The sequence below is a fragment of the Parasteatoda tepidariorum genome, chromosome 10 (genome assembly GCF_982258835.1).
Source record: "Parasteatoda tepidariorum strain Cologne lab strain chromosome 10, Ptep-v5.0, whole genome shotgun sequence".
Classification (NCBI taxonomy): Eukaryota; Metazoa; Arthropoda; class Arachnida; order Araneae; family Theridiidae; genus Parasteatoda; species Parasteatoda tepidariorum.
Window position 1 is genome coordinate 80855382 of NC_141764.1, and position 288358 is coordinate 81143739.

The 288358-nt window shown below is 28.8% G+C and overlaps 12 protein-coding genes and 1 long non-coding RNA gene across 36 annotated transcripts; 4 read left to right on the forward strand and 9 right to left on the reverse strand.

Moving 5' to 3' along the window:
* The first annotated feature begins 12677 nt into the window (after nt 1–12677).
* On the forward strand, nt 12678–27698 carry LOC139426219 (uncharacterized). The gene is made up of 10 exons (XM_087152857.1): nt 12678–12827; nt 16627–16715; nt 17691–17789; nt 18883–18990; nt 19768–19860; nt 24480–24620; nt 24743–24850; nt 26209–26316; nt 27051–27158; nt 27377–27698. The coding sequence occupies exons 1-10, from the start codon at nt 12678–12680 to the stop codon at nt 27513–27515; spliced, it is 1143 nt and encodes a 380-aa protein (XP_087008983.1). The 3' UTR covers nt 27516–27698.
* A 17072-nt stretch (nt 27699–44770) lies between these two features.
* Nucleotides 44771–52702, reverse strand: LOC147803046 (uncharacterized). Of its 3 annotated transcripts, none has more exons than XR_015429690.1 (3): nt 52550–52702; nt 51495–51639; nt 44771–46018 (listed from the first exon to the last, which is right to left on the reverse strand). It is a non-coding gene; the product is annotated as an uncharacterized LOC147803046 (long non-coding RNA). The 3 variants fall into 3 exon arrangements; XR_015429689.1 differs by having other exon boundaries at nt 44771–46481; XR_015429688.1 differs by lacking the exon at nt 44771–46018 and adding an exon at nt 46540–46936.
* Nucleotides 52703–52739: 37 nt separating this feature from the next.
* On the forward strand, nt 52740–96312 carry LOC107441248 (sulfotransferase ssu-1). 9 transcript variants are annotated; one of them, XM_087153166.1, is made up of 4 exons: nt 52867–53009; nt 54603–54723; nt 60651–60728; nt 94641–96312. In XM_087153166.1, the coding sequence occupies exon 4, from the start codon at nt 94656–94658 to the stop codon at nt 95607–95609; it is 954 nt and encodes a 317-aa protein (XP_087009292.1). In that variant the 5' UTR covers nt 52867–53009; nt 54603–54723; nt 60651–60728; nt 94641–94655; the 3' UTR covers nt 95610–96312. The 9 variants fall into 9 exon arrangements, with proteins under 9 accessions (XP_087009293.1, XP_087009292.1, XP_087009289.1 ...); XM_087153163.1 differs by lacking the exon at nt 60651–60728 and adding an exon at nt 84626–84739; XM_087153164.1 differs by lacking the exon at nt 60651–60728 and adding an exon at nt 84626–84739 and having other exon boundaries at nt 52871–53027.
* Nucleotides 62661–107739, reverse strand: LOC110282546 (serine/threonine-protein phosphatase CPPED1). The gene is made up of 6 exons (XM_043051249.3): nt 107511–107739; nt 106321–106409; nt 103424–103630; nt 101063–101292; nt 98986–99178; nt 62661–62954 (listed from the first exon to the last, which is right to left on the reverse strand). Exons 2-6 carry the CDS (start codon nt 106394–106396, stop codon nt 62725–62727), a joined length of 936 nt encoding a protein of 311 aa, XP_042907183.2. The 5' UTR covers nt 106397–106409; nt 107511–107739; the 3' UTR covers nt 62661–62724.
* Nucleotides 107740–114632: 6893 nt separating this feature from the next.
* On the reverse strand, nt 114633–150216 carry LOC147803047 (uncharacterized). Its single transcript, XM_087153161.1, has 2 exons — nt 150128–150216; nt 114633–120928 (listed from the first exon to the last, which is right to left on the reverse strand). The coding sequence occupies exon 2, from the start codon at nt 120862–120864 to the stop codon at nt 117343–117345; it is 3522 nt and encodes a 1173-aa protein (XP_087009287.1). The 5' UTR covers nt 120865–120928; nt 150128–150216; the 3' UTR covers nt 114633–117342.
* On the reverse strand, nt 128934–132628 carry LOC147803048 (uncharacterized). The gene has a single exon (XM_087153156.1). It carries the CDS (start codon nt 131321–131323, stop codon nt 129269–129271), a length of 2055 nt encoding a protein of 684 aa, XP_087009282.1. The 5' UTR covers nt 131324–132628; the 3' UTR covers nt 128934–129268.
* A 7618-nt stretch (nt 150217–157834) lies between the features above and the next one.
* Nucleotides 157835–170611, reverse strand: LOC107456422 (serine/threonine-protein phosphatase CPPED1). 3 transcript variants are annotated; one of them, XM_016074275.5, is made up of 6 exons: nt 170426–170611; nt 168259–168353; nt 167337–167546; nt 164147–164376; nt 160771–160963; nt 157835–158719 (listed from the first exon to the last, which is right to left on the reverse strand). In XM_016074275.5, exons 2-6 carry the CDS (start codon nt 168317–168319, stop codon nt 158520–158522), a joined length of 894 nt encoding a protein of 297 aa, XP_015929761.3. In that variant the 5' UTR covers nt 168320–168353; nt 170426–170611; the 3' UTR covers nt 157835–158519. The 3 variants fall into 3 exon arrangements, with proteins under 3 accessions (XP_015929761.3, XP_087009304.1, XP_087009305.1); XM_087153178.1 differs by having other exon boundaries at nt 170402–170602; XM_087153179.1 differs by having other exon boundaries at nt 167337–167505; nt 170426–170600.
* Nucleotides 170612–170710: 99 nt separating this feature from the next.
* LOC107456420 (trans-1,2-dihydrobenzene-1,2-diol dehydrogenase) lies at nt 170711–185968 on the forward strand. The gene is made up of 8 exons (XM_087153188.1): nt 170711–170898; nt 173682–173774; nt 174733–174844; nt 175296–175459; nt 178869–179121; nt 181501–181625; nt 183926–184076; nt 185782–185968. The coding sequence occupies exons 2-8, from the start codon at nt 173685–173687 to the stop codon at nt 185883–185885; spliced, it is 999 nt and encodes a 332-aa protein (XP_087009314.1). The 5' UTR covers nt 170711–170898; nt 173682–173684; the 3' UTR covers nt 185886–185968.
* Nucleotides 185969–186090: 122 nt separating this feature from the next.
* Nucleotides 186091–192804, reverse strand: LOC147803049 (uncharacterized). 2 transcript variants are annotated; one of them, XM_087153186.1, is made up of 4 exons: nt 192308–192804; nt 190544–190737; nt 188079–188483; nt 186091–188004 (listed from the first exon to the last, which is right to left on the reverse strand). In XM_087153186.1, the coding sequence occupies exons 2-3, from the start codon at nt 190634–190636 to the stop codon at nt 188112–188114; spliced, it is 465 nt and encodes a 154-aa protein (XP_087009312.1). In that variant the 5' UTR covers nt 190637–190737; nt 192308–192804; the 3' UTR covers nt 186091–188004; nt 188079–188111. The 2 variants fall into 2 exon arrangements, with proteins under 2 accessions (XP_087009312.1, XP_087009313.1); XM_087153187.1 differs by lacking the exon at nt 188079–188483.
* Nucleotides 192805–192949: 145 nt separating this feature from the next.
* Nucleotides 192950–200610, reverse strand: LOC147803050 (uncharacterized). Of its 6 annotated transcripts, none has more exons than XM_087153181.1 (5): nt 200467–200610; nt 198629–198727; nt 197592–197801; nt 194522–194580; nt 192950–193375 (listed from the first exon to the last, which is right to left on the reverse strand). In XM_087153181.1, exons 3-5 carry the CDS (start codon nt 197737–197739, stop codon nt 192965–192967), a joined length of 618 nt encoding a protein of 205 aa, XP_087009307.1. In that variant the 5' UTR covers nt 197740–197801; nt 198629–198727; nt 200467–200610; the 3' UTR covers nt 192950–192964. The 6 variants fall into 6 exon arrangements, with proteins under 6 accessions (XP_087009307.1, XP_087009309.1, XP_087009310.1 ...); XM_087153183.1 differs by having other exon boundaries at nt 197592–197760; nt 200467–200598; XM_087153184.1 differs by lacking the exon at nt 200467–200610 and adding an exon at nt 200141–200413 and having other exon boundaries at nt 197592–197760.
* A 66-nt stretch (nt 200611–200676) lies between these two features.
* Nucleotides 200677–213408, forward strand: LOC122268241 (trans-1,2-dihydrobenzene-1,2-diol dehydrogenase). 6 transcript variants are annotated; one of them, XM_087153171.1, is made up of 9 exons: nt 200713–200761; nt 201185–201268; nt 203826–203918; nt 204901–205012; nt 205093–205256; nt 207172–207424; nt 209628–209752; nt 211129–211279; nt 213028–213408. In XM_087153171.1, exons 3-9 carry the CDS (start codon nt 203829–203831, stop codon nt 213129–213131), a joined length of 999 nt encoding a protein of 332 aa, XP_087009297.1. In that variant the 5' UTR covers nt 200713–200761; nt 201185–201268; nt 203826–203828; the 3' UTR covers nt 213132–213408. The 6 variants fall into 6 exon arrangements, with proteins under 6 accessions (XP_087009299.1, XP_087009303.1, XP_087009298.1 ...); XM_087153173.1 differs by lacking the exon at nt 201185–201268 and having other exon boundaries at nt 200677–200761; XM_087153177.1 differs by lacking the exon at nt 201185–201268 and having other exon boundaries at nt 200699–200817.
* A 2802-nt stretch (nt 213409–216210) lies between these two features.
* Nucleotides 216211–218647, reverse strand: LOC107456425 (sister chromatid cohesion protein DCC1). The gene has a single exon (XM_016074284.4). It carries the CDS (start codon nt 218497–218499, stop codon nt 217339–217341), a length of 1161 nt encoding a protein of 386 aa, XP_015929770.3. The 5' UTR covers nt 218500–218647; the 3' UTR covers nt 216211–217338.
* A 3714-nt stretch (nt 218648–222361) lies between these two features.
* Nucleotides 222362–268004, reverse strand: LOC107456427 (uncharacterized). The gene is made up of 5 exons (XM_043051250.3): nt 267668–268004; nt 247453–247834; nt 230958–231097; nt 224904–224978; nt 222362–224090 (listed from the first exon to the last, which is right to left on the reverse strand). The coding sequence occupies exons 1-4, from the start codon at nt 267731–267733 to the stop codon at nt 224919–224921; spliced, it is 648 nt and encodes a 215-aa protein (XP_042907184.2). The 5' UTR covers nt 267734–268004; the 3' UTR covers nt 222362–224090; nt 224904–224918.
* Between the last annotated feature and the right edge of the window lie 20354 nt (nt 268005–288358).

Consider the following 288358-nt stretch of genomic DNA (forward strand, 5'->3'; position numbering starts at 1 on the left):
CATGTAGTAAGCAGCTGCAAACTTTTTAACAGAAACTAGAGTAGGTGCCGAGCTCGAGATTGTTATTGTTTACATTTCTATTGAAAACACCATCCATACTTGATCCAAGAGTTCCCCTGTCTTCTGGATTGGGTTCAAAATTTCAAGACTACGAAGTTGAACATTGGTCGTAGTAAACTAAATTTGGGTTAGCTGTTCAACGACGGTTATAAAATTAAAAAAAAACAATAATTCCTATAAAAATTTTATTTGGGAACTATTGTAGTACAATATATAACAACAGAAAAAATTGTTTAATCTTATTTATTTAAGACCTGCAAAAAATTATGAATTTTCAATTTTTCTGGCAGAGTTTTCCCGTGATAAGCACTTACCAAATAGTTTTAAAAAAGTTAATTTCAAACATTAGCTCATTTTTTTTTTAAAAAAGTGAACTAATGTTTCTTATAGAATCATTAGGGATCGTTCACACCGAATGCTATTTTTTCGCAACAAAAACTTTATTGGTGAGTTTTTCATGGATATCTCCAATTATTTCCCCAATCAAAAAAAAAATCTCATTCGCATGTTATTATTTTTTTTTTTTTTTTTTTTTTTTTGCATGCAAAAAAAGTTACATTTAGTGTGAATTCTGTCTTGATAATGAAAAACACAGTTTTCCTTGATGCCCTTTTTTGTTGATTATTTACCTCCCACATTCTACAGCAGATTAAATGAATTTTTGTTTATCAATATCGTGACTAGATGGCAGCTGTAAGCATCAAGGTCTAACTCATCCATTTTAAAAACCGCATCCATTCTAAATATTTTTGTCGACTTGATATCAGCAGGGCGGATAGAAGCATTCTCTCGTCCTAAAGTACTTAAATACCCCAATTTAAGAAAAATAAATGCATTTATGATAATATGTACATTTTTTAATAAAATAACGGTCGTCGTGGTGGCTCAGGAGATAGAGCAGTCACCTTTCAATGAGGTGTACCGGATTCGAATCAAAGCGATGGCTGATCGATACGGATTCCGTGCCCTGCTCGTACCGATCACAACGCTGACGTAAAATATCCTCAGTGGTAGACGGATCATGGTTTCGAGTCCCCTTGCAATCAGACTAACCGTGGGAAATTTTCGTTTTCATTTCCCGTGTTACGTAAATGTGGGTTAGTTCCGTCAAAAAGTTCTCCAGGAAAGCAAATTTCACCCAATACTTAATTCCGGAGTTTCCTTGTCTTTTGGATTGGGTTCAAAATTACAAGGCTACGGAGTTGAACGCAAAAATTGGAAATAATTAAAATAACAAGTTTTCAGTTACTTCTAATGCAATGAAAATCTCCATATTTCATCGCAAATAATATTTTGTGACATCATATTATCTTCATTAATAGTTGGATGTTAATATGCATCTTACTATCACTTTATCTGTTTCATTGACACAAACTGTGGGGAAGAAATTCAACTCGCTCTAGCCAGCGAAAATGTCAATTTTATAAACTGTCATAAATAATATTGTATATAATTTAACTATTAAGAGGTAGTGGTAGTCACCGATAGTTAATTTATTTTGAAATAAAAGTAGAAAAAAAGTTATTTTATATTTTCCTAAAATTGATTGCCATGAAGCAAAAGTGTCAATTTTTAATTATTCATTCTTTTAATAACAATAGAACAAAACTATTCTATTTTTTGTTTAATTAAATTATCAGCTTTTTTTTTCAGTAAATGTGATTTTCCTTATGCTAGTGTAACCTAGACTTAAGCGGATAAATATTAGGCGAAAAATAACTTATTGATATTTAAAAGAAAAGTTTTTTTTAAATTTTATTCGCTCAAATTAACAATTTTCATTAGAGAATTAGAGAGTCATGGTGGAGCAGGCGATAGAGCGTTTGCCACCCATTTAGGTGAATCGGGCTCAAATCCAAGGTTGACACGAATTCCACACCCGGCTCTCACCGACCACAGTGCTGACTTAAAAATATTCACAGTGGTAGACGGATCAGGAGTTAGGGCCCCCTTGCCATCAGACTAACTATGGAAAGTTTTCGTGGTTTTCCTCTCCTTTAAGCAAATGCGGTTAGTTCCATCAAAACGTCTTCCCCGAAGGCAAAATTTCTCCCAATAGTTAACCCAGGAGTTGCCTCGTCTTCTGAATTGAGTTCAAATTACAAGGCTACGGAGTCGAACATTGGTAGTGGTAAACTCAAAATTGGATACAATCGGCTGTTTAACTACTGCTAAAAAATAAAATAAAATTGAGAATTAGGAGCAATAGTAAACTTCTGCAAAAGCACTGGAAAAAATCACTCTCAAAAATTCAAAATTCCCCTGCAATTTTCATATTTTTTACGTATCTTTTTTATTTCAAAGCAATATTTTTTAATAAATCAAGAAAAACGAAATGAGAAGCACATTAATTTCATATTTTGAGTAGAGTATTGAAGGAAATGGTAATGAGTTCAATGAATATTCCGAACGTAAATTCATTAAACGATTTTCAACGAGGTATACCAAAGTAAAAATAAAACTTCTTTAATCGAACTTTCCACAATAAGTTTCCTCTTTTTCTTTTATTCTAATTCCTAAATTGAATATAGTTCATTTTCCATCTCTTGAATAAGTAGAAATTTCTGCAATCGCGTGCTAAATTTGTTTCTAACAATCTTTGCAAATTTATTATGTCTAAGATGAAAATCATTCTTTTCTAAAGAATCCATCGGACAGTTTAATTAGTTCAAAGAGAACATTGGAATAATAATATTCTTATTGATTTTGATATTCTCTTTATTATTTCTTAATTTATTTTTCAAATTGATTATTCATTTTCATTCAAAATGAATCTTGGAAATGGGCCTCATTATTTCTCAGATGTTTAGAAAATTTGCATGGTTATTATTCCAGCTACTTGTACTTATTATTTTCTTTGATACTAATTAAAATTTATGTTTTTAATAGGGGCATTTTCATAGAAACTACTATTTATTAGTCAAATAACTGAAAATATAATTAATTTTAGGAAATAATTATGAGAAAGCACTATTTATCATTTTTAGCTTTTCTGAAGTCAATAAATATTCGTTTAACTCAACATAATTTTATTTTGATAAATGTTTAAAATCTTACAACATTAAAAATTAATCGAAAGTTTATATTCAAAACAAATGCTATTTATTAACCATACATTAAGCAATTGCAAAAGCTGCTGCCACGTTTGGGTGCTCAACTTTACGTTATATTTTGTTTTGGTAAGCAAAAAAAATATAAAAATTAGAAGCTTAAAATTACAGAAAAATGTAAAAAATGAACTAGAAATACGATGGAAAAAAATTAATCATTAATTATTGGCTTAAGAATTATTAACTGTGAAACTTGTTGCAAAAAGTAGCACGCGGGCTGCCCTATAGAAGTTGAAACTTGATGTGATGAAACGATCCTTTTTACTCCCGAGCTTTTACCATTTGTTGGAAAGTTCAATTTCAAGTTCTTTTTCCGTGATATTTTTCACCTTTTCTTGCTTTAAATAATAACTGATTTTACATTGTTATTGGAATATTTATTTATCCCTCTCGAGATCTTTTTCATAAGTTAGAGTTTAAGTCCTGCCAATGGTAATAGTAATAAAAAAGAGAGAGAGAGAGAGATTAGATGTTTTCAGTTATTATTTCTTAACTTTTATAACGAAATTTTTAGAAATGTAAAAAGTTTCATTTTAGAGAGATGAAAACTCCTCCCCATATAAATCCTGTTGATGAGTAAAATTACACATTAGTAATTTCTTCTTACACTATTACATAATCTGTATTCCTAAAAATTATTTTTTTTCAGGTAATAGTCAATTTTTTTGCAATGTTGAACAAAATGGTGTCTCTTAAAATTATAATTATATGTATTTTATTAAAAAAAATAACCTTCGTTTTTGTAGAAAATATCGACTTTTAAGAAAGAAAACAATGATGAATCACGGGGTCTGAGAACAAAGCAGACACGGGTGAAGTTTTATTGCCTCTTTTAAAATCCGTAAATAGATTTGCATTCGAATGCTATAAAAATAAAATTTATAACGAAGTATGTTACACCTTGTATAAGATTTGTTAATTTATTTATAGTTCAACCCTATTACATCTCTTTTACCAACCTTTTTGACAATCAACTTTAGCCTGTACAGTACTGAACTGTATTGTATTGCATTGCATTGCATTGTAATAGCACAACGAGCTCTTTGAATAAGCTTATAGCTCAAATATTTTTATCAATGCATTATAGTAGCATAATGTAACTTGTTTCTTCAAAATTGACAATAATGCTCAAACATCTAGTTGTCATTATTTACTTTTGAAAAAATTGAACCGTTCTCAGACTGCTCCTATTTCTATAAAAAAAATTTATAAAACACTACATATCGTTTTGAAAGCTAGAACTTGAAAAATTTAGATTGAATATACTAATACTTTAAAAGGCTTACCACTTGATAATTAAAATTATGTAGAATTGTTTACTTTTAATTCATTCTTGAGTAGTAGTGGGCAAATTAATTTCATATCCAATTAACTTAACTAGGAATCATACATAAAAACAAAAAAAAATTGCCACCACTAGAAAATTTTTTTCACAAATCAAGGCATCTTTGTGAACTTTTATAAAGATTCCAAAAGAACTTTTATAAAGGCACTAAAACTCATTGATCGATTTCTCTCAAATTTTGGATATTTTAATTTAAAATCATATTAAATTGGAGGATTTAAAATTTTTTTTAAATTTTTTGCCTTTCTATTCAATTTTTTTTCTTTTTAATCCATGGTTTAGCGTCTGAAAGAGTTAGATATTCGTATTCCTCTAAATGAAGCATGTCCGTGTCATCTAATTTAAATAAATTAATTAAAAAATTCTAAAGGGAAACTCTGGCAACTTTTGAGGGTTGTGTTTCTTACCGCTTAAAGTAATGGGCACACCTTACAGAATCTGAAAAGAGAATGTACAATTTGCGATTATGTTAAAGAAGCCTCCGTAAATATGAAAAATGAGCGCAGAATGCTCAAATCGCGGATATGTTTCCGAGGGATCCCAATAATTTTAAAAGGGATAGTAATATGCACAAGCTGCGAATAATTTTCAGTAGGTTCACATAAATCTGGAAAGAAAATATAGAATGTACAAATTGCGGATGCGCTTCAGAGTGCTCCCACAAATCTGAATAGAGAATGTGGAATGTGCAAACGGCGGATATGTTTCAGAAGGCTGCCATAAATCTTGCAAAAGAATGTTGAAGGTACATATTGCGGATATGTTTCAGAACATATCCGCATAACATAAGTCTGAAAAGAGTATGTGGAATATACAAATTGCGGATGTGTTTCATAGGGCTCCAATAAATCTGAAAACAGAATATAGTTGCGGATATGTTTTCAGTGAGCTCCCATAAATCTAAAAATAATGCAGGATATACAAATTGCGCTATGTTTCAAAAGGCTCCCATAAATCCGAAAAGAGAATGCAAAACGTACAAATTACAGTTATATTTCAGAGGGTTCCCATAAATCTTAAAAGTTAATGTAGAGTGCACGAACTGCGGATATGTTTTAGAGGATTCCCATAAATTCTTGAAGTAATTTCTTTCCCAAAGGCATGTCTTTAACGTTAAGACGTCTTCTAGAACCAAATTTTAAAATTGATACATTTCCTTTGCAAAATAAAACTTAATGGTAGTCACGATTGTTAAAAGTAGCTCTTTCTCTTTTTCACTACTACGGAAATAATTTAAGACACGTGGGAGCACCGTTTCACTATTTTCTACGTAATACAAAGCTATTTTTAGGTTAAATTTTATTCGCTCCAGATTTTTTCACACTTCAAACATTTTATTTAAAATAATTGTTCTTTAAAGTAACTGTAACACTAACAAAACCTTCTCGTATTCCTTGAAAATTGGATGAAGTGGTAAATACATTAAGCCATAAGCCCCCCATTTTGGAATAATGTCTCCCATTTTTTTTCAAACAATAAAAACTGGTAACTTGATTACTTAATTCTTAACAATTATTTCGAATAAATAAAAAATTGGAGTTCACCTTATTTATATTAATTAGATAAATATTTATAATCTAAAATGATATCGATATAAATATTGATAATCTAAAATGATCACTATATTATATAATCTAAAATGATATCTTTTCATTTTTCAAACCAAATTGGTAGCTAACACCGCCATTTCCACTTGATTTCACCACTTTTTTCATAAAATTATTTTTCAGATCAATGCAAAATAATTAAAATTTCTACATTCTTGGCAAGGAATGGGTTAAACAAACATCGATAATTCAATGTATTTAAGACTATCATATTATTCATTGCATGTTTTTTTTTAAATTCTTTATATTTGAATTTAATCAGAATGTTTAAACGCTAAAGAGGTAAATTAAAAGTAGGGGTGCACAACCTGCGGCCCTTCGACTACTGAAGTGCGGCCCGCGAGAGCTCCCAAACACAATAAAAAAAATTTTAAAAATGGCAATTTTTAATCGCACTTTTAAGTCATCACGTTTTGACACAATCAATTTTAACAGATTCTTTAGTAAATGTACATTTAACGTCCTTTCTTTAAACCGAGTTTATCGTAAATATAAATGATTTTTTTTTAAATAGTTATTTCCACTTTTCTACGTGATTTCAAAAATTCCGAATTTTTATTACGACGCGAGTTTTAGATCGCCCATTTAAATAATCACTTTTTAGTGCACTTTATTTGTGACGATTTCATCTTAAATCTAAGTGATTTTTTATCTTTTTTTTGCAATTCTTTTTTTCAAAAATTTTTTCGGCAGTTATTGCTATGCGTTCCCATGTATTATAAAACACTAGGAGGCTCCGCCCCCTGCTCGCTGATGCTCGCCAATCCCCGAGAATTGCTACGCAATCCTATGTGGTTCACGCCGTGAACCATGGCTCGCTGCGCTTGCTCGCTAATGAACACAATGTTCTAGCACAAAGACATAGTATATTATCATGAAAGACATAGTATTTTATCATCAAAGACATAGTATTGTACTTATGTAGAAGAATTCTATCAATGTTCTTATTGGCTTTAAAAAAAGTATATTAGCTATTTAGATTGTACATGGTGAAAAAATCAAAACATTAGCTAAATGAGAAACATATTAGCAAAATAAACTATCAAATATTGCAGTTACTCACCTAAATTCAACTGAATGTGTATAATAAATTAGTTAATGCTAGAAATTCTGAAAGTTTTAGAAAAAAATTTTATTATTTAAAAATATAAACTTTAAACCCTAAATTTTCCTTGTGAGATAATAACCCTCAAAAAGTCTTTCATTTTCAAGAACACAAAAATTTGTTTCATCGCCAAATGAAATATTTTTTTGTGATCAGCATTATTGAAATCAATATCTATATTAATTAACATTTGTGAGAAAGTACATAACATTGCAGAACAAAATAAGGATGTTTTACATACAATAAATTAAAATGCATGGCTTTTAGCATTACCCGAGAAATACCACGCGGAGGTCGCCATGCTGCATTTCTAATCGGGGAGTTTAGATTTTGGCAGTTCCCCTTGCCTACTGCCAATAGAAGTTTCAATTAAATTTTTTCCAAAAAACATTTTTTTCTGCATAGCTCTAAAAAATTAACACTAAGCATTTAGAATTTCTTTGAAAACACAATTATAGATTTGGCAACTTGGAGCAATTGCTGAAAGGCTGTCAAATGACTTAACTCTTGACAGGCCAACATAAAGTTGTCCATGACTAAAAACGTGTCTTGTTGTAGTCAATACTAAACTGATTTTCTCAAAAGTCTGACCTTGTGACTTATTTATAGTCATGGAGAAGGCCAGCCTAATTAATTCCTAATTGAGTTTAAATTAAATATTGAGTATTGAGTATAGTAAAGTGCGGCGTGCTCTCTGCTTTCGCTTATAGCACTGCGTTTCAATAAATTAAATATTATCATTTTTTAGGGCATGAATCTGAATTGAACAACCTGATAATGCTCACTCTGCTTATTGTTTCCGTTTTTAAAAGCGCTATATGTTGAGCCACCTCATGTGACATTTGCCATGCGACATTTTTAGCAGCAATCATTGGTCAATTTTCTAACGTTGCCATTCGGGGAGTTGTAATGAGGCTTTTTTTTGGTGCCGTGTAAGAGAAATATATATATAGATTCCAATTATTCTATTACGACATGCACATTTTAAATCGTGCATTTGACACGCTTTATTCGTGTTGAGTTCAGCATAAATATAAAGTAATTTTTCCCCCAATTATTTCTATACTTTTCCACATGATTTTGACGATCCCGTTATCTAACTATGATGTTATTACGACACGTGATTGTTAATCGCGCAATTAAATAATCACTTTTGATACGGTATTTCGGTACAGTTTTATCGTAAATCCTAGTTATTCTTCCTTCGTTTTTTTTCCCGCAACGAATATGATTTGGTCGAATGTGGTAATGAATTGCAATTTGGTCAAAAGCCAAATATTCGGCAAAAAAAAGAAAACAAATCGACTAAATGCCGTACACTTGGGGCCAAATAGCACAAACTTTCAGCAGCATAGCAACACTGAAACTGAAATTTCAATGCTCGTAACAATATTTCCTGGAAAAACTTATTCATAAATTAACTCTAAAAAATAAGGCCAATCAAAAACGTTTTTGAAAATGTCGAATAGCGAAACAGAGAACATAAAAATCAATCTTAATTTTTGAAAGAAAATTTTAAAGCTGAACATCTCAGTTTTCCAATTACCAGAAAAAGCCAAGAAAATAGAATTAAGTCAGCAGAAATGCTATTAAAAATTACTGGGTTATAATAAAAACGTCTAAAAAAAGTTTTTTTTATTTAAAAAGAAATAAAAAGTAAGAAAAAAAGTTCTTAATTTTTTAAATGAAAATCTTATGCTGAAAATCTCAATTTAAATTTTTCTCATTGCCAAAACTGTAATACTGAAAATAATACTTTTCCATGTTACTGATTATTTATATTACAGTACAGGGAAAGAGTGATAATAAATTAATAGTATGAGACGTTCTGTTAAAATGCAGGGTTATAATAAAAACAGCAAAAAATTGAGAAAAAAATCCTTCTCAATTCTCAAAGTATCGAAAAAATGAGAAAATTGGCTTGTCTGATTATAATTTTTTTTTTAAAAAGTAATATCTATAAAAATTCAAAAATAAAAAAAAACTTAGAAAAATACATTTCAGAAATATATTCTGCCGAATATTTGACAGATCATTCAACCAACTGAATTTTTCACAGAAGGGCCAGATACTCGTTACATCCCTAATTTAAATGCAATGTTATTGCAACTTGAGAAATTCATAAAATGGCGGAAAACGTGAATTTTTAAACTGCTCTCTGTTTGCAGTTTAGATTTCAATTTTTTGTTCCGTAAGTGATCTTTTGCTATAAAAAAAAGGAAAATGTTTACTATATAAAAAAAATCTAATAATTAATAAGATCAAATAATAAAGTACATTACAAAATAAGCATTGAATTTTATTTTGAACTATCACAGTTTAGTTTTTATATATAATAGCAATTGTTCATATGATAAAAATAGCAATTTTTTTGTAAAAAAAAAGTATAATTTTATTTTTGAATGAATTCTAATAATGGAACACCTTCAATTTTTTACAAATATATTACTAAGTTAATTGATAAAAAAAATAGAACGCTAATGTTTAAATAAACATTACTACATTTGTCATTAACATGTCTAAATACATGTGCGGCCCTTCGTTAGCCAACCTGCCGTGCAAGTGGCCCTTCGCTCAATAAGGTTGTGCACCCCTAATTAAAAAAATATTCTCTTTAGCCTTACCAGGCTTTAGCTACCACTATAAACATTTTTCAAGCCTCTTGCGGGAATCCTGACAACAACTATTTGGTTTAGAAGTTAGTTTGAAATTTCGCTGATATTTTCATTTCTCACAGAAAGCTGTTAGAAAATAGTTGAGAAAAGGAAAAAAATGTAAGTTTCAAATATTTTCTTAATTAATAAAATTACTAAAAAGTTTAGAAAATTTACACTTCAACGAAATTGATCGGATCTTAATTACTTTTTAATGAAATCCTTCCAACAAATTAAAAGAAATTTTACCAACAAAGTGAAAAACGATTCTTGTCTTGATATTCTGAATTCCAAAATGTCGTCAAATTAGCTTAGGAACAAATTAATTTATTTTGTCTGTTAAGAAACAAGAATGCAAAATAAACATTTAATCCTTTTACAGAACACTCTCTATCTCAATGACAACTCATTAGCTTAGGAATCATTTTAAATTTTCAAATACTTGATATGAAAGTAAATTTCATCAGAGTTCCATTTGGTGCGATTTCAAAACAATAAATATTTTTAAACTTAGAATAAAATAATTACGTTAGCTTTTTAAGGAGAAAAAATCGTCTGCCGTTAATTTACATTTTATGTGATATGGCAGACGAATATTTACGAAAATTACCATTGCCATTCTATGTTTTAGAAAATTATCCCCACTGCAAAATTACCTTGGTTATTTTCAAATTAAAGCTTACGAAAGGAAAAAAATTGGATCTTAAAAAAGCCATTTGTGTTTTAAAACTCGATTAAAATAACGTTCTCGTTTGCGAAAAGATTATTACGATATCCCAAATAAACAGGAAAAAAAAATTCATAACGAAAGCGCTCAACACGGTTGGCAGTTTTCCAATATTAGTAAAATAAGAGATGTAAAATAAAAAGAAACAATGTGATTAAAATTTTTCCCAATTGCTCCGAGTCGTATCATAAATTCTTTTAGAAGTTTAACATGCATAATTTTTTTTCTACAAGCCAAAATTATCTTAACTGATGGCGGAATGTCTGTAATAAAAGAAAACAATTTTTAAAACTGAAAGAATGTTACAGTTGGTTTGTTAATTATATGCATTTGTTATTTTGTTACAGCTCCATTATTTTGGTATTCTAATGTAATAGAGACAATTTACTAGTGGGGTTGTTTTGTGTTTGCCGTTTGTTAGTCAAAAGAGAAAAAGAAATTTTATTCCTTCTCTTTCGCAATTTATCTAGTCATTCTTATTTAGAAAAAGAAATATAAACAAAATAAATGTAATTTAAAGTTATTTTTATTCGCACATTTTTTATTAAATAATTTTAAAAAACTAATGTGAAATAATTGGTTATATTGATTAAATTTATAAAAGCTGAAATGATATGTCAGGCAAAAAGAAAGCATAAAAGTATGTCAGCAATTTTCTGATTAGAATAGAATTTTTACGTTTTAACTATCACTTTACCTTAAATAAATGTGCCAGGTTAATTTCAAACATTCTATGTGCTGCCAACAATGCGTGTTTCAACATATCTATAATTAACGTTCTTAGAACAGGAAATATTTGAAAAGATTAAAAACGTTAACTGAGTTATTTCTTTATTTAAATTTACTGAGAGAAACAAAATATTCGTATCAGTTAAAAGTTATTTCAAAACAAAGCAATCTGGATATATTGAAACAGTAGTCTTTTTAGTAGTTTCTTTATTTGAACTGATTTGAACGAAATAAAATATATTCATAGTAGCTAAAATATATGATAATCTAAGTTGAAATCTGAAATTATTGAAATCTTTCCCTTTTTATTAATTTCGTTATTAGAACTAATCTGAGAGAAACAAAAGATATTCATATTAACTTAAATGTATTTCATTACATAACAATCTAAATTTCAGATGAAATTATTGTTGTCCTTTTTAATGATTTCTTTGTTAGAATTGATCTGAGAGAAATGAAAGATATGAACTAAAATGCATTTTATTGCAATTTATACCTGATTTTGAAACTGGGTACCTAGTTGAAAGATAAAAAAGACCTGAAAACCCTATAAAGATCAGAAATTGCTAGGGAGTTGCCATGGATAGGGGGTGCTAGTGTTTGTCAGCTGTTGAGGTCTGCATGGGGCTGTTGCGCTAACAAAGAAGAAGAAGATTCTTATATAAATGTTGCAAGCCTATATAAAGATTTCAAAATTGCTGGTATTAAGGCTAAAGTTAAGTTATTTACTTCCCCCCCCCCCTCGTTTCAGTCAATCCGAATTTTGCAAGGGTAAAAAGGACACTATTTCTAAAAGCTTCAAGCATAATATATCAAATTGTATTTACTAGCTTTGCCATGTAAAATTTTTGAATAGATTTGATGCTAATACTTAGATTGTTTACCTAGAGTTAGTGCAAAAGTGTTTTCATAATTTTGGTCAGCCTGTGCAATAAAAGTTTCGGATATTCAAACACAAATTTTAAAAAAAACCAGGTTGTAGTTTCTTAAAAAATAATTTTTAAATTACGTTTTCAAAATTTAAATTTTTTTTAAAGGTCTTATTGTGTGATAAAAAAAATCAGAGTAGTTTATTTTTGTCCAATTAAAAAAGCGCTTCCTTTCTTATAAATAAACAAAATACTGACATTTTAACAAATTTAGTGCGGACTTTCATTTTGGAAATCGTCCACGGGGTACAGAATTAAAATCAAGCAACGACACGTCGGACGTAATGCAAATGGCGCCATTATAAATTCGGTTGAATCTACGCAGTAATTTTGGTTGGCATCCTTTCAAGTATGGAAAGTGAAAAGCTATATTTTCGCATATTTACTTTTCTTACTATTGATAAGGTAAAAATGCTGTTCAAGCAAAGAAAGAAATTTTGCCATGTGTATGGAGAAAATGTATTGACAGTACGCCAGTGCCAAAACATGTTTGCAAGATTTCGATTCGACAATTTTGATGTTGAAATAATTGTACCCATTCTGGAAGGTCAATTGAAGCTGGTGAAGATACAATATAAACATTTATTGATGCAAACCGACGAAGATTGCTGAGAGATTAAATTTATCGAATTTGACAGCTCATGATCCTTTAAAATGCCTAGGTTTAATCTCAAAGCTCGACATATGAGTTCCCCAATGTTCTTAACGAAAAGAAATTTGTGGCATCGCACTGACATCTTTAATTTGGATTGATCTCAACGCTCGACATGTGGGTTTCTAAATGCTCTTAACGGAAAGAAATTTGTGGCTTCGCACTGACGTCTTTAATTTGGTTTGATCTTAAAGCTCGACATATGGGTTCCTCAATGTTCTTAACGGAAAGAAATTTGTGTCTTCACGTTGACGTCTGTGACTTGGTTTGATCTCAAAGCTCGACATATGGGTTCCTCAATGTTCAGAACGGAAAGAAATTTGTGCCATCGCACTGACGTCTTTAATTTGGTTTGATCTCAACGTTCGACATATGGGTTCCTCAATGTTCAGAACGGAAAGAAATTTGCGTTTTCACGTTGACGTCTGTGATTTGGTTTGATCTCAAAGCTCGACATATGGGTTCCTCAATGTTCTTAACGGAAAGAAATTTGTGCCATCGCACTGACGTCTTTAATTTGGTTTGATCTCAACGTTCGACATATGGGTTCCTCAATGTTCAGAACGGAAAGAAATTTGTGTTTTCACGCTGACGTCTGTGATTTGGTTTGATCTCAAAGCTCGACATATGGGTTCCTCAATGTTCTTAACGGAAAGAAATTTGTGTCTTCACGTTGACGTCTGTGATTTGGTTTGATCTCAAAGCTCGACATATGGGTTCTCCAATGTTCTTAATGGAAAGAAATTTGTGCCATCGCACTGACGTCTTTAATTTGGTTTGATCTCAAAGCTCGACACATGGGTTCCTCAATGTTCTTAATGGAAAGAAATTTGTGCCATCGCACTGACGTCTTTAATTTGGTTTGATCTCAACGCTCGACACATGGGTTCCTCAATGTTAATAACGGAAAGAAATTTGTGTCTTCACGTTGACGTCTGTGATTTGGTTTGATCTCAAAGCTCGACATATGGGTTCCTCAATGTTCTTAACGGAAAGAAATTTGTGTCTTCACGTTGACGTCTGTGATTTGGTTTGATCTCAAAGCTCGACATATGGGTTCTCCAATGTTCTTAATGGAAAGAAATTTGTGCCATCGCACTGACGTCTTTAATTTGGTTTGATCTCAAAGCTCGACATATGGGTTCCTCAATGTTCTTAATGGAAAGAAATTTGTGCCATCGCACTGACGTCTTTAATTTGGTTTGATCTCAACGCTCGACACATGGGTTCCTCAATGTTAATAACTGAAAGAAATTTGTGTCTTCACGTTGACGTCTGTGATTTGGTTTGATCTCAAAGCTCGACATATGGGTTCCTCAATGTTCTTAACGGAAAGACATTTGTGTCTTCGCGTTGACACCTGTGATTCGATTTTTAAACGTCAAGAAAATGAGTCACTTTTGAAGTGTATCATCACTGGAGAAAAATATACAACTTGTATACAACTATGTTTTGATCTCTGCAAAATGTTTTAGACGGTAAAACCCTTACTTCAAATGAGGAGGTCAAATATCATTGATCAATTCTTTGTCTGCAAAGAAGAAATATTTAATGAGCGTTGAATTATGCCTTTGCCAGAAAGATGGCAAAATGTATTTGACAAGAATGTACAGTATAGGATTCAATAAAATATTTCTCCACTGAAAGAAAATCGGGACTATCATTATGGTGAAAGAAAAAAACGAAATTACATTCCAAACAACCCAATGCACGAGAAAACGATTTTATTACCAAAATAAATTTATAAAAAATCGAAGTAGAGATACTCGAGTAAATATCGTAGTATCAATCTTGATATATATTGAAAAAAAATCACTTTATTTGTTTTAAAGTAAAAACTTGAAGTCGGTAAATATATCTTTTCCCATTTATATTCAAGCAACATTTACATTTTAACTTCTTCCCAAAGGAATATAAAAAATAATGTATAAAATAAAATAAATCTTTGTTTTCTTATTTTAATCAATCAGGAAAAAGAAGGGGAAATTTAACTTTCACGCTTACTTTACCAATGGAGGGGGGAAAGTTTACCTTTCTTCATCATTCTAATTGAGTGAGTCAGAGTGTGTACATAGGCTATTGTAGACAACTGAAATATTACCGTTATTTTTCTCTTTAAATTTTCTCTGCAAATTTTGGCAGATTGGCAAAACTGAGTTGCACTCTAAGGCGTAGTTGCATTACAAAACATTTGATTGTCAGTGAAATTGAAAATAAAAAAAACAATACTGTTATGGTGGAAAAGCAAATTGCTTTGAATTGCTTTTTAATCGCCATTTCAAGCTACTTTTATGCAACCTTTTTAACAATAGGAGTCATCATGTTATGAATGAATATGCATATTATGTACTTGAAAAGACCCTTTGGATTTTAATTAACCAATAATTAGTTTAATCATCATAGCTACAATGATTTTGACCACCACTTCATATTGTTACGAATTTGTAAATGCGCGTATAATTTTGTGAAAATTCTTGTATACAGCTAAATATCTCAGACGGGCTCTAAATAAATTGTTAATTAGAAAATGTGTCATTATTAAGTAACTAATAAATAATTAATAAATGAATTTACTTTTTTTTTTACTCTGAAATAAATAGAGCTGATTTACAAAAGTTTAAATTTTTAGTGATGTAGGTATTTATGAGACTTTATTAAAATGTCCTATTTCAAAAAAATTTCGTAGCTGTGTTACTAAATTTAATTGAACATATTTCGAGGCATAAAATGAAACAAAAACTACTCAGTGCTGTTAATTAGTTCTTTGAGAACTCTTAGTAAAAATGTCTAATTAGTTAGTAAGAAACGCTTTCTGTGTAAAGATGAGAATTTAAACTTCAGAATACCAACAATGTGTCTGCTCTATACGTAATTTAAAAATAAAAGTCAATTACAAAAAATACATTTTTTGAAGATTTACAACAATACTTTGATTCTTGGAATTAATAGAAAACCATGAAAAATAATTGATAGTCATTGTTTAAATAGCTTAAATCATTGTTGTGAGCAATACATGAATTGTTAATAGCAGCAACAAAGAGGAATAAAATAAATTTTTAATCATTCTCTTTTGAACTTTACTTGGTGAATGTGCTTGAATTCACTGCGATTTTCATATTTAATTATGAGTTTTCTATATAACCGAGCAGTATTAAATTACTGGCTCCAAAAGTTGCAAAAGTTTCCTCAGATAACATGTAAGTATAAACCACGCACTTTTTAAATTCGTGTAACTTTAAATATATTTTTTTCAAATATGATTAGAACACGATCCCGGTAGCAGAATTTAAGTAATCAATCAGAACTAACTTCAAAACTTTTAATTTTTCTGCGACTTTGATGTAGTCAAAGATTATTATTGTTCAAAAGCAAACTTAATTGAACATGTATTTCACTCAATTTTCAAATATTAAATGTATTAATGTCACACACAAAAACTTAATGTTTAAATGTAATCTAAAAGATATCTTTCTTGTCTAAACAACAGCACGATAGCAATATTTAGAAGTCATTGAGTTGGATAGAAGTTCTGTTCTCGACTGTGGTTTGAAACCTAACAGGTTTGAACAATAAGTCCCAACTTTCTTTGCCGATATACAGTACCAATTACATGACTATTCCCATACTGTTAGTTTCCAAAATGTGGAGTTTTAAATTTTTCTTGGCCAAATTTTTTTGCATGTAAAATTAAATTTATTTTCAAACAAGAAACCTTTCTATAAAAAGTACATTTCTAATTTACTTTTAGCTTCAGAGGAAACTAATTATGCAGCTGGTGATGAATTGGATAATATTGAGTAAGCACTTTTATTGAAATTCGCTGTGTTAAAATTCTATCATAATTAAAACTTTTCTTTAAAGGACAAATAGAAAATAAAAATACATTGCTGCATTGTAGAGGAACTGTACAAGTTAAAAAAATTGTAAAGCAATAATATTACGGTTGATTAATATAAGAAGTTAGCACTAAAAAATTTCATACTGTTCGCAAATTGAGTGTTTGATTATGTTAGTAAAATTACTCAGTTGGTTTAAAATGCTGAGTATAATTTTATTTACTCAGAACCATCATTTCTGTTTCATTCATTCATTTATTATGTTTCATTTATTCATTTCATTCATTTACCATCTCATTTCTGTTTCATTCAGTTATAGTATTAAAAACTATTTGAAATATCTGTGTTCTACACGTTTTACAACAACTCATAGATGTGATATACTATAGCTACGTTTTTAAAAAAAAGGCAATTTCGGATGTGTGAATGAGTGAAATATTGGAACCACTTTCCAGCTAGCTATGGTGCTCAATTTTCTACTGGATCTCTGCATCTCATGATGAAATTCAGTAATTGTTTTTACCACCTAAGCTAAAGTTATTGCGTATATATATTACTAAAGAGAATGATCACTAATCAAATTTCCGATCATTTCCTGTGTAGCTATTAGCACTAAATGATGATCAAAGGTCTGAACTGGCTTTTCGGTTGCTTTCAGATAAATAAAAGCTGAATTTCTTGATAAATTAAAAAAAGAAAATTCCGCATTCATTATAGTTTTTATTATTTTATAACTACATAAAACGCTCAAATTTTGACTAAATTTGTTATTAATTAATAATTACGCTAAGATTTTTGTTAAAATTTATTGAATATGCCTGGTTAATTTTATTGATTAAGAGTTATAGTTAGAAAATAGCTTTCAATTACAGTAAAAAAATAAAAAAATTAATAGAATGTTTTAAAAAAACTTGAAATACCTTACTATAATTTTAGGGAAGACTTAGGTCTTCAAGATGATGAGATCAGTGGACGTGCTGGGCCAGAATTTCCATCTGGACCTGGATTTTCCATCTGGAAAATAATTGGTTGGAGGTATAGTAATTTCATTTAAATCAAATCAAATATTTAAAATATCATTGCAAACAACTCTGTCCTCATATTCAATTCTATCCTCATAAACTGGTTACTATAAGTTAAGGAAAAATGGGGAAGATGGCCATAACTTAAAACGTTACCCATATAATTAAGAAAAAACGTCCGCAAAATAGTGCTCATAATAATGTATAATACAACATGAAATGTAATAACCAGACAATTATGGTGTTACATATTTTAGCATGCGTATAAAAGATGAGTAAATCAGGTGTGGCTTGAAAAAGGACCTTCAGTATAGAGTGTGATCACCTCTAGCAGGTATACGGCACATACAGAGATGAGTGATGCTTTCAATTAAGCGGTCTACTAGTTCTGTAGGAAGTGCGAGCCATTGTTCTTGCAAAGTTGCAATCGTGGTAAGGGTCTGATAAGGAGGATTAAAAGCAGTTACACGTCTTTCTAAAGCATTCCATGCATGTTCGATGGGTTTCAAATCCGGTGATTTAACAGGCCCCTCTACGTACTGAATTGTTTAATCCTGAAGATAATCATCCACAATGCGAGCCCTGTGCAGCATTGCGTTATCGACTTGTATTACGAAATCATCACCTATGCTCGAAATCATCACCTGTAGCACAAAATCTCACCTGTATGTTTGATAAGCTTTATTGAATATAACGTATAGGTATAACACAATTTTCTCAACCAGATTAGTTAAACTTCTTTGCAATTGGTAGTTGATTTAATTAAAGTAGGAAGTCAAGAAGGCAGGGATTTAGCAATGCAGCTGAGATATTAAAAAGGTAGGTTTTTTTTTGTTTTTGTTTTTTTTTTAAAAAAATACTAATTTTGATCTAAATCTACATTTGCTAAAAACATATAGTGAATTAATTGGAATGCTTAAAAACACAATTCAGAATTTTTTTTCAATAATAAAAATTATTTAAAATCGTAAATAAGACATCAAAAGCGCACATTTTACAAAAATGTCCCATAAGCGCTTTATTCATTTTTTTTTAACCATTTTCCTGTTATAAGATCTTATGAAACCTAGAATTTAATTAACGTCGCACATGTATTATTATTATAGACGTGATAAGAGAGTGTTGGATGATTCGATGCTTGAGTGTTATGAATACAAATGTGAGGAAAAAAGTCTCCATCCTATGTTGGGAAACGAAGTTGTTGAAAACAACAGGTATCTATAAAAAATTTAAAAACTAATTATTTTTATTAAAAATGAAAACATATCTTTATCATAGATTTTTTTAAAAATACAAATTGTAGAGTTTAAAAAATTCATAAGTGCTTACCACTTCCAAATAAATCAATCTATCGTTTAACGGTTTCAGCCTTTTGACAAAATGATTTCAGTTATATATTTTATGTTTCAATTTAAACACAAATTTATGCTTAAAACCTACAAGTTAAGAAAAAAAAATTTACAAAAAGAATAAAATAAATAAATACTGGTTACTTGAAATTTATTTTGTACTTTTCAGCTACTTGACTGTTCAACAATTTTACATTTTCAGCATTTATCTCTTCTGCTTTACAGTATATGTTGTTTTTATAAGAACGTGAAATTACATGGTAGTAAAATTCTATTCATTAATTAATTCAAAGAAATGAATCTGAAGAATTCAGGAGTTGGAAGAGATTTAATCTACATAAATAATTTTTTTTTTACATTTCAGTATAAGCCAAATTTTAAAATAATTTACAAAAAATGTCTTTTTATTTTAGAGTTTTATTAAACATGTTTTCATTACTGAATTTATGAAAATTAATTTTTACTTTAAACAAGTAATGTAATTTTTAAATTAAAAACTTAGAAAAAAATATATTACCTATTGCTCATTAAATAAATCTCTCAATGTATTGACATAAATGAAAGAAACTTTTTAAAAAATATACTCTGATAAACACTTTAAATTTCATGGTTAACATGAAAAACACTTTATTATTGTTCTAGAGTTTTTATGTGGGACGATGGTTCTAGACAATTGTTCTATACAGAAGAATGTGTTTCTGAAAATTCTGGTGACGATGATGCAAAATTAAAAAGGTATGAACAAAACTTTTAAAAATAGTTTTTGTTCTAAATTTTAGTTAGAATTTTTCTCATACCAATTATTCTTTAATTACTCTGCATCTCAAAAAAAGAAGAAAAAAAAACACTGACACTATTCCTCGTGCTTCTTACGTAAAATGTAAAGTTGAATCTTAATATACCCCCTGTTTTTTCCCTTAAGTGTCCATTTTCTAATTATCACTTCTCCAATCAGTGTCCAATCCTTTATCACTTCTCCATAATTTTATAACCAAGAACTAAATTTGAAGAAAGGAACAGGAATACTTTTTACAGTTTAACTTCTTGTGAAGGGAGTTGAAGAGTTCAAATGTGGTTCACAGAAAAGAAAGAACGGGTGAAATTTTGAGAAGATTTTCCAAAAACTTTAAAAAAAATAATATTTCTGCAACTGAGGAAATCAAGATTCAAATAAGCAATTCTCCAATGTTTCTGAAAATAAGAAAATTAAGCAAATCATAAATAAAGGATAACTTTTTGATTATATACACCGAGTAAAAGATTATATACACAGAGTAAAGAACATTGAAAATCTCGGAATTTTTAACGAAGCGCTTTTGTAACGGATTTGCAAAAATTAAAAATAAAATATAGTTTTATAATCTGTGATAAAATTCGGCAAATGTCGTAAAATTTGGCAATTGCACTATGATACCTTCGAACATGCTATAAGCATTTATTGGGCTGCAATAAAAACAATAATTCTAAAAACTAGAATTTTCGATAAACCGTTGAAATATGAGCGAAAAAATTCTCAAATGAAGGATTTAAATATCGCATATTTTGGATTTTATTAACTAGAATTATAGTTTTTTTACCAGAAATTCCACTGCCATGTACAACTCGGAGATTTTACCAGATTTTTTCTTCTTTACGAGTTTTTCAGAAAATTCAAAGTTTCCAATATTTAAAACTTGTTGAAAATATACGAGGTATTAAATAATTTTTTTATTATGTGGGTATTATAAGTTAATATATCAATTAAGAAACCTATTCACCTAATGAAAATACAATATTTGGCAAAATAAAGAATAACATTAACTGAAATAAGGAAAAAAGTTGAACTGCAAATTTTTTTTTTTTTGCGCAGAGTCTCACAAGCGTAATAATAATTAATTAAAAAGACTATTTTCCCATTTTCTACGAATTATAATAGTTACATCATTGAAACTAGTTAAAAAAATCTTTTTTATTAGTTTCATTTTCGCATATATTTTATTTAAAAAGGAAGTTATTTCAGAGCTGCAAAAGTTATGTTAGGTAAATTAAATGTTGAGTTTAATTAAACTATAAACCAAATTCTATTTTATAATAAATTAGTGAAGAAAATAATATTTTCAATTAGCTAGTTTAATTTACATATTTTCATTTTCAATTTCAGTTTTGACTTGAAGAAAAATTATAGTTTTTAACTTGTAACTAGCTTTTTAGATATAATTTAATTCTTTAGAGCAGTCTTCAATTCTAAGCGTTCATCTAATTGTTTTTTTCGCCAAATGTTTTAAAATATTTTTTTATTAAATAATTTAATGGAATAAAATTCTTTTCTTTTAAGTGCATGTCTAGCAAATCTGTTTAAATTAATAAAACAATATTTTATTACAATTTTAGTGTGGAAAGTGTACAGAAGGATTCTGTGGAAAAAGATTTGGAAGAAACACATTCCGAACCAAAAAAGAACAACAATGATGTTATGGCTCAAAAGTACTAAGATTTATTTTAATACCAAAATAAATATTATAAATATGATTTGTAGAGGTCAGATCAGTCGAATGATCATCTTTTCCTAACTTGATGTCAGACTACTTTCTTTTCCGATTAATTTAACAGTTTATTAAGCAAATTTAACTCAAGAAGATATTTATTAACAATTCATGTTTTAACTTTATTGAAGTATTTTGTACTAGACCAGGCCGTATACTAGAAGCATATATGGCAACGTTACTTTTACAAAGTAACGAGTAAAAGTACAAGTATTTTTAAAAAAAGTAGCGAGTAAGAAGTAAAAAGTTCTTATTTTAAAAAGTAACGAGTAAAAAGTACAAGTAAAAGTACAAGTACTAAACAAAAAAAGTAACGATTTAAAAGTAAATTTCTAGGATATCGAAAATTCAAAGTAACCTAAATTTTATTTAATAACATTCTTATGTCCCTTAATGTTTTTGCAAAATTGTTGTAATTTATTTAATTATTTTTAGTTTTGAAAGTTATGGACATTAATTTATTTTTAAATTCGGAAGAATATTATAATATAATTTTATAATATAATCGTTTAATATAATTTTAAAATCAAATATAATTTTAATATCAAGCTTTTTATGGATTTGCACGAAAAAGAAATTTTATCTATTGATTTTAATGTTTAGTGTATTATTTTTATTTATTTAAATTACCATTGATTTAAAATTGTTTTACTCTATAGAAACGCGTTTTAAAAGCACAAACATAAACAAAGCAAACTCGGGGTTTCAGATAACTTTGTGATCTTTGAGCTGGTAAAAAATAATTGAATGTGCAGTATAAGTTGAAACAGAACAGTCTAAAGTTTTATTTGTAACAATAGCTAATGCTGAAGTCATGCGAGAAAATCATTTTCCAAACATTTCTGTCCAACGGAATAATTAAAATTTGTAAACGAATTTTAGTATCAGCGGCTAAATTAATACCTTCGAGTTTTCAAGAGTTAAAATAGTAATTATAATAGTTTTCAATAGCACAAATAGTTCTGAAGTTCTTAGAGTTTTGACAGGGCGTTGTTTGACAAGGTCGGGCATATTTCAGTAAAAAATGTACTAGGTAAAAATGTATTTAGTAAAAAATGTATGAAGACAAAAATGTATTATTAGTGAGTTCAAAAAGAAAATTGAAAAACGTAATAACAAAATTCAACATTTTTAATTTAAAATGTATTGAATAAATGTATAAAACTCGAAAATGAATGAAAATAACTTGCTAATTAATATTTTTATTCATTTCGCAAAATAATTGCATTTCAAAAGTGGTGTCACTGAGTCTGCTGCGAGAATTTCTCAGAACGTGCTTACCCACGCTGAATAAGCACTCCACGGGAGGTCAAGGTATTTAAACACGAAGTTAGCTGTGAATGCATATATATTGCACATTAATTTTATAAATTAAAAAAAACATAAGCATTTTTTTAATTTAATTTTTTTTATTAGAAAGATTACCGAGTTTTAGAAAAAAGTAACGATTTTATTCGACATTTCCGTTACAAATACTTGTACTTTTTCCCTAAAAAAGTAACGAAAGTACAAGTAAAAGTACTAAATTTAAAAAGTAACGAAGTACAAGTAAAAGTACGTACTTTTTACTTGTACCGGTTAAAACAAGTAACGAAAGTAAAAGTACTGCCATGCTTGACTAGAAGCAACTATCACTCTACCGTATCTTTATTTTAATTCACCATTGAGCAAATTTGTTTTTTAAAAAACCACCAATTCTCATGAAAACTTTCTCGTTTTAGCAGCTCGATTGCTATTACTTCCTTTTTTGCCATCCAACAATAATTTTAATAAATCATGACTTTGTCTAGGTTGAAGTGATAATACGAATCCTTACATAATTTGAAGTAATAAACAAAAAATTCATTTTATTTCTATATTTTTTTAATTATTTTTTTACTACATTTTTTATGTTTGACACACATTTTTTATTGAAATATACTGTTTATAAATGAGTTTAAGTACTGTTTATAAATGAGTTTAAGTACTGTTTATAAATGCGTTTAAGTACTGTTTATAAATGATTTTAACTCCGCAGTTAAGAAAACAAATCCAGCTTCATATCACAAAAAAAAACATTTCAGCATTTTAAATGCTTTATGCACCCTTGAATCCTTGAAGGATTGAATGTTGCTTCGAATACTAGATGTTAGGTAGGCAATTAAAATCTGCATTGCAACGACTGGATTAAAATTTTTAAAAAATATTAACAAATCTATATACCAGATCACAAAGTAATTAAAGAAATTCATAAAATAATAAATATTTTTGCAAAACACAAATTTAAATTTAGAAAGAAGGTAAGACACATATTTTACTTTTCTGGAAGAAAACGATGCATATATAATTTAAGTTTAAAATAAATCTTATACATATTGTTTTATTAGAATAAATAATTTTTAAAATCTTTAAATCAATCTAACGCCCTTCAGTCTGATTATTAACTTATATGTAATATAATATAATATAATTTAAGAAAAATAATAATGCGTTTTTATATAATAATAATACTCTCACTATTATATTGATGTATTTTGCTTTGGTTACATTAATACAATATTGGAAAGCACCATTTTTTTAAAAATATAATCGGGATATAATCGTGTGAGCTGATGACAAGATTATATATTTTATTTATTTTAATTTTCAAATATTTATTTATTTATTTTCTTATTTTAAAAAAAAATCTTTAGATTTGTGAATTTTTTTGAAAAAATCATAATCTCTTTTTCTTCCTTTCTTCTCCTCTCTCTTTTTCCTCAAATAAATTGCACCTAAATCTTTAAGTGTAACCATGTATGAAGAATATGTAAAGAAAATAGTAAGGATAATAACACCATGTTTTCATTTTAGTGGGGAACTTGGCATATCGAACTGTGTGATTAGCGGTACTGAAGAGTCAAATATTCCATCTGAACCCACGTTTTCATTTTGGAATACTATTAGCAAATGGTTTCCGAACGGAAACCCTGAGAATGTTGTTAGAAATCATAGGTATATTTATCTATCTAATATTCTTATTTAAATAACATAAACAAAGGAGGAATTTGTGTAAGAACTTGTGTGTTAAAATTTAACCAAATGAAAAAAATAAACTTTTTATTATTTTATTTTAGGATTGATGACAATACTTGGAATGATGAGATGTTCGATTGCTTCAAATATGCCTATGAGGAGAGAAATGTTCCTCCTAATTTGGCGAGTGAAGTTGTTGATAATGAAAGGTATTTATGCAAATTTTAAATAAAAGTTTTCTATAAAAAAATTTATTTTAATACATATAACAAATATTCTTTAGTTTCTCTGTTACATTAAAAATGTTAATTAAATGTGTTAAAAACAGTTAAAATAATAATTTGAATAATAAATTTTGGGTGCTTGGAATGAAAAAAATTTAATTTTTGGAAAAAATCTAGTTTTATCTGTATGAATACATCTAAAAAAAATTTTATTTAAAGGCGAGTTCCTAAATGTTTGTTTACATGCATGCGCATTGTTGTTAAAATTTATATCATAAATTCGTATAAATGCAGAAACTGTTGTTCTCATAATTGCTTATAACAACAATTTATTATCAAATCTATTCATTAAGCTTATAAAGTATAAGAAATGAAAATAAATTAATAAAGAAAAAGCTACTTTTCAACACAATTTTATTTTAAATAATGCAGTAGAAGACTTCTATACTTATTATCAAGATTAAACATGCTTACATTTTCAAATTTAATGCAAGAAATTTTTTTTTCTTAAAACTTATGTTCTGTTTATTATAATTAAAAAAATCGTTATTTGATTATAAAATAAATATCGGGATTTAATTACAAAAGTGAAAGAAATTTTTAAACGCATGGTAAAAAATTGCATTCTTAAATTTTGAACTCCAAAAATGCAATATTCTTTAAAAATTTGTAAAGTTTTGTACCTTAATTCAGTTCAAAATTTTTACAAACTTTACGTTGTGAAAAATGAAGCATTTACAGCTAACTTTACTCCATGTTATGCTTCAAATTACTGATATTTTGATTTTAGATTTTAAAAAAAAATTTCCGAGATATTTCATGTAGGAAAATATACATTATAAATCTATGTAATCTATGAAATTAATTTTGTAATCTCTATTGTATTCTGTTACGGAAAGGATAATTCAGAAATTATGTGTAAATTTGGAAAAGATTGCTACGAGGCTATCTACGAAACTTCAATTGTTTCTGCATAAAAAAGCGAAGTTGATTTTTACAACTTATGTGGAATAAGCATTAAACAGTGGTTCTGCTAGCTTTCATATTTAAATTTAAGTTAGAAAAGAAACCTTCAAACTTTCGGTGCGCAATATTTAAACAAATAAAGTAAATGAACTTTACTGACTTGACCTTAAAAGGCGAATTATTTTGCTTCAGAAGTAAGATATTTAATTTAATGCTCGATATTCATATAAATTGATTCTCAACCATCGGGGATGAAGTGATTTGCTCTTTTTTAAATGACATGTATCACAGAGCTGTTTTTTTTTTTTTTTTATCTGTTAGCATTTATCTAGGAAAAACTGCAAAAAAAAGTTCATAACAGCTTTTTACATTTTCAGAGTTGGAACATGCTCTTTAGGAAAGGATGTTGAAGCATCGGTTAAGCTGGAAATTTTTGAAAAAAATTTCACCCCTACTCGGGGTTTTGCAAAGGTGGAGTGCAAAAGGTATTTTAATTGAATCACAAATCAAAGTTATGGAATAATATATATATATATATATATATATATATATATATATATATATATATATATATATACATGAAGAGAGAGAGAGCAGGTTTGCTCTATTACATTTTGCATGATTCCAATATTTTGGTTCAACATTTAATTACTTTTTTAATCTACTTCAACATTGGTCCAAAACTAAATTTTTGTTATTTGATTTGTTAGAAACCTGTAATTTTGCATGTAATCTATGTAATGAAAAGGGAAATTGAGCAAAAAATACCATTTAAAATATTAGTTTAAACAAAGTAAATAAATCATAATTGTAATTAAATTAAAAATTTCTAACTGTTTTGACAGGTAAAGTAGGAAATAGGTTTTAAAATTTGACGTCTAAAATGCATTTAGCACATCCGAAATGGATTTAAACGTATTTAAACGTTTTCATATTCCAATTTGGAACTGAAATTATTTTTTGCATCTTTTTTAATCATTGTTCAAATATGCCAAATTTACGAACGTACACTTCCTACTTACTGTCATTTTGGATGCAAAAACTTTTTTCTAGGGCAGTCTTTAATACTGAAGAATCATAAAACTTTGTTTTCAGAAATGTGATACTAAATTAGAAGAAAAAACTAAAATATAGAATAGCTTTTAAATTACATGAATGAATTTGATTTTTCTCTGAAACGATTGAAAATGGGCAAAGTTCTTACAATTGATTTTTTAAGTTTCAGAGTTGATATTCTGGACGTAAAAGTTGCATCTTCTGTGAAACCAGAAATTGATGCAGAAAAGTTCGCCCATAAACTGGGTTGTGGAAATGAGGGTGAAAAAAGGTATTATATTTTTGTTTGAGTTAATAAGTTATTTTTAACATTTGTTTTTAAAATAATACAATAATTTTATCGGAACTTTAAATAGCTTATTTTTATTATTTTAGTTTTTTGTAGTTAGTAAAACTTACTTTTTATCCTGATATATTATAAATATACGTTTTCTAACCTTGCTGTACAGAAATCTTAATTTAGAACATATTGATTCGTTTTTTTTTTAGGAGTGATAGTTGTGAGGCAGCCAAAAATGTGGTTGATGAAGCAGGGAAACAGAAAAAGACTAAAAAGAACAAAAAAAAGCGTGTCGGATGGTTTTTCCGAAAGTTATTCTGTTCCTGCGTGAAGAAAAACAAGGAATAGTTAGAGGTGACAAGTGACGGTTGAAGCTGATTTACGCAGCTTCAGAAACATTTATTTCAACGAAATCTCATCAAAGCTATCGTTTCTGTCATTTATCGAGGCGGATGAATTTCACATATTGATCTATCTGTTTCAAATGATGTAATTTAGGCCTTTTTTGGTATTTAAATAAAAATGACAGTTTTCGGCTTTCATTGTTTCTATTTCTTATGTTTCAATCATATCATAAATATATTAGCAACTAAGTAGCTCAATTGAAATAAAGCTCAGCACTGAAATAACGATCAATTTGCAAGAACGGTTCATATCCATGAAAGTTGATTCTGAGAAGAAGAAAAAAACGGATTTTGTGGATAGACATAAACCATTTTTTCTCCAAACCGGTCCATCTTCTCTGCGTAAATACCTCTCTTATTATTTATTTGACATCATTATTTATTTGGAAAAAACTTAGTAATTTTCATTTTACCACAGATTAAGATCTAATCGTCACTTTTGTGAAAAAAAATGGCTATAAACCGTTCTTTCCCCTTGATCTTTAAATATTTCGTTATAGTTGGAAAAAAAACACTGTTTAAATACCTTATAATTCTGATAGAGACCCAGTGCTTAAAATATTGGACAATATATTATACAATTTTATCCCTAAAATTAATATTATAGTAAAAATTATTAGTTAAAATAACATTTATTATTTAAGTTTTTTTTTATACTTGCATGTCTTTATAAGATGGTTGTCTACGTAAAGCTATGATTGGATATACCCTCATTGATCGAAGTTTTTAATTAAAATTTAAAAGAAATGAGGGAAATCTTCAATCTTCAAAATGCTAATCATTTTGAGCTTTCTTTTAAAAAGCGCGAAAACTATTTAGAAAAATTGCTTGAAACTTTTTCAATAAATATCGTCAAATCAGATTTTTTTTCATTAGTTGTCAAATACGATAGTAGGAGAAAAATGAGCACTACACTCTACTTTTAGAGTTAATGAAAGTTTTCTTACTGTAATGCTATAGGATGACCTCTCGTCTGTAGAATGAGCGCTACACCCTTATTCCTCAGTATAGCAGAAAATTCAACTCCACTGATAGTAGGCTCTTAGTAGGTTTGGTTTGGATAAAATAAATGCTTTTTGAAAATTTTGGGTATTTATTTCTTGAAAACTATAACTATATTTGAAAAATTTTATGCTAACTTTTTAATCTGAAACAAGTTTCAAATGAATTCCTCATTGCAAATAATTATAAAAAATTCGCAAAGTGTCCTCTATAATTTTAACCATGTATATACTCTTAACGTAGCATGTTTTAGACTAAACAAATTCTACTTAAAAAAAAAAACTGTAGTATTTATTTATTCGCATTTATGGGTATTTTATACGGAGTGAGACGTTTTTCTAATTTTAAGACATAAGTATACAGGGTTACATAAAAATAACAATGACCCTGATTTCTACTAAATTAAATTACCTGATATGGGGGGGGATTTCAAATTTGACATAAAATAATTCAAAAAGTAATATCCCTATCCGTAGCATTTGATATCAAAATGTTCCTCAGATTAATCATTTACACAGACTACTTTTGAATGATGAAAGTTAAAAAGCTTGTTTGGCGAAAATGTTCAGAAACAGCGACGGTGCCAATATGCCAGATAGTTTTTAAGGTTTTAACGTAGAGAGTAAAATTTTGCGAAAAGGGAACTTGCGAAGGAATTAGACAGAACCGTGGTTACTCAAGGGACAGAGCGCTCATTTTCCAATTAGGTGACCCGGGTTCGAATCCTAGTGGTAGTCGATACGAATTCCGCACTCGTCTCGCATCTACCACACTGCTGATATAAAATAACCACAGTGGTAGACGGAACATGGGTTAGGGTCACCTTACCGTAGGAGGTTTTAAGGATTTTCCTCTACTTGTAACTCAAATGCTGGTTAGTTCCGTCGAAAAGTTCTCCACGAAGACAAATTTCTCTCAATACTTGATCCAAGAGTTCCCTTGTCTTCTGGATTGGGTTCAAAATTTCAAGGCTACGAAGTTGAACATGGGTTGTACTAAACTAAATTTGGGTCAGCTGTTCAACGATGGTTATAAAATAAAATAAAAACAGTGATTCCTATAAAATTTTTATTTGAAAACTAGTGCAATATATAACAACTGAAACATTTTTTTGAATCTTATTTATTTAAAACCTGCAAAAAATTATGAATTTTCAATTTTTCTGCAGAGTTTTCCCATGATAAGCACTTACCAAGTAGTTTTAAAAAAGTAAATTTCAAACATTAGTTCATTTTTTTTGAAAAAGTGAGCTAATGTTTCTTATAGAGTCATTAAGGATCGTTCACACCGAATGCTATTTTTTCGCAACAAAAATTTAATTGGTGAGTTTCTTACGGATATCCCCAATTATTTCCCCAATCAAAAAAAGATCTCATTCACACTTTTTTTCCTCTTTTTTTTTTTTTTTTTTTTTTTTTTTTTTTGCATGCGAAAAAGTTACATTTAGTGTGAATTCTGTCTTGATGATGAAAAACACAGTCTACCTTGATGCCCTTTTCGTTGATTATTTAACTTCCATATTCTACAGCAGATTAAATGAATTTTTGTTTATCAATATCGTTACTAGATGGCAGCTGTAAACATCAAGGTCTAACTCAGTTCAAAATTTACCAGCATTTAAAAATATTGAATAGATTCTATAAATTTAATTGAATAGATTCTTTCAAATCAATTCAACACAGCGAACTGTTTAATGAATCGATTCCTTGATTTTTTTAACAAAAAGGAAGAATAAAAAATAAGAAGATCCATGGCCCGTCAAAAAGTCCTCCAGGAAGGCGAATCTCACCCTATACTTAATCCAGGAGTTTCCTTGTCTTTTGGATTGGGTTCAAAATTACAAGGATACGGAGTTGAACATTAGTCATAAACGCAAAAATTAGAAATAATTAAATAACAAGTTTTTTAGTTACTTCTAATGCAATGAAAATCTCCATATTTCATCGCAAATAATATTTTGTGAAACTTAACTTCCAAAAGACAAAAATAGCAGTGAGAAAGAGCAATTACTTGAAACGGCATGATCAGTTATTTTTTAACGAAAAAGATTCTAATATTCAACAAAAAAAATTCTTTGAAGAAATTAAAAACTCCAATTTCTGTTCAGCAACATTACTGGTTATATTTGTATTTGTAACTATGTAAGTGGATTTAAATTGAAGATATAAAAAATTTGACTAAAATAGTCCTTATCAAAGATTTTAAAAATAAAACTTCCCCATCATTAAAAAATGTCCATTCTAAATATTAAAAAAAATATTACCAAAAACTATACTTTTTATAATTTTTTTGACTGAATTTAAAAAAAAATATTAAAAGTAATTTTACTCGGGAAAAAAGAAGTAGTCTTCTATAAAACGCTTAATAACTCCCCTATTTTTAATTAAGTGGTTTCATAATTTCGTAATTACTTTAAAAATTCACTTGCCTAATATTTTAAATAAAGATCTACAAACAAAGGTAAAATTATCACCCATTCATGAGAAAATACTGTGCCGAAACTTTAACATTAAATCTCAGTGATTGTACCATTTTTCGTTTGTAGAATATAAATTTACAAGCTTATTCATTGCTACACACTGCGCAGTAATTTAGTATAACAAAAATAAAATTATGTGTAACTAACTAAATGTACACTAATATACATATATACATGTAACTACATGTAAATTAATTTATATATATATATATATATATATATATATATATATATATATATATATATATATATATATATATATATATATATATATATATATATATATATATATATATATATATATATATATATATATAGAGAGAGAGAGAGAGAGAGAGAGAGAGAGAGAGAGCAGAGATAACTACATGTATATTTGGTGCTAGGCTACATGCCAGGTGCAGATTTGGCGGAATTTTTAAATCTGCATTCGATTTGATTTGATTTGTTCATTTACGTCGCACGAGAGCTGCACAATGGGCTATTGGCGACTGTCTGGTAAACATCCTTGAGGATGATCCGAAGACATGCCATCACAATTTTGATCCTCCGCAGATGGGGTGGCACCCCCGTTTCGGTAGCCCGACGACCTGAAATCTGCATTCGAATAATAATTAGTGTGTTAAAAAATGCTTTTTTTTTTAACACTTACTCGTGCATTTTCAAAAAGGTTGCTAAAATTTGTAAGAAAATGTAAGATTAAATCAGATATATTCCCTTGTATAAAATTACATTATGCTAGATGAAGAAGAGAAAAAAATTTCAAAAGAAAGCATGGACTTTGTAACTTAAATATATTTTTAAAATATTTTCTTTGAATGCTTAATTCAATACTATTATTTATATAGTTCATATAGACTAACACTTACTTTCTTTATAAATCCAGCTAATTCCAAATGAAGTATTCTTCGTTTAAAAATTTTATTTTCAAATAATATATAGGTATAATGTACCTTCATTACTTTTAAATGATTTACCACGCAACAAAATTTTATAATTGTAAGATCTTGATATGAATTTCAATATGTTACTTAAAAACAGAATAGCTGAATTTTAGGTGAAATTATTCATACAAAATTAAAAAATACTTACTACGAAAAGTATAAACACAGAAACATTAATAATCAATACAAATTATACAGAATTTGTGTTGATTATTAATGTTTCTGTTATTAATGTTTTTGTAACCAACAATAAAGAATCATCCGAATTACTTGAAATAGTAATTATTTTAAGTAATTCGGATGATTCTTTATTGTTGGTTTCCGAATTATATTGATTCAGAAACATATACTTTTCTATAAAGAGGAATATTCTATAACTATTACAATTCTGAGCGTTTTATTTATTGGTTTATTGAAATTACATACATGTGCTGACTTGTGTGCTCAATATAGGCTTATAAGTCATTGTCAAGTAGAAAATACAGATGGAACAATTCAGAGAAAGACATCACAAAGAATACATCCAAGGTTACGGCGGGATTCAAACTCGCTACCTCCACGCTTAACAGAGCGTTTGGAGTGGCGATACCGCTCGGTCAGGGTGGCCCCTTCTGAGAACTCTGAAATCACATTTATTCATTGGAATGATGTAAGCAATGTTGACTTCACTTTAATTTGTAATGAATTAGAGCAACAAAATAAATATTTTACCACAATACACACATCTGTAACAGTATGCGATCATGAAATCGGAAGTTATCGGTTGCTGTTGTTGTTGTTCATTTACGTCGCACTAGAGCTGCACAATGGGCTATTGGCGACTGTCTGGGAAACATCCTTGAGGATGATCCGAAGACATGCCATCACAATTTTGATTCTCTGCGGAGAGGGTGGCACCCTCGCTTCGGTAGTCCGACGACCTGCACGCGAATTCGAGCACTTTACGGTAGAACAGTTTAACGAGGACCAATACCGCACACCCTCGGTCCCTACGCAGGCTGATCCAAGTGGTCACCCATCCGCGCACTGACCGCAGCCAGTGATGCTTGACTTCGATGATCTGCTGGGAACCGCGTCTTAACGATTAGTCCACTGCGGGACGCGGGACGTTATCGGTTGCAAGTTTGTTGATAATAGAAAGATAAAAATTATTGAGAAATTCATCTTCAAATGTTGGACATGTCCTGTTTCGAAAAAATTTACCATTGTTCTGGATCTTTTTTTTCAAGTTCTTCTGCTTTTTCCTTAGGGAAATTTTGCTTTTTATCTGCTGCTAAATAAATGGCGTTGTACTCTGCCAATGTCTCTGACAGAAATAAATGAAAATTTTATAAATAAAAGCCTGAAAATACACTACCTGCTAGAGGGCACGTTCAAGCGGGTCTCTATCTTTTAAGGAATTGGTAACTAATTTTAAACCATAGTTTCTACTACAGAATGGCAACAAGGAAATGATAACGTCAGATCAATGGGCTTTACGCATTGTGATTGGCTGTTGACTATCACTCATGGTTGCAAGAATTTGGGAAGTTATCGCGTTTATTGTGAATTAAAATAAAAATTTCAATAATTTTGTGCACGCCTGTCTGTGTTCTCGCGTAATCTCGTATTTGGTGTGATGAAACAATTGGTTCATTGATGGATTGTGTTTACATTTATTTCGTAAACAGACACTGGAAAAGAGGAGATTTGTGTTTAAAAAGGAAATTAGGCGAAAATGTTTTCGAATTTTTAGATATTTATATATGTAACAATAAAAATGAATGTTTTCTTTGCTATGTTTATTATTTGTTTTTAAATAAAAGTATGTCATTTTGATATTAAGAGTATGTTCTAAATACTTTGCTCTTAATACTTTTAAATTAAGTATTCTCTTATAAAAGCTTAGCTGCAATATTTATATAATTTTCTTACATTCTGTTGTAAGGAAAAGAAAATTCGGATCTAAATTAAAAGAATAATTATGCCATGTAATGTCTAATCATCCTATGCATATTTCCTAACATTTGTACTTAATTATTAAGCATTATAATTGTAACATAAAAAATAATTCTGGAGTAAAGTTCAAATTGATGTTTAAGTGTTTATATATTATGTTTATTCGACATTAAAAGTGTTTCTACTTCTAACATTTTATAAATGAATTTGTAACCCGCAGTTTTAATAAAATAAAATTATCGCTAGTTAATAAAACTATGGCAAGAGAAAAATTATCGGTAAAATTTTTATGTGGTTATCAATTATTATATATTTATTTGGAAGTAATGAAAAGTAATAATATATTTGTGAATCTAAGCACATCATGATAAGCAATAATATTGAAATGATAAAAATTCTGTGGAAATAACAATAATATTGGAAATGAAAAAAATTCATGTTACATGAAATTTATTTTCGAATAGTTGACTACTTACTTTCATGATGATAGATTAGATTTTTGATTACATATTATTTACCGCTGTGTATTAAGAGTTAGGTCAAATGTGCATCAAGTGGCAGTATAAAAATGTTGCTTTTTTTAAACTTACCACTGCTTTAAAATTTGAATTATATTTATATAATAAGTAGAAAGAAATATTAGCAAAGGAAAAATTTCATAATGAGTCATTGAACAATATATCAATCACTTTTGAACTGACCCCCCTACTATTTTAATGAAATTTGGTGGAACATGCACACATGATAAAGTAAACAATTCGAACAGTTTTTAATTTGAAATTTGTCCAAGTTATAAACACTTGAAAAAATAAAATTTTCACTGAAAAAACCACTAACTTGCATACATATAAATAACTGTATTTTTTTTTTTACTTAAAAAAAGTTACTTTAAGAACTTTTATTTCATAAGTTACTTTTTTTTTACTTTAGAAGAAAGTAAATGGTGTTTAAAAAAAGATTTGAAACACCATTGCAATAAACCTTTCATTTGATACCTTATATGACTTTCTGAGGCTAGGTCAACTTTCAAAGCAACCTGATTTGACCTGTGATATGTGGTCTCAAAGAATTATGAAAGAAATATTTTTTTTTAACTACAACATTCTTCTACACCTTTCAAATTTGTAGCATAGAAATTGAAATTTTAAAAAAAAAAAACATTAATTATTGCAAACCAAAATTTTTATTAATTGAAAGTGGTATGCTGTACAACTTTTTTCCCCTTTAAGACATTTCATACAATATACATGGAAAACTGAGTAAAAAGCCTAAAATTCTTAAACCAATATATAAATCAATGATCATTCATACCAAAAGTAGTATTTATCCCATACTTTTGTCTCCTAAAATGTATCGAAAATAACATTTTTATTTTTAGCAAGTGTATTATATTTTTCTTATTAAAAAATGGTTTACCTTTTGATATGCAAAAAATATGTGAAATAGTTACAAGATATGAATAACATTTATTTCATAGAAAATATTTTTTTTGAATTATGATTATTAACTCTGTTACAATATGTTATGAACAGAATTAGTAATTTTTTAAACATATAAGCATTATAAAATTTTATGAAATAGTTAGGAATGATGTAGTGCTATTTTTTTGTTAATTATTTTTATCTCATTAGACGGTATGAAAAAATCTTAACCTGTTGTTGTTAGTACTTCAACCTTCTAAATGATCTGTGATTTATTTACTTTCAATATCAAAGGCTTCTGTGGGTACGAGTATGACAGTGAGGGTCCATGAGGCTGTAGAAAACGTATCTTAACTTCTTCGTAGTTTATATTTACATCTAAAATACATCGTATCCACCATTGTCTGTACTGCAAAATTACAACATACCCTCTAATATCTTCTAAGAGCAGTTCTAAAGGATGTAACACCACTGACTGGATCTTACTTTCAGATGAATTTTAATACATTTTCGTTTTAATTGATGTGTGGCTTTCGTGTCTGTTTTCATATATTTTTTTGTGTACCGGAGATTGCGTGGCTTTTCAAAAAAGTGTCTCTATTTCTCACAATCATAATATGATTTTATAATACACAAAATTTGTTTATTGAACACAATATTAAAAAGTGTAAATAATTTACTCTAATTTTAATTTAATTTTTACTCTAGTTTTTTTTAAAAATTTTTATAGGATTGTTTTGTGTTGAATGAATATCTAATTTAAATTGGTCTAAATGTTGCTAGCATATATATATATATATAGATTTTTTTTTCTGAAAAAGTTATGTATGAATGCTGAAACATGAAGGAAGAAATTTTTTTTACAGTATAACTATCGTTTTATGTTAAAAGGGCATTTATTTTTTATGCTTTGTTTAGAAACATAAAGAGACCAAAGAACATCTTAAGGGATTGTGGATCTCTTTTCAAATCAGCTTAAGTAAATAGAATTAAATTGTTTTTTATTATTTGAATTAACAGTATTTGTTTATGCTTACATGGTTACTGCTACTTTATAGCCTAAAATAATAATTTCTTGTTTTGTAATCAAATGGAGAAGTGTATTATTTCTTCTTAGTCTAAATCAACTACAGTTTAAATGGTCATAAAAAGTATATTTAATTCTTAATTTATTTACCATTTGTATTAATGTTAATGTACTCAAAGTTTGGTATGAAATAAAACCTAATATAAAAAAGAAGCTGCTTTTGTACATAGTCTTAAAAAAAAGCTACAAGTAAAGTAAAGTTTCATTTTTTCATAACATGTTACACATATATAATTTTTTTTTTTTCATTTTTTTATCATGGCTAAAATAAATTTTCATAAATTTAATACAGAAAATGAGATTTGTTAAATATTTAGTTAATTTTTTACTCATGAAAAAAAAATATATATATAATTTTTATTTTATTTGCATGTATAGAATTGGCCTTTTATGTATAATCTGCACTAAGGCTCTTTCTCATACTGTTTAGCAGTTTTGGAATTTTGACATTTTTTTCAAAAAAATTATTGAATATAGCTTTTTTTATTTTATTTATTTTTGTCATTTCTTAGATGACCCTTTGACTATCCTTGGGCTGCAACCCGCAAACAGTAAGCCTATACTTATCCCCATGATTCATGCATAGAATAAAAAGGCATACCCCATTAATTTAACAGTACTTTTTATTATTTATTTTTAATTGTTTATTTGTAAAATCGCTGTTTGAACTCTAATGCACCATTGAAAAAGAATTTCCTTAGAGCATGAGTGGTGAGTTTTCATTGCTTATTACTAAGGAAAATAGTGATGTTAACTGGTAATCAATAAATAATGTTTCAATTTTGATTTGCTACGTTTTATATATGGATTAATTGTATTTGAAGAGAAGTGTGCTTAGGATAAAGCTCAAACTGGACTGACTCTTTCTAGATGAAATTTCAGTTATAGTTTAATGACAGCATTACCAGAATCGACTACATTGTTCCAAACATCAATGATATTAAAGAAAGCTCATCAATATTTGCAACATGCCTGATAAACCTAGTATGAAACACAAGGATAAAAGCAGCAGAATTTTATTTATTTACTTTTTTTTTTCCAGAGTGCCTTCGACATTCTAAATGCTCCTCAATATCGTTTGAACACTAAGTTGTTCTTTTTTTCGTAAAATCTATGCAACTTTTTACAATAGCTCATTCTAAAGAGTGGTCGAAAATATGAGCACAAATGCTATGGCAATTCGCATTTCCGTCGTATCTATGAAGTTAAATTCAAGAATTTAAAAATATTTTCACATTACAGTAAAATTTATTTGTCCAAAACTAATGTTGAAGTTCCTTTAAGAATTAAATATTATTTGTATTTTATTCATTAATGATTATAAAAAGAAGTGTATTTTAAAAGGTATGAAACATTTTATATCATTCTTAACATCATAATTTTTCAACATAATTTTGAAGAGACGTAGTACAAGAAGTTAAAAAATGATATTTTTAAATTTTAGGTATTAGAAAAGCTATTTATCTTATTAAAATTTAAATTTGATTGTGAAAATTACCTAATTAATAATCACGTAAAATACTGTATATCATACAGGGTGTTCTGTAATTACATCTAACACGTTGTGAAAGCTGCAAATTGATTTTTCATAGAGGAGAAAAAATAACAACTTCATCGTATCAGTTAAATTAATTGGTAAATAGGCGGTATGAAAAATAGAAAACCAGTTTGAATGGCCGATGACACACGAACGTGTTAAGTTTTAATCGCCTTCTAAGTTTTGTTTTCTCTAGTAATCACAAGTTTTTAGTCAATCCCACCTTCATCAGTCGTGATTCATTAAATTTTGATTTTTTTTTCCTTGCCTAAATATTAATTTATGACCCTTAATGTGTGTACTCGTTTTTTTACTTAAATTTCATCAAGGATTTTAAAAATATACATTAAGGTTGAACTTTATGAAATGCCCTGTTTAAGTTGAAACCTTTTATTGTTTTTAAATGAAATTATTACGACAACCAGTTTCGACAACAATGATTGTAATAGGATGATTTGAATGCAGTCATCCAACTCCATCCAAACTCAAATATGTTATGCAGTTTAAGTAATGATATTTAAGAGCTTTAAATCTACTCTCAAAAAAAAAAAAAAAAAAAAAAAATCGGGATATTACTGAAAAATATTGTGATTGGAGCGCGTGTATTTTATTTCATAATCGTCGTTCAACAGCCGACCCAATTTTGGGTTTACTGTTACCAATGTTCAACAACGTCGCCTTGTAATTTTGTACCCAATCCAGAAGACAAGGGAACTCTTGGATCAAGTGTTGGGAAATTTTTTTTATTGAAACTAACCCGCATTTGCGTTACACGAAGAAAAAAACCACGAAATCCTATAATCCGTCTACCGTGGAGGATATTTTGCATCAGCACTGTAGTAGGTGCAAGCCGGGTGCGGAATTCGTATCGACCAGCCATTATTGGGATTCGAATCTGGTTCACCTCATTCGGAGGCGAATACTCTTTCCCTTGGTTCCATCTTCACTGAGTATTAACTCTACAGGATGTTCTAATTTTATTGATTGGTACCAATTTTATTGTTTTGTCTAAATTTAGTCATCTTCAAAATGTAAATAGCAATTCGATCGTAATTTAAGGAAATAAACGTTTTTTTTCTCTTAATCCGCAATGATTAATGAGAAGCAACCATGAGGGTTGATCAGCAACGTAAACAAGGGGCGGAACTTTCCAGTTTTTAATTATAAAATTACAAAACTACGGAGTTGAACATTAGTGGTCGTAAACCCAAAAATTGGATCAGCTGTTCTACGACGGATATAAAATAAAATAAAATATATCTATTATAGGCCTGGATAGTAGGGCACTGAACCCATGCCCAAGAGTTCGTGGGTTCATCCACAGCCGGCCGAAGACTGCCCGTGTAGTAAATGGTGACTGATGCAAGTTAAATCTATCGAGTTGCAAAGTCCTCCATGTTCCTATAACAATTCAATACCTCTGAGGGTACTGAAACAAAAATTTCCTTGTCTTCTGAATTTGTTCAAAATTACAAGGTTACAGAGTTGAACATTAGGAGTCGTAAACCTAAAATTGGGTCGGCTGTTCAACGATGGTTATAAAACAAAATCTATATTTTAAATAAGGCGAGTGAAAAAGTCTTTCTCACAGTTAAAATAAGGGGAAAAATCAAAACTGTTACTCGAGTAACCAAAAGTAGATTACAAGACAGGATGTGAATATTAAAGTGCAAGAGCGTTTAGTTTAGAATAGTAAATTAAGAAAAAGACTTTGACAAAGGAATAACATAAAAAGATTAGTTGAAGCGCTTTATGTTACACACACACATATATATATAGGGAGGGGGGAGAGACTCCCCCACTCTATAGGTACTGCCGCGGTCATAATTTTACTTCTTATAATCTTAGCTTAACTAAATTACGCCGAAGGAAAAAAATGTAGCTTTAACTTAAACTAAACTCAGTGGCGCGACAGCCCCTAGGGGGCCAAGGCCTACTGGGCCCATCTCAGTTTTTTTGACATTGGGCTCTGGGGTACAGGAGCAGATGTTCCAGTTAGGTGGTCAGCCGAACGCGGAACCCCAAGTGTTTAGTTCCCAAGCATGCTTGGTACTCATTTGTCTACCCACTTAAGGGATGAAAGGCTGAGTCAACCTTGCCCGGCCTGAGGATCGAACCCAGGACCGGTGGCACGGGAGCGCAAAGCACTACCACTCAGCCACCGGGCGTCTAGCTTTAACTTAAGATAATTTAAAATCTGTTCTCCTATTTATATCCAATTATGTTAGAGGCTATGTGTCCTTTTCGCTCGCACTCACTTGTTTTTTCCTATATTTTAAAACATGAATGTAATTATAAATGGATGCAGAATTTAACAGAGTATTTATAGTTTGTCTAAGCTAAGAACTCCCCCCGCCACATGGTCTGAGGCCGTCTGCTGCTATGGATACAAGAATAGCGTATTCCAGGGAAGGTAGCTAGCCGACCGGCCTGTGGAGGGGTTAGGGAACTGCCTTTGCACCAGAAAGGTTCTGGGATCGAATCCCGGGCAAGGCATGGATGTTCTTTTCTTCTCTGTACTATCTGTCCTTACTGTGGGAGCAACGTTGGCCCACCTAATATGGTGCCCTTGTAAGAGAGGCCAACAAATCTGCCCTGTTAATGTCCGAATTGACGAACAATGTTAACACAGGAGGGCATTGGGGGGGGGAGGGAAGGTAGCTTCTCTTCACTCTAGGGCTAACACAATAGACTGGAAAAAAAAGTCCTCTTACCCTCGCTGAATCTTAGCCAAAATCTGTCCTAAGCAATGACCCCACATCCCTTGAAATAGTTAGACCTCGTTACCATAGTCACCGCCAAGGGTCTTGACAAATGGCTAGGCGAGTTTTTACTTTAGACAAACTATACATTAACTAGTTCATTAAACATTTTTTTAGAAAAAATTGCACGTTGAGACATAAAGGTTTGCCACCCCTGGACTAAACCATCCGACAGAGAGCAATGAAATTTGGCATACTAATAGTTCGTCGCACGAAGGTTACTGTTCACATTAAAACATTATATTACAAACCGTTCGAGCGAAAAACGGATTGGAACTTTCTTGCGTCATGTCCACTTAATTACATGTCGGATAATCGAATAACAAGCTTACACGAATGGAACCAAATCATTTTGTATGCAACTAATGTTAAACTTCCCCGTTTAAACTGACATTCTTTGTTTTTTGTCCCCGCCTAATTGCATGAAGAAGAGGTACTGAAATGAAAAAAATTTGTTTATTTTGGAGAAATGTTTCACTAACTAAAATGAAATTTTCGTTTTTCAGTTAAGATAAGGATACAATAGGTGGTCACTTCAAAAGGGTCCTGTTCATTAGTTGGTCTAAACAGGTGTTTAGGGGTAAAATTGAAAAAAAAAAATCTAATCTTGCTGCTAGTTATACATTGAAGTGAGCGACGAGTGTTTTACCCCTCTTTGAATTATAGTTTGTTTACGGTAAGAACTCCCCCCGCCACTAAATCTGAGGCCGTCTGCTGCTAAGGAAACAAGAATAGCGAATTTCAGGGAGGGTAGCTTCTCTTTACTTTAGGGCAGTGTTTCCCAAACTTATGACTTTTGTGTACCCTTTCTAAATTTTTCGTAATGCTGTGTACCACTAATAAAAAAATGAGTGTATTTTTTACTATAAAAAAAATTGCACAAAAGTTAAAAATCATAACTGGCTGTTGACACCACTAATTATTAACTGCAAACTCCGCAAAAAATAGCAAATAGAAAAATACGTAATCGTAAATTTTCATGGCTAGCTTTGTTTTTAAATAAGTTTGTTTGAAATTTTCGTTTATTGCAAGATATTTCGCATAAGGACGCGTACCCTCGCTAAACTGTTCCCGTACCCCTGGGGGTACGCGTACCACACTATGGGAAACACTGCTTTAGGGCAATATGAAGAAAAATGATTCCCTTTCTCTCCCCCACCCGAGACAAAATATATCCTAAATAGTGACCCACACCCCTATTTGAAATAGTTATACCTTGTTACCATAGTCACCCCCACAGGTCCAGACGAATAGGGGAGTTCTTACTTTAGACAAATTGTACTTACTTACACATCATTTAGAATTTTAAAAAGGTACAGAGTGATTTGTTTTGTAGTCAAGATTTGTGGTCCCCTCCTGGTGCGCTATTAGCTTTCATAAGAAAAAATTTCAAAAACGTAACAAATCAGTATACAGTGTGTCTTTCTCTTAAGTAAGAATAATTATTGCTTAATCCAGAGAATAACTCTGAGAATGATTGCAAGTTCAGCGAGAAAAGGATGGATTTGAATTAATAGAGGGGGGGGGGGCAATGAATCTGGGAAACGATATATTAAAAAAGATTCCAAACTAAAACAGCTCATTAATTTGGAAATTCTCAAGACGAGGTTAGAAAAAAAAAATTTAAAATAAATAATCTGACTATACGTTTGAGAGGAATACGCAATTATTCATGAAAGTCTTAATAGAAACTGAAAGGGAAAATCTAATTTTGATAAATTGACGAATTAAACGGGTATAAAAATAGTCTTCAATTATAGATTTTTTCGGAAGGGATCAAATAATATTTTAGTACCTATATTATTATACTATTCACTAATATTGATTTATTTTTATATAACTTTAAATGACATTTATATTTTATGATACTAACACAGATACTATTAATCAAAATTGTTTATTGATCATAAAACTAAGTTTATTTAATCAAAACACTATAATTTGCATTAAATACCATTAAAAATAAAATTTCGCAGAAATTTAGGATAGAATATTGCACTATCCTTTTAATCGAATAACCCGCTCAATTGCATAGATTTGGCTGGAACTGATGATATTCCTTTAAGCGGGGTTGACTGGTTAAGCCTTAGCCGTTGTTTCCTCAAAAATCTTAAAGATAACATCATTGATACTTTATAGCTCTATTTAATAACAATAAAAAAGAGTTATTGCTTGTACTTTATTTAGTTTTTTTTTCTCGCTACGTCATAATTTCAATCAACAACAGTTCCGCAATTGACTGATTGTTGACACGTTCTCAGCAGATCACCGAAGTCGAGCATAACTGGCTGCTGTCAGCGTGCGGGTGAAAAACTACTTGGATCAATCTGTGAAGGGACCGAGGGTGTGAGGTATTGGTTCTCGTTAAAATGTTATACGTAAGTACTTGACTTCACGCGCATGTCGTCTGTCTATCGAAGCGAAGGGAGCCTCACCTCGGCAGAGTTCAAAATTGTGATGGCATGTCTTCAGATGATTGTCAGGAATGTTTACCAGACCGTTACCAATAGCCCATTGAGCAGCTTTAGTGCGACGTAAACAACAACAATGAAAAAAAAAAATTTACGTGGTAGCACTATGTCACCAAATTATATCTGAAGTTATCTGAAATCACGTATTTAATTTTACACGTCTGTCAAAATGTGTTTCGGTATAAGTAAATAATTTAAAAACAGCGGTAATTAAAATTAAAAAAAAAAATTCTTTTACAATGATAGGCAAAATTAATGGGAAAGTGGTACTAATTTGCTTAGGAAAAACGTAGAAAATTACTTCAGTTTTATTAACAGCTGTCCCTCTTTTCTTTTTCTCTGGCCTTTAATTCCTAGTAAGAATATATATATTTTTTTTGGTATTCTCTCTTTAAAAATAAAAAGTCAAACAGCTGATAAAAAATATTTGTTAGATTACGGAATTATATATTTTACTGAAATATAAAATTCAAAATAATTAGTTTGGAAAAATCTTTTTTTGATTCATATTCAAAAATGTATTAATGATTTTGTAAATTAAAGAAGTTTCAATTATAAATAACTGTTTCGCTAAGATTTAAATAACTGCATATTACTTAAATTGTTTGGAAGTGAACCGCGTTTGAAATATTTGACTTTTTATGCAGGAAAAGACATGGTGTTTCACGTTATATTTCATCTCACCAAATATTATTAAACTTCTAAATTTACTTCTCACCTATCCTGACATGAATAAATACAAAGAAATAATGAAAAAAAATATATTTAATGAAAATTCTGAGTCAAAGTGTTAATGCTGACGCTCAGTTCATTTAAGTAATGTAATAGATGCATATTGAAATACTAAAAAGTAAGCCATTATGTAATAAGCAACATTTATGGAGTTCAGGTACTTATTCGTATAGATTAATCGTAAACAAGCGCCATACTATTATTGTCGCCAATGATGCTTAATTAATATGGGTAATTCCTATTATATAAAAAAAAATTACTTATTTACAAAAATTCCAAGTTAATGGTTAATTTCGATATTATGCCTAGTAATGTTGAATACAGTTAATCTCAATTTTAATGGACTGAACAACAAAAAACAGGTTTTGTTATGTTTTTGCTTATTAATTTTGTCAGTATATACCGTTCAGTTTTGTCCACGATTTCATTGGGTTGTTCAGTACCGAGTTATTGTTTTTTTGATTTTATTAATCCTGTTCGAAGAGTGGATATTTAGCTAGTTGAAAATAAAAAAAAGTTGAATTACAGTTCGTTAAAAATAAGTTAACAAACGCTTTTCGTTTCCCGAAACTCTTGTTTTTTTCTCAGGTCAAGAGCTAGCCCTTGTACAATACTTATCAATATTTTAGTCAAATAACTTCTAAACGTACTATTGGACGTATTTTCAAAATTTTAATTAAATATAGTAGCATTAAATTCTAACTTGAGATTCATTTAAACTGAAATAGTTGCAGTGTTATAGTAGTAGCACCTTGGATACACATGTACTATAAAATAGTATCTTTCTCTTGATATACATCTTCAAGAAAGAATAAATAAATGAGATAAATTTTCTTTTGAATATATTTATTTTTAGTGGTAAGAGTACAGCATATGTAAAAAGTATAAAAAAGGAAGAAAAAAAAATTATTCAAGTTGGATCTGAGAATTTGAAGCACGTATATTTGTTTTTGTTCTTACACAATAGACAGAGTATGGTAGCTAGCTTGACTCTATGAAGGTGCTTGCAGATGCAATCATATAAGGTCTATGACCACTATCAGTGGCATCATCCTGAGAAAAAGAGCAGCTAAGTCTTTCTTTATAACTATTGCATAGCTGCCAACCTTATGAATCAAAAATGAGGAACACTATATGCGACAAAATTATACGCACTAATTACGAGAGTAAGATAAAAATTTAATTATTAAATCATAACATTAATAGACATACATTTAAATATGTAAATTAGTAAAACAAAACTATAAACACTATCTTTTGTGGGAAACTTATAATATTAATGTTTTATAATTAGGAATACCGGTATAATATATTAAAAACAAACATTACCTATTAATATATAATTATTTATCTCCAAATTATAAAACACTGGTAAATAATAATCTACATCATAAACAAATATTTCTGATGGAAGTGTTTAAATACTACAAAAAAAAATTTTCCAAAAATAATAATTTAGTGAAATAATCAGCAACAGACAGCTATTGGAATAATATTTTCCAATAAAAAGCTACTAAAAATTACTTTAGCACAATAATCACAGGATGCATGCTTGTGGCGATCAGAAAAAAGGATTGGTTTAAAATCAAAAATTTTATGAAAATTCAGAATTTTTATAAAAATATCAGATTGGATTTAAAAATCAGGAACAAATCCGAAAAATTCTGAACAGTTGGCAGCTGTGCTATTGTCTGCTTAGTCAGCTGTAAAATAAAAGCATTTTTCTAGATAAAAAAATAGAAATCATGTTACTTTAAAATTCTACAGTGGATCAGAATCCAATCAAAGACTTCAGTTATATTAATAACTGACAACCGTGCCGGAAAATAAAGAGCTTAATTATTTTTATGAATTTAAAAAATATACAATTATATTTAATACATATAGCAAAATCAATGACTGAAATGTTATCTTGTTACGGTACAGAGATATTCTTCAAACTAAATGAGACTCTGCATAAACCATTGTAGAAAATCAAGTCCTGGTAAATATATCTCACAGAAAAGCTTTAAGCAGACAATGCTGTGAGACCATTCCCCGGGACAAACATGAATCATCAGCAGAATCCAGGCAAAAGCTAGAAGAGAACAAGTTGCTTCAAATTAATATTGTAATCAGGATACCTTGTTAAGATTTCAACCAATGGTTAAGTATATAGATAAAAGCACAACTCTTCAAATTGTGAATCTAATAAAGGATTGCATACATTAGTTTGAATCAATTTGAATTACAGAGTGAAAGAACTTTTAGCACAGAAGTATAAGTTTTAAGTTATAAGCACAGATTAACAGAATTTTTTTTATTATTATTAAATCTGGCATATCCATCTTTTTCCACGCATATGGCATACTTGCGACACTTTCAGAGTGGTCTCACAACTCTTTTGGGAGGAAGCATCACTCAAACTCATACTCGGGGATTTGACACATCTGTCACTTTAAAATCAAGACATAAAAAAGGAGTGTAAATTATTGCAACATTAGCTTTGTTGCTCGATTTTTTCTTTTCGCAGATCCCCAATTTAGTCAGGTTACTTACATCTGAAAGAGAGGGAAAGTGTCTGATTAATATTATTTAATATTTCTATTGCAGCATCAATCAGGGTTTACATATAAAGACTAATGGCTTTAAGAACAAGACAATCACAGGACATTACATCGCAGCATTTAATAGTTAGTCACAGCACAGATTTTATTATATTTTCTTTACACAACATAAATGACCCCACAGCCAATTGTTCAGTTGGTGTGTGCACTGTTGAGTCACCGTTTACCCTAGAGACAGCCACGTAGGCTTCTTAAAGGCACGAGTCCATGATGGATCATGGAATGTGCATGTTGTGTTATCCCCACGCTGACTTTTAATGATGAGCCAGTACATGTTGATGTGTTTGTCCATTGTTCAGGTTTGATTGCACTGTTCCCAGTTTTTTAGTATCTAATCATCTAAATTCTGTCGACATCACCAGTTCCTTAATGAATATTATTTTCTAAACCTTTTACAAGAATAAAAAATAAAATCATAAATTAATTTTCTAAACTTATTAGTATCTAGATCAAACATTAAATTAGCTTTTATTTAGAAAGCAATAAATGCCACTGATAAAAACAAAAGTAATAAATATTTTTGAAATAATCAAAGTAAAAGAATATATATTATTAATAAAAGAGGAATATACTAACTGATAGGGCACTGTCTTTTCCTTAACCACGGTGTGATTAAAGACAAATACTGATAAACATTAAAAGATCATTTAATTCATTCTGACTTTAATTATTTTATTAATACTGTAATAATTTATAAACAGTGTTGTACTAACAGTAAACAATCCATACTATAACAATACAGTTGGGGGAAAAAAATCACAACGATTAAGGTATAATGCCACTGTTAAAAATATACAATTATCCGAATAATCAAAACATTATACAGTCAGTACCGCCTATATGGTCACCCTCTTATAAGGTCACCCCGCTTATATGGTCAATTTTAAATCTAAATTTAATCTAAAGTCCCGTCTAACTTAATAGGAAACACGTGTTAAAGATCACCGCTTATATGGTCATGCTATTTTTCGAGTTACCGGTTATATGGTCAGTTTCCTTTTTTTTTTTTCTTTTGAAAAAAGATACATTTTAAGACATTTCTTTAGACAAGAAAAATGACCAGAAGGTAAACACATTCCTTCGACCCCCGGAGAGAACTGGAATTTCCCCCCTCTATTTCGTCACCCTCTCCTCATTTGACCACTGGCATTCTTTTCCCCGCCCAAGGGCAAAAGGTCTTTTGATCGTTTGAAGTTATCTCTCAGAGCTTGAAAAGGAGTTGAAGTTGAGAGAAAAGAACATTTTTATTGGATTACTGAACGAATAACATATCCATGCTTTCATTATGGCTTCGAAAAGAAAGAATTTAACAATATCGGAAAAAAATGAATTGGTTGAAAAGTTTAAAAAGTCTAACCTTTCAAAAGCTACTTTTGCCAAAGAAAATTCTATACCGCGAACAACTTTAAACAACATTTTAGCAGCCAAACGTAGCTGTCCAGATGTTTCAATTAGCGACCGAGAAAGAAAACGTCAGCGTGTGTCACCTTACGAGAATGTGGAGAAGGCTCTTCTGTCATGGATCAAATATGCACGATCACAAAATGCTCCTATATCCTGGAATATTCTAAAAGAAAAAGCTTTAGAAATAGCTAAAGAACTAGGAGAGTCAAATTTTGTTGCAAGCAATGGCTGGATACAGCGATTCAATGCAAGAAATAACCTATTCTTTAAGAAATTGTGCGGAGAAGCTGCTGATTTTGACAACAGTTCTTTAAAAGAATGGAAAGACGTAGTGTTGCGAGATATTCATGAAAGATATGAACCTGCTAACATGTTCAACGTCGATGAATGTGGACTTTTCTATAGGATCTTACCCGACAGAACCCTTTGCTTCAAAGGAGAAAAATGTGTAGGCGGAAAAAAAAAGTAAGGAGCGCTTAACAGTTTTGTTATCTGCAAACATGGATGGTTCGGAGAAAATGATTCCTTTGGTGATTGGAAAATTTCTGAAACCGAGATGCATGAAAAATTGTAAATCTTTGCCCCTTTTGTATGATGCCAATTCCAAAGCATGGATGACCCAAACGATCTGGGAAAAAATTCTCAGAAGGTGGGACCTACATTTTTCAAAGAAAAACAGAAAAGTTGCATTGATTGCTGATAACTGCACTGCTCACTGTCCTGTTGAGGGCTTGAAATCGATTGAGCTCGTATTTTTGCCTCCAAACAGCACATGTGTGTTGCAGCCTCTAGATCAAGGCATAATTCAAAGCTTCAAGTCTATGTATAGAAAGCTTCTTCTACGGGATATGATCACCGCCATAGACAAAAAAGAAGAATTTCACGTTTCAGTTTTGAACGCACTGTTCTATATTGATCAAAGCTGGAACATGGTGTTGTCGAAAACTATTGAAAATTGTTTCCGTCACGCGGGGTTCCACTGTTCTCCAGACTCTTCGGTATCATTAGAGGAGTCTGAGGAAGATCTTCCATTGGCTGAAAATCTTCGAAACCGAGGCTATGCAATGCCGGACGTAAATTTGTATTCCCAAATAGACGTTGATGTCCTCACTAATTGTGAAGCAACTGTGGAAGGCATTGTATCTAATGTCTTAAATCTGAATGCTGAAGGAAGTGACGATGAGGATGATACTGAATGCAATAAAAAGTCTGTATCAACAGCTGATGCTCTTAAGGCTATAGATGACTTAAGGTGTTTTTTTGCAAATTCAGATGCAGCAGATGAACATTTAAAATCTATCAGAGACTTAGAAAAAGTTGTTTTAACAACCAAGAAGAAGAAACAGACAAGCTTATTGGAATATTTTTTTTGAACATGTATATATGCTAAGGTAAAGAATTAAACTTTTCTAAAAGTGTAAAAATTATTTTTGCATTCTTTCTTATTATGCACCTTAATAAGTAATTTTAAACGTTTTTGAAAGCTGAATTATTTGTTTAAGAAATTCATTCTGATTCCAGAATATATTCACGCCATATTAACTATATATATTTGGTTATCGCATATATGGTCACACCGCTTATATGGTCATAATATTCTGGACCCATGAGCTGACCATATAACCGATACTGACTGTAGTAATAAAAGAGAAAGATACTAACTGAGACACTCATATTAGCTTCTGTTAAGTCTAGATCTCATTTAAGCTAACAAAGAATAGAATTAGATCAATCTCCGTGCAATCTAAAATTTTTTATTATCTCTTTTAGTGTTGAACATATACCCATTGCTATTTAGAAATAGCAATTGGCATTATTCATTAGCGTTATTAGCATTATTCATTTAGTATATTTTACCAAAGGCATTTAAAGTGGAAGAGTATTTATAATTCAGGTACAATGCTCTAAACAATCTTCCCTCTGTCCTTTAAGGGTAGAACCAGAATCATTGAGAGAGAGAACTAGTCATAAAATATTCTATTGCATCTAAAAAATTTTCTGCATTGTGTAAAGTAGCACAGATAAGAATATTAGAAAAAAACACTCTCTACTGAATATTTTTCTTTACAGCATCATAGTACTAAATCTGTTCAAGTACTGTCAGGGATCTGTCCAGACATTCTGTAAAAGGTCCGTATTTGTAAAATTGGAAAAAAATTACTTGTAATTTGTGAATATAAAATAAACGTTAAGTCACATTCTTTCAACCAGGGTCCTGCTTTTGTGAATTTGTGCAAATAGGGTCTGTTATTGCAAAAAAAAAAAAAACTTTTTCAAGGAGTTTTTAAATTGTAGACTTACAAGATTATGTCCAACACTGTAAAATTATAATTAAAAAAATTAAAATTTAAAAAATGCAACATACAAATGCAATGATGCAACATACAAATATTTGGTATTTTGCCTATACTGCTGAACGCAGAATATTCATTTCGGACGAATAAAGGAAGAAGTGTCTGCCGAAGACAAAATTTATTTAGATTACATCTGTCGTTCTCCCCCCCCCCCGGGAAGGGCTTATTCGATTAACAAAACAATAATGAAGATAAACGAATTTGTGAAGGGTCTGAGTAAAGGATAAATTATTTTGTGAAATGTCCGTTTTTATGAAAAGATATTTTGTGAATAGTTCGTTAACGGACCCAAATCTCTTCTAAACAGATATCTGACTGTGACTACTCTTTCTTATTTGTATGGGATGAGTTCTGGTTATCTGGCTAAATGTCAAGACAAGATTACAATATTTTTATATTATTAGTATATAAAGTTGTGTATAAATACACTTCTTTTTTTAGCAACTTTGCTATGCATTCTTCAAAGATGTTTGCCAGTTGAATATGGCCCTGGCAGTTTAAATGTATATGATCTTAACCAATATATTCTTCCACAGATAAAGCTGATTCACAGAACATTAGCCCAAGTAAAATTCACAAAGTTTTAATTACTTCATTGAATCGCTTTATAGTGACGTTTTCAAGATTAACAAAATGTTGATGCATACGCTGATCTTTCAGCAAGAGAAATTTCTAAACTCTTCGTTCGAGAAAAACAACTCAGAAATATTTCTGTATTGTGATCTGCCGTGCCAACTACAATTGCCAAGGTGCTAAACAGATTTGAAACTTGTAAATTTAATAACAAAAAAAAAAAAAAAAAAAAACACATGCAGATAGTTGTCCGGGGATGGTTACGAGTTATACCTTCTGAGTTCCCTTCTCTTTTTATTAGTTCCTGGCAGCTGGCTACCCAGAATTATTCTTCCACAGATAACCAAACAAAATCTCCCCAATAACCCCACAAATTTTATTAACCACACAAGCCAGTTTTTTAAAGTTGGACATTGTACCCAATTGCACATCATTAGTTCCTTTATTTTTAAGAAAAGCAAAATAAATTATTATTTTATAGCACAACCATAAGTAATATTAATAAAAAAATAAATAAGTATCTGAATTAGAATAGTTACACAAGATACTAACAATGCCAACAAATGGTTTAGATACATAATCATTAAATATGTAAATAAATTACATTTCAACTTACCAACATGAATTAAGACAAAAACACAATCGTCCCTTCACAACTGCACACTTAATTTGTCCACACCGATTCCAGGGTGTGCAAACATCGATATCCCATTTTCATTCAGCATTTAAGTAATTAGCCAAATACTTCTCCAAGGAATCACCTAGTAAAAAAGTATTTTATGAAGAGAAAGAAGAAATATGAAAAGTTTGCTTTACATTGTCCACGTAAACTGTCAAAAATCTTAGGGTAATGAAAAAAATACAATTATAGATATAGTTTGAGAAGTTAAATAATTGAAAAAATTCAATTTCATATTAATATCCAATAAAGATAACTTAAATTTAAGATAACTTGCTAATCTGAATTATCTTCTAATTTATTATAGTATTTGTATTATGTATTTTAAATAAAACAAATTATTGAGTACAAATTGTTTTGCACATAATTGTGATACACCTATAGAATAAAAATTTTTTTTGAAAGTATGCATGCTCATAATTTATTCAATAGTTAAGACAACCTAAAAGAATAATAATGAATGCAGTAACTGTGAATGAAAATGATAAATATTATCTAAATTTGTTCCATTTCTCTCAGAATTTTTTTTTAGATTAGTTTACAATAAAATTGAAACAAATTATTTTAGACATGATCAAAACCCTCTTCACTATTTTTAAGAAAATTCAATATTAATCTTTCTATATATAATAAATTTTAATTAGCAATATATTTCATAGAAAAAAAAGATACCTCTGTATTATGTCACTAAAATAAACATAAATCAAGTAATTCAACTAAATGAAATTTCATTACTAAACTGCTTCACACAATTTCGGCAGATCAAACAAAGGATTTCTAAGGAAGCAGAGAAAAACTTTGATAAATGAATTTTTATAACAATTTTCTTAAAATACATACATTTTACAAACTATTTACTTTAAAATCTAACGCGTGGTATTCACAGATATTTAATAAAATTCATTAATCTTTTTAAAAATTTCATGTAATTTTTTTATATACTGCTATGAAACGTACACTAATATTATAAATCTTTAATTAATAAGAATTACCTGTAATTAAAACTTTCATGATGATAAAATATGAAATCCCGCGCAGCCAAATACAGAAAATGGCTTCTCCTCTTACAATAGCTTTTGTTTAAACAACGCCAATTGCTTTGGCGAAAAAGTTTGGTCACACAATCAATATAGGGTTATAAGAAGATTGATGGATAAAAGCTAGCGTCAAGCTCACTCCGCCCAGTTACCAATTCCTAAATTGACCAAATATCCGTTCAAGCATTGCGATCGTGAAATCGTGCACACTGAGTTTTCTATTTTCTCCTTTTCTTCCTCCTTAGCCTTTAGACGGGCAAAAATAGGCAGCTTAAATCTTAAACTTTTCAAATAAATGATTGACTTTTTTGAATCGCATTTAGTAAATAATTTTTTAAATAAGAAATAAGTGCAGAATTTTCAAATCTAGTTGAAAACCATTAGCTGGTAGCAAAATTAGAAGCTGATTGCTGAAGTACACTATTAATATTGTGTATTTAATTTTGTTTCAGTATAGTATTTTCATTTTGTTCCTCTTAATAAAGTGACTATTTTTTTAGATTTAAGACCCATTTTCAATTTTATTAAAAGTTTAAAAAAATTCTGAAACTAAAATCTACTAAGCGCAAGATGCAAAAAAAAGCAACATTAATTTGTTTAGAATAAGAAAAGAGTAAAGTTCAAATGCATTTCATTTCCAATTTTTTTAAAAGTCTATAAGCTGGAATATTCCGTATTGTCAAATTCAAAGCAATGCAAAAGTCCAACCCTATTTCTTGAACATTATACAAGAGAAATGGACAAACAATTCCATTTCAAGAGGCCATAAAAAAATTTCCAACCTATTATTGAAGCCTGTGATGCTTAATTAATAATGGCAATAGCTATTACAGATATAGTGGTGATAATGGATACCTCATAAAATTTTTATGCCCCATGTTTGTAATAGTACCAAAAATACTATTATATATCTAAATACTTATGAATTTACTTTCATATGTTATAGCACTTTAAGTTTTAGCAATTTTAAAAAAAGTGTCAACATGCAAAGCAGGGGTCTGTATAGAAGAAATTTAGGGCTGTTTACGAACCCTTCACAAAATATATTTTCATGAAAACGGACCCTTAACGAAATATTTTAACTTAAAAACGGGCCCTTCACAAAATAATTTATCTTTTAATCGGACCCTTCACAAATTTGTTTATCTTCATTATTGTTTTGTTAATCAAATAAACCCTTCCTAGGAAGGGGGGGGAGAAAGGCAGATGTAAACGAACTAAGTTTTGTCTTCCGCAGACGCTTCTTCCTTTATTCGTCCGAAATTAATATTCTGCGTTCAGCAGTATAGGCTAAATATCAAATATTTGTATGTTGCATCTCTAATTTAGTAGTTTATTTTTTAAAATTTAATTTTTTTTTAATTATAATTTTACAGTGTTGAGCATAATCTTGTATGTCTACGATTTAAAACTCCTTGAAAATGTTTTTTGCAATAACAGGACCCTATTTGCCCAAATTCACAAAAGATCAATTTAAAAAAAGATCAAATTCACAAAAGGACCCTATTTGCCCAAATTCACAATTCACAGGACCCTGGTTGAAAGACTGTGACTTAACGTTTATTTTATATTCACAAATTACGAGTAATTTTTTCACAATTTTGCAAAAATGGACCTTTTTCAAAATGCCTGGACAGACACCTGCAAAGTCAAACTAAAACCCAAAAGTATACAATAACAGAGCAAATCAATCTAAAAGAAACTGAGAAAGCAAATCCAGAGGTTGGTGTGCACAACATTTAAAGGATAAGCACCCTATACCTCCATGATGATACAAATGTTCGATTTTGAATTTTATTCCTCAGAATTTAGTAGGGGAATAATATTGTTTTTAACTTATGCCTTTAGCCAAAATAGGTTTAAAGTATATTGCACTCTTAATGAATATTGCACATTTTGAATATTCCCAGAATTTCAAATCACCTTTGTAATTTAACTGACTTAATTTTAATTTCATTTTCTTGATTTTTATTCATAATTTTGACTTTATTTCCGTTCTTTTTGTTAGAATTAACCATAAACCTGGTTGGAAATCCAGATATTGAGAGGATGTGTCAACAAACAACGAATGTCCAACGGCTGGCAATAGCCAACAAAAATGAAGCTTAGACTCCATCGACAATACCAGTGTAAGTATCATAATCATTTAACATAATTTATATTCTCATTTATTGATCAAATTGAAACACATACTCAAGGTATTTTAGTCATTATTGCTCATATTTTTGTTAATAAATGTTAATTTTAAATTCATTGTTATTATTGAGTCTTTGTGTTTATTTTTTAAGATCTCACTAGAACTGGATTCTGTGTAAGCTGAGACTTATTTTAAAAGTAGAAATGCATATCATGTAGGCAGAGATTTGTTTACATATTTTGGAATACAACCATTTGGCTCTACTTTGTGGTTGTTTGTCTTTGTGTCAAGTAGAATGTTTTTTTTTAATGGCAAAGTAGATTCAGGCCTTTATATTTTCTTAGTGTACTTGCATAGGGGACATTCATTTAGGTCTTTTACGAATCACCATAAATGGTCTTTCCAATTCAAAGCAGGTTTACAACTCCATAAAATAATATCTTTAATGAAGAAAGCTTTCTGTTTGGCAGCAATCATTAAAACTAGAATTAATGTAGGAAAAAGCCGATGTTATGAAAATCTAAAGGCATTTACATTAGTATTCAAAATAAAATAACTAAATTCTTTAATAAATAAATGTGTTTCCCTGATAGCTATTTTTAACGTTTATAGCAGTTCTTTAAGTTTTCATTTCACAGTAAACCATAATTCGGCTTATTTTATTCATTTTCAGCTCATGTATATACACTAAAAACAAATTCATGACTAGATATAGCACAAGTACTGCAACTTGAACTGTTGGACTTAAAACCTAATTTAAGATTATTAATAGTAAAACAATGAAAAATCTTTTTTCTAATTGCATATTATCTCAAATTAAATATGTTAAAAATAGTATTTTGTAGGTTATATAACGTTTACAATTATCTTAATAAACTTAGTTTATGAAGTTGGGGTTGATAATTTGGTGTACCATATAGCCGCAAGAATTTGGGAATCGCTGACCTAGAATAACATTTTTAATTTTTTATTTCAAAAGTAAACACTTTTAATTTTAAAAAGACTTTCATAGCCAAGGACTAATTAATTAAAATAAAATAATAACTTTAACGTTGCACAATCTTTTCTATGGGTATTATTGAAAGGTTCCTGATTTATTTCTCTTTGACTAGAGATTTTTTTCTAATGGCGGGCACTTGGGACATAGACCCATTGGCCTCAGGAATGCCATAACTGCTACTCTCTTCTCGTTACCCAGTGGGCACCTGTGGCGAAGCCACGGTGGTGGAGCAGCGTCGCCCACGTCACACAACCACAAACCCATTTATAGAGCGGGTCACATTCACACAATCATACACACAAGGGAGAAATGACATAGAACACAGAGAGAGAGAAAGAAACATCCATGCCCTGAGCAGGATTCGAACCCGCGGCCATCGGCTCTGCAGTCAGGCACGCTAACCACTCTGCCATCTGGTTGGCTCTTTGACTAGAGATAAAAAAAAACATATTATAGGGTTGCTTTTTTATTGTTTTTAAAGATCATACAGGCTTCGTATGCACCGGGAATATCAGAAAAATTGGGAATTGTCAGGGAAAACCATAATTGAAACAAAAGTTGGGGAATAGTCCAGGTAAAATACAAATTCTGATTCCTCAGAGGTGCAGTTTCATTTGCAAGTTTTGCCTGATGTAGAATCACATCTGCTTTTGTTAAAAATTGTCTCTTTTATAGAATAAAAGCAAGAGAAAATTTATACTTAAATATACCATTTATTACTAAAAGCAGATGATTATTTTATGAAGACTATTGCAGCTTTTTCTTTTTACAAGTGATAATTTCTGATTCCACTACATTTTGAGTTTTTTTTTTCTTTTAGATCACAACAAATTTTTTGCTCACTAAATTAGTTCTTCTAATCAGTAATTTTGTTTTATATTAGTTAATTTGGTGATTTTAATAAATCTTTAATTTAAAGTTTTTAAACTATTGTTCCATTTCTTATTAAAATGAAGTCAGTAATGATACTAGTTTTTAAAGAAACGTACATCAGACTTATAGTTTATGTTGAAACAGAAACTGATATGTGCTTATGATTTCAATTAGAGATGAAAGTTATAATTAAAGTGTGTGAACATTGCAGTGGACAAAAATATTTGCATTAATATAAAAAGTCTGGATTTAAAACAATATTTTTTTTATTGTTTTTTTTTTAACTAATATTTTACATTATCTGTGAATATCTAATTTGAATGAAATAATAAATCTTTATCAAAACAACATTCCTCTAATTTGCCTTTGCCTGTTTGATGACTTCTTGAGAAGTTTTATGGTGGGCAAAATTTTTCACGGCCATTGATTATTTTTAAATTTTAAGGTTAAAAAAAAGTGAATTCAGGTAAACCTAAAATAAACCATGAAGTTTCAAATGCTGAAAAATATTTTCATTGTGTCACAATACAAAATATTGCAAGATAACTTCCCCCACTCTGTAATCTTAAGTTATCCTGCCATAATTTGTTTGGATTTTATTTTGATTTTTTTTTTCAGGATATGAAACTTTATAGTTTACTCTAAATTTTTCTAAATACACATTTTATATGCTTTAAGTTATTTAATGGAGGTGATAGAAACTTTGGTATGAAGGATTTTTCCAATTATGTAGCGTTTTTTTTTTATTTATTTTTTTTATTTTACATTCAATTTGATTAAAACCAATATTTTACATTATCTGTGAATATCTAATTTGAGTGAAATAATAAATCTTTATCAAAATAACATTTCTCTTATTTGCCTTTGCCTATTTGATGACTTCTTGAGAGTAAGTTTTATGGTGGGCAAAATTTTTCATGGCCATTGATTATTTTAAAATTTTAAGGTTTAAAAAAAGTAAATTCAGATAAACGTAAAATAAACCATGAAGTTTCAAATGCTGAAAAATGTTTTCATAATATCACAATACCAACAAATTATTGCAAGATAACTTCCCCCACTTACTTCTCATTTAATCTTACTTCTTGATGGTTTTAAAAATAACTTTAATGCCACATTAGAAAACCAGACAAAATTTCAATATATGCTTAACTAGACAAATACAACTTGAATTTGGACGATTTTGTAATCTGTTTTAAAATTTTCTGATTCAGGAGATAAAAGGTCCAATTATTTTTAATATTGCCTAGCTTGATATAGCTTTTCGCATAATATTCCAGAAATGTCGGTTCACAGTTATGCAAAATTAATTCTTCGATTTTTTGAATATGCTCTTCAGAATCATTTCTCCATTCACACCATTTATTAATTTATGCATGGTAACTATTTTTTTTCCATTTAATCCTAAACAATCTTTTCATTCTTCACAGTTATACCAATAATCTTCTTTTTCTGTAGTCTCTGAAAATTTATTTGACTTCATAGAGAAGAATATAGGAATTATCTAGGTATAAAGAAGCAGTTCTGTAACAAAATTTTCATGGTATTTACCTAAAGTGTTATGTGACAATTTGCTGTGTGGTAAAATATTAGGAATTTTAATATTACATAGAAATACATGGTTGTAACTGCCGGAAAAGTGGTTCGAAAAACCATGTGAATGCACAACAAAGTTGGTGCAAGTTTAACATATGTGTAGAAAGTTTATTATTCAAATGCGTGGTTCGAAATTCACAACCACTTGGAGTTTAGGTGAAATTTGCGCCAAATGGAACAATTACTCAAATGTGCAATTCAAAATATTACATACTAATCTCGCAGTAAAAAAAATGGAAAAATGTGTTCCGTTCAAATATCTTTCAGCGAAATAATAAGAAGAAATATTTGTTTTTATCTACAGCAATTGTGTAATTTTTGACAAGGCATAAAAATTATGCAATTGCTTGTCAGAATTTTCCAAAATTTTGAAATCTTGGAAGTTGTGACAAATTTGTGGCCCATATTATAAATTTGTATAAAAAATACCCATATAAAAAATACCCATAACTCTCAGATAATTTTAACAAACTCTCAGATAATATACATATTAAATTGTAAAAATATAATACTTTGAAATTACACATTAGTTTTTATTAATTTAATATTTCTTTAAAAAAAATTAATAATATTTATTATGTTGCAATAACTATCTCATTCATTTTGTAATAAGTAATGCATTTGATTGTAATAATGTAAGCATTTGATTTTCATGCATGGATGTATTTCACTAAATTTGGGAGAAACAAAAACTGGTAACAGGGGAAATGCATTAAAGGTACAAAATTTGGAATTAAGCAAAAATGAAGATCAAAATTTTAAATACAATAAGTCAAAATACATAAAACCAAAATTGTCTTTAGTACATTTTTATTTTATAACTGTCGTTGAACAGCCGACCCAATTTTTGGTTTACGTATACTAATGTTAAACTCCGTAGCCTTGTAAATTTGAACCCAATCCAGAAGGCAAGGGAAATCCTGGATCAAGTATTTTGGGAAATTTTGCCTTCATGGAGGTCTTTTTTATGGAACTAACTCGCACTTGCGTTACATGAAGAGGAAAACCACAAGCGGTTACCCTCACGGGAAGGAGACTCTAACCCATGGTCCGTCTACCGCTAAGGATATTTCAAGTCAGCACTGCGTTCAGTGCCAGTCGGATGCAGAATTCATATCGATCAGCCATCGCTGGGATTCGAACACGGTTCACCTCATTGTAAGGCAAATGCTCTCTATCCCCTGAATATGGGATAACTTAAAACCAAACGAAATTTCAAAAATAAGCATATCCTCAAAAACAAAACTTCTTCCAGGGACACACTGTCCTGCTAACTTGCTGGAGCCTTACTGTAGTCAGTAGTGAAACTAAAAACTGACTGTGCCCCCGAGACCCCATAATTATGAAAATACTCTTATTTGTCAATTGAAAACTTTACATCCTTATGGGCTTAATAGTAAATTAAATGGAGAAAGTAACTCAGATTTAAATAATGTATGTAATTAAAATAAATGTAACACTTTTAATAATAAATTTAATTTTTCATGTAAAACTAAAGAAAGTAGAGGAAAAGGTAAATGTAAAAATAAAATTAATCTAGTTCTTTTTAAAACTTTGTGTTTATTGCATGTCATTGAAAATAATATTAAATTAGGAGTTTTATTTTTGGTAATAAAAATTCAATGTTGAAGTAGATGATGAAAAACATTTAAAAATTATAAAATTTGCTTCTGAGATTAAATCCATTACATTAGATCTTATTAAATTTTCTTGTCAATTTATCTTGAATTGACAAGAAAATTCTTATTTGTCAATTGAAAACTTTACATCCTTATGGGCTTAATAGTAAATTAAATGGAGAAAGTAACTCAGATTTAAATAATGTATGTAATTAAAATAAATGTAACACTTTTAATTATAAATTTAATTTTTCATGTAAAACTAAAGAAAGTAGAGGAAAAGGTAAATGTAAAAATAAAATTAATCTAGTTCTTTTTAAAACTTTGTGTTTATTGCATGTCATTGAAAATAATATTAAATTAGGAGTTTTATTTTTGGTAATAAAAATTCAATGTTGAAGTAGATGATGAAAAACATTTAAAAATTATAAAATTTGCTTCTGAGATTAAATCCATTACATTAGATCTTATTAAATTTTAACTTTTTATTAACAATTTTGATATTTTAAATGTTTCGTGATTTTGCTGTGGACAAAACTAATCTTTCTTATTATTTCAAAAATTAAGAAAGAATTTTGCGTTATTGATTTTCTTAATAAGGACTTTTTAAAGAGGTTCACTTCCTATGACTATTTATAAACTTAATGATTGTTTCCCAGTCAAATAAAAAAAATCAGAGTTTCTATTTGTTATAACTTTTGTAAAACATTAAAGAAAAGAATTTGTAATTATAATCTAGTAAAAATTTAAATCATATAGAAGATATTTGTTTATGTGAACTAACACGTTATAAGGATTTTATTAACAAGGATTTTAAACACATTGTTACAGGTGACCTTAATTTGATCTGAAATGAAGAATTGAGTTCTATCATGGGGCTTGGGACTAAGTTCAGACCAAGAAAAAAATGTAATATAAAAATTATTCTTGCTTCTGTTAGTAAAGATTAGGATTGTTTTATTGCCAAATGATCTAGAAAATTTACTTGGCCTATGGAAGGTTTTGGTGAATGGAAATTTGGAATTTTAAATTGCTTCAAATTCTAAATACCAATGTTTTTATTTGAATTGAAATATAATTTATTGTATTTATTTGTGATGGTGACAAAGCATCTCATAATTTTTAGCTTTATTTGCAAAAAAATTTTTAAAACAATTGATGAATGAAGAATATGAAAACAATAATACCCTTGTCAAAATTAATAATTTTAGAAAAGAAATTGATAATAGAATTTTAGCATTTTCTAAAAAAAAAATAGTTTAAAAATCAATAGCATTAATTATCCTTATTTATTTCTAACTGTTGAATTTCACAAAATTCCAATTAAATTTAGATTTGTTACTTATTGTACTGGATATTATAAATCTGTTTTGGGGAAAAAATGTATCAAATATTTAAACATAATTTTAAGTAAGATTATTTCTAATGATAAACATCTTATTATAAATAGCAACCAAGACGATATTAAATATTTGAATTGCAATAGAATTAAAACTATTCTTACATGGGATTTTGAAAATTTATTTATGAGTATACCACACAATAACTCAAAACACATTTGTTTAGAGATTTTTGATATCTATAATATTAATGAGGATATTATTAGGGAAGAATTTATTATTTATGTAGCGTTAACATATTTGAAAAAAAAAAATTATGGTATTTGTTTTAATAAACAAATTCAAGGTATTTCCACTGGTAATTGTTACTCCAGTGCTTTTGCTAATATTTATTTACATTTTTACAACGTAATTTATTAATAAGGTTTAGATTTATTGAAGATTTGATTATTTTTCGTTGTACTGAATTCGATTTGATTAATAATATTTATCCTAAAGAACTTAATTAAATAAGGACTTACTCAGATATTAAACCAGCCGATTTCTTGGATCTTGAAATTAAAATTCTTTATAAATAATACTTTAATAAAATACTTTAATTAATAATAAAATACTTTAATTAATAATAAAATACTTTAATTGGATTATATGATAAAAAAATATTTTGATTAATCAAATTTTAAAGTTTAAATATATTTGTTATAATAAAACAGATTTTCTTATAGCTATTAATAGTTTCAGAATTACTTTGGATAATAATAATTTTCTTTTTAATTTTTTTTAACTATAATACTTTCAATACAAAATATTTTAAAGAAGTTTACTTAATGCAGTAGATATTTAAGTTATATTCATGTTATAGTATGTATATATTCAAATTTTACTGATGTGGAGTTCTGAGAGAGATTCAGACACGCTAACTTCAACTTTTATAAAGTTAATAATCAAATCAATGTTAGTTAGATCTGAACTGTTACTCGTTGTTATTTATTAATTAAGTTACCCGTTGCCAGCTTGCATTGTTGTTTAGTAAAATTTTTATAAATGATTAGGTATAAGATTTATGTTTAATAACATAAACCTTTTTTTTTTTTTAATTATTATTTTAAAAAAAAGTTTTTTCCCACTAATGCTAATCAATAATACAAATCTATGTATAAAAATGTATGTAGACTTGGTAATGAATTTAAATGTTGGCAAAGTAGAATAGTTTCCGAAAATGTTTTTCTTTTTTGATTATTTTACTACTTTGTAAAGTTGGCGGTCATGGGGAAATCCCCATGACCACCAAGTTAGCGCCATATGTGGTTGCTCGCTGTAGATTGTCAATAGAGAGATTTTGCAAAGCATTGCTAACAATTTTTTGAAATTTTCTCAACAATCCGCTAATGTGTTGAAAATAAGGTTAGCATTATGGTTGCTGTAGCATAATATGCAAAATCTCTCTAATTTCAAAATAAAGAGTAAAGGAAGCTCTAAATAAATAACATTTGTCAAAAAGTGAATAAATAAATATTTTTATTAATGAAATAATGTTATATTCAGACACTATATAGCAAGATAATTTATTTTAAACATAATTCAGAGTTTTTCGGCTGTAAAGATATGGTCTGAGGAACTTCATCTAAAGCATAATATTTATGTTTAATACTGTCTTCGTCAACTACCACTATTCTAAAGCCAGATTTATCCTTTCGCATTTGTACTCCAATGGCTGATGTTACAACTATTTCCAACTCTTCGTAAAATCCGCCGGCGTTGCCATGAAAATGACCACAAAAAATAGCTTTTACATCTAAAAAAAAAAAAAAAGCAAGCTAATATTTAATATACAGGGTATACAGGAAGTATGGAAATGGAGAAATTGCATTAATAAAAATTTATTAAAAAAACATTTATGAAATATTTTCACAACTTCTTTCAATGCCGAATTTGACCCTTTAACCACAGTGGGAGCTACTTTAAATCTTGAATGAAAACCCTCATTTTTTTTTTGCAGATTTAAATTCTGCAGAAAAATTCTTCGTCTTCGAATATTAGTTCCATATAGTGCTGCAATTGCGAAATGAAAATAAGGTGAACATTGTTCAAAGTCTCTGAAAATGCTTGTCAGATCGAAAAAATAATGTTCATTGTGTGATGTTTTGAAAAACCAAACTAATGACACCAATTTCACCATCCCCAATCTTGGTCTCACCCCTCCTGAGAGACTCTCCAGTTAAGGGGAGTAGTTTTTCGAAGTACCACCCAAGACAATTTTTAAAATCTGCGATTTTAAAAAAAATGGGAGTTCTTATCTAAGATTTTAATTTTCAGACTTTTTATTAAATACAATTTTTCGTGACATTTGATCATTTCTATACTTTTCTGTCAGCTTGTATTCAGTTAAAACAGTAAAACAGAGTTAAAATCTATCAAGTAAAAATAAGAACAAAGATTAGGTAATTTAATGTCAGAAACTAATTCAGGGTTGTTCTAATGATCGTCTTTCATATTTCGTTTTAGAGTCCTTGTCATAAAAAGTATACCAGGAGTCTATCTAGGTTTTACTGTGAGGTACCTTTTTTGTGAAAATTTAGACATAATTTGTAAAAATTATGTTGGATTTATCGTTTCTGATGGGATACAAAAATAAAATTTTAAGAAAAAGTATTTTGTGAAACGACTGTTTTTCCTAAAGTTGAATTTGTGAAGGTACCGCTAAACGGTGGTAAATTATTTGGCCTGGACAGACCCCTGTATTCATAAATATTACATATTCAATAAAAATAATTGTATGTTTTTTTTTCGTAAACACAGCGTTTTCATTACTTTAAATTAGTAACATAAATATTTTCTATTATTGAAAGTATCTTGCAGAAAGATATCAGTGCCAAAGCATGTGTTGTCGCAGAAAGCTGAAAAAATTCTGCTACAGGGGTTGACAGAATACCTGGTATAATCGTTTTAGTCTGTTTCTTTCTCACAAAATACTATTTTCGCCAGGTTTTTATTTTTTATTTATTTTTATTTGCATGTCTAGTTTTTTTTGTTTATTTAAAATAAAAAGTTAAATAAGTCAGCAATTTAACCATTATAAAGTTTTTCTCAGAAATCACAGATTTTTTACTATTGATTAATATTTTGATGAAGAATACTAGATTTTGATAAAGAATACTAAACAAAAATATTCTCTTTTGCTCATAAATATGTGAAGGAACATAGTAAAAATATTAATAACAAAAGATCTAGAATATTTATTACAACACCTCTTAACAAGCAAATAAATATTTATTACCTAAAAGTTTTTTTCATACAGCATGTATGTAAAAATTAGTTTACCTACTTAATTGTTAGTATATAAAGAATTGTCGTAATTCAGAATTATTTACATTAATGACCTTATTTAGCAGTATACAATTTGTAGTATTAGTATTGCTTAATTGTTCTAAAATAAACATTTGTTTTTTATTTATTGAGTTAATTAAATTTTTAATATAAATGAGGCTGACATTTTTAAGGCAGTATATTTTTTCTATTTTAAAAATATTAAAAATTCATAGAATGATTAAAAAAAATGAGAAAGGATAATTGACTGCTGAAATAGGAACACATAAAATAATAAAGGTTTAAAAATAAAGAACACAAATAACAGTTTCAAAATTAAAGAATTAATTGCTTTTTTATCATTCATTTTAACATGATGGAGATTTAAATTTAACAATATTCTTTTTGATGTATTGTAGCTTTAAGTAAATAAGAAAAAAACTTTAGATTATATATATATATAAATATTTTTTGAGAATTTAGTATTTTTCTTTAATCCACTAGCGGTTTAGCAAATGGGCAAAGTTGGGAGAATGTTTCTTACCAATACACTATTTCCTTATCTAATAACATGAAAAAAACCGGTTCTGCCAAATGGAGTAGAGTGCAGGTTAAAATACTACTTTTTACGTGCAGAACCGTCAGTGCGTTTAGAGTTTTTTTTTTTTTTTAATATTGTTAAAACTGTACTTTGAAAATTACAATAATGAATATAAACATACTGCATGAATACAACACTAATTTATTTACACTGGTGACAGAAAATAATTTTAAAATTAAACTAAAAAATAAAATTTAGATTACACCTCATTCCTATTTATACTTTTGACTTGTGAACATAATGTTTTTAATATAAAAATAAACTTTGAGAAACTTGAACTCTTTCAATAATTACATTATTTAATTAATTTTACAAACTACAGAACATGGGACCTCTTTTTTTTTATTTTAAGCATTTTTAAGAGACATTGACTTAAGCTTAAATTTGCTGAATTTATTTTATATAAGAGACGGTTTTTTTCCACAAAAGAAGTAACCATAAGAAAACCACCTCGGAAAAATAGGTTTCATCCAACTGAAGTGAAGAAACTCTTATTCAATAAGAAATATTTAAAGAAATTCTTTAAACAGTTTATAATTGCAATCTGGAATATTTTTTTTAATGAATTTGAAAAAAATTTAAAATAACTTGTTTTTTAGTATTTTATTTAAAGAGTAAAACTTAATTTTCAAAATTATAAAAGAACTATTAAAGAAGCATAATCGATTTTTAATAAGTACCACTAAATTAAAAAATCACATACTAGACATAGATACTGCTAAAAAAACATTGAATTCTCAATTACAAATAGCTAGTTTTTATATTGGAATCATGTTAAATAGGAATACTCAAACCGACTCTGAAAGAATATGATAGATTTTAAAATTTTCTATGAGGCTAATAAATAAATAAACAAATAATTTTTTTAAGAAAAAGTAAACTTGATAAATTTTAAACTTTCGGCTACTATGTTAAATTTAATTTGTTTGAGTTATCCTTATAATACTTATTGTTAAACAATTGTATTGGTCAGATTTAGTTTCCATTTTTACCAGTTTCTTCCAAACAAAACGCCAACTCGGTTTAACGTAGATATTTTTGTGCAAAATGATTTCAATGTAAACACTTGAAAATTGCAAATTTTTGTTTAGTTAAAATAATACAGATTCCCATTAGCAACAAAACTCAAAATTGCAAGAAATGTCTGAAAACTTTCTCTTTTTTTCCATTTTGTTACAATCAAACTGAAAGTATTTATATATTTGTTAGAAAATTTAATAATAATAAAAAAGCTTGGTTTTTTTTTTTACATTTTTGATTCAAACTAATGTGGTCTAAACTACAAAACCAGGGTTTTTTATTTTATAACCGTCGTTGAACAGCTGACCCAATTTTTTGGGTTTACGACTACTAATGTTCAACTTCGTAGCCTTGTAATTATGAACCCAATCCAGAAGACAAGATAACTCCTGGGTAAAGCATTGGGATAAATTTTGCCTTTGTGGAGAACTTTTTAATAGAACTAACCCGCATTTACATTACGTGGAGAGGAAGACCACGAGAACCTCCCACAGTTAGCCTGACGGCAAGGAGACTCTAACCCATCATCCCTCTACCACTGAGAATATTTCACGACAGCACTGTGGTCAGTGAAAGCCGGAGGCGGAATTCGTATCGATCAGTTATTGCTGGGATTCGAACCCAGTGCACCTCATTGGAAGGTGATTTCTCTAGCTCCTGAGCCATCGGGGCTCTGATACAGAGGTTGGACAAAATTATGGAAACACTTCTATGCTAACTAGTGAACAATCTTTTTTTTAGTAGCAAATGTTTAGAAAGAATTAAGGGAGCGGCAAAACCGTTGGTACAATTAGAAAGATCATGCTTGCAGCTGTATCCTTTTTACTCATGAAAAATTTACATTAACCAAAATGAGCGTAGGAAGTTTAAAAAAAATTGTTTTTTTCCAATTCGAGTATAATTAAAAAAGCATTCTAAGATACATTTTTAAATTCTACAAAATAATTTCAAAATCGTTGGTATAAAAGATAGAAATAGGTTATTAATTCTCACTCCACATTTCATTCGATCAGAATTTTTCATGAGCAAATGACACCATTTCTAAAAGCTTCAATCATGATATTTCATGTTGTGACAACAGTATTGCCATGTGAAATCTTCCAAAACATTTTTATTTTACATAGAGTTAGTATAGAAGTATTTCTATAATTTTACCCAACCCCTGCATTCCATTGTTGTTTTAAAACAAAATAATTGGAAACGCTAACATGAAAGATTTTAATATTCAAGAGGCCTTATTATGGGGGGGGGGAAAGACAGGTTATCAATTAGAAAATGTTTCACTTTGTTACAACCTCAATTTAAAGGGGGGGGGGAATTGATAGAAGTTTGCATCTTAAAATATTTTTTTAAATTATCTTAAGTTATACACAATCATATTTGCGCTTTTATTACCTATAACCAATTTAATTATTGTGAACCGGAAAAAAAAATCGTAAATTTCTTCAACCGGAAAAAAAGATGTAATTTTTGTTAGTCAATTTTTCACAACATCAAAAAAAAAAAAGATGATATAAAGGGCGTGGAGCAAAATAAGGATAAGGATTACGTTTTGAAAGGGTAAAAATTAGGAATCAAACTATCCATATATTGTTTTCAATTACTTTAAAAGTCTCAGGAATGTTCACTAGGTAGCTGCACAATACACAGAAACACCCCCCCCCCTGAAAAAAGCAACCCATCTCAGATTTTGAAGCTATCTGCAATAAACTGTGTGAGCAGTTCATCTTAGATGAATTCCAATGAACTTTCATCTACTAATATTAAGATAAAGTATAAAAACTGGAGAATTGAAGAATAATTAAGCGATTGAAAGTGATTTGAAATAAACAGCCAACTGCCTGTAGTTACAAACAGCCAGTTGTTAGATGTATATTTTGCCGATAAACTGTAAATGACAAATCTGTCTTACTTAACTTTAATAACTTTTGAAACAATAGCCTAGCTGCTGAATCTTCTGATTTTTTTTTCTTTTTTCAGCAATTTTCTTTTTATATTTTAGAAAAAAATAATAATAAAGGGTTCAGAGCAATAGCGAACAGGAGGCGGATTCCTTTATTTAGTATAGCTAAAATCATTAGCAGTAGAATTATGTCTTTTGTCGATGAACAATGAGTCTTAATTTACTAATAATTCTAATTAGTAGTTTCTAATTCTTTTCAAGCAATTAAATTGTGAAGCTGCGTTTTTTTTTACGAACGAATACCACTCTAACGCCTTGATTTTATACTACTCTATAGACAATATGTCCCAGATCGCTAAGCAATATGAGATCAACTCCGTAAGAAGTTCTGGGGGGGGGGGGGAGTGACAGAGAGCATTTCTTGCAAAATGTAATAAATTTATTATTATTATTGCTGAATATTAATATTAGTAGACAAGATAACAATTTTATTTTCATTGTGATAATGCTGATTCACTAGCGAAAAACTTTATATGTTTTATTTAAAAAAAATTCCTAGAAATTTCATATTTTAAATCACGGCTTTTTTTAGTCCTTTTTTTTTCAATCAGAATAAGTGGCGGTAATTTTTCGTTAAGCGCTGCATTGAATCAACTATTAGAAAAAGTATACTTTTGTTGTCTAATTATATAATTAATAGATTTTTATTGCAATTTGTTGAATTTGGAAAATACTAGTTTATTTGAAATATTTTGAACTTTTCGAATAGATGGTTCGATAGATGGCAAACTACTTTTTTTTTCATTAATAAAACACAAATAATTGTCATTCATTTGCACTTGATCTGTGACTCGTAATAACAATAATTTAAAAATATTTGTTTTAACTCAACGTATGGCGATCACATGGACAGGCGAACATTAATTGTTTCATTTTAGCCAACAGGTAATCAATGCAAAATCGTATTGAATCGTATCGTATCGTATTAAAACTACTGGCATTTTGCCCCTTGACCTCGTTAATAGCGATCATAAATTCTTAGTATTAGTTCTTAAAAATATTTAAATTTTGAAGCGAATAAATTTTTCAGCATAAGGTCTAAAAGTAAAGTAGACCTCGATAATTTTAAAATGGATAATAGTTACTTTAATTACCTTAAGAAAATTAAAAAGTAAGAGAAACAGAAAGATGTAAATAGCTTCTTGACCAATAACTTTGAACTTGACCATCCGTTAAAGAAAATAAATCCCTAATATAAAATTTAATGATATTGTCTTAAACAAGTTTTAAGCAAACTTCTTCAATTATAAAAGACTCAAATAATTCAACTTTTTTGGATAACACAATTTAGATGTTAAATAATTAATGCATACATGCATTATTGCATTTGACATTTCGAAAAATGTAAATGAATATTTTCTTGACTCACCAAAAACGGGCCTAGATAGCATAAAGGAAAGTATTTAGTGATGAGCTCAATCAAAACTCTTTCAGAGAATGACCAAAAAGTCTGCACCTCCTTGTGATTTCATTTAAAAAGTAAAGTTGTGCTTCTCTGTGGACACTTATTAACAATTCTTATGAAAAAGAGCCCCCAAAAATAAGAAATTTGTGTCTGAAATTCGGACAAAGGACCATGTACACATATGCCATGCCATTACAGAGAAAATTTAAAGCTCAGACCCAAGTCAAAATTCATGATGGTCTTACATCATTTGATGGTCACCATCATCCAACGTTTTCCATTATGCTTTCATGGCTTTTGCTATGCCCACAAACTTCCATCATTCCATGATGAAAATGCTACTTTGATGCTATGATGGTTAACCATCAAACGAAGTTTGATTCTCATGCACCAATAATCCGTGATGGACCATGATGGTTGCAACTATGCATTCCCATGATGGTTTAATGGAAATTCTTGTTGGTTCTCAGGAATGCACCATCAAAACAATTTGGTTTTTCCTATGTTGGACTATCATAAATCGATCCGAATTCCTACATTGGGATGATGGTTGTTTATGATAGTTCCAACATTTGATTTCTGAGAAACTATGATGGAAAATTTCTGATGGTTTAACATGAACAAACCATCAAAACAAGTTGCTATTCTTATGTTGGACCATCATAAATCAGTCCGAATTCCTACATTGGGGTGATGGTTACTAATGTTGGTTATGATCAAAAACATAATGGTTCATGATGGAATTATTGATGGCTACCATCAAGATTATCTCGGTCCATCGATGGAAAAACCATCAAAAATTTTGACTTGGGAAAAAGGAGTGTCCAACAACACTTTTCCTGAAGCAATAAAAATAAGATCGAGATCCCATTGGTCAGAAAAGCGACGTATGTCACCTCGGCGGGAGATGAGTAAAGGGATGATTTGGCGAGCATTTTCTGCCAAAGAAATGTTTACTCTCCCTTGAAATAAAGATTTTTTTAAACCCCAAGAATAGTAAGTTCTGTCGAAACATTCTGTTTTCGGTAGAAACAAAATTGATCAAGCAGGTGGGGTGGTTGTTAGTTTCTAGAAACTTCCAGGCGGTATTCTGTGACCTACGACCTCTTTGCTCCCTCATTGTAGTCAATTGGAACAAAAAGGAGAGAAAAAAAAACTATTTTTCTTAGAGAAGAGTAAGCAATGAGAAAAGGGTGTATGATAAAATAAAATTTTATTATAAATCATTTATTTATAATTTTTTCCCTCAACAACAAAGATTCGAAGCAAAATTAATATATATCAATTACTTTGTCTTTTAACTGTCTTTTTTTAATTCATTTCAATAGAAAGTAGCCAATTCAGAGGGAGCACTAGGGTAAATCCCGATATCCTGGTGGGCCTGTCCACCCCTGTGCACAACCATTAAATTAAGGGACGTATTTTTTTTTTTATATAAAACCGTATGATTAATGAAAATACTTTCGTTTTATTACAAAATAACTCAATATAAAATATTTTTATTAAAAAAAAATCTATTTAATTTTTACGATGAAGATGATCACCCCTTGCTCAGTGGCGTGCAGGGGTGAGGATCCATTCGACACTGAGAACACTAAACCTTTCAATCTAAGCTTTTATTTTAATTTCGAAAGTAAATTTTAACAAGTGATATTTAAATATTATACACAGGGAGAGAAATATTGTAAACTAACGTCAATTTTTTTCTTCTCTTCATGGAAATAAAATATCAAGTTTCATTTATTAAAAAAAATGAAGTAAAAAAATTTTTTTCTGGTCGGGTAAAGTACTTTATCATCTCCATCGTAAAACAATGGCCACTAAATTTAATCTCGGAAGAAACAGCTACTGTGAAGCAAATTATCCTATTAAAACTCATTTTCTCTCTCTCGTTTGAACACCATAGAAGACAAGAAAATTATTCTATGAATGCTTGCTTGAAGGTAAACATTACAAAGATACGTGCCCTTACGGAAAGCGTAGTAGTAGTAGTGTGTATTTACATTAAAAACTCATCGTATGTTTTTAGCTGACAACTACGATACCATTTTACTCTAGCTCTCTACAGTTTTTACAGTTATTTGTGAAGCAACAATCGAGGTAGCAGTATTTTGACATGATTTTTAATTGAATAATGCCAAGTATTTCTATATTTTTATTCTTTTTTAAATATTCTTCCAATGCTATACGATGTTTCCATGAATGATTTTTTGCGTGGCCGTGATGACTCAAAATGTCTGGCTTTTGAAAGACCTAAATATATTAGGTTTTAGGGGGGACCGGAGAGTAATGTCGTTTCGGTGCATTTGATATTTGTTATTAAGATTTTATTTTTAATCAGTGATGTATTCACCCCCATTAGCTACAACCTTTCAATGCCGGATCGAAAAAAAATGAATTGATTTTTAAGACTAACGAATAGTTAATATGCCGAAACGATATTACTTTCCGGTCCCCCTAATATATGTGTTGGTGTGAAAGAATATAACTGTTCACCGTTATAACTATTATATAATTTGAAAGAATATAATAACGGGGAATAGTTATGAAGGAATATAAACTATTCACCGTTATCCCAGAAATTTTTCGCCTGTGGCACGCTCTTGTCATTCTCATACCTCAAAAACTATTTCTGAAGAAATAATAAGAAATTTTACCCATTTGTAGAGAAGTATTGCAGGAACATTCTGATATTATTTTAATGATGCTATCATTAATTTAAGTAATTTTATATCAGAGTTTTTAGTTTAGAAAAAACTATTATAATATTCATAATTTTTTTTGTGCAATTTTTATTATTTTTTATGTCTGAAACTAAACAAGGCTTTTACTATCGGTGTAACTACGATATTTTCGTAGGAGGCGGCTATGGCTCCTCAATCAGTTCTAAATTGTTATAGTAGGAAATAAATATAGAACAGAGTGCGTGGCGTTTTTAAAAAGTGTTTAAAGGTGCTTATTTATGATTTTCGTTTTTTAAAAGCCCTTATAGGTGCTTTTTTCATTGGGATTTTTTAAAAAGTGCTTAATTTTCCCTTTACGAGGTTGATTTTTGCTTCAAATTATGCAAAAAGACACAGTTCACATTGTTCTATTCTACGTTTTCACAAATAATTCAACCCCAATATATGTCGGCGTATTGTCAGTCCGTAGTGTATGAAAGCGCCATTCGTTTTACATGATTTCAAAATTTCATGATTTTTGACAATTGTCAAAAACAATGCCAAAGGGGTTTTTTTTTTTGACATGACGGTTAAAACAAGATAAAACCGTTAATTGTCAAAAACTTTCCAACAATGCCTAATTATGATATTTTTAAGTCCTTAAAAATATTTTTTAAGTGCTTAAAAGGTGCTTATTTTTTGTTGAATAATTTGACTACGCACCCTGTAGGAGATAGACTTGGTTGTCAGTGTAACTTGAAAATGGTTCTGAAGGGCTTGGGGCAGTATAATGAGAAGCCACATTTTTAAGTTGTTCAGAGGAATGTTTTTGATGGCTGAAGGGAAAAAAAACTTACATTTGTAGGTAATGCGATGTTTGTCTCTACCGTGTTTTCTAGAAGAAATTTGAAAGCTGGTATAATGACTGTTTGGAAGCAATATTCCTTAACAGCTTCATATAAAAAGGCTACCATTAAGAAAAATATGACCCCTAATCATTAAATTTTCTTGTAAAATTTTAAATACAGTGCTCATTGCATGATTAAATAACTCGAAAATTAAATTACAACAAGAAAAAAAAAACAAATTATTGAGACTTGTAATTTATTTTTATTCATAAAATTCTTGTTTTGATTTAAGACTAGTCGCCTAAAGGCGGCCAGCTGTCCGCCACGCTAAAGGTTTTCACAAATAAAGTTTTTTAAAACATAGCAGGAAATCTGAAGATTAGTAGCATCATATGCTTTTATATAGCTACAACGCTTAAGAAAAAAAAAGCTAAAATGCTAAATACATGAAAAGAACACGAAAACAAATTAATTTTTTATGGTATCAATTTCTATTTCTATATAATTTTTTATGGTATCAATTTCTATTTCTATATCGCTACAAAAATTATCGTCTTCGCTTAAGAAAAAAAAAAATAGAGCGTGGAAAGAAGAAGAAAAACTTATTATAACAATTATGAACAGCGACAAATATATCAAAGCGAAGCGTTCGATTTACGTATCGAATATGTTGCCACATTTTCAATACAAAAGTTTAACTTTTCTCCACTTTGATAAATGTAAACTAATGCGAACCTAGCAATTAAATTATTGATTCCTTCGAATATTATTGGTTTAATTTATCGAAAATTAATATTTCAATTGTAAGGTTCGCATTAGCATACATTTATAAGAGTGGAGAAAAGTATATGATTTTTTTAATAGTTTTTTGAATATGGCTCTTTGAAGACGAAAAAGCATAGATTTTCTTACAAAATGACTGATAACTAAAAAACTAATCCAAATTTTTGAAAAAGAAAGTAAATACTTCTTCATTATGTCAAAACACAATTATGTGCCGAGTTTCGTGCCTAGATGAGGCTTCTGGGGCGATATATTGTGATTACAGACACACACACAGCCGCGTTTATTATTATGTATGTATAGATGAAGAATATCAATGATGTGACCAAAGTTTTTGCAGAAAATAATTAAGGCTTCAATGTATACTTTTGCAGCAATTATACAATAAATATCACAATAGTGTATTTTAAGAAAGGCTTTACATATTGAAATGAAATGATTAAAATATTAAAACTTAAAAATCAGGCTATGACCGCGAATAAAATTCATGTTAGTGAAATGATAATAAAAGCAGACAACCTTCATGTTAAAGAGTGCAATTTAGGTTTGTCATTGACTTAAAAAAAAAAAAAAAATTTCTCCTCAATACTAATAATAAAATATGAATTAATTGTCTAATAAAAACACTAAATTTTTTATTAAAAATATCTTTTTTATATTGAAAGTTTTTATTTTATTCAGCTATTCTACTATGAAGCAGGGTGCGTAGCGTTTTTAAAAAGTACTTAAAGGTGCTTATTTTCGATAAAAGCCCTTAAAGGTGGTTTTTTCGTTAGCTGTTTTTAAAAAGTGCTAAATTTTCCCTTTTTCGAAATGAGATATTTCCTTTACATTGTTAATTTCTGCTTCAAATTATGCAAAAATACACAGTTCACATGATGTTGACAATTGTCAAAAACAATGCCAAAAGTTTTTTTTTTTTTTGATATGACGGTTAAAATAAGATAAAACCGACAATTGTCAAAAACTTTACAACCCTGCCCAATTATGATATTTTTTTAAAGTGCTTAAAAATATTTTTTGAGTGCTTAAAATGAGCTTATTTTTTGTTGAATAATTTGACTACGTACCCTGTGAAGGTAAGCAAATAGATTTTTAAATATATAAGCGAGTTATGCAATGAGAATATCATAAGACAGTTTCACTACCAGGTAATTATTCATTTTTCTTATAGCAAAATGCAATCCTGGTAGCAAGAGGACAAAAAAATAAAGAATACTTTAGTCAAAATGTAGGACAGCCTTTTTTAAAGCCATAAGTTGCGAGCTGCGTGTTTTTAACAGGCATGACTTTACAGAAGCTATGTGGATATAAACACCAGATTTTATTGAATTCTGAATTTTTGCATGAAAACACAATTTCTCATGTTTTACAGTCTTTGCATGCGGTCAAAATTTTACTATATTATTTAGAGACAGCAATTTAATTAAAAAATAAGTTTAAAACAATTCTATCATTTTAATGCACATAGTATACCACAGTAATATCCATTGATTATAAATTTCAAAAAAGGTTTTCTAATGTTTTAAATAAATAATTAATTTTTTAGAAATGAGTTAACTTTTTTTGATCTTTTTTTTAAAAAAAAAGCAGGATACTTCTTGAAAATAGTAAAATTTTATTAGGATGATTACTGCTATAAAAATTCATATAGAAAAAAAATAATTTAAAAAAAACAGAGCATTAATAGCCTAATTATTCATCGCCTGCCTAAAAATAAGAAGTGTGAATATTTATACAAAAATCAATTATTTATTTACAAATAGGGTAAACTAACCAGTGAAGGAACACTTAAGCTTCGCTTGCCTTTTAAAAAATCATATTAATTTCAAAATTCGTAATTTCAGTTAAATGACAGTGTCAACATATTTGTTACTAATTGCAAATTATGCAAAAAAATTGCTGACAACTTACATAATATTGTTTTAAAGTTTTGGAGGTTCAAATAACAAGTAGTAAGAAGACCCAGTGAAGGAACAGCTCTTACCAGTGAAGGAACACAAAATTGCCCAGTGAAGGAACACTTAATTTTGGTTATTTTTTAATGCTCTTTATGAATTTTTTAGCCATACAAATACAGTCGGACATCTATTTAACGAACTTCCATTCTACGAATTTCCCTATTTTACGAATTTTTTCGAGGAACCAAGAGCATTTTGGAAATTTTTTTGTAAAATAACTTCCATATAGCGAAGTGAATTTTCTATTTAACGAACTTTTCATTGAGATCCAATTTCCCTATTTTCCAAAATATTTCTTAACATTTTAAACTTGTTAAAGCAATTTATGGGAGAAATGACATTAAATTAATTTTCGAAGCCACTGCTTTATGAAATGTATTACTGTTTTGTCTAAAAATTATCTTAGAGAAAGCAGTAAATTCTCTTTCCCTTTTTGTTTGCACTTTAAACGAAAAACTCACTTCAAATTAACGGATTTCATCCGTAGCAATTTAACTTAACGCAAGTGGATGTAATGTATGTTTAAAATTACTTTTATAATAAATGCAACTATATTTTTATACATAAATTTAGACTTTTTTTAGTTGAAAATGTATATAGCATGATAGTGTAACACTGGATAATGTTTTGCTCTATTCTTGCTTTCCATGCAGATTTCTTTTATGGTTGAGATTTATATGATAAATGGTAGATACTAGTTTACAAGATAAAAGTGTATCAATTGCTATTTTAATTATGTCTAGTGTTTAAGAATTTAAAACCTGTTTTGTGTTGTTTAAGTATTTTAAGAGGTGATTTTCTATTTAACGAATTTTCCATATAACGAGCTTATTATTGGTATTAAGTGATTTTGTTAAACAGAGGTCCGACTAAAAACAAGACTATTTGTGAAATTATGAGATACAAGTACTTGTAAAATGCTAACTTTTTTCTGTAATCATGAACTAGAAATTAAAGTGATGTTAAATACAAAATAAATTTTAAAAAATCGTTCTTTCTTATAATTTGACAGTCAAATCTAAATCATTGTGTCATCCGATGCTGTTTATTATCATTATTATTTTATCACCTATTTGTTTACTCTTTTTCCTCATATTTCTTGAAGCTTTTTTTCTTTTTTAAGTATTTTTTCTTTCTTTTTCTTTTCCATGTTCTCTTGTTTTAATGTTTTTTAGATCTTTCAGCCTCTTGAAATTTTTGCCATTTCTCTGAAGTTAGTGCAAAAGGTAATTTATTCGCTTTTCTTCTTATTTGACCTTTCTTTTTATCATCAATATTTGGCCAATGTAAATGGCTCTTCCAAACTTCTTCTGATTTTTCAGCAACATTTCTAGAATGCCTTTCTCGAAAATAGACGGGGGAAAGGTGTCTTGAAGTTTGAGGCAAATCCATCTCTTGTTGATTTATATCTAGAGGATCTTTAGAAGTACTGATTTTACTTACAGAATCATTTCTTTTTTCAACTAAGAGAATCAGCATGAGGACTCATTTCAAATTCTATATCTAATATGCATTCATTATCAATACTAGCTTCAGTTCCTAAGTTTGACTTAACCAAGTGGTCTTCTTTTAATACGTGCTTCTTCCATATTGGAAAAAGTACAGGCTCTTGGGCATTTTCGATATTAGACTCTTCCGTCAATGCTGTGTTAAAAATTTACAACATATCTTGAGGGATTTCCCTCTCAAGCTTCTGAAGAAATTGAGTATCGTTTCTGTTTAACTTTGTTTTTTGTTGAGGAACTTACTTCTAAATTCTAACATTGTAAAGTAGTTTCTATAAATTATATAATCACCTTGCTATCCTATAATGATAGCTTATTAGGAGTTCTTGGTGCAAAAGCCAGCGAAAAAATGTTCTATTTTTATGATTATATTTAATTAGTTTTCGATTTGTAAACATAGTTTATTAAGTTGCCTAACATTTGATGTAACTACACACCCCGTTAATAAATATAAATTATAATTTTTTCATAAATTAAGCTATTAAATTAACATTTTGAACTGAAATTATTTCAGGAATTATTCATACAATTTTTTACAAAATTTCGGTTGTCCTCTATATAGCAGAATTACTTATCCTAGAGTCATGCAAAATCATATATCACACATTACTGTTCATTCACTGGAAGTATTCCCAGTGTAGGAATATGCCTGTTTCTTCATTGGTTAGAAGCTGGTTTTTGTCTTTTAAACAGAATTTTGATGTATAATATGACTAAAAGTACAAGAAAATTAAAAAATTTCTTTTATTTTCATTAACTGGGAGAAAAACCCAGTAAAGGAACACTTGTTCCTTCACTGGTTTTTCATCGTTTGGTGATCCAGTGAATAAACACCCCCTTATCTCAGTACTTGATTATGCTATGGTGCTTTAAAAAAAATAAAACGTAACTTCAATAACTATATTTTGAATTCTCTTTTTCACAGTGAGAAAAATAAGACTACTACATGCAATTAATTCCACTTCAAACATATAAGTACAAACACTCACCTTATAATTTTTTCAACGAAACAAGGTGTTGCAGAGATAATAACAAATTCAAAAATTTTTTCAGAGAAATCTATTTGACCAGGTAATCCAAAATATTGCTAGATGACTTCCTATTGTTTGGCAGTAAGCTATTGTTACCAATCAATCTAAAGAAAAACTTTCAAATTCTTATTTTTAATGAATATATATGAAATGTTCCTTCACTGGGTAGTGTTCCTTCACTGGTTGGTTTACCCTACCAACGTAATAAAGAATTGAAAGATGCGGTTTTATAAGGGTTCGCAATCCCCGATAAAAGTGTCATTATATTAATTAGAAGGTATATAGTTATTTTTTTTTATATATAAATTTAATCAGGGATCAACTTGAAGTACACGATAAAGAAGTTTTCACATTTTTAATGAAAAAAGTAGGAAAATTGAAGTAAATTTAACTGTTCAAATATAATCGTTTTGATTTGTCATTTTGGTTTGATTTCTTCTTTTATTCTGAACTTATCTAGTTTATTTCATTTCTCTTCACATTTCATAATTAAATTTTTCATTTAATTTTATACACAGCGTTAAACAGCTGACCCAATTATGAACTTACGACTACCAATGTTCAATTCCAATGTAATTTTGAACCAGAAGACAAGGGAATTCCTGGATCTAGCATTGGTACAAATTAATAGCCTTCGGGAAGGGCTTTTCGATGGAACTAACCCGCATTTGCGTTACATGGAAAAGGAAATCACGAATGGCTTCCGCAAAAAAGTCATTTTGTCTGGAACAACGCACAGTCTAGCAGCAATGGACTGTGCATTCATAGGATTAAAAAAAATCTCACTTTTTTTTGTAATTTAGAACTGTTTAAACATGCATAAAAGAGAATTTAAAAAGGAAAAAAAATATTGACAACATAATCGTTCAAAACTTTCGCTTAGTACTTTGTAACAGGTCGTTGAAAGTAACATATTATTTTTAAAACAGGTACAATTCCATAACTGATACTAAACAACTGTTACAGAGAAAACTAGTCATCTCTACAAAACTTCTTTAAAACACAATTCGGAAACTAAATGAAAAAAAAAATCTTAATTTCAAATGATGACGAAGGCTATACTGTTTTGTTTTTCTTTTTCTTTTCCTATCGCGGTGTCATTTATCACAATGAAAGGTTATTTCAATCTTATCTGTTTCAATTGGATGTTTCGATCAATTATAATCTTATTTTCAAAAGTCAAGATAAAATAATGTTCATTACAGTGCATTCTAATTAGAGATGTCCAATATTTTCTGGAACAGGTATTTGGAACCTGTTATTTAATCATACCTGTTATAAAAATAACAGGTTACTTCCAAAGGCCTGTTCCAAAATACTAGGCAAAAATTTTAATTCAATTATCTTGGCAAAAATTTATTTTTCTACTTTTTTTAAAAAATGCTAAACTGTTTTTTGGCAATCTTTGCACAGTTTACAATGAGAAAAAAAATCACGTTTTATTTATTATTACAGGGCCGTAGCCAGACATTGCGAGAGTCTATACAAGTTTTGTATTTCTAGTATTATAATTTTTTTAGAGCTGTTTTAAATTTAATAATTTAACGAGTATAGATCGCCATATCTCAAGAAATTTTAAAGCTAGTTGGAAATATTGATCACACAATTAAAAAATATATTTATCCAAAGAAAATTGAATGTAAAAATTAATTTTAAATAATTATCTATTATTGTTTGTTATTTAAAATTAGAAGAAAACTAAAATTTAAGCTATGTAAATTTTACATCATTTTTGTGCAATTTTAAAATGCAAAATTTGAACATTATTGATCAAGTCGTTTCTAAGTTAAAAAATTTCAAAAAGACATGACTTCATTCGAATTTTGCATTGTGTCATTTAAAATTACGTAGTTTAAAATGATACATGAGTTAATGTGCCTTGGTATTCAAAATTGTGTCAACCATTATTAAACAAATTAGTATAAATTAAGTAATAATTTCAAAAATACATTGTATTTCTCTTAGTTAAACAAATCTTATAACAATGAATAAAAATTTTTAATTCGTTTAAATTTTTTTATTTTATTTTTTTATTTATTATTATCATTATTATTATTATTATTATTTTGCATGGAATATATAAAAAGTAAAATTAACAAGCCTAAATAGAATTAAAAGGAAAAACAAATAACCCAAATTCAACGAACAAAAGATCGGTTTAGTCAAAGAATTTGACTTATTATAGATAGCATTTAAAACGTGAAAATCCGATCAATAGAACAAAATGTTTTCAACAGTCTTTTTTTTTCCCTCCCTGTAAGTGTAAGCATGATATTTCTAAACTTAAAAGCAATTTATAGACTTTAAAAACTGTTTACTTGCAGCAGCAAGAATTAAAAACTTCTCGAGTGAATAGCATACGTTGTAGTTCACTTATGTCGCACAAGAGCTGCACAATGGGCTATTGGCGACGGTTTGTGAAACATCCCTGAGGATGATCCGAAGACATGCCATCACAATTTTGATCCTTTGTAGAGGGGATGGCATCCCCGCTTCGGTAGCCCGACGACCTGCACGCGAATTGGAGCACTTTACGGTAAAACAGTTTAACGAGGACCCGTACCGCACACCCTCGGTCCCTACGCAGACTGATCCAAGTGGTCACCCACCCGCACTCTGACGGCAGCCAGTGATGCTTGACTTCGGAGATCTGATGGGAACCGTGTAGCAGAATTTAACGATCAGTCCACTGCGGGACGTGAGTAGCATACGATAAGTTTTGTTACGTATATGTGAAATTATGGTGAATCTCAATATCTGTGTTTTCATAGTCTAAAAAATATAAGAGCTGTAATAGAAGTCATACATTTTAGTTCCAATAAAACTTGATGTCGTTCTATAAACTTAAATATTAATTCCAATCATAAATTAATAATAGTACTTAAATTTCGTTTCGCTAAAATTATTTTGCGCCCGAAGTAAATCATTAAATGCCTTTTTTTTTTAATTTCACTCCTAAGGAAATGATTATTCTGCAATTATATTGTTAAAATACGTTTAAGGTGTCTTAAATTTCTTAGTAAAAAAATAGAGTTTCTATGGTTTAAATTTAAAAAAAATTTAAATTATTGCTAGTCCACTGCTCGCCCCCCCCCCCGCTTGTGGTTCTACTTCTGTGTCTTAACAACCTATTATTAATAAAACTACCACCTAATATTTTAAATATGCTATATCGGAACAGCCTGTTATTTTTATCACAGGCTAGTATTTTGGAACAGGGAATATTTTGGAACAGCTAGTATCTGGAACAGGGGCAAATATTGGAACAGGCGCAAATATTGGAACAGGCGCTAGTATTGGAACTGGGAATATTTTGAAACAGGCAATATTTTTTCACAGCTAGTATTGGAACAGGGAATATTTTGGAACAGCTAGTATCTGGAACAGGCGCAAATATTGGAACAGGCGCAAATATTGGAACAGGCGCTAGTATTGGAACTGGGAATATTTTGTCACAGGCTAGTATTGGAACAGGGAATATTTTGGAACAGCTAGTATTTTGTCACAGCCTTTCCTAGTATTTTGCAGTTTAAGCTAATTTGCAGCAATGCTGGGCACGGTGACCTGTCTTCCATGCTCTTTGGATTTTCGGTCATATGATAAGCAATAAATATTTTTACTTTTTATTTCAATATAAAAAGGGGTTGTTAAAATTATTAAAACTATATTTAATATGTTCTAGACACCTTAGTATGTTTAGTATGTTCTATTCAAGCCATATTTAAACACTATATTTTCTTTATATGCAAGCTATATTAACAAAGGAAGCCTACAGTTAGCGATTAAGGACTCAAAAACTAATCACATAGCTATTATTTTTTTAGGAACCTATTTAGGAAGTTAAGTAATGAAGTTTTAGGTAATTAAATTTATAAATTTTATACATTTAATAAAAAATTCAGAATATTTTGCTTGAAATAGTGAATTGTTTTCAATAGAGTAACTGTGCCTGCATTTACTTGAAAGTGCTCCACATTTTTTTTTAATGGCTATTTCTGCTGCCTACTGTGTTTACTGTATTAATTACAATCGTCTTTTGGGGGAAGGAGTTTTACTTGGAGAATCCAGACACCTCTTTACGCCGTTGGCCCCCCACCTCCCTAGCTTTCGCTGCGGGTTTCTTTTTCGGCTTTCGTTTTGGAGGTCGAGATCGACCGTGACCTTCGAAGTCGCGAATTGACTCTCAATATCTTTAAATGAAGGCGTGTCCTTTACTTCCGTCGTAGTTATTTGTTCTGGTAATTCAATCAATGTTCTACGTGAAGAGTGATTTGTTATTTCGCTGAATTTCGTCCACTCGCATACAAATAGATGTCTCTCTGGCATTGCCTATTATTTTGTTGCTTAAGAGATTTATTTATTTTGAATTTTTGAAGAAAGTAAATAATATATTTTTAAATGATAATATTCTGCAGGAAAGGAAAAAAATCTGTTACAGTTAATTTGGCGAATTTTTGTCCCTTAATGGTTTGAATTTTACTTGATATAAAAATTATCATTAACGGCTACATAGTATGTGATATTTTTAAATTAATGTGCTAATTGTTTTAAAATGAAAATATTATTTATATAATCCAAGAAAAGTTTAGAATTGTTATAAAAAGGCTTGTTTCTTTAAAAATTATGCTAAATTCGTATATTGGTGTTTATTTTGAATATTTAATTTTGTTTTAGAAATGTTTAAAAAAATATCGGATTATGCTCTTGCTGTATTTAATTTGTTAAATGTTTTAGCTCGTGCAAATTGGTAAAGCTGAATCAACTAAATTTTAGTAAACATATATTTTTCTTAGTTTAAAACTATAAATTGATGTTATTCGAATTATATTTAAAAAGTTGCATTGAACTGGGTTGCAATGTATGCAGTTAGACTACTTTTAGGTATTTAAGTAAATGAAATTATAAATCACTATCAGTAAATTTCACTAAATTTATTATGTCAGAAAATATAAATAATTTTACGAAAGTGGCGTTAGAATGAAGTGATTAGGAAACAAAGGGGTCGTAATAATAATCACAAAACAAATCTTTGAGGAATAGTAGTTAGAGGGTTAAACGAAGGCGAGAATATATTTACATTAAGCGAGTACCTTCAGATATGGGAAAACGATCTGTTTCGCAAAAAGAAACGACGATGGTTGCGAAGTAAACATGGGGGCTGGTGAGCGGCAGCAAATAGGGGCTCCTGCCAAAATTGCAGGAGTTGAAAAAAAGAGTAATTTAAACACAACTTTGTTTACTAGATATTCGATTTAACAAATGATTTAAAATTAATCAGCTTTATTTATATATTTGAACTTACAAATTTTGTTACGCAACTGGAACCTCTATATAAGCACTAACTTCCCTGCTTTCTACAAAACGTAATTTGTATCAAATAAACATCTTGTTTAAAGCAAGTTTTTGTATAATCTATTTCGTAAAAAAGTTTACACAGTAAAAGAATTTAAGCTTATATTTAATTGAATTTTTGTCAACTTTAAATTCTAGAGGACGAATATTACGAAAAAATATAGTTGTAAATGTTTAGGTTCTCCTGGATCTTTTAAAGCATTTGTGATAAATCATACACAGTGTGTCACGGATCGATTTATAATTTTTTTATTAGAATTCTTTGAGAACAAGAAACAGAGCATTTGGCTACATAATGTATAAATGGTATAGAATTTATATTTTGTAGATTAGACTTATAAAGCAAATATGTTTTATATTTCTTTTGTCACGTTTGAGCATTAAAAAGAAAATGTGTACTTTTTTGTGAGTAAATTTTTTGTGAGTCAAACGATGTTTTCTGAAAATTTGATGAAATAAATATAACGAAAACTCAAAACTAATACTTTGAATGATAAAAAAAGCCCCAGTAAACCTCAGTTTAATTCATAAAAGTAAATATTTTACTGAAGAAAAAAACGATACTGAATTGAAGAAGTACAACACACTTTTGAAATATGCTATAACACTTGTCTTTAAGAAATACAGATGTTATTTATGAATTCACAGAAAAATGTCTCAACATTATTTTTTTCAAAATCTGTAGCAGATAAAAATAAAGGACTTCATAATCTTCTCTAAAATTGACTGAAGTTTTAAACATTATCAGGCAAATGACGTGTTAAAAGCTTGATTAATTGCTTTTTTTATTATTGAAAAACACTTAACAATAGAGAATAAAAGAGAAATTAATATATAATTGCTTTCATATAGTTTAAAAATTAATTAGAAAAAACCTTACCCATAGAAACAAAAAATACTTTTCCTAATAATATTGTGAAATTAATAGAAAAATATGTATCTGTTACAAAAATACTTGACATTTTAAACTATTTTTCAAGTATAAAAAAGTTGAAGATTTTTTTCTAAGACCTGTTATTTTGGAACAGGTATTTGGAACAGGTATTATTTTGCATCGTAACAGCTGGAACCTGTTATTTGAAAATACCTGTTATTGCCCATCACTAATTCTAATACACTTTCAACATCGATAACATCACTTCGTAAGTAATCGCATATTTTATTTTTCTTTCAACTCACTGTACATAATTTAAATATATGATTAACATAACGAATTTTTTTCATGCTAGTTATTTTATTTTTTGAATAAGAATTTTTATTAAACATATTTTTCATGCTTTTTCCGTTATTTTGTTATTTATTTAGGTCAAAATAAGTCGAAAATATTTTATTTAGCATTTTAATAAATGATTATGAAATGCAGCATAAAACACCGGTGTTTTTTTCTGCATTTAAGGTAAAATCTTCTAAATACGTCTTATTTCCAAACAAGAATTTTTCAAATTTGCACTTATTTAGATCTAAGAGATACAGTTATTGAAATTTCGTTAATTTACAAAATCAATTATTGATAAGTTTTTGAATGTGAATGAAAAAAAAAGTACAAATATAATTCCGATAATCTAACATATTTCTTAGGCTATTAGACTGTTTTTTATGATAAAAAAATACCAAAATGTTTCTTTACTTGAAATCAGAGCCCCAGAAAATATATACTATATAAGAATAAAAATTACACCCATCTACCTCAAAGGGATATGAACACTCTAATCAATAACTCTGTATGATAACGAGGGTAAAAAATAAATACTTTCCTATAATCGTTTTCAAAAATGTCTTTTTTCGCTTTACCCACTGCATTTGGGGGAAAATGAAAACGAATCTAAAAAGATGTCTTTATTCGGAAGAAATAAGTTGTGATATACCGATGTGGAAACTAAAATCGTCTGTATTAATTATTCAGCATATTTATAGTCTACTTCTTGATTTGTTGCATCTTGATATGTGGAAATCCAATGATTGGATCAAAAGTTATTTTAGAATTACCGGAAGAAAGAAGATAAAAATGAACGCTAAAAAATTAGTTGTCTCGAGAGAGACAGTTATATTGCTGTGACTAAAAATTTTTAAAAAACAGTGGCAAAACCTCTAAACAAAATAACCAAAAATAGAAGTATTTAAAGAACCAATATAACAAAACAGTTGTATAAAAATTGAATTTTTAATATTAGATGAGTCCCGCAGTGGACTGATCGTTAAGACACGGTTCTCATTAGATCACCGAAGTCAAGCATCACTGGCTGCGGTCAGTGTGCGGGTGGGTGACCCACTTGGATCAGTCTGCGTAGGGACCGAGGGTGTGCGGTATTGGTCCTCGTTAAACTGTGCTACCGTAAAGTGCTCGACTTCGCGCGCAGGTCGTCGGGCTACCGAAGCGGTGGTGCCATCCCCTCCGCAGAGGATCAAAATTGTGATGGCATGTCTTCGGATCATCCTCCGGGATGTTTCCCAGACCGTCGCCAATAGCCCATTGTGCAGCTCTAGTGCGACGTAAATTAACAACAACAATAATATTAGATGAAACCACATTATGAGTCATTCACATATTGCATAAGCACCAAAGCGTATTTTTGCTAACAAGGGGAAGAGAGCATGAGCAATGTCTACGAAAGAGCCGCCTCTGTGGCTAAAGGGATTGAGCGTTCGCCTTCCAATGAGTTGAACCGGGTTCGAATCCCAGCAAGGACTGGTCGATACGAATTCCGCATCCGGCTTGCACCGACCACAGTGCTGACGTGAAATATCCTCGGTGGTGAAGGATCATGGGTTCGAGTCCCTTTGCCGTTAGGCTAACCATGGGAGGTTCTCGGTCTTCCTCTCCGTGTAACGCAAATGCGGGTTAGTTCCATCAACAAGTCCTCCACAAAGGCAAATTTCTTCCAATACTTGATCCTGGAGATCCCTTGTCTTCTGGACTGGGTTCAAAATTAGAAGACTACGGAGTTGAATATTAGTAATCGTAAACCCAAAAATCGGGTGGGCTGTTCAACGACGGTTATAAAATAAAAGATTGCGCTAAAACCGTGGTGGCTCAAGGGAAAGAGCGTTGACCTTCCAATGAGGTGAACCGGGTTCGAATCGGCCTGGTTCGAATCGCACCAATTACAATGTTGATGTAAAATATCTTTAATGGTAGACAGGTCATGGGTTAGAATCAGCTTGCCATTGTGCTATACGCAAGAGATTTCCGCGGTTTTCCTCTCCATCAAAGGCAAATTGGAGTTTTCCATTAAAAAATCCTCCTCTAAGGCTAGTGTGTCCCAATCTAGATCTTGGAGTTTCCTAGTCTTCTGGGTTGGGTTCAAAATTACAAGACTACGGAGTTGAACATTGACAGTCGTAAACTCAGAATTGGATCGGCTGTTCAACGCCGGCTTTAAAATAAAATGCCTACAAAAGACACTAAAATTCTTTTATTCACAAAATAAAAATTAAAGAAAATTTTAACTTTAAAATAAAATTTTAATTTGGGACGGGGAAGAAAGTTTTGACCACAGATACAAAAGATACCTTAATAGAGCTGCAAATGAAATTAGGTATGTAAATAAATATGCTTCAGGAATAGTGGATGCTGAATGCACAGTTGAAGAATTGGCCCGAGATTCATTCCGAGTTAAAGAAAATAAAAAAGAATCTAACCTTGGAGCGAAGCTGTGGTATAAAATATATAGAAAAACGGCTGAAACAACACTGAATGCCATTTGATTACATTGCATGTTGTTTTAATCTTTTTTATGCTTCAATTGTTCTGTTCAAACGAACGGAAAAGTTTTTAATTTTTTTTTTTTTCCAAAATGAGTTAATGCGTATATTTTGTTTCATGTAAAGTTATTTCCTTTCTTTAAATTTTTTCTTATAATTCTTAAATTTAAATAACTACAGTAAAAGTCAAAATATATGGGGGGAAGAATTCAGGGGTTGTTGCTACTTTTTACGTAAGCATGCGGAGGGTTTGTGATTTGCTAATGGATTACGAGGAGGAAAAGGTCTCAAATTGAAGAAAACATGCTTACGTAGTATTCCAAAGGTTCCATCAAATTTGGTACTTTTAAAAAATAAGTACATTATAACAGGATTGTTTGTAGTAAAGGAGAAAAACATCCCTGATAACAATTATGTGACGCTTATCGTCACTCAAAACTAAAATCAAGAAGAAGATGTGACGCTTATCGTCACTCAAAACTAAAATCAAGAAGAAAGGGCTAAAATTAGATTTCTAGAACATTTCAGAGTCTTCGATTAAATAAAACTACCGTGGGAAATCTCCATTGGCAAATAGTAAGTTAAATACGGATAAAGTAATTCAAATAAACGATTAGGTTACTATGTCACCCCATCATGGGATTGACCCCATCACGGGACAAACTCGAAAACAACAATAACTTTTGGACTTGACCTTTCCTCAGATTTGTAACTTTTTATCACCCAAAAAATACGATATAAAAGCAGCTGAAGGAAAGGGTTGAGCAAGCAATCAGCCTAAATAACCTCTCTCCATCTATTCTAAAACACGTAAGAATTAATAATGATAAGTTGAATTAATTATGTTGATATTGATAAGTTGAATTAATTGTATATTCTAATTCTAAAATAGTCCTGTAATTGCTAAATCGGGTTAATATAGTTATGTTATTTCTTAAATTGTTTAAATAATAAAATGTTACTTGTTAAAAGCAAGACTTCTATTTATTCGTTATCTAATTTTATCAAAAACGCCACAATTATAACAGAACTATTTCTTGCATGGGAAAAAGTAAATAGTTATCAATAATAGTTTCTAACTAAAACTAGTAAAAGCCTTCACTTTTTAAAAAAAAAATATAGAAATGAAATCATTTTACTAGTCACTCTACTATTTCTGGCTTAAGACAATAAGTATCCAGTCTTAACAGAAAAAGTTGTGAAATATGTTTTGCCTTTTTCAACTTCATATTTATGTGAAGTCGCTTTTTCAGCATTCGTAAACATAAAGTCGAAAAAAAAAAAGAAATAGATTATTGAACGTGGAATCGTATCTCAGACTAAAATTGACCGCAAGAGAACCGAATTATGATGAACTGGTATCACAGCAAAAACAATATCATCCTTCTCACTTCACTGATGCAAATAAACTTATTAACAAAACTTTGTACCAAAAAAGAAGAAAAAACATATTTTTAAAAAAATTCATTTTTTTTTTTATGAGTGGTACACAACGTTACGAAAAATTTAGAAAGGGTACCCAAAAGTCATAAGTTAGGGAAACACTGAACTAGGGTAATCAAACATATTTTGGTGTTTTTTATCTTTTCTTTCTCGTTAATGCGTCTGATTTTGATAATTTTTGTCCTTTATCTACACTTAAATGTTAAATTGCTATCCCTATTTTTGTAATTTTAATTTCATTTCTGAATAACTAATTACAGTCAAACTCTGCTATAGTGAACTCCCGGATATAGTGAATGAAATGTTCGGTCCCGTGCCTTGCTTTACACGTATAATGTTATTTTTTGTGGATATAATGAACAGAAAAAGTGAGGAAGTTGGATATTATGAACTTTTTTCTGTCTTCGACAGATTTTTTTTCTTCATTTTTTTTTAATAATTTTGAAATATCAACTTCAAAATAAATACTTATACTGATTTTTAAAGCCATCTATACAATGGAAGCATTTTTTCTTATTTACTTCTGTTATCTCACTTTTCCATCCCTAAACAAAGGCATGAGCTATGGACAAATTTTTCCCTGCATCAGCTATAGATTACTAATTTTTTTTTTGTACAAAAGACGAAGAGTAATAAAAAGTAAAAGCAAGTTAACACATTTTTTGTTACAACGTATTATTTCTCAGTAATTTTTGTATTTCATTTTATGGGTCATTTATTTAAATAAAGTATAATAAAAAGGAGATCGGAACCATTAGTTAAAATTGTTTGTGGAACGGATATAGTGAACTCCCGGTTATAGAGAACTGAAATTTCGGTCCCTTGAAGGTTCGCTATAGCGGGGTTTGACTGTATATAGTATATTTCCTCAAATGCCACTTATATGACTCTAAAAATGCGAAAGAAAAATTAAAACGCATACAGGTTAATAAATAGCAAACTTTGCTTTTTACGAGGTCTTTTTTCCCTTTCTTCGGAGAACCGAATTTATGACGTCACAAGCTGACCAGACGCTTACGCATCTTTTAATGTTAGTCCTATTATATTAACCGTTTAAAAATCTGAAATTTATATTTTATGCTATAATTTGTCTGTAGATAAATTACTGTTCGAATTACCTTTATGTCATTTATTTGAACTTTTATTGAAGCTCATAATGCATAGCAATAAATGGTTCATATTAAGAAAAGTTAAATTGTCCTATATTATTAAGGGTAGAACTTTTTCCGGGGAAAAATGTAAATCTATCTGGACAGTAGAATAATCTAAAAACCGCAGATGAAATAGAAAAAAGTGAACTAAACGTACTTTAGCCAAATAATACTTTTTATTTAAAATAAAATTTACCAAGATTTGTCAGGATTGACGGAAATTGAGTTTTTAAATAGTTTGTGCTTTTATAAAACCTAGTTAAATATATTATTTTATTTTAAATACAATTCTGATAAAATTTATTTAATGCATTTTTAAAAATAATTTATAATATAGCATAAATTTATTTATTCTTGATTTAGATTCATTATTAACTAAATTTAACATTCACACAAAGTACAAATTTTTGTATCATCTCCAAAAACTGTTTGAATAATTTAAATTATTAAAACATTATTTTTAAGCGCTCTTTTATTGCAAGGTTAGCTTTACTTTCTATTATGTTAATGATTTCAGTACAAATTTTTTAAGTTTCACTCATTATGTCCTCTTACAATTTGTCTTAGATAATTTTTTTTTTTTTTTTTAATAGCATGCTTTTTTATAGTTTTTTTTTCTTTGTTGGGCTAATGATATTAGTTTATTTTATAACCGTCGTTGAACAGCCGACCCAATTTTTGGGTTTACGACTACTAATGTTCAACTCCGTAGCCTTGTAATTTTGAACCCAATCCAGAAGCCAAGGCAACTCCTGGATCAAGTATTGGGAGAAATTTGCCTTCGTGGAGGACTTTTTGATGTAACTAACCCGCATTTGCATTACATTGAGAGGAAGATGGGTAGGAGACTCTAACCCAGGGACTCGAACTTACCACTGAGGATATTTCACGTCAGCACTGTGGTCGGTGCAAGCCGGATGAGGAATTCGTATCAACTGGGATTTGAACCCGGTTCACCTCATTGGAAGGCGAAAGCTCTATCCTCTGAGCCATTGTGGCTCTAATTCACCAATGTATGTACCGTTCCAAAATATAAAAACTGTTTCAAAGCAAAAAGTATTAATGGCTATCTTTTGTATTCCAAAAAAGAATCTTAATCAAAAGCTTGAGTACAAAAATATGAAGAAAGGAATTCCTCTAAAAATCTCGAATATTCTCTTAATATTCTAAGGTTGTTTTTCGAAGGTTCTCTTGTCACGTGAAATGATATTTTTTTGCGAATAATATACCGTTTTAATAACTGTTGTGAGTTAGTAAAAATTATTCATGACTGTTAGGACAAGTTTAGTCTATCTTTAACCAGCACCCCTATGTGAACTATGAAAATGGTGCAAAATGTCACTATGGAGAAAAGCAACAGTTTTGAGAAAAATGAAAAGCGTTCGTGGTCTATATTTATTGATATTTAAAAGCTTACTCCAAGGCTGCATTATCTATGCCCATAAAAGTTTACAAAAAAAAATAAGAATACGGCACTGATTTTGATAAAATCCATCTTGGAAAAATGTCGCCTCATTGGCGATTTTCAAAAAAAGTTTAATAACTATTAAAAATATTTCAGTTGCTTGTCTGTTGTTTCATATTATCATATAATACAGAGAAGGAAAACCTGAAATATGAATACCTCATACCTTGAGAGAAAAAATAAAGTATCCGACTGAGTACGACAAAAAAATTTTTTTATAAACACAGCCATAATTAAAATTTAAATTTTATTTTTGATAAGTAACGGTCCTGAAATTCTGAATCAAAAGAAATTCTTATAAATTTAGAATTTTTTTTCAAATTTAAGCATAAAAAATATTAGTATTTCATGTATATAATTATTAACCATCATAATTATTAATATTTCAACAACGAATTGTAATTCATAAATATCAACAAAAAAAAAAATCTAGATCAATAATGTATTAACCTGTGTTTTGAGCTAAAATCTTTAAAAAAAATTTAATTATATAAAAATAGAACTAAATGTTTTGTTTAATATTGATTTTTTAAAAGAAGAATTCTCTACATTCTTATTTAAAGCTTGATAAAAATATCTTTAAAAAATAACACTAAGAACTGAGTTCTAGTGAGATAGTTCAAAACTTAACTAATCTGAAACAAAATCTTCATATACGACTAACCATTAACTTCTTTTGTAATGTGTGTTAGCGTAAAGAAATTATTCTCAAAAAAACGTTTTCCAGAAAATGCATTATACATGCTAGAAAACTCTGACAACAGAGACATTAATTACTCAAAAATCAATTTTTTAAAATAATTATATTTTTCTTAAACATATAATTTATTCAATTAAAAAAGATTAAAATACTATTTGAAGCATAAAAAAAAAAACATTATTGTTGGTTTTTAGGACTTCAAAATTACGAAGAAAAAAATATTTGAAAGGCTAATTTGTATATATTTATTTATTATTATTTTATTTTTTTAATGAGAATTGCTCTTAACGGTTGAACTTAAATGCAATAAAAGTAACAATTGCTATTAAACTAAATTACAAACCCTTCAAAAATTTTTCATTAATATTTTAAATAAAAGAAATTATAGAAGTTTTTTTTTTTTTTTAAATTTTATTATTGTCATAGATATTAACATAAGTTTTTAATAATTAGTTTTAATAATTAGTTTCAATAATTAAGTTTCAATTACAATAAAATTAAATTACTAACCCTTCAAAAAAAATATAAGCATTTTATATAATAAAAAAAAAGACAATGTATATATATATTTCATTATTACTCTAGAAATCAACGTAAGATTTTGCCGTGATTGCAATTAATCTATCAAAAATTCTAATTATTCTTTTTTTAAAAAAAACTGTCAAAATTTTTTTTTAAATATCATGGTTATTAGAAAATAAATTTCATATTCCGATCTCAATACATTTAATATTAAATCGTAATCTCATCAAAAATCATTATTTTTTGTAGATATTTATAAATGCTCTTATTCTCTCTCATAAATTAATGATGATTAATAGTCTGGGACTCTGAAAATCGTCTGATTGTATATCAAAATGCTTGCAAGTTACGTGGAATAATAATAAATATAGGTGCTTTAATATTAGTTTTAAATTTTAATCGATTCAACGCATGCGTGGTTGGAAGTTGTTTTTCTATTATAAAGTTGAAGGAGACGTTTACTATCTCATTTATAGTTTATTCTTGTAGAGCGTCTAGAACAGTTGGAATTTATTTAAATAGTTGAAAAAGTATGCCAATTTTTACTTAATTTTCTTTTCTTTATCATTGGATAATAGTATTTTCAAAATTTTGTTTGGTTTGTTGCTATATTAATTTATTTATATTTTATCTTAAATGAATATTGAATAGTCATTTAGAAAAATTGCTTCATTTGTAGTTTAGTTTTTTTTTATATTATTTTTTAAAAAAATCTGAAATCCTCAAATCTTTTATAATTATTTGATAATGTGCATTATTTTTTATTGATTTCTATTTATCATTAATTTCAATTTTTCGAATTCCTTGAAAGTTAATATTTTATAGCTCTCATAATTTATTTGTTTTAATCAGAAATTGATAAGCACAGTAAATAACTTAAAATTAAGGCATTAATCAACCATATTTTTGAATAAAAACTAAAATTTAACAATATTAAACTCATCATTTTCAATGTATAACCATATAATGAAATAATTTTTTTTCCTAAATGTTTTGCGTAGTTTAACATGATTTGTAGCCATAATGTTAAACTATATTCACTATGTTGACGAAGTATGTTTGAAATAGTTCATCTACCTTAACTAACGATTAACCTACTGGAATAACTTTTGGAGAAAAATAAAAATTCTAAAATTCAAAATTTTTTTAACATTTGAAAAATTCTGAACTGCGAGAAAGTTTTTGCGAAAGATTTTTTTATTAATGCTTTTCCACTTTTTAAAGAAAAACACATAAATTAACTTTTTTAAGCATTTCATTTTTATTTTGTTTATTTGAATTCTTTTTCCAAATTGTGATCGTATTATTGTTTTTCAGGATTAGCATTAAAAATATCCTTTTACGGGATTTTCGCTTTCTCGGGTATAAATTTAATATAAATAATCGGGTGTCATGCACCCTGTGACTGAGTGGTAGAGCTTCGCGCTCCCGTGCCACAGGTCCTGGGTTCGATCCTCGGGCCGGGCAACGTTGACTCAGCCTTTCATCCCTTCAGTGGGACGATAAATGAGTACCAAGCATGCTTGGGAACTAAATACTGGGGGTTTCACGTTCGGCTGACCACCTAACCGTAACATCTGCTCCTGCATTCCATAGCCCAGGGTCAAGAAAACTGAAATGGGCACAGTAGGCCTTAGCCGTCTATGGGCTGTCGCGACACTGAGTTTAGTTTTTTTTTAATCGGGTGTCATGCAAGCTAATATAAAATTAAGACCTAGAAATGGCATGTATTATCATAAATAATAACAAGACATGTATTATCATAAAAAATAACTCACCTTTTTTCCGTATCGCGTGGAAATGCGATTCATCCTGCAATGCCCCTCTCGGTTACTGTGATTTTTCTAACTTTGTTCCTCACCTTTATTTTTTTAGTTGAAAACCTTACGCTTTTTTTTTTAAAGTTTAAATAACTTGTTTTTTCTCATTCAAGTCTTGAAAATAGGAGCTTATTTTTGAAACGCTAAAAACATGTCGACTGTTAGTTGCTATTTATATATATTTTTGAAGCAAATGAAATTTTTAATCAAGTTATTGACAATGTTTGCTTTGTTTCCCAGGTAGAAGTCGTCGAAATGGAGCAAAAGCCTCGATACGAAATAGTTGACGGATTTCGTTTGCCACCCTCTTTCGTGCCAGAGGTCTTCCGTTCAGCTTGCAACTACAGACCGAAAGATGACGAAGTTGTAGTTTCCACTTATCCAAAATGTGGCACCACTTGGATTATGCAGATAGTGACTACCATTTTGAGACGAGGCAAGCCATGCACAACAGCCAAAGAATATTTCTCCAGCAATCCATTTTTAGAAATGACCGGAGAGGAAGGCATGAAATTAGCAATGAAGCCCTATTGCATCAAAATACATCTACCATTCGATCGCGTCAATTTCAATCCCAATGCCAAGTACATCTACGTCACCAGACATCCTGCTGATTGTGTGGTCTCTTTTTACCACCACACGCGATTTTTCCCGATTTATTTCTTCACGAACGGTTCGTTCGACACTTTCTTCGACCTTTTCATCAACGACGGTACCGATTTCAATGACTACTACGACAATCTTCATTCGTGGTACGTACACAAAGACAAACCAAACATTTTGTTTTTAACTTTCGAATCTATGAAGGCGGACACAAGAGGAACCATTCTAAAATGTGCCAAGTTCCTGGGAGATGAGTATTATAATCTACTTATGGCTGATGATGAGAAAATATTGAAAGACATTTTGCATTATAGCAGCCTAGATTTCATGAGGACCACCATCAACGAGTTCTGGAGGGAAGTTTATGCCGATAAGCCTCCTACTGAGGAGTACCAGGAAGAAAATCCTATTGCTAAGAAATACGCGGCAATAATGAAGGATGCAGAGGAAAATGGTCATCACACTGTTGGAGAATTCATTCGAAAAGGTGCTGTTGGAGACGGGAAGTTAGCCCTCTCTGAAGAACAGAGAAAGAAAATGAATGACTATATCGATAGAAAAACTGCTCAATATCCTGAATTGGAACATTTTTGGGAAAAAAGATAAAATGCCTCAACGTAATTTATAACATAGCAACAGAAGTTTAAGAGTTTTGTGTTTGAATGGGAAACTATTTTAATCCTTTATAAATCCGTTGAAAGTATACTTCCCACCTAATTCATGAATTTTTGAATGTCGATGAGAAGTTATATTCCCATCTATGATTTCGACGACCATCTGTTGACTGCTTTAGATAATATAAAAAATATCATTGAAGAATGTTTTGTTTACATAAATGTGAGTAACAGTGGGGGTTAGCGTGGGGTCAAGATGAGAGGCTAACACTAGTGAGCAGTTTTCGTTTGTGCTTTAGGTGTTCGTTCATTTGATTCTTTCTCATCAAGTTGATTTGTAGTTAGTATAAACACAGAAATTATAAACTCGATTATTTGTACGCACAGAAGTTTAAGTTTATAGCTAATTCTTTACAGAAGTAAAATTTTAAAAAATCTCCACCTACTTTTGTAATAAAAAATGGTTTTAAAAATCAAATCAATTTTAAATAATTAGCTAAGAATTTCTTTTTATAAACCAATTTCAATATCAAAAATATTTTAACATAATATTGCTAGAAAAAAGTGGCCTTATAAAGGGTTAATCCGTATAATTTTTTTAGCTTACAATATTTATAAAGAAAAATATATTTCTAAACTCTTTATTGTATAAAAAGCTTTATCTATTACAATAAAGTAGAGTGTGTCTGTCCCTGTATCTGTGTTTCTCTTATAACTCAAGAACTATCAATTATTCTGAAATTTGGACAGTGACTGCATGGAGCATATTTATCCCCCTATTCTAAAATTCATTCGAAATTTTCAAGTAGTACGTTCGGTAGAATCGTATGAAAATTTTAATTTTTTTTCACTGGCTTAGAACTCGCCATTGTTAAAAATAAAACTGCTGCAGACGATTTTCTTTCTTCCAAATATTTTAAAGATCATAGTTTAGCTTATAGCTCTCATTAAAAACATTTTTACGAATTACGTCAACAGATCAGTATTCCTAAAGCTATCTAAAATCGCGAAATTATTTTGTTTATAGTTATGCTTTTAAAACGTGAATCTATAAAACTAAATAATTTAAAATCACAAGTAATTGAAATAAAAGAAATAAGATATGGACTGAAAATTAAATTTAATGGAGAAATAGTACTAATTCGTAAAGTAGAAGCTTAATACTATAGACGCTAATGATGCTTAGATACGTTTGATAATGGGTTTTATTTGAAATGAAAATTAAGCAAAATTAATGGAGAAAGGTACATATTCTTTTACGTATCACCACCAACCATCTTGAACAAACTGATCTATTGAAAATTCCGTTCACGTTCTCCGGGAGCATGCGCAATAGCATCTCCTACTCTACGTCACTTACAGGTATCCCATTAATGAAGAAAATGTACTTATTCTTCTAGGGGAACCGTAAAAATCACCACCACCAAATCACCATACTTTTATTGACTCTAATGAGGCTTAATTAATTTTAGGATTATGTACAAATTGAAATTTTTAAAAAATAAGCTGTGTACTAAAACGAAAAATTAATAGAGAAATGTAAAAAATTTGCTATATTATTAACACTTATGATGCTTAATTAATTTTGGTTATTCTAACTCATTGAAATTAAAAATAAGCTATGTTAAAAAAAATATTAATATCAAAAGCAATAGTACTAATCCGTTTAAAAGTAGAGTAAAAAAAATCGCCTAACAATTATTGACGCTAATAATACTTGATTAATTTTATTAATAAGTACTAACTTAAATAATAAAAATAGCTATATACTCTAAGTACTATAAAGCAAAATTAATAATGAAATAGCACTAATTCGTTTAGGAAAAATGTAAAAAAATAGCCACAATATTCAATTAATTTAGGTAATATGTCATGCTAATGATGTTTAATTTATTTTGGTAATAAGTACTAATTGAAATGAAAAAGTATGCTATGTACTATAAAGCAAAATTAATAGAGAAATGACACTAAATCGTTTAGGAGAAATGTAAAAAAATTCTGCACATTATCATTAACGCCAATGGTGCTTAATTAATTTTGGTGAAAAGCACTACTGACATTATAGTAATTAGTACAGTTTTAATAGGTACTAAATGTACAAATAAAAGTTGACTTTTTATATTTGATACATATTAATACTGCATCGATGCTGGGAAACTTTAATACAAATCAGGGTGCGTAGCCAGATTTTTCAACAAAAAATAAGCACCTTTTGAGTACTTTTTTTAATCACTTTCCAAAAAAAAAATCATAATTAGGACCTGTGCAGTGATAAAAATTATTTTTTTCTATCGTTTAAAGTTCTTGATTTATATACATAAAATCAATAAATTTCAAAAATATTTTCAAAAACTTTGCATAATCATGATAAAATAACTGGATTCTGATAAATATTGCAAGAATTTTGCATTTTTTTGTAATTTAGAACGACAATCGACACTGCAAAGAAAAAAATCTCTTTTAAAAAATAGAAAATTCAGCACTTTTTACAAAGCCCAAATAAAAAAAGCACCTTTAAGGGCTTTTAAAAAACGTAAGTTAAAAATAAGCACTTTTTAAAAACGTTACGCACCCTGTAGATACTGTAAAAAGAGGTTTTTTATGATCCCTCTAAAAGAATAAGCATCGCAGAAAATCATGTTATTATGGTAAATTTTGACTATCATGAGTGACTAAATTACCCTATTTAATCTGAAGATTATCTAGGTAATACATATTAACAAGGTGCGTGGCGTTTTTAAAAAGTGCTTATTTTCGTTTTTTAAAAGCCCTTAAAGGTGCTTTTTTCATTAGGTGTTTTTAAAAAGTGCTAAAGCCCTTTACTATGTTGATTTTTGCTTCGAATTATGCAAAAAGACACAGATCATATTGTTCTATTCAATGTTTTCGTAATTAATTCAACCCAATCTATTTCGACGTATAGTCAGTTCGTAGCGTATGAAAACGCCATTCGTTTTACACGATTCAAAATTTCCTGGTTTTTGACAATAGTCAAAAACAATGCCATTTTTTTTAACATGACGGTTAAAACAAGATAAAACCGTCGATTGTCAAAAACTTTCCAAACCCTGCCTAGTTATGATATTTTTTAAAGTGCTTAAAAATATTTTTTGAGTGCATGAAAAGTGCTTAAAAGGTGCTTATTTTTTGTTGAATAATTTGGCTACGCACCCTGTTTAACGGCTTTCAAGCTTTAACGGTAACAATAACACTGTCGATGGTAAGATAAAAAAAAATTCTGACTTTTACAGCCATAAATAAATTAACAGTCATTTTTTTAATTTTATGTTACTTAAAAAAATTCCAAGTATTTTCAACTGTGACTTTGTATTTTCTAAAAAGGAGCCAAAAAATAATCTTAAACTTACTAGATTCTAAAAATTTAGGCAACCATTTTCGTCTGAGTTCAGGATGCAAGTTATAATGACATTTCTTCTCTTCTGGAGTATCCAGAAACCATGGAATGTGTTGAAATATAACGACATGTTTGTATTTTCCAGTCTTGGCTTCTTCCAATTGCTTGTCTAACCAAGAATTGTGTTCTTCCGCCAAACCCAAGACCTAAGAACAAAAATTTATTTTACAATAATTCGAGTACCTCAGTCGAATTCTTGGCCATAGATGGCGCCACTGGAAAAACAAGAACAATCGCATCCCTCTGCCTTCACAGGCAGAGAGAGAGAGTACCTCACTCTATCTAAAGACGTGGAAAGAGAGAGAGAGAGTACCTCACTCTATCTAAGTAGAATAAGCATCTCAAGGTTACGTGATTTTCCCACTCCCCACATGTTACCTCTCTCTCTCTCTCTCTCTCTCTCTTACCATACACTATTAAAATTTTCATTTTAAAATTATGGTAAAATAACTGGCAGCTGTCTGTCCATCCGATTAACCGTAAAGTTTACGGTAAAGAACATTTTTTTCCTTTATGGTTTTGAAACAATTTACAAAATATATGGTTATAAGACCATGAATACAAAACTATACGGTTTATTAAAAACGTAAAAAAATAATTATTATTTAACTAAACACAGGAGCTCGGCTTTTTGTAAGGTAATGGGCATTGGAGAGTGCCGGAGACTGGAATTTCTTCATGTGTTAAAGAAAATGGAGGAAATATTGTGGTGTCAACACTAGGATTTGAACTCCAGTTCTGCCGGTCATGAGCTTGACAGATAAGCCATCTCGGCTATGATATGTACGCAGTTGAAAAGAACTAAGTAGATTCATTAGGTGGATCTAGATGGAGCGATAAAAATCTAGTTTAACCGTATTAGGTGAACGCAGTTAATAAACAGTTTTTCTCAAACTTAAAAGTTTGCTTACCATTTTATTTATTGTTATTTGACTGTTTTGATTAAATATGGTAAAATAACCATTCAATATATTGTTATTTAACCATTTTTTCCGAGAAATTTCTAGCAGTGTAGTTACACCAAATCGTACTTTTTCTCCTCACGGCAGAATGTTTCAGGGAGAAGATGGGATATACTCACATGGGGAAAACAATATGATTTACCGAAACCATGGTAACGGAGAGAGAAGAGAAAAAAAACGTGTAACCTTAAGATGCTTATTTTATTTATGAAGAATATGAATTAGGGTTTCATAAACTTTTTTGGTGTGGATACCCTATAATATTTACGAAAATTTTTGGGGACCTTATAATATCTATGACTATTTTTTGGGACCCCGTAATCAGTGCACAAATTCGACAAAAGCATAAGGGAAATTGTCAGTATCTTCATTTGTACTGTAATATACTATTGCAGTTTTAAGGTTTCAATTTCGAAACGCAGAACAATGTGAAAATTTTAATTAGATAGCTAACTTAGAAATAAAATACAACACTAAAAATGAGTCGAAACGGTTTCATTTTTTCTTTGTTTGTTATTGTCTTATCTTAATCTATTTTCCAGACACATTGTGTAAAAATATTTGGTCCCGCGTCCCCGATTGTTGTCGGGACACACAGTTTAGGAAACTCTGTTATAAATTCTAAAGATTCGCATATGATCGTTTCGATGCTATAACAACTATACCATCAGCTATGTCAACACAGAATGAAAAGAAAATTTTTAATCGTTTGTCTACTATAATTACATTATTTTTGGGTAGAACAAATGCGTATAAAAGCGCAAATAATATAGTTTGAGGACATAGGTGGTGATCATTTCGGTACTATAAGAAGTATACCATCCAACACAGCATGAAAAGAAAATAATTCGTTTGTTACTATTAGCCACATTATTTTAGACTGTAGAACAGCGTACAAGATCTCAAATAATGCAGTTACGAGACACAAGTGAACGTTTCGGTACTATAACAATTATGCCATCATCAGTGTCGAAACTCAGAATGAAGAGAAAATAATTGTTCTTACGGTCCCAATGAACCACATTATCTGTGCTCTTATAAATAATAATATTACATTATATGACTTACCAGTGAAGGATCATAAAAATATTGAGAATTCAACACGATGAACATAACACCGCCACAGACGAAAGTGAAATAGTCGTCCCCAAATGTTTGCCGGAACCCAGCAATAGTCTGAGGTGTTGGAGTATTGCCCACATCATGATTTCCACATACACACACCAATGGTATATCAGGGGATAGTTCTTTGAATAGTTGTATAAAATCTTGCTCTTGTTCATGCCGGTGTTCTTCACCTATAAATATAAAGACCTATGAAAGACTCGTCTAAAACAAATCGTCTAATCGGTGAGGTAGAGCCGAATTATAACAACTCGTCTAATCAGATTCGTTTGTAACAAATTGTCTAATCGAACAGGTAGCGCGGAACTATAACAATTCGTCCATTCAAAGACTCTTCTGTAACAACTCGTCTAATCGGAGAGGTAGCACGGAACTATAACAAATCGTCTAATCGGAGAGGTAGAGCGGAATCATAACAACTCGTCTAATCAAAAGACTCGTTTGTCGCAAATCGTCTAATCGAAGAGGTAGCGTGGAACTATAACAACTCGTCCAATCAAAGACTCGTCTAAAACAAATCATCTAATCGAAGAGGTAGCGAGGAACTATAACAACTCGTCCATTCAAAGACTCGTCTAAAACAAATGGTCTGATCGGAGAGGTAGCACGGAACTATAACAACTTGTCTGTAACAAATCGTCTAATCGAAGAGGTAGCACGGAACTATAACAAATCGTCTAATCGGAGAGGTAGAGCGGAATTATAACTACTCGTCTAATCAAAAGACTCGTTTGTCGCAGATCGTCTAATCGAAGAGGTAGCGTGGAACTATAACAACTCGTCCAATCAAAGACTCGTCTAAAACAAATCATCTAATCGAAGAGGTAGCGCGGAACTATAACAACTCGTCCATTCAAAGACTCGTCTAAAGCAAATCGTCTGATCGGAGAGGTAGCCCGGAACTATAACAACTTGTCTGTAACAAATCGTCTAATCCAAGAAGTAGCGCGGAACTATAACACCTCGTCCATTCAAAGACTCGTCTGAAACAAATCGTCTGATCAGAGAGGTAGAGCGGAATTATAACAACTCGTCTAATCAAAGACTCGTTTGTAGCAAATTGTCTAATCGAAGAGGTAGCGCGGAACTAAAACAAAATTATAACAGTAGCGAGGGCATCAACATTCCTCACGCCAATGGTAACACGGATTTAATAGAGCACGCTCTCAACCTCTTCTACTTTCATGTTGTAAATATTTACTCGATTGAGAATTTTTTAGATAATCCAGTACATATTTTTTCACATGAAGTCGCAAATTTTTATTGAAATAAAATTAGTACTTTAGCATTTAAAATAATTCTGTAAAAAAAAACTATAAACGCTCATAATAAGAAACTTAACAAATGATAATATTGATTCATAATTTTCAAATACTTTGGACTACCCAACTACGCCAATAGAACTGGTCTACACAAATTGCACCAATTAGTTTCTTACTTTCCTGTTAAAAATTTATATAGATTTTTTTACAATGATAAAGTTGGATTAAAAATACCTGTTCAAGAGCAAGCAGTGCGCACGCGTCGTCATTGCATTCGTTACTATGGCGACAGCTGCTGTTTAATAATTTGAAAACAATATTTTTTTAGAACACTTATTTTCACTAAGTTCATTATGCATTTGTACTTTGGTGAGTTTACTCCTCAATTGGGTATAATATAAAAAAAACACAACTACTTCCACTTAGTAGGAATAACATTTACCATGACGCAATGCTAAATTCTATGCCACTATCCACATAAATCAATTATTAATCAAAAATCGAATATCAATTACTTTTCTTTATAATGCAATAAAATCTGGCGAGCAGCTATTTAAACGATCAAACACTTCGCTTGTTTATTTGTGGCTTGAAGTTAGGCTCGCAGAAAATGCCGTTCATGGGTTAAATTTAGTAGGAATAACACAACCTGTGACGTAGGCTATAGTATACCCAATTGTGGGATCTAAGAGATCCTATAAAATACTACTAAAATTGTCATTAAAGAGAATTTCACCACTTGAACGATGCTTTCATTTTCCTTGTTTATTTAATAATCAGAAATCTATCTACAGTTCAATACAACAATATTTTGCATTACAAACATTTTATTTCCCTCTGTATCATTTATTTACATTAAGAAGGAGAAAGCCGGGAAATATATTTTTTCTCTGATAACTAAGCAATACAAAATGTTTTTAACTCTTACTTACGGTAACGTATTTGACAATTTGGTGCATACTCCACTAGCTCCATTTTTTAGAACTCTTCCTTTAATTCAATTAAAATCAGTTTTGTGGAGAAGAAGAAAAAATTTCCTTACCTTGCGTGTGATGTACCATGTCCCCGCAAACGATAAAGAAACGTGGACGGGGAATTAAAGCATTTACAGCTGCTATAGCAGACTTAGTTAGCTGAAGATCTTCTTCCCAGCCCCACCCCGGCTGTTTTCTAAAATTTTCTATCATTCCAAGTTGAGTGTCTGCACCTTGGATGAAACAAAATGGCCCTTTCCATTCTTCTTCATTATCTGTAAAAAGTACGAAAAAATATTTAGGTAAATATAGTTTAAAGATTGATAGTTATTTATCCTATTTACATAGAATAAAACATTTACATGCTTCTCTAGAGCAATATTGAAAAAAAAAGAACATTACTGTTTCGCGGTTTACTGTTGTAAACAGGATTAGAAAAAATAAATGACCGGATTTTAAAAATTTATATTTGCGAAACTGTTAGTACAAAATCTGCTAAATTTACAGAAAAAAAAAACTGTTAAATGATATATCAGTGTAAAACCATTTTTTTCGCAGAAAAATACTGTTGCTTAAAATGGATGTTGTTCAGAAACCGCATGACCAGTCAAAACCAGGATTCGAACACGGGTCAACCTCAAAGGAAGGCGTATTATACTTAAGTGTAGAAAAACGTTTAAAACTATGCCATCCCTTAAAAAACTGTCTGGCAATTTAACTTACCAAAAAAAAATATATCTAAAGAAGGATAATAATCAGATAGAGAATCAATTTGACAATAAAGTCGACAATAATTTTATTTATACGATGTTCAAAACTATAAAATTGCTGAAAATTAATAGCAAATATAAAAAATAATCGTAAAATGATTTAAAAAAACGACCAAGTTATCTTACGGTAAGCTAAACTGTATACCAAAAACTATAATTTGAATTGGCTCATGGGCACCAACTGCTCCTCTTTCTGTTAAAATTTTAATAAATTGATAGTGAATTAAACAGCAAAACTTGTAGAATAAGGATAATTATGCTCATTCTTAAAAAGTGTCACAGCGAGGTAACTCCAATAAAGTTGCATTACATATGAAAGTTTGAATTTTTGATTGGTATGAAAATTAATGATATGGTAACAAAATTGAACCGTTGAATTTATGTAGTGGTAAAAAAATGAAAAATACTTAACTAAAAATAAGTTACATTTCGTTACCAAAAGAAAAAAATAATAATTTTTTTCTTCAAAGTGGAGTAAGTTGGCATCTGTGTGATAAATTTAATTCGTTCGTAATTAGGGAGGAAAACAAAGTTATTTTGTGAAAAACAACTTAAAACCGTCAAAAGTCTGAAGGTGAAAGTCTGTCAATAAACGGGCATTTTTTGTAGTCGTGGCATTTTCGTCGTGGGTAAAGATTAAAACAGGAGAAAAAAATCTGTATTTATCTTTAAGAAGTTTCTTTTTATAAAAAAAAAATTTTTTTCATTCTGTGGAATTTATAGTTATTTTTACAATCTGGTCAAAAGTGCTTGGGCACCCTTCTACCATGGTGTGGTGGTGTTTTTCATAGTTTGGTCTGGTCCCTTAGCTTCTGTAATTGGACACATGAACTCTGACATTCATTTGGATATTGTACAATGCTGCTCTCTCAAATACATGGCAAAATATCTCGAAAAGTTCATTTCTTTTCCATCAAGTGTTCCATTCACACATCGAAACTTGCACGCTCACGGTATGACGAAATGAATGTTCAAAAACTGGACTTCTGAAACGAACCGAAAACGATTTCTCAGAGCCCCAATCTTAACCCCCATAGAGCACCATAGGGATAAATTAGAACGCAGATTAGGTAGTCCTTTCAAAACGATGATCTTCATTGACAGCACTACTACAGCTGTGGTGAACGCTTGGAAAATAATAGACAACTGGTCAAATTTTCCTGCTGTGACGTAGTTAACTGTTAACCGATCGAAAAGTCAAAGCGTTTTCATGAAATCCTCTTTTTGCCCTAAATATAAACAAAACCCGGTTCTGAAACATGCGAAGGTATTCCCTTTCTCAAACATACATAGAGCAGAGCTAGTTACGTATAGTGCGGTTTTCAGGAGAACTTCACCAGACCTCAGTCTCGCGTCGTGGCGGTTACCATGGTTACGAGAAACAGTCACCACTAGAGATGTGGGGTGAATAGTTTTGTCTTGATCTTGGCATGGGTCAGCTTGAGTAAATCAATCGATACCTTCCTTCTTCCATTGCACCCCCATTAGTAATGTGCTCTCGCTTGTTACCATAGCAGCAGACAGCCTCAGACTATTAGTCTGGAGAATTTACGACTATCAATGTTCAACTCCATAGCCTTGCAATTTTGAACGCAATTCAGAAGACACGGGAACTCTTGGATCAAGTGTTAAGAGAAATAGCCTGCCTGGAGGACTTTTTGATGGAACTAACCATCATTTGAGTTACAAGAGGAGAAAAACCCTGAAAACCTCACATGGACAACTTGACGACAAGGAGACCCTAACCGATGATCCGTCAACCACTGAGGATATTTTATGTCAGCACTGAGGTTAGTGCGAGCCGGATGCGAGATTCTTATCGACCAGCCACCACTAGGATTCGAACTCGAGTCACCTCATTAGAAGGTTAGCGCCATTAATTAATTTTTCTCTCTATATTAAAAACTTAATGATATATTGGCACAGTTTCCATTTCACAAAAGTTTCGCCAAACAGCTTTCTAACTCTCATCATTCAAAAGTATTATGTGTCGATGATTAACATGAAATTTTTCTCAGTTGCACAGAAATGTTTAAAGAACATTCTGAAACTGATGGCCCGTTCCATTTTTGTACCATCACTGTGCATTCAATATAGTCATTTAAAATTAAATGTTTTATATCCGTCGAGAATCGATTTTTAAATTGCATAGAAAAAAATCTTTAAACAAAAGAAAAGAAAAACATTTTAAAAACCTTTTTGAAATCCTGGAAAGATGCGTCCAGAAGCTTTCCTCAGAAGGCCTTGATCAGTAATGAGCTGACTTTGCATTTTTAATTGATATCTAAAAATAGATAAAAAGAAAATGTCAGTGTTCTTGAAATAAATTTATCTCACATAGCCTATTTCACAGAACAGGAGCAAGTCGATTCTGCAGGGTGTCCATAAATTCGACGGAAAATAAATGTTAACAGGGATCGCAAGTTTCTTTTAACAGCTGAATAATACCATAAAAAAACCCGCTTGAATGAAATAGATTTCTTCCAACCCAAGTGAAAGAAACTCTTTTTCAAAAAGAAATATCTAATATGAAAATCAGTTTTTTAAACAGTTTACTGCAAGATATTTTAAATAATTATTAAACGAATCTAAAGGTATCAGGGTGCGTAGCCAAAGTTTTGAATAAAAAATAAGCACTTTTCAAGCATTCAAAAAATATTCTTAAAGTCTTAATTTTAAAAGAAAAATATAAGGGGATACTTCAGTATCGTGATCTGTCGCACCAATTACAATCGCTAAGGTGCCAAATAGATTTTAAACTTGCAAAAAAATTTTTAAATAAAATAGATGTTTGCCCGTGGGTGGCTAAAATTCAAGTAGGTCCCCTTCTGTAATGTTTTTTTTCTTCTCGGGGGCAGCTGCCCAGAAGTTGCTAAGACTTGGCGATTATTCTGCAACATATCACGATGCGGAAATCTCCTGAAATATAATTAGGATAAAAGCACTAATAATTTTTTTTTCTTCCTGTTATTGAAAGTTCATCTATATGAACTTTCAATAATAGGAAGACATTTTTTTCATTCGTGCGCATATCCTAATAATATATCGTGAAAACATTGAATAAAATAGTGTGGAAACAACGCTTTTTGCATAATTCGTAAGAAAAACCGACATAATAAAAAATATCTCATTTTGAAAAAGGGAACATTAAGTATGTTTTTGAAAAAGACACAAAATGAAAAAAGCATTTTTAAGGGCTTTTAAAAAAACGAAAATAAGCACCTTTAAGCACTTTTTAAAAACGCTACTCACCCTGCATGATATATTGTAAAATATCGATTGAAGAAATATTTTAGTGTTATAAGTTTCGATATCCTCTAACATTAATTGAAAACAAATACTTCCAACACAATAAAAACTAGAAAATGAAAACTTTAATACTCACCTCTGGAAAATTATACAAAAATGCAAAAAGAATATTTCTATTTTTAAATAAAATACGGAAATAATTTTCACTACAGTACGATATAACGTTACGACAACCGATTTTTATAGGTTCGCTGCAGATAAAAAAGGATTTCATAATTTTGAATTAACGTTTCATAAGATTGAATTAACACTTCAATAGAGTTTACATTTTTCTACGGCACTTTCACTTTAATTTGAAAGCACTCACATGAAGAGATTCCTTCATAAAAAAAAAAAAGATAACATGAAGTATGTTTGTAAAATGATAAGTTATTTGATAGTAAACAAATATGATTCATCTGCCACGTCCCTAATTTTTACATTTCAAATAAAAACACACCATATTTTCTGGAAAGAAAGAAAATGGCTCCAGTTAATGATATATAAGTTAAAATAATGAAACTGTAATGTAACTCCATGTATCAAATCTGTAAAACCTCCGAATTTAGAAATTATTTTCTTTTTTCTAACTAATTGTAAAACACACCGTGTTAAGTATTTGAGTATTTCAAATATAAAAACAACTTTTTTCCCCATATCCTTTCTTTTACAGTTAAAGCATAATTAATCAAATGTATTAACATAACATATATCATTAACATAATATATCATTGTCATTATATTATGATATATCATTAACATTTATAAGATATATGTAATTAGCATAACATATATCATATAAATGTAATAATTGTATTTTATTTATATTGTAAAAACAGGAATATGTTAGTTTTCTCCATAATTAAACAAAAACTTCATTTATATTTATGCATTTATCACAGGGATGAGAGTAGTGAAAAAGTGAAAAAGAGGAAATCCAAGAAAATATATATATTTAAAATCCAAAAATTTGACAAAAAAGTGCGATTTTTAAACTTGTAAATCATGTGATTATAAATCCCGATGGTTAATTTTAAAATTGTATGCGGTATTATATGAATATGCTAAAATTGTATGCGGTATTATATGAATATGCATCAAATGCATGATTTTAAATTGCGAGAATAAATCACGATGCGTAATTTTTAGATCACATAAATACGAATCACGATGCATAATTTTTAAATTGCGTGAACATGAATCCCAATGTCTAATTTTTAAAGAACCCATCAATACGAAAATCGATGTTTGATATTACAACCGCAAAAACGAATCACGACATTGGATTTTAAGCTCGCGTGAATACGAAACGCTACATAAGCTTTCAAAAGCGCGTAAATACAAATAGCGATATTGGATTTTTAAATCTCGTAAATAAGAATCGCGATGTACGATATTTAAATCGGCTGAATAAGAATCGCAATGTTCAACTTTTAAATCAGATAAATACGAAAATAGATGTTTGATAATAAAATCGCGATTTTAAAAATGCTTAAATACAAAACGCGATATTGGATTTTTAAATCTCGTAAATAAGAATCATAATGTACGATATTTAAATAGCGTAAATAAGAATCACAATGCGCAACTTTTAAATCAAGTAAATACGAAAATAGATGATTGATATTAAAATCACGTGAATAAGAATTGAGATATTTGCGGAGTCTAGACTAGGAATTTCTAAAAGGCTTGATTGTATTGTTTTTGTTTAGACATCTATACATAATAATAAACGCGGCTGTGTGTGTGTGTGTCTGTAATCACGATATATCGCCCCAGAAGCCTCGCCCAGGCACGAAACTCGGCACATAATTGTGTTTTGACATAATGAAGAAGTATTTTTTTTCTTTTTCAAAAATTTGGATTAGTTTCTTAGTTATCAGTCATTTTGTAAGAAAATCTATGCTTTTTCGTCTTCAAAGAGCCATATTCAAGAAACTATTAAAAAATGCATATACTTTTCTCCACTCTTATAAATGTATGCTAATGCGAACCTTACAATTGAAATATTAATTTTCGACAACTTAAACCAATAATATACGAAGGAATTAATAATTTAATTGTAAGGTTCGCATTAGTTTTCATTTATCAAAGTGGATAAAACTTTAACTTTTGTACTAGAAATGTGGCAACATATTAGATACGTAAATAGAACGCTACGCTTTGATATATTTATCGCTGTTCATAATTGTTATAATAAGTTTTTCTTCTTCTTTCCACGCTCTTTTTTTTTTCTTAAGCGAAGACGATAAGGGAAAATTATACTTGAGGATGCCCCTTGGCGAAATTGGTGACTTATGTTTGGCGCTATTCCTGTTTGCGCGGAACACCGTGGTAACAGAAATAACGGCCAAAACATAATGATATTTCAAAAAACATTGGAAAATTTCAACAAAACATCGGATAAAGCTTGCAATGAACCCAATATAAGCAAAATTAATAAATCCAATAAAAAGGATTTTGAATCGAAGCAAAAATTAATGGAGTAGGGGCAGAAAGAAAAGGGAAAAAAAACAACTCACTTCTTCATTAAGCTTGAATATACTCAGATTTAGGTGCACAGAATTATCTAATAACAGTTAGATACTGTCTAAATTTATCGTGAATAGAATCTGTGTACCTCCATCGTCACATAAATTCGGCGAAATATGAATCGAAAATGGCGTTTGTGGTACCGAACTGGTGATGACATTTTTTTATAAAGTCCCTTTTTATGACTGCCCACATACCTTCGATCTTATTGACCAGAAGTAAAAGTAACCTTACCAGCCGGTATCTAACGAAGAACTAATGGACCTCTGAAATTACGTATACCGTTGAACATTAATAACGCTAAAATCTAAACCGTTGAGAATCACGATTGGGTTTCAACATCGCCCAGCTTGGCGATCAACCGCGATCACAACTTGGCGAGAATCAAGGGGCACCCTCAAATATAGTCTACCCGACGTTAATTTTTGTAGCGATATAGAAATAGAAATTGATACCATAAAAAATTAATTCGTTTTCGTGTTCTTTTCATGTATTTAAAGCAACTTTTGTATGCTTTTACAATTTCTGAGGCCTTTTTTTAAGAAAAAAAAACAAGTCTCCACCTGATAGTTATATTATAGGTTAGGTTACCATAGCAAAGTTACATCTTCAAACATCCTCAAGAGCTATAACACATCTGCAGCAGAACTGGATATGAAGACAAAATTGCAGGTCAGAAACACTTTAATTGTCCACTAATCTTCAGATTTCCTGCTATGTTTTAAAAAACTTTATTTGTGGAAACCTTTAGCGTGGCGGACAGCTGGCCGCCTTAGGCGGCTAGTAATAAATAAAAATTTACAAGATTAATTGAATGAGCAAATAAATATTTTTACCGCAAATCCACCTCATTTTTTTTTTTCTTTTTCCGTTTGCTTTCACGCCAAAAAACAGGAAGCAGCAACGTCTGAATTACGAAAATACGAGCTATCAGGAGGATAAAAATACGGAAAATCTTATTTTCTGTGCGTAAAATCGGGAAAAATAGCTAAAATAAGTAAAAGGTGGAAGAGGACGTAGTTTCAATTTTCTGTTTATGCTTGAAAATCGTAAATAAATATAATTGTTTTATTTCAATGACTGAATTTTCACAAAAAAAGCGGGATATTTATTTTTTAAAAAAACGAAACTTTTAGAGAATCGGAGTTTTTGATGAAAAGGCTGAAATTCGAGAGACAAAAGCTAAAATCCTCTAAAAAGCGGAAAAATCTCATCCCTGATTACAAAGGTCAACCAGTTTTATCCCAAGGAAATGACTTTTAGGGGAACTTCAGAGGGAGGAATTAGGACTTCCAATGCTTTCGCTCCGCAAATATTTCCGCGTGCAAAAAATATTTCCGCGGAAATTAGCCGGAGAAATGGAAAAATCTGGAAAAAAAAGCGGAAATCCGCGAAAGAATCACATCCCTGTTTTCAAGACTTCTCTCACCATGGAAATTTCCAAATCACGGAGTGGAAAATATGTACACTGACTTTTTGAGTATAAGATATAGATTATTTCCTTTGTTCTGTATTAATCAAATCATTATTAACAAAATAACTAATGCATTTTTCGCCATATTTTTACTTACAAATCCCTAATTTCTTTTTCACATCAGAGGAATGCAGAATGATAAAAGAAATAATAAAGCAAATAGAGTAGGAAAAAAAAATATTTAAGAGGAATAAAAAATCATGAAAAGTAAAATGTAACACAGAAAAAAGTAGTACAAAACGCGACGTCATACAGCCTTTGAAGAGATGTCACATTAGCAATAGAATCAAATTACACTGTCCACGAAAAACGTATGGCTGGGATAGATCGCGAGTTCGATCCCTGCCGATCGAAGCCATCACGTGTAGCAAATGGTGACTGGTGCACATTAAATCTGTCGGGTTACTACCCTCGAAAGCTATTTTTTTCATACGGCCCTCTTCAAACAACGTTGTGAACGATCACAGAAATTCAGTTATATTACTGCTATGATGATCACACACAAAAAATTGGATACTATTTTATATAAACCAGACTCGAATCTAGGGATTAAATTTACTGGTCGATTCTAACTAGGCGCTTTATGCTTAGATAATGATAAAAAAAAAACTTGAGAAACTGATAAAAAAACTAAAAAAACTGATAAAAAAAAACATGATAAAAAAAAATAATTGAGTTAAGGCCACTTTGCACAAATACTATGACATTCATTTAAAAAAAAAAGAAATAAAACTAATTTTTGGTTGAAATTTTATTGTAAAATAGTAAAATTTACACAGAAAGCAAGAATAGTTATTACAGTAAAAAGTGCAAGATTAATAATATAGGCTTTACTATATAAGTAGTACATTAGATCATTCAAACATGAAAGCGCAATAAGTTAGAGGCAAACTACATTTGGTGTTATTTTTAAAATGCTATAATTTTATTACAGTTGACAATATAATAGATATGGGGAAATGCGGTTAATGATCATGTTAGATGATTGGATGAAAAAACGAATTTAAAGGTTTGAGATCGTTTATGAGAATTGAAATCGTAAAAAAAGAAAAGGAAAAATTATTTTAAAAAATAATTACAAATTTAAATTTCAAAAAAGAAAATTAGTCGATTCCTTTCATCTTCTACTTATGCTTCTATCTTCATATTTATTTTGTAATCTGGCAAACTTGTTACGAAAACATTTAACATCATTACTGAAAAATTCCTGTAAGTGTAAGTACATTAAATTCACTACTTTCTTGACATTAAGTATACAGTTGAATTCATTTGTTTTATTTTCGTTTCAATTTTTTTTGGTGCTCCTCACACAATTGTGTTAATAAATTTTGCTTCGGCTATATTAATACAATATTAGAAAGCACTACTTTTTTCGAATATAATCGTGTGAGTTGAAGCCGAGATAATGTCCTTTCCTTAATTAATTTTCCAATTTTTTATTCTATTTCGGAGATATTTCCGTAACGTGATCTGCGGCGCCAACTGCAATCGCAAAGGTGCCAAATAGATTTTAAACTTGCAAATTTTTTTTAAGAAGCATGTAGATATTTGCCCGGGGAATTGGTTTCGAGTTGGTCCCTTTCTGTGATGTTTTTTTAAAGTTTCTCGCGAGCCGACTTGCCAAGACTGTTCTGCCACAGATCACGATACGGAAATCTCCCCTTTAATTTCAAGACATTTTTTAAATTTGGGAATATTTTTTAAAAAATTTTTTAAATTTTTTTCTTCTTCCTTAAAATTGTTTTAATTTTTTTCCTTGTTTTTTCGATATTTTTAACTATATACAAATATATATCACATCCCTCAAAACTTTAAAAAATTAAATAAATAAATTTCAAAATAAAATTTACAATTTTTAAAGTAGAGAAAAAAATATGTAATTTGAAAAAAAATATTTATTTAAATATATAATTTGAAAAGAGAAACACAAATATGTAATTTGAATTGAATGATTAGACAAGAAACGTTTGTTCCTCGAAATTTAATTCAATCAATACTTTCTCTCAGAACTCTCGTAGTCTTCTTCTTCACTAAATGTTTTTCTTTTCTTTGATAGCCTTGACTACGCGTGAACAAGAAGTGTTTTTCCCCAGAATGGCCCACCTTCTAAGGATAACAGCTTTCAGGGAGAGCCGATTTCCAAGTTATTTATTTGTCAAAATTGAGTAATCCTCAAAAGGCAACAAATGACGATCCAATTGTAATTTTTGTGGAAAAAAAGACATAAACAGTGTTTTCCCTTGATCTTCAATGACAAACAGTTGAAAAACTTTTTAACTTAAATCATGAATATTTATGTTTTATACATAGCTTAAATTAAAAAAAAAAAATAAGTAACTCCATTATTTAAAAGTCATTAATGAGATGTAAAATGAAATCTTACATTTTTAGCTAAGAATTTTAAATTAAAAGGAACAAAAATTATCTTACTTACAAGGGTGCAATCCTGGTTGCTCAGTAAATTATGATTTTGTGCCTGATAATTTGGTTCTATTATTTGTATATTTTAACCATTGTTCGTACTCAAAAGAGCAAAAAACAACGATTTATACTCTAAACGTTATCGACACTTTCTTACGATAACTAATACTGGATCCTTAAGTCTTTAAGCAACTAAAAACAAGAGTTTAAAAAAGTTTTTACGAACCTAAAAAAGTTTTACAAATAACCAACTTTACAAGATTTTAAGAGCTAGTATAAAGAACCCAACTTTACTTAACTTTAAATATAATGTAAATCTCTTTGACGAAACTTAGTTTAATAAATGTAAAATATTACAATTTGTTTCATTAGATTAAATAACAATTTAACTTTTTTCTAGACTTTAATATTGAATGAATATTATCAAGTCCAAATATGATTGCTTTTGTTTGGCCATCAAACAAAACCATTAACCCATGTTGGTTTTGCTCATGTTAGTCCAACATAAAGCTGTTCCAATTCCTAATATGGAGTGAAGGTCAGTTTTGGTGGTACCATCAAAGAAAAAGATGGTTTTTGATGGGATATTAGTTGGAAACCATCAACACATGTTGGTTTTCTAACATGAGGTGATGGTCAGTCTTTGATGGTGGCAGCAGAAATTAAGCTGGTTTTTGATGGAATGTAAGTTGGAAACCAACAAAATATGTTGGTTCCTGATAAATTTTTTTGTTGGACCATCAAAAAATACCATCAAACCATACTGGTTCTTGATGGATTTTTTGTTGGACCATTGAAAAACACCATCAAACTATGTTGGTTTTGTCTATGTTGGCCCAGCATAAACTAGTTCCAATTCCCAACATGAGGTGATGGTCAGACTTAATGGTACCATCAGGAATTAAGATAATTTTTGATGGAATTTATGATGAGACCAACAACGTATGTTGGTTTCTGATTAATTTTTTTGTTGGGATATCAAAAATATCATCAAACCATGTTGGTTCTTGATGGATTTTTTTGTTGAATCATCGGAAAACACCATCAAACCAAGGTGGTTTTGTTCATGTTGGTCCAACATAAAGTTGTTCCGATTCCTAATATGACGTGATGGTCAGTCTTGTTGGTACCCTCATAGAATATGATGATTTTTGATGTAAGCTCATGATGGTTACCATCTTATTCATGTTGGTCGATCAAAGAAAAACCATCATAAATTTTGTCTTGGGAAGTTTAACACTAGAAATTCGTTTACACCGCCAACATGGTCCGTTCACTTGCTATAATAGTAATTAAAAGCTAAAAATAAAATTTACTTCCTCAGCGTTGTTAGTGAACGATTATTTTTATTAGAAAGAAAAAAACAGTTATTTAAGACAACCACAACTATCAATTTAAAGTTTGACACCTAACAAAATTAACTCTAAGAAATGACATGAATAATCAAAACAGTGACATCACAAGTAAGCATTTCTTTAAAAATGGATATTACAATAAAACTATAATATTCTTAATTTTCTAAAATAAAAAGAACCGTTTACATGAAAAAATATAAATTTACATCAGTAATTTAAAATTATAATGAAAAAATACAACATAATATACGCTAAATGCTTCTTTAAAATTGGAATATTGCTATGAAATGAATAACTATTTTATTAATTAAATCCGAAATAAAAAGTAACAATTTATCAGCAAAAAATAATTAACAAAACATATTTTAATAATCATAATCAACACCAACAATGAAAATATACAAGGATCAAACATAATAAATATTATTTTATTCATATGAGCTACTACTTTAGTTTTCTAATTACATGATAAAAAAACTAACATTTCAATGTAATAATTATGAGCAAAATTTTAAAAGATGATTCAAAGAACATAGATTTTATACCATTCATATCAAAGATTATGCTTTTTATACTGAAAACAATAAGTATATGAATATAAGTATATGAATATATAAACAATATGAATATATAATGAAAAAAGTGATATTGTGACCTGCAATCCTATGCAGAACTGCAAGGGAAAATATTTATCATACTCATCAAACAATATTAACAATATACGTATCTTCAGTTTTTAACTCTCATGGAGAAAAAATACAGATTTTAACCAATTATGAGTAATACAATTTAAAATGAGATTATACAACATACAATGATAAGAGTGTAATAATATTCTGTTCAAATCTTAATTTACTCAAGTTTTTTATACAGTCTATTATTGAATGATAAAAATAAAATGTAACAAAACATTTAAGCCAGTGATTCTAAACGAAACTTAAAATATTAATTATACCAATCACGGAATATATAATGATCTGTTTACATCTTAGGTTTTTAATACTTTATAAATAATGAAAAAAATAACGAAACATAACACAATATACAGTTATAAATATACCAAAAAATGAGAATATATATATAATATTTTTGTTTGTATCATAAGTTTTTAAAACTCAGTAAATGATGAAAAGATTAACAAAAACGTAAATCAAACGAATCAAAAAATGTATAATATTCATATTCTAAAGTTAATTAAATTATTAATATTCCTTAAATATATTCAAAATATGTTTGGTATTTATTCCAGAAAAACATTTATTGTCTTCTAAGACTCAGAAAAAAAGGAAGGACAAAATGGAAGAAACTAAAAATAAGCAACAATTGTTTAGCGAAAAGAATAACATTAATTTGAATTTTAAAAAAAAATAGAACAAGAAAATAAAGAGTTTTTCTTATTTACTATAAGATGTTAAAAAGATATTTTCATAAATTTTTTATTATTTTGACAGAGTTAAAATCTGTATACAATAATTTATTTTTCTTAAAAAATATTTATAATGTGTACTTATTATTTTTAGTTTACTGGAAGTATTTAAGTTTACAAGGTTTAATTCTAATTACGATTAAAAATATTTCTTTTAAAAAAAACTATTGCTTTGGTAAATCTTTTTGTGCTGGTTAAGTTTTTCTTATAATTTGTTTTTTTAAATACCGAAGTTTTTTTTAGTGATTTTAAATGTTCCAAGCTTTATTTTTTATAATTAATATCTCATATTTAGGAAAACCCTTTAAACTTCTCATTCTTTAAAAATTTTTAATTCAGAATATTAAAACACTTTAAAAACATTTAAAAATTCATTTTTTTAATTGGTATATAATTATTCAGTAATTTTTAAATGAAAAATTAGTGAAATGCGAACAAAAATTCACAATTAAAAATTGGTTTGTTTCATAAGAAAAAATTAACTAGTAATTAATTATATGATGATAAGAAATTAAAATTATTATTAAAAATATCTATTAGAAATTTTAAATTCATATTTTAACTATTCTAAAAAAGTAAGTTATTCTATATTTTTTTACATGAAAAATGTATAAAATGTTGCTATCCCTATTTCAAAATAAAATCATGGACTAAACTTATGACAATAAACATTAGGGTGAATCAGGTGATACATAAAAATAGTCTGTTGATGTAATTTAAGTTACTTAAGCTTCTTATGCTCATTATATACCACAACTATACCCACAAATATCAATCGATCAATCAGATCTTCCAAATCAACTTCTTGATTATTTTTTAACATTTTTTTCAGAAGTAGTTTCTCAAAGTAGGTTAGTTGGGAATTTTTAGCTTTAAAAAGCAAATTCGATTTGATGCAGAACGGTAGGACTGGTAAGGCTTTCACAATTTCTTTCAATTGATAAGAAACGTACTTCTTAATCAGTTCATTGAAGCTAGAGTCTTGAAAATTCTCGTCGAATTTGTATCTCGTCGTCTGAGAAGACGAATCACAGAAGCAGAAACCAGACAAATATTCCTCTGCATTGTCACAGAAATATTTCACTGACAAGTAACGTGGGAAAGGTGAAAGCTTATTAAAAAAACAGCTTCCTACTTTTTTACATTCCTTTAAAGTAAGATTCTTCCTGTCTCTCATAAACTGAAAATAATTTCCCAAAAAGAAAGAACTTCTATCAATAGTGTCCACTTCTTTAATATTCGCTTCAAGTACAGGAATGGATCGTGCTTCTGTATATTCTAAATTAGTACCACTTACTTCTGAAAAGTGACTCATGGTGGAAATATTGTTTGCAGTGGCATGAATTAGTGAATCAATTTCATTTGAAGCTGAAGAATCGTCAAAACTTGTTCCTATATTCTGACGCGCTTTTAGTCGTGAAGAACTACGAGAATCGGCATTAACAGGTGAATCTGAATTTTGAAAGGTTTTACAGAAGGTTAAACACCTACTTGTTGAGGAAATATTGTTAGAAGCAGTTTGAATACCTGAATTAATCTCATTTGAAGCTGAAGAATCGTAACAACTTGTTCCTATATTCTGACACGTTTTCAATGATGAAGAACTATGAGAATTGGCAATATCAGGGGAATCTGTCTGTAGGTTGATACTATCTGTATCAAAAGCATTTGAATTCTGAAAGATTTTACAGAAATTTCTAAAAACGGAATCTATATTCGTAGAATCACACGTTGCTTCTGCAATAGATGGCTGGAAAGGCGTGCTAGAATTTAAATCACGTGAATTTGACGCTGCAGAAAAATTGGAAACAACCGGAAGAATAAAGACAATTTCAGAAGTGGATTGAGCATCAGGATGGTACAAAGGACAATGATTAACACCGTCAACACTAGGAGTTTCGATTAAAGTGTTAGGTATAGAGGACGTGCACATGTGTGAAGACGAATCGTGCAAAATTTCTTTTTCCAGATTAGAACCCGAAGTAAAAACTTGCGATCCAGAATACAGATCAGAGTAACAACTTTTCAAATCTTCAATTCCTTTTTTCATCTCTTCGTCTAAAAAAGTAGATATTTCATTTTCATCTATCTGAATATTTTCCAAATCAGTTATTTTGGAGGGAAAAGCATTTTTTTCATCATTCACTGTTTCCATAGGCAGATAAGATACAGAGTTATCACTGCTTTCTTCGACACTTTTTTTCAATTCCCAGTCTAAAAATGTGAGCATTTCTTTATAATTAACCTGATCTGTTTTCATAATATCAGTAACTTCTGAGATACCTGTATTCTCAATCGTTTCAGTCTTTACCATTTCAAAAATATTTTCATGCGCACTTCGTTGTTCTGTAGTTCTTGGAGCAATTTTTCCTACTTGTTTTGAATTCGAAAGGTCAACAAAATTGATCTTCTGATTAGAATCTTTAATGTTCTTCCATTGAGGGTCAATATTTAAGTTAGATTCTAGATCAACTCTAGAATTATTACTTTTTTCTTTTTCTTCTTTCTTGTTTCTTCTTACTTTATTCAAATACTTCGCAAATGAAGAAATAGTTTTAGATGAAGTAGGTGCTTGGCTGTTTGAGATCTGACTTGCACTAAACCTCTTTGCCATATCTAACAGAAATGAATTCCTTCCTTCGGGTGAATTAGCCGTGCTGGATGATTTTAAATCATGATCTAAAGCTCTTATGTGAGATTTCACGGCATGAAACAGTCTATCTGGCTCTTTTAATGCCAAGTTTTTAGATTTAGAATTTGAAGCAAAGGATTTTTTATCCATCATGGAAGCATGCGGGTTCGTTTTTTTAACAGCTAATTTCCCAACTATTTTATCAGTAGATATTTTTTCACCTACATATTTCGTATGCTTATCATTTGAAGGCTGATTGTCTTCTTTAAACGAAACAGCTTTGGTTGGTATAGATGATTTTACGTTACGTTTTAAAGATAATTTCATGGGGATCACGCATCTTGGGGTAGAATCTATGGCAGAGGACAATTTAGTAGGCTTTTTTATAGTGATACATTTAGATCTTGTATTATATGGAGATAAATATTCATCATCAGTCTTGAGACTCCTTCCTATAATTGGATCAGCTGGCATTTTTTTACATAAATTCTTTGCAAAGCAAAAAAATGTTTCATTGGAATCTTTGCTAGTTTTTAGATCGGAGTCTTTCAGAACAGAATTACTTCCCAATATATTATGTTTATCGTCTACAACTTGACCAGTATGCATTATTCGAACTTTCTTTTGAGTGCTAATATGCTTACTAGCCGAAGCCTCGTTGGTTGCTCGTTCTAAGTCATTGCTATCAATAACAAGATTATCCAACAATTTTATTTTATCTTTATCGTGCTCATACAAAGTACCTGTATTACTAGGCTTATTGATTTGTAATTTACCTTTTAACGATATTTTGATAGGACTCACACGTTTCACGGAAGAATTATTTACAGAGGGCGTAAGTATAGTTAACTTTTTTAAAGAAAATCTTTTGGATTTACAATTACAAGACAATGAAGGTTTGTCATTAGTCTTGAGAGGATGAGCGCTTATTTTCTTAATTTGTCCATTTTTCATTGAATTTGAATCAACTGTTATTTTTCGATATACTTTGTTTGCAGACTTAGTCTTAAGATCTTTTTCATCACTTTTGTCATTAGTCTTAAAAGACAGCACGCTTGTTTCTTTAATTTGTTCATTTTTCATGGTATTAGTATCGACAGTTATTTTTCGATCGACTTTCTTAGTCAAAAGAGATTTTTTACTATTTTTGTCCTTAGTCTTGAGTGACTGAGTGCTTTTCTTAATCTGTCCATTTTTAATGGTATTTGTATCAACTGATGTTTTTCGACCGACTTTCTTTGCAGACTTTGTCTTGATACCTTTTTTATCATTAGTCTTGGGAGACAGAGAGCTTGTTTTCTTTAATTGTCCATTTTTTATGGTGTTTGTGTCATCTTGTACTTTTCGATCTTTTCTTCCAGTGCTTGGTTCCTTAATTCGTTCATTTTTTACTGTATTTATATCAACTGTTATTTTTCGATCCACTTTCTTTGCAGATTTTGTCTTAACAGCTTTATTATCTTTTTTGTCATTATTTTTGAAAGACAGAGACTTATTTTCTGTTATTTTTCGCTTTATTTTCTTTGCAGACTTAGTCTTGAGAGCTTCTTTACAATTTGCAGATTCGATATTAGTCTTTTTAGATTTTGATTTCTTACTTTTTGAAAGCATTTTGAAGGTTCGAACGTATTTAATCTGCACTTTTACTATCGAAATATAGTTTTTATGTACGTACCTAAAAAAAATAATAACAAACTTTTAGGTTGAGCTTCAACAAATTTAAAGCTATACATTTTTCTTAACTAATGGGGTAAGATGTATTAGAGTATGCAGCTATAGGCGAGGACTAGGACTCCCAACTGGAGATGGGGAACATTTCCGTATCGTGATCTGTCGCGCCAACTACAATCGCCAAGGTGCCAAATAGATTTTAAACTTTCAAATTTTTAAAAACAAAACATGTAGATGTTTGCCGGGGGTGGCTACGAGTTAAGCCTTTCGAGTTGGTAACTTTCTGTGACATTTTATTCTTCTTCAGTTTCTTGCGGGTCACTGCCCGGAAGTTTCCCTGACTTGGCGATTATTCTGCCACAGATCACGATACAGAAATCTCGCCTACAGAAGAGGAGAGAGAAATTTTTTCTGCGGAAAATTTTCTAAAATGGTAAATCTTGTAGTAAACTTTTGAAAGGATTTTTCGAAAATTTAGAAGACAAAAAAAAAAGCTTTTGGTACATTTTATCTTTTATTGATCAATTTATGAACTATTTAAACAAAAACTACAGGTTATAATTCTTATAATACCATAACTAGAAGTAATAATTCCTGCAATATCTTAACAGGTTATAAACTTTGCAATCCACATAAATAAAATTAAGTTTGATTCAGTTGAACTTAAGATTTGTCTTATTCTTTAATTTGCAACTAGTAACAAGTCTATTTACCCTATTTCATAATAATCACCTATTTCCCTTATTTGATAAATAAAATAATGAGGTAGTGGCAGAGAGAAGATGGCACCACTGTTCTGGCTGCAGCAATTATAATATTATTATCCTTCGTTTAAATAGCACTAGATTGGGCCGTGGTAACCCAGTAGTTAAGAGAATTGAACTTGAGTCTGGAGAAGCCGGGTTCGATCCCCGACTCCGCTAAAACCCACCCACTACATGCGATATACGCGCTTTTAAAACCTGTGGAATCGTAAGTCCTGTGGGTCTATCACTGAGCAGTTCAGTACAGGGATCTGGAGAAAATGTCCTTCCTCTTCAGATCCATGTATAAATTGAGAAAATAGCAGCAAGAAATGAGTGATGCTGCTATCTATCTGAGGAGTTCTGATCTAAGACTATATGTGATTTCACTCTTGTGGTGCTCTCGTCTAACAAAAGGCGCACCTTCCAGACTTAAATCGCAAAAAAGGTCAATAGTTGACGAACTCGGCTTGTTCAAATGTCATTAGAAATAACAACAGCAGCACTATTGGGATAAAAATAAATCGAATTTGCTCTGTGATATGATGGGCGATGACAATGTTATGCTTTCGTATTCTCATTCTGAGCATGATATTGCAACGGAACACACAGACACGGGACCTTCACTTATTAGCAGCAACTCAGATTTATATAACCTTATGATTTCCAGTTCTAGGAGTTACCCAGAAAATAGAATATCAATGCCATATAATCTTGATGTTAGGACAATTAGAGAAGTGTTTCTAGAAAAAATTGTGATCAAATTCTCATTGTGTACATAATTTTTTACCACAAGTTCGTGATTGCATAAAAACTGATCAAATCACATTTTTAGCTTTTCAGGAAATGTGTTAGCGTCATTAATAAGAAAAAAATTAAAAACTTTTAAAACATGATTTCTAAGCGTTGTTAATACTTTTGTTTTTCCTTGTAGGAAGGGGAAAACTCAAAATAGCATTACAATACGTGTTTGTGAAAATGCTTTGTTTACTAGAAGTTTAACTTTACAGTAGGAGAGAGTGGGGTCAATTGTAAAATTTTTTACTTAACTATTTTTAACTAACAAAAAATCCAATATATTATTAGTATTAATTGACAGACGAGTAAAGTAGACTATCCTCTACTAGAAAAAAAATAAATACCTTATTTTAAATGTTGTTATATTAGTTATTAACAATTTTTGACAGTCGTGCACTTGTTACAATTGTCCCCACTTTCGGGGTCAATTGTAACAGTTCATAAATTCAACTAAAACGTAGTTAATTATACTTATTATCATAGTTGTGATATATTTTTTATTGATCAAAATAGTAGTGATATTTTAGGAGTGAAAATAATAATGAGCAGAGACCTAAAGGGTTAAACTTTTAAATTTAAGGGGTTAAAAATTTCAATATATGCTGTGAAAGGTGACAAATAAAATAATGCACGTGCAACATAATATAAATGATATAGGAAACTATCGGTGGTTCTTAAAGAGTTAAGTAATGGTTTGTAAACATAAGATTATTTATTTTCAGATGTTACAATCATCCCTTTACTTATTGTTACAATCGTCCCCAAGACTCCATTTCAGCTTCATTTGTTAAAAACAATGCTAGTTAATTAACAAAACTAATCTTTTTTTTTTAAATGTCAATTAAGGTGTCCACTTGTAACGGGTAGTTTATCTGTAGCAACAAACCAATTCCCTGTGGTGCCACCTATGTCCCCACCACCGAGACTCAGTTCAAGTTCGGATATGAAACCCTAAACATGACTTTTCCCCTTTCCCCGAGTTTTCTTAAATTTTAATTCTTTTTACTTTTTGTTCAAATGTAATTTATGTTTGTATCTATGGTTATTAATTAAAATTCTTTCTTAAGTGTACTTTTAGTCACTTTTGTCCTAATTTGCAATAAATTTGAGCTAGCCGATATTCCTTCACACACTTACATATTCAGTTAAAAAAATTTATTTATTGAAACAAAATTACTTTGTTACAATATAATATTCTAATATCAAAAAAAGTACTTACGTAGCGTGAAAATATCTTTTGTGATGTAACTCTTTCAAAAGTACATAAAAATGGTTGCCAGCAGGGGTGCACATGTAGATCTATTAAATACACCTTGTGCGCCACCTAGGAACCAAATCCAGAACCCCACACTCGAAATTTTTGCTCTACTACAATCGTACCCTGTTACAATTGACCCCACTCTCCCCTACCTTGATAATTTAATAGCTTAGAAAATTTCCCAGAAAAATGTTCTTTTTTAAAAAATTTTGGAAAACCCACATATCTACTCCTAACTTGTAGGAATAAAAGTGCGATGCATTACCTTCCTCGGCTAAAGTGATCCCCCCGCCTCATTAGGCTTTTAAAAAAACCTTTTTTCTTTTTCTTTAAAGAGTTGCTTTCGATAGAGCTCTTGGTATTTAAAGGGTTGCTTTTAAAAGAGACGCAAAATCAAAACCCATCAATAAAACGAACAAAAATAGTAGAAGATGCCGTAGACATGATTGGCCGGAAGTAAACAATGTTAAAAATAATTGCATCCTTACAGCTTCTCTCTTGTATTCCATTTCTGTTAACTTGTTAAACACTTTAAAACTTCTTGAACACAATTATAAAACTCGTTTACCTTAACATAAGTCATGCAAAAAAAAAAAACTAAAAATTAATTACTTTGTTATTTTTTTTATTTAAAACATTTTCGATCTTCTATTTAAAACATTTTTGAATGAGCAAATTTTTTACATAATTTTAAACTAAGTAATAAAGTAGTTTTCTAAGCGAACAAATAGTTCGCTTAGAAAAAACTTTAAAATACTGACTTTTTAGAATTATTTTAACTTAAAAAAATCAATTTATATAAAGTCATTTAAAATTACACAGCTTGAAATAAAGTAAACATTTATATACCTAACAATTCAAACATATTTCGTCTAATAAACGAACAAAAATATAAATAACTACTAAAATTTTTTATATGATTTTATCTTGGGAAAAATTAATTTTGATATTTTTGTTCAAAAAGTTTTGAATCCACTTAAAAACTTCTCAAGATATGATTGAATACACAATTGGGTATAATATAAAAAAAACACAACTACTTCCACTTAGTAGGAATAACATTTACCATGACACAATGCTAAATTCTATGCCACTATCCACATAAATTAATTATTAATCAAAAATCGAATATCAATTACTTTTCTTTATAATGCAATAAAATCTGGCGAGCAGCTATTTAAACGATCAAACACTTCGTTTGTTTTTTTGTGGCTTGAAGTTAGGCTCGCAGAAAATGCCGTTCATGGGTTTAATTTAGTAGGAATAACACAACCTGTGACGTAGGCTATAGTATACCCAATTAGTAAAATTAACATTTCAGTGGTTATACTTTCGAGAGCTCACGTGACTTAACTTAGGACCATACTTCCAAAAATTGCGGCTGTCATTATTTTGAGGGTCAAAAATCTAAATCTGTCACAAAAAAATTTATGCTTGCCTTAATGATTCCGAAATTAAGCTAATTTTTTGTACTAATTAATTAACATATTTAATGCAATGTTTTAATAGGCCTTTTCTCTCCGGACCGAACTCAACGGTCGAGTGGGTGGGGACGAGGAGGGAAAATTCTAAATATGCTATTAATTAATATTCATAAATAAACTGATGGAGTCGTGATGGTTCAGGGGATAGAGCGTTCGCCTTCCAATGAGGTGAACCGGGGTTCGATGCTGGCAATGGCGGGTCGATTCGAATTCCGCATCCGGCTTGCACCGACCATAGTGTTGACGTGAAATATCCTGAGTGGTAGACGGATCATGGGTTAGAATCCCCTTGCCGTCAGGCTAACCGTGGGAGGTTCTCGTGGTCTTCCTCTCCATGTAACGCAAAATGAGGGTTAGTTACATCAAAAAGTCCTCCATGAAGGCAAATTTCCCCAATACTTGATCCAGAAGTTCCCTTGTCTTCTGGATTGGTGCAAAATTACAAAGCTACGGAGTTGAACATTTTTTTTTTTTTTTTCATTTCCAATGATCGGACTTGCACAATCGGTCTTGCCGATGAGCAGACCTAGTGCGTTCTCCAGAGGTGGTATCCACTCTTTCAGAACCACCACAATGGGTGAGCAACCGTTGGCCATGTTAATTTGGACGTCTAGTTTCTGCCACACTAGATGGCAGCACCGAGACTCTATTTGGATGCTAAAGCGCACTAGGAACTTCATTTTGACGGAAATGCCAAGAGCCAATAAGGCACTCCAGGGATCTTTTACATACCGCAAAATCATAACGACATGGCCGCTCAGGATTTTCTGCATCCCGAAAATCCGGTGTCTGAGCCGGGGATCGAACCCGCAGACTTGGGCTCTGAAGGCCGACGACAAACCTGCTGCGCCACCCAGCCACTTAAGTTGAACATTAGAAATATAAACCCAAAAAAATTGGGTCGGCTGTTCAACGACGGTTATAAAAAAAACAATGATAAAATAAAATAAACTGATGGTGGATATTTACTTAATTTGGAAGTATATTTCGATAGATGTAGAAGACAAGGCCGTCACCAAACGCAGAGAGATAAAGCGTGCGGAATTTTAGATAATTTATTAATTTTTTGAGACAAAATTATGCCATTACAATTCTGCAATCAATAGTTTTTGATAGGTAGTTAAATAGTATACAATTGTCTGCCTTTCGACTTTTGATAAGTATCTTTGTTTTTATGCAATTGACGTTAAAAAAATGTTAACGTCATCGAAATAAGTTCAAACTGCAACAAAATTAGATTTAAAAATCAAAATCGAACAACTGAGAAACGTGAAGTTTTAAATGACTTTCTCAAACCACAAATAGCATACTGTTATTTCTTTTAAGTTTTGAGAGAGAAAAATCATAGAAGTTCTAAAAATTATTCAGCGCTTTTACTCAACTAATAAAGCTACCTCTTTATTTTTTACCTTTTCGAAAGTATTGTTCCTGCTGCCTTGTTACACTATATCATCAAAAGTTTGCTAAGTACAAAAAAAAAAATCAAAAAGCACCGTGGAAGAAACGTGGCGACATTGTCACAGAACGCTACCGAGTTCTTGCAGAAATATTTTTTCTTTGGGAAGTAAAAAATTTTGCTTTTTTTTCTGCATAAATTTTAGAAAGATTTTATCTTTTCTTCAGAATTATATTCAAAAGATGCCTTTCTCGAGCATCGGAGTGGGAAAAAAATGCTTATGATTTTTCTATTCTCATTTGAGAATAATGAAAAATAAAGAATAAAGTAAAAAATTTGTTTTCTTTTCTGTAGAAATTTTCGTTCTATTTTTTTCATACAGTTACTACTACTAATTTCCACATAGCTTTGAAAATCCGATATTTTTTTATTACAACTTATTCTCGAAATGAAAACACGCATTTAGCAACCCCCTTTTTGAATAATCCAATTCGCGTGATTTCGCCGTCGATCTTTTTTTTCTCGGTAGTTACTCATCGATTACAGTAATCGATTACAACTGTAATTGATTACAGATAATTACAGCAATGTAATCAATTACTTGTAATCACGATTACAAGTAATCAAAATTTTTGATTACATCAGAGTAGAGCGAAAATGTAATCGATTACATTTTTCAATTACAGTAATCAATTACTTGTAATCATGATTACAAATTTTGATTACAGCTGTAATCATGATTACAATTTTGATTACAGTAATCAATTACTTGTAATCGTGATTACAATTTTCAGAAAATTTTGATTACAGCTGTAATAATGATTACAATTTTGATTACAGTAATCAATTACTTGTAATCGTGATTACAAGTAATCATAATATAAGATTACATGTAATCATGATTACTTGTAATCTGATTACATGTAATCTGATTACATGTAATCTAAATACACGATTACAAGAAAATTGTATTCTTATAAATGATTATATTTTACAGTAGATAGTATAATGTATCTTATAATTATACATTTTGTACGTATTTGTATACATACGAATGAATATAACTAAAATGTATGTACATATGATTTTATCTAGTGCATTTGTGCAGACATTTTAGTGACACATAAATGTACATACACTTATATTGTTAGTATAAGATATATGTACACAGCAAATAATTGCATATGCATGTGCGAAAAATAAAGACATGTACATGACATTCATACACAATGAATTTATGCATTTTATGCAAACACTTATGTATGTAAAATGTATAGCAATGTTCATGTACGCATGTACATACAAGTACTTGTTGTTTGTACGAACATATATACATTGTTTGTAGAATGTATGCCCCATGCATGCATGTACGATTTATTTACGAATATATATATATATATATATATATATATATATATATATATATATATGTATGTATATATATATATATATAAATATATATGTATATATATATGTATGTATTTATATATATCTCTTGTGCCACGGGTCCTGGGTTCGATCCTCGGACCAGGGGCATGGCTGACTCAACCTTTCACTCCTTCAGCAGTTTGATAAATGTTTTAAACGCATGCTTGGGAACTAAACTCTGGGGGGAGGGGGTTCATACTCGGTTGACGACCTAACCGGAACATCTGTAAAGTAAATAGAACACATAAAATAAGTTCAAAATGAAGATAAAACAATGAAAAGTGTAATATAAAATAATGCAAAATATATCAATACAATAGTGTGAGGAGCACTCACACTATCGTATTGATATATTTTAAAGCATTTTTGAGTACTCCTCACACTATTGTATTGATATATTTTGCTTTGGCTATATTAATACAATATCAGAAAGCCCTCTTTTTTGCGGATATAATCGTGTGCGCTGATGAAAAGATTATATCTTTTATTTTCCGTATTTTTAAAAAAAATTTATTCCCTTTTTTTAATTATTATTATTTTTTTTCTCCAGTTTTTTGTTATTTTTATTATTATTTTCTCCTTCCCCCTTTTTTCATATGTTTGTAATTTTCCATTGTTTTATCTTCATCTTGAACTCATTTTATGAGTTCTCTTTACTTGCAGCTTATGCGCAATAAATGATACTTATTTTTCTTAATTTTCTTCGTTTTTTTGTATTTATTTATTTTGTTGTATATATATATATATATATATATATATATATATATACAAAAAATTTAAAACACAAAATTTCTTTAACGTGGCTGAAGTATGCAAATAGTGAAATTACGCAAAAAAATTATAAGTATCTTTCAGTACTCTACATCCCTTCTAAGTGGATAGGTCTGATAGTTTTAAAGTTGTCAAGGTTGAACCTGAATTTGAAAAAAATAATTAAAAACAATATTTTTGGTAAGCAAAGTATTTAATATAATTTAATAAACCAAGTAAATTTATTTAAAACAATGTATAGTTCACACAATATTATTAGCAGAGAACAAAATTACAAATAAACAAATGTAATAAATATACTTCATGACATGTAAATAATATATGTTTAAGAAGCTTAGCATGAAATTAAAAGCCATTTTTAAAGCATTCAATTTTGATTTAAGCTGACCCTGAAAACTATTTTTTTTTTAAATCTGAAATCAGATATACCCCAAACTATAAATATCACACTTTTCAAAATAATGATTTAAACAACCATATTTAAAATATTTTTTTCGTGTTTTAAATTGGCTTTTAATACTACTCTTTCCTCAAATAATTGATCAGATAGCTTATTTGTTTTTGGAGTATTGATCATAGTCGCAAACGAAAACAGTCGCTCTACTGGTGCAGAAGATGGTAGGGGTGTATTGTACTTCAAAAATATGTTCTTTATTTCTGGATACCGATTGAGAATTTTTAAATCTTGACTTTCTTCTGCAAAGAAACTCGCAATGATTAATTCAGCTTTACCTTTTGGTTTTCCTAGTAAACAATCTTTGTAAATGTCAAAATCAAAAAATTCGTTTTCTTCTTTAGTTACATTGCTATTGATAATAGGCTGTGCTGTTTCACTAAATTCTTTTGTAATGACGGAAATTAGAAGATTTTTCAATCGAGTGTGCTCAGATGCATCAACGCAAGAAAACCATTGGTTTTTAAAGCGAGGGTAACTTAATGCTGCTAGTATAGCATATTCAGCAGTTGGTCCTGTAAGGGTTAGAAAAGCTGAAAATCGGGAATTGAAATTCTTTAATATTGATTGGCTAATTACATTGCAATACAGCATATCAATCGAACATAAAATTTTAATTTTTTTTTGTAAGGCTAATAAGGTGGGCAACGTGATTCCGTAAAATGTGTATTTTTCTGATTGAAGAATGTCCAAAGCTTCGGAAATCGGTTTTAAACATTTTAAATATTCTTCCATATAATCAAATTCATTTTCGTGTATCATAATTTTTAACCCTAAAGCTTTATGAAGGTTGACGTTTTTATCTTTAATGCTCAAAATTTGCTTCAATGCATCATATAAGCTATTCCACCGAGTGGCTCCAGGTCGACTTAAAGTGTGTCCTAAAGTATTTTTAATTATTTCTGCAGACTTAGGAATGTTAGCACGTTTCCAAAGATTGTTACATTTGCAAAGAACGTTCTGATGCACTGAGTTGAGTATTGCGTCACTTTTAATTGCTTTGTTGACGTCTGAAGCTGCAATCAAATTCAACGTATGAGAGCAACATCGTAAGTGTTTTGGTAAGCTCTTCCTCAAGTTATCGTCTACGATTTCGACTTCTCCGTCATCCATGTCTTGAGATATATCTGAGTACTCCCGAATTTTGATATCATCTTCTTCACTAGGATCAATGATATTCAAATATCCATCAATAATGCTGGCCGGATGTATGCCAAACATTTCAAATGCTTTCACAAAGTTGCTTCCATTATCGGTTATCGTTGCTTCGATTTTGTTAGCATATAATCCAAACTCATCATGAATCCCCTGCAGCATGTCATTGATTCTTTCATAGTTATGATCCCCACTGAATCTCCGACAGACAAGTGCTCTAGACCTTCTTTGCAAGGACGTCTGGTCGATCCAATGGGCGGTTGCACCAAAAAAACTCCTTTTTCGACCAGACCAAATGTCTATCGTGGTGCAAACATGATTTGCATTTTTCAATTCTTCTTTAACTAACACTACGTTTTTTTCAAAACATTTACTGAGTTGTCTCGCTAAAGTTTTCCGGCTGATCACTTTTAAACCGCATTTTTCAATGTTTAGTTTTTCTAAAATATTTACGAAGTATGGATCTTCTATACAATTTAAAGGTATCATAGAATGTGAAAAAAATTTCACAAGATCATCATTGAACATTTCCTGAGTGTAGGTGTTGCTTGCAGTGATGTTATCTGAGCAGGAATTTCTATGACTAATTTTTTGCATCTTAAGATGTGATTTAAATTCTTCGAGACAAACATTTCCATGTTTCCTTTTTAAATGCTTGTAATAATTTGATGTACAGTTCCTAAAGCCTTTAATTTCTGTAATATCGGGTAGGCATTTTACACATTTTCCAACTGTCACACTTTCTGTACACTTATCATTTATTTTTTCAAAAAAAGTGCCATCCATAAACTCCACAAATCGTTTATTAGAGCTATCAAAAACTGGAGATTTCGATGCAGCTATCATATCCTTGTCGGGAGATGAATCATTAGCAGCATTTTCTGCATCACTTAACGATGGGTAACATTCCATAAGTTAATTATTTAAAATAATTAAACCAACGAAGAAAACTTCTGTTCTTAAAAGTAAGCGTTTAAACAGAGTGTAATAATTCAATAGCAGTCAACTCTTATATGTAATTCCCGCTGTCAAATCCTTCAGTTAGCAAAACTTGAGACTTCATAATATTTTTTGTCTGCAAAAAAATTAATAAAATATTAGCGTCAGTAAAACATTCATAACTAATTTTATCATTACAAGCATATTTTTATTTTGTTTACTCTATGCTAGAGATGGTAAACATTTCAAATATATTGTATATACTTCATTATTTATACTACTATCAAAGTTATACGAAATACGTGTAATACCTGTAAAAAATAATTCGGCATTAAAACTTGAGTGAACATAACTTCAATTTAAGGTAGCAATTGAATTCCGTGAAGTAACATTTACAATTGCTCTTAATTCTCAAGTGTACAGGGATTACGAGTGAAAAATTATACGTTCGATAAATAGTTGAAGATTATTAACATTTAAACTTATAGGAGAAAATAATTAGTTGGCTACTTTACAGGCCATAGAAGTGCAATTTCAAAAAATGTATAAGACTTACAATCTGGAAATTATGATAGTGTGTAGAAAAATGTACAAGGAGGGCAATGAAATTAAAAAGAAATAAACATTTGATTATTAGTTTGAGAATAATTTACTATTTAATTTGTTCCTAGTAAAAAAAAAAGAAAGAAAGAAACATGATGATTGATCGACTGCCTGCTAAAATGCAATTACAGTGTCGAAATTGGACGTTCTGTACGGGTCTTTTTAGTTATAGATAAACGCGATTTTTTTTTTCTAATTCCAATTCGTTCGAAAGTCCAATTCGCAGGTCATTGGTTACCAAAACGGAGGAGCTACCTCCCAGAAAAGGATCAAAATTATGATGGCATATCTTCGGATCATTTTCAGGGATGTTTCCTAAACAGTCGTGAATAGCCCGTTGTACAGCTCTCGTATGACGTAAGTGAAGTGCTACTAAAGTACAGTCAAAATATTTCCTGTAAGAAGTTTAAAAAAATGTCAAAAACTTAGAAGGTTCCTTCCAGACTTGTAGGATCATAGTGCGCAGAGTGCTAAGTAGAAAAGATATTCTAAATGCTAAAATGATTAAATTCCTGCCAACTAAGAGCCAATCTTAATAGCTCAAGAAAAAGACTTTAAATATGTCAACTAATTACAATGATTAAATAGGTTACACAAAACGTGTGGCATTTTGTTCGTTTAGGATTTTTTATTATCAAATATGAGGGGGGTGAGTAACCACAAATTAAAAAAACGTAATCCTAAAAGTTGAGTCAGGACAGAGGTTAAAAGTTTAGACCATTTATGTTTAATTTTACTTTTTGCATATTTCGCGATACAATGAAAAATTTCTTATGTAATCGAAAAATTTTTGCATGCAATTAAAATTTCATATATCGAAATATAGTTTCATGCAAAATATAGATTCTAATAATTATTTATCATTTTTATATTTATTAGGATCATAAATTTTTTGAACTGTATGGGAAGGAAATTTTTTATTCATTTTAAATTGTGTAATTTTTTAAATTTTTAAATTATAAAATACAAAACTTGAACAAAACCAGTTTAATATTTTTTAGAAATGATTCAGCTTTTTAATCCAATTTCTCTCAATTTTCGTATTTTGTCATTTAAATTACAATAGTTTAAAGTGGTGTAAAAATTTATATATGCCTTACAATTCTAAATTTTTCGACCTAATATGAAAGATGACGTTATAGCAATTTATGATAAGCATTTATTACTTGGAATTATCCTTGGTAAAATTAATTATTTGATTGTTTGCAAAATTCTTTCAATTCACGTAAAAATTTTCTAAACGAAATACTCACAAATTGAAATTAACATTTATATTAAAAGCTTCAAACTCTCGATAGCTGTCCTAACTAAACTACTTGAACAATATTTTCCAGATTGCTCTTACCCCTTCCCCATATTTTTGAGTATGGCTAAGTCAGAATTCAAATCTATAAAAAAAAAAGGTATGTTGATTCGGAGAAAATACTAGTTTTTGTCCGATTGCTTAACTTAAATAATCGTTACTACTAATTAATTTGCAAATTTGAAGTCACCCTTTTGAAGCATTAAGATTGGCATTTCTCTGAGAAAATCTGATCATCAGAACAAAAGTCATTTTGACATAAAAATTTTTAAACAGTAGACACGCGGACTCAAACGCAGTTTCAAGTCAATGCTATGTTCCATTTATTTTGCTTATTTTTAATTCAAAAAATATTGAATTGCTCATAAAATTAACACAAAATAAAATTTTTAGGTTAAACTAATTTAGATAGATTAAGGTGATTTAATTTCTAAATAGATATTAAACTAGTTAACACATACTAATAAGTAAAATTTGTATGGAATTAAATACAATAGCAATGAATCAAGTACAATAACAATACAATAACAAATACAATAACAAAAATCAAATTAATGTTATGTTCTATTTATTTCGCTTATTTTTAATTCAAAAAATATTGAATTGATTATAAAATTAGCACGAAATAAAATTTTTAGGTTGAACTAATTTAGATTAAAGTGATTTAATTTTGGAAGAGGTATTAAACTAGTTAACCCATACTAATAAGTAAAATTTGTATTGAATTAAATACAATAACATTTAACATTGAGATAGAAGTATTTTATTAAACAGATTTTTAACGAAAAAGTTATTAATTTCCATTAGTTAAGTTGATGTAAAATATTTTAAAAGCTAAAAAATACGATTTTTAATAATTTTGATGATTTACAATTCGCGATCGCAACGAACTATAGGGGGCGTTGTTGTATGAGACGCTTACCTGCGATTTCCATATGAACCGTCATTCAGTTACTCTGGAGACGTCGTTAATGTAGCGTGTAGCATTGCAACGTTCCTTCTTTAATGTGGCTTATTAAATTTAAAAAAGAAAAATGCTTGATCTTCTTTCTTGTACAACCGAAAACAAAATGGTATCTCTTTTTATTAGAGAAGGAATATCCAAAACACATCGGAAAAATATTTGTACATTAACAGAAAAAAATATGTATATTCTTATAAGAGTTAAAACCTAATGCCCGAGAAATAGTATTACTAAATTTAATGATATAACATGAAAGGCCCATTTAAACTTTACATTCTATAGTTTTAAGAATCATATTAGTTCAAAAATTAAAATGAACAAAAAGTATACATAAGCCTCATAATTTTATGAAATTTAATTTTGTAAACAACGTTTTTTGACAACAATTTTTATCAAAAAATTTCAAGTTTCAATAAAAATCATTATTTAGAAACTAAGAAACGTAAAATAAAGAATGCTGACGAAACAAAAACAAAAACAATTCTTTTTTGTCGCCATTTTTAGTGCTACGAATATTCGTCTTTGGGATTTGCCAAAAACAAAACAAGATGCAATTTTATTTTTTCAGGAGGGAAATATTTTACCGAAAAAACGAAAATGTACCAATTCCCACAACATAAAACTTTATCTTGGCAAACGTACGTTTTGGAAATGTTATTTCATTTGGAATCTTATTCATCAGAGTTCATATGGCGATATGATTGTTTTGAATCTATGCTAAACTCTATATCGGCTCATTTTCCACCGAAATCCAATTAACTATTTTGATTTTAAATAAAGTGTTTTATTTTATGAACTGTCGCAAAAATTTTAAGTGTAGATTGGCGGCACTTACAAACCGCCAAATCTGTAGCGGCGGTGGCGTTAATACGTCGTAAGTACCGAATTTTTATTCCATACTTTTCTGAATCATATTATTTCAAACATTGGAATATACAAGAAGTATACATAAACACATAATGTTATACCATTTAATTTTTCAAAAGTATTTTGAGAACAATTTTTATCAAAAAATTATAAACTAAAAAACGGAAAATAAAGAATTCTTAGGATAAAAAAAACGATTTTAAGAATTATTAACATTGAAATAAAAACTTTCATATTGTTTCTTTTTTTATTATTCTTATAGTTCTTAATCAGACGTAAAAAACCATTCTGTAGAGAACCATCATCAAATGAAAAAAAAATATTTACAAGCATATTTTTTATTGTAAAAATCATTGCACTTACCTGATTTATGATTCCCGGAGAATTCCAAAATGATAAGTTCCTTGTTTGAAAACTTTATTCTCAAATAATAGATACATAGTTTATACCTTCATTACTTTTAGATAACATACTACACAGCAAAATTTTATAATTGATATGAATTTGAATATGTAGCTAAAAACAGAATAGCTGAATTCTAGTTGAACTTATTCTTTCAAAATTAAAAAAAACTTACCAAGAAAATGATTTAAATTAATTAAGAATCAGCACAAATGGCACTATTTCAAGTAACTTGGATAATTTTTTATTGTTGTTTTCCGAATTATATGGATACAGAAATATATACTATTCTATAACGAAGAAGAATATGCTATAACTATTACAATTCTGTATGTTCTGAATTCATATTTATTCACTGGAATGACGAAAGCAATGTTGACTTCACTTTAATTCATAATGAATTGAAGACAGAAGAAATGCATTTTACCTTAATACACACATCTGTAACAGTATCCGAAATCGGAAGTCATCAGTTGCAAGTTTGTTGATAATAGAAATTAAAAATTATTGAGGAATTTTTCTTCAAATGTTTGGCGTGTTCTGTTCCTGAAAGATTTACTAATATTCTGGAGATTTTTTTCAAGTTCTTCGGCCTTTTCCTTAGGGAAATTTTGTTTCTTATTTGCTGCTAAAAAATGGCGTCTGATTCAGTCAATGACTTTGATGGAACTAAATGAAAACGTGATAAATTAATGTCCGATATTTACAGGCTCCCGCTAGACGGCTTAACTCCCGCAAGACACTTTATTTAAAATCAAAATAGTTAATTGGATTTCGGTGGAAAATGAGCCGATATAGAGTTTAGCATAGATTCAAAACAATCATATCGCCATATGAACTCTGATGAATAAGATTCCAAATGAAATAACATTTCCAAAACGTACGTTTGCCAAGATAAAGTTTTATGTTGTGGGAATTGGTACATTTTCGTTTTTTCGGTAAAATATTTCCCTCCTGAAAAAATAAAATTGCATCTTGTTTTGTTTTTGGCAAATCCCAAAGACGAATATTCGTAGCACTAAAAATGGCGACAAAAAAGAATTGTTTTTGTTTTTGTTTCGTCAGCATTCTTTATTTTACGTTTCTTAGTTTCTAAATAATGATTTTTATTGAAACTTGAAATTTTTTGATAAAAATTGTTGTCAAAAAACGTTGTTTACAAAATTAAATTTCATAAAATTATGAGGCTTATGTATACTTTTTGTTCATTTTAATTTTTGAACTAATATGATTCTTAAAACTATAGAATGTAAAGTTTAAATGGGCCTTTCATGTTATATCATTAAATTTAGTAATACTATTTCTCGGGCATTAGGTTTTAACTCTTATAAGAATATACATATTTTTTTCTGTTAATGTACAAATATTTTTCCGATGTGTTTTGGATATTCCTTCTCTAATAAAAAGAGATACCATTTTGTTTTCGGTTGTACAAGAAAGAAGATCAAGCATTTTTCTTTTTTAAATTTAATAAGCCACATTAAAGAAGGAACGTTGCAATGCTACACGCTACATTAACGACGTCTCCAGAGTAACTGAATGACGGTTCATATGGAAATCGCAGGTAAGCGTCTCATACAACAACGCCCCCTATAGTTCGTTGCGATCGCGAATATCATATTAAAAATATTTGAATAAAAATCATTTTCGGGTATTTTCATAAAATGCTTAAGGCTTCAAATCTGATTTTATAACATATTTTTTATAATGTAAAGTTCAAAAAATTTTTTATATTACATAAAACCGTTTAATTTTTACATTGAAATTACGTTTAGGAATCTAAAACGAGATCGTTTGCTTGTTCATTATAATCGTTTGCTTCTTAAAACAAGATATTGAGTGTTATGGATTTTGGAAGAAATTTTAAGATTAACTTAAATTACTTAAATGTTAGAACAATTAACTTAAATGTTAGAAATTTTTTTTATATATGGGTCATTCTCACAAAAACAGTCATTTTCATGTCCCCAGTATATTTTATGTTTGTTTTACAGCTTACGAAAAAAAAAATTCAGGGAAAGTGTCCTTCAGAATGCAAGCTAACAAAAGAATAAAAATAAAATTATCAATTTTTATTTTTTATTTATTTTAGGTAATTAAAATATACCAATATGTCATTCCCTCACTTGTCCCCACTGCTGATTTAAAAAAAGAAAAAAATTGTTTCTGAAATAAAAATTTTTTTTTACAAATTCGTGTTTTTTATTTCAGAATACTGAAATATAGAATGCAGAAAATCAATTTTAAATTTAATTTCTGATAAAAATATTAACACAGCACTATTTTAAACTTTGTCCCCAGTGTTTCGCGTCATTCCCTCACAACAATGTTCTTATCACCTGCAATCTTCTTAGAATAAAAATATTTTAATAAAAACTTCAGAAGTTAACAACTGGCATCATAGAACAAAATTGCAGTATCTTTCCATCTTCAACTTAAAGAAGCTTTGCTGTGGAATAAATTTGAATGAGTCAAACCAGGTAAAATTTTTTACATTTGTCATTCCCTCATGTCATTTTTTAGAGTAAAATAAAATACAACTTCATCGAGAAAGTGGATAATTATATGTTGCTTTCTTGTATGAATATAATTGTGTGTGATTGACTTCAGAAATTAATTAGGCCTAACTGTTATTTTTAAATTTTATTGAATTCGTCATTCCCTCACTAGTGTATAAAGTGAGGGAATGACGCTGAAGTGAGGGAATGATTCAAGATGAGTATATTATCAAATTTTTTTTTTTGTTCAATCGTGCCAGCCAATTTTATTTCCCAAGCCCGTAAAAACTATTAAATATATAAGACTAAATTATAATAAATATTAGATATACTTAGTATGTTATCATTTTCAAACTTTAGGTAGATGTAACTTAGATAAAAACATGTGTTAAAATAAAATATCATTCCCTCACTATTAGTGTCATTCCCTCACTTTTTAAATAGTGAAAATAATTAATTTACTTATTAATTAATTTGAAAAATAAATTAAAAAATTAATAAATTAATTTATTAAAGTAATTAATTTATTTATTAAATTAATTAATTAATTTTAAATTATTGTGAATTAATTATAAATTAATTATTTAAAAAATTAATTAATTTAAATATTAAGTATAATTTATAGGATATATACTTTCTTTATAATGCTATTACATATTTCTATTAATATAAAAAGTTTCAGAGCTTTTTATTCACTTTACTTTTTTGGGATTTTATGAACTGAAAAATGACAGTTTTCGTGAGAATGTCCCATATATAACTACACATAAAAACTTATAAAGCAACAGTGTTACTCTGGAATAAGTTAAAATAACATAGAAATAAATATTCATATTTACCTTAGTTCTATGGTTGAGTTGATAAAGAGCAAGTATATAAGATGATTAAGAGCAAGTAAAGTTTTGAATCTCGGTCCGTGGAAACTTATTACCTTGATATCTAAAGAATTTGACATGCATACGCACATGCATACATGTACATATATAAGCTGCAAATACAAATTTTTCCTGTTCATACACTCATTTACACATTACGTGTAATAACGAACATACATGCACCGTATGTACATGCGTACATTGCATGCACATGCAAATATTTTTGTACATACATATATACATTACATGAGCATATAAACTAACACAGCATGTAGATATTACATACTAACGTACGTACATAGAACGTACAAACCGGTAATGTGTGTACATGCAAACGTACATACATATGTACATGCATTTTATATACACAGGTATGTTTATACATTATGCGTATAAACAGCGTTTAAAGATATACATTGTACGCACATACATACATTGTATACACATACTTACATACATGCGTACTATTAGCGTACACTTATATAACGTAATACATGTATACTTATATATATATATAATATGCCCATATGTACATACATATATTGTCCATGCCTGCGTACATGTATACTCAGTACATGTATACACATCACTGCGTACTGCGTACATGTATACACATCATACATAAAATTTTGCTTTTTCCTGCGTACATGCATGCGTATTGTATAAGCATAGTTATGTACGTATAATTTTCAAGTACAAACAATGTATGAGCGGATATACATTGTACATATAGAAAAATATTATATTTACATTAGAGCATTGCATTTACATTCGCACCTTTATGGTATATGCACACATTCATACAAACATTATAAGAATACAAATATATCTATGTACATTCATACATGTTCTATGTATGCATATATACGTCTATATAGATATGTAAATACATGCATTGTTTCATGCGTTAGTATATTTATGTGCATACGTGCATTTTATATACTTAAAATATGTATGTAGCTACATGCGCACACACTGCATTTATATATACTTTGCAGTCGTAATCGTAATAGTTTGTATATTTTGATTATATGTAAACACATTGCATGACCATAAGTATTCTAGATATACAAGTACATGCATATGTACATACACTACATGTGCATGCAAACATACATACATACGCAAATGCATTCTATATACCCAGCTATTTGTAGGTATCATGCCTATAAACAACGCTCTTACATATATATTGTACGTACATTGCATATGCATACGTACTATCAGCGTACATTTATGCGATGTATGTACTTTTGTACATGAATCATGAATGCATGTATATACGTTATACACCCATATATGCACATCATAACATGCATTGTAAAATAGTAAATTGTATTTTTAAACGTGCGTACATTTTATGTACATAAAAATATGTATGAGTCTACATACGAACATACTGCATTCATATATGGTATACAATCATAATTGCTTGTAATCATACATTTTGATTACATGTAATCACGATTACTTGTAATCAAATTACATGTAATCATGATTACATGTAATCATATATTTTGATTACTTGTAATCATGATTACATGTAATCTTTTTTGCTGTGATTACTTGTAATCATGATTACAAGTAATCAAGATTACAAGTAATCGATTACTGTAATCAAAATTGTAATCATGATTACAGCTGTAATCAAAATTTTTCGAAAATTGTAATCATGATTACAAGTAATTGATTACTGTAATCGACTATGTAATCATGATTACAGCTGTAATCAAACTTTGTAATCACGATTACAAGTAATTGATTACTGTAATCAATATTGTAATCATGATTACAGCTGTAATCAAAATTTTTGAAAATTGTAATCATGATTACAAGTAATTGATTACTGTAATCAAAAAATGTAATCGATTACATTTTTGGCCAACTCTGGTTACTACTACAGATTTCACGATTTTTTTTAATGTGATGATGAATTACAAAATGTGAAAAAGGAAATAATTAGTGTGTTATCTTCCTACAAAATGCAAGAATATTGTCCATAATATTAGTCAGGGGTCTGAATTTGAAGAAATTTGGGTTCGTTAACGGACTTCGTTAACTTTTAATCGAGCCCTTCACAAATTTTTTTAATCTTCATTATTGTTTTTGTTAATCGAATAAGCCCTTCCTGGGGGGGGGGAAGACGGTTCGAGAGAAAATAAGATTTCCTAAGTTTAAATTCCAAATGTAGTATTCTAAGAACATATTTCTACTTTTACAAACATCGTGTGTGCAGTCTTATTAATATTAAATCATAATTTTTTTTGTAAATAAATAATTGATCAATTTATATTTATTCATAAAACTAATTAATTGAATATTATGTAAATAAAAATTAACTTCAGTTATATACAGTTCAGTTCAGTTATAATTCACTTAACATTGAATATTATGTAAATAAAAATTAACTCTAATTTATTAGCAGCAACTGTTGAGCAGAATTTTGTATCTATTTATAATTTAAAAACTTCTTGAAAAGGTTTTTATTTTTGCTATAACAGGACCCTATTTGCACAAATTCACAAAAGCAGGACCCTGGTTGAAAGAATATGATTTAACTCTTATTTTATATTCACAAATTATGAATAGTTTTTTCACAATTTTACAAAATCAGGGCCTTTCACAAAATGTCTGGACAGACCCCTATTAGTATAAACAAATATTACATATTCAATTAAAAGAATTATTTTAGTTATTTTAAAGTTGACACTTCTGTTACTTTCAATTAGTATCATCTATATTGGCTATTTTTAAGTATCTTGCAGAAAGATATTAGTATTAGAGAGGTATGTCGCAGAAAGCCCGAAAAAAATTCTGCCACAGGATATATATATAAAGAGTAAGTAATATGACGTTCTGTGCTAAATATGAAGATAACCAATTTTTTCTAAATTTGCAGTTTTACATTTGAGATTGCAAAATAATAATAATATTAAATAAATAAATAAAAATAAAAGGAAAGCATGAGAAATTAAAAGGAAAAAAAAGAGTTAAATATGCAAATGATAAACAATTAGGACAATTTCATGTGTAACAAATTAAAAATATCCTTTGCTTAGACACTGCTTTATAAAATTTAGTAATTACAAACCTAATCATGCTTACCCAAGAAAGCTCTTATGCTTTAAATTTTACTGCAGTTAACGAATTTTAATTCCAATAAGGTGTAACTTTAAAGAAAAAGAATTTACGATTTCATTCCTTTTTTTTTTTAATTTTTAAAACTCTTGTAAGAATTTTTTTCTTCGCATTTTTCTTTTCAAATATATAACTATTGAACAAAATTATCGGAGTGCAATTTTATTTTTACTTCCTTTTCTGCATTTTGAAAGACATTAAACGATTTTAGTATTAAACGATTTTTGAAAGAACATAAAACGATTTTAGTATCTTTGCAAGATTTGCCCATTCCCCCTCCTCCCCCGAGCCAACAAAAATAAGTAAATTGCCAACTCCCTTCCCCCATTTGGAACTTGAATAATACTTGAATGACCCTCTATTTTAATGACATTTATGAACATAACATTAATAATGATATATGTTCATTTTAACTTTTAAAATTAACGGCATAGTATAAAAAATTTTATCCTGCAGAATTGAAATGGTTTTACTTTAACCAAAATGTAAGCAACCTTTAAATTTAGTCTTTAAAACTCATGCTCTATAATTTATGTCAGTTTCTCTTGTAGCACTAATTGGTAGATCTCCGTATTGTGAACTGACGCAGTGTCATAATTCGATTATACAAATCATCTTGAAGATGAAGAATAATTACAAATTGAAGATGAAAAATAATTGCAAATTAGCATGATGACAAATAATTAACTAATTATAATAAAATTAATTTACTACCTAAGAAAATAGCTAAAATAAACAAAAAAGACTCGAATAGCAAGACTGGCCATAGGAGTCTTAGTTTAATTCAAAAAAAACTTGTTTTACAAAATTAATCAGAGAGTGATCTCATAGTAGTGAGAAATTCTATTTGCTTACTGCCATGACAGAAAACTCAGAGCAGAAATTATTTTTCAACATCCACCCCCCCCCAAAAAAAAAATTTGAAAGTTGCTTAAAATAATAATAGAAAAAGTTTAAAGAAATAATGTCAGAAAGTTTTTTTTAATCACATAATGCATAGAAGAGCACCTTTCCCACAAAAAATTTTTTGAAAAATGTGACAGATCATTTTTTAATCACTAGGTATTGCAATAAATTTCTCAGGAAATTTTAAAAGGAATTATGGGTAATATTGAAAATAGTTCAAGGTTCAATTTGGATAGGGAACCATTAACTTAAACACAGTTAGAGATAAAAAGAAACTTTTAAATTTTATTTGTTAGATGTTTATTAACAGAAAAATAAATTATATTTAAAAAAATAGTTTTCATATTTTAAGGCATGACAAAAAAAAATAATAATAAATAAATAAAAGTAATCTTATTATCAATGGAACTTAAAGCTTTTATCAAAATGTGTTACGGGGAAATAAATAAAGAACGAAATTGAAACAGCAAGAACATGCTGAATTCGCTTATTAAAATAAAAAATATATAAATTAAGTGGGAGAAAAATGGTTTTATGCAGTATTAAACCTTAATCAGCGAACACGAGCATATGAGAATAGATTAATTTATGGAATATTAAATAACGCCTAGTTGGAAAAAAAAGCAAAGTAAAACAGTATAAAGAATGAAAAGGGACTCCCTCTTTTTACATTTGCTTTTTTTTTTATTTCTCTACATTTGTGCCGGAAAAGTACACCTACATTGCATTTTAATGAAAACATTCTCTATTTTCACATACACATTTCTTATATGGATTTACAACAAAACCAGCCTGAACTAGTTTAAGGTCCGAATAAAAATAATTACGCAATAATTTTTTTTTCTTTAAGTTGGAATATTTTATAGTAAAATAGCCATTTGATTTCGTTATAATTTTCTATATTTTACGCACATCACATCAGTTATGAAAATATAATTATTTAACTCGCCATTGTAATTTAAATCTCATTCCACTGTTCACATATTTTCTTTCCTTAGCCATTTTCTTTAGTGGAAGAATGGATTTTAAAATAGAAAAGACACTAATTAAAGAACGCCACGATTTACCTACGATGACGTCACTTGCAGATATCCAATTTAGCATTTCTCATTTGAAAACGAACAATAATGTAATTTATAATGCTTTACTTGTACTTTAATTTTGATATTACATTTAAAACAATTATAAACTTGGGTAAACTTTATGAATAAAAATGTCTTAACACAAAAATAAAACCAAACTTTCCGCATAACATTGGGGAAATTGTATTTATGGAGATCAATGAAAGCTTTTTCGAAGAAAATATTTTTAAAGGCTACTTTTCAAATGATAGATATTTTTGTTTAATATTTACAAAATGTTTAATTAAAATTTGTTTGAACTATATCTTTAATGACGAGTATTTTTATGTAGGCATAATATACATGTAGACATCAAAACACAAGGTGTTTTGTAAAGACCGTCCTTAATACGCATTTTTAGAATCCTTATAAAAAATGAAACAAAAAATTTATTCACGATGGAAGTGGCAAAATAATATAAAAGCGAAGTAAAAGCAAAAACGCTATTGAAGTCTGACGAATTACAGATGAGGAAGGAGCTCGTAATAAACATATAACAGGTTTATTGAAGGATAAAACTTTAATGAACATCTCTGTTTCCACACGTAATCAAACCTATCTAGTAGTTAATAACAATCACTTTCCAATACTATGAACTGTCCAACATCGATATCGGTTTTGTTTTTTCCTCAGTTAAATATCAGTTTGCGACCCTCATGTGCAAGTTTTTTTATAAGCATTCTGTAAATGCATTTAATGGAGCTGTCTTTACAAAACTATTTATCGGACGTAATTAAAACTTATAAATTAATATTTAGCGGCTGAACATAGGATTCGGTAAAGGTAGACACTTTGTTTACGTCCCACTACAGCTGCACAATGGGCTATTGACGACGGTTTGGGAAACATACCTAAAGATGATCCGTAGATATTCCATTGCAATTTTGATCCTCTGCAGAAGGGACGACTTGCGCGAGAAGTCGAGCACTTTACGGTAGAACAGTTTAACGAGCACCGATACCGCGCACCCTCGGTCCCTACGCTGGTTGATCAAAGTGATCACCCACCTGCTTTAATTAACTTACAACAAAATTTACGTTTCAATTAATTTTATAAAATTTTGAGTAGAATATTCTTTAGGGATATTTTTTTTTATTTTCCTTTAGTGTTTAAACTCAATGAAAAAATTTCCTTCACTGAATTGAACTTTTATTTTAAATTTATCAAAGTGTAACTGTTTGTTTCATTTTTTTACTTCTTAAGAAAATTGTAAAAGTAATAGGATTTTAATAACTTACGCAAGCATACTCATACCCCTCCTTCCTTCTTGTCAGACAAAGTAAGCTAATCACAAGCTGCCACCTTTCCGTCAGGTATTTACGTAATATTTGGACTGCCCCAGGGTGCGTAGCCGACGCGCGGTGGCTGAGTGGAGCGCTTCGCGCTGTCGGGCCGCAGGTCCCTGGTTCGATCCTCGGGCCGGGCAAGGTTGACTCAGCCTTTCATCCCTTCAGTGGGTCGATAAATGAGTACCAAGCATGCTTGGGAACTAAACACTGGGGGTTCGGCTGACCACCTGACCGGAACATCTGTTTCTGCACCCCAGAGCCCAAGGTCAAGAAAACTGAGATGGGCACAGTAGGCCTTGGCCCTCTATGGCTGTCGCGCCGCTGAGTTTGGTTTAGTTTAGGGTGTGTAGCCAAATTTCTCAACAAAAAATAAACACCTTTTAAGTCAGAGGTCGCCAAAGTGGTCTATATAGACCCCCAGGGGTCTATTTAACAAAAGCGGGGGTCGATCTGAGACAGGGGGGCGAATGGGGGTCGATCCGAATCGGAAGGGTCGATTGTGGGTCGGAAAAAAAAAACAGTTCTCAATACGCAAATCACACATACCTAATTAAGTATGTAAAATTTGTGAATTTTTTTATAATTGACTCAATATCAGTTTCCTTATAAAACATAAATTAATAAACGCATATTTATTGGGGTGAAACAAGTATTTACGTACCACCGCGCAGTGGCACGAACTCATCACTTCAGGTTTATAAGTCATATGCATATATGCACTTGTCCAAATGTCACATGTGACGATCATTGACGTTAGAAACGCAAATATCAGACGCAGTTTCAGCTATCTTTACAAACTGTGAACAGTGTTGTATATTTGCAGAGTCATTATTAAAACTTTTTTAGTTTTGGATAATTAGTTATTGTTTCGATAAAACCATTCGTTTGGTTTAGATATCAATTTTAATTATCAATGCACAAAAAAGAAGGTAAGCATTAATAATATGGATTAGTACAGCCCGCGACAAAACTATAGCGCACTTTATATTTTTTACGAAAATTACAAAATTGACCAATTTTGTCGAAAATTAAAATTGACCAATTTTGAACCCAATGTAGCGAACCTTGCAAAAAAACACCAGGCACACCCATCTGATTGATCAAGAAGCAGTAAATCTTTAGTTACTTTACTTATTATATCTACTTATGCATAATTACTTATTATTTAATAATAAGGTATTTAAATTTCAATATTAATATATTTTTCATAAAACTATTGTTACACAATGTACTATTACTTTAATAAATGTTTAAAATCATAAAATAAATGTACAAACACAGTATCTAATAGAGTTTTATTTTAATTAACAGAAAATTACTTTTGTGGGGGTCGATGGAGATTTCGAAAAATTATATAGGGGTCGATGATCAAAAAAGTTTGGCGACCCCTGTTTTAAGTACTTTTTAAAAACTCAAAAAATAATTTAAGCACTTCAAAAAAATATTATGTGGATATGCTGCTCACTCATAATTTATTTTCCCTTCATATAGTTGAAAGTTCTTCATATATATGTTAACAAAATGCCAAATAATTTTCTAAGTTACATGATCATGATAAAATAACTAGTTTTTGACAAAGAATTCTTTTCGACACTATATTAGACACCATAAAAACAACTTATGTACAATTTTAAATATATTCAACATTGAGTGAATCATTCAATTTCTTAAATTAATAATTACTTTACACAATTGTGTAAAAAAAATTTTTATCCAAAATTATAAATAATTAATGTAACTATTATTTTATGAGATTATCTCTCTTGCAAAATGCAGCAGAGTTGCCCATGAGAATGCATGAATCCTTCCCACCGAATCCAGCTCAGTATTCGAACCCGCTAGTATTTCATAAAATGACTGGCGCTTTCATACGCTACACATCGATGCAATGCCGGATTTACGTATAAGCTAAATAAGCTGTAGCTTGGGGCCCCGAGATGACAAGGGCCCCCAAATCCTACTTTTCCCCCCTCTTTTTTTTTAAAGTTTTATTCGGAACTGAGGCCCTCTGAAGCCCAAAATGCATTTTTTTTTCTTTTTTACATTATCGGACGCTTGTCGGAAAGCAAATTTCATTTCGGTTAAAATTCTCAATATTATATTTTTAAATTCCTCGAAAAATGTAGTAAAAAGGTATACAAATTAACTGTCGCAAACAAATTAATATTAAGTAAGAACGAAAGAAAAATGATATTAAAATATGTTGAATCGCTTATGAGACAGGCGGGATGAAAAACATCGAAACCTATTTGATTGAATAGTAAAACTAGAAGATGTTTCTAAAATTCTGAAATCTATCAGGCTTTAATTTTTTTTCTGTCACAAAATTTATCAGTATTTAAAAACAATAAATTCGTTAGATTTCAATATTGGTTCTGTTTCATCATTGATTAAATATTAAACATATTTGTCTTTTAAAACATTTCATTCCATAATAAAATAATTATTCTACAATTGTAATTATCTAAAGCGAATTGATAGTGTTACATTGATATGTTGAATGCTCGTTTTGGCTAGATGCCCGAAACCCGTATCATATTTATTCTCTCTGATATTTAATAGACCCTTTAATCAGGGGTCTGTTTAGAAGAAATTTGGGTCCGTTAACGGACCCTTCACAAAATAGTTTTTCATAAAAACGGACCCTTCACAAAATATTTTAACTTAAAAACGGTCCCTTCACAAAATTTTTTAACTTGAAAGCGGACCCTTCACAAAATAATTTTCTTTTAATCGGATCCTTCACAAATTTGTTCATCTTCATTATTGTTTTGTTAATCGAATAAATTTTTAAAATTTAATTTCTTTAACTATAATTTTACAGTGTTGAGCATAATCTTGTATGTCTTTACAATTTAAAAACTCTTTGAAAAAGTTTTTTTGCAATAACGGACCCTATTTGCCCAAATTCACAAAAGCGGACCCTGGTTGAAAGAATGTGACTTAACGCTTATTTTATATTCGCAAATTACGAGCAATTTTTTCACAATTTTACAAAAACGGACCTTTCACAAAATGTCTGGACAGACCCCTGCTTTAATACATCCTTAAAAATATAAGCCAAAAATTTACATAAATAATGACAATTTTTATTCCTGCACTAAAATTTAACAAATGTACTTAAAACAATTAAAAAGAAAGCAAAAATAATGAAGAAATATTTTTTATTTAAGCATCAATTAAATAATATCAGCTTACGAAATATTCTTTTTATTATTTTTATTTTTGCAAACAGTATTAATATAACGGCCCTCACCTGCTCCAGGGTGCAGGGACTGCTGGATTAGGTTCAAAATGACAAGACTACGGTGTTGAATATTAGTATTCGTAAACTTGAAATTGGGTCGGCTGTGCAATGACTGTTATAAAATAAACTAATAAATTTGGCCGGGATAGCCTGGTTGATAGGGCGTTGGACTCGTGTTCGTGAGAATGGGATTTTGAATCCAGAAAGCAGAAGAATACCCATGTGTAAAATGGTTACTGAAGCAAGTTAAATCTGTCGGGGTAGCAAATTCCTCCAAGTTCTCATAATAGATCAATACTTCTGGGTACTGATCCAGCAGTTCCCTTGTCTTATGGATTGGGTTCAAAATTACAAGGCTACGGTAGTCGTAAACTCAAAATTGAGTCGGTTGTTTAACGGCGGTTATTAAAAAAAAACTAATAATCAAATTGTATTTTCTTGTATTATTTCTAACTCTTTGCATATTTTCATCACAGATTCAAAATTTCTTATTTCTAAGATTTTGAGCAGCAAAGCAAAATGTAACGTAAAGAAAAAACAATTGAAAAAAAATTCGCAAAAAATCATTAAAAATTTCATATAAAATATATTCAAAATGAATTTAAAAAAAAAAAAAAAAAACTCTGTTAAATATATAGTGTCTCTTCCAGCACGCCAAATTTTTACTGTGTTTAAAATTTGTTTCTGTTGTAACTTTTTTTTCCTCGTTCAAAAAATATGTGCAATAAAAGAAAGGTTCTACATTATAGTCTCATCACAATTAATATATTTAACAATCAAGTAATATTATCAAATTTTTTAATATTATGTTAACACTCTACATTCTACAATAAAAAAATAATGACAGTTTACTTTAGGTGTGCAGAAATGGAGTTGAACTTAAAAGGGCCCCATCATTTTCAATAGCTTAGGGCCCCACCGAGCCTAAATCCGGCCCTGCATCGATGTATGAAAACGTTGAATAGAACAATGTGAAAAGCACGCTTTTTGCTTAATTCGAGGCAAAAATTTATTTGGTAAAGAAAAAAAAATCTCATTTTAGAATAGGGAAAATTAAGCACTGTTTAAAAACACCCAATGAAAAATGCACCTTTAAGGGCTTTTAAAAAACGAAATTAACCACTTTTTAGAAACGCTAAGCACCCTGTGCCCCTTATGAATTTTAATTAACTTTGATTTCATGTTATTAGTTTAGGTAAAAAAGATAATTATTCAAAAATCTGAAAGCATTTGATTCTGTTTTAAAAAAAAATTACTTCCTTGTACCATGTTAAAATTTCCCAAGAAATCTTAATCTTTTATTTAATAAAAGACATAATTTGTTGAAAAATGCGCATACTTGTTCGATTAACAATATAATTATTTAAAACGGTAATGGAAATAGTTTTTAGTTTTATAGCGCCATTGTTAGAAAAAAAAAATGCTTGGCGGCCATTTTGGCGCAGGTGCCAATACGAATATCTTCCCAATAGCTTAGAACATTTTTTAAATCTGTTTTACTGGCTTATATCTAAATCAATTTATATTCTTTATAGATCAATAAGGAAAGTAATACTTTACCTACCTTCGGAAACTTTTCGATTAATTTTTCTTAAATAACTAACATCTTACATTGGAACATAAAGAAAACATTATCATCCACCGCCATGAAAAGAATATGCTATTAGAATCGAAACAGAAACGAACTTTGGTTTTCATAAGTGTTGCCATCAAAAGATATGAACTTTTTTAAATTATCGTCCGGAAGGTTTCGTTTTTAATATCAAATAACAAGTAAACCGAGACGTTTAAGTTAGAAGTATTTTTAAATGATTAAAACTTTTTTTTTCCCTTTGCGATACAATTTTCTTATTCTTGTCTTTTAAAATGCTTCTTTCGTAGCAATGTTACTTAGTTTTATAACTTATCATTGTTCTAACCGTTGGTATAACAATTATATGCGTATTCTGAAACAAATGTTCTTACGTTTTTTGTTTTTAATTACATAAATTCGTATAATTCGAAAAGTATGAATTGTCATATTGAAAGAAATGTAACCATAAGTTTAACAATTATAATTAAATATTGTTTTTTCAGAGAATAATAAAGAGTAAATTATTTCAGTCAGAATATTAAATTAGTGTTCCCGCTCTGTAATGCAATTTATAAATTAAAAACGAAACCAGTTATAAAAAATAATAAAAATTTATCGAAGAATAATAACGCGTTTGGTGAATTCAATTGTCAAATTAGAAAAAAATGAGGATGCAAGAAATGAAAATTTAGTTACAAAAATTTGGAATTCATTCTTAACAGTGATCTTTTTTTCCCCCTTCATAATTTATTCAACTCATTCATATTAGCACAGAGAAATGAAATTTCGACATACATTTTTAATTACCTATATGAAGTTTGAGAGTTATGGCAATACTATAATTATATATATATATATATGATACTTTAAAGAATCGTTTATACATTTCTAGTAAGTAACTAACTTTCTGTGCACGATCGGTTCCGAAATTTGATTTATATAAAATCAATTGAATAGTGTGGAACAATATAATTAAAAGCCATACTTATTAAAGTGAATTTTATATCAAACTGATCCTTTGTAATATTTTCAGATAGGTACATTACACGATTTCGGAATTTCTACTTCTGGTGAGTTTTCTAAGACTAATTTTGGGTCCGCACGCAGCTTTCTGACCACAAAAAATTCAATCACAGAAACTTGTCGATAGAATAGTTAAGTCAAATCAAGATGATATAACTAATAGTTTACAAGATACTGAAATTTTATGTTGTTGTTGTCGTAAGCCGTTAAGGCAGAGGGTGTGATTGTTCTTGTTTTCCAGTGACGCCATCTATGGCCAAAAATGCAACTTCTGCCACACCCATACATCGCACCCGTTTATAGGGCGGACCTATTCATGCATCCATTCACATATCGTAATTTTGAGCTGATACAGAGAACGATCAATCTCCAATTCAGTACCACCAGAGGTATATTTTGTTTTGGGAACATGGAGGACTTTGTGACCCGACAAATCTAACGTGCACCAGTCACCATTTACTACACGGGGACTCTGGCCAGCTGGGTTCGAACTCCCGTTCTGACGAACGTGACTCCATAGCTCTGCCAACCAGGTTATCCCGGCCATTGAAATCCTATAATTAAAAATATATAGTTTTGTAGTTGTATTTACGCGTATCAAAGTGCTATATAGACAAGTGAGGTACTGCTTCTGATGTCTGTTTTTCATATTTTTTTCCTCTGTTGAATTAAATGAAACTATAAGTATGCCGATGGGACCAATATTTTGAAAGTCATAGAAGTTTTATGTTTAAATATTGAGAATGAATTTTTACGCGCCATAAAATAGGTTATGCAGAAAGGAGATAGTTTGGATCTAATGCAACGTTTTACGCTAAATCAAGTATGCTTCAAACTCAAAACCAAGTCGATAGTTAAGAAGTTATTATAAGAGCAGCAAAATAATATTATAAAGCAAATTAAGATATGTACAAATAATTTGTAAATACAAAAGTATATTTTTTTTACTTACAAACGTATATAATTTTTGAATTGTTAGTTCTATAAACTTTGTTATAGCCTCATTCGATTCAGCCAAGGCCTACTGTGCCCATCTCAGTTTTCTTGACCTTGGGCTCTGGGGTGCAGAAGCAGATGTTCCGGTCAGGTGGTCAGCCGAACGCGGAACCCCCAGTGTTTAGTTCCCAAGCATGCTTGGTACTCATTTATCGACCCACTGAAGGGATGAAAGACTGAGTCAACCTTGCCCGGCCCGAGGATCGAACCAGGGACCTGTGGCACGACAGCGCAAAACGCTACCGCTCAGCCACCGGGCGTCCACAGGCCTAAATAGCATTGTCAAATGCGTAAATTAGTATAAGTACAAAACTGCTCTATTTATTCCAATGTACTCTAGTAAAACTACATAGAAAATAATACCTCACTTGCTGGATGAAAAAAAACTTTTGTAAAAACTACATAGGTAACAATACAACACTTGCCTAGATATCACTGTCAGGTGCGTAATTTAGTATAAGAACTATATTTTATTAGTCCTATTTACTTGGGGTTGATAAATGTTAAATAATGGTTCATATAATTCAGCCTAAAAAGAAAAGAAATGCATAGGAAGCCATGCCTCATTTGTCTAGACAGCGATATATTTTCCTCAACCTTATAAGCCCTTTCCCTGGTACCCACAGCTTTCGAATTATGCTTTGCATCAGGGAAAAACTAGATCGCTCACAATCACATGACTACTATACTGCTGTACAAATGGGGAAAAAAAACGTGTCTCACAGTAGGTTTTGAGAAAATTGGCCAAATAACTATTTTCTTTCTATTGCTGATACTATGAACACTAAAATAGAATTTCAAAAACAAGATTAATCCTTTGCAATAAGTTGCTTATCATACAAAAATACCAAATATATAAAAATCTCAATTTTGAATTTTTGTCATTCACGCTGATTTTACTTTTGCAGGGCAGAATACCTAACTGCGAAATCTATTGTAATAGGTAGCCATGAGCATTGTTGGTGGGGGGACGGTTCATATGTGCCCCCCTCAATAATTAGAAATCTCTAAAAATCCCTCTCAATACTTCAGACAAATAAATAAAATTTCCATAAATCACCATCGATTTAAACTATTTGAAATTATAAACAAGAAAAAAATAGATAAATATAATTAATCTTTCTGCGGTTATATAACAGATATAAGACCTTTCTTTTCCTCTGGGTAAAATTTAAATAAACATTATGATTGTGTATTCTAATTTTGTCCATCTCAAAAACTGGAGCCCTGGGAAGCTCATGATGGTTGCACAGTATAAAGAAATCTTTTATTTCCCAAAAGGATATTTTTTTAACCAAAAACGCTTTCCTGGAAAAATTAAAAATGTGGCATATCATTAGAATGTCTCTTGCAAATTTTAAGCCCAACATAGAAGAAGAGTAAACTCTATGATAACCCCGACATTGAGAGGAATATGACCCACGATCTGTCTATTGCGAGTGGGGTATCATGTTTCGTCAGTACGAGCCGGAAGCAGAATGACCTGCCTTCATAGAGATTCGAATCCGTGCGAGTGACGAAACGAACTGAGAACAGTAATGCTAAAGCCAATTCTAGACAAAAGGCAACATTTTCCAACTCTTAATTCGCTTTAAACCCAACTGTTACCGGAGGGCGGGGTTAGTTTTACTATGTCGGGGGCACCAAAAGTCATAAACCCGATTCGCAGGTCGGTTGACCAAAAACAACCAATTAAAAAACCTCCGAGAATTTTAATTCATTTTTTAACTCATTTTAAACAATAAATTACTATTACAGGGGTAATTGTGGACCCAACTAAAAAATCCAGAAAATTTCTTGAGTAAAATCCTTCAAAAAATTAATATCTTTATAAATTTAAATTTTCGCAAAACACGATATTCTAAAGAAATTATATGCTGCGCATAATTTAAATGAATAATTATGTGTAAGTTTACTTTTATCTCTAATCACATTTATTATTCTACCAGAAAAAATATTTACAAATGAAAGAGATGCCAAGTATAAATTCTAGTTCTAATATTTGTAAATAAAATATACAAGAATTTTTATACATACATGTGATCGATGATTTATTGAAACTTCTGGACTTAGGATTTCCGGAAACTTTCGGATCGCGGTTAGCGAAAAATCCAGATTTTTTCCGGAGCACAATCACCCCTGTTATTGACAATAAAAAAAAAAAAATCCGGTTTTTAAGTCCCGAGTTATCCCCTTGTAATCACTTAAAAACCGTACATTTCTGCGTAAAAATAATGCATCAATAAATAAACAGTAAACGATGATAAAAAATTTATATTTTTGGCTAAAAAGTCCTTTATATTCTCAATAAGTCAATGTGATTTGAAAAATTAAAGTTAAATGAGTGGGAAAAGAAATGCTGTTCTTTTTTTTCTAACTTTATCTAAGATGTTTTATTACGTATGAATTTATACACGCATTCGCTTCAAAACAGCCCAATTCTTAGAAATATCATTAACATTCTAATCGTCTACAATATCATTTTCTGATGATAGAATTAAATTATTATCCGGTCATTTGTTTGTGTCGTGCACAAACAGTTTAGAACAGCGGTTTCCAACTGGCGGCCTGCGAACTAAAATATATTAGTTGTAATTTTTTTGCGGACAATTTTCGCCAAAACTCTATATTGGATTTAAATACTTTTGTCGTTAATAAAACAAAAACCTAATTTCTTCGTTTCTGTGAAATTTATCATACCAACGGTGCAAAAAAAATATATTTCTCAGGTTTTACATCCAAGAAAATATTTATTCAAATACAAAAATAATCGTGTAAGTTGCTCTTTTTTATTTCATTTTCTTTGTATTTCGTGAATATAATTTAGCATGTGTGTATCAAAAATTTTCTCGAAGAAATTCTCTGATTTAACTTTTTGAAACCACTCATTTTGGACGAAAAAATTTGCACACACATTTGTAAATTTTAAATGAAAATATCTATTCTCTGGTGGTTGCAGCAGACAAACCTTTATTTCGTCATTGAACATTTTGCGTACTACTATGTGAGTTTTAATACCAACCTTTTTAAAGTTTTATATCTTAACAATTAGATATCTGTTGCACATTAATTGTTTAATACATGGGTGCACATTAAAGTTATTGTAGCCTGAATTTTTTAATATGCAATTGAATATTTTTAAAAAATCTACTTCTTATTTTAATTTGTAATTCAATACTTTTGTTTTGTACAACTTTGTGAAAATCTGACAGAAATATTTAATATTCCTTCAAACATAAAAAGAGTCCTACATAAAATTTTGATAAAGTTGCGGCCTGCCATTTGATTTGTGTTCTTAATTGTGGCCCCCCGGCCTCATGTAAGTTGGAAACCCCTGGTTTAGAACTATCTTTGGTTTTCTAAATGCCCTGTCATTGCGACTGGAGATGTTAGTAGTGGACGGCATTAACGATTTAAATTTTTCCTTTGTATTTATTATATCAGAGATTTATTTTACTTCAACATACTGATTATAAACAACTTCCAATTTTTGAGGGGAAAGCGGTATGACAACTTTCAAATTTGCTTCAGATAAAAGTGTTGTAGACAAAGATAACAAGTCATACAATGGTTTCTTTTAAGGAAATCACAAAGACTATCCACCAAAAAAAGTTTTCTGACGAAAAAAAAGTCTTTTTGAGCAAAGAAAAAAAATAGAGAAATAGTTTAATTTTGGTAAACGAAATAATGTGCTGGTAAAACAGTTACAGACAAATAATAAATTCTTTTTGAGCAGTTCCCAGAGTGTGTTTGGCACTTTAAGATGTTTTGCTTTATGCAATTTGTTTTAGCTAAGAGAGTAGAGCTGTAAGTAAAACTTTTAAGTTGTTATTATTTCAACCAGTGCTTTGTCATTTGTCACAATATTATGAATTTTTATAAATAAATGTTAAATAATATATTTAACGAATACCAATAAATATATATACACATTATAAATAAGTTTTTTAAGATCTAAAAAGCTTTAAAATGAAATTTTTACCAACATTCTTAAAAAGTTATGGTTGTTCTTTAAGTTTCAACTTAAAAATTTGCCTATTCAAAAACACAAACAAAAATTAAATGCTTTAAACCTATTCTTTTTATTTATTAAAAGATATTTATTAGAGTACATTTTGTAGCACCTAATTTTTAAAACATCTAAGGCAAATTAAAATTGCAAATTTAGGTAATACTTAGGCTTAAATAGGTTGTATTGAAACTGTATTATATTATTTATTAAGCTGAAAATTACGAAACATTGGATTTTTCTTTAAATCAATTGAATAAAAACATAGAAAATTAAATGAATTAACCTAAAAAGCCAATAATGAAATGTCATTAGATATTTTTTTTTTACTTATTCACTTTTTTACAAATTTGTTTCAGAAACAAATTATTATTATTATTTTTTTTTTTTGAAGTATTAAAATGCTAGATTCAATTACTTTTTTAAAATTTATTTCAGTAAAAATAAAAGCCGTAGATCCAGTTTTCATTACTAGCATTAAAAGTTGAATTAAGAATTGTTATTTCACTTAAATTTCAAGATTAAAAAATTAAGCATTCAGGGAACTATTAAAAATATATCTTTCATGAAACTATATGAATACTAAAAAGTAAACAATAATGAAATTTCAACAAATATTAAATAATCGATGGATATAAATAAATTTAGATGTAAAAGGCTAGGGGTATGGATATACTTTTTTCAAAAATGACAATGTTTATCAAATTGAATTATCAAATTATCACTTTATCAAAAGAAAACGAGATAGAAACAAACTTCTTGTTGCCTAAATAGAAATTGTGCTGTTGTTCATCAAAAACGTACTCCTGAACATTTTAAAAATGTGGCTATCATTAAACTGCCTTCATATATGTAAAAAAAAACAACTATATAATAACAAGTAAATTATTAGAATAGTATCTTTCAACATTCAAATCCTAAAACTTTTGTACACATACTAATACTGTTTATTGATAATATTAATGGCAGCCAAATGTTTTACAAGTCATACTTAAATCAATATGTTTTTTAAAATTATTTTACCTCTTTATAAAAAAGATTTTTTTTTCGTAAATATAGTGATTGCTGTGCTATGCATTCACTATTATAAATGAAATCTAATAAAAATTTTGTAAAAAAACTTTTACTTAACAACAATTTTGTGAATGAAAATTAGAATGTTTCTTAATCACAAAATGTAACATAAAGAATATTTTGATTAAAAAAAATAATAAACAAAGAAGTTAGAAAAACATGAATTAAAATATTACATAAGTAAATATTATATTATATTATATTTACTTACGATGAATGCATACTTATGATTATGACTACATGATATACATTACATAAGTAAATAAAACAGTGAAATCTTGTGAAGGAACAATCTTTTGTATTTACTTAATTTGTTTAATATTTATGTCACAAAAACTGCAATATGCAATTCATTAAAAGGTAAGATTTTAAAGAGTGCAATTATCGTGCCTAAGAAGAAAGATGCAATTTGCACATTGTATGGGTAGCATTGAAGCTGCCAAGAAATTCACAGGATATATGATTAATCAAATGTCTTTCTTTGTCTCATTTTATTAAACTATATCTTAAAAAAAAAGCTAAACGAAAAAAATTTATAGTATTTTTAATCATTAAATACCAACTGTGTAAGCCAGTTAGAATCAAACAGAATTCGATTTCAGCAAATAATATATTTTAATAAACACAAATTATTTGTCCTTAAAAACAAAATACGTATCAATTAAGTTCAAATTCATAAATTATACATAAGTAAATGATAAAATAAACATTACATAAGAATTATTTATAACAAAAATAACATTTGTTTAACATATAACATATCTATGCAACATGATTTACAGTAAATATTTTAAGCTACCTTTGAAATAAAGATCAACTAAAAATTGCATGGGTACAAAACATAAAATTTAAAAATAATGAAAGATACAAAATGTTTTGTAACAAAATAGATATAAAAAATATATAGTCAAGTATATAAGTATACATTACTTTCTAACAATAGACTAGAACTTAAGAATAACTGTAACATATCTAATAAAAGATAAAATAAGAATATCTGAGAGCTTTCAATAATTTTTCAATTTATAGTATAAAAAAATAGCATTTATTTTTAATAGTTGTAAAAGATTCCACATTTGTCACTTAAATTAGCATGTTTAAATTGCACTAGAGAAAAAATATCAATCTTTTTCTAATGTTTATAATTAAAAATAAGGAAATATATTTTCATAGGCATCAATTAAATGCTTAAATAACTAAATTTTTAAATTAAAATTTCAATAGCTTTACAACCTCTTTAGTTGTATAAAAATAAACATTCTATGTTAAACATAGTAAATATTAAAGATCAATATGTTGAGGCACTTCATCTAAATCATAATACTTGTGTTGAACGCTGTCTTCACCGAGAGTAACTATTCTGAATCCAGATTTGTCCCCACGCAATTGAGCACCAATGGCAGAAGTCACAACCAGTTCTATATTGTGATAGAAGCCTCCACTATTTCCGTGCCAATGGCCACAAAATATAGCATTTACATCTAAAATTGAAAAATAAAATGCAGAAAGAGTTGTAGCAAATGCTATTTTCATTAGAATACACATGTTCCTAGTGGTTGAAAATAAAATTCCTCACAATATTTTAAGATGGAGTATTTATGGGATGAAGAAATGAAGGGCTAGAAAAGCAATGTGACTAACTACTTTCAAAATTTTGTTTTGTGTGGCATATAATTTAATTCTCCATGGAAATAAAACGTGGGCATCTTTCACTGCTTTCAAATAAATAAATTATGATAAGAACAAGTTGGTCAAAATGATTTTAAAAAATGGTGTGACCTCACACACGTGTACATACGATGTAAAATCTTGGAACCAGAATTTTCTTGACTTAAGAAATAGATTCTTTAATGTAAAATTAGATCAAAATAAATTTCAAGGATAACTGATAATTAAAGCTATTTCCATACAACAATAAATTACTTCCTAACTAAACATTGTATATAATTTGCATATAATATAGAAATTAAAGAATACATGTATATAAAAATAAATTAATGATAAGAAAACATATATACATCAGAATCGGGGAAAAAGATCATTAAAGAAAAAGAAAAAAAAAGAGATTAAACCATTACTCACAGTAAATGGATACTTAAAATCACTTTAGATTTTGCAATAAATGAACAGAAATGTATAAGAAAAGAGAATTGTTTTCACTAAAATTTACTAGTCAAAAAAATTAATCAATTAAATTATTTTTCAATTAGAAATCGGGCTAAATAAGAAAAAAAAATTCAATATCAAAAATGCTAAGTTTCTTATTTCTTATAAGATGACTAAAAAATTTAAACAAGATAAGTATGGAAGAGGATTAATTAGTGGGTAGTCTCTAAAATTAAACTATTGTATGATTGCAATTTTTTAAAGTTATTAAATTTTATCATTATTAATTAAAATAAAAATATAATAAGCATTCCAAAACGAATAAGTTTTGAAATGTATGAAAACTATACCAAAGAGGAAGGAATAACCTAACTGACTGCAATCTGAAAATAAAGTGTAAGATAACTTTGTTATGTAGCATTTTTAGGTAATAAAAATTGGGAATTTTTATCTTAAATAAAATATATAAAAAAGCAAAATTAAAGGCATTGAGGGAAAAGCTTTCAACATTCTGATTAAATGGAATATAATAATAAAAAATAAAAAAAGACCTTGGGGTCAAATGCCTGCAACTAACTTAGAAAAAAGGTGCAAAATTAGAAAATGATTCTGCAAAAAAAAGTTAAGCAAATTTCTGTTACAATACTGATTCAGTAATAATTTGTTCTTCTGAGGAAATGAGAACGATAAAGAAGGGATAATTTTTTTCTTTCTCCAACTCCCATTCATTTAAAACATGTTTTGGACATCTATTTTTTGTAAAAATTTCTTTTCTAGTGAATTAAATTTTAAATGCAAAGATTTTTTCCAAATCCTGTGTTTGTGTAAACGTTGTACGTTCTAAACGAAAAAAATTATCAGGAATATTAAAATAATTAAGATTCCTGGAATAGATTTTATATTCAAATGACGACAACAATCGATTTGTTTAACAAAAATTATACATTGATTGGAAATAAAATAATACTTAATAATGTTGATGATCAGTAATAAATAAACAGAGTAATTATTATAGAAAATTACGATTAAGGATAAAAACTATTTTGAAACAGTTACATTTTAATTAACTATCACTTAATTATTAGGCACTAGTACCATGGCTATTAAAATATAGAGCTCTAAAAAAGAGGGCTAGGTGCTTGGCCATGGTTAGGTGGTGTGTGTGGTAGGAGTGCCACATAATTTTAACCACAGTCAGATGACGTGAACAGTGCCTGAGCTGGTACCCCACTCTCAAAACTTTTGCACCAAAACCAAGGAGAGGACTTTCAGTCATAACAAATTTTACATGTACTTTGCTGTGTATACATGTTGGCCGTTTTGTTGGTCGCTCGGATTGAACTCACTACCTGAGTATCACCTTAATTGACTGCACCACCATAGCACAAGTATAGATGTACATATAAAGGTAAACTAAATTGCTTACTGGCATCTCGAAATTTGGGAAGCCACTTTTGACGAATTTCAGGAAGGAGATTAAAATAAATTTTTGATTCATCAGGATTTTCCAAAAACCATGGAATATGTTGAAATATGATTACATGTTTATAATTTCCATTTTTTGCTTCTTCTAACTGTGCTTCTAACCAAGACTCTTGCTCTGCAGCCAAAGCAGGAACCTATTTATAATTAAAGAATAAAATTTTTCAGTTACTTTTAAGAAATTACATCTGAAAAGAATCTGATTTAATAGAAATTCAAATGAGCTTTTACAATAAAAGTGGCCACCATTACAAAAAAAATTATTACCTTCACAAAAATTTCACATCACAGAAATAATAAAATAATTTTGCGATAAAATATATTTCAGTTAAAATTATTCTCTTTTATGAAAATTTACGATTGTGCTAAAATTATTAAAAAAAATTTGAATGCAAGTAAAATTTTTCACATTAAGAGGCATCCACATAGAAATTCTGGATTGATATGAGTCAAAGACAATTGACTAATTGATTGGTATTGGTTAAAGACTAGTTATAACAGAATTCCTGCCATCTTAGCTCATAGCATCTTCATTTCCAATTAATAGTTGTACAAACTGTTTTGTTAAAAAATAAAACTAGTAACTTAATATAGATTGCTTTGTATACTTACTGTTCTGTTAAAAAATAGTAATGGTACTACTTAAGCAACAATGTTCATAAATTAATTGTCTATTAAATCTCATACATATTTAGAAAACAATTGTAGGCATATACAGGGTTCCTACACTATTTTGAGAAAATGATATCCTGACTTTTGCAGGTTTTTCCTGGTCTTTTACAATAAAATTCCTAACCCGCCGTTTTCCACTCCAACAAAACTTTTAACATTGCAGTTTCAATTAGTAATATGCTACTTAGTCATAAGTATCATATATTGTATAGGATAAACACTTATATTTTAAAGTGGAATTGCGCGTAATAGCACTTTATATCCCAAATTATATTTTCAGAAAACTTGTGAAACATACTTTTAATTATCATGAATAGATTAAACTTTTAGTGTGTTTTTGCAGTTAGATACGAAAACTATTTAAATAAAAAGATCAAGAAAATCTGTTGGATTATGGACACATTATTTTATTTAATGTTAAGTGGGACCAAATGCATAAGTGTCGTCAGGATATAATGTGTTAATCAAATCTGCGAGATATGTATCAGTATCCTCAAATAATATTTACTTTTAAAACATACTAGAGCATTTGTTACATTAAGTTATTAATTTTTAAAAATCACCAATTTACTTCAAACTGACTTTTCTTTTAAAAGATATTATTGAAATATAAAGGGGAAAAAAGTCAAGAAAAGTTAATTGTATACAAATAAAAATTCAGATAGAAAAATTATGCAACTTGTGAGAAAAATAAAATCAAAAATATCTTTCTTTTTCAGTATTTTTAAATTTATTTCTGTAATACTGTAAGCTTCCGGAGAAACTCAGGGGCTCCTATGTTATAGTATATTATTTCTCAACATATTTTGTAGTTTGACAATTTCTGAATCAAGAACATCCAGTTCTGTTGCAGCAGTTTTTGTCCATTTAGATTTTCTTAATTTCAAATCATTTATCTTTTCTTTTATTCGTTTTCTAGAAATTTCAGCTTTTTTATTCTCTTCGTTTTCCTTTTTTTTTGGCTTTTAATGCATGTCTCCATCTTGTTTTAGATCCTTTTACAGCATCTAGGATTTTTTCATTAATGTCTATGTTTCTTATTCCACTCATAAATGAAAGATAACCATACACACGCCTTTGTGAAATAATAGAGTCTTCATTGAGGTTTTCAACCAATAAGCATTTATTGATTGAAAACCCCCTTCGACTGTTGCGTTACCATGAAAGAGGATAAGAAAATTTTTATAACCTCCCACAAATTTTCAAACTTTTTTTCTCCATGCAAATATTTCGAAAAAAATTATCTAATCTCTGTTGCTGTGGATTAAACTCTAAGAAACTCTTTTGCTCAGTAAAAATTCCGTTTTTGCTCTTTCTGCTGTTGTTTTAGCTACCCAGTTATTAACATGGAGAATTTCCAGACAGGTATCCATCCTTTGTTGAGCAATGGATGGATGTTGAATGATCAATTCTGGAACTAAACTTGAAATGCCACGTGTCATACTATACAACAATGGACTTTTCTCCAGTATTTTTTCGACCGTCCTCAAAAGGAATTTTCGACATTCTAACTTGAAATATCCCTTTTCTTTCTCATTAATTTTTATCATGTTCAGATATTTACTTGCTGCAAAACCTCACATTATTAACACTTAATAGATTGTCATTGCTTGTTAAGTCAATACTTGCTATTTTTTTTTTGTTGCAGTTGTAGCATTGTCTATAACCAACTTTTTTACGCAACCCCCAAAAGATTTTGTGTTAGTTCCAATATACTGGAATATAAGTATGTACTGAGAGGTTTGAAAATTTAAAAGAAAAGGTTGAAATTCTTCAGAAATAAGCTTAAAGAATGCTAATTTTGGTAGCATTATTGGATCCTTAACACAGTCTTTGACATTTTTTATTGAGATTCCGGCTGGCTGAGAATTTTTTTTCTCTTCTATGTACCTTTTAACATAAATGTTCCATGTGCAAGAAAGAGGAAATTTTCTCAACTGTTGTCTGTAAACCAGTTATTCACACAAGGAGCAATAAACCTAGCAACCCTATCAAAAATTCCTTATCATTGGATAAACAAGAGAAAAATTGCTAACAGGACAGGTTCTACCAGGGAAAGAGGAATGTTATTATGAGGAAATTACATATTTTGAATTACAGAATTTCTCCTTGAAACTTAATTTTTGCCTGTCAGTCTTTGAATGAACTATAGTTTTTTTCATTTTCCTAACTTTATGAGTATGTAAGAAAAATCCTGACTTTTTAGCTTAATTTTAGAATATCCTGACTTTTGCAGGTTTTCCTGACCGTGTAGGAACCCTGATATAAGAATAGTTTTAATGATGGCCAAAAAAGTAACATTGGGCGTAATCACGAATGAATGGCTTATGACATTACATTATAATAAGCCACATTTTCAAATTGTTTAAATTAGCGTTTCACAAGAACGCTTTTATTGAAAAACATCATGATTTCTGTATAAGTAATTTTGGGTATTGGGCAGCAATTAATTGCAAACTCCACAAAAATAAAATATTTATGTGCAAAAACTAAGAAAGAGTTTTAAAAATGTCACCTTAAAAAATGTGGTGCTTATAATTTTATTGCCTTAAACCCTCCGTGTATGTATATTGCTATTTATATAGTATAAGAACAATATAAAAAGTTATATAATTTAAATAAATAAAAAAACAAAGTAAAAAACTTACAAGAGAAGCATCTTCAAAATACTGTGAATTAATCACAATAAACATCACGCCAGAGCAATAGAAAGTGAAATAATCATCTCCAAACTTTTCTCGATAGAGTTGAATTGAATCAGGAGTTGGAGTATTACCCACATCATGGTTACCACAAACACATATTAATGGAATATCAGGAGAGAGCTCTTTAAAAAGGCGAATAAAATCCTTTTCTTGAGGAAGGCGTAAACTAGTACCTAAAACACATAACATAAATTTTAAAAAATTTATAATTACAAATTATTAGTAAAATAAGGGATATGAAATTATACAATTTCAATAAACACTAGAACAGAACTAACTTAGTCTAAAGTTGTTAAGCTAAATTCCATTATTATGCACAGGATACTTAACAGGTTATTTCTAACTGATTTTTAAGACAAAATTTTAGTACAACTGACACACAGACATTTACAAATAATTTTAACTATACTTTTTAAAAAAATGTCAACTGTTTACTTTGTTACTTAATGCTTTCTTACATATTTTTTATTTTAGAAAAGGGACATATGAATTTTATACATGACGATAACTTTTTGTATAACTTGAACTACTTTTTTACAAACTTCAATATTTTCACATAAAAAAATATAATTGTTAAAAAAAATTACTTCAAAAATGCAACATTTGTTTTCCTATTTTATTTTATGAAAATTATAGAAAAACTCTTTAGATGGAAAACTTTCTATTGAATTTGCATTTTAAGTAAACTCAATTAGAAAAGGAAGATAATAAATTTCCTAAATAACTTTTATTATCTTAATATCATCCCATATTTTTTGCAAAATATAATTTTCTGCTATGACAAATAACTTATAAATACTATATGCATTTTATCTGTTTTTTGCTATTCTGTTTTTAATCTTTAAAAACTTGATACTAAATTCTTTTTAGAAGTAGGATTTGTTACATTCCTGAAAACAAACTTATTTTAATGTTTTGAAGATGGAATGATGTTTAACAAGAAAATTTCAGAACAAATTTTAGTAACTAGATCGGGTTTAAATAGAAAATATTCACAATAACTGTACATCTATAGATGTGAAATATTAATTTTAAACATAGTATAAAAACAAATTTTTTAAAATTTTATTTTATCATAAAGTCAATTATTTATTAATGCCTGAAAAGAAAAAAAACAAGAATGTGTATTCACATACTAAATGGAACAAAAAAACTAAATATAGTTTGCATGTGGAAAGAACTCCCCTTGCCATTTACTTGAAGCAGAGGCGGTGACTATGATTACAAGGCTTAACTACTTCAAGTAAAAGTATTGGGTCAATATTTAAAACTGGTTTAGGCTTTGGTCAGGTGAGAGAAAGGGAATCAGAGGAGAGAGGAACTGCCTCTTTGAAAAGTGTTGTTTCTTGTTTCCATACCAGCAGATGGTCTTAGACTTTATGGTGAGGGAGTTCTGTCAATATAATTTTATAGTGTTTTCTAACTTGTGCATAAGTGAACTAACTATAAGGGATCCTGTGGCAGAATCACGGCGATATTGTCACAGAAGGTTACAAAAAGATTTTTCTTTCAGGAAGAAAAAATTTTGGTTTTCATTCCTGCAGAAATTTACACGTAAAATTTGAATTGTGAATTTAAATATTCACTTATTGCGGTTTAATTTACGCCGATAGTATCGTAAATCCATAGAGTGGTTCAATTATATTTTCGGCAGTTACTGATTTTCATGTGGTTTTATATTTATGATTTATTTCAGATCGAATCGAGCATTTGATATTTACTTTTTAATATCCTATATTTTACTCATTACAACAATCAAATCTCGAAATAAAACACGAGCTTGAGTAACTCCATTTGAAGAGTCCAATTCGAACGACTTTAGTGACCAATTCGAATGACTGAGTAGAGTTTCATGATTTTTAATTATTTTTTTTTAATGTGATGATTTTCAAAATGTGATATTGGAAAGAATTAGTGTTGTTTTCTCCAAACCAAAATTCGATAATATCACCCATAATATTAGAATAAAAAAAATATCACATATTGAATGAAAATAATTATATGCTTTTTTTTTGTAAACACAGCGTTTTTTGTTAATTTAAATCGGTAACATACATATTTGTAATTAATGAAACTATTTTGCAGAAGGATATGAGTGCTAGAGAGTTCTGTCGCAGAAAGCCTGAAAAAATTATGCCCAAGGGATAACTAACTACCTAACTTATGCATACAGGGTGCGTTCTGAAAGTAATGCGCATTTTCTGGGGAAAATAGATTTATTGATCCTATGGGTACAAATGGTTAAAATTCTTCAAAATAGTTCCCTTGTGCATCAATACACTTAAGGAGACGATTCTGCCACGTCTCGAAAGCACCCTGGAACTCCTCGACAGAAATGCCTCTCAGGAGCCTTGTAACATGAGCTTGGATGTTCTCCACCGACTCCCACTGCTTTGCCCTCAGCTCTCTTTTCAGTCGGGGGAGCGAAAAAAAGTTACACGGCGCCAAGTCAGGGCTATAGGGAGGCTGGAGCAGAAACTCAGCATTTCCAGCAATTCTTCACTGAGCAAAACTCTAACTTCTTTTTGCTCCTTCGGCACAAGCTTTGCACAGACTTTACTCATTTGCAAATCCTCCGTCACAATCCCATGTATCACACATTTTGACATGTTTAGGGTGTTGGTGATTGCCCGAATGCTTAACCGAATGTCTGACTTCAAAACTTCACGCACATGCTGGACGTTTTCATCGGGTCGGGCTGTTGTTGGGCGTCCATACCAAGGCTCGTCGGTGACCTTCTCCCGACCCTCCTTGGGGGCCTTGTGCCACCTTCCACACTGAGATCTCGAAATGCATTCCTCCTTAAAGTCGTCTTGAAGCATGTGATGAGTTTCCGTCACATTCTTCCCAAGTCGCACACAAAACTTTATCGCGTACCACTGTTCCAGCGAATGAACACTCCATCATGTCGTGACTCGATCGGGAAAAAAAGACTTTGCGTGAAGGCACGTCCTACCGCTCGAAGCGACCTGAGACCAGGCTTGTTTGGAAGGACAAATCCCTCACCATATTTTTTGACCAATCTGAGTGCGCTGCGATCAATAGTAGCGTCACAATAAAATCATGCGCATTACTTTCATAACGCAAATTGCAGTTTATATATATAAGACATAAAATGGATTAAATTATTCACCTGGCATTGCATGAATAAGATCACCACAAACAACAAAAAACCGAGGTTTTGGAGATAAATTATTCACAGCTACGATAGCTTTCCTTGTCAATTCCATTTCTTGTTCCCAGCCATAATTTGGTCGTCTTTCAATATATTCTTCAATCATACCTAGTTGTGTATCTGCGCCCTGTATGAAGCAGAAAGGTCCATTCCACTCACTATTAGTTTCTATAAAATATTGAATAATATACATTTTAAGAATTATATAACTATCAATGTAATTATATTTAATCATTAACAAAAGTCAGAAAATGAATAAAACAGATAAAAATGTATAATTTCATCGGTGCAGTGAACTGACACCTTGAATTACTTTTTGTCTAATGATCAGATTTTTCACAAACTAAAACTTAATCTTAATGGTTTGAAAGCAAACCTTAAATATTTCAGTCAATTAGAGCAGATATTTTAAGTAACAAAATCAGATATAAAAATGTACTTCCTGAGAATAAATTCACTTTTTTTTTTTTACGGCTATGGGGGATTCTCCCAAATCTGACAGATAATCTTGAGTCTCAAACTATGGGTGGGCTGCCATCTGGGACATATGATCCTAATAAATTGGTCAGGAAAGTGGTTGAAGGTTTAGAGGGAAAGTTAGAAAGTTTAGTTATTTCAAAAGTTAATTATTAAATAAATTTTAAATCTTATTTTTAAATAACAATAAAACATATTCAGACATCTAAAAATGGTGTTTCAACTTATATTCAGAAAAAGTTGCATTTTGCAAAGTTGCAACCTTTCTTAGTCATTTCAGTTGTTTTTGAACACAACTAAAACTCTGAATTTGGTCTCAAAAAACAAAAACACAACATAAGTATTTTGATCCTAATTATAATAATTCATTTTGTCAAGAGAATACAAAGTTACAATATAATACCTTTAAGAAATCCAGGAAAACTTTTATTAGAAGACACTACAGGAAGTTTTTCTTCAGACATTTGGCCTCAGTATATTTTGATCAACTTTTTAAAACTGAAAAGAAATATTTTAGACATTCTTGGTTAGAATAAGAAGAATTTAAATAAAATAAATTGTGAATTAAAAATAATATTTTGCTACATGATCTTAGATTTTTCCATATTTAGAATACCTTAGATTTTTACCATTTTTGTATGTTGTATTGGTCTGTGTTTTTGTTTTAAAATAGCATATTTCATCATCATAGGTGAAACAGCATATTGTGAGCATGACACATTCCTTGCATAAAATTTTATTTATTTAAATTGATTTTATGATCTTTTCTTTAAAAAGAAAATCTAATAGAGACATGTAAACAGGCCAGGGACAATATTTATGGACCAGGGTTGGGTTTAGAACGTCAAAAACTATTTTTCCTCATGACAAATATGTCTTGAAAACAGTATCTGACAAAAACTGTTACAAATATGAGGCAAGTTTAATTATCTGTCATTGGAGGACATTTTATTAGAAAACATGTTACATGTTTATTAGAAAATATGTTACTGTTAAAATCATTCACAATACTTGCATTATAATTAATACCATAATACTACTACATTTCATATTATATATGTGGAGTTGGAGCTGTTTTTACAGTATTATAGTGAAATAGCTTTGAACATTACGTCATTCACCATCTTGTAATATTAAAAGAAGTTGCATCATCCTCTTGACATTGAAAGGCGCCATCCAGTCCCGAAGGGAAACTCCCGAATTTAAAATTAACTCTTACTTTATACCATAGAATAATCTAATTCTCATTCACGTGTATTCCGGAGACCACTGCACGAAGGCAGCTCTCGCGAGACATGTCAATAATGTTAACTGCCTTATCCTTCTATCCTTTTATTTCTATTAAATTGTTATGTTTATTAAATTATTGTCATTATTTCATTTAATGCTGCACTAACTCTCACACATATAATGCATTAAAAATAAAGCTAAAATGATTAACTGCTTTTTCAACAAGCAAAAAAGTAGTACTATTTATACTTTATGGTTATTATTTAGAATAATATTACTATTCAGTTTATACTATAGATAACTATGTGCCTAAATCATCTTAAATATTGATTTTAATTCCTTTATGCTATGATTGAGGTAGATATTGTAAGATTAAGTAAAACTGAAGTGGTCTCTAATAATACAAAATAACAACCATTTAGCAAAAGGAATTATTAGCTTCAATATTTTATTTAATTATTATCCATATTTAGTAGAATTTTCAGAATAAGTTTTAGCTTGTTACAATAGCTTAAATTTAATTATGCAAGATAATTAATATTTATAATAGATAATGATTTTTGATGTAGAAAGGGGTTTAATGTCAAAGTAATTGAAGAACACAAGAGATTGATCACTTCTAAATGTATTCGAATAACTTTTTGTGTATAAAAGGTAATAATTATTTTCCTCACAAAATTTTAGGTTTTTGATAATTCTAAAAAACTATGTCAAAAAAGATTTTTGACATGACAGTTAAAACTGTCAATTGCCAAAAAATGTTCAACCCTGGTATGGTCTAGTAATATCTTTTGAAGACTAGTCCTAATATTACAACAAAAAATAACAATCTCAGCCTAATTATGTTTGTAACAAGAATTACTAGTGATCATATAATCCGATTCCGCCATCCATATGGGGCATCACTTAATGTACTTCACTATAAATAATTTTAATATTTGCAAACAATGTGGCACAAATTTATTTAAAACGATTAAAATTGTACAATCGAAAAAATTATACACTAGAAACTCAGTTTCTCACAAGTTATTGTCAGGATGTCACCAAAACTTAGCCATTAACACCGATACGGAAATTTTCATAGCCCCTTATTGAAAAACACCCCTATTTTAATTTTTTTTTTAAAATACATATTTGTCACTGAAATTACAGCATCATGAAAATTTTTAAATATAATCTTAAACATCTGTATAAATTTAGATTTTCAATACAAAAACGTAGAAACAGTAAATTTACAAAAACAACACAAAGGACAAAACAAAATACAATGAATATTAATAACACTAGAAATCATTGAAAATAAAACAGGATTTTACAGGAAAATTCCAAAATGCAGATACCTAACTCCACTCTTTTAAACACATGTAAATAAAAATTCTCTTTTTGCTCAATTTAAAAACCGTGTTTTTAATTTTAGAAAGAAAAATAACGATAGCAAATCACCGGAAAATAACAATTTCAAATTCAGAAAATAGCAATTTCTAAGAAATAACAATTTCTAAGTTACGGTCACCGGGCTTCTACTTTATCTAATTTGAGAAGAGTGATTTACACCACTAATGCTTCATATTTTTAATGAATTTTGCATCTTGCATTGTCTTAAGTAGTCCAGAAATAGGCAGCTTAAAACTTTCAAACAAGCAGAAACCAATCTAACTTAAAATACTTACTAATAATATTCAATGTAATACTAAGAATTGCATTGCATGGTTGAAATTTATTTATTAATGTTTGTAGTGATAATTAAGAAGTGTATTTCGCTTGAAATAATATTTTTACCTTGAAGTATATTCAGCGGATTTTAATTTCTTTGGTAATATTTTTTAACAATAATGTAATTACCTTGATAAAGTCTTATCTCATTTCTAAAAAACAAAATTAATTACACGATAACGATTCTTTGCACGGGTAGACTGATCTATTTTATTTTATTATTATTTTTTTTAATTAAAAATATACTTTCTTGTGATATTTCTTAATCAATCAGATATCATTTTGATGTCTTTCAAAATAATAAAAAAAATTATCTTTAGTAAAGTCCTTTATGAATTGTCTTTTTTATTTCTAAAACTTTTTGAAGCATTAGAGGGTTTAAGACTTAACTGATTTAAAAGATTTTTTTGATATCTGTTTAAAAAGTTGCAATCGCTTGTAAGTATGCATACAATGTTTCATACAACTTTTTATTTTTAATCTCTTTTATAATTAAAAAGAATATTTTAAAAATAAACGTGAGATCTTTTCAAATTTTACTGTAAATAATATGTTATGAAAAAAGGGGGATATTTTTTTGTTAAACAAATGATTCTGAAAATAAAGATTAAAAAAATTATAGGTGTGATCGTAATTAATTGCGAGAAATTAATGCGTATAGTTGCATTCAATTACTTGTTAATATTTTTTTAATCTGAATTAAGAGGAAAATTGTTAAGTATTACAAAAACAAAAAATAATTTTTTTAATAAAAAATTTTGTATTATACAGAATGTGCATTCAGGAATATTTTTCTAACTATATATATTCTGACATTGATAATAAAAAAACAGCTTATTTTATTTTATTCAATCATACAATTATTATATTAAGGTTCTTTGCCAGGATTGGCATGACTTAAATTACTTGATTTAAATCATTATTTAAATTGCAATTTAATTAAATTTATATTTTTTAAAAAAAATTATTGATTTAAGAAACTGTGTTTTTTTTCAAAGCAATTAATTATAACAAACTGAATCTTTTTTAAAAAAAAATGAATTAATTTACTAATGAAATATTTTTTATTCAAGATAATTATTAAATGTTAGGTTGTGATTTTTTCATAAGTCTGATTTCAGTGATAATGAATATTTTTAGCAAGAAATAATATGATGAATGAAGATGCAAATTATTATATTTACTTGCATATCTTTTTCATTATTTCGTTAAAAAAAAACATTACATAGTTAAAATCAACAGTGTTTAAAAAAAAAAAAAAAAAATCTATAAATTAAACAAACTGATTTTTCCAAAAATATTTATTAATTTAAATATGAATATTTTTATGTAATTAATAATAATATTATTTGAGTATGTTTTTTTTAATGTCTTTTTTCATTGATAATGAAGGTTATTTGCTAAGAAATAATGAATTTATATATATGGGTCATTCTCACAAAAACAGTCATTTTCATGTCCCCAGTATATTTTATGTTTGTTTTACGGCTTACGAAAAAAAAAATTCAGGGAAAGTGTCCTTCAGAATGCAATCTAACAAAAGAATAAAAATAAAATTATCAATTTATATTTTTTATTTATTTTAGGTAATTAAAATATACCAATATGTCATTCCCTCACTTGTCCCCACTGCTGATTTAAAAAAAGAAAAAAATTGTTTCTGTAAAAAAATTTTTTTTTTTTACAAATTCGTGTTTTTTATTTCAGAATACTGAAATATAGAATTCAGAAAATCAATTTTAAATTTAATTTCTGATAAAAATATTAACACAGCACTATTTTAAACTTTGTCCCCAGTGTTTCGCGTCATTCCCTCACAACAATGTTCTATCACCTGCAATCTTCTTAGAATAAAAATATTTTAATAAAAACTTCAGAAGTTAACAACTGGCATCATAGAACAAAATTGCAGTATGTTTCCATCTTCAACTTAAAGAAGCTTTGCTGTGGAATAAATTTGAATGAATCAAACCAGGTAAAATTTTTTACATTTGTCATTCCCTCATGTCATTTTTTAGAGTAAAATAAAATACAACTTCATAAAGAAAGTGGATAATTATATGTTGCTTTCTTGTATGAATATAATTGTATGTGATTGACTTTAGAAATTAATTAGGCCTAACTGTTATTTTTAAATTTTATTGAATTCGTCATTCCCTCACTAGTGTATAAAGTGAGGGAATGACGCTGAAGTGAGGGAATGATTCAAGATGAGTATATTATTAATTTTTTTTTAGTTCAATCGTGCCAGCCAATTTTATTTCCCAAACCTGTAAAAACTATTAAATATATAAGACTAAATTATAATAAATATTAGATATACTTAGTATGTCATCATTTTCAAACTTTAGGTAGATGTAACTTAGATAAAAACATGTATTAAAATAAAATATCATTATCAATAAAATATCATCTATTAGTGTCATTCCCTCACTTTTTAAATAGTTAAAATAATTAATTTACTTATTAATTAATTTGAAAAATAGATTAAAAAATTAATAAATTAATTTATTAAATTAATTAATTTATTTATTAAATTAATTAATTATTATAAATTAATTAATTATAAATTAATTATTTAAAAAATTAATTAATTTAAATATTAAGTATAATTTATAGGATATATACTTTCTTTATAATGCCATTACATATTTCTATTAATATAAAAATTTTCAGAGCTTTTTATTCACTTTACTTTTTTGGGATTTTATGAACTGAAAAATGACAGTTTTCGTGAGAATGACCCATATATATATATATCATTCAGCATAATAATTCTTCATATTTTTTTATCTCTATTGACATTAATAAAAGAATTACTGACATGGAAAAGAAATATATTTTAAGCTTTCTAATATTATTCTAATAATATTTTTATTTAAGATTATGGCAACTAAGTGGGGTGTAGTGAGTGCTGGTAAAATAAGCCATGACTTTGTAACTGCTGTACAAAGTATGCCTAAAGGAGATCATGAAGTATGTAATTTTAAATAGTTTTCTTTTTCAAGTATTTAGATTGTATTTCTGTGTCAGAAAGAAGATACATTTTGAATGTAATTTTATTTCTAATTATTTAATTTTAATTAATGTATTTATATATATATAATATAGTAAAAAGTACAAAATAAGATTATATCAAGTAAAAAATTAAAATTTTGAGAATTATATATATATTGAATTTCTATTTTTTGCTTGATATGTTTTTTTTTTTTTTTTGTATTTTTTACTTAATATGTTTTATTTTTATTTCAATTTATTTTCTTAATAATTATTTGGTCCTTCTCACACTACTGTATTGATGTATTTTGCTTTGGCAATATTAATACAATATTAGAAAAAACTTTTTTTTTGTTTGCTTTGTGTGAGCTGACAACAAATTTATATCTTTTCCTTTTTCCGGCTTTTTAAACTTTTAAAAATATTATATTTATTAATAATTTTTCTTCCTCTCTTTAAATTTTTTTATTTTCCCTTTTTTTTGTTAGTTTTTTTTCTAACTTGTTTCTATACGTTTTTATTTATTTTATTTGCTGAAAACTGTACATAAATTTATATAGGGATATTTATTTTCAATATGATATACCTATCCTAGAGGATCTTAAACTACTTTGCCATCTATTAGAAGTCTTAATTTTTTTAAAAACTTTTCTCTTATAATATGCAGTGATACCAAAAAATTCTTATATATACTTGTGCTTTTTTTTGGATTTTATATTTTAGTACAAATATAAGTACTGAGGTGTCAGAAAAGTAATATTAGAGAGTTATTAGGTGTAATACACTGATGCATTCAGTAGTGCATAAATCAGGTTTTCACACATTTTGACGAAGTTCCAGAAGACTAAAATATTATTTTTTCAATTTTTTTTATGGCTGTTCAACGTTGGATATAATATAATACTTTTATGCATTTTTAAAAAGTTTCTATTCTTAGTTTATTGCAGTTGCTGCCAGAAATTTATCTTCTGCTAAAGAATTTGCCTCAAGTCATGACATTCCAAAAGCATATGGATCCTATGAAGAGCTAGCAAAAGATTCTGATATTGGTGATATATATTTATTACTATTACTTCTTATTTTAATTTTATAGCATTTTTAGTCCCTAACAATAATTTTTATACTTTTGAAGAGGTTGTGTATGTTGGCACTATTGCTACACATCACTATGCTGTTGGAAAACTTATGCTTGAGAGTGGAAAGTCCAGAAGACTAAAATATTATTTTTTCAATTTTTTTTATGGCTGTTCAACGTTGGATATAATATAATACTTTTATGCATTTTTAAAAAGTTTCTATTCTTAGTTTATTGCAGTTGCTGCCAGAAATTTATCTTCTGCTAAAGAATTTGCCTCAAGTCATGACATTCCAAAAGCATATGGATCCTATGAAGAGCTAGCAAAAGATTCTGATATTGGTGATATATATTTATTACTATTACTTCTTATTTTAATTTTATAGCATTTTTAGTCCCTAACAATAATTTTTATACTTTTGAAGAGGTTGTGTATGTTGGCACTATTGCTACACATCACTATGCTGTTGGAAAACTTATGCTTGAGAGTGGAAAGCACGTTTTGATGGAGAAACCCATGACCTTGAATGCAAAGCAAACAAAAAATCTCATAGAAATTGCAAGGAAACATAAGCGATTTCTAATGGAGGTAATAACCATAATTGATATATTAAGATTAATTTTCTTCGGCTTCCAAAGTTTTGAGGTACGTTTTGTTATATTCATTGCATATCATTTTACTATAAAAGCACAAGAAACATACAAGTTTTTTATATTATTTATTTGACCCAGGAGTAGAATTATGTTTGTTGTTCTGTAATAAGATTTTTGATAATTCCTAATTTTCTGCAGATATTATCAAGATCGGAAAATTTTCACTAATTAAATTACAATGACTGTCACCTATTAAAATGCCATCTTTTTCTGAGAGCATTTGATTTTATAAACTACACTAGTGACAAAGAAAAGTTTCAAAATTAAACTTTGCTAATACACTAAAAAGCTAAATGGAATATTAAATTAGGCAGTGAAATATCCACTCGCTAACTATTGGCCACCGAAAATTTAAGACTGGTGAATACGTTTTGTCTTTTAAAATGTTGTGTTTCAAAAATCAAATGTTTTTTTTTCAAAGTTGCGAGTTTGCATTAATGGGATGCAACTTTGGTAAACCTTCCAGACTGCTGGACTTGAAGTTTGCCAGAACTGATTTGATCAGAATTTTTATAAATGGGACTCCCTTACACAGTTTGACTGTAAAGTTACAATTCACAAATGATATTTTAGTGCCCAAAGGTTTATAAACATTAAGTGTTAAAAGCATGGGAACATTTCTGATATCTTAATTTTCTTATTTTATTAACTTTTGATGATGTTATTATTTATATTTTTTCCATTAAGTATGTTTAAAAAATTTCGGTTTCTGCATTCTTTTATGGTTTTTGTCACCAAAAGATTCTTTGGTCACCAAAACACTTCTGTTAACGTTATAAAGATAATAAATTTTTTCATGAAAATAATAGTGATCAAAAATTTTAGTCTGACTCGTACTCTAACTCTGACTAAAATCTCTGGCTATTACCTAATTCTAAAGAATTGAAATTTCATACCCTGTATTGAATTTTGTATTATGCCCTGTATAATATTTTAATTTTATAGAATCTGTATTTGACATTTTATTAAAAAGCAGCATTTTTTAATTTATGAAAAGGCTTTAAATATTAGTATAGTATTTCATTTGCAAAATTTATCATTAAAAATTCAACATGGTTTTAAAGCTGAAATAAGTTTTTGTAACTTTCAATATTTCTTTTTCTATGTTGAAAAGTTCATTTTAAAATATCTAGCTCTTTTCTGACTTTACTTGAATTTTCTTTATTCAATGAGCGAGGATCATTACTATTGAATGATGATAGACATTCAATAACTTTTTCTAATTCATGAAAAAAATGTTTCAGTTATGTTCTTTTATATTTCCTGTTACATAAATTCTATAACTATTTGTTCTTTTTGTTTGCTATTTATATTATCTCAAAGTGTGAGCAAATAGAAAATTTTAATTATTCAGGCAAGAAAAATTAGTTTTTCATTTCTTTAAACAAATACTCTGCAAAAATTTGATTTTTGAATGATACATGATTGACAAAAAATAGCATTTTAACTGCACTTATCTTAGCCTGAACACAAAATTTTTGTAATATATTATGAAACAAAAACAAATTAATTAAAATTATTTTTATTTTGATTAATAATTGTAATGGAAAAGGTACTAAATTGAAACATTGTATACATTTACCAACTTAACACATTGAAATGAAATGTATCTTAATAGATAATACAGTATGGAACCGATTATCCGGAACGGTCGGGACCATCGCTATTCCGGATAACTGATTTTTCCGGTTTTCTGAATCGCTTCAAAAAGCCGTTTTTTTTATTGTTAAACCCAACTAAAAAAATGAAAAAATTGGAAATAATCTTAAAAATAAGAAAAAACGATGAAGTAAAACACTAATGATTATTTCCAAAATGATGGTAAGGTAAACATCTCTAAGAAAAGAAAGAAAAATCGTAAAATCTTATGAGGTAAAATTTTTTTTTAAAAAATGGCGAGAAAATTTATCGAATTTCGTTCCGGTTTTTTGGTTTTCCGGTTTTCTGATTTACGGATAACGGGTTCTGTACTGTACAAGAAAATAACTATCTTACAATAATTATATTCAAAGTTTAGCTAAGGGTTATTTTTGTTTGTTAATAAAATTAAAAAAAACCTTATCAAAGGAAAAAAAAAACTATTTTTATTATAATTCATATGGTGTTATTTTTTCTGGAGGGGGCACCCACCTGTAATGTAAGGGTTTTATTTATGCCCCTGCAAAATAAAATTTTGTAAAGGATCCCATTCTCAAAAGCAAAGTTAGTACTCTCACCTCCGTTTAATAAAGTCAATTTAGAAAAAAAATTGCATTAACAGAGTTGCCATAGAAAAAAAATGAACAAAATAGTTGCTTTTAGTAGCCTAAAGCAGGAAAATGGTTGCTGAAAACTATGAAAATAGTTGCCAAACTAAGAATAAAAATTTTTCAATAATAACACTAAAATTTTGTAAAAGACTTAATTATCATGTACGATGATACATTTGGTCAAATTGGTGGCAAATATGATCATTTTTATATAAATTTTATTGCTCTAGCACTGAATTCTTATATAAAAAATTGTTATTTGCAGGAAATTAAATACTTTTAATAACTAGAATTTATTCAAAAAAATAATAATAATATTTTTTCATTAAAAAAAAACTTTTTCTAAAAAATTTTCCATTTTAACACTAATTGATTTAACAAATGTATGTGTAAGTATATTCTGAAAAGTGATTACTCTAATTCGAAATTCATGTATCGTAATATCGTATAAATTTTTTTTTTTTTTTTTCAAAATCAAGCAGAATTTTGTAGCAATAACTGTTAAAAAGGCTGTCAAGAAACAAAATATACTTAAAATGGAATCTGTGCAAATTGAGCGCATTAAAAAGTGAAGAATTGGAAAGAATTCAACATTTCAATGAGTTTTAAATTTTTTAAGAAAAATAAATTCATTGTTTTCAAAAGCTCTTGCGGGTCGCAGGTTGTCAACCCTATTAATACTAAAAAACATCGCTCTGAGTACAGAAAAGTCTTTCGATAGTCTCCTTTTCTTGAAAATAGTTGCTTTCTTAGCCTTTTCAGGCAAAAAAAGTTGCCAAAGTCGCCTCAGGCCGAAAATAGTTGCCTGTGGCAACCCTGCATTAATGATATTTACTATATTACTACTTTGGTAGCATTAATAGTATAACCATTAGGGTTGGGACACAGAATGAAAGGATTTCTCTTCTGCTCTTGAAAGGATTTTTGAATCTAAAGGTGAAATGTTTAGTTTTGTATAGTTATTTAGAGTTATATGATTGGTGAAAAGTTGAATTGATATTTCCCCTTTTTATGGTTAAATGAAATAATAATTATATAATTTGTACTAAGTAACGTCAAATTGTTTTATAAAATTATTAATTCTTTTTGTTTAAGGCATTATGGAGCAGATTTTTTCCAGCTTACAAATTTTTCATGGATCTCATTAAAAGTGGTAAAATTGGGGATGTCGTGCACATAAGTGCCAACATCGGTAAGAACCTTCTTAAAAAAGAGAGGTTAATGAAGAAGGACCAGGGAGGTGGCTCTATCCTTGACCTTGGTGTTTACACTTTGAATGCTGTTACTATGATTTACGGTGGTGATAAACCCACAAAAGTTGCAGCAGTTGGTCATTTAAGTGAAGAAGGTTAGTCCAAATTATTTTGAAGGATGAAATTTAAATTGCAGGTAAATTATGAAAGCAGATATTCTTTATCACAAAGAATAATTTCTTTTAAAGTTTGTGTACACTTAGAATAAATAAAAAAATAGTCCTGTAGTTAACAATTTTTTTTTAAACTTACTGTCCCCATTAACAGCAGGGTTCAGTCTAGGAATAAAATGTACAAATTACAGAAACCATTCAGTTGGAATGGTCTGATTAGCAATAGAAAACATTTATAGTTTTTTGACAGCAATTGATGAACTTTGCTATGAATTTTAAAACATTGTGGCACCCTTGTTTCCTAAGCAGAATGCAACAAACAATAGAGTCTTATTTTCTCTTAATTTTGTTTGGTTTATTTTCCAAATCGTTGGTCATTTTTGTAGCCCCTTATTTATAAGGGGCTACAAAAGCAAATTTATACTTATAATAAGGGGCTACAAAAGCAAATTAAAGCAAATTTTCTTAAGCAAATTTATTTTAGAGGTCTTTTTCTAATTGTGAATTTTTTTTTTTTTTTTTAATGTTTAAGCACTAAATAAAAATTCAGCTAACTTTGTGAACTTTCTATGAATAAATAAATGCTATTTTTTATTGTTTATTCAATGCAGCAATTTTATTGGAAAAAAATTTCGAATTACAAACAATTCTAATTGTTATGATTTGTTACAGATTAATGATTCTAATACTTCTCAAATTGTTTCAATTTTTCTTATATTCACAATAATTTTGTGTATTAATATAAAATATTTTCTGCGCCTGTTATAATCCACAAAAAAGCTATTACAATCTATTTATAAGGAAGAAAGTATTTCTATTTGATTACAGAAGCTTTTCTCCATTTTGATTTTTAGGGTCTTTCTTTGAATCAACAGAAATATTTTTCGTTTGGCAACAATTCTTACGGACTTTTATTGTATAATCTTCTGAATCATTTCTTGATGTCTTACCAAAAACAAATCGCCATATTTAAAAAGAAATTGACTAGATCAATCACTGATAATATCCTTCCATAAAATTAAAACTTGCTATTTTAATGATACTTATGAGTCGCTATAAGGAATAATATTTCAGTGCGGTAGTCAGGAAGAATCAGATATTAAAATTAAAAGAGGTTGCAGCACAGTAAGAGAATATGATGGAAGAGAATTCCAGTAAAATATACATTCCAATGGAGAAGCAAAAGTAATGGTAATGTTTGAAGTTACTCAAAGTGGCCGCAGAATTAGAAAATATCTGAAAATTTTCTTTAGATCCCCAATAGATATAAAATGAATTAGTTTGAGCATGGGTTCATTGGCAAGAGGAGGGTGTTATATGTCCATCTCAATAATTAGAAATTTCTTAAACCCTAACAATATTTCTGACAACTAAAGGAAATTTTTATGAATTATCATGGATGATTTATTTCCTTTATTTGTCAGAATTTTCCTTCATTTGTTAAGTTCCTTTATTTGTCAGAAATATTGTTAGGGTCTCATTTGTAACTTCGATTCATCGAAGTTAAATATAGAAAAGATATAATAACTCTTTAAGTAAATATTAGTCAACGTAAGAATTTTTTCCTTCTGTATGAAATTTAGAGAGCTATTGTGACTAAGTATTTTAATTTTACCCCTCTTAAAAAAATTGAGCTCCTGCAAGTCTGCTTTGCACATCTGTTTGGGGGTGTTTATTTCCCATATTTTTTTCAAAAAATCATGACCTAAATCATGAAAGCCTATTTAAATGAATGATTTTTCCCCCATTGTAACAAGGTATAAAAAAAACTTGCAAGATATTTCTTTAAAAATCTTTCATATTAAAAAATAAAGCACATCAGTTTTTCTGATTTTGTTTTCTCTCATCATTGTGATTGATTGCCAATGATTAATGATTTAATAAATACATCGATCAATGATTTAATAAATACAACTTTCTTTATCTCACTTCTACGGCTACGATATATCACATATATTGTTGAACTAAGGTGAATATTCTTGAAAATGCCAACCTAACATCATTATTTTGTTATGAAATTTTTTTTCTAGTTGTGTTATACATATTTATCACCCAAATTATGAAAATTATCATTTTTTACAAAGTACTTCAGGACTGTTTTTCTCTCTTTTTTTTTTTTTTTTTTTTGGCTTAAGGTTAAAATAAAAAAAATTATTATTTGTTACATGTTTTTTAACAGTGTGCTGTCTTATGCTGATACTGAAAGTTTACTTTTAGTATTTTTATTAAATAAAGTTTTAAGCAGATGCTTTTTTGAAATTTTAGAAACTAAAAAATATTTTATTGCGGTTTATAACCTTTAAACTTTTACAATAATAAAAAAGTAAATGTTAGTAATAAATATCTCATGGGTTATTCCAGGTGTTGATATTATGCAAAGTACAAGCCTCTTATACACTAAGAATCGCACTGCAAATGTTACCTCAACTCTTCTTGCACCCTGCGATAATGAACTTGTCATAATTGGAACTAAAGGAATCATTAAGGTAAGAAAAATATTTTGTTATAGCATTGAAATTTTCTATAATTTCCTTAGCATGTTTTGGAATATCTTAAACATTATGTGAATATTGAGTCTCGATTTTTGTTTTAGAAGATTTTGTTTTTACAGTAATCTACAGTTAAAATCTTGTGACTTATTTAAATTAATTTTATTTGTCAAAAAAAATTTTTTTTTACTAGATCACGGTTTTATTACTTTTATCATTTTGTAAATTTCATATTATCAATTGAGTTCTTAAAACAATTTTTCCAGATTTTACTTAAACTTAGAAAATATTCTTTTAAAAACTACTTTTCTAAAATAAAAAGAAATTTTTTTGTCAGCATACTTGGTAACTAATAATTCTTTTAATATTATTTGGTTACAATAGAAATTTAATTACAAAGAAATTTATTCATTTTATTTGTGAATTCTTCTGATTTGAATGAAATACTCCTGAATTTTGGTGTGATCTGCTTGAAAATGTACAAATCTCCTGATTATTATTATTATATCTTTTTAACATGCCTCAGTCATTTGCATAATGTCACTAATTTTTCTTCTTAAGAATATTTTCAGGGGGGGAAAAGTCAACATTTTATCTAAAACATTCATATCATGAAATTTTTTTGTATTGATATTTTCCTGATTTTTATTTTAAAATATTATTTCAGTTCATGTTTAAATATAGACTTTTTAATTCAAGCTAACAGATAATGCAGACTACTTGGATAAATAAAATAGATAATGCGTGAAAAAATACATTGATACCAAAGTGGGGCAGAAATGTAAAAGATTCCAATAATCAATTAATAGTAACAGTTACTTGTAATTGTGATTACTACTGTAGTCGTGGTTACAGGTAATCAAAATATATAATTACTAGTAAATACGATTGCATACTATATGTATCATTATATTATAGGGTAAACTAACCAGTGAATGAACACTTAAGCTTCGCTTGCCTTTTAAAAAATCATATTAATTTCAAAATTCATAATTTTAGTTAAATGACAGTGTCAACATATTTGTTACTAATTACAAATTACGTAAGAAAATTGTAGAGAACTTACATAATATTGTTTTAAAATGTTGGAGGTTCAAATAACAAGTAGTAAGAAGACCAAGTGAAGGAACAGTTTTTACCAGTGAATGAACACCCAGTAAAGGAACACTTAATTTTGGTTATTTTTTAATGCTCTTTATGAATTTATAAGCCATACAAATATTTAAAAAGAAGCCTATTCTTAAAATTATAACATATAAATACTTGGAACTCTTTTTTGTGATCATGAATTGAAAATTAAAGTGTCAACATATTAACACATACTGTTCATTCACTGGGAAATCTATGCCCAGTAAAGGAACATGCCTGTTCCCTCACTGGTTAAAAGTTGTTTTTCATATTTTTAACATACTTTTGATGCCGAACATCACTAAAGGTACAAGAAAATTTAAGTTTATCTTTTATTTTCACTAACTTAGAAAAAAAACTAGTAAAGGAACACTTGTCCCTTCACTGGTTTTTCATCGTTTGGTGATCCAGTGAATAAACAGCCCCTTATCTCAGTACTTTATAATGCTATGATACTTTAAAAAAAATAAAATGTAACTTCAATAACTATATTTTGAATTCTCTTTTTCACAGCGAGAAAAAATGGAACCAATACATGCAATTAATTCCACTTTAAACATATAAATACAAACACTCACCTTATAATTTTTTCAAAGAAACAAGGTGTTGCAGAGATAACAACAAATTCAAAATTTTTCCAGAGAAATCTATTTGACCAGGTAATCCAAAACTTTGCTAGATGACTTCCTATTGTTTGGCAGTAAGCTATTGTTACCAATCAATCTAAAGGAAAACTTTCAAATTCTTATTTTTAATCAATATACATGAAATGTTCCTTCACTGGTTGGTTTACCCTAAATTACAGTTTGTATAATCATATATTTTGTAAGTATTTACTCACAACAACGCATGTAACTAAAATTTATGTACATGTAAAATTCATCTATTGATCTAAAATATATGTACAAACAATGTTTTTGCGTTTGTATATACCCCGTGCTATCTTACTACATGACTGATGTGATACAGTTTAGCTTTCAGACACTGCTGTATTCAGTAGTGATCGAATTGGGTTTTTACACATTTTGACACTGAGGACAACATATTTTTCAATAGATCTTAGCATACCATTTTTAAAACTTTGCTATCTCATAGGTAGGCCATTCCTAATTTAAACCTTTTATTTTATGTATTATAAATCAAATTTTAATTATTGATTTCTTAAATAGGTAAAAAATCCATTCTGGTGTCCGACTGCTGTTGAAACAGCAGAAAAAACTCATGAGTTCCCGTTACCTGATGCTATACGTCCCTTTAACTGCACCAATAGTTCTGGTCTCAGATATGAAGCAATGGAAGTTAGAGAATGCCTACAGAAAGGTATAGTTATATTTTTAGGTTGTTTAAATATGTTCAAGTCATTTTAATGTTAGTAATTGTATAAGTTTTAATAGTATCTCAAAGAAAATAATTTGGAATTCAAACTATAATGAATAAACAGTTTTTAATTTTTAGATAATAGTTTGCCTTGTTTGAATTTTTGCATTTAAAAATTGAAGGCATACACAACAAAACAAGTAGTATTTTAATGATACTCAATTAATACAGTAACTGTACTAAAATGAATACAGTATCTGTAATTCATTAATAATTTTACAAACATATAGTCACATTTTTGCGTCTAAGTAATGAAATGATTTTTTTCTTCAGAAACTATTTGGTTCAATTAAATAGCGATTTGAGTTTTAGAAAACTTTAAAGTGCTAATTAATGTATTTCAAAAAAATAGTATGCTTATAGGGCATTGAAAATTTGATTAAATGAAATTTTATCAACTAGTCAAAATTTACAAAAAAAAAAGTCTTCTAAACAGACATAAAATTACATGTTTATTATATATATATCAATTATAAATATTTTAAAAGCATGGTTATAAAAATCTTAGATATCTTTAGCATAATACTCAAAAAATTTCTTTATCTACATTATGTTTCTTAATTCATAAACTACTTTGTGTCTTTTAGGCAATAAAATAGTTTAATGAGTTTACATCTACTGCAAGTGAGATAATAATTCATAAATTACTTTCATCCATCAATTTTAGCATTGGCTAAAATTTAGTTGTAGTTCTAATAATAGTTTTTATCTATAAAACTAAAACAAATTTTTAACTATTTTTATTTTCTTTAAAAAATTTATGAACTCTCGAATTTATTTAAAATTAGTTCATTTTATAAGCTTGACCTACAGAAGTCATATTTAACTGTGGTAATTATTATAGTAAAAACAAATCGTCTATAAATTGTTTAGTAGTTGCAAATATATTATAAAATGACTTAGTATTTAAATGTATACTGTATTTTTCTTTTTAAATAATAAAAAATAGGGTGTAAAATTATTGGGATCAGTATATATTCTAGTCGTTTCTATAGCCCTGGATTCATGGGAAATTTTCCTTTAGGCTAGTTTGGCTGGTTGTTACAAATTCTGCTGACATTAAATATCCTGAGTGATAGACGAATTATAAATTAGGATCTCCTTGCCACAAGGCTAACCATGGGAGGTTTTTAATGAAAGGAGAAGGAGCCAGGTTTGAATCCCAGTGGTGCCTTGCTCTGACCACAGTGCTGACATTAAATATTCTGAGTGATAGACGGATGATGAATCAGTATCTCCTTGCCATTAAGCTAATAATGGGAGGTTTTTAATGTTTTCTCTCCGTGCAATACAAATCCTCCAAGATGTTAGTTTTTCCCAATGCTTGATACAATAGTTCCTTTGTCTTCTGAGTTAGGTTCAAAATTACAAGATTATGGAGTTGAACGTTGTTTGTTGTAAACTCAGAATTGGGTTGACTGTTCAGCGCTGATTATAAAATAAAGTATATCTCACTTTTACAAATACATTTTAAAGATAGTAATAACTATATCATCCTTCTTGAATAATGATATTTATTTTGGTTTTAAAAAATCTGGATCTATAATTATTACAGACTTCTTCACGATTAATTCATTCAAATATTAACAAATTTATTATACTTCAAATGCTGTATTTATTTGGTTTCAAAAAATAATTTAAATTTTAGGAAAACTGGAGAGTTCTATTTTGCCTCTTAAAGATTCAGAATCTCATGCAGAATTAATGGATGAAATCCGTCACCAAATTGGTTTTTATTTTGATGAAGATTAAATATATTTTACCTATAGTGTGTTTGAAGCTCCATGTTAGCTCCAGATATTTTTAATGTTGTAAAAATATAGATATATTTCTTACATCTTGTTTTAATATTTTCCTTTAAAGATTAAGTATGTTTTACAAAAAGCAAAAGTATTTGTATACCGTAAACCATGGCGAGTCTACCCATTTTTTCAGTTTGTCAACTTTCAAGTGGTCAAACTTTTGTAAATATTAAAGAAAAAAGGCTTTTAATAGGTGTTCCGGAATCGCTATTTATCCCTCTTTAAAGCTGTGAAATCGATTTTAGAAAATATTAACAGTTACGCTGTTACTGTATATTTTTATAGAACTGCTGACAAATCTCTCGTATGGGGCGAGTCTACCCATTCTACTAAAATGAATGTTAACATTGTAAATAATCAAATTTTACTATTAAATTGTTATTTTAGTTACTATATAGGATATTTATGAAGTAAAATTCATAACTTTATTATGTATTCCATTTTTTTATTCATAAAATAACACAAATTGAGTATTTGATTGATTATCACATTTTGATCACAGTTTTGTTTTTATAATCATTAACATTATAAAATAACATTTTTTTGTGATTATTGTTGATAAAAATAAATTAAAATTAATATAAATTTACAATTAAATAATTAATAAATAATAATAATTAAAGATTATTAACAAAATCGAAATTCAAACATTGGGAATCATGAAAAATCCTTTTCCCATTCTTTTGCGAGGTGTGATTTTTCTTACAATGTTTTCTCGTTGAATGAGCTCTCGATCTTCGACAGTTGGCCATCGCCAAGCTTTCAGTGTACGTTCCATAAAGGAAACTAATACACCTTCAGGATTCATGTCAATTATTTGACCTGGTGAAAGAACTTCATCGAATTGATTTATAATCACAAAATTGTTGTTTTCCAATGTAATATTCTCGTCAACTTGGCCAGAATCTTTTTGTTCAGGAGCGACTTCTCCTGAAGATGAGAAATTGTAACTAACATTTTGAGCTGCCTTTCTGCGCCGTTTATTTTGGGGAGAATCTTTCAGTCTAAGAGCGACTTCTTCGTCTGAAGATGTGTCAATAGAAATTACGCCTTGTGCTTTTTTTTTTAACCCGCTTCTTTCGTGAAAAACCTTTTTTTTTTAGGAACGACTTCATCTGAAAAGGTGACATCAGAAGTCCCCTTTTTGACTTTCTTTTTGCTGCCCTTCTTCTGCAAATTTTTGGGTTTTTTCACAGCTGCTTCGACATCTTCAGCCCGAATACTTTTTCCTGGGGCTACTTCCAATTTTCGCTTGCGTCTAGAAACTGGTTTAATTCCTAAATTGATTTCCTCTATCTTCTTAATGAATGCTTCACTTACAAGGTTTTTATCTGGATCAGAAGGACAAACTCGCGTTAAAACTTCAATTTTATTCAGCGGATAAATACCAGCTTTGCGAAAACCTGATATCAAATTTTTAGCCGCATTTGGAGATAACAATCGCATGGCTGAGTTCAGTAAACTAGCAATTCTATCTTTGGGCAAAACCGAAAATTTTCTACCTTCATCTGTTTCTTTCCACTCGGTCAACATTTTTCTCCACGCTATTTTTAAAGGGCGAAAAAAAGCGACGTCCAGAGGTTGAGTAGCATGTGTCGTGTTTGGAGGGAGGCAGATAAATGCAACATTATTTTTCGCACAGTACTTCAATATTTTCAAACTAATATGACTGCTCAGATTATCGCCAATAATGATTTTTTTCCATCAAGTTTTCGCAGTCGAGGAACCAAGAGAGAGAAAAACCAATCTTCTAAAGTTACGCCGTCAAACCATCCATGATCTGTCCTGCTATATCTTGCTCCTTGGGGACCATTATCTGTCCACGTGCATTGCAAGAAAACATGACAGAAATACTTGCTTTTCTACTGTTTCTAATAAGTTCTGGGTACTTTGTTCCTCTGCAACATAAAATTTTCTTTCTCCCAGGATCGTCAGAAATGTTTGTTTCGTCGTAGTTCCAGATATTTTCTGGTGGGACTCCTTCAAGCTGAGTACCCAAGTTTTCAAAATATTTTTCATAATCCTCAACTGATACAGAAGGCCGGGCTCTAGATATGTTACAGGCGAATCTAAAAAAATAAATTTTTGGAAATTAGAAAGGTTTACAGATTAAAGATTTATTAACGTTCAAATTAAATTTTACCTCTGAGACACTTTTTTATGTCTGCTTAAAAATCTATGCGCCCAATCTTCTACAGGCAAATTTTTTTTGAATTTTAGGACTGTGCGATTTTGAATAACCTTGCACTATATAGCGAAAGTCGTCAATAGACACTGGAAAGCCATTGTCTGACAAAATTATCAAATGAGCTGCGAACATATCCTCTTGTTCCTCAGTAAAAATCGTTTGCCCACCAGTGTTTTTATGCTCTTCTGGTTCCCGGTGACAATATTTTGAAAGAGTTTTTCTCATTATTTTCAATTCGGCTGCGGCATCTTGAATTGTTATTTGTTTGGCTTTTATCCTTTGGATAGCTTTTTCCATCTCAGGTGGCATTTTTTTGTAACATTTAAATCCATTTGTTTTGCGAATATAATTTCGAACCATCTGTAATAATAAATAATAATTTATTTAACTTGCATTAAATAAAAAAAGTTAATTTTGTATTATAAAAATTGAAAAAATAGATAAAATAAACATATTTTATATTTAACCTATAAATTTTCTTATTAATGATAAATTTATCAATGCAGAATTAAAGTAATATACTCAAATTCATTTAAAATGACTTAATTTTAATATAAACAAAGTTCTAAATTATATTATTATGCTTTATTAAAACTAAATACGAATGGGTAGACTCGCCCCGCGAATTCTGGCTTTTTGTTTACAACAGCAAAACTTACATTCTTTTTTTTTTTCATATAAAATTAATGTAATCTTAGTCTTAGATAAGTTTATCACTTAACCGAAGTGAAAATAGTAATAATAATAATATACTTACGGAGCACCAACTAAAAGTTTGCTGATTTTCAATACAAATCTCTCAAAAGACGTTTGAACAGGTCGGTTAAAAAGACACCAAATAAATAAAAACGTATCAAACTACTACAGCGCCATCTTCCTTAGAGTCTGAACTTAGTCTTCCGTCAGTAAAAAATTTTTTATTTGTAATTTAAAATAGTGAAAATTAAATAAAACTAAAATAGGTAGACTCGCCCCGGTTTACGGTACTCCATTTCAAACCCAAAACATATTATATAACTATCTGCATTTGATTTGAAAAGAACTTTCCAAAGATATCAAAAGACAAACAACAATTGCTAAAGAATGCGAAAATGATCTTTAGTTAATGTATATGAATAACAGAACTAATCTTGTTCTGGAGAGAATAATATCAGTCAAACATTTAAGTGAAAAAAAAATTTTTTTTATTATTTTGCACCAGTTCTAAGCCTCTTTCCCCCCTTTTTTTATCTAGTACTAAAATCACAGATAATAATCACAGATTATTCGAGGTACAAAATTAAATAAATTAATAACAGACAACAATCGTACAATACAATAAATAATAATCTTACAATATTTTCTAGAACAAGAGTCACAGCAGGATTCTCACAGCAGTTTAACTTTTATATCACGCAAATTTTGCAGTTTAGCAAGTGCAAGGTATATTCTTTTTTTAGAAAAAAAAATATAAGTGTAAGTGTGTCTTTTAAAAATTTCTCTTCTTCAGTAGTCAGTGTATAAGACCCCAGCTATGCATTACCTTGGGGTCAAGTGCCTGCTACTAACTTAGGATGAAAAAAGGATGTAAAATAACAAAATCAAAAAAATGATTCTGTAAAAAAAGTTAAGCACATTTCTGTTACAATACTAATTCAGCATTAATTTGTTCTTCAGAGTAAATCGGAACGATAAAGAAGAGATAATTTTTTTCTCTCTCCACTCCCTTTCATTTAAAACATGTTTTGGACATTATTTTTTTCAAAAAAATTTCTTTTCTAGTGAATGAAATTTTAAATACAAAGATTTTTTCAAAATCTTGTGTTTGTATAAACGTTGTACGTACTATACTAAAAAAAAATTTAGGTATATAAAAACAATTAAGAATCCTGGAATAGTTTTTATATTCAAATGACGGTGACAATCGATTTGCTTAACAAAAATTACACATTTGTTGGAAATAAAATAATACTTAATAATGTTAATGATCAGGAATAAATAAAGAGAGTAATTAACATTATAGAAGATTACGATTGAGGATAAAAACTATTTTGAAATAGTTACATTTTAATTAGTTATTATTTAATTATGTGGCACTCCTACCATTGCTATTAAAATATAGAGCTCTGAAAAAGTGGGCTAGGTGCTTGGCCATGTTTAGGGGTGTGTGCCACACAATTTTAACCACAGTCAGATGATGTGAACAGCGCCTGAGCTGGTACCCCACTCTCTAAACTTCTGCACCACAACCAACAAGAGGGCTTTTAGCCATAACAAATTTTACATGCACGTTGCTGTGTATACATGCTGACTGTTTTGTTGGTCGCTAGGATTGAACTCACTACCTGAGTATCACCTTAACTGATTGTACCACCATAGCACAAGTATAGGTGTACATATAAAGCTAAACTAAAAAGTAAGGAGAAAAGTAAATTGCTTACTGGCATCTCGAAATTTGGGAAGCCACTTTTGACGAATAACAGGAAGAAGATTAAAATAAATTTTTGATTCATCAGGATTTTTCCAAAAACCATGGAATATGTTAAAATATGATTGCATGTTTATAATTCCCATATTCTGCATCTTCTAACTGTGTTTCTAACCAAGACTCTTGTTCTGCAGCCAAAACAGGAACCTATTAAAAATAAAAGAACAAAATTTTTCAGTTACTTTAAAAAAATTACACCTGAAAAGAATCTGATTCAATAAAAATTCAAATAAGTTTTTACAATAACAGTGGTCACCATAACAAAAAAAAAAAATAATAATAACAATAAGCAAAATTAGTACCTTCACAAAAATATCTCAAGTAAAATTTAAACCATCACAAAAAAATACTAAAATAATTTTGTGGTAAAATATATTTCAGATAAAATTATTCTCTTTCACAAAAACTTACGAATGTGGTAAAATTATTACAAAAAAATTTAATGTAAATAAAATTTTTCACATAAATAGGCACCCATATTGAAATTCTGGATTGGTATGAGTCAAAATATTTAAAGACAAGTTTATAACAGAACTTCTACCATCTTCAGGGGTCTGTCTAGGTTTTTCTGAGAGGTACCTATTTTGTGAAAATTTAGACATAATTTGTGAAAAATTTAAAATTATATAAAAAAAATCAACACAAAAATATGGATTTATCGTTTCTTAAGGGATACAAAAACAAAATTTTAAGAAAAAGTATTTTGTGAAACTACCGTTTTTCCTTCAGTTGAATTTGTGAAACTACCGTTTTTCCTAAAGTTGAATTTGTGAAGGTACCGCTAAAAGGTAGTAAATTCGGCCTGGACAGACCCCTGATCTTAGCTCATAGCATCTTCATTTCCAATTAATAATTATACAGGCTGTTTTATTAAAAAATAATAGTAACTTAATATAGATTGCTTTGTATACAAACTGTTCCGTTAAAAAATAGTGATGATACTACTTAAGCAACTATGTCTATAAATTAATTGTCTATTAAATCTCATATATATTTAGGACACATGTCTCATATATATTTGTATATCTCATATATATTTGTTACATTCCTGAAAACAAACTTGTTTTATTGTTCTGAAGATGGAATGATGTATGTTAACAAGAAAATTTCAAAACAAATTTAAGTAACTGGATATGGTTTAAATAGAAAACATTAACATTAATTGTACATCTGTGCACATGAAATATTAATTTTAAACATAGTATAAAAATAATTGTTTTTAAATTTTATTTTATAATAAAGTCAATTATTACACAGTAGGGAACCGATTATCCGGAATGATCGGGACCATCGCTATTCCGGATAACTGATTTTTCCGGTTTTCTGAATCGCTACAAAAAGCCGTTTTTTTTTATTGTCAAACTCAACGAAAAAAAATATATTTGGAAATAATCTTAAAAAGAAGAAAAAACAATGAAGTAATACACTAATGATTGTTTCCAAAATGATGGTAAGGTCTAATCTTTCAGAAAAAGAAAGAAAAATCTTATGAGGAAAGAAACATTTTTTTTTTTAAAAAAATGGCGGGAAAATTTATCGAATTTCGTTCCGGTTTCTTGGTTTTCCGATTTCCGGATAACGGGTTCTGTACTGTATTAATGCCTGAAAAGAAAAAAAAAACAAGAACAACTTAAAACAAAGTCCTTGAGTAAAATGAATAAAAACTGCGATTAATATGAATTCAACTGATCTCAATAGATACGAAAATTATACTAACCAACAGCAGCGTCTCTGCATTTTCGATACAAAACAAGAGAGCTTCTCTGCAATTTTGGCACATAACAAGCAAATGCTGCACTCAAACGGCTAATACTCAGCAAATATTTTGTAACTGTATCAGTGTTTATTGCATATCCCTTCAATATTTGAGTTTAGTGCAAAATACATTATTCGTGCAGTAAACTAATGCTGGACAAATAATTGCAAAGACAAATAATTTTTTTATAAGACCTTGATAAAGTCTTATAAAAATTTCTTTTATAAGACCTTTTATATATTTTTTAAAGTTATTGTTAATTAAAATAGTAATACAATGTCTCTATAAGGGAAAAATATTTTCTAAAAACTAAGAAAAGTCTGTTGAAGAATTCTTGTTACAATTGTATCAATTACCTTAAAACCAGTAGTACATATTACCAGAATTAATTAAGCATCGGTATATGACGATTTCCCATCAACCTCATGAAGGAATAAAATAGTCTATTAACATTAAGTCTGTCCCCAATAATAAGGCAATGTTATAATTAAAATGTATCATTGTTTCTTCAGTTCCCACTGACAACAAGATTATGTGGAAAATTGAATTATTTAACAATTATACAACATGTTTTGAATAATATTGATACACAACACAGTAAAATAATAAAACACTTATTTATTTAATGAAATGTTTTAAAGAGGTGGGATTAGTGTGCAAGATTCTGTTTAAATTCTCCTGAAACTTGATCTGCGCAGACAGCAGCCTCATCTTTAACATGTGTTCTTCCACGTCCCTCTCCTCTTTACTCTTTAAAACTTGAATTTGCGCAGACCGCAGCCTCATCTTTAACATGTGTTCTTCCACGTCCCTCTCCTCTTTACTCTTTAAAACTTGAATTTCCAATCTGTATTTTTCTTCAATAGAAGAAGCAGCCTTTTGGGCTGCAGAGGGGGCATATTTTTTCCTCTGCTTTCTGAACATGGAATAGGTGGCTTTTAAACTGGCTTTTGCAGGAGTTTCCTCCGTTCCTGCCACTGGTGTTGGAGGACATGGCGTTACGGTCACACCATTTTGTGATTCTTGATCCTGTAATATTCAAAGTAAATTTGACACAGTGTTAAATTATGTGAAAATTAAATGTAGATACATAGTTTATTTTCTAGTGATTTGTTAAGATATTCGTCAACACATGATTTATTTTCGTTATGATTTATAGTAATGTAGAGATTAATAACTGTTTTTTAAATATCTATAAAATATTTTAAAAAGCAAATTAATTCTATTTTTGTTCCACTTTTTCTTTCACATTAGATTGATTTATTCACTAATTTGAAACACTGTGACAAATAGCCAAAATTTGAATAGCAATTTCTTTCAATATTAGAAAATTAATACTTTTCCTTGAAACGGTACTGAACTAAATAAATCAACTTGGTTTAAATTCGAGTAAGTAATAAAATTTTTGTTTGAGAAGCATTAGATGAGTTACATAATAAAATGAGAGTAACAATGTATTGGTAAAAATGTTAGAAAACTTTAATATAAATAACAAATCTGACAAACTAAAAAAAAAATTATGATTTAAAGGGGACTGCTACCCTTACACGCAGCAGAAAAGGGTGTAAAATCCACGCAACATATTAAAATTCATCCCAAAATAAAACATCCTTTTTTTATCTTTTTTGGATATCTCTTTTTTCACTTGAAAATTACAAGCCCACTACTTTTAATTCTTTCAGTCAAAATTTAACTTGTCCGCAATTAGCATTATAGTTTTCCATTCTTGTAACAAGTATTTACAAAATGAATGGAAAATAATAGCATAAAACAAATCAAATTTAAAAGAAATTTTCTAAATAATTCTTTTGTATGAAATAAACACAAAAGCAGCAAATAAATGAATTATATACATTGCAAAGCCTTTTAGTTTTAGCATTAAAGTACATGAATGACTGATTCAATATATATTACAGTGCCAAGGACAGCTTTTAAGTTTTTACAAAGTCTGAGCCATAAATAAATTGGTTTAGAAAAGAATGATTTCACAGCCCCAACATATTTCAAGGTAAAACAAAAACTGAATAGTTAATGAAATTTTCCTTAGATGCTGAAAACCTTAGCTGCGCCATTGAAATTAAGCAATGCAAATATATTATACATATGTAGCATAATAATTACGAGGCATAATTATTTAATCCAGAATTATTTGCTAACAATAAAAACAATACTTACTACTGTTTCATCTAAAGCCTCGCCATCTATAGTAAGAATGATTTCAGGTTCAGCTTCACCTAAAAATTAAAAAAGCACACTGATTAGTAATATTCAAAGAGCTTAACATTTAAGAAATTCATTAAACCAAAAAATTAGAATCGCCTAGGCCCAATAGGTTCGGGTCAAGGGCCCTCAAAAATAGTAAAAAGTCCACAATATTACTATTTTTTTTTTTTTTTAAATACTGAAAGAAACAGCTTTTCTCAAAAAAATGCATTTTTTATTTCAAATTTTCTTTATAGTGTGATAAACAAACCAAACTCGTGTAAACCTTGCAAGAATCAAATTCGAAAGTACATCGAAATTTGAATTGGTGCAAATTTTACGTCAACGGCTTAAGTGAATGCACTTAATATGAATTTATATTTAAAAGAGTTTTTAATTTTCTATGAGTAGATATAATTTTGGCCCTTTTGGATATTTTTTGCGTGTATTTTTTAATAAAAATTATAATTAATAACCTTAATATCTTAGCATACATGCTGAACTTATCGTTAAATCTAATGAAAAGTCGGCTGGGTTTGTGATGGTTTAAGTACTAAATAAAAAAATAATTACAGCTTACAATAAAAAGCAATCCAGCTAATCAGTGACTTTTAGCAATGCTCACTGATTTCAATTGTTTGTGGTCCCCAAACTATTCTTATGTTGGCACAACATTGTTTTGCTATTTTATATTTTGCTTTAATATTCAGAGGTGTAAACTTCATTTTAGAAAAATAATCTTCAATAGTCTGTTTTCAAAATTTCTTAGAATGTTTCTCTTGAATCATGCAGTTCAATAGGTTCTTTTTTATTATTAGAACTATTCTTCAGAAATTTAATTTCAAAATATTTTGTAAGGGGCCCGATAAATTTGGTGGGCCTTGGGCCCACAATGTCCCCACGATTCTGCCACATGGATCTCAACAAGAAATAAAACATAGCTTAGTAGCAGGGTTGGGTTTTTGACATGACAGTGGTAAAAACCGTGTTTTAACCGGTAAAAACCTACTGTTTTCTCTAATTCATGGCATATAGCAGGCAATATATTATTTTCACATAATTGCCTTTACAAATGAATGTTGTAAATGATTGCTATTGATTCTGCAACTATATACATGTATTCTTATCGAAGGATATACATTCATATAGAAATATTGTAATATACTTATTGAAAACAGTGATACTTACTTTTATCATTGTAGCTTGATTTGCAAAGGATTCAAAATTTTGCACTTCTTAATTGTTAGAAATAAACAAACAAACAAAAAAGCTTGGAACTATTAATAAATTCAAGAACTAAAAAGAAGAATTTAAAATTTGGCATTTCTTAAATATTAGATATAAGCTAAACAAAACTTTCAAAGCTTGTAACTACTAACAAAACTCTAAGTCAAGAATGACTTAACATTCTTCAGTAATGTAATATGCCAAACAAAATTATGCTTGGAAATGTTTAAAATTTTGTTTAGTATCCTAATATTTTACTTCAAATAGTATGTTTTGATATAATCATGTTGGGAAAATGCCAGAATCTGTTCTTAAATATCTTTTAACAACTTTTTTTCTAATTTTATTGCCCAAAAAATGAATTAATTTTTAATTATAAGCAGTTAAACTCAAAAATACAGTTTTACCAAAACTATGGGTTTTTGACAGAGGGTTTTTTGACATGACGGTAAAAACGTGTCAAAAACTTGCCAACCCTGCTTAGTAGTTTATCATCATAATAAATTCAAATATCTTATGATGACATGTGAGATTAGCATGAAACCAATAAATTATAACACAAAATAACAAGGCTTTCATAGAAATATCTACTCACTATACTTAAACGATTTCTTGAGCATGAATTTTCAATAAACATCATCCACGTACAGAAAAATATTGAAATTTGACCCTCATATGATTTTTTATATTTAAAAATTAGTATGATAGATAAAACAAACAATAATAACAATCAGATATATAGAATTAAATGTGCTAATTAGTTCCACTAGGATATAAATTAAATTGAGTGAAGTGTTCAATGGTTAAAATATTTTTGAATTATATCAAATGGCACTCTGAACTCATTCGATATATTTCAATAAAATTATTAACTATATTGATATTTTACAATCAGATAAAAAAAAGCAGAGAATCGAAATTTACACTTTGCATTTTATAACTTCGTTTTTATTTTTCAAAATAATAACTAAACTTGCATCTATTGAAAATTACTTTACAAATTATTCATAGAGCGCCAGTATAAATATTCTCTGAACATTAATTTTTAATACATATGTTATAACTCAAAATTATAAAATAATACTTACTTTCTATATCCATGTAATCATTATCGTAACTTGATCTCAACGGATAAGTTAATAGAGGCATCGATAGATATCCGTTAACTGGGGGCATGCATTTCCTCCTACCCCAGTTAACCTGATATGCTGCCTCGCCCTAGCAGCTTTTTTATTTAATTTCTTTATATATTGGAGTAGCACTGTCTTAATTGTATTGCAGTTCGAGGATTTACTCCAGGAGTTTTGTTAAACTCAGCTTTTTTACAAGATGTAATTTTATTTGTTTTCTATTATTGAAAGCTTCGGGTCCACTAGCTGCATCGGCAGTTCTTTCTCAGTCACTGTAAAATATAATTTTTGAGCCATTTTAAAGTAATAGAAGTAAAGACGAAAAAATGAAAAACTACGAGTAATCGAGCATGCCACTTCAGGAGTAAACAAACAAGGCGGTTATCACGTGTCTCTTCGTAGGAATATATGTCTCTTCGTCTCCAATAGGGAAATGCCTGTAACTGCCGGTCAAGTAACCCACAGTTAAGAAACCGACGGTCTAAAAATAATGGTGGAATTGCTTTTGAACTCTCGGTCAAAGTTTCCAATCCGGGGGTTTCGGAATTGGGAGTTACGCGTCAGGTCAGAGTCAACAGTGAATACGGGGGTAAGTGAACTAACTATAAGGGATAACTAACTACCTAACTTACGCATAAGTAAAAATTGTAGTTCATATAAGATATAAAATGGATTAAATTATTCACCTGGCATTGCATGAATAAGATCACCACAAACAACAAAAAACCGAGGTTTTGGAGATAGATTATTCTCAGTCCTGATAGCTTTCCTTGTCAATTCCATTTCTATTTCCCAGCCAGGATTTGGTCGTTTTTTAATATATTCCTCAGTCATACCTAGTTGTGTATCTGCGCCCTGTATGAAGCAGAAAGGTCAATTCCACTCACTATTACTTTCTATAAAATATTAAATAATACACATTATAAGAATTATACAACTATTAATGTAATTATATTTAACCACAAAGAAAAAATACAAATCAGAAAATGAATATAACAGATAAAAAAAAAATTTATAATTTCATTATGCAAAATTATAAATGCATTGTACAAAATTATAATTGCATTGTACAAAATTATAAATGCATCGTTGCAGTGAACAAAAACTCTGAATGACTTTTTGTCTAATGATCAGATTTTCACAAACTAAAACTTAACGGTTTGAAAGCAAACGTTAAATATTTTAATCAATTTTAGAGCAATATTTTAAGTAACAAAATCAGATATAAAAATGTACTTTCTGAGAATAAATTTACTTTCTTTTTTCTTTTTACAGATATGGGGTATTCTTCCAAATCTGGCAGATAATCTTGAGACTTGAATTATGCGTGGGCTGCCATGTGGGAAATATGATCCGAATAGTTTGGACAGGAAAGTGGTCGAATGTTTAGAGGGAAAGTTAGAAAGTTCAGTTATTTCAAAAGTTAATTATTAAATAAATTCTAAACCTCGTTTTTAAATGACAATAAAATATATTCAGACATCTAAAAATGATGTTCCAACTTAAATTCAGAAAAAGTTGCATTAGTATTTTGTAAAACCTTACTTAGTCATTTTAGTTATTTTTTAAGACAGCATTAGATTTTTAATTAATTAAACTTTTAATTAATTAAATACATAAATTAGACTTTTAATTTGTCCTCATAAAACCATTTAGAAAAGTATATTAATCCTAATCATAATAATTCATTTTGTCAAGAGAATACAAAGTTACAATACAATACCTTTAAGAAATCCAGGAAAACTTTAATTAGAAGAAAGACACAACAGGAAGTTTTTCTTCAGATATTTGGCCCCAGTATCTTTTGATCAACATTTTAAAACTGAGAAGAAATATTTTAGATATTTTTGGTTAGAATATGAGGAATTTAAATCAAGTGAATTGTTAAATAAAATTAAATTTTTGCTTCATGATTTTGGACTTTTTCTATATTTAGATCACCTTAGAATTTTACCATTTTTGTATGCTGGTTTGGTTTTCTATTTTTGTCTTAAAATAGCATATTTCATCACCATAGGTAAAATAGCATATTGTAAACATGACACATTCTTTGCATAATTTTTTTTTATTTAAATTGGTTTTATGACCTGTTTTTTAAAAAGAAAATCTAATAGAGACATGTAAACAGACCAGGGAAAATGTGTATGGACCAGGGTTGGGTTTGGAAAGTCAAAAACTGGTTTTCCTCAAGACAAATATGTCTCGAAAACAGTCTCTATCTGACAAAAACTGTTAAAAATCTGAGGCAAGTTTAATTATCCGCCATTGGGGGACATTTTATTAGAATATATGTTACATAACTGTTTAAATCATTCATAATACTTGCATTATAATTAATACCTACTATGTTTCATATTATATATAAGTAATGTATGAAAAATGAAGCTAAAAATATTGATATTATTATTAACTGCTTTTTCAAAAGAAAAAAAATTACTATTTATACTTTACGGTTATCATTTAGAATAATATTACTACTCAGCTTATATAGATAACTAAGTGCTTAAATCAACTTAAATATAGATTTTAATTCCTTTATGCTATGATTGAGGTAGATATTGTAAGATTAAGTAAAACTGAAGTGGTCTCTAATAATACAAAATAACAACTATTTAGCAAAAGGAATTATTAGCTTCAATATTTTATTTAATTATTATCCATATTTAGTAGAATTTTTAGAATAAATTTTAGCTTGTTACAATAGATTTAATTTAATTATGCATGATAATTAATATTTATAATAGATAAGTGATTTTTGATGAAGAAAGGGGTTTAATGTCAAAGTAATTAAAGAACACAAAAGATTGATCACTTTTAAATATATTCAAATAACTTTTTGTGTATAAAAGGTAATAATTATTTTCCTCACAAAATTTTAGGTTTTTAACAATTGAAAGAAGATTGATTCAAAAAGATTGTTGACATGACAGTTATAACCAGATAAAACTGTCAATTGCCAAAAATTTTTCAACCCTGGTATGGACTAGTAATATCTTTTGAATACTAGTCCTTATATTACAACAAAAAATTACAATCTCAACCCGATTATGTTTGTAACAAAGATCAGGAATTACTAGTGATCAAATAATTTGATTACATCATCCATATGGGGCATCACTGGATGTACTTCACTATAAAAAATTTTAATATTTGCAAATAATGTGGCACAAATTCATTTACAACGATTAAAATTGTATACTCGAAAAAATTCTACACTAGAAACTCAGTTACTCACAAGCTATTGTCAGGAAGTCACCAAAACTTAGCCATTAACACGGGTACAGAAATTTTCATAGACCCTCATTGAAAAAGGTTGTGCACCACAATTTTAATTTTTTTTGTTATATATTTCTCACTGAAATTACAGCATCATGAAAAATTTTATATATAATCTTAAACAACTGTATAAATGCTTTAGTTTTTCAATACAAAAACGTAGAAACAGTATATTTACAAAAACAACACAAAGGACAAACCAATTACAATGAATATTAATAACACTAGAAATCATTGAAAATAAAACAGGATTTTACAGGAAAATTCAAAAATGCAGATACTAACTCCACTCTTTTATTCACATGCAAATAAAAATTCTTCGCTCAATTTAAAAACCGTGTTTTTAATTTTAAAAAGAAAAATAACGATTTCAAGTAAAGTTAATTTCAAATAAGTTAAGGTCGCAGGGCTTCTACTTTATCTGATTTGAGAAGAGTGATTTACGTCACTAATGCTTCTTTTTTTTAAGGAATATCAGATCTTGCATTGTCTTTAGTAGTCCAGAAATAGGCAGCTTAAAACTTTCAAATAAATAGAAACCAATCTACTAACTTTAAATTTGATCAGATTCTAATTAATTGTAATTTAAACATTTACTAATAATATTCAATGTAATATTAGGAATTGCATTGCATGGTTGAAATTTATTTTTTAATGTTTGTAGTGATAATAAAGAAGTGTATTTCGCTTGAAATAGTATTTTTAGCTTGAAGTATATTTAGCAGATTTTAATTGCTTTTGATAATATTTTTAACAATCATGTAATTACCTTGAACTTAGATCGATAAAGTCTTATCTCATTTCTGAAAAATAAAATTAATTACACGATAACGATTCTTTACTCGGGTTGACTGATCTATTTAATTTTATTATTTTTTTTATTAAAAAAAGCTTTCTTGTGATATTTCTTTATCAATCAGATATCATTTTGATGTCTTTCAAAATAATAAAAAAAAAATTATCTTTTGTAAAGTCCTTTATGAATTGTCTTTTTTATTTCTAGAACTTCTTGAAACATCAGAGGGTTTAAGATTTAGCTGATTTAAAAGATTTTTTTTTATTTCTATTTAAAAAATTACAATCGTTTGTAAGTATGCATAAAATTTTTCATACAACTTTTCATTTTCCTTCTCTTTATAATTAAAAAGAATATTTTAAAAATAAACGTCAGATCTTTTTAAATTTTACTGTAAATAATATGTTATGAAAAAAGGGGGATATTATTTTGTAATACAAATTATTCTGAAAATAAAAATTTAAAAAATTACAGGTTTGATCGTAATTAAGTGCGAGAAATTAATGCGTATATTTGCATTCAATTGCTTGTTAATATTTTTTTAATCTGAATTAAGAGAAAAACTGTAAATATTACAAAAACAAAAGAAAAAAAGAATTTTTTTAATAAAATATTTTGTATTATACATAATGTGCATTCAGGAATATTTTTCTAAATATATATTCTGACATTGATAATCAAAAAACAGCTTATTTTATTATATTCAGTCATACAATTATATATTGGGTCTTTGCCAGGATTGGCATGACTTAAATTACTTGATATAAATCATTATTTAAATTGTAATTTAAATAAATTGATATTTTTAAAAAAAAATTATTGATTGAAGCAACTGTGTTTTCTTTAAAGCTATTAATTATAACAAACTGAATCTTTTTCAAAAAAAGTATTTTTAAAGTCTTTTTTCATTGATAACGAAGGTAATTCGCTAAGAAATAATGAATATATATATATATATATCAGGGTTGGCAGGTTTTTGACATGTGACAGTTTTTGACAGTTTAAACCATGGTTTAAACCGTCACGTCAAAAACCTCACTGTTGAAAATGTCAAAAACCTATATTCATATGTGAAATTTAATTAATACATAAAATTTATATATTTTTTTTATAAAGGATAGTGTTTCTAAATATGTTCTAGAAAAAATAAATTTAAAATTTTGAAGAAACACTTATATTTTGAAAAGTAACCAAAATCTTGTACTTTTGAAAGCTCACATCTTCTGTAATATTATGTTTTCATTTTCATGTGTTATTGAAAATCTGCAGTGATATTATTAAGAAATTTATTTAAAACCAAATTTAGTGTATAATATAGATTATACTAAAAATTAGACATTTTTAAAGATAAACATTAGCAGTTTTGTACATTAGACATCTTTTACAGAAAAATCTTTTAAACAGGTTGATACATTCACAATCAGGGAATTTTTGTCTATTTTTAGCTCTTCTAAAGTAAACTGGGGGGAGGGGGATTAGTGAACCGCTTTCAACATACTTTGTTTGGTGGTGGAAAAATGTTCAAAACTAGTTATGTGCTACCGTATGCTGCGAGGAGCAAATGAACTAGACTATTGAATTTTGAATTAAATTTCTACTTCCATCATTTTCATTTTGATTATGTAGTGTGATGCATGTTCCAATTTTTAAAATTATGTATTTAATTAGGGTAATTAAAAAATTTCCATAATAATTTGTTTACATATTTCATGGATCAGTGACTGTTATGTTCTTCTGTTTCATTTGACTTTTGTGATTGGTTGTTAGTTTTTCAGAAAAATCAGTAATTCTGAATTTTAAATCTTAATTTTTTTTTAATTCATAGTTAACATAAGACAATACAAATTTAAGTGCTTTCTGTTAAATACACAGAGTAGTTAGTGTCGATTTACAGTATATTCAGCCTATTCATTTACTATGCTGAAAATTTAGTTTATCCAAATACTTGTGAATTTCATTTTGCTGAATACTATATAGTTTTGTTGAATATCTAAATATTCAGCTGTTGAATAATTACTTCTTACTTTCAAGATATACATTATTTGTATTCTTAATAAAAGTGGAGAAAAAAAAATTAAGAGATGAAAATTGTTTTAAAATGATAAGTGTAATAATTATAAATAAATATAATAAACAATATGAATTATATTTATCATTATTCATAAATATAACTACTTTTAAATTCAAATTAACATACTGGATAATAAAGATATTCAGTCTAACATTAAAACAATTTTTTATACACTTGTATCAAGTTAGTATTTATACAACATAACTTGTAAGTTCCTTATAAATATAAATATTAGTTAAATGTTCCTTATATGTCAAAAATGCATGGTAATAAACTTTTAATTTTCTTAAATATCAAAAAAAAAATTTTTTTTTTCAAAATATAAATATTTAAACAATTTTTGTGCAAAATTTTTCTGCACATGCATTTGAATATAAATTTCTGAGATTTTAAATCTGTTATTTTACCTTAATTTTAATAAAAAAATATTTTAAAACCTGCTGATTACCTATAGTATAATTAAATTTCCATATAATGCATGGCAACTGTTGGTAGTTTTGAAGTTTATATATTTTCTTGGCAAACTTCAGTTTTTGACGTTTTTGACGGTTTAAACCAGTATTATACCCTTGTCATGTCAAAAACCACTTTTTGACGTCAAAAACCCAACCCTGATATATATATATATATTTATATAAAATTCATTCAGCATAATATATTTTTTTTTTTATCTCTATTGACATTAATAAAAGAATTACTGTCATGAAAAAGAAATATATTTTAAGCATTCTAATATTATTCTAATAATGTTTTAATATATATATATATTTTTTTAAGATTATGGCAACCAAGTGGGGTGTAGTTAGTGCTGGTAAAATAAGCCATGACTTTGTAACTGCTGTGCAAAGTATGCCTAAAGGAGATCATGAAGTATGTCATTTTACAATGTTTTCTTTTTCAAGTATTGAGATTGTATTTCTGTGTCAGAACAAAGATAAATTTTGAATGTAATTTTATTTCTAATTATTTAATTTTAATTAATATATTTATATATATAATATAGTAAAAAATACAAAATAAAAACATATCAAGCAAAAAATTAAAATTCCAAGAATTATGTATATATTGAATTTTTATTTTTTGCTTGATATGTTTTTTATTGTTGTATTTTTTACTTAATATGTTTTATTTTTATTTAAATTTATTTTCTTCATAAGTATTTAGTCTTCCTTAAACTATTGTATTGATCTTTTTTACTTTGGCAATATTAATACAATATTAGAAAACACTTTTTTTTGCCGCTATGTGTGAGCTGACAACAAATTTATATCTTTTCCTTATATTGTTTTCCAGCTTTTTAAACTTTTAAAAATATTTTATTTATTAATAATTTTTCTTCCTCTCTTTAAATTTTTTTTTTCCCTTGTTTTTTTTTGTATTTTTCTGGCTTGTTTCTATATGTTTTTATTTATTTTATTTGCTGAAAACTGTATATAAATTTATATAAGGATATTTATTTTCAATATGATATACCTAACCTAGAGGATCTTAAACTACTTTGCCATCTATTAGAAGTCTGATACCAAAAAATTCTTACATATACTTGTACTTTTTTTTTATATTTTAGAACAAATATAAGTACTGAAGTGTCAGGAAAGTAATATTTGAGAGTTATTAGGTGTAATACACAACTGCATTCAGTGGTGCATATATCAGGTTTTTACACATTTTGGCAAAGTTCCTGAAGACTAAAATATTATTCTTTCAATTTTTTTTTATGTGTGATATTTGGAGAACTATTATAACAGTACCCACTTTTTACAATAAATACAGCATTTTTACATTTTACGGCTGTTCAACGTTGGTTATAATATAATACTTTTATGCATTTTTAAAAAGTCTCCATTCTTAGTTTATTGCAGTTGCTGCCAGAAATTTATCTTCTGCTAAAGAATTTGCCTCAAGTCATGACATTCCAAAAGCATACGGATCCTATGAAGATCTCGCAAAAGATTCTGATATTGGTGATATATATTTATTACTATTACTTCTTATTTTAATTTTATATCATTTTTAGTCCCTAACAATAATTTTTATATTGAAGAGGTTGTATATGTTGGCACTATCGCTTCACATCACTATGCTGTTGGAAAACTTATGCTTGAGAGTGGAAAGCACGTTTTGATGGAGAAACCCATGACCTTGAATGCAAAGCAAACAAAAAAACTTGTAGAAATTGCAAGGAAACAGAAGCGATTTCTAATGGAAGTAATAACCATAATTAATATATTAAGTTGACTTTATTGTAATATTAATTTTTATCGTCTTCCAATTTTTGGGTACACTCTGTTGTTATATACATTGCATATCATTTTGCTATACAAGCTCATGAAACATACAAATCTTTTATATTGTATTGACCCAGGAGTAGAATCATGTCTATTATTCTGTAACAAGATTTTTGATAATATCTAATGTTCTGCAGATATTTTCACTAGCTAAACAATTTTCACTAGCTAAATTATACTGACCATCGCCTATTAAAATCCCCTCTTTTTCTGAAAACATTTGATTTTATAAACTTGAATATCTACAATAGGGAAAAAGTATTAAACTTAATAATGCACTAAAAGCTGAATGGAATATTAAATTAGGGTGCAAAATTTCTGCTCATCAACTAACCATTGGCCCCTAAAAATTTGGACTGCTGAGTACGTTGTGTCTTTTAAAATGTTGTGTTTCAGAAATCAAATGTTTTTTCAGTGTTGGGAGTTTGCATTTATGGGAATAAAATTCAGTAAACCTTTCAGACAGCTGGTCTTGCTAGAATCGATTTGATCAGAATCTTTGTAAATGGGCTTCCCTTACAAAGTTTGACCATAGAGCTATAATTCATTAATGATATTTAAGTGCCAAAAGGCAGTTGCATATGCATATAAACATTTGGTATTAAAAGTATGGGAATGCTTCTGATATTTTAATTTTCTTATTTTGTTTACTTTTGATGTGGGTGACGTTGTTATTTATATTTTTTTTCAGTATGTTCAAAAATCTTCAGTTTCTACATTCTTTTATGGTTTTAATCACAAAAAGTTTCTTAATACTATGTCTGTTCCCTGTGGCAGAACTGTGGCGACAGTCGCAGAACATTTCAGTTTTCGCAGAAATATTTTTAATTTGAGAAGGGAAAAATTTAGGTTTTTCTTTATGTGCAATTTTTCAAAAAATGTTTTCTTTTTTCAAAGATGTCTTTCTTGCGCATCAGAAAGGAAAGAAATAATCATGACTTTTCTGTTCTCATTTAGATTTTAAAACAAAATTAGTAATGACTGAACTTCAATGACTTCAGTAATGACTGGAATCTCAAAATTAATAATATAAAATAAAAAATTCAGATATCACAAAGGTTTAAAAGATAGTTCTTTCTAGAAATTATGTTCTTTCTTTCATTTTTTTTTCTTTAAAGAACATCATATTTTACATACACTTATTTCAGTATTTCTTTTTTAAAGAGTTCTATTCCCGTGATTCAGGATTTACTGCACGGTTTTTACGATTTTTAATTTATTTACAAATTTTAATTTGTGTAATGATTTACAACATACAGAAGAGGAAATAATTACTGCATTTTCTACCTACAAAATGCAAGAATATTGTCTATAATGTTAAAAAAATATTTCTTTTACAATTAAAATTTTTTATACATGTTTATTCCATACTTTCTTCTGTAAACAAAACGTTTCTGTTACTTTAAATTAGTAACTGTTATAATTAAAAGTATCTTAAAGCTGTAATGTAGGGGTGTTAACTGCAGAATTGAATTTTGTAAAGGGTCCCATTCTCAAAAGCAAAGTTAGTACTCTCACCCTCATTTAATAAAGACAATTTTAAAAAAAATTGCAATCATGATGTTTACTATATTACTACTTTGGTAGCATTAATAGTATGAAGATTAGTACTGGGACACAGAATGAAAGGATTTCTCTTTATTCCTTGTCATGGCACTGATGAGAGCATTTGAACCTAAAGGTGAAATGTTTAGTTTTGTACAGTTATTTAGAGTTATATGATGGGGCAAATTTTAATTGGTATTTTCTTTTTATGGTTAAATGAAATAATAATTATGTAATTTGTTCTAAGTCAAGTCGAAATTGTGTTATAAAATTATTAATTCTTTTTTTAGGCATTATGGAGCAGATTTTTTCCAGCCTACAAATTTTTCATGGATCTCATTAAAAGTGGTAAAATTGGGGATGTCGTGCACATAAATGTCAACTTCGGTCAGAACCTTCTTGAAGTACCGAGGTTAATGAAGAAGGAGCAGGGAGGTGGCTCTGTCCTTGACCTTGGTGTTTACACTTTGAATGCCGTTACTATGATTTACGGTGGTGATAAACCCACAAAAGTTGCAACAGTTGGTCATTTAAGTGATGGAGGTTAGTCCAAGTTATTTTGAAGGATAAAATTTAAATTACAAGTAAATTATGAAAGAAGATAATTCTTTCTCACAAAGAATAATTTCTTTTAAAGTTTGTGTACACTTAGAATAAATAAAAAAAACAAACAGTCCCTTAGTTTACAATTTTATTTAAACTTACTATCCACATTAACGTCAGGGTTCAGTCTGGGCATAAAATTTACAAATAATTGCAGAAGCAATTCAGTTGGAATGGTCTGATAAGCAATAGAAAACATTTATAGTTTTCTTTGCCAGCAATTGATGAAATTTTGTGACTTCTTTGTTTCCTAATCAAAATACAACAAACAATGGAGTCTTATTTTCTTTTAACTTTGTTTGGGTTTTTTTTTCGAAATCGTTGGTCACTTTTGTTTATAATTATGTAAGCGAACTAATTTTACAGGTCTTTTTTCTAATAGTGAGAAGAAATTTTTTTTTTACAGAATTCTGTTTAAAATATGTTTAGCACTAAATAAAAGTTTAGTACTAAATAAAATAAATTTTATTTTATATTGTTTATTCTATACAGCAACTTTATGTATTGGAAAAAAAATTCGAATTATAAACAATTCTAATTATTATGATTTGTTACTTATTAATATTTCTCAAATTTTTTGAATTTTTCTTGTTTTCACAATTATTTTGTGTATTAATATAAAATATTTTCTGTGCATGTTGTAATCAATGAAAAAGTTAATACAATCTATTTATAAGGATTTATATTTGATCACAGCAGTATTTCTCAGTTTTGATTTTCAAGGTCATTCAACAGAAATATTTTTCGTTCAACAACAATTCTTCCAGACTTTTCTTGTATAATTTTCCTGATGTCTTACCAAAATCAAATCACCTTGTTTAAAACAAAATTGCCTATATCAATCACTGATAATATCCTCCCATAAAATTAGAACTTGCTAATTTAAAGATACTCACGAGTTGCTATGTGGTGGTCGGGAAGAATCAAAGATAGTAAAATTAAAGGAGGTGGCAGCACAATAAGAGAAGATGATGGAAAAGAATTCTATTAAAGCATAAAATCAAATGAAGAAGCAAAAGTATTGACAATGCTTGAATTTACTCAGAGTGCTCACAGAGTAAGAATATATCTGAATTTTGTTTAAATCCCCAATAGACAGGAAAATGAATTAGTTTCAGCATGGGTTCGTTAGCAAGGGGACGTTGTTATATGGTCATCTCAATAATTAGAAATCTTCAAGACCCTAACAATATTTCTGACAAATAAAAAAATTTTGTGAATCATCATCAATTTAAATTCATCGAAGTTGAGAATAAGAAAGATATAATCACTCTTTTAGTAAATATTCAACGACAAAAGAATTTTTTTCCTTATGTATGAAATTTAGAGAGCTATTGGGACTGTTCATTTTAATTTTATTCACCTTAAAAAATTTAGTCACTGCGATGCGCATGAGTTTGAGGGTGCTTAAAATTCCAATGTTTTTTCTAAAAATTTGTGTAAAATCGTGTGACCTTCATCGTGAAAGCGTATTTAAATAAATAATTTTTTTTCATTGTAACAAGTTATAAGGAAAACTTGCAAGATATTTCTTTAAAAATACCTAATATAAAAAAGAAATCACGTCAGTTTTTCTCTGATTTGGTTTTCTCTCATTATTGTGAAATGATTAAATAAATAAAATTTTTACTTAATTTGCTTGAAACTTTCTCCCACTTCTACGGCTAATATATCACATATATTTCTGAACTAAAGTGAATGCTCTTCAAAATGCCAACCTAACAACATCGTTTTGTTATTAAATAATTTTTTTTTCTAATTGTGTTATATATTATATTTAATACTAAAATTATGAAAATGATTATTTTATAATGATTATTATATTATGTATATTATTATTATATATATATACATGATTGTTTTTTTTTTTGGAACTAAAGGTGAAAATTAAAAAAAGTTTTTATTTGTTACATATCAGTGCAGTCTTACGCTGATACTGAAAGTGGTCCTTTTTTTCATTTAATGGTACTTTTAGTATTTTTATTAAATGAAGTTTTGAGCAAATGCAGATGCTATTTTGAAATTTTAGATACCAAAAAATAGTTAACATATTTTATTGGTTTAGTTGTGGTTTATAACCTTTAAACTTTTACAATAATAAAAAAGTAAATGTTAGTAATAAATATCTCATGGGTAATTCCAGGTGTTGATGCAATACAAAGTACAAGCCTCTTATACACTAAGAATCGCACTGCAAATGTTACCTCAACTCTTCTTGCACCCTGCGATAATGAACTTGTCATAATTGGAACTAAAGGAATCATTAAGGTAAGAAAAATATTTTGTCATAATTATAGCATTGAAATTTTGTTGAATTTCATAAGCATTTTTTTAAATATCTTAACCATACGTGAATATTGAGTCATGATTTGTGTTTTAGAAGATTTTGTTTTTACAGTAATTTATTTACAGATGAAATCTTGTGATTTACACAAATTGATTTTATGTGTCAAAATTGTTTTCTTTTACTAGTTTAATTACAACACAAAAAGAAGAATTGTCTTATGGATAAATTCTTTATGAATTACTTATAATTTAAATAACATTTGTAAATCTTATGTTATCAATTGAGTTCTTAAAACAATTTTTCCAGATTTTATCTAAACTTAGAAAACATTCATTTGAAAACTACTTTTCTAAAATTAAAAAAAAAATTTTTTTTGTCAGCATACCCGGTAACTAATAATTTTTTTAACATTATTTGGTCATAATAGAAATTAATCACAAAGAAATTTATTCATTTTATTTGTGAACTCTTCTGATTTGAATGAAATACTCCTGAATTTTGGTGTGATCTGCTTGAAATTGTACAAATCTAATTATTAAAAAAAAAAAAAAAGCTTTAGAATTGCTTAAGAGAATACTTGGAGTGAAAAAAAAATTTTTTTGAAAATTAACAAGTCAGTCATTTGCATAATGTCATTAATTTTTCATCTTTAAAATAATTTTCAAGGAAAAATCAAAATTTTATCTAAATCATTTATATTATGAAATTTTTTTGTAAAGATATTTTTCTGATTTTTATTTTAAAATATTATTTCAGTCATGTTTAAATATAAACTTTTTAGTTCAAGCTGACAGATAACACAGACTGCATGATAAATAAATTAGAACTGCGTGATAAAATACATTGATACCAGAATGAGGCAGAAATGTCAAAGATATTCCAATAATCAATTACTAGTAACAGTTACTCAAACAGTAATCAATTACTTTTCATTTTGATTACAACTTCGCATAATTTTGATTACTACTGTAGTTGTGGGTACAAGTAATCAAAATATACAATTACTAGTAAATACGATTTTATACTATATGTATCATTATATTATACATTACAGTTTGTATAATGATATATTTTGTATATATTTACTCACAACTTAGGTTCATATGTATGTAACTTAAATTCATGTACATATGTATTTATCTAAAATATATGTGCATACAATGTGTTTGCGTTAGCAGTGCTTGAATTGGGTTTTTACACATTTTGACGAAGTTTCTGAGGACAACATATTATTTTTTCAATAAATCTTAGCATACCATTTTTAAAACTTTGTCATCTCATAGGTAGGCCATTCCTGATTTAAACCTTTTATTTTATGTATTATAAATCAAATTTTAATTATTGATTTCTTAAATAGGTAAAAAATCCATTCTGGTGTCCGACTGCTGTTGAAACAGCAGAAAAAACTCACGAGTTCCCGTTGCCTGATGCCATACGACCCTTTAACTTCACTAATAGTTCTGGTCTTAGATATGAAGCAATGGAAGTTAGAGAATGCCTACAGAAAGGTATAGTTACGTTTTTAGGTTGTTTAAATATGTTCAAGTCATTTTAATGTTAGTAAATGCATAAGTTTTATCCCTTGACAATTCAATTAATTTTGCCCACTTGAGACTAAATGTGCTTGAAGTGCATTTTAAAAATCTTGTAATTTATTTATTTTTTAGATAAATTTTTATAGATTAGATAAATTATTAGTTCATATAGTAAATTCATAAACAGTTTTTAATTTTGAGATAATAGTGTGAATTTTTGCACTTAATTGAAGGCATTTTTACACAACAGAAACAAGTAGTATTTTAATGCTACTCAATTAATACAGTGTCTGGACTAAAATGAATACAGTATATATAATTCATTAATAATTTTACTAACACATAGTTCTCATTTTTGTATATAATTAATAAAATGATTTTTTTCTTCAGAAGCTATTCGGTTTAATTAGATAGCGATTTAAATTTGGGAAAACTGTTAAACTTTGGGAAAAGTGTTAATTATTGTTTCAGAAAAATAGTATGTTTATAGAGCATTGGAAATTTGACTAAATAAAATTTTAGCAACTTGTCAAAATTTACAAAAAAAAAATTCTTTGTCTACATTATGTTTTTTAATTCATTAAACTACTTTATTGTGTCTTTTAGGCAATAAAATAGTTTAATGAGTTTACATCTACTGCAAGTGAGATAATATTTCATAAATTATTTTCATCCATCTATTTTAACATTGGCTAAAATTTAGTTGTTCTAATAATAGTCTTTATCTATAAAACTAAAACAAACTTTTAACTATTTTTATTTTCCTAAAAAAAATTATGAACCTTCGAATTTATTTAAAATTTGTTCTTTTATAAGCTTAACCTACAAGAAGCCATATTTAACTGTGGTAATTATTATAATAAAAACAAATTGTCTATAAATTGTTTAGTAGTTTACTGTAATATTTTTTTAAATAATAAAAAAATAGGGTGTAAATATATTGGGATCAGTATATATTCTTATAGTTTCTATAGACCTGGATTCATGGGAAATTTTCCTTTAGGCTAGTTTGGCTGGCTGTTACAAATTCTGCTCCTGACTTGCTCTGACCACAGTGCTGAAATTAAATATCCTCAGTGATAGACGGATTATAAATTAGTATCTCCTAGCCATTAGGCTAACCATGAGAGGTTTTTAATGAAAGTAGGAGGAGCCAGGTTTGAATCCCAGCAACGGCTGGTTGATACAAATTCTGCTCCCGGTTTGCTCTTACCACAGTGCTGACATTAAATATCCTGAAGACGGATTATAAATCAGTATCTTCTTGCCATTAAGCAAACCATGGGAGGTTTTTAATGTTTTCCTCTCTGTGTAACGCAAATCTTCCAAGATGCTTTTCCCAATGCTTGATAGAAGAGTTCCTTTGTCTTCTGAGTTAGGCTCAAAATTACAAGATTATGGAGTTGAACATTGTTTGTTCTAAACTCAGAATTGGGTTGACTGTTCAGCGCTGATTATAAAATAAAATATATCTCACTTTTGCAAATATGTTTTAAATTTTAAAGATAATAATAATCATATCATCCTTCTTGAATAATGATATTTATTTTGATTTCAAAAAATCTGGATCTATAATTATTACATACTTTTTAATGATTAATTTATCCGAATATTAACAAAATTTATTATACTTCAAATGTTGTATTTATTTTGTTTTTATTAGCAATTGATAAACTCAAATGTTGTATTTATTTGGTTTCAAAAAGTAATTTTAATTTTAGGAAAACTGGAGAGTTCTATTTTGCCTCTTAAAGATTCAGAAACTCATGCAGAATTAATGGATGAAATCCGTCACCAAATTGGCTTTTATTTTGATGAAGATTAAATATATTTTACCTTTAGTGTTTGGAGCTATATTTAATATTGTAAAAATGTAGATATATTTCATATATCTTGCTTTAATATTTTCCTCTAAAGATTAAGTATGTTTTATACTTGAAACGTTTAACTGTTAAAGCTATTTTTATAACTCAGTCTCATGAATTGTGAAATATTTTTATACATTGTTTATATCGTATTATTTTCTAAGTTTACTCAAAAAATTATGAAAAAATTGTCATTGTTGATAAATGTTCAAATAAATTATAAATATTATTTTGTTACTTGTTTGTTATGATTGAATTAACTTAAAGATAATTCAAGACATATTTTTTTTTTTTTATGTACTAAAAGTAAAATGATTTGTACACTCCAATTTTTTATAAATGCTGACTAGTGCTATTATTTGTTTAGGGTTTGAAATAATATTTCACTGTCTGCATTTGATTTGAAAAGAACTCTCCAAAAATATCAAAAGACAAACAAAAATTGCTAAAGAATGCGAAGACCATCTTCAGTTAATGTATATGAATAACAGAACTAATCCAGTTCTGGAGAGAATAATATCAGTCAAAACATTTAAGTGAAGAAAAAAAAACTAATTTTTTGAAACAGTTTAACCCCCCCCCTTTTTTTTTTAGCTTATTCCATTTAGACTATTTTTTACATATGAATATGGTTTTAATGAGATAAAAATATTTATTTTTTTTGTAACTATCTCCTGAGGATAGATATAATTCTTTTTTTGTATATTGGTTTCATTAAATAAAAATTTTTAATCAGAAATAATGCATTAAATAGCTATAAACCACATTTTTGTTAAACTAACAGAAGATGAATAACAAGAAATAAAAGGAATAGATGGTTTTATACTTATGTAACACACAGATTTTAAAAAATTGTTTGTTGTATGAAATTTACTAAATTTTTTTTTCACTTATTGATTTATTTGAGAAAATATGACTTATTTCAGTTGCTTCCCTATTTTAAAACAATTCATATCATGCAGTGTACCATAAAAATAAGTGATTTTTAGGATGGTCTTATAATTTTGTAACACACAGTATGTTTAAATTTTCACAGAATTTATAAATTAAATTTAATTAAATATTAATAACAGGCATTTTTATGAAGAAAAAAAATTTGAAATTTACAACCTCAATTGTTCTTAATTCCCTTTGGGTCAAGTTAACTTGGTTTCTTTAGAGAAATTAAGGGACTGTAAAGTTGTCCCAAAGAGCTATTTTACTGTTAAAAATGGAGGCTAATAATATTTATGTCATAAATCAAATCAAATTATACTCACTATCAGCAATTTTCAAAATTTTTTTTACTTATAGTCTACTTAATTTCCAAATATTGTCACAGTTTTCTAACTATGCAATCCTATAAGCAAAATTTAAAAGAAAAAAGGAAATTTGAGTAAAAAACGTAATGATTGGATTGAAAGTGAGCAGTAACTAAAGCATATTATTTTTTTTTTTTTAATGAATTAAATTTTTTTTTCATAACATAATGTTGACCTTTAGAGATAGTTCTTGACTCCACACAAGTAATTTTGTGCATACAAACTATTAAGTAATTTTGCATTTATTTTTTATAATATGATGAATGGCAGCACTTATCTATTTATTTCAAGCCTCGCTAAAAAGAATTTCTTGGCAACTTCTAGAACAAATATGTTACATCTGTTTAATTTCCATATTTTTATCAGTATTAAGTAAAATTTTTACTAATTTAATAATCTGAATGCTTTTTTATGCATTTCAAAATTTTTTTGGATCTTGTTCAAATGTAAGGAAAAGTTCCCGACTTCATATTTAATATTGATATTCAGAACATTATTGAAAGCTTTCTACATTGTTATTAATCAAATAAAGCGATGGGTAATAATTACTATTTATTTAAAAATATTAAACTAATAATTATAATAATTTGCAAAACTAGGTTAATATTAATTTGTGTCTATTATTTATAATGCCAAGTAAAATATTAATGTTAAGTGCGCAAAATAAAAAAAAGGACAGCCTTGAATTACTTTTGATATATTAATGTTCTAGGACTCAATCTTACTAGTTTGAACCGGTGACCTTAAATATGCTAATTAATTAGTGCAGATGTTATTTTAAGTTACGAAGTCTGACAGAAATATGTACTTTCTCTGAATAAACATGCCTTTTTTTTTTGTTAACAGATTCCTGACCCCCAAAATATATGGAGTAGCCGCAATCTGGGAAATATGGTCCCCATAGCTTGGTCAGGATAGAGGTCCAAAGTTTGAATTCCTTAATATTAATTTTGTTTTTGCCATATCCCAAAAACTTTTTAAGTGAATTGAAAAAATTTTCACACAATTATAATTTCCGTTTATCCAAAAATAATTTCAATTGAAAAATAACTTTTAGTAAATAACTATTATTATTTTATTTAAGAATGGTCGAAAAAATTTTGAGCTGTAAGGTATACAATTTGTTGCATCATTTTAATGAATGTAATTTTACATGGCAAATTACATAATATGAGCAAAATTGGTTGAATAGTTTCTGGGAAATTTAATTTAAAAATATGGCTTCTTTAAAATTTGATTTATCAGGTACTATTCGACTGCTTTTGCTAAAATTTTGTATTTTACCATGCAAAATTACATTCTTTTAAATGATGTAAAAAATTATAGACCTTACAATTCAAAATATTTTCGATTCGTATTACATAAATTAATAAAAAATTTATACGTATTAAAAACTAATTTTTGCATAGAATTATATTTGGCAAAACAAATTTTATAACTGAATGCAAAAATATTTTAATTGGATTACAAACATGCCGCTGAGGCATGGCGAAATTTGCAAAAAATAATGAACCTCTCAACGAAACTACGGGGAACACATTTTACAAATTGCGACTACCCTCTATATTTTGGGGCTCAGAAATCTGAATCGTATTATTTATTTCGGTATTATTAAAGAAAGGTATTATTTATTTATTTAAAAAGATCCTCTCTGTATATTGGACAGTTTTTGTTATTGGGATGCTAAAAGAGTTTTAATATTACTTCCTCACCAATAATAAAAATTTGAAATCACTGATCATATTAAAAATCAATTATTTAATTTTACAAATAGATAAGAAATAATTTGTACAAAATAAATTGAAAGGAGGGTTGGTTTAATATTAGATTTGATCCTCTTTGACAACATAACAGGACTCACAACAAACTTTTATGCTTTTTACAAGGATTACAAATGTTTATATACAATAAATCCAAAGTCTAGGGATCATAATTCTTATTTCTATAGGGCAATTGTTTGCCATGCAAGGTTTATAATAAGAGGTGGATAGCTGCTATTGATCTCGAAAAGAATTCTCGATATGTTCTAATGTGATACCGGCCTAGAGATCTGGTAGCCACTCCATCCTCTAAATATTCGTAGCTTCAAAATATTCAGCCACGAGTCCTTCGTACACACGTGTCGTTTTGGATAATAATTTACCAACGTACAAAAACAAAAATTACTTAATAAATAATGAATAAAGTGAATATGGGAACCAACAGCCCCATTTCATTATATATAGTTCCAAGATCTCAGTTCTTTACAATGTCAGGGTGCTTCCCAGAAAGATGTGCAGGTTTATGTAGCCTTCCAAGACCATAACCCTTCGCCTTCTATTTACATATGCTACAGGAATTTCTTATTTTATAATCGTCGATACATAGTCTAACCAATTCTGAGTCTATGACTATCAAATATCTTATAAAAATAAAAACATTAAACAATTATAAAAGAGATATATAAGAAAAATAATTTTATCAGTTTTAACCATAATATTTAATACACTCACAAGTGTACTTTATCAACAATGCTTGAACATGTGATAGCTAATGAATGAATAGCCTTTAATATAAGGAACAAATTTTACATTAATATTCTATTATTTATTATTTTAAAACAAGTATCATGCTAAATAATATAAAAAGTAAATATTATATACTATAATATACGAGTAATTTCATCATGTTGAACCAAAGTATTTGCTACAATTTTTAGTAGAACTAGAAATAGACTTTAGCAACAATGTCTCATCATTTGTAGTAGTTGATGCCATATCTTCATACAGCACTCAATTTTTACTTTTCTCTAAACAAGCCTTCATATCATTCACCTATATTAAACAATTAAAAAAAAAACAAAAAACATTACAGTATAAGGTTAATTTTACCATTTTGAACTATAATATTTTATGCCATTTTTAGTAGACTCCCGAGTATACTTTATCAACAATGCTTTAACATTTGTTACAGCAGATGCTCTATCCTCAAGAAAAGGTACGATTTCATCATAACTCCACTTTTCCTTAATTCTAAACAAGTGTTCAAATCTTTCACTCACATTTTCAGGCAAATCGTGCATAGGAAAATAAAAGATCACAGCTGGTCTATTCAACAAGTCAGTCAAAGCGATTCCTCGTAACTGTTCCAAATTGCACGTCATACCTTCGGGTACACTTCTCTGCCAACTTTCCAGAAAATCTTCAAGGTGAAATTTACCAGATGATCTCAGTAAAATCTCAGCATATATCCTACAAACCGGTAATTCACGCAGTGAATACAACTTATGCCCGTTTTCTTCATCGACCGTTTCTTCAGTAAACCAGGAAAAACAATCGTCTAGAATTTGCTTTGGTTCTAAATCTTCCAAAGCCGATAAAACAGTCTCTTTTGGAATTTTATCTATGGGTAGCGACTGTGACTCTATAACTTCCAAAATCTGACTGAATACACTAAATTTATAATCAAAATCTAACACCCTAACAAATCCATTAATAATGCATGTTTGCATTTCCGTTAACTCTGCTATTAACTCTTCCTCGCTGCACTGAATAATATCAAGTAAATGATCGAAAGTTAGTTTATCGTCTGTCATACTATCGTCTTCATATTCTTTCCCTTTGTATGAACTTCTCTCTAAAACTGCTCGAAGTTTTTTGAAACTAGGCTTGATGGAACGCAATTCGAAGTAATTGTGAAATATACCAGACACTTCTTGCGGCGCAATTCTTTCCTCACCACTCGAACATTGATCGGGCATTAAGAGATTTGGTACAAGTAACAAAGAATTAGAAGTTTCAGCTTCTCTTAATTCATACGTACGTGATTTAGTGCAAAGAACAGCAGATTCATCGGGTTCACCTCTAATTATTAGAGAATTTTTTGCCTCTAATTCTGCCATCAATTCGTTATTTAATTGGAGGAGACATATGTCATCTTGACCTTCATTTAAGGTTAGAGATTGAAATATAGGATATGCATCTCCATCTTCAATTCTAGCTTGGCTAAGTTTTCGCTTTGCATAAGACAAGTCATGGTCTACTTCCATAATTTCAGGAAAAAAATTGGTTAAAAAAAGAAACAATAATAGCACTTTTTGTAATACTTAGTTCATTATTTAACCAGCAAAGTAGAACGAAACCATTACTTTGTTTACAGACATCCACATTTAGCGGGAATTCAACCAGCATGCGTTGCCATATTAAAAATGAGTAATTTTGTTAAAGGAAAGCAAAATCCATATGAGCTAAAATCTAGATGCTGTGGAAAGTGTTTGGGACCGTTCACACTGCTTGCAATTTTTTCGCATGCGAATAATATCTTGATTAGAGAGTTTTTTGCTTTTATTTTACCAATCAGGTCTCATTTGCATGAAGAAAAATCGCATATGAAAAATCGGAAAAGAGAACAAGAGCCTGATTGGCGAGCTTTTTGTAGTTCATATTTCAGCATTCATAGCAATTCAGCAATTATATTTCAGCAGTCAGGTTCTACGTATGTATATATTTTTTTGCTGTGAAAACGGTTTCAAACCTGATCGATTTCTTTTTTTTACGCTAGGATGCATTGTAAGCTCTTTACTGTCTATACTTCCGGGTTACTGTTTCTAGTATAATTTGAAGCCATTTGGCTCACAACATGATCATTGTGGTTTGGGACTCTCTTGAGTATTTCTTGTATACGTGTAGTGTTCACTTGATTGATTATTTGTCTTTAAATAAAGAATAGTTATAAGAATCGTCAGAAGATGTAATTTATGAATCTATTAATTAATTAATTATTTGAAGACGTAAGAATCATTTGTTATAAGACACTTTTTACCTTGTCAACAATATACCAACTTCGAAATTTAAACCTAAATTATGATTTGTAAAATGAACTTAAACTCGCTGCTCGAACAATATGCTAGCTCTAACGTATGATGGTGCATGGCGTGCAACACGAACAAGCACAAATAAACAATTAAAAAGAGGCCAAATGGTGACTCCCGAAAAGCGAATTCTTTCTAAATCTAGCAACCATGTCACCTATTTTAACAATATATCTATGAATGATGTTTTCAATATAAATGTAAACAACAATCTTGAGCTCCTGGCCTGCTCTACTTCCTGTTAGAAAACATATTTCTACTTAAAACAGCTTATTATTCTGCGAGGCGATATTTTTAAACAGATAAATTTGTTTTTAACATAAAAAATAAATTTAATGATTCCTGAGTTCAAATCTGCTGTACTGAATAAGATATTGATGATATTAAGTAATTTTGGTCAGTTTAAAGGGCAAATTGTTTTAGTTATTTATCGAAGTTTTGTTAAAAAATGATGACTTGACTGTTAGATTTAGAAAGAAGTCGCTTTTTTGGCAGTCCTGATTCGGTGACTTTTTATATGTTTTTTACTGTTTTTCTTGTTGGGAGCCGTGCAGAGAGATTAAGCAGAGAGAGATTAAGTTCATTTTACAAATTATCATTTAGGTTTGAATTTTGAGATGTGCATATTGTTGACAAGGTAAAAAAGGTTTTATAGCCCCTCAGAATAAGCTTTACGAAGCAGCTGTATACTTTCTAACCGGAAATAGAGCAAGTCAAAAGTTTTGAATTGTTATAGTTTACATTTGTTTTGAAATTACCGTCCATAGATTAAACGCCATAAATCTAATTTTCTCCATGTTTCCTCTTATGCTTTATTTGCTAATTTCCATTTCTATTTTGTCTCACAGTAGATTGACTGATCGTGAGACATGATTCGCAATAAATCACCAGACAAATATCACTGGCTGCGGCAGTGCTTTGGCGTAGCGTGAGGGGGGATATAGACATTTTCTTTTAGGTAGAAAAGTCCTTTATTTACGTCACCTTAGAGCCGCACAATGGGTTATTGGCAATGGTTTGGGAAACTTGTCTGAGGATGATCCGAAGACATGCCATCGCAATTTTGATCCTCTGTAGTGGCGATGACTCCCCTGCTCTGGTAACCAGATGACCTGTACGGTAGAAAAGTCTAACAAGGATCGATACGGCTCCCCCTCAGTCCCTACTCAGGGTAATCGAAGTGGTTAACCATCTGCTTACTAACCGTAGCGAGATTTGTTTTTAGATAACCGTTTGTCTATTTTAAATTTTATACTTACATTTATATACATACAATAAAAAATAAATAAGCACGTGTGCATAAAATTCCTAATAAACGAGTGCCTTTCTAAAACCCCTCACGCTAAGTCCATGGATCAGTGGGCGAGTTTGCTTCCACTTTGATCAGCCTGCGAAGAAACTGAAGGTGTGCGATATCGGTACTCGTTAAATTGCTTTGCAGTATCGCGCTCTAGTCGATGAGCTACCAAGATGCTGGAGCCATCCCCTCTGCAGAGGATCAAAATTGATTCCACTTGGTTTAGGCTCTAGTTGAAACCATTACTCGCTACATAGCGCTTTCCTTCTGTCTCAAAATCTATTTTTCAAATGGTGACATTCTTTAGTCACTTAATATTTTTTGAAATTTGTTCCATCTATCATTAAACAAATCTGGGAAATTTTGAAAAATATGATGCTTATTCTTTTTATTCTTTTAAGGAAATAAGTTTCAAACCGATCTCTTGCTTTAAACTAAGCTTATAGCTTATTTGTTAAAATTTCTACATAAAAATTTCTCGAGATAAATAGATATTTTTAGCAAGTATGACGTCATAATTTTCACATCAAACATATTTTTAGATAAATCCGTTATTTAGAAAAATCCTCAAGTGTCCGCTATCAATTTTTCTTTAGACTGATGAAGCTTTTTAAAACTATTTTCTTTACATAAGGGAACATGGATTGATCCGTAGTAGCAAAGCAAAATGAAGTTGATAGTTTTGGGTGTTACTAGACGTCAAAAATGAGTGAAATTGGAACAACATGCTACTGATTAACACAACAAGAGCAACATGTTACTGACAAGAGCAACAGTTTCACTAAGGAAATCCAGACAAATACGGTTACCGTGATTAATCAATCACGGAAACCATATTTAACTGAGATCATGTCTCTAGGGTGGAATGGTTGTTGTTGTTGTAGTTAATTTACGTCGCACTAGAGCTGCACAATGGGCTATTGGCGACGGTCTGGGAAACATCCCTGAGGATGATCCGAAGACATGCCATCACAATTTTGATCCTCTGCAGAGGGGATGGCACCCCTGCTTCGGTAGCCCGACGACCTATGGGTGGAATGGAGAAATACCTAATTCAAAAGGGGACTACAAGAAAAAAAATATTCACTTAGTTCACATGGTTTAAAATAAATCTAAATAGCAACTTTTTTCCCCAAAAATGTATTATCTCAGTCGTACTGTCTTGCAAACTCTGTTTTAAGGGTTAAACCAATTGAAACCCAATCAATATAAATTTCAAGCCACATCAATATCAGGTAAACTTTTTTTTTGTGTTTCTATTAGTTTTTAATATTTTAAAATTAATTTTGCATTCCACCACGTCTGTCCCTTACCTGGGGGCCTTGATATTTTTAATTATCAAACCAATGTTAATTTTATACTTTTTTTTAAATATCACTGTATTTTTAAAAATTTGAATGAATATTGTATCCAAAGAAGCATTTGAAGCTATTTTAATAAACTATTTAGTAAATAAAATAAATAAGAATAAAATTTAAAGAGAAAAAAAATTCAAAACGTTGTATTTCCTAAACTATTCGCCTTACTCTGTTCAAATTTTGATTTTTTTTTTTTGTATGCAATTACATTGCAAAATTATGCTGTACATTATGACAAATACTTTTTACACATGGAAAATTGAGTGTTTCATAAAATCATTTCAAATGTATTTTGCAAAATTCCTTCAGTATTGTGGAAGTGGGTTAAATAACTAATTTTTTTTTTATTAAAGTTAGACATAAAATAAATAAAACGCAACTGAAATACGCTAATAAATCATTTATTTGACTATATACAAAATAATTTGCACAAAAATCTTAACATTTTGATTCAATTTTATACGCAAATAAATAAAATGCGATCATACATAATGCAATTTTTTTTAAATATTTAAATGCAATAATAGATGAAATATTAAAAAAAAAAAAAAATATTGAATACAATTCCAAAAATGAAAGATTTTACCACATTTCTGGAAAATAATTTTTTTTTTAAATTCCATTTTGCCACAACAAGTTGGCTTAAAGTGTAAAATGAGATCATATGATAATGAATAAATTTCATGAATATGATTGATTTTTCCTTACTAATTGTAATAGAAAATTCAATTTAAATACGTATTTTCAGTTCGAATACGGTAAGTAAATCTTAATTGATTTACTTTAAGAGGTTATAAGGGTTTCGAAGGACAAAAAAAAAAACAGCATATTTTTTTCTTAGTTTTTCTGTTAATGAGCGAATAAGCGAATTGTTTAAAATTCGACAGATGAGTATGGTTTCTGGAAACTCCTTAGAATAAAGTTATCTCACGATGACTGAATAAGATTGAAATGAAATCGAATTCCAAATATTTTCTATTAGTAAGGAAATACAGTAGATAATTAAACAAATGAAAATAAAACTGAAATTTGAATGCTTAGTGAAGTTTTAAGGATTAAATATTGCCAGATAAGTTTTTATCAACGGGGAAGAAAAATCCTCGTTTTATGATTCGTCAATTCAATTTAGAAAAATTTAATGAACATCAGTTAATCAGTTTTTGAGAAATTGCGTACACCAAGTTTAAAAATAGAACTTTGAGGAAACTTATTTTTCTATTAAATTAGAGAAAAAAAATCTTTTGAATGTTCCTAAAATATTTCATGCTTAGTTAAACGTACAAAATATTTAATCTAGTTCAAGCATTAGAAATATAGCGCTAAAATTTTTTTTTACATAAAAAATACATAATCTTTATGTTTTTTTTAAAAATCAATTATTAAGAAAAAAAAAACAACTTTCATTATTAAACACAATTTTACTGATAAATAAAAACAATGTATTACGTAAACAATTTTTAAAACAAAACTAAAATAGTTTGAGAACATACTTTTGAATGATCAACATTCTAAAAATATTTTAATAGAATTTTCAAACATTTCTAACTTCAAATTAAAATGACTAACACAATGTTTTGACAATATTACTTATAAGCACACAAAAAATTGTACTAATACTTTATATACAGAGATGCAAGATAATATACACTTATTATACTCTATGAAAGCTAACGGTAATTATTTACAATAACATCGTGTTTCATACAATATTTATTTACTTTATACACATATTTACAATATTTGGCTTTGTTTCAATCAAGTCCACAGTAGCATTTTATTCTAAATGACATAAATAAATACATCTTGACTTTATAAACTTTGCAACTTAGATGTTTGTTTACTTTTCAAAGATCAATAGCGAACAAAAAATTGTCTTTTTTTGTCTTATTTTCGATTATTTAGGAAATGTAACATCTACACATAAGAAAGTTCAATCTTCCAAAGTCAATAATAAATAATTCGTTAAAACAATTGTTCGATGAATGTAGTAATAAAGTCTTTTTGATTTCTGTAGTAAACAACACAAACAAAAGATTTCTTTGGACGACAATATTGTTTTATCACAGACAAGTGGCACTAGGTAGCAGCACCATAGAATTGTGCGTTGTACTTATCTGTAATAAAAAAAAAAATTATTAAAGATATTGCTTGTTACAACAATATTAATTTACAAATTATTTTGAGTAAATGATTTCTGACGACATACAAAGTTTGCTTTTTTTAAAAATATAACTGTAAGTGTTTTATTCTTGGAATAATTTTTAAATAAAAGTTCGAATAACTTGTCCAGCTTCCATACATTGCCGCTTTTCAGTTTAATACGTATTTCTATCATAATTAGGAGTTTTTATTAGAATTAATGAGCCCTATTTACAAATTTTAAGTTTTTTAGAGTTAATTTTAATAATGCTGAAACTATAATAATTTCATTCTTCCGAAGATTTTTATTTTCTTCAATGATAGTTAGCATTAAATGACACTGATGATGGCGCCATCTGTCTTTAGAATAGCGGCATTATTCACTTAAGCAAACATTCTGATCTCTTTTTTGTTTTTAAATTTTATCACAGAAATTATTAGAATGAAAGTAATATCCTTATTTATGCTATAAACGATAACATTTCTTGATGGTAATTTTTTGTTTATACTCTTTGTTTATAATAAATAAGATTAGAAAAAATAGTTCATTTATTATTATTATTTTTAATTAACTAAATATTGAAATTATTAATTTTCTGCAATATATAGAAAAATAGTTCTTTTCTTATATCTTTTCAGTTTGTTTAAGCTAGCATTGAAGGAGAAATAACGGAAATAATTGCTTTTTATATTTTTTTATAAGATAGAGTGGTTGTACAAAATAATTAACAATCAATAAAATTTTTAAACGTATTAGGCACAATATTTTCAGATTTCCTTATGCTTACCTTTTAATTTAAATGCTATAGCATCACTACAGCTTCTTTAGTAGCAACAGCTTGATATGGATATCTGCTATTTGTCTGAAAGGATCAAAATAGTTCAAGAATTAATTATAAGTTATTTAAAAAAAATCAACATTTAAAATCAAATTATATTTAAATGGAAGAAAAATATATAAAAAAATTAAGCATTTTTAAACAACATTGATATTTAAATGATTAAAAGAAAAGTAAATTTTATCACAAATTTTTATGAAATTGAAAAAATTATTTTTTTTGATGCGTTGTTTTTAATGTTAAAGTTTAGGCAAGATTCACTGGTTTCATTAAAAATATTATATTAGGACTAACTTACATTTAAGAACAACTCATAATCCATTTCTTAAAACATTCCTCAAAAAATGCAAAAATAAAACAAGTTTTAATATATTATTTTCGAGGAAAATTTTAATGAATAGTTCTTCTACTTTAACTTGAGATAACGGACTTCATTACAAATTATTTTTGTCTTGCATTTCTTTAGTGTATTCAGTGAAAACTACTTTTTTTACCTTTAATTAATTCTTGCGATGAGTAAATAAAAGATAAACTTTTGGTGGTTGCTCCTGCTTTTAATTTATTACTTTAGTTATCAATTACTAACATTATTAAAAAAAAGTTGAATTTTCCTTAGGCATATGGATCAATAGCCAAATTAGCCTTCAGAGAATTTGACCTACATTCGGGTGATGAAAGCTTCGAAAAGTCCAAAAATCATTTTAGAGCAAACTATACTTTAAAAGGAGAAATAGAGCGCTTTTTCTAAGCATCAATTAAGAGAAAGAAGTATTAGAAGTAGAAGTAGAAGAAGAAAAAAAACGAATTTTAGGAAAATATTAAAAGCTTGTTAAGACTAAAATTATTATTGATCCTAATTCAATACTGAGTAATATTTTTTTAAGCTACGAAGTGTTATGATATAGTTTATTTTGTATATACTAAACTGTAACGCAATGCTTTTAAGCATTGCGTTAAAGTTAAAGAACGCGACGTTGTGAGCAGACAATTTTATTTATTATATCTAACTGATTTTCATAATCGTTTTCTAATTCTTGAACAATTTAATTTTAAACTTCGATTTTGGAATACATCGATACACTTTTTGGCCGATGAAAAGATTACCCTTCAGTTTTAGCTTCTAAAATTCCTAAAGATTCTACTTATTTATATCTAGTTGATTTTCAAAATAGTTTTATAATTCTCTGTTTTAAACTCTTATTTAGAAACAAAATGTGATGTATGAACTTTATAGGACTTTACAGGATTAAAAAACTTTTGTACAGTTTCTGTTTGTAAAGTCATGCAAAATTTGTAAACTATTTGTTACATTTTTATTTTTTACATTCATATAGCAAAAATATGAATGCAGAGCTTTCTTATCTTTTAAAATCTTGACCTTGGAAACTAAGTCTATCATTATTTTAAAAGTTATCAAAATGCATTGCCTTAGCTTACCCGTTCGAAAAATGTCGAAATTGGGAACAAAAAAATGTCACCTAATATTTGCTGTACAGCAAAAGTGTTCCAGACTATAAACAACTTTCTTAAGATTTTTTTTCTCCATTCTGAAGAGAGCAGGTGTTATAGAAAGGTCTTTAGTGACCTTTCTAGGATCCCCATCCCATTTAAAAAAAAATCTTCCCACACCGACCAGCCAGGTACCTCTCTTCAAAACACGAGTCACGTGACTGCTTTTCATAAGGAGTACACGGAAGAAGTTTTTAGAATTCGCGTTGCTAGGGCCGTAGGTGCATGCTTTCCACGTATCATCGCCCCTGTTTATTCTAATCAGCATAAAATCTCATTAAATTGATGATTTTGAAAAATGGTTTGGGAGGCAGAAGAAAAGGTGTGTACTTCAATTCATTATGCAACGGGGGTAATTTTCGAATAACGTTGTTAAAGAAATGGCTTAAGCATTATCAATTTCATTCATATTATAATGTAATACACCACAGATAAGATTGCAAAACACAGCATTTTGTATTGTTGTTTTTTGAACGTTTAAAGTTCTGCATTTATTTTTACGCATCTGCATCTACCCATGCAACATATCAGTGGAAATCATTGATTTTTTCATTTATCGAAGGATTTCACTGATTTTTTATAAATTAGCTAGATGTAATTGTTAGATAAATGATGATTGTAATGTTATAACATTTTTTTCACCTGAATTATTGACAAAAAATGTTGCAGAATTATATTTAAACTCTAGTTCATTACCAAGAGAGCAAATACTACCTGTTTAAAAAAGAATGGCTTATAGTGATGAATTTACAATTTACAACAGTTAATATAATTGCTACAAACGAAGAAATTTTTTTCAAATGTAACTTTAAGACTTTATTTTAAATAACTTTCACATTCTTATAAATATTATTATGATTAGTTTTAGTTGGAAAAGTTACGAGTATAAGAAAAACTTAAATGTAGTTTTGAAAAATATATGGAAAACCAAAATGGAAAAACATTAAAGTAAATTTGAGATTTATTTTTGTTGAAAGATCTAAGAACAATTAAAATAAAATTTTAAAAAAGGAAAAATTTGAAGAATTAATTGAATTTCTTTTTTTGAAAAATATAAGAATAAAAAATTACAAAATACAATAATAATTTCGATATTCATTTTAGTTAGAAGATGACGTAAGAATAATTTTGAAGGTTTTTATAATATAATAATTTTGAATAATAATTGAAGAATAATTTTGAAGAAAAAAGTTTTTTAATGCCTTTAATCATATTTTGTGATTAACGAAAAAAAAAAAAAACACAATTATTCATTACGCATATAAATTTAACTAACAATATTAAAATATAAATTTAACGCACTGAAGTTAATAAAACTACCCAAAGGAAATTTAAATTATTAATTGATTCATAAATTTGGTTTATGTCCACTGGTCTGACACATCATGAAGCTTTTATTAATAAAAACAAATATTTTTTAAAAATCTTTATTGCATAGCAGAACTATCCATTAAAAGTTACCCATTTCAAACATAACCTCGTAAACTTTCTTGTCCAAACCCATGACTTACAACCTTGCTTATGAGTGGGAGTAGCGACTAGACGTCTTAATCTTTTTCTTATTGCTATAAAATATATAACAGCGGTTCAATCTCAAAATTGAAAAAAAGTTTTTTTTTCTCTTCCTGCTAGTTTTATACTCTTTTATTTTTTGTTCCCATACTACGTTGTAAGGTGTATTGTGGGCGATTCCATCTACAATTTGGCGACGTAGCGGCGAATATCCACACCATGGCAGGTGTTATTTTTCTCCAGTCATCAAATACAGATCAACGATCTTAAGTGACATATGTTACAAGGAATCTTTTTTTATTTGATTATTATTTCTCATTTAGCCAGATGCAAGAGTTGCAGTTGAACACGCCAATTCTACTTCATCGTTCAAATTAAAATTTTTTTATCATTTTATGGGACAATGAGCAAGATTTTATTTCTTTAACCGTCGTTGAACAGCCGACCCAATTTTATGGGTTTACGACTACTAATGTTCAAATCCGTAGCCTTGTTATTTTGAAACCAATTCAGAATACAAGAAAACTCTTGGATCAAATATTAAGAGAAATTCAAGTTCCTGTAGGGCCTTTTTGATGGAAAAACTAACCCGCTTTTGTGCTCCATGAAGAAGGATACCACGAAAACTTCCCATGGTTAGCCAGATGAAAGGGTCTTTAACCCATGATCCGTGCGGAATTCGTATCAACCGCCGGGGAAGCAAAGCAACATAGAAAAAATTGGTGAAAGTTGCATTTGTATTATATTTTTTGGACAAATTTCAGTGAAGAGCTACAAAAAACGACAATTAGGAGTTTTTGGCGCAGCTTACAAATAACTTTTGTGTTGTCATTAGTAGAATGAATATTCATACCTAAACGTCTATTAATGCAATCACAAAGTATATTGGTGTTACCACAATTCGAACACGTTCATCAATAGTGCTAAATTAATTTCTCAACATTTTGTTCTAAATTAAATTAAATTTAAGCCCCGTCAGCTTTTTAGATGAATTAATTATGTTCGAATTTTTAGTCAGTTTCTAATCATGTTTTTACATTCTGATGATATGTCTATAATTTAACATTATTTTCCTCCATAATAATATCACGCGGCGAAAAAAATCAAATAAGAATTCTACTGATGAGAAATTAATTTTTTGCGAACTTTTTTAATTTTTTTTAATTAAGGAATATATTTTGGATTATTTGCAAAAACAAAATTTTTTAATTTGTGTTTATTATTCATGTACATCTCATTTCACGATTTATAAATCAGTGTAGAAAGTTAAAATATAATTGTGCATAGTTGGGCATGAAAAAGGCGTGTGCATCTGCATCCTTTATTTAATGGATTTTTGTGTTGCAAACTTTAGTTTTAAAAAAGCTAAAAAAAAAAAAAAAAAACAACGTTTATCTCTTTTAAAAATATACTGGATGTAGATAATTGTAGCAGAAAAAAAGAAGCTATTAAACGTGGTATTTTTTCCCCTTGAAAGAAAATACTGCATAAGAATAGAGGGGTAAAAAAAAGAATCAAAAACACTTCATTTGCCGGAAAGAAAGACAACCGGGATTTTTACGGAAAAAAAAGGAATACACCTTGCTCTTTTTTTTCCGGTCTTAAAAGCGAACGTTTCCGTAAGTGATTCACTTTTTCCGCCGGAAACGCCCCAATGCGTATCCCAGTGAAAGTGCGGACCATTTGCCTTTGTTTTTCCTTTCTGCAGAAAATGAATGGGGGGATGTCGCTCCGTTAACCATCGGACATCCTCGGCCAAATCGGAACAGGTACTTCGGTCTGGGATGAGCATAAACATCCGCGACATTGTGTTCCATGATGGATTGGACTTTTTTATTTCTTTCGCTTTGAAATGGTGTGTAACAGAACGTCGGAATGTGTTCGAAATGGAACGTTTCGTTTTGTTATTGATGATGAGACAAGAATGTGTTAGAACGGAAATTGTCGTTTTTTTTTATATGTATTGTTTTTTGGAAAATATTTAGCAGTTTTTCACCAGCTATTCAAAATAATGCTAAAACAACATTTTATGTACAATGAATTTATTCGATGCAATTATATACTTTTTCTTATGCATTTTAGAACATGCGCATTCTAATTATTTTTCCTCTTCAAATGCAAAAAAAAAGTTAAAATGCATTGTTTAAAATTAGGTTTGCATTGAAAATTAATATTGTTTGAATTTAGCATAATTTAACTTAATTTATGCATAATTTAAACGATGTAATTTCTTGTGAGTTTTGCTCTTTAACATGGCATCTGAGATTTAGCTCTTTCGCTCAGCATTACGCACGTTAACGTACGTATGTTCTATGCAGTGCAGGTACTACACAGGAATCTTTATCCTCTACGCAATTTGAGTGGAACAAATGGACGTGATTGTGTGGTTTGCTACATGTAAGTGCTAAATCTCTCAAATATGGTTCAATTGTGAAAAGTATGGTTGGCACATGAATTTTTATGAAAATTAAAGAGCATATTGGTTAGAACGTGTCAAGCAATATTGAAAAACACTTAAATTTTGTCGTTTAAACTCGGATTGAGATCAGTTGTATGATTATTGTTCTAAGATATTCATTTTTGCTTCAAGCTTTTATATAAGATTGTTTTTCATTAAATGATTCTAAATCGTGATATATCATCGTCATTAAAGTTGGCTAACATATTTTTTTACAAAGATAACCACGTTAAATTAAACTATAAAATTCACAACCATAAATGCCTAAACAACGAAACTACAAGAGTTAGTTAACATTAAAATGTAGTTAGATACAAAGATTTGAGTGTTTGCAATATGATGCTTAACATGTTCTTTTACTGGTGTTTCATACGTCGTTACTTAATGTTCAGGTAAAAAACAATCCTGTTATCTTTTTAAATTTTATTTAATTTAAATTCTTAAACATTTTTATTGATGTTAGTATGGTTTAGTTGCAGAATTTTCTAAACAAATGTTATTTATATGCGATAAAGAAAACTTACCCTTTTACAACGACTTCTGGTTACTACGATGCATGTGATGAGAATGATGACTGCTAAAGTTGCTATAGCAACACCAGATGCAATAACTATAGATGTAGGAACTCCTTGAGTAAGATCTGTACTTAGGATTGTACGGATTTCTGCAAAAGAATGATTTTTTTTTAGTCAGTACAGTTCTTTACCAGAAATATATTAAAAATATCAGTTAAATAAACCATAATATTGTATTATATAGTGAATTAGTTAGCGAAATTTATTATATTAATTTGTGACTTAATACAAGAAAAAAATGCCAAAATTTCAAAATATCAAAAAATTAGTTTTTTAATGGCCTTAATCAGTAAAAAAGGCGGGTAATATCGTTATTTTTAATGTGTAGTTAGACAAAGTACTTTTTAAAAGTTACATATACGAATTTATGATGAATCTTTATAGGGCCACCGTGCAACAATATAATTAATGGAACATTTAACGAAGTAACACTATAAAAGTTACAAGCATTTCTTATTATAATTAATTTAAAAAAGAAAAGTTTAGAAAATAAACACATTTTTTTAAACTTCCATATTTTTAAACATTATATCATAATATTAAAAATACAATGCGCATTTTATGTATAACGTTTTTAATTTTTTTTAAAATTTCATTTCATTATAAAAATAATGTTGTTTCTCAAATTTGGCAATAGACCGATAATTACTTTAAAAGATGTAAAAAAATAGCGCATGTTTTAAAATCATGTAAATTTCGCAGTTAGAATCGGCAATGTAGCTTTAAAAAAGTAATTTCTTAATTAAAAATTAATAATGTGAAAGTAAGCAACAAAAAAAAAAAATAAAAATTACGAAATAAAGTGCATTAAATAGCTAAATAAAATTAGAATTAAATAGCTAGGGAAACATCATTTACAAAAAGAAATTCCGTCATTAAATTTTTCAGAAAGAAAATAGAATAGAAAAGAAAACTAAAAAAATTACACAATACGTTATATTCTAATATCCCAGTTATTTTTTGTTAATAATAAGTAGCAATTATAAATAGTGATAGTTAGAAGTTTGAATCATCTTTGAATTTTTTGCATAAAATTCGCTTTGTGTTAAGAAAAAATAGCTTTAACTGTTAAAATAATTTCACCTACCTATTTCACCGAGAAGAAAAAAGCATCGTTAAAACTACCAGATTATGGTAAAATGTACCGCATTTCTGGCTCCATGGGAGCGCCAAAAAGCTCGGTAACTTTTATGGAAGCACTTTGGAAATGATTTTCGTAAAATCATATATAAAATATAACGTTATAATGTGTGATGAAATTTAGTAAAAGTGGTAAAACTTGGTTATTTTATCATAAAACCTTAGAGCATGGCATAAAATCCATTTATTCGGTTGAATTTACTTTTTATTTTTTGTGTTTTTTACTATGCGGGTGGTAATATGAACTATATTTTTGAAAACCAGAATTTCCGGTAAACCGTTGCTATATGAACGAAAAAAATCACGAATTGAATAGTTTAAATATTGTGTATTTTAGTTTTATTCACCAAAATTATGATTTTTTGTTTTTACCAGAAATTCCATTGTCATACATTACAGTAATTATACCAGAATTTTTTTCTCTATTATTTCTCTAACTACGACAACATTGTCATTCGGAGCCTTAGTTTTCCAAAAATACGAATTTTGGAGTTCGAACCCTTTTCGGAGTAGTATTTTAAATTTAATACTTTAATTGATTAAATAAATTAAATTTTTTTGCAACTGGTTATTACAATAAGACTAGTTATGAAAACTAGTAAAAAATTTTTTACGCGGATCTCTAGAATATCAAATTCTAAACTTTGGAGTCATAAAAATTTTCTGAGCCAAACAGTAGAGGGGACAATAGTCACTGTCATTGTTAATTTCAGGAAATTGAATCAATCTGTGTTTCCTTCTATTAGAATTTTTAAAAAATATACTTAGAAGTTAAGTATTTAAGTTAAGTTCCATAAACTAGGACAACTTTGCCTAAAGTTTTGAGACCCTGAATAGTTTCTGAATTATATAGCCTTTGTGTGACCTATTGTTTTGTTCATAAGCAGATTATAGAAATTAAAATTTTAAAATTTAGAAAAGTTTCTCTAGTATATGGTAATTTTTTACTACAAAGCTGGTATAAAATACGGTAATTAGAATATTGCACATAACAGCGAACTCATGGAGCATGAAACATAATTCTTACAACAAAAGATGTTAAATTCTAGAATAGTTTTAATCAACCGTGAAGAAATTTATTTAGAAAGTGAGCTATTCTAAGATCGAACATAATGGTATCTAATGGAATGATTATGTTAGGAGTCTGAAGTTATGGAAGATGTTCAGTGATGCTTTAAATTGGTGTCAGTTACAGTTATGATGTTCAAGAAATAAACAAATATGTAATGCAGCAATTTGTGAATGAACACGTAATTTTTTCCGCGAAGAAATCGTTTGGATGTCAAGGATTTACAAGAAGTTGCCACGCAGCAGATCTTCTCAGAATTCTTGGGAAAAAAATGTTCGAAATAAAATTTTCCATTTTAAGAAAGTTTTGACTTTTACTTTGATATCACTTTCAGGTTTCTTTCAAAATAATAAGTGCCCTCTTTAAAATTAGTTATAAATTTTACGCATAAAAGCAATAACTTGTCTTTTTTTAAATTTTATTTTTACAAGAATAAACAATTGCACTCAATAATTGCATTACTATATACAATGTGTGAACATTTAAAACAAAACTTTGCGTAATTAATTTTTATTATTATACTTTTTAGAAGAGTTTAGAGTATGTAATCAAATGCAAGTTATAAAGCAAAAAATTTTGAGCGTAACAAATATTCTGTAAAACAATTAAACAAAATTAATAGTTAACACAACAATATTTAACTCTATTTGCAATAGCACAATAGGAAAAAAATATTTTGTATTTTTTTTAATCTAACTTTATTTATCTTTAATTATCTGTATACTAATACAAAATAAAATAATAATTGAATGTTTTTACTTGTAAAAAATTTTGAATTTAGTTATTCTAAAATGCAACATAAGGTATTATTGAAATATATATTGTGTAATATTAGTATTGCTATGATGTAAGAATTATTAAAGTAATCATAACAGTATTAAAATAGCGATGATTAATATAGTTCAATAATCATAGCAGTGATAATTACAACTTATTGTGCAATATACAATAAATTATTGACACATTTGTTACTGAATTTTGACTAACACACTAAGAAATGTACGTCTAGTAAGCATATTTTTTGACTTCATCTTTGATACGTATACTACAAATATGTATTAACATTATTGTCACGTGACAGCAAAGTAATGAAGTAGCTAATTATTATCATCATGCTAGGTAATACTATTTGTGAATAGGATTTATTTTAACAGGGAAACATTGCGACCACAATGCATACTAAATCCCACTTAAATTTCTGACACATGCTACATTATTACATTAGCTAGTACTACACATTATCAAAACGTTAACTTTCCTGGAACCTCATGTGAATTAACTCATAACATAAAGTATTTCATCCTTATCATTCAAATAACCTGAATAAATTTTTAATCCGGAAATACTGCCGGAAACGATTGATGAATATTTAGCTTAATGTATCATTAGTACAAAACCTGATAGATATTTAACGGATTAGTCTGGCCTCATTTGTTCCTTTTTTCGTGTGCTCTAGTCATCATTGGGTGATTATAAGTTGACTTTAACAATCAGGTAGATTGAAAAACATTGGAAGTATATTTTGCTTTCTCTTGTAACTAGAATACTTTTCTTTTTTAGTTGTTAAGTAGAAGAAATGTAGATCGTCTGGAGATAGTGAAAGGAAGATATTCAAGATATTCGTCATCGATTTTATACTAATAATATATTTAAATCTAGTGGGAAAAACAAATTCTGGAGATATTTCAGACCTTTGATTTATATTGACATTAAAATAAAAAATAAGAAATTAGACTATGATTTTAATCTTTAGCTCATGTTTATTTATGACTCAAATTCAAAATTTAAATTTTTTTTAATCTTTTACTTCTAATTCAAAACTTAAAACGCACAAAAATTAGTAAACAATTTTACATTCATTTGCATGATTTATATTTTATTTTTAGCATGTAAAAAGTTCAAAGGTACATGAATTAAAAACTTCGCAATTAATAATTATTATAGACAAAAATGACCTGTGAAGATGATGTGTAAAGAGAGAAAAGATTTGAAATATAGTTTTCTAATTTACATTTTATTTATTTCGGACTTTAACTTTAAAATTGGATTAGAAGTAATGTAGTTTATTTGAATGACTTAAAATTTTTGAAAAAGGCATGTTATGATTAATGATTAATATTTTATGAAAGATTTGAAACTAATTGTTTTAGTATGGTATACTTTTAAAAGCCAAACATGTTAATATTTAAACAAGAGCCGTGGTGACTCAGGGGATAGAGCCCTCGCCTCCTAAGAAGGTGTCCCGGGTTCGAATCCCAGCGATGGCTGGTCGATACGGACTCCACTCCCGGTTCACACCAAGCACAGAGCAAATTTAAAATATCCTCAGTGGTAGATGAATCATGGGTTACAGTCCCCTTGACATAAGACTAAACGTGGGAGACTTTTGTTGTTTTCTTCTCCATGTAACGCAAATACGGGTTAATCCTATCAAAAAGTCCTCCAGGGGGGCAATTTTCTCCCAATATTTGATCCAGAAGCTCCTTTGTCTTCTGGATTGGGTTCAAAATTACAAGGCTTAAGAAATTAGCCTTTTAAATGCACTGTTTCTCTCATCTGACACTTAAAAACTGAATACAATAATCAAAACGTAGTAATTGAAAACTTAAAAATTTCGAGTGCTTTTTTGAGTGTGAAAACATTTAAATTTCAGCGTTTAATAACATGTTAAGTAACTCATAGATATAGATTATTTAAGTCTCTAAACAAGGTGACTTCATGCTTAAAGAGCTTCCTTATTTTTTTTAAAACCCTGAATGTTTTTTCTTTAAAAAAAAATATTAAAATATCCCTTAACACCCACTTACGACTAACCTTTTTATTCAAAACATTCTGTAAGTGAAAACTGATTTCTTATAAGTCTAATAATATGTAGAATGTTACAATAAAATTGTTTTGTACTTTGATCTCTGTCAATGTAGACTCAATGGATTTGCTATTAATCATCATTACTGTATTATAAGTTCTTTTGCAGCTGAAGGCGATAAAGACTGCACAATAATCGATGCCATCAATAATTAATCGATTGCTAATCTAATAACTACAAAACAAAAATTTTTCCATTCTCGTTCTTGGTATGCAGTAATGTTATTGAAATCTGGTGATCGATAGCTTGGAAGCTTCACTTATTATATAATCGAATTCGAATATTTGGGGAATCGTCACGCGTATACAGCAAATCTTCTAATCCTCTTTGTCGGGACACGCGACCTCGTGTGTCACCAATTGGAAAAATCTTAATCATTGTCACCGGATACTTTCTTTTATCGGTTTATTGGCCTCTTTTAGAATTTTCTTACTTAGAAAAGTTAAGACAAAAAGAGAATTCACAGTCGATAAACTCGAGAATGGCGACGGAAAGGCGATCAAAAGTGTTGGTTTTATTTGGGGGAAGACATAAAAATCAAGTAGTGAAACGTTAATTTTTAAGAGAATGAACGACACGGTTGAATTTTTGAAAAAAAATATTTCCGGAGGGATTTAAATTTTGAATTATGTATTTATAAGAAAAAAATCGTTCGGATGTTGATGCAAAGATTATATATTAGTGATTAAATTATATCATTCTTACAAGAGAAAAAAAAATTGCTCGTAGGGATACGCACTTGGAGAAAAATATTGTTTAATACCCTTTATTTGCCTCAAACTCAGGCTTCCCACATTAATTTGTAATTAAAACTGCGCATAATAATATTTAAAATTTGTAATTATGATAAGTAAAATTAATTATTATTAATAAGTATAATTAATAATGATTATAATTATAGACATTACTTATAATTAATAAAATAAATAAGAATACCATTTAATATTAATGACAATACTACATTGGATCCGTGATGACTCAGTGATTAAAGACACTGGGCCAACATTTTCGTAGGACTGGGGTTCGATCCTCAGTGGCGGCGTGAAGCCTAGAAATTTTGGAGCCTTAAATCCCTCTAAACTCACAATGGGCTTTTGGTAAACGTTTCAGAAAATAAAGCAAGTTCAGTTGCATTTAAAGGGGGAGTACACAGAGATTGATTTAGAATCATTCTAAAATAATAAAAATGTTCGAAGGAAAGTTTAATAAATTTTTTTAATTATATGTTAATGTATTGCTTATACAACCAATCCAATCTAGGCATTCTAACTCGAACTTTAAATAAATTTCCAAACGTATCTTAACTAAAAAATATGGTTAATTTTATACACAAGTTAATTTTATATACCTTAAAATTTTTTATTAGCATTTTGCTTTAAATAATTCCAAATATTTTTTAAAAAAATATATGCAATTAATGGCAATATTTCATAAAAAAACGTATATAATTTTTCTGATTGCAATACATTGTATAAATTATGAAAAGGACATGCACTTATAAAGAATTTCAATTGTATTTTCCATTGTGTTTTTCGAATCAAAATAAAATAACTAAATTCGCTCCTAAAAAAATATCTTTCCAAAAAAAAAAAAAAAAAAAAACGTTAATAGCAGTTTTAAAAATTTTATTTCAACGAATACCATATATTTAAAAAAGAAAAAGAAAACAGTTTTTTATTCCTTAAAATGTTCACAATTGTCTGTGTATACTTAATTTATCGGGGGATCCGTCAAAGGAAATGGGATCTTTTAGGGTTCCATGGTTGAAAAAAGTTAAAAACCACTGGAAAAGAGTAACACTTATACATGAATTTAAAGTACACTGTTAGGAATTTCTCAGAAAAAATAGTTAAATACAATTTTTCTAATTGTTATTTTACCATATTCAAACAAAACAGTCAAATAACAGGGCAATCAAACTGTTAACTGCGAGAAAAAACTTTTATTAATTGTTTTCACCTAATGCGGTTAAACAACCAGAATTACATCGCGCCAACTAAGTTTACCTAATAAATCTACTTAGTTCTTTTCAACAGCATATATATTATAGCAAAGAGGACTAATTTGACTGTCTCAAACCCGATAGAACAGGGGTTCGTGTCTTAGCATTGGCACCACAATATTTCCTACATTCCCTTCAATACATGAAGAGTTTCCAATGTCCTGCCCTCCCCAATGCCCATTACCTAACGAAAAGTTTAGCTATATCCAATTAAATTTATTTTTTACTGTTTTGAAACCGTTCTAATTGTAAATGGTTAAAAGAAAAAGCATAAAGTTTTGTATTCATGGTTTTATAACAATACTAGTTGTAAACGGTTTCAAAACAGTAAAAGTAAAAAAATGTTCCTTACCGTAAACTTTACGGCTAATCGGATGGAAAGACTGCTGCCTGTTAATTTACCACAATTTTAGAATGAAAATTCTAGCAATATATTATGGCACAAGAATAGAATGAGAACAGAACTGAACATTCTTTTTTTTCAAACGCAGCCTTATTAATAATATTCAGCAACATTTAAAATACTGAATCTATGAAATTCTCATTCTGTAAATAAACGATAAGAAAAATCTTTTTGATTTTGGAAACGTTTTCTTAACAATTGTGATAAAAGTATTTCATTTTAGACAACTCAAACGAGTACATATTTTACTTCGAAGTACTTTTATGATTTTTATTGGCCATTTATGGAAATGAAAGCCAAAGTATAGCACAAAATCAAACCATAAGTATGCCACATTTGCGTTTAAATATGATAATTGTTCTGCGTTGGTAGAATATACGAGATATTATCTCGGCTTATAAACGGCCTCATAAATTTTTGCGTTTAGGTTTACCCACACACTATAAGGACGTACATAGAAATGATTCATTTTTATCTGAAAGAAGTAAATATTTTATCCTACACAAGGAATTTAATTGCTAAGAATTTCTAGCATACTTTTGTATTTAAATAAAATTTCTTATTCTGAGAGAAGTTCCGTTTATTGTACTAGTGGATTGATAGTATTAAAACAATGAACTGTTTTTCGTAATTATAATCTTAAACTTATGTTTTACAGTAATTTGAAATGAAAATCATTGAATAATGTTTAGAAAAAAAAAGTTGCGAGATTATTTGAATGCAAATTTCTTATTTTGTTGAGTAGCTACAAGATTATAATTTAATTTAAGTGATATAAATAGTTTGAAATATACCTATTAAAATCAATGAAATTCGAAATAATACTAATTACATACTAATACTAATTAATAAATATAAATAATACTAATTACATACTAATTACATACTAATACTAATTAATAAATATAAATAATACTAATTACAAAATAATGTAAACGTAATAAAAGTTAAATTATAAGCAAAAACAATTTTTGGTTTTCACATATGTTAAATATAATATTTTGAAGAAATAATTTGAAACTATAATAGCTAGAAATCATCAATGCAACAATTTTATTGAAAAGTATAAAATATGTCTTTACATTTTTAGATAAATCTTTATATTTTTGTAATATTTTAAAAACTAGGCATTGTCATAAATGTACGAATTCATGGTATACACTCTGAAAAAAGAGGTATGGTAAGAACTACCTGAATGTGGTAAAATTTAACGTGTTTCTGACTCTACAGGAACAACAAAAAGTTCGGTACCGCTTGTAACTGAAGCGTTTTGATAATGATTTTGGAAAATTCACAATGAAGTAATTTTAACATGATTCCTCAGAGCATGCGTAAAAACCATTTATTCCGTTAAACCTACTTTTCATTTTTATAATTTTTACTAACTAAGAACTATTTTGAAAACCAGAATATTAGTTAACAGTAACCAAATGAACGGAAAAATTACAAATGAATGGTTTAAATATCGTGTATTTCGGTTTTATTAACCAGAGTTGTGTTTTTCTTTCTTTTTACTTTTTTTTCTCGGTAATTTTACCAGAATTCATTTCTTTTTGTGCTGGGTCATTCAGTACGGTGGTTATAAACTTGGAAAAGCGGTAAGAAACGTCTTTAAGATTTAGAATAGAACAGCAACCATGACCGGAAATGTCATCGCACGCAGCTAGGGGAGTTTTACTGTTACGAATTTTCTGTTTGGACACAATTGAACTTCATATAAATTATCCTAATGTCATGTTTTAGTATAATTGTTGTTAAAAATTGCATTTAACACTACCATAAAAACTAATTTATCGAAATTTACTGATTTTTCTATCTAACTGGCGGATTCTGCATCTTTATAACCAAATCAGTAAATTACAACACAACAGCTTCTTCACGGCCTATCTGAATGCAATTTTTGACAATAGTCATTAGAAAACATAAAACTAATGCAAATTCAAGTACATCGAAAGAGCCACTCCATGATAGGAAACCGCACCTAGCGGCGTATGGTGACATTATCGACCTTGGGTTGCTGCGGAATTCTCAATGCTTATGCTGTGCCCTCATTTTATAAGAATGTTTGAAACGATTGTATTGAATCACACTCATTCTCCAGTTATTAAACTTTTTTAATCACTGTAATTTAATTGTTAATCATTTTATACAATAAAGAGGTAAACAAGAGTATAGAAGCAAAAATCAAATTTACTTCATAATTGCATTTCTGTTTCTTTTATGGGTTTTTACCTGAACTCTTAGTGACATATTATAGATCTAATTTTTTTATTGCAAGTATGTTATTCAGGGATTGCGACATCGGAAAGTTCATTTCAGAGGCTCCCAGGGGTTGACATTTCTGAGATGTGACATCAGAGATGTCAAGGGGGTTAGTCTGAAAAAATGAATAGGTATGAAAGGTGATTGTGCCAGACAGATTTTATCCATCAGTCCCTTCGAGACTTCTCTAGCTTGAAATGCCATACACGTCATCAGAACCAGACATAGAAAAGTTGAAAGACGCGCTGCACATGGGGAAAATATGGGGTTGAAGGAAAAATAGAACAATAATGAGTTGGAAACTTAAAACCGCACTGATTTATAATGAGTGACTGTGGTGGAATTTTCTTTCTACATTTACTCTTTTATTTGTTTAAACTTCTGTTGTAAGAATTAAAAGGAAAATGGTAAAAAAATAGAAATATTGATCGTAAATAGAATGAAAGAAGTGAACCAATTTAATTAATCAGAAATGGCAAATTAGCTTGTAAGTAAATAAAAGAAGTTTTAATTGTAGTTGTGGTTGGGAAATTGGCGAACACAAATTTTTCTTATATTGCTTTTATTTATTAGGAAATGTCCATGAAAATTTCTGTTTTTTTTACGTTTACAATTTTTCTTTTAAAACTATTTGATGACGTAAAACTAAAGAAAAATTAATTTAATTGAAAAATTACTAATGTGGGCACTTTAAATATAGTCTACAAACATTCGATTAGTCTAATATATTATTTGCTTGACATTAAATTCAGACTTAGGTGTTAAATGAATATACATAAATTGACATATTGTGTACAATATTACAAATGTTTTACAATGAAATTAATAAATTAACAAAAAGTAATTACACTTATTAATGTACAGTAATTACACTTATTATAAAAGTAATGACACTTATTTTACAAATCATAAATTTATGTTTAATTTTTAACAATTTCTTAACAGTTTTAATTGACAAATTATTTCGTTATTAAATTATGCGCCTCTCAACTATCCAAAAGGAGTAATATCAATTTAAATTCTATTTCTATTTTAATTCCATTTCTATTTTAATTCTATTTTCATTTTAATTCTTTTTTCAATTTAATTCGATTTTCATTTTCATTCTAAAATTTTGAATTTGTTTGTTCAAAGAGAGTTATAGCCTTAAAATAAAGCAATTTTTCTTTTCAAAAAAGTTTATAAATTACCCCTAATGTAAATGTTCGTTATTATTCATAACTGTAATTGATAATACTTCCCGATCGACAATTTATTAAACGTTATGTAATAGATTAATGATGATTACTCTTGTATGAATACGTCAACTAAAACTTAACTTGAATATTAACTAAGTTGCTCAGGATAGTTTGGTATTTAATTCAATCTAAATATCTTCTAAAATGCCTGAAGGCACAATTTGTTTAGTCTAATATATAGTTTTAATACTAATCGTTTATAATCATATAATTTGAAAGTTATAAGAAAACAAGTTTAGGGTTATTAATGTTCATCTAACCATGTTTATAACAAGCGAATATTTTTGGGGTGTTTTTTTCGTATCGTTTCTTTCTTAGAAAATTTTCTTTCTTGGACATTTTACGAAAGAAACAATCGAAAAAGTTTAGCTTACTAAAACTATTGGGATAATATATTTTTAGATTTGAGTTATCTCTACATTTCAAAGGTCAAGGATATAAACCCATCAAAAAAAGTTTTGTTTACTCAGGTAAAGTTATTTTTCATGCCTTCACAAATATTTTGAGAAATTTAAGATTCATTCCAAAAAATCCTCGAAGGAAATTCGTACGTGAAAATACATTTATTAGATAAAAAGTTATTAATGCGTACGCTTTTTTATTTTGTGTTTTATGCTCCTAAATTTTATGTCAAGATAGCATTATAAAAACAATCATGTTTAAGAAACGTAGTTAAAACTGAAAATAAATAAATAAATAAAATGTGACGTCAAGGGAAATGTAAATAAAGAATGCATAAAAATATTTCTATTGTTCATTTTTCCAAATCACAGGTGTGATGTCAGAAAATTGATGCAGCAGGGGTCTTCAAACACTTGCTGTTCGTTTTAGAGTTCGTAATTGGGGTATCCTGCCAGACAAATGTCACCTTTTTTTTAAGTAACCCCAATCAAACACCTGCTGGTGTGAATCTCTCTACTTGCTAAAGCCCCGCCTAGTTAGTTAACTTTTCGAAGATTCAGAATAATTATTCATGATTAAACTGCATAGAGAATAAGAATAATTCAGGAGTTCTGACCGCATGTTTAAGTGACTACACAATGCAAAAGATTGTTCTAAAAAATTCAGCAGAATTATCTATTTAAAATGTTCGAAATCGTTAAGGGATCAATGTTGTGTTTTTGCAATCATTTGTTAAGACTTTCATTTATGCATTTTTCAAATCAAACGAAAAAAAAAGTATCTAAAACGTAACAGAAACGTTTGCAGGTACGTAACAGAAACATTTGCACAAGCGTACTTTCAAAATGTAGTAATTACAAGGTGATCCTCAGGAGCAGAAATTCCGTTTAGACTTTTTCAGGAGATTAAAACTATTTCAAATAATAAGTGGAGCATTTTATGTTCAGTGTCTGTCTACCTTCATTTTTAGTTTACCAGTTTTTGAGCAAATACGAGAATTTCGGGACAGTCAAATGAACAAAATAAAGTATTTCTAGAACAGTTAATAAGTTTTTTCTTTGTTTACCAGTTTTTGAGCAAATACTAGAATTTTGTGACAGTCAAATGAATAAAATAAAGTATTTCTAGAACAGTTAATAAGTTTTTTCTTTGTTTACCAGTTTTTGAGCAAATACTAGAATTTTGTGACAGTCAAATGAACAAAATAAAGTATCTCTAGAACACTTAATAAGCTTTGTTTATTAAATGTTTTTGAGTATGAAATCTTGAGTTCACTTTAAACGTAACAGACTTTTTTTTAAACATGAAATTTAAACTACATGAACATTAACGTTAACGAGATGATAAGTTTGATTTAGGCTGACAAAATCAAAATCGATTATTTTAAGAGGAATAATTATAACTCAAATGCTTATTCAATGCAAATTAAAGTTTTCCGGATATTTACTATCATATTTGAAGCTCAAAGTATTACCAGTTTATATCGAAACTACTAATTGAGTTTAAAATAACTCCTAATTATAGTTAAAAATGCCATAAGCTGAGATCCGAATTCGATTTTAAAATTTTCTCAGAATTGATATCAAAGTTTCTAATAATTGATGTCAAAACTGCTACTTAATAAAGTAAAAAACTAACAACCGTGAAAATAAGAAAACTATTTAATCTAAATAATAAATAAACTACAAATGCTATTGCTTTCGTCTTTAGCATATGAATGAACTATTTTACTAAAATTTTGGCATAATTTTATGATTAAATCTATTTTGACTTGAAAGTTTAAAGAATCATGAACATAACAACTTGTTTTTTTAATCGAATGAACTATTCCAAAAAGATGTTTTCTTACAAGTATTGTGAGAAAAACAGAAGGTTTTCAAAGGTTTTTTGAACTCTTAAAGTACACGACGATGCGGTTCATTCACACACAAAACTGCGTGCTGCATATTAAATAGATATTAAGAACATAAAAATATGTGAATTAATACAGGACAAAGATAATTAAAGTAGTGTTACAAATTATTCTTTAAGCTGTAACGGTGTTATGGTAAGATAGATTGGAATCTGCACCCACTAATAGATGCTTAACGAACCGAATGAATATAAATCTTCGGATTTTCAACGTCCTCAACTTAATTTGAATAATTGTTTGTTGTTCTTAATGCATTGCTTTCAACCGCGATGATGCGTGAATAATATATACTAGCAATTACATTACGAACAGATGGAAATTAAAAATATTTTAAATTCATTTTAGACTATTAAAAATCTCATACAATTTAGTTACAAAATATTTACAATACAATAATTAATGATTTTTAATATAAATTATTAAAAACCCTGGACATGAAAAACGAAATTCGATTGCTTTAAAATTGCACCATACAATATTTTAAAATTCATTCAAATTTACAGTTGAACCGTATTTTCTATCAATTTAAAAACTCATGAAAATATAACTTATTAGAATCTTACGCAATTCGGTTAAGTAAAGCTACAGCCGTTGCGATTACAACTATTGGATGAAAGTAAGTTTGAAGTTTCATACAAAGAAGTTTCATTTCGTACAAAGAAGTTTCATTTCGTTTGAAGTTTCATTTAATCGAAAAGCATGAAGACTTGATGTATGAATCTGGATAGATTTTGAATTTGAATTTGCGTTCTACATTTATTGACTATAGAAATTTTTCTTTTATTTGTGTTCAAAGTATATGCTTCATTTTAAAAACGGAATTACATAGTTGATGAAGGAGCATTATAATAAAAGTTGAGAGTGCATGACGTAGCATCAAGTTTTTTCTTAAACAATAATGTTTTATGGAAGAATTCGAACAATAATTGGTTAACTGAGTATATTTATATTATGGTTTAACGCGAAGTAACACTTTCAATAGTGTAAATAAATAATTTTTATTCGTTTTATTCCTTACACATATCGATAAAGTGATCAAGTTTAAATTAAGCTGTCATTGAAGTGGCAACGTTTCATACAACATCGTAAAAGAATTAACATGGTAGAACGGTTGCATTGATTTTGTATCTGAATTTGTGTTAGATATTTTTTGACTACAGAATTTTTTTTCTTATTAGTGTTCAGAGGATATACTTCATTTTGAAAGCCAAATTACAGAGATGATGGAGGAGCATTATTGTAAAAGATGAGAATGCACTAAGTTGTGTCATATTTCTTATTTAAAGATAATATGAGAAACCTAATTTTACAGTACGAGAGTGTTATTTCGTTCAGTACAATGGTTCAATCGTATAGATGTAAAAAATTTTATAACTGAAAAAAATGTAGCCACGATGCATTGTTGATTTTTAATTCAAGACCCAAAAATCCCTTGATCAGAGTGCAAAATTTTAGACAAGGAAAAAAAATTGAGAAAACATACAATAGATTAACTTTTATAAGATAAAGGATAAGAATTCAATGCTTAATATTTTAATACTTCAAAAAATGCACCCTGTATCATCGAAAAAAACACGCATAAATTTTTAAAATTCTCAAAAATTAACTCAAAGTTCTTTAACTATGGGAAACGCTTTCTGAAAAGTTTAAATAAACTCTCATTGTAGAGTTAAAACAAATGCTCCTGCATGAATGAATTGTGCGTGAAAAGAATGCAAAACAGGAAGATCGCTGCTCGAGCATTCAACTGGTAAAATAATCAAGATAAAGATAATCAACGACTCTTAAATTTTTGTCTGACAAGAAAATTATGCGAGCAGTTTCTCGGCTGTTCTATTGGTATTATTTTAATATATATATAACTTTTCATTAAGCATAATTCTAAAAAAATCACTTCAAAAAATCCATTAAATTTCGATAAACGGCACCCAAACTGATTTGTGATACAGAATATTTTAATCTATATCGAGTCAAGAGTTTTAAACTTAATGAATATCTTCTCCTTTGATGACACATCAACAAATGAAAAGACTTTGATTTATAAAGGTAAATAAATATTAAAGTACATAAGCAACTCAATTCAGTCACGTATGTACCCGAACTAAGGGATACTCATTCATCACTCAAAGCACATAAATCATCCTGTCAAAAAAAGTAAAATTTGTTGTGATAATTACTTTCCTCTTCATCATCATTGCTTAGTTCACATATTAAATCTCACAAATATAACATTTAATATTGATTGCAGGTAAAGCGATGGCTACTTAACTGTGGCGTTGTTTGAATATTTTATTTCGTCTGTCTGGTTACTTTATGTCTACGAAGATGATAAGAGATTTACAACTATTTGAAAGTCCTGCGAGTAAATTATTCCTGATAGATGAAGCTGTTAAACTTGATTGATGCACATTTGAAATAATTCATCCAAAATCTACTGATTAACCATTCCATATGGTTCGTAAAATCTTCGAAAGATTGATGGTAATTTAGGTGTATGACAATTTGGAGGATGATTTGCATATTTAAAAGCTATTAAATTGGCACTTGTATCAAAAGAATTGGCAAGTTTTGGATAAAGAAAACCAGTTTTTATTTTGAATCGTGATCGGGTATAAATATGATTGATAAAATGATAAAAAAATATTGGCTGGGGAAAAAATGATTGGCAAAAAGATGCTCAATTCTAGAATCAACATCACAAATTATAAAGCTAGTTTTATTACTATCTTTGCAGTCCGCCTATCTGATTTAAAGTAATTTTTTCTAACTTTGTAAAATTTTAATATAGTTAATATACTTGTGTTAATTGATAATTTTGAGATTAAAACACAAATTTAGGGAAAAAAAATCAAAAATATTTCCATAGCAAAATGTAAAATACTTCAGTTTTAGCATTTTGAGGACAATGCTTATTGTTGAATTAAGCCATAAATGTAGCATGAAATTTTAGCATTAAGTTACTGATTAATTTTAATGAAGACACTAATTTTGTCATCATATTTTTTAGGTGAATGACAATAAAGTTTCTTATAATTATTAAAAGATATTAAACATTTACTTATTCTTGTATTAAGCCATAGATCTTACGTGACATAAAGCCACTGATTAAACATGGTAAGATGCTACAAAATAGTTTTGACGAATACTTACCTTCAGCTTTCTCGGACGAATGACTGATAGTTCTATTAAATGTATCGTTTTTATTTTCTTCAGAGGAGCGCAACAGAGGTTTCACACACCTCTCATAAAAGTCCTCGTTATGTGGGCCTTTGTAAGTGTGACACGAATCACAAATGGTGTCTTTAGACGCAGTGCACTTGTGGGCCACATAAAGTCCGGGCCCACATCGTGAACATGGATAACAAGCCTTCAGTGAAGAATAATGTCCGGAATAATGGTCTGGCGCGCAAGCTATGCACACAGTGTCGTGATGTCTATTGCAGTGGCGTTCCACTCCAAATCCAGGAGGGCAGTGGTAGCAGTCATCTAAGCTTTGTGTCCGTCGGCGATGTGCATGTCTTGCCATGACGAACTGAAAAATAATAATGTTTAAATTAGTAAATTCTTAAATAAAGGTAGGGTATACTTTGTGATGCATATGAATGAGACTTAACAGCATGAACAATGCGCAAAAAATAACAGACAAATGGATATCTTGTTCACAGAACCAGAACTAGATGTTCATTTTTGCACTGTTATTTGTGCTTTATGCTCAGTAAATTGCACATGTATAGTGAATAATGTCTAAAATTTTAAACCTGATTCTGGAAAGTGTAAAATAGAGTAAAAACATTTGGGACACTGGTGAATTTGTCTAAAATAAATAGTATTTTTCGTTTGCGTCATCTCTTGCCTCAATTAAGGTAATTCAACACAATACTCAATACAGTGGATAGATTTAAGTACATGCTTTTAAAAAATTATGTGATAAAAAGATGTTTTATGACATTACTTTTATTTTCAATATAAGTTCTTAATTTAGTATAGAATCTTTTTAAGATTCTATACAATATATTTATCAACAGTTAAGTTAAACTTCAAAGCTACATATTTTAAGTAGTAGTTAGTGTCAATAATACGATGCAATTAAGAAATTAATATTATCATGAATGTGAAATAATGGCACGAAACTATATATTTGTAAATAACTAACTGATTTTTCTATATCTTTTAAAGCTAGGTTTTAGGTTTTTTACAAACTCTATAAAATGTCTCTGTTTTTTACTAATCTCTTTATGATTTCCGTTATCTGTCACACTAATTTCTTTGTTATTAATTCTTGATTTACAAATTTCTTTATTCTGTTGTTTGTTTCTTGTCTTGATAAGTACTAAGAGCCTGTTTGACGGCGTATTAAAAAGTGAATTAATCTAATAAAGCGCTCTTCAAAACTGACTAATACGCATATTAAAAAACACCATAAAAATATTTAATGTAATTAAAAAAAATAGAAAATATTTATGGACATTTAAAAGCAAAAATTTTAAAATCATTTAACGTTTCTTACATTTCAATTTCGCTAACGTTTTAACAGTAGCTTGAAGCTCCTACTTCATAACACTAAACAGATGTTGTCTTGTCATTTTACAATCAAATAACACATATTACTGTTAAATGAAGTGAGTAATTCGTGTCGTATGTCTAGATAACTACATGCTTGATGGCAAATTGAAAGGATAAAAAAAAATGATCATTAGAAAAACAAGAGATGGAAAAAAAAACTGAAACAAAATAGCATAAAAAAAATGGGCAATGGACCGTGAAAACGTGGGTCGGGCAGCCTGCAAAGCACCTAACATGTGGGTGAATAGGTTTTTCCGGTACTCCTTCAGCTACGCTCTAATGGGGACGCTGCAGCATCAACAAAAAAAAAAAAATGTATATTCGAAACAAATTGTTGTAATATGGTAAATGATTAATTAAGCTGTAGAATTTTTTTCAAGCTCTTCCTGGATAGTTTGGAGGAAATATACATATATATTGGATAAAAGCTGCCTTTTAAAGTCACATTTTGACTGGTGGAATAATTAACGAAATAAAGAGAAAAGAAAACTTTTTGTATGTATAATAGACAGGTATGCGTTTATATGTTTCCTCATGCGTTGTTATTTTATGTTACTCACTCCAATTTCTTTGATAACTGTATTTTATATTTTTCATAAAAATTAAAATATAATTTTTCTTTAAAAATATAAACAAAATTATTATAGCTATTAATTATATCTTTAATGTAAAAACATTGAGTATAATTCTTCAAGTAAATATATTTGTAATTTATATTTACTTGTATTAAAAATATTAATAATATTAAAATGTAAAACTTTTTTTATACTATTAAAAATAATTAAATAGAACTTTATAAAATAATCAACAAAATAAGTTCAAATGTAACAGTGAAACAAACAGAAGAACCAACTGAATTTGTTTTATTTCTCATAGTTTTATACGATTCTCTTATTCTGCTTAATTTTCTTCACATTATTAAATTTGTATTCACGATACAGAAATAAAATAATTTTGGATGGATAATTTTACCACCTTTTTCATGATAGATATTAAAAATGATGTTTTCGAATTTTGACAACAGTTTTAAATGTAATATCAAAGGCAGTGATTATGGAGAGTATGAAACTTTCCCTTAGAGTAAAAACTCTCTTTTTATATCCTTAACTTTTTTAAAGAAATTTTATTTGCCACGTAAAAGAACAATAAATTTGGTGTTTTAACATGCACTGTTAGAAATTTCTCGAAAAAATAGTTAAATAACAATTTACTTAATTGTTATTTTACTATATACGAACAAAAAAGCCAAACAACCTTAAAAAAGATGGTTTTCAAACTATTGACTGTGAGAAAAACCGTTTATTAACTGCTTTCCCCTAATACGGTTAAGCAACCAGAATTTTATCACCCCAACTAAGCCCATCTAATGAATTCACATAGTTCATTGTATCTGAGTACATATTATAGCCGAAAGGGCTAATCTGTCACTCTCTTGGCTGACGCAACAAGGGTTTCAGTCCCAGCGTTGACACCACAATATTTCTTCCATTTCCTTCAACGCTTGAAGATTTTCCAGAGTCCTGCATTTTCCAATACCCGTTACTTAACGAAAAGCCTAGCTCTAAAGATCAGTTAAATTGCTGTTCGACGGTTTTGAAGCCATACTAGTTGTAAATTGTTAAGAAAACCATATAGTTTTTTCATTCATGGTTTTACAACTATGCTTTTAATAAACGGTTACAAAACCGTAAAGGTAAAAAATGTTCCTTACCGTAAACTTTACGGTCAATTGGATGGCCAGATTGTTGCCGGTTATTTTACCATAATTTTAAAATGAAAATTCTAACAGTGACATACCTAAATTATAAATAAAACCAGTAATATTTATTCTTAAATCAAAATAGCAGGTAAATCTACGAAATGGTTATTTGCGCAACTTATAATTGCTAATATTGACGTGTGCTTTTATCGACATTTGTGTTTCAACAATAAATATTTCCTCTTTCAAACGATTTCTAAAACCGATTCACTAGAAGGAAAAATTAAATTGCATCAAGGTATCTGTAAGTTCATAAGTATTAGCACTGATGCACTTTACCGTAACCTTCAACATCAGTATATGCCCCGTGGTTACAGTCCATAAATCTTTATAAGCAGCATACAGTCACGCATTGTAATGTCTATCAACAATCGGCAATATTTGCATACGCTGGCGTGACGGGATGCCTTAAGAAAAATGGCACCCAACGTAAGATTGACTTTAAGAATTTTTAAATAAATATGTCGTCAATACTCACAGTAGGTAATATGTGTGCGTGATTATTGTCAACGGCCCGTTAATTTTGAATCGGCCAATATTTCCATAATCACGCCGCTACAATGTATCCTTTTCCCAGTTAACTCGAAAATATTTGTCTTTTTTTTTATTGGCTCCTATTACACTATTGCTTATTTAAGTATATATGTGTGTCTAGGGTTAAACAATTGAAGGACAGTAATAATCACGACATGAAAATTTGAGTTGAAGGCCGTATTTAAATGAAATACCTGAGATTTCAGTTTTTAGTTATGAAGTATAATCACTGAAAGCTGATTTGTAAATTTAAGATAATCCTATAATTGATCATGGAAAGTATTATGTTGTACAGTTATAATTATTTGAATATAATCGTTTTGACAATAACGGAGTTAATATTTAGCTGAGGCATAGTTTTACACGCAGTTGTATGCAAGCAATGTTTATGCAATTAATTTCATTTAAAGAAAGGCTGTTATTGTTATTTTTGAATGAAACTTCACACGCAAGAAAATTATCGTGGGATTCTCAAATATAAAAAATATATATCAGAAAACTTTCAAATTAATAATTGTTTCAATTTCGTAAGCATTGTATACAGAGAATTATAATGTTTTTTAAATAATTCTTTCAAAAAAGAAATAAACAAAAGAGTATATTTTAAAATTCAATTGCAAGCCATAAAATAAATAAATAAAAAAGTTGAGCCCAAATAAAAAGCTTAAAAAAAGATGGAAATAAGTAAATGCGTAAATGTTAACGAAATAGCTGAAATAAATAAATCATAGATGATTATTCTATTCTGTCATTTTACAAATTTACTATTCTGGAATTCACAAACAAATTTGAGCCTAACAATTTAGATATTGTTGGTTATTGAAATAGATTATTCTGATGTAGATTATTCTAATTTTAAAAAACTAACATGTCGCAGATATTTACATCTAAAACTGATCTGAAGCGTTTTATAAGCTTTGAAAATTTATTTTAACTATTTCATTCATATCAAAATTTAAATCGAAACATTTTATCTTATTTTCTAATTAATTTGAAACAATATATCTACGTTAAATAAATGTTTAACAAAAAAAAAAAAAATGTTTGAGAGATTAGTTCAGAAAAAGATATTAGAATTTTAATTCTAGTTCTAATTCGGTGATGGAAAAAAAAGCAAACAAGTTGACGTTTAATAATATTAGTCAGAAAATGTCAATGAATTTCAACTCGATACATAAAAAAAAAATACTTATCAAAACTCAAGCATGAGAAAAAAACAAACAAGTAAGGATTTAACTTCAAAATTGTAGTATGGATTAGTTCTGAAAAACCGTAGGAATTTAAATTTTACATTAAAAGAATATTTATCAAAATTCAATGATGGCAGAAGCAAACAACCAAGAATTAAGATCATTTTAATTAGGCTGAATATCAGCTTCTATGAGAAACAGTCAATCTAAAACATCATTTTGTGAAGTACGGACAGAAAAACTGCGCATGCGTGACTGCAATAACCAATTAACTGTCACTCCAACTGATATAATAAAGAAAAGGTTGAAGGGGCAGATAGTACTCAACAATGGATATCAAACTGTCTTTTGCTTCAGTGCTTTCCCTTAGAATACGAAACAAGTTAAATTTGAAACTCGATTATTGTGTTTGGTAGAAATTCATTTGATGCATTCAAATTAAATACATATAAAAAAAATTTAACGGCCTATAAGATTTACCAATTTATGTAAAGCACATACACTCTGAGATAAAAAAAATTAAGCCGTAAAAACTATTATAACGTGGGAATTTGTTATATAAAGTTCAAGTTGATTCGTACACTGTAAAAATTCTGGATCAAATTGCAATCTGAAGTACCTGCACTTCGGGTGCATCATCCGTAAAATCCATTTTACCGTAAAATCTATTTCTATTGTAAAATGTTATAACGTAAATTTTACAGAAATATTTATGTAATTAGAGTGATTCAGTAATTTTACGGAAATTATCAATGTAAATATTGCGGTTTATCAGATGTTTTGTTTTGTGACATGTTCCGGAAAAAATGGATTTTACTGTAAAAAGTACTAGCAATCTACCAGTATTTTCTTTATCGTAATTTGATTTCAAATTTTTTTCAGTGTAATAGTAACGTGTAATATTAAAGAGTACTATGCAGTTATAACGATTTAAAAGTCCATTAGATCTTGTATTTGTTTTAATATTTATACAAAGTTAACGCCCATAAAAGCTACTTAGATTGCCTTTTATCGTAAAAGGTAAAAAAAGTTACGTTGTTAAAATTTTTTTTAAGCTAGCGATTTATTGACAACTTGTTTTTGGAATTGATTTCTCTTTTTTAAATTTTCGAAATAGTTTTTCCATTTTGATTATAAGATTTTGTTTTTCAATTTTAAAATTTCAAAATCGTTTTTTTGCATTTAACATCAAATTTTTTGAATCGTATTCACAGGATTTTGAATAAAATAGTTTGATAGAAAATTAAGATCAATAAACAATATTTAGTTAAGAATACATTTATAAATTTCTGATTGCTATTGTTTTTAAAAGCAATTTTAGTTTTATTTCTTACGGAAAATACCAATATTTAATTTTTCATCTCAACTTCGCGCTAAAAAAAACTATCTTAAAGAGCAGAGTGAGAAGTTTAAGTGGAGAAGTTTTATGTGACTCAATTTTCACGCTGATTCGATTTTAACATATAATATTCTTTTACCCTTATGGGCGAGGCGACACAACCTCCACCTGATTTATCGAAGGTCTTTGTTATGTCCTCCTATTTCACCTTGCAGGTAAGAAGAGAAGATGATAAAAATGATGGTACACTTTCAAGGAAGAAAAGGCCCGATGTCGTAAAGTAGTCAAACTACAAGATGGGAAAAGCGAAAAGAGGCGCCTTTTTACAACCTAAGTTCTATCCAAGACCTCTTCAATAAATATTATTACAGCACCATGTCTACAGTCATTTTATTGAATGCTCATAATGAGCACTAAGTGCTTTACCAATTGTCGTTATTCTGTATATATGTACATAAGTTTTCACTCCTGTTTAACAATGGCTGACAAGAAAATTGCTTATGGCTAAGAATTGAAAGCGCGCACTTGACTTTGTGTGGGCCATTTTCTTGGCGGTGAATTGTTAATGTTTCTTAAGCTCCATTAAGAATTAGATTTTTATTTTTTGAGTTCAGGCTAGAGAGATAATTTCGTTAGTTATGCATTCTTTACAAAGTTGTAAAATATTCTTTGTAGATAACGAAAGAAGAGAATATTTATTGTTGTGTAAAGGAGTGGTCCAATTAGCTCGTGAGAAGAAGGAGGTGAATTTAGTGTTGCTCTACTGAGAAAATGTCATTAAAGATAGCCAATTAACATGGTTTTTCGAAACTCTGTCGCCAAGCAAAATAAAAAATGTCATATTTCAAGTGCTTTGCACTCAAAGTAAAGCGGTGGTTTAGTTGACTGCAATAATAGCATACACTAATAAACAATTTTAAAATTTATTTCAAGTATAATTTAAATACCAAAAATAGTTAATTTTAGTTTTACGACTGATTTTTTTTAAAATCACGTCATGAACCAAATTATTTTTTTTTACTGAAACATTGGCAAGTAAAAAGGCTTTGGAAATTAGTAAATGTAAAAAAATAAAAGTAGACTTGCATGTACTATTTTAGTTTCATTCGTATGCAATTGAAAGTAAACAAATTAAGTCTTATTATTCAATTAATAGGAGAATAAAAATAATATGATTTTTTGTCACTCCATAGTTTAAAAACAATTTTCTAATAAAATATAAACATATCTTAAATATATTCAAACAACATTACAAATATAAAATTAAATAAAATATTTCTGAATTCCGTTTATATACCTGTTCAACATGAAAAAGGGTTGTGGTATTTTTTTGCTTAACTTTATGGAAATATCCTTAACAGAAAACTAACTCTAAGAAAGATATGAATTTTTCACGTCTGTGCTAAAATAGAAGATAAAAAAAATAATAATAATTTGATATAGAGGAATACTGATTTTTGAAATTCATATATTCCAAGCAAGGAATGAATTACCAACAATAATACTCATGCATTTTTGCATCATAATGCATCAACAAATATATTTCCCCCCTTTTTTTCCCGCATCAGCGCATCACTTTTTAAAACAAAGCCCGAAAATTTTCATCACTCGCAGAGAAAACAATGAAATGATAGTTGTCTTGCTACCAAAACTTATGAACATACGCCCGTAAATCTTACTGATAATGACGCATTTATAAGATAATGCGATTATTCTCGGCTATCAAAATCTCCCCACAAAGAATGTACTTCAAATATTGCTTTTGCAAGGTGTCTCACACACGTAAGAAAGCAAAACTATTCCACAAAAGGAATTTTTTCAAAAAAAAAAAAGTATTTTTTGATGGGCATTCTTATAGTGTCACATAAACTATTCCCCATTTTACAATTCTGCCATTATGTAAAGAAGAAAATGTGGATTCAGACTGGCTGTGTTAAAAATATTCCATAAATATCGTCTGCTCGTAACTGAAAAATATTCAATAAATATCGCCTGCTCGTAACAGAAAAATATTCCATAAATATCGTCTGTTTGTATCTGACGAAGTATAACATTTTATGGCGTATAATGCACATATCAAAATTGATGTTTCATAGAATTGATGTTGTTAAAGATTTAAGATATATCTTACTTTTTCTGTAATTTTGACTATTGTTTAATCTTGTCAAAGTATTACAAAATCTAAACAAGTTTGTGAAATAATGTGCCATGAAATTGCTGCTTCACTTTTAAAATATATGATTTATTTGTCTGGGATACAATTGACTTCATATTGTAAAATATTTTGATATTGTGTTGTGTTATAACACTTAAGGAGAATTTGTTGAAATATATTCGTAGTGAAAATTTTTAAAAAATTATTTAATGTTATTTTTAAGCCTTACGAAGTGTATTAGTTCTGAGTAATTTTCAAGACATACTACATGATCCTAATTAAGTTTTTCATTTTAAAAAATAACTGTACTCTCAAATCAAATAATTAAACAAAAATAAAGATATAATAAAAATTAAGAAATAAAAATAAAGAAATATAAAATTATATATTAACAGAGAACACCATAGTGATAGAATGAAAAAGAAGACCCTTTCTCAATGAATTTTGTACAATATTTACATTTGTGCATAACATTAATTATTAAAGAGAACTAATGTTTTGTTATACTATAGCTAAACATAGGGGAAAACATTTTTAAGGATGTTGCTTTCTAATGCTTAAGATATAGGGTATTCATACTTCTCAAAGAATCTGTTTAAATGTGCACGACTTATTGGATTGGTCATTTAAATGGTGCTAACAAAAGTCTTTTTTAATTTATAACTGAGATTGAATATTTAAAAGCAATCATAATAATCTGCTTTTTTTAATTATTAGTCTAAAAAAAAGCTCTTATTCTTCCTTTAAATTTCTTATTTTAGACAAAGCACGTATAATTTTTTCTATGAATTATGCTAATCATTTATGTTTTAATAATATTCATATTTATTATACATATAATAAAATCAGCAATAATTGCAAGTGGTTTAAAATTGAAAGCTAATTTTAACATTTGTTTAGAAAATAAAATAAAAAATTTTTTTCCTTATAAATCTTAACATTAATCAGACAGCGGCTTTAATGTAAAGATCATATGCAAACACTCATTTATTAAATGGATAAGTATATGCATGTTGAAATTAAAGAAAGCAGGCCAATTTGTGGCAGGATAGATGCACCAATAAGCTTTTCCTGCAGAATTTGTGTAATATTGCACCTTATCTTTTACTTATGACAGCGTCAAGTATAGCTCAAAGGTCCTTTGATAAGGTAAAAAGCTTTTATCTTGGACAGATGGTTAAAACTTGATGACTAAACAAACACTCAAGCTGTTAACACCTGTACACTAACAAAATTTTAAGAAAAATCAATTTCCGCATTTTTCTTCCTTAAACTTTGTTTGTAGTTTAATATTTTGGTATGACAAAATAAAATTTATAGTATGTTCGAAATGAAACTTTTGATCTTTTAATTAACTACTTAAAAACATAATTTTTTCATCGTTTGTAAATAATTAAACAGTGGTTTTATCCCCTAATACATTGAAAAAAATTCGTTAAAAATTATCGGCACTCAGGGGGACAGTACATTTACCGTAATTTTTACAGTGATATTTACACTAAAATCACTGTAATTAAATAAATATTACTGTAAAAATTACGGTATAAAATTTTATATTTTTATAACGTAAATAATTACGAATGTTGCACTCAAGGTGCCAGTAGTTTTTTCGTAAATTAATATTATAATAATTGATAGTATTAATAATTGATAGTATTGAAATTAATGGATCAAGCGCAATTTGTTAAAATCTAAGACCAACGTACTAATTTATTATCAGTATCCACTAAATGCTCAACATGCTGATAATTTTATTGATCCTCAATTGATTTTATAAAATTTTTTTTCAACATTTGAATTTTTATTTAATTGTTTTAGGGGTTATTGTTTTATCTTTTAAAAGACTTTACAAACTCAAACTTATTCATTAAATTTGTTAAAATTTTTCAACAGCGTGTTTTATAGTTTTGTTCATTAAGACACTAATTGGTTAAATTCATAAAAATTCTGGTAGTAATTATGAAAACAGTCAAGTAACATTAGTGAACATTTATATTATATATGCATTATACCTGCTAATAATTTGTTATACCTATGTGTTAACTTTTGTAAACATTCATTATACATATGTATCCTTATCTGTGAACACAATACGCATGTATAATTTTTTGTTTTGGTAAAATAACAGCTCCACAAATAACAACAAAATTAACAGGCTGAATCACCAAAATCTATGTCACTGACATCTAATGTTTTCCTCCTCCGAATTCCCAGCACGAAGTTATCTGCATAATTTATGGTCCCACGGCTATACACCGTTTCCAAATTGATTTTTAATTTCGAACTGATAAGAAACACTTTATCGCGGTGACTTAAAAAAGGAAGCCACCCCAAGTCACTCACCACACAGAAAAATCGACTCTGTCAATGACCGTATCCATCCTTATCCAATGATTCTATTGTGTTTTACAGGACAAAAAAAGGGATGATGGTAAAAACAGAAACAAGAAGGCAAGAGGTAGGGAGGAGACGTCAACGTAGTTCCGGAGACACAATCCCCTTTCCTTCAACCCTTTGGTACCCAGACCACGTACTGCACTTGTAGACAAGCATTAATGAAAACTTTGTATGTAGAAGTCCAGGTTAAATTGTGCATGAAAGAATAGGGTGGAATATACAGGCCCCTTCGAGTAAGATGCTGCTGAAGCAAGTGAACTCGAATCTTAGTTTGATATCGCCATTCGCGTACTCTGTTCATTTTCATCCTCATCAGTAAAGGATGGTAAAAAAGACGACCCGTTTCCCCCTTGTCATCATCATCACCAATTCTGGTCTCGTCCTCAAGATAAAAGCTCGATTTGGTGATTACGTCTTAGCAATAATTTGTAAAGTTGTAAGAACAGATAACCATTACGTGATCGAGTTCCACGCTGTAGTATCTGGGGTCCCAGGAAGTTTTTTTGCGCTGCAAATCAATTCTATTAAGGTCCATTTTTCTTCTCTCTGAGTTTTTCAAATTATAAATCACTCTTTTTTTGGGGACCTTTTTAAGATTATTTGTAGCGTGACAAAGTGGACTAGCATTGCTGTTTTTTGCTGACGTCTCTTAAATAAATTCTTTGCCTTCTCTTTTACCTCAAATTAGCACTTACGTTGTCGCTGCTTTCATGAACTCTTCTAATACATCATAGATAAGTTAGGAAACATTTTGCACTGTCATGTATATGATATTTGCCTTCTATGTATCATAAATTTCAGGAGATTTCAGATCTTCTATTTTATGACACCCATTTATGCAAAAGAAAATTTAGTATTTATTAGAGCAGCTTAGCTGCTAATAAATACTAAATATTCCTTTTTTTTAATTAATAACTATGTTTACAAACATTATGTTTTTAGATTATGACGATAGAAGTATTTAAATATTTCAGATGCTATTTTTAACGTGTACTTTCCTAACATACCACATGCTGTTAAATATTTTAAGCCAGTTAACAAGTTGAATTTTCATATTTTTTACTCAATACTTATTACAATGCATTACCACATAACTTGTTTAAATTTTTGCATCAACTCCTGTCACTTTTAAGAATTCCTTTCGCTAAGACTAGGTTTATTAATTCTCTAAAAGTAGATGCTTTAATGCATATATAATAAATTAACGGTTTTTAAATATCTAAAATTCTCTTTCGCTTCTAGTTAACTATCCCGTTACTGAAATTATATCAAGGTATTTTGAACCATAATATAGTACAAACTTGCTGCAACCTTATTGTGGTGTATAATTGGTGTCATGGTATCTTGCAATAAAGAGTAATAAGGTTTAATTTGCACCAAGATATTGCGCGTTTTGAATTTGACGACATATTGAAGTTGCAGCAAATTCGATTGATAATATGGTTTGATGTAAACTAATGAATTTTTAACGGCGTGCAATATAAAGTTCAATAACACATCTGAGGTCAATCGGCTTTTACCCTAATACCAAAAACCAAGGACAAGCCACTAGGTTTCAGGTTAATAACAAAACCAAGGGCAAGTCACCAGCATTTAAATTAATAAAAAAAAAAACCAAGGACAAGTCACCAGGTCTCAGGTGAAAGTACTTTGAATTAGTTTATGGTTCAACCACCCCCACCTTTTATTCTATAGCGGGACGGCTGTTTACTCTCACCTCCCTCACTCTCTCAGGAAAAAGTAAACAACTATCCAAATAAACAAACTTGGGACGAATTTTATCGCCAGTTTTCCGCATAAGAAGGCAAGCTACATCTTTCGCTTTCGAGACGAATTGGAAAAAAAAAAATACTGTTAAGTCCTGAGCACCTTTTGTGTACATTTGCAGATTTCAACAGAAATGAATGGTAGGGGGGAGATGAAATAAAAGTCTAGCAATATCCCCCTCTTTTAAAAGCGGTAAGTAAAAAAAAAGAAAGGGAAATATACCGGTCCACCCACCTGGATATAACAGAAACGAAACTTTTTGTCCCTCCACCCTATACGGTTCTTTACGCGGGGGTACGATGCATAAAGAGAGTATAACCTCATGTTACAGTACCATCACCTTTCGCTTTTCTTGTAAGGACAGATGCTTCATCACCAGGTAATCCCCCCCTCCTCATCCATTTTACCTTCTCAACATCAGAAGTAACTAACTGTAAACGGAAAAGACCATATGCCGTTACATTAAGTGGCGTCTGGCACGCGCTCGTTTTGAAAAGATGCAGATTTTTGGTTAAAGAACGATTGTTATTCGTTCGGGTAGGCGTCTGGCAAAAAGATTTTGGGCGACCGGGTTATGATGGGGGGATTTCAGCTGGCATGTGAGAGGGGGGGAGGGATAATTTTTTCAGAATTCTCCTTAAAACTTTCTGTTTCCCCGATATACCTTTTTTTCCAGTTCCCTTCCTTGTAGTATTTCGTTCCATAAAAGGAAACGGATGGTTTTATTTCATTAAAAACGAGGTTGAGAGGGAATCTGGTAGGAGAAGACGACTTCTGCCACTTACTTCCTTGCAATTAGAATAGAACACGCGACAGGAAGAATGTTCGACGGATGACAGGATACAGAAGGATTGGTTAACAATTCAATTACATTTCAGTGCAGAAGCCTGCACACGTTGGAATTTACAATGAAAAAAAAAATGTTCGCAACCCCGTTAAGAAAAAGAGCGCGATTTCTTACGAAATATATGAAACTGACGAAAACTATAAAATAAGTATTGTGATATTTTCACGCGGAGAAAAGAAATACTGGTAAAATTATCGCACTGCATGGTAATGACATTTCTGATTTAAAAAAAAAATCAAACCATAATTCTGGTTAATAAAACCAAAATATACTGTATTTAAACCATTCATTTGGTAACTTTTCCGTTCCTTAATTGTATCACTTATTATGAAAGCATATTTTGTAGTAATTTTATTAAAATCATTATCAAAGCACCTCGGTAAAAATTACTGATTTTTATGGTGTCCTTATTGAGTCAGAAGCACGGTAAATTTTACTATTTTCTGATAGTTTTGACTATATATTTTTTTTTCGTAGTGCAGTGTAGCCAAGATACTTCTCAGGCAAGTAGAGAATAGCTACTAATAAGGTGATGCATTAAAATACAATCTGCATTCCTCATAATATTTATGGTTTTTCCAGCATAATATTATGGTTATCTCTAGCGATTTTCCTCCATTGATATGGATGCTCTTAAGTGCTTTTTTATCAAATGCACACATAAAGTTTAAGACAATTTTACAGCATGCAGATAATATTTCAGGAATCTTGTGTAATTTAAGATGCATGCACAACTTTTAAAGAGATTGCATTAAAATTACCTTACGCTGCACATCAATTATTCAAAAGTAAAATGCAAAAATAAATTTTTCTTCGAATATAGTTTTTAATTTTTTTCTTCAAGCGATTATTTTTTCTTTGAATTAGGAGTAGCAGAAAAAAAAACTCTGCGTTATTTATTTGGGTTGTTTCATGGAAGCAAAGTACCTAGATCGTGGCGTTAAAAACTTCAGAAAACGATTCCTAGAAAGACGACATTTGCTTAAAAAAAATAATAAATTAGAAAACGATTATCTAAAGTGGAGTTTCTTAAACAGTAGGTTGCGATGCCAATCGGGTCGAGAAACTTGCAGCTGGAACGCCAAAGATATAATCAATTTCTATATTTCTTTAATTTATTATAATACTTTTGCATTTATCAAATATTTTTACACGATGTATCTGGAAATAACTAAAATAATGCAGATCAAAAAAACTAAAAAAAAAAAACCAAAGTGATTTAAAGTGTTTTCTTTTTTTAATAATAGAAACGTTCCAAGTTTATGGGGTTCCATAAAATTTTCGTAAATAGTCTGAAGTCTTTACACCAAACGTTTAAGAAATCCTGATCTAAGGAATGACATTGATAAAAAAAATTGCTCAGGAAATTGCGTTTTTTTTCCTTTTAAAATGTTACTTTTTGATTAAAAAGAGGGTAGAATATAATTTAAAATTAAAATTTAAAAAACAATTTCCCGGAAAAAGGACAGTTATATACAAACTCACTTTACAATTTATGATCAGTATCTCTCTGTAATTTATTGTTATTACTGATAAATAAAAATAAATCTGAAAATTGGAAAAGGATTTTCCGAAGGACAAAACTAAGAATGACATCTCAAAAAAATTTAAGTTCGTTTTTTCCTTGAGTAATATTTTTTAAGTAAAACCATATTTTAGAGAAAACAAACTAAATATTTTAAAATAACAAAATATTTTACAGCAATATTTTATAAATTTTTCAAAATTTAAAAATGAACTTCGACATATTTCCGACTAAAAATATGCAAAGGCATTGTTTATCGTTAACAGTTGGAAATAATATTCGAAAAAAATTAAGTTATACAGAGATTATAAAATATTTAATATTTTTTAATTGGATGAATAAGCTTAATCGTTATATTTTTGGTTATATTCATTGCACAATAATTATATAGTCTAGCGAAAAATATTTGAGAAGGCTTAACATTAAGTAATAAGGATAGTTATTTCCCAACAGGCTTGGAAAATTACAGGTGCAAGAGACATGCTCGAGTTCGAAAAAGAAAAAAAAAATTAATTTGCATGAATATACTTCGCAACCTTCAGTTTCTTGCGACAGTCCCACTAAATTGCACTATTATTCAAAAGCTATAAGAAACAGGAAGTTACAGACACAATTAGCGGGATACATTTTGAATTGAAAGATTTAAAAACATTTTTTTATTTTTAGATTGACCTTTGAAAAATATTTCCAAAGAGACTTGAAATAATTTGTATTAGGAATTATTATTTCTTTTATGCAATACTTAAATTTGCGTCATATGTAATTTAAGGTTTGAATGTTTCACTTAAGGTTTAAATTATTTTATGTAGATATATTCTTCATGCTAATATGATTTTTTTAAGAATAGAATTTTTTTCGCCGTTGTAACAATATTCGTCTTATTGTCTTTATTCAAGGAAAAGGTATTATGAAAGAAGGATACTTTTAAAGCAGCGTGATAAGGAATAAATATTTTTGTCTCGTACAGCTAGCATAAAGAGCTACTGAATCAATATAGAGAATTCAGTATTTTAAAATTATATTTCCCCAACATAATTTATTTATTTATTTTCTTCTGTTTAAACAATTGACATCAGTGGTAGTTTATGTCATAAAAATAATTTTTAGATTTTGCTAAGAATTTTTTATTGGAATTTCTGATCGGTTTACTATTTAAAATATAATTTTTATAAATTTCTTTTTGAAAAAAATCAGCTTTATAATTAGAGAAAAAGCATTAGCTAGTTGTCTTTGTTGAAAACCTATAACCATCTATTTTATTAAAAACCTATTCAGTCAAATACTTAACAAAAAGAAAAATAATGAATATAGACTGTTCCATGTTGTAAAACCTGGAAATTTAAGGAATAGAGTATTTTTTTAAAAAAATCCATTAACATGCTTTATAAAAAAAATCAGATTTACAATTATGAATAAATTTTTTATAAAATCATTTTTGACAATTTTGTTGCTAAAAATTATTTTTTACGAAAAGTAGCTCAATAAATTAATTTATGAACTCAAAATTATTAATTATACAAATATATAACTATTTGTTTTATTATTTTTTAAATTTTTACTTACATGTTCTTTATGAATAAATTGCTTTAAGGATTATTATAACTATATGTAACAAAAAATATTTTTATAAAGTGGTTAATTTAAAATTACAATACATTTAAAAAAAACAATGATAATAAAAAATTATAAAAATTTATGTTTATTTCTTATATCTTGATTATATAAATTTAAATTAGTAACTAAATTTATTCTTAAACTGATAATTAATAATAATTAAATGCCAATAAAAACAATTTAAAAATAGTGATTTATTTGACAGTAAATTAATAGAGATTTCAAACACCAGAACTAGAATCAACCCTTTCCCAGAGTTATTATGTTGTGGTATGAGGCAATTAGCCAAGGTAAACATGAGTGTAGAATATATAGAATAATAAGCACAAAGAGCATGTAGAATACTAAATACAATTTTGAGCAATTAATATCAAGAATCTTATCAGGGGAAATTATCTTGATTATCTAATTAAACTTGGCGTGTTATGTTGAACGATCAATATTATGAAGAGATGCGAGCAAAATAATAAAAAAAAAACTTGTTATACAATGAATTAAGTATTAACTGAGACTTATCGTATTACTTAAAAGGTACTATAAAAGAGTTGAGGTTTATTGGAATAATATTAAAAAAAATATATTAGTAAAATGTACAAAAAGGAGTCCCCATTTAGTTTGAAATTATAGCAAATAAACTAAGTATATTGTAGCATATTATTCTTACTATTGAATTTTTTAATTTTTTAGTAAGTTTATTTAAAAAAAAATTATGTTGTAAATGTAACAAAGAAATTGCAGTTAAAAATAAATAGCATTGTCAAGTAATTTTGGATGTAATAAACACTGACATTTTAAATGAATTTATTTAAATTTTAACATTTATTTTAAACTTAAACTTATGCTATTCTTTTCACTTTTTAATGATTAAATTTTCAAAATTTCGAACAGCAAATTTGTGAATATTTTATGTTAAATTATAGCTAGAAGATTTCATGAAAGTTCAATTAGGGTTCTCTTTTCCAGTTTTAATATAATAGCTAATAGGAATGATTTAAAATTGGAGAAATTAGTACATAATATCATGAATGCTTAATAGAACCTTTTTAATACATTTTTCTTCTAATAATATTTGAAATAAAATTTATTTTTTTATCATTTTACTTATGACATGAAACAAATCTAACCATTAAATAATTATTTTTATATATTACAAAAGAAATAGAATATATATATGTATGTATAAAACTTCAATATATTTGTGTTCTTATTAAAGTTTTTATGTAATCTGAAACTCGTTCTATGTAATATAATTAAAATTCCCTTTTAAGTTGCCTATAAATGTAAGACAAGAAAAATTATAAGACACAAATTTAAAACCTTTATGAGAACATCATTGTCTGTTAACGATATTAAAACAAACTTCAAATTGAAATTAATTTCCTATAACTTGATATGAAAACGTAAATCAATATAAATTATTAGAGATAAAGGAAATATATATTTTTTAAAAACTTGTGCTATACAGTTTGAGATACTATTTTTGTATTAAAATAAATTCCCCTTCACATTCCAAAGGGAATAAATATAAGTAATTTTAATTCAAATCATTGAATATTATTTCTAGTTAGCCTATTTTAAGCTTTTCTTTGCATTAAAAGTTATTTCCCACTACTTTGTATGGAATGTAATGGATGGTATGTATGGAATGGATTTAAACTTTTTCAATCAAATTAAATTAATATTCTTTCTTGTTGTACTGAAATGTAAGACAAGATAAATAAATTCTGTTCTTACTTAATCTTTTTTTTTGCAATAAGATTAATATTCTCTTCAGTTGCATGGAAATTAAAGATAAGTTAAATGAATTCCGTTCACCATATATAAACTTTTTCCATTCTATAAAATTAACTTCCAATCACGTTGCTTGAAAATATGAGACAGACCAAATTATAAGACATTAATTCTGCATATTTTTGATCTAAAAACTTTTTTCCTACAATTCAAAGCGCACTTTAAGTATTTCAATGAATTTGATTGCTCGTCTGACTGAAATGTAAGACAAGATAAAGTACGAAAAAGATGAATGCTTTTAGATATAAATGAAGAAAACAGGTGTGAGAAAGAGAATTTTCTATCGATATCTCAGTTTGATAAAATACCATAATACGATAAGGATAAGTATATAGCCTAGATAAACTTCTCAAGTGTTGTAAGACATAGCTTTTAGCAAGTTTGAAACGTGTTAAATATTTTGTGATCTTACTACAAGAAATAATTACCTGGTTTCAAATTCCAAACTTTTATTTAGAGGGACAAAAAACTAGTTTGCATTTAACTAAATAGAAACATCTAATGAGTTGCAAATAAATTTGCTTTATTATTATAATTATAAGGGGTATTTTAAAAATTTTTAAGGAAATAGAGTTTGAGGTAAAAATGACAAGGAATATGAAAAAAAGTAAAAAACTAACATAACTTTAAAATAGATAACTTTGTATAATAATATGAAACATTTTTAAAGAGTATGAGAAAATCGTGTTTGTTATTTCAATCACAGTTTAATTTTTTCTTTAAACTTTTCATTCCGAAATATAAAATAAATTAATGGTTTTCTGCTTAAAAACTTAACAAGGGTTAAAATTATTAATACACTTGAGATAAAAAAATTATTAATTAGTTTTTCTTACAGTAGTTTAAAGCAAAAGATTTCTTAACAAAAATTGTCAAAATATTGTTTAATTAAAATTTATTTATATTCTGACAAAATTCGATTTGAAATAAATACTTGAAAAATACAGATGAGTTTTGTAGTTTGAGAAATGGAAATAATAATAATAATAATTATAAAGACTTATTCTTCCGCCTGGTTAATACGCGTATAAATTATAAATTCCAAAAAAAAAATTAAATAATATTTGAAACATAATTTAACAATAAGAGACACTAAATAAATTGAAATGCAATTTTTTTTGTATATGAATTAATTTCACTAAATGTGTAGAATATTTTTGTTTATCTCTTATCTCCTCGTTATTCAATATTTAGTGTAATGAAACTAATGTGAAACATGTGAAACTAATGTGTGAATATTTTTTTTCCAAAAATTATCTATTTTCTACATTGATAAGAAGGCCGGCAAATTAATTAAAGAAATTTTGAAGCACAAGAATTAGTCTTAAAAACATTCACAAATTTAAGAATGTTGGTTTAGTTACTCAATATATATATATATATATATATATATATATATATATATATATATATATATATATATATATATATATATATATATATATATATATATATATATATATATATATATATATATATATATATATATATATATATAGATTTATATAATATTACAGGTATTACTTTAATTAAGAATTTGTCGGACATAAAATCTGAACGAACAAACCTTTAGATAACTTCTTAGAGGAAGATTTTATCATATGCTTCAATATAACGTTATAAATTTAATTAGCAAGTTTGTCAAAAAGCAGAAAAATCTATAGTTTTCACAACAATTAAATTAATAATATAATTAAATATTTATAATATAGTTAATTTTTAAAAATGATTTTTTTGGTCAAAATAGCATTGCAATCCTTAAAATCGTACTTCACTATGTTAAAAATCCTTAGTCTTAAAATTAAGCTCAACATAACGTAATTTTTCGACTCAAACAAAACAACATCGATGGAAACTAACACAAAATTGAAAAAACTAACTGACCTGATGCTTCCAGCCGAGGTAAGCAAAAAGGAGAAAAATCCCGAATTCTAAATATTCCGTCTTCATGCTCTCCAAGCAAAACACCTCATCCTCTGATACGCGAAAACAAACACAACCAACTCACTGATACATCACCTCGTGAACGTATCAACTTTTCATCTACAGTATCCTTTGTAATTCAAGAGAGAGACGAAGCTTCCCTACACTCCGAACTAGATTACAGGAGTATCGCGTTTGAAGTGGATGATAAAAGGAGAACTGGGGTTTAGGTAAAAGTTTTCCCTTCCAAATGGCCCAGGACGTCCCCGCGCCACCTGACGGACAATCCCGCAGTTATAAATCTCTTTTTTTTTTCCTTCTTCTTTCCCTTCTCTAGTTTCTCTTTCTCCGATTGTTAGGGGTTATGTAAATATAACGTCATGACTTTGTAAAAAGAAAAAGTTTTTGAAATTTATCTAAAGGTAGAAAATATAATATATTTTCAATAATAATTTATCAAAGATTATTATTGTTTTTTTTTTCTTGATCATTTTGAATTCTTTTTCATTGTAGAATAAAAAAGCTATTTTATGCTTTTTTTTTAACAGACTTTGTAAAAATAAAAGTTCTTGAAATTTATATAAAGGTAGAAAATATAATATTTTTTCAATAATAATTTATCGAAGATTATTATTGTTTTTTTTTTTTTTTTTTTTGTCATTTTGAATTCTTATTCATCGTAGAATAAAAAAGCCATTTTATGCTTTTTTTTAATAGACTTTGTAAATAGAAAAGTGTTTGAAATTTATATAAAGGTAGAAAATATAATATTTTTTCAATAATAATTTCTCGATGATTGTTATTGTTTTTTTTTTGTTGTCATCTTGAATTCCTGTTCATTGTAGAATAAAAAAGCTATTTTATACTTTTTTTAACAGACTTTGTAAAAAGAAAAGTTTTTGAAATTTATATAAAGGTAGAAAATATAATATTTTTTCAATAATAATTTCGCGAAGATTATTCTTTTAAAATTTTTTCTACTTTTGACATTTTGAATTTTTTTTTATTGTAGAATAAAAAAGCCATTTTATGCTTTTTTTAATAGACTTTGTAAAAAGAAAAGTTTTTGAAATTTATATAAAGGTAGAAAATATAATATTTTTTCAATAATAATTTCTCGATGATTATTATTGCTTTTTTTTGTTGTCATTTTGAATTCTTGTTCATTGTAGAATAAAAAAGCTATTTTATGCTTTTTTTTAATAACTTTGTAAAAAGAAAAGTTTTTGAAATTTGAATGGTAGAAAGAAAATATAATATTTTTTCAATAATAATTTCTCGATGATAATTGTTTTTAAAATTTTTTGTTGTTGTCATTTTGAATTATTTTTTATTGCAGAATAAAAAAACTATTTTATGCTTTTTTTTGTATTATATGAGAAAAAGCTAGAGAATGATTAGTAAACTTGAAATGTTGAAAATGAAGTAGTAATATATCAATAAAGTCTTTTACGAATGGCTATTATTATTTTTGTTATTATTCGTACCACAGAATTGATTTACCATATACTCCACCCAATAACGGTGAAGCCTCTTCTTTCTTATAGGGCTATATCTTTCAATTATTTTGGGAGTAATGTTAGGTAAATTGGTTTAGACCTGACGGTACAGACAGCTCCTGAGCTGGGAAATCATGCAGTACTTCAAGAGACAAGAACTTTTGATTTTATTCATAAACGGACATTGGAGGCAAAAGTATCGCCTATACGTGATTAAAACTTCCTCTGAAATATAGAGCAAATTCATGCAATATTTGAAATTGTTACTATTTTTAGAAAGGTGTACAAAAATTAAGAGATCTTTTCACTTTATATAAAAAAATACTTTAAAAATTAAAAAAAGTAATACAAATTTTAAAGAAACTTTTTATGTAACAACAGGTGATGATTGCTTGATACGCAGGTAGCGATGCACCTATTTTTGCTTGCAACAGTACTTACACTTTTCAAGTACTCATCCTTATTGTCTTATTGTACTTGTAAGTACAATAAGACAAAACTTCTAGCAACGAGAAAATTAAATAATGTTTTCCAAGTTCCCAGAAAACAATAATTTATTTTGATTAATTTCAGTTAAATATGCTCTAATAAAGGGGAAATCGATTTATATGAAATTTCTTTTTAAATATTGAAATAATTTTATTTATTTTTATTTTGTTACAGAGAAATGAACATTAGTCATGAATAATATGTGTTTTTTTTTAAACTGAATTCCAGAGCAAGTAAGGTATACCAGCTGTTGGATTGAGATTAATCCTTTAATTAATAGTTTAAAAGCGAAAACACAACGCATTCAACTAACCATTGACTTATTTAATCGGTACCAAAGTACCGTGAAAAGGTACAAAGAGTCATATAATTGTATCTTAATTTAACGAGAAACAGAAAATTGAAAATAATAGTAACCATGGAAATATTATATCGTGAATGAATAGTTTCAGAAATAGCGAAAGATCGAAAATTATTAAGAAACTTCGTATCGTTTTAAATATACAGTCCCTTAAAGCCGCCCTCTGACTTTAGCAGCGGCAGCAGCCCCCGCCACAGCCGCCACGGGGATAGGGGGGGAATAAGGGTTGAAAAGGGGGGTAAGGGAAGAAGCGACGTGTGCATCTCGGGAGGATGCGGGAGTTAGGATGGATTGTGTCGGTTAACGGAGAATGGATGCACACGGCGGATGCTGGTGTTGAGATTAAGTACGACATGCTATATGTTTGCAAAAGATTTCTTAAGAGGTAAAAAAAAAGAACTTTTTTTTGTTGCAAATGGAATACAAGAACATAAAAAATTGAAGTTTTTTCATATTGCCCCTGTAAAATTGGAATGAAGAGAATGAGGGGATATATTTTTAATCTAACTTTTTTAATCCCTTATGTAAAATAATTAGTCTTACACTTTATCAACATAAACTGATTAGGTGTTACTTTTTTGTTAAATATAAAGTAATAATTTTATTTCACTGATATAGAGTGTAAAAAGAATTGGATACCATCTTTCAGAAACAGGCGAATTAATATTTATAACTTCAATAAAGATTTTTATTTAAAAATAATTAGTGTCACAGAAAAAGAAGGAATTTTTTCTTTTGAAAACGTTTTGCTATATTATTCATAATTACTACATAATACACATTAAAAAAAAAAAAAGAAAAGAAAACTGCGAAATTAAAAAAAGTAAAAATAATTTTTAGCAGAATTAGATAAGTTTTAACAAATCTTATACAACTATTAAGTACTGAATTTGGATATAAGTTCACCATTAATAGAATACTTTTAGTTTCAGAATAATTAAAGCACTTAAAATTATAAAAGTTTACATCTAGGACTTGAACTAATACTTTGAAAATATGAATTTTAGCTGTTTTTATTTTAAAAATCATATATTTAAAACTGATTGCTTAACCAAGAAACTTTTGAGCAAATGTAATAAAATGCAAAGAATTATATTTCACTCTTTCTTATTTTGATTCTTTTATTTAGTACCGATTCAAATTATTTTTTTTAAAGAAACGTACTATTACATTTGACATCATGTTAAACTATTCTGTCGAAAATTAAGAGAATTTTCGAATTTGATCTATTATCTTTTGAGTTACTGAACCAATCTAAGTTAAGTTTTGTATAAACACAGGTTGATGTGATACAATTAAAATAACCATTTATCTGTTTTAATACAAGCGCATGATTTTGCTAAAGAAGCTTCATCAAAGTCAGAAATTATGAAGCAGTGATAACAGAATTAAAAAACTGATTAAAAAAAATTATGGCTCTTTTTTATAGATATAAAGAGTTGTGCACAGTAAAAAATTTCGAATCAAATTACGGTAAAATCGATTTTTACCGCAACATGTTACGGAACAAAAAATATGATATACCGTAATTTTTCCAGCAATAATTACCGTAAAAATCACTGAATCATTTGAATTAAAAAATATTACTGTATAAATCACGGTGTGATAATTTACGGTCACGGATAATGCACCCTAAGTACCGATAATTTATACCGTCATTTGATGTGGAATTTTTTACAGTGTACAACGTGATTTCATACATGAAATATCACTTGTTCAGCAATGTTGTTTTCTATTCCTAGATAGTTTTTATAAAGGGATTGCGAGTTCTTTTTTCTTTCATCACTGCATCTTAAACAGGCTTAGTAAGGTTGGCGAATACTTTCATTTTTCTGAAAATCATTTTACAGATGGACACTGTGTGACCGCGCTCTATTTTCCATCATTAGAATAAAATCAAGGTCAACTGCATCTTTAAAAACTTACTTAAAAGTGATGTCACTTTCTAAAAGCAAATATAGGGTTCTAAAATTTTATCTACATACACTGAACAAAGTGCCGTTCTCAAAAAAAAAAAAAACACGGAGATATTCTACCTGCTTAAACTAACAAACCTCTACTGTTATTATGGTCCATTGCACAGTGGGCCAGCATCCAAGGTTTCGTGGCCAAAATTAGTATTTCGATAAAATGTGTTTCAAAATTTGGGATTTTTTATTTGGGGTTTTTTCATGTGCAGGTAAATTGAATTCCTAGTTAAAATTTTGAAATACACTAAAAATACCAACAAAAAAAAATAGCGGCTGAAATATGGCGAGCAAAAATTAGAAAAATAATATAGTACGTTTAAATAATTAAATATAGCAATGAAAATATAATAATTTTTGTAATTTTATATTAAAATGAAAAGCAAATTATATTTCCGAAGTAATATTACAGAATAACGCGCATTAATTACAAAATAACGCGAAAACACGAAGAAAAAAACATAATTTTTGTTTTTCGGTATATTTAGTCCACCTTTGCAATACGGGTAAAATGGGGCAGGTTTTTTTCGAAGGAAGAAACATCAAAGAGGACAACAGAAAAAAATTTAGCTAATTACCTCGTGGAACTTTTTGGAACTAAGTTTCGAAAGTCATTCAAACATTGTAAGACGTCAAATGATAAGATATAAACTATAAGTTTGTCAAGAGTATTAACCAATCCGGAATGATTATGAATACTTAATTTGGGTCATATTAAAAATGCCTACACACATTTTAGTTGAAAATTTTAATTTTTGTCTTTTGGCCAAAGATCATGGTCTTCTGACCCACAGTGAATTGAAAGGATTTCTGCTCCTCTCTGTATGTAAGTGAGAATCATTTGAACTAACGATCCACATCTTGATGTTTTCTTCAACTTCTTTAAATTTGTAAGCTTCTAATAATCCTTCTTTGAGAGTTCTTCTTATCATCTTGAGAGATGTTTTACAAACACCACATATTTTGGGAATACCACAAAATACACTTTTTATGTTATCTTATAAACGTCGTTGAACAGCCGACCCAATTTTATGGGTTTACAACTACTAATGTTCAAATCCGTAGCCTTGTAATTTTGAACACAATCCAGAAGACAAGTGAATTCCTGGATCGAGTATTGGGAGAAATTTTCTTTCTTCGAGGACTTTTTGATGGAACTAACCCGTATTTGCGTTACATGGAGAGGAAAACCACGAGAACCTCTCATGGTAAGCCTGACGGCAAGGGTACTCTAACCCATGATCCGTCTACCACTGAGGATATTTCACGTCAGCACTGTGGTCGGTGCAAGTCGGATGCGGAATTCGTATCGACTGGGATTCGAACCCGGTTCACCTCATTGGAATGCGAACACTCTACCCAATGAGCCATCACGGCTCCCACAAAATACATTGGGCAGAAAACACTCGGAATCATTATAAAGATGAATAAAACTAAAAAAAACGTTAAAAAAAAGCAAGACAAAATTGACGCAATAAATAGACATATAGTTTCAGTCCTATGAACAAAGAAACTTCTCTCATAAACATCAAATAATGGTGCAAAAATGGATCTACAGAAATTTTGATTCCATAAACAAGAGCCTGACTTTGTAGAAAATTCTTATTAATAAAACCGAAACTACAGTACGTCCATATTTGGGCTGTGATTTTTTGTTTAATCCACGTTGTTCAGTTTTTAATCATATGTAGTACAGTATTTTCATTTTGACATTTTAAAGATGTTCAGTTGGCATTCATTTTGATTTTAAAAATATGCTGAATTTGGCAAAATATATTAATTTTACAATTTAAGACAGGTATAACTTAGTACAGATATTTAGCGACGCTTCCGCTGTTGCTTCCGGGGCAGAATGGCGTCAGATTGTCAAACTAAGTGAGGAGGCCTTCACAAGGATGGAATATTTAATTGCCGCCCATCCATACCTTTTTTAGAGAATACGACCAGAATACATAATAACTTCAAGATTATACATTAATATTCGAAGAAGCAGTCTATTCGCTAACATGTGTTACCACGATGTAAATCTTTTTTTTTTTTTAATTTTTATAAATCTGATTTTGATTTTTATAATGGCTTTCAACAGCGATGAAAGTAAAAAAAAACTTTTAATTTTAATCTTAAAATTGAACACTTTTTGATAGTATTGCACAGCGGTTCTCAATTGTTTTCGACTATAGAATCTTAAATGAATAAAAAAAAATTTGGGTAGAATCCCGACTTTATAAATTAAATATATAAAGACTATCATGAGTGTAATAATCACTCAAAAACTACTCAGAGAATGGAGCGCTCGCCTCTCAATGAGGTGAGAGTTCTATCCTCCGACCCACCCTCTGATCCTGAGGGTTCGAATCCCAGCGATGGCTGATCAATAAAAATTCCGCACCCCGCTCGCACCGACCGCAGTGTTGAAGTAAAATATCCTAAGTGGTAGATTAATCATGCGTTAGAGTCTCCTTGCCGTCAATCTAACCTTAGGAGGTTTTCATAGCTTTCCTCTCCATGTAACGCAAATACGGGTTAATTTCAAACTCAAAATTTACATACTCTCTTTGCAAATTTCTCAAAATTTGCATTTGTGACTCTCTCCTTCCATTTTATGCACATAAAAAAATGCTTAGACCGTTATTTTATACGAGACTCACAGTATCATTTAATTGTTTTGAGCACTTTAAAAAGAACTGCTATACATTAAATTTTGATTTGAAACGCATGATGAAGAATATTAATGCCTTTTGTATGCATGCATATTCGTTTCATAATTTATTTAACAAATTTTTAAAATTTTAAAAGTATTATTAAAGAAATTATACTTCTAAAAAGAAATTTGGTCATTTATATTTTATTGGCATTTTACTTTTTAAAAAATCAACAAATAAAATATTAAGTGAATAATGGTTGAATAGGTCTAAATTTCAAAATTATTACAGTCCAAACCCTCAGAACCCCTTACTCTCTCTCGTGGAACCCTAAGGTTCTATGGAACACTATTTGAAAATCGCTAGTATAACCTATGAGTGATTTTAATATGCTCTTTGATACTCGATGTAGAGAGAAATCGAAATGTATTCACATCAAAATGTATTGAAATCGAAGGCTTATAGCTGTTAAGAAGGAAAATATTTTTTCACATTTTCGGTAATTCCATGTCCTATAACCTGTCTATTCTCCTTCATGTAAAACAACCAATGTTCAATTACGGCTGATGGAACAAAGTTTGAACCGATTGCATACAGATCAGGGAAAACTTTCTTTTCTTCTTTTTCTTTTTTTGAAAAAAAAAAGCGTGACTATGAGAATAAAAAAGGATAAGAAAATTTTTCTATAAGTTCTTGTTTGCATAATTAAATTCTGAAACATTACATAATCAGGCGAGAGAAAGGAGAGAGAGATAGGGCGAAGGAGAGAGATAGAGAGTGGGAAAGAGAGAGAAGGAGAGAGAGAAGGAGAGAGAGAAGGAGAGAGAGAGAGAGAGAGAGAGAGAGAGAGAGAGAGAGAGAGAGAGAGAGAGAGAGAGAGAGAGAGAGAGAGAGAGAGAGACTTCACTGAGAAAAAAAAATACGGTCGAAACTATCGAAATATGGCAAAATTTACCCTGTTTTTGGCTCTATGAGAGCACCAAAAAGTTCGGTAATGTTTAGTGAAGCACTTTGGTCATGATTTTGGTAAAACAAACAATAAAATATAGTTTTACAATGTGTGTTAAAATTTGGTAGATATAATAAAATTTGATAACTTTATCAAGTTACCTTAGAGCAGGGATGGGCAAACTTTTTTGGTCGTGGGCCAAAAATCTAGAAAAAAAAGTTTGGTGGGCCGAGTAAAAACTTCTGAAATAAAGTAAAGTCAATTCATCATTGAGTGCATGTCACTCTTCATCAACTTTGCAATTTTTAGTTACCATTTTGGGATAAAAAATACTTACAAATAACTCAAAAAGGCAGTAGCTATTTTATACACTTAATAATTTCACCATTATTTACAATGACGTTGTATGTGTGCAACCTTTCCATACGCAGTAAATTATGTTAGAGCTCGAGCCGGCAGAAAAATCCGTTCGTTGGAACTTAAAACGCGTAGTCTGCCTCATGTGAAGTACAATTCACCTATATTAGATTCCATATGTCTGCTCCTCGAGAAAGACAAATACTATTTGGAGCTAATCTACAGCTATTCTATAAAGAACTTTTGCTTTCAACATTTTACCAGTTAAAGCTGTTTGTGCTAACTAATTTAATTAATTTATGTTTTGTAGAACAAAAATAGAGAAAGTGGAATGGTCATCAGTACTTTGTTAAAAAAGAAAGAACAAAAATAGCTTTAAATAAAGTAGATATATTCGCCACTGATCGGTTAGTTAAAATTCTGTCCGCGGGCCGGATAAAATCTTCCGGCGGGCCACAGTTGGCCCGCTGGCCGTAGTTTCCCCATCCCTGTCTTAGAGCATGGAATGAAAACAATTTATTCAGATTAAGTTACTTTTTACATTTTTATTTTTTTATTAAATGTGTGATAATAAGAACAATAATTTTTTCTAAACCAGAATTTTTGGTAAACTGTTACCATATGAACGGAAAAATCACTAAATGAATTCCTTAAATACCGTATATTTTGGTTTTATTAATCAGAATTATGTCTTTATTAATATTATTACCAAAAATGTTACTATCATACTGTGCGGAAATTAATTTTTTTATCCGTGTGCAAACTGAAACTGAGAATAATGAAAGCCGGTTGCAAGGTAATCATTTTTATAAATTTTTGCTAAGATTCCAGAAGTTTAAAAATAGACTTGAATTAAATGTTAGACAGAATTTTGATATTCTAATCAAGTCTTATTTAAAAAAAAAAAAACGGTTCTATAAATGATGTAAAATTAAAATTTCCTGCGGGTGTTACAATCATGTCTATATTTTTTCAGAAATTAATTTCATTGAATAATTTCAATAAATATACTTTCATGATAAATTGCGTCAGAATGGCATTACATACAAAAGTTTTTAAGAAATTTAGTTGTATTCCGGCAATCTGATTATTATCGTCCTGTCAGTGATTAAATCTACTAATCTCTAAAAATTTAAGGCAACAGTCAAATTTTTGCTCTTGAAGCTAATTTCGTATCTTAATTTTCATTTCAACGCTAATTTGAGATGTAAGAATTATTAATTCAGAAAGGATAAGGGTTATGTATTACATATCTTGAATATGCGTTATATAATTAGTTAAAGCATAAAATTTGCTTCGTATAGAGCGCTCATAAAATAGTTAGTTTGTTAAAATTTGAAGTCTATAATATTAAATTTTAATCTTTAAATTTTATAAAAAAAAGGGAGGATAGAAAAAATAACTTTAACACTTTGGTTTTAAAAAAATAAGTAAACATTTTTAACGATCATTCTGGCAAAAGTTAATTAGACAAACTTTACTTTCGACTACTTAATATTCAAGATTTCATCTCCTCTGATTGTAGTTGACAATACTTTGCAGAACGCAAAATCGCGTGATATTATAATATGCCGCTTAAAATTTCAAAGGGCGAAAATGAAAGAGAGAAAAAAAAACAATGTGTCAGAAGATTTTTACTTAAGGAAACAACAGCTTCGATTAAACACTTGTTACAAAATAATAATAGAAAAAAAAATTGTTAAAGGTGAAGGTCAAAAGAGGTGTTCCCAGAGAAATTTCGAACAATGTTTTTAACTGTCCCCTTTGATAAGGACACGGTCCGGTGGTTTTATTAATTGCCATGCTCGATTTTTAAGGAACATCTTCTTTCCATGGCCCATAAAACAATTTCCTCCTTGTTTGGGAAAATGGGTTGGGCTACCTGGATGATTTGATTTTTGCATTCTGTGCCTAAAGGGTTAGGCGAGTGGAATAAGATATAAGGGAAATTAACCGTGTGGGGACTCCTAATTCGAATATTCTATGGATAAATTCGAGCATCCTTTTTTACAAATGAGGTCAATGTAGTATTATGAACTCCGGAAGCATATCACTGTAGAAATTTGTTTCTTGAATCTTAACAGATTTATTGTGCAGACCAACCATATGCTGCCTGAATTGTCACGTTTATGTTTCAGAAACGTTTTGTTATCCAAACATAGCACAGATAGTTTCATTTATGTATCAGAAGCGTTTTTAATTCCTGAATTCCATACACATAAGATCTCATTTATGTTTCAGAAACGTTTTGTTATCCCAACATAACACAGATAGTTTCATTTATGCATCAGAAACATTTTTAATTCCAGAATTCCACACACGCAAGATCTCATTTATGTTTCAGAAACGTTTTGTTATCCCAACATAGCACAGATAGTTTCATTTATGCATCAGAAACACTTTCAATTCCTGAATTCCACACACACAAGATCTCATTTATGTTTCAGAAACGTTTTGTTATCCCAACATAACATAGATAGTTTCATTTATGTATCAGAAACATTTTTAATTCCTGAATTTCACACGCACAAGGTCTCATTTATGTTTCAGAAACGTTTTTTTAAATCATTACACATCACAAAAAATTCCATTTGTGTATCAGAAATGTTTTTAATCTTTCGAAAAGGCGTAAATGATTTTATTTGTCCTTGAAATATGTTTTTGTTCTTTACACAACTCACTTAATCTCATTTGTGCCGCAGAATAAAATATTATACATCCTTAATAGAGGACATATTGCATAATTAATGCTATAAAAACTTTTTTAATACTCCTCCCAGCAAAAATGATCTCATCTATGAGTGTGAATAGTTTTTAAATTTCGCACAATCTTATAATTTTTTTCACTCTTTCTTTTTATTTAAAAAATATAAAATATTACAGTGACTTTAGGACACTTTAGACTGAATTAATAAGAGATGGACACTTTTTTCATAAGCACAAAGCAATATTATGTACTAGAGTTCAAAATTTAGCTGCATAATTTAGCTTCATACTACACTTCAAAGCTATATTATGCAATTTTGCCTATACATTCAAACATTTCCAAAATACCAATATTTCTATTCCTTCATTTACAGGCAGAAACATCTCATGAAGCATTTTTACGATGGTTTAAAAATTAATACAACTGATCTTTCAGTTACAATCAGAGGACTTACGGTGGGACACTTTGGACTGACTTAATAAGAGTGGGCTCTTTTTGTAAACGCAAAGCAATATTATGTAATTAGAGTTCATAATTTAGCTTTTCACGATCGCAACACTTGAGTACGCCCTCCAGTGGAGCCTGAAAATATCAGGCATTTATTTATTAAGTTTTCATTTAGTTCTATCATAATCATTGGCAGAGTCGGGCCCCATTTTCTTAGTAGCAAATAAGAAGCAAAATTTCCCCAAAGAAAAGGCAGAAGAACTTGAAAAAACTAACCAGAACATTGGTAAATATTTTTGAAGCAGAACACGCCAAACATTTGACGAACAATATCTTATAAATTTTTACCTTTTTATTATTAACAAGCTTGTAACCGATAACTTCCGATATCGTGATTGCATACTGTTACAGATGTGTGTATTACGGTAAAATACATTTTTTTTTGTCTTCAATTCATTACAAATTAAAGTGAAGTCAACATTGCTTAGTTTATTCCAATGAATAAATATGATTTCAGAACGTGCAGAACTGTAATAGTTATAAAATATAGTATATATTTCTGAATCTATATAATTCGGAAAAAAACAATGAAGAACCATCCGAATTACTTGAAATAATATCATTTATGTTGATTATTAATAAATTTTTATCGTTTTCTTGGTAAGTATTTTTTTAATTTTGAATGATAAATTTCAACTAGAATTCAGCTACTCTGTTTATAAGTTACATATTCAAATTCATATCGAGATCTTGTAATTGTAAAATTTTATTGTGTGGTATGTCATCTTAAAGCAATATACAAAATGGTGTACAAAATTAAAAGAGTTATCAGATTTGGTTCATAATTTTCAGGGCAACTGGGCACATCTTGATGAATTTTGATGATTTTATGATGAGCATTGGTTGGTGTGATGAGAGTAAAATAATCACTAAGCAATTATGATACACACGCTAATAAAAGTTATAATAAAATATTCATGATATTGAGCAACATTTATTGCAGTCAGAAGTTATGAATTAGTGGTCACAGAATCAAACAAAAAAATTGAGTTAATATGAGGTACTGCTCACTTTTTCAGATATGCAAGTTTTAGGACGTCATTTCATACTGGAAATAAGGTAGCCTAAACGCTTCCTGTGACAATTATCGCAGGAAAATGCTTTTATGAAAATGTTCTCAAATGTATGTATTGTCATCAAAGTAAAATTAAAAGAAATAAAAGACTGGCGTATTTTTTAAAGCTTTCAGATTGCTGTTCCCTTCTTAAAATAATTTAAAGGTTTTTCATTTCAATGAAAATTGCAACAATGCAAAACAATTGAAACGAAATGCATTGAAATTACGATAATTTATTTCACGAATGTTTCCCTGAGAAATTTAAGCCAATCGATTATATCACAGCATCTTTAAATTATTACAACACCATATATTGATGCGATAAAATTGTAATTCAAGAAGCACAAGGGGTGTACAATCTTGCAGGTTGATAACTATACCGCTGACAATCAATCACGGCATCGGATGCGAGATCTCAAAATAGCATCATAAACATACCCATCGACATTGAGTGTCTAAATCAATGCCCCAAAGGGGACAATCTAGTTGGGTTACGTAATTAAAGAGGGAACTTCTGATAAGATTTCAATGATAAATGCGCAGGATATCATTCAACTGACATGACCCTGTTGTAGTAGGCAAGTATTAAAAAACAGAGATTACCGCAATTAATCGAAAGCCTCAGAGGAAAAGCGACGCATGTCGAATGTTTTTGAAATTACCTCTGATTACATTTGAACATAATTCGATTTCTATGGTAGTAATATTTCATTCTTATCAGTCTTGTTATTTATATGATTTGCGAAATGAACTAAGCTTGTTTGTTTTTGAATTAATCAAACGTGTTCGTATTGGTAAATAGGAGATAAATAAAAATGATTATGCATGATGTATAGTTATTTGTTTTTATTATGAACATATTATCTAGAAATAAAGAAATAACATATGATATTGTTTGAAGAAGGAAGAAAATTTCACCAAGAAAACTGGAATAGAATGTTAAATATATGCGTTAAAAAGCATTAACCTAATTTGCTTTTAACAAGGTATAAATTACTGTTTGATTCTCTTATTGTCAATTGCATTTCAGTTTCTCCTCCTCTCTTAAATAGTTTCAAATGTTTCAATGTTACTAAAAGGTCGCAGCGATATCAAAATTTAATTTTTAATCATCATGGAGAAACATACAATGCCTATTCGTATTCATGATTAGGGCATTTTTTAATTAGCACTTTCGAACAGGAAACAAAATGAATGTAAAACAAATAGTCAATAATCAATAAATCGGCATAAATCAATGGTATGCAATCATATATAAATCTCATGGGCACATATGACTACAATTAATTAAGTTAAAATAATTCAAATATATTCTTTTATTTTCATTTGCTTGCTTTTGGAAACTGGTTAAATACTTGGGCCAGGGACTACATACCCCTGGAGAGCGGGAGTGACCAAAAACTGTAATTAGAGCTGCGATGGCTCAGAGGATAGAGTGCTCACTTCCCAATGAGGGGACCCAGGTTCAAATCCCAACGTTAACCGGTCAATACGAATTCCACACCCGTCTCCCACCGATGTCAGTGGTAATGTAAAATATCCTCAGTAATTGTCAGATAAGTTGGAATTCCCTCTCCGTCGAGCTACCAGCGGGAAAGTTTCGTGATTTTTCATGGAGGAGGTGCTTTCTGCCAACAACTATTCATTGCACAATTTAATAAATTTAGGCTGAGATTTGTGTAAATTATACTTCGGCAATATAAAAAAGGGTTTCTCAAAATAAAAAATAAGAATCTGTCAAAATAGTTCTGAAACAAACTGAAGGGGGATTTGAAAACCGCAGCAATTAAAATTTCGAGCAACATACATGTGGTAAAGGAGACGTGAGATAAGCATTTATTGGAATTCAACTGAATTCGCACCAAGTACCTCCAGATTCGCAAAGCGATGCTCTACCCACCATAGTAGTACACCGCAGTCCGGAAAGAGGAAGCTTCATAAAGTGGCCGTCGCATTATCCAGACATACATTCCATGTACTTAAAATTTAAGATATAGCGAAGTGAACAGAAAAGGAAATTAAAATTACTTATCTCCTGTCAAAGTTATTGGGACTATATTTTCTCAATTGCAACTCTTCGTACCATTGAAATTGGAAATCAGTATGTTATGATGTGTCATAGCGGCGGCCTCTATACAAGACTTCCTAAATCTTCCTTGCCTGGGATCTACAACTTTGGTGGTAAAATCGTTCTACTACTCACCCGGAGGTCATTGGTTCGAATCCTGCCGGCTGGCAACAATTATGTCTCACACACGTTTCTTCTGTCTCATATATTTTCTCAAAAATTCTTATTGTATTCTATTGTTATCAAAAATTCTTATTGTATTCTAATGTTATCAAAAATTCTTATTGTATTCTATTGTTATCAAAAATTCTTATTGTATTCTATTGTTATCAAAAATTCCTATTGTATTCTATTGTTATCAAAAATTTCAATTGTATTCTATTGTTATCAAAAATTCTTATTGTATTCTATTGTTATCGAAAATTCCTATTGTATTCTATTTTTATCGAAAATTCTTAATGTATTCTATTGTTATAAAAAATTCCTATTGTATTATATTGTTATCAAATATTCCTATTGTATTCTATTGTTATCAAATATTCCTATTGTATTCTATTGTTATCAAAAATTCTAATTGTATTCTATTGTTATTGAAATTTCTTATTGTATTCTATTGTTATCAAAAATTCTAACGGTATTCTACTGTTATCAAAAATTCTTATTGTATTCTATTGTTATCAAAAATTCTTATTGCATTCTATTGTATATTGTATAAAATTCTTAATGTCTTCAACAATTCTTGTTGAGCATATGCTGTTTCAGTTTCGAAAATATGGGATTTTCAAATTGGAATATTGTTTGTTTCGAAGCTTGATTTTGACAAATTGTTGCTTAATTTTGCGTAACACTTTTTTACAGAGCGACAAAATTCAAAAGAAGATTTAATAATTTTAAAATTTTTCGATGACTGATATCTTTGCTAAATAATGCAGTTTAGAATAAATTAATGATTTAAATTTTTAGCAGAAATTGAAATTGAAAAAAATCGTTTTCTTTTAGAAAAATAATGATATTTTACACATTGGTTTAGGCACTCCTTGATATCTTCGGTAGCTAAAAATCAAAGAGGATAAAAGTCATATTGTTTTTTCTCTTTTATTATTACCAAAAAATATTCATTTAAATGAAAAAAATCTAAATTTTTCGAATGATAATAATAATTCATATTTTTATTAAAAAATTATGATTTTTTACACCTTGGTTTGGGCACTTGACCCCTTTAGAAGCTAAGAAGAGGATAAAAATTTTGTCATGAAAAAGAAAACGTAATAATAAATATATAACTAAAACATTATTATTATATTTTTCATATATCCGTTGTTGGACAGCCGACCTAATTTTGGCCTTACGACTACTAATGCTCCACTCCGTAACCTTGTACTTTTAGAACCAATCCAGAAGACAAAGAAACTCCTGGATCAGTAACCCCAGAGGTATTGATTTGTAATGGGAACATGGTGGACTTTGCGACTCGACATATTTAACGTGCATCAGGGTTATTAACTACACGGGAACTCGAGCCCACGAAATCTTTGACGTGGGCCCAGTGCTCTACCAACCAGGCTATCCCTGCCCTATTGGTTCAAATAAAAATCAAAAATTCAAAATTTTTTTTGTTAAAAAAGATGAAAATTTTTTACACACTATAGCGGGAACTCGACTTTTTTGACAGATACAAAAAAAAGAGAATAAAAATTATATTATAAAAACGAAAACTTAATAACAAAAGTAGAGCTTTAAAATGATGTTTATTTTAGATTATAGGTGTTTAAGATATGTAGAACATAAAAATTATGTTTCCCGTAAATACTCAAAGTTTATATTAAATTCTTGCATTTATTTATAATGTACCTTTTTCGGTCGTCTAAAATGTAATCATCACTTAGAAAAAAAAATTTTTTCTTCATAAGAGCAATACGCATTTGATAATGTAAGTAAAATCGGTACGCTTAAGGAATACGAAATGTTGTCATTATATAGGCAATACCATTTCTAACAAGTAGTAATTTCATCATCAAAATTTTGTAGAACACGATGTTATTATCTCAATTGAATTTAAAAATTTGATGCATGATGGTTTAATTTATGGTTGCTACAGCATGCATAAATTATTTTTTCATGGATTTATAAGCTCCGCATTCAAGTTCAATAAACCTATCGTTAATTTATTTACTGTTATTTTTACAAAGAAACAAAAACTATGTAGATGAGACTCCGCGCAAGACGTAGAACGTGTTATTAGCTATGCTATTGAAATTTTCGGAATTAATTTTAGTGTATATTTTTTTAAATGGAGTTTTATATATCTTTCGTCTGATAATAATAAAAAAAATTCTGTTATTTATGAAAGGTAATTTCATAGAATTTGTTGCTATTAGGTAGAGAAATGATATAACTATCTATAAAGAGATAATCTAACTGTGTAACTGTACACTTTTAACTGTAACTGTAAATAAACTTTTTTTAATGTTAAAATTTCAAAACTAAATTAATAAAGCATATTCTTTTATATATCTCTATTTTATATAAATTATAAAAAAAACATTATTTCCCAAAACAGGCTTTAAAACAAGTAATTTGAATATTCAGATTCGTAAAAAAAAAGAAAAAAAGCTTTTCGTTAGTTGCAATTTTTTAATGCGTTTATTTAAATTATGGAGATGTTCAGTTATAAGCCTTATTTATTTCAGACTGACTAGTTTCAGTTGATAGTAATTGGATTTTTTTAGAAACCGTACTTACATTATGGAAATTCAATAACAGTGAATATCAGCATAAATTTATAATGATGTTGTTGATATCTCGTTAGGTTAAATAGCTTTTATGTATCAGAGTCAAAAAAGCACTTTTTATACGTAAAGATTTTTGTAACGTTTGAGCTATTCGCCTCATAAACTCTATTCGTATCGTACTTGATCTTATTCTATTTAACATAAAAAATGCCCAGAAAACAATGCTTCACTTGTTTAGATAGTCATATAAAATACGTAATTAGGTACACCATTACAATTATTTTTTTTTACAGGAAATTAATAAAACTTCTGCAACTATTTGTTCCATTGTCTCCTAGTTAGTGTCACTCGATTTAGGGTAAAAAATACCTCAAATACAATACTTCATTTGTCCGTAATATTGATTCCTTTATTTAACACCTTTTCCTTCAAAACCCTACACGTGAGGCAGTTAACTTTTCTCCACTCACTAAGTAAAGGGTGCACTAAGCAAAAGGCTCAATAAGTAAAGGGCACACTAAGCAAAAGGCTCACTAAGTGAAGGGATTTTGTTTCGGAAGGGGTAACCTGGTTTTTGATAATTTTTGGATATTTTTACTGCCATATGGTATCAAATGAAGAAGGAAGAAAAAAGATACAAATGGTTGTTAAAAGGTTGAAAATTCATAATTTAAAAAGTTGTTAAATTTATTATGTCAGATTTTAAATGTTAGATTTAAAGGGTTGCTAAATTTATAAATATTAAATCAAGTTTTTAGGCTATTAAAGCATTAGATTTATTCATTTTGCGATTTGTTAAAAAATTTCACCCAAATCTCATTCCTGTGATTAGTAAAAATCTAATATTGTGTACTATATATTTAAAATCTTGGTTTTGAAACAAAACTTAGTTTTATTTATGTTAAAAGAAGTAATTTATGTCAATATACCTATTTTTCCAATTTTTTTCTTTTTCGTTAAAAGAGAAAATAAAAACAAGTTTATTGAAAAATCTTTAAGACTTTTTAATTCAGTAAAGTTATTTTTACAAAATAAATAATTTAATTTACAAATAAAATTAGCTAATTTATTAGCTAAGCTGCCTGCTTTTTACCTGTAAATTTCATTTTTACTAGAACATGTTACGAAATAACAAAATCTGTTATACCGTGATTTTTACAGTAATAATTACCGTACTGGGAGTACGATAGAATAAAAACATTTAACATAAGATAATTAATTCGAGAATAATTAACTGGTAAACTTGTCAAAAAAAAAGAAGAAAAAAAAAGGTTTATATTTATTTATGAAATTAAAGATGGTTTTTTTTTCTAATTTCCACCTTGTTCAAAAATTATTGCACTTTAACGTTCTTTTTTTTTTTTTTGCAAAATTTTTTACCATTTTTGGTTTAAATAATAACCTCTTATTCACTGATGATGAGAATTTTAGTTATTGTAAGTTTTTTTTAACGTTATGTGTTTCTTAATACTATATTTAATAATTAATATTTTACAAAATAGTATGCAGTATAATTTTGTGAGCACATCATTCTCACAGTGTTAGCTTTCTTAACTCCATCAGCATTAAACAAGATTAGACACTTTAAAACACTCATCTTTTAACAAGAAAAGTTTCATTTTTATTCTTATTGGTGCTTTCATTAAACCAAAGTAATATATTACGTATTAAAGTTGATTCTGAAATCTTTGGATAGGCTATTTTTCTACTGTGAGTGACTTAATTACTAACTCTTCTAAAATTTCAACATTAAAAACGAAACATTAAATCATTGTTTGTTGTTAATAATGTGAATTCACAAACAATGGAAAAGCTAATAAAAAGGAATAAAATTAAGAAGAAAGATAAGCAGACGCGCAGAAATTCGCAGGTGATATGTGTCTTGCCTGACCACCTGTCATATCGAGGCTCAGAGCCTGAGGGCAATTATCTTGAAAAATAAGTCAGAGCGCCTCGCCCTATAGGGGCTAGCTGAGAAAGTGGACGTCACGTGATGTCCTACGGATCAACTGACAGATGGTGAATATTTGTTCACGCAGCGTACAGAGATAGTGGTGGGAAAACAACTTTATTTTTTGGATTTATTGCAAAATTTGAATGCTCTTTACCCTTTCAGCTTTTATGTTGACATTCCCCCCTTTAAACTTTCAGTTTTTATGTTTACATTCCTTCTTCTCACTTTCAGTTACGATTTCGTTAAATGTTGGTTTAATGGTTAGATTAGTATGCTTAAAATGTGGGGTATTTTAAATTATAATAAATTAAGGTTGTTTTTATTTCAAATCCTCAAAAATAAATAGTTGAGTGAATGAAAATTTATTATTATTTACACGCAAAATTTGAAATATATATATATATATATATATATATATATATATATATATATATATATATATATATATATATATATATATATATATATATATATATATATATATATATATATATATATATATATATATATATATATATATATATATATATATATATATATATATATATATATATATATATATATATATATATATATATATATATATATATATATATATATATATATATATATATATATATATAAACACAAATTAACATGAAAAACATGAATAAAAAAAAAAAAAAAAACTAAATGGTAGAGAAACAAGAATGGTAAAAGCAAATAGTCGTTGTCAAGACACATCTAATTGCCATAAATAATGCGATATTTCTGAATAAAGAATAATTATCCTAAGATAAAAATTATTCTTTATATGTGTCTTTATATGTTCTTTATATGTATATGTTCTTTTTATATATATATATATATATATATATAAAAAGAAATAATTTGGTCTCATTTTTCAGAGTATTTATGCTGAAATGACAATGAAAAATGAACTGAAGCAAAAAGATGTAATTTTTTAAGCTGTTATTAATAAGTGATTTTCCAAAAAACTATTTTAGTGACTAACATAATATTTTTTCGCCTCAAAAATGTCAGACATAATCATTGTTTGCATCTTGGCGAACGAAGTTTGTTCATAAATCCAAGTTTATCATTCCAAGGTTTGCATAATAAATATTTTCAAAATGGGACAAATTTTATATTTATTTATTTATTTATACTTTAATAAAAATGATGCCAAAAAATGTGAATAATATTACGTTCTTTTTCTTTAGAATGATCCTGGACAGACCTGGTCTCTTCTGATTATTAAGGGATTTTGGTAAATAGACTTATTAAACTTTCAATTTTTTTAAAACATATTGATTCCTAGTTTTTTCCAATTTATTTTTCCTAATTTCGGCAAGTTCTTTTCCAAAATGCTACGCTAGTCTAT

Coding starts and splice junctions, on each gene's coding strand:
- LOC139426219 (XM_087152857.1), top strand. CDS start 12,678: ATGCTGTTCAAGCAAAGAAAGAAATTTTGCCATGTGTATGGAGAAAAT. Junction 19,861..24,479: donor GATGATGCAAAATTAAAAAG/GTATGAACAAAA, acceptor TTTTCATTTTAG/TGGGGAACTTGGCATATCGA. Junction 27,159..27,376: donor GGAAATGAGGGTGAAAAAAG/GTATTATATTTT, acceptor TTTTTTTTTTAG/GAGTGATAGTTGTGAGGCAG.
- LOC107441248 (XM_087153167.1), top strand. CDS start 94,656: ATGGAGCAAAAGCCTCGATACGAAATAGTTGACGGATTTCGTTTGCCA.
- LOC110282546 (XM_043051249.3), bottom strand. CDS start 106,396: ATGCAAAGTCAGCTCATTACTGATCAAGGCCTTCTGAGGAAAGCTTCT. Junction 101,293..103,423: donor CATGGTACATCACACGCAAG/GTAAGGAAATTT, acceptor TTATATTTATAG/GTGAAGAACACCGGCATGAA. Junction 62,955..98,985: donor GCCTAAATTTTTAGAATCTA/GTAAGTTTAAGA, acceptor TTTTTTTTTTAG/ATGTAAAAGCTATTTTTTGT.
- LOC147803047 (XM_087153161.1), bottom strand. CDS start 120,864: ATGCTTTCAAAAAGTAAGAAATCAAAATCTAAAAAGACTAATATCGAA.
- LOC147803048 (XM_087153156.1), bottom strand. CDS start 131,323: ATGGAATGTTACCCATCGTTAAGTGATGCAGAAAATGCTGCTAATGAT.
- LOC107456422 (XM_016074275.5), bottom strand. CDS start 168,319: ATGTCTGAAGAAAAACTTCCTGTAGTGTCTTCTAATAAAAGTTTTCCT. Junction 164,377..167,336: donor TCTTATTCATGCAATGCCAG/GTGAATAATTTA, acceptor TATGTGTTTTAG/GTACTAGTTTACGCCTTCCT. Junction 160,964..164,146: donor ATTTTGAAGATGCTTCTCTT/GTAAGTTTTTTA, acceptor AATTATAAATAG/GTTCCTGCTTTGGCTGCAGA.
- LOC107456420 (XM_087153188.1), top strand. CDS start 173,685: ATGGCAACTAAGTGGGGTGTAGTGAGTGCTGGTAAAATAAGCCATGAC. Junction 174,845..175,295: donor AGCAAAAGATTCTGATATTG/GTGATATATATT, acceptor ATACTTTTGAAG/AGGTTGTGTATGTTGGCACT. Junction 184,077..185,781: donor TAGAGAATGCCTACAGAAAG/GTATAGTTATAT, acceptor TTTAAATTTTAG/GAAAACTGGAGAGTTCTATT.
- LOC147803049 (XM_087153186.1), bottom strand. CDS start 190,636: ATGGTTTTTGGAAAAATCCTGATGAATCAAAAATTTATTTTAATCTTC. Junction 188,484..190,543: donor TCCCAAATTTCGAGATGCCA/GTAAGCAATTTA, acceptor TTATTATTACAG/ATGGTTCGAAATTATATTCG.
- LOC147803050 (XM_087153181.1), bottom strand. CDS start 197,739: ATGACTGAGGAATATATTAAAAAACGACCAAATCCTGGCTGGGAAATA. Junction 194,581..197,591: donor TCTTATTCATGCAATGCCAG/GTGAATAATTTA, acceptor TTTAATTTTTAG/GTGAAGCTGAACCTGAAATC. Junction 193,376..194,521: donor AGGCTTTAGATGAAACAGTA/GTAAGTATTGTT, acceptor TGAATATTACAG/GATCAAGAATCACAAAATGG.
- LOC122268241 (XM_087153177.1), top strand. Junction 203,919..204,900: donor TGCCTAAAGGAGATCATGAA/GTATGTCATTTT, acceptor CTCCATTCTTAG/TTTATTGCAGTTGCTGCCAG. Junction 207,425..209,627: donor TGGTCATTTAAGTGATGGAG/GTTAGTCCAAGT, acceptor GGGTAATTCCAG/GTGTTGATGCAATACAAAGT.
- LOC107456425 (XM_016074284.4), bottom strand. CDS start 218,499: ATGGAAGTAGACCATGACTTGTCTTATGCAAAGCGAAAACTTAGCCAA.
- LOC107456427 (XM_043051250.3), bottom strand. CDS start 267,733: ATGAAGACGGAATATTTAGAATTCGGGATTTTTCTCCTTTTTGCTTAC. Junction 231,098..247,452: donor TTCGTCCGAGAAAGCTGAAG/GTAAGTATTCGT, acceptor ATTCTTTTGCAG/AAATCCGTACAATCCTAAGT. Junction 224,979..230,957: donor CCAGAAGTCGTTGTAAAAGG/GTAAGTTTTCTT, acceptor TGATCCTTTCAG/ACAAATAGCAGATATCCATA.